Genomic DNA, 242,391 nt, shown 5'->3' on the forward strand with positions numbered 1-242,391 from the left:
GTGGAGATCAAGTTTATAAATTGCCTGGCTGGGCTGATGAGACAGTGGATTACGCAGTCAGATGGAACAGAGTACATAGGTATTTGACGCCATAGATTTAGCCGAAATGCGGTTTCAACCAATCAGCATTCAGGATTAGACCCACCCGATGTATAATAATCACTATCACTCCGTTACTTACTCCACCTGATATTTGTTTTTGCATCAGAAGCTGTTTATGTTGACTGAGTACAAGACAGCATCATTTCCCCTGTGTCATGCTCTTTCAGAGAGCTCATAGGAGGAGGAAAAGAGGCAAATAATAAAATAAAAATGAACTTTCTTTTCCATATTGGTAAAGTTCAGGAGTAGCTTGCCTAAACATAGTATCTTTATTCAGAATGCTTTAACGTTGCAAGAACATTTCTGTGTATCAGTTGTTAGGACTTCACCTGATGGAACCAAAGAAACGTCCCCTCACCCCAAAAAAAAAAATTCATTACACATCACGCCTTGTTACCTGTTGCCGAGCCAGTCAAGGCCCTGATTGGCGAACCACTGATCCAGTCATAGCTCTTTGTCTATTGGCAAGGTTAGAGACGCTTTAAACATATAGTGTATTCAACTATTTGACATACATTATTATATTATGCATGTACATTTATAAAGCAATTATTCTTTAACTGTCCTCACCTGGGATTTGAATTCACAACCTTCACGGTATTCCAATTTTCCTGCTACGCCAACATGTCCATGTCATGTATCGGTTAATCTGACTATTCTCATCATTGATTTGATTGACTTATTTCAGCAATTTAACGGCTTTCAGTATAGTTGTCTAATGTTGGTGAGGCATGTTAACCTGTTTTAACGGTACTCCTGAATCACTATGTATTTTAAACAGAGCTGAAATTTACTTTGTTCTGTGTATGTTTGGTGGGAAGTTGATGGAATATTATTCTAACCCTCAGAAAATTGGACACATGAATGTTCTTGCAATGTTCCCATGAAACATGTCTAGAACATTAATATCTTATGTTCTGAGAACATGGCAACCACGTTCTAGGTATGTTCTATTTGACATTAAGGTAATGGTCTCTTGCATAGCCACGGGAAGTAGGGGTGCTGAGGGTGCTGCAGCACACCCTGAAAAATCAGAATTTAAAAAATCGGAATAAAAATATATATATATTGTATTTTTTTTACAAAAGTAGTGCGCTGGGCCTTTACTAGTCATGTATTAGTGGACTACTATAGTTGTCTGTAAAGCGGGCCACACTTCTTTTGCCTAATGTCTTGTACACCCCACTATATCCCCAGCAGCAGCAGTAGGAAGAAATGCAGACCCAGTGTGATAACCTCGAATCAGAGCTCCATCTGAAAGAAATGGACATTTGCCAAGAGGAGTTAATTAGGGTAAATAATAAGATGCAATCAAGCAAGTACTTCAGTCGTATAGCTTTAGGAGGAAAGGATGAAGGAGGGTGTCATTTGCTACCTCTAAGTGCATGGTAACTGAAGTGCTCCAGACAGAGTATTTTTCATGGAAATAATTCCATTGCTTCCTTTTATTTATTTATTTGTTATTTCACCTTTATTTAACCAGGTAGGCCAGTTGAGAACAAGTTCTCATTTACAACTGCGACCTTGCCAAGATAAAGCAAAGCAGTGCGACAAAAACAACAACACAGAGTTACACATAAACAAACATACAGTCAAAAACACAAAAGAAAAGAAAAATAGAAAAATCTATGTACAGTGTGTGCAAATGTAGAAGAATAGGGAGGTAGGCAATAAATAGGCCCGAGAGGCGAAAATAATTACAATTTAGTATTAGTACTGGAGTGATAGATGTGCAGATGATGATGTGCAAGGAGAGATACTGGGGTGCAAAACTGCAAGAGGGTATGTAATAATATGGGGATGAGGTAGTTGGGTGTGCTATTTACAGATTGGCTGTGTACAGGTACAGTGATCATTAACCTGCTCAGACAGCTGATGCTTAAAGTTAGAGAGGGAAATATAAGACTACAGCTTCAGAGATTGTTGCAATTCGTTCCAGTCATTGGCAGCAGAGAACTGGAAGGAAAGTCGGCCAAAGGAAGTGTTAGCTTTGGGGATGACCAGTGCAATATACCTGCTGGAGTGTGTGCAACGGGTGAGTGTTGCTATGGTGACCAGTGAACTGAGATAAGGCGGGGCTTTACCTAGCAAAACCTATAGATGACCTGGAGCCAAATCAAATCAAATCAATTAAATGTTTATTTGTCACATACACATGGTTAGCAGATGTTAATGCGAGTGTAGCGAAATGCTTGTGCTTCTAGTTCCGACAGTGCAGTAATAACCAATGAGTAATCTAACCTAACAATTTCACAACAACTACCTTATACACACAAGTGTAAAGGGATGAAGAATATGTACATAAAAATATATGAATGAGTGATGGTACAGAACGGCATAGGCAAGACGCAGTAGATGGTATATAGTACAATATATACATATGAGATGAGTAATGTAGGGTATGTAGACATTATATTAAGTGGCATTGTTTAAAGTGGCTAGTGATACATTTTTCACATCAATTTTTCCATTATTAAAGTGGCTGGAGTTGAGTCAGTATGTTGGCAGCAGCCACTCAATGTTAGTGGTGGCTGTTTAACAGTCTGATGTCCTTGAGATAGAAGCTGTTTTTCAGTCTCTCGGTCCCTGCTTTGATGCACCTGTACTGACCTCGCCTTCTGGATGATAGCGGGGTGAACAGGCAGTGGCTCGGGTGGTTTTTGTCCTTGATGATCTTTATGGCCTTCCTGTGACATCGGGTGGTGTAGGTGTCCTGGAGGGCAGATAGTTTGCCCCCGGTGATGCGTTGCGTTTTGCAGACCTCACTACGGTCATGACGTTGGCCTGGGGGTAGGTTTATGACAGTCATAAATACCTCTCCCCCCCTTTTTCCTCTCTCTACCCTACTGATGTGACATTTGAAAATCCTTTGGTTAACATAGAGATTCTGGGAACATCAGAAGGTGGGGGGAAATTAACTATATTCTGGTAATCCGACCAATTGAACATATGCGGTGGTACTTAATGAATATGATGTCAGTTCGGTTGTCATCTGAGACATTCTCATCAATGATCGGATGACATAAACTCTACAGTGGAAAGTCTGCACATTGTAGTTATCGGAGTCACATGGAATTGTTGTTCAATTTAAATGTTTGAATATAAAATTATTGGTGAAGAGATGAAATGTAATTTTAGCTTCCAAATGAGAGATTTGGGTTTTCATAATGTTAGGGCTCTGCTCAATCAGTGGCCCGCCCCTGTGAAGAGACATGGGTTATAAAACTTTTCAAACACGCCCTCCTCTCCCTTCCTATATAAAGCCTTGACGACAATATAACCTCCTGTTCCAAGTCCGTGAGGTCTGCAGCCTCTGCATTAAAAGGACTAACATGTCAACTACCGAACTAAGCCAACCTCAGAGTGAGCTTTGGTTGCAAATGGTATGAACTTCGAACTCTTATTCACTACAGAAGTGATACCTCCTAGCCGTTGAGTTAGCAACAGCAGCTGCAAACGTGGGCTAGGAAAGAACAGACAGAGTATTCCGTCTACCACACAACGACGTTACTACAACGTATCCAAATTACCACCAGAGACATTCTTCAAAGGACAAAGGACTCGGTTGGGCAACAAGGCCTTCCATCTACCACCAACCTACCGAAGCGCAGCTCAGAGTATATATTTATTGCATTTTCCTTTTCCAAATGGGCGGTAATTTAGAATGCATAAGATACTGTATTTACGATAGCATGGCTTCTCCCTTTGTTCCTCAAGTCTTCCCGCTCTTTCAGTCAAACCCAGCCCCCTTTTCTTTTGTGTAAACAGCTGTCATATCTGTTCCGTCCACTAGGGATGTTTTCCTTTATGACGTAATTTGTATGATTCATTCTGTGTATATGTAATTCTGTGTGATTAGTTAGGTATTTAGTAAATAAATAATTAAACCCAATTTTGTATTGCTGATTCAACTTGTTAGCCAGGGTTCGTGAAGATAACAAAGAATTTACAACTTTCAGATGAGACTGAATTAAGGTGACGATTAATATTGACTGCTATTGATGTAAAATATTACTAGGTCTTTTAAGAGTTTATTCGGAAGATAACAGCTCTATAAATATTATTTTGTGGTGCCCCGACTTTCTAGTTAATTACATTTACATGATTAGCTCAATCAGGTAATATTAATTACGGAGAAAGGATTTTATAGAATAGCATGTCATATCACTTAATCCGGCATAGCCAAAGACACGACACTACCTAGCCAGTGGGTTTGGCGACGGATATGTAGTGAGGGCCAGCGAACGAGAGCATACAGGTCGCAGTGGTGGATAGTACAGTTGAAGTCGGAAGTTTACATACACATAGGTTGGAGTCATTAAAACTTGTTTTTCAACCACTCCACAAATTTCTTGTTAACAAACTACAGTTTTGGCAAGTCAGTTAGGACACCTACTTTGTGCATGACACAAGTCATTTTTCCAACAATTGTTTACAGACGGATTATTTCACTTATAATTCACTGTATCACAATTCTAGTGGGTCAGAAGTATACATACACTAAGTTGACTGTATTTCAAGGCCTACCTTCAAACTCAGTGCCTCTTTGCCTGACATCATGGGAAAATCAAAAGAAATCAGCCAAGACCTCAGAAAACAAAATGTAGAAATCTACAAGTTTGGTTCATCCTTGGAAGCAATTTCCAAACGCCTGAAGGTACCACGTTCATCTGTTCAAACAATAGTACGCAACAATAAACACCATGGGACCACGCAGCCGTCATACCACTCAGGAAGGAGACGCGCTCTGTCTCCTAGAGATGAACGTACTTTGGTGCAAAAAATGCAAATCAATCCCAGAATAACAGCAAAGGACCTTGTGAAGATGCTGGAGGAAAGAGGTACAAAGGTATCTATATCCACAGTAAAAGGAGTCCTATCTCGACATAACCTGAAAAGCCGCTCAGCAAGGAAGATGCCACTGCTCCAAAACCGCCATAAAAAACCGCCAGACTACGGTTTGCAACTGCACATGGGGACAAATATTGAACTTTTTGAAGAATTGTCCTCTGGTCTGATGAAACAAAAATAGAACTGTTTGACCATAATGAACATTGTTATGTTTGGAGGAAAAAGGGGGAGGCTTGCAAGCTGAAGAACACCATCCCAACCGTGAAGAACGGGGGTGGCAGCATCATGTTGTGGGGGTGCTTTGGTGCAGGAAGGACTGGTGCACTTCACAAAATAGATGGCATCATGAGGCAGGAAAAGTATGAGGATATATTGAAGCAACATCTCAAGACATCAGTCAGGAAGTTAAAGCTTGGTCGCAAATGGGTCTTCCAAATGGACAATGACCCCAAGTATACTTCCAAAGTTGTGGCAAAATGGCTTAAGGACAACAAAGTCAAGGTATTGGAGTGGCCATCACAAAGCCCTGACCTCAATCCTATAGAAAATCTGTGGACAGAACTGAAAAAGTGTGTGCGAGCAAGGAGGCCTACCTACCTGACTCAGTTACACAAGCTCTGTCAGGAGGAATGGGCCAAAATTCACCCAACGTATTGTGGGAAGCTTGTGGAAGGCTACCCGAAATATTTGAGCCAAGTAAACAATTGAAAGGCAATGCTACCAAATACTAATTGAGTGTATGTAAACTTCTGACCCACTGGGAATGCGATGAAAGAAATAAAAGCTGAAATAAGTCATTCTCTCTTATTATTTTGACATTTCACATTCTTCAAATAAAGTGGTGATCTTAACTGACCTAAGACAGGGAATTTTTACTAGGATTAAATGTCAGGAATTGTGAAAGACCGAGTTTAAATGTATTTGGCTAAGGGGTATGTAAACTTCTGACTTCAACTGTATATGGGGCTTTGGTGATAAAACGGATGGCACTGTGATAGACTACATCCAGTTTGCTGAGTAGAGTGTTGGGGGCTATTTTGTAAAGGACATCGCTGAAGTCAAGGATCGGTAGGATAGTCGGTTTTACGAGGGCAAGTTTGGCGGCATGAGTGAGGGAGGCTTTGTTGCGAATTTGGAAGCCGATTCTAGATTTAATTTTGGATTAGAGATGCTTAATGTGAGTCTGGAAGGAGAGTTTACAGTCTAACCAGACACCTAGGTACTTGTAGTTGTCCACATATTCTAGGTCAGAACCGTCCAGAGTAGTGATGCTAGTCGGGCGGGAGGGTGCGGGCAGCAATTGGTTGAAGAGCATGCACTTAGTTTTACTAGCACTTAAAAGCAGTTGGAGGCCACGGAAGGAGTGTTGTATGGCGTTGAAGCTCGTTTGGAGGTTTGTTAGCACAGTGTCCAAACTGTGACTCAGTTCAGACAACCAGTCAAAGTTAGAACGGTTATTGTAAGTCCTTTTGCTCCTGCATCTGTGCTGCGGCACTGCATCCAGGCTGGCCAATATGAACGTGGGACAACTTGGATGCAGGTTCTGCAGTGAAATATTTATTCCCGTCCATTCACTCTCCTCGGGACAGTGTGATTTTAATGAGAGCACTGTCTCAATGGGCTTAACCAACCTTTGTTTTCTTGCTCTTAGACCCAGACACACACACACACTGACACCTTGTATTATTGTCTTTTCTCAGCCCTGAAAATGACCAGTGTGCAATGATTAATGTTGCTGTCCTTTTGCTTTAGAGCTGATGCCCGGGCAGGAGAGAATCAATGCAAAATCATTTGAGAGAGATTATTTTTTCATTCATTGCAGAATAGCCACATTAAGCAATGACAAGAGGGAACTGGACTTGGTGGAACAAAATTTGAAATTCAAAGAAATCTATGATATGGTAAACCGGCGTCTGGGCAAATAACTTTGTTTATTTGGCAAAAGTGCTAGACTTGTGTACAATCAAAATCAGCATGTCTTTTGGTTTACCCAATTAATCATTGTCTCAGTAATATAAGATACTTATTTAAACATTTAACATTCATTCAAGTTAACATTTGTTGTAATCTAGATATGATTGAATTCTAGCTGTTGTCTTCAACTTCAATTAAATTAACTATTTGGATAGTTGCTTGTTTGTTTGGTATTCATCTGTGTTTGTCTGTTCTTTCTCTGACAAAGTTTCTGAAATCCTTCACTGACCAAAGTTCTGCTAACAAGACCCTGGAGCAGACTCAGCAGAGGACTCTGACTGGTCCACCATCTATATTGTCTGGGTTGCTGCTGTTGTTTATTGCTTAGGATCTCATGCACAGAATGTTTGACTCATTCTTGTGTAACAGCCTTTTGTTTTCAAAGGTCAGTTGGCAGCTTGTGTATAATAAGGTGGATTATTCATGTTCACCTTGTCTAGGGCTTCTAAATGTTCCCAATTACAATACCCACTGCACTGGGGGTTTTGGATTGCCTGCGGCGTCATATTCAGCTGGCAACACTATATGGATTCTGTTTTGCCATTCCTGTTGTGCCCTTGTCAAACTGCCCCCAATATACAAACACACTGGCGGGCAAACTATTGGAAATATTGATAATCACTTCTTTACCTGGATTTATTAAATTTGGAGGGATGGGGAGGGAGAAAGAGGGAAGGGCAAGGGAGGGAGAGAGAGGGACCATTGTATAGCCAATCCCCTCTAAAATGACGCTGAGATCGATTTAAAAAATGGAATGGAACATGCTGGGGATTGACAGTGCCTTCAGAATGTATTCACACCCCTTGACTTTTTCCACATTTTGTTATGTTACAGCCTGAATTTAAAATTGATTACATTTAGATGTTGTGTCACTGACCAACCTACACACAATACCCCATAATGTCAAAGTGGAATTATGTTTTTAGATTTATTTTTTACAAATGAATTAAAAATGAAAAGCTGAAATGTCTTGAGTCAATAAGTATTCAACCCCTTTGTTATGGCAAGTCTAAATAAGTTCAGGTGTAAAAATATGCTTAACAAGTCACATAATAAGTTGCATGGACTCACTCTGTGTGCAAGAATAGTGTTTAACATGATTGAATGACTACCTCATCTCTGTACCTCAGTTGAGTAGTGAATTTCAAACACAAATTCAACCACAAAGACATGGGAGGTTTTTCGCAAAGGGCACCTACGGTATTGGTAGATGTGTAAAAGTAAAAAAGCAAACATTGAATATCCCTTTGAGCATGGTGAAGTTATTAATTACACTTTGGATGGTGTATCAGTACACCCAGTCACTACAAAGATACAGGTGCCCTTCCTAACTCAGTTGCCGGAGAGGAAGGAAACCGCTCAGGGATATCACCATGAGACCAATGGTGGCTTTAAAATAGTTACAGAGTTTAATGGCTGTGATAGGAGAAAACTGCGGATGGATCAACAACAGTTACTGCACAATACTAGCCAAAATGACAAAGTGAAAAGAAGAAAGCCTGTACAGAATAAAAATATTCCAAAACATGCATCCTGTTTGCAATAAGGCACTAAAGTAAAACTGCAAAAAAATTGGCAAAGAAATTTACTTTATGTTCTCAATACAAATTGTTATGTTTGGGGAAAATCCAACACAACACATCACTGAGTAGCACTCTTCATATTTTTAAAATACATGGAATCGAGCTAAGCACAGGCCAAATCCTAGAGGAAAATCTCTGTCTGCTTTTTAACAGACACTGGGAGACAAATTCACATTTCAGCAGGACAATAACCTGAAATTCAAGGCCAAATATACACTGCAGTTGCTTACCAAGACGACATTGAATGTTCTTGATAGTCCTAGTTACAGTTTTGACTTAAATCGTCTTGAAATCTATGGCAAGAATTGAAAATGGCTGTCTAGCAATGATCAACAACCAACTTGACAGAGCTGCTACTCTCTGTCTATTATTTATGCATGGTTACTTTACCCCTACCTGCATGTACAAATTACCTCGACTAAGCTTTACCCTCGCACATTGACTCTGTACCGGTATCCCCTGTATATAGCCTCGTTATTGTTATTTTATTATGTAACTTTTAAAATATTTTTTTAAACTTTAGTTTATTTAGTAAATATTTTCTAAACTCTATTTCTTGAACTACATTGTTGGTTAAGAGCTTGTAAGTAAGCATTTCACGGTAAGGTCTACACCTGTTGTATTCGGCACATGTGACAAATAAAATTTGATTTTAAATAATTTGATTTCAAAATAAAAAAAATTAAGTGCAAATATTGTACAATTCATGTGTGCAAAGTTCTTACTTACCCAGAAAGACTCACAGCTGTAATTGCTGCCAAATGTGATTCTAACATGTATTGATTGATCCAGGGGTGTAAATACTAAGGTAAATTAGATATTTCTGTATTTGATTTTCAATAAATTTGCCAAAATATCTAAACATGTTTTCACTTTGTCATTATGGGTTATTGTGTGTACACGGGTGAAGAAGAAAAAAATATTAAATAAATGTAACACAATAAAATTTGAAATAAGTCTGAAAGTATGAATACTTTCTGAAAGCACTGTAATAGACTGTGCTTTCTCTGAGGTAAAAATAAAAACTCTTCAGAGCAAGAATCACTGTAGGAGAAAATCTATGTCTTGGCCTGAAACCAGCTGAAAGGGAAAAATACGTTTGAAGATGAAAAGGAATGCAAAAAGAAACCACACTTGATGGTCCATTTGAGTACTAAAACATTGATGTCTTTTGACCTTTGCATTTGTGCGTTTGAATCGACTGGGAAATATGTTCCCCTCAATGTTTTACTATAATTATACTCTACATTTTTGTTCTGTATCCCTATGTGTTGGTGTGACATGCCGAACAGTCAATGACATCTCATGAGTTGAAAAGCAATATAATTTCGGGCCATGAATAAATAACGGATTTCTAAAAGCCAGCCCAGGGAAACGATTTGGGATTCATGTTTTGGGAAAGTGTATTTTAAGACTCAGTCAGCGAGACGATTAAAGTCCTTAAAAAAAACACAACAAGGAGTGACAAGGGAAGGAAATTAGAAAGCTCAGGGCGGTGGACATTCCGACAGAGCTTATTTATAAGAGACACTCATTGCGGTAATGAACAGTTCATCCTTCTGCCTGCTACTGATGAGAGACAGCGATAGAGAGTGACAAAAAAGTAACAAACTGTACAATGTGAATCTGGACCCTCACACTAGCATGCAAACAGCTTAGTTTGTTGACAAATCTGTCAGTGTTGTCAAAACATATATTATTTCACTGACAATATCACTTTCAGTTTCTCATAGGTTGTCATCATGGCTCATGTGTTTCTAAGGACACGATCCCTTCCAAAGTCATTACCATCGCTTGCAGCATATTTATACTGTATGGTTGGCTCCCCAACAGCTGGGGAGTTGAAGTCAATGCAAAGGATCTATTAAGATGTACTTCAAATATAAAATAAAGACAAATGATGAAATACATTGAGCATATTTTCCAATGAAACGTGTTTCCTAGCGGAACCCTAAAAGGCGCTGCATGGTCAATCTGTAGTCTGCACTGGCCGTGCAGCATTTACGGTGCTACGGCATCTGCAGAAGTCAAGGCATTCATAGTTCTTGCGCATCAAAAGCAGCGCAGAGCTGTTGTCAAGGAAGTGAGTCTGTGTTTATACAGGATCTCCCGCCCCCGCCTACCGTCACCCATTCATGTCAATGCAGAGCTGTACAGAGCTATATGGAGCCCTCCGCATTGTTACAAAATTTGGGAGGCGCACGGCAATGCGGTACAAGCTCAATTTGGCCTCTGCATGCCCCAGGAGGCTCAGCAATTGCGTCACACCCGCCATACGTCACACCCTCCATACGGATCCTCCAACAACATTTCTGGATCAAGCAAAAACGGGCTTTCATCCTTGTGAAATTATATTGTCCCTACATGCTATATCTCCTGATGTCTTTAGATTGCTCCCAGATGTGTGAGCATTAAATGCACATCACACCTGGGCAAGAAACAGGCTTCCGCATAAGAGACAGACTGATAGGCTTTTGAATTCTCTCCTACAGAGTAATCTATATGTAAGAAATGGCCACACCCTTACTATAGACTGAATTGTATTGATGCTAGGTCTGGAAGTAGGTGAACCTCAATGGATAGTGAAACACAGTAATGAGCAAAGATGAGATGAACAAGATGAGAGCAAAGCAACATTGCTGAAAAATACACATTTTCACTCCCAGTGTCCTATTCCCTTACCTTAAGCCAATGATAATGAAATTAAATCTGTTCGATAAGACAGGAAGCAGCAATCCCAGTATTTGGGCAAGAGATAGAGAAGCTAGGAAAGTATGAAGGCTCTCCAAAACATACCATTAATTTTTTACCAAGCACTGATCAAACACCACCCCATTCAATGTCATAGCCCTGCCTGAGACGAGAGTTATGAAATGTGAAGACTTTGAGGTATGGAAAGAGAAATATGTCACTATTGTATTCTGTACGGTATTTGATCTGGGGGTAGAGGGGAACAGGGGAAGGAGAGACTGAGGGAAAGGAGAGAACAATTTAGTGAGTGACTCACAAAGGGACAATCCAGCCACAAGGATTGCGTTCAATCGATCACCATGACCACTCTAGCGAACAAAAGATAAGAGCCTGTCAGTCCAACAGCTCACCTTCACCTGCTTGAGCTCCGTGAAAGACCTCCAAAATCCTTGAAGCATTAGCATAGCACTTCTTAACTCTGTGTTTGTACCTGTTATGACGCATAATAAAATCTATTTTAAAGATGCACTATGCTGAAATCGCTCCGTCATTTCCTGATAGCAAAAATTTGAATACTTTTGCCTAATTTCAGTTTTTGTGACAAAATAAGCAAGTAGAATGCATTCGGAAAGTATTCAGAACCTTTGACTTTTTACACATTTTGTTACTTTACAGCATTACACACAACACCCCATAAAGACAAAGAAAAAACAGGTTTTTAGAAATGAAAATTATAAAAAATAAAAAACTGAAATATCACATCTGCATAAGTATTCAGACCCTCTACTCAGTACTTTGTTGAAGCAACTAAAGTCTTCTTGGGTATGACAATACAAGCATGGCACACTTGTATTTTAGGAATTTCTTCCATTCTTCTCTGCAGATCCTCTCAAGCTCTGTCAGGTCAGATGGGGAGCTTTGCTGCACAGCAATTTTTAGGTCTCTCCAGATATGTTTGATCGGGTTCAAGTCCGGGTTCTGGCTGGGCCACTCAAGGATATTCAGAGGCTTGTCCCGAAGCCACTCTTGCGTTGTCTTGGCTGTGTACTTATTGTTGTTGTCTTGTTGGAAGGTGAACCTTGGCCCCAGTCTGAGATCTGGAGCAGGTTTTCATAAAGGATATATCTGTACTTTGCTCCATTCATCTTTCCATCGATCCTGACTAGTCTCCTAGTCCCTGCCACTGAAAAACATCCCCACAGCATGATGCTGCCACCACCATGCTTCACCGTAGGGTCTATGGCGTTCTGCATTAGCATCGAATAGCCCCCGTGATATGCAACTTTTCAGGGAAGTTAGGAACAAATATACACAGGCAGTTAGGAAAGCTAAGGCTAGCTTTTTCAAACAGAAATTTGCATCCTGTAGTACTAACTCAAAAAAGTTCTGGGACACTGTAATGTCCATGGAGAATAAGAGCACCTTCTCCCAGCTGCCCACTGCTCTGAGGCTAGGAAACACTGTCACCACCGATAAATCCACTATAATTGAGAATTTCAATAAGCATTTCTCTACGGCTGGCCATGCTTTCCACCTGGCTACCCCTACCCCGGTCAACTGCCCGGCACCCTCCACAGCAACCCGCCAAAGCCCCCACCATTTCTCCTTCACCCAAATCCAGATAGCTGATGTTCTGAAAGAGCTGCAAAATCTGGACCCCTACAAATCAGCCAGGCTAGACAATCTGGACCCTCTCTTTTTAAAATTATCTGCTGAAATTGTTGCAACCCCTATTACTAGCCTGTTCAACCTCTCTTTCGTATCGTCTGAGATTCCCAAAGATTGGAAAGCCGCCGCGGTCATCCCCCTCTTCAAAGGGGGTGACACTCTAGACCCAAACTGCTACAGACCTATATCTATCCTACCCTGTCTTTCTAAGGTCTTCAAAAGGCAAGTTAACAAACAGATTACCAACCATTTCGAATCCCACCGTACCTTCTCCGCTATGCAATCTGTTTTCCGAGCTGGTCATGGGTGCACCTCAGCCACGCTCAAGGTCCTAAACGACATCATAACCGCCATCGATAAGAGACATTACTGGGCAGCCGTATTCATCGACCTGGCCAAGGCTTTTGACTCTGTCAACCACCACATTCTTATTGGCAGACTCGACAGCCTTGGTTTCTCAAATGATTGCCTCGCCTGGTTTACCAACTACTTCTCTGATAGAGTTCAGTGTGTCAAATCGGAGGGCCTGTTGTCCGGACCTCTGGCAGTCTCTATGGGGGTGCCACAGGGTTCTCGGGCCGACTCTCTTCTCTGTATACATCAATGATGTTGCTATTGCTGCTGGTGATTCTCTGATACACCTCTACGCAGGCGACACCATTCTGTATACTTCTGGCCCCTCTTTGGACACTGTGTTAACTAACCTCCAGACGAGTTTCAATGCCATACAACTCTCCTTCCGTGGCCTCCAACTGCTCTTAAAAACAAGTAAAACTAAATGCATGCTATTCAACCGATCACTGCCCGCACCTGCTCGCCCGTCCAGCATCACTACTCTGGACGGCTCTGACTTAGAATACGTGGACAACTACAAATACCTAGGTGTCTGGTTAGACTGTAAACTTTCCTTCCAGACTCACATTAAGCATCTCCAATCCAAAATGAAATCTAGAATCGGCTTCCTATTTCGCAACAAAGCATCCTTCACTCATGCTCCCAAACATACCCTCATAAAACTGACCATCCTACCGATCCTCGTCTTCGGTGATGTCATCTATAAAATAGCCTCCAACACTCTACTCAACAACCTGGATGCAGTCTATCACAGTGCCATCCGTTTTGTCACCAAAGCCCTATACACTACCCACCATCGCAACCTGTACGCTCTCGTTGGTTGGCCCTCGCTTCATACTCGTCACCAAACCCACTGGCTACAGGTTATCTACAAGTCTCTGCTAGGTAAAGCCCCGCCTTATCTCAGCTCACTGGTCACCATAGCAGCACCCACTCGTAGCACGCGCTCCAGCAGGTATATCCCACTGGTCACCCCCAAAGCCAATTCCTCCTTTGGTCGTCTTTCCTTCCAGTTCTCTGCTGCCAATGACTGGAACGAACTGCAAAAATCTCTGAAGCTGGAAACACTTATCTCCCTCACTAGCTTTAAGCACCAGCTGTCAGAGCAGCTCACAGATTACTGCACCTGTGCATAGCCTATCTATAATTTATCCCAAACAACTACCTCTTCCCCTACTGTATTTATTTATTTATTTAGCTCCTTTGCACCCCTTTATTTCTATTTCTACTTTGCACATTCTTCCACTGCAAATCTACCATTCCAGTGTTTTACTTGCTATATTGTATTTACCTCGCCACCATGGTCTTTTTTTTGCCTTTACCTCCCTTATCTCACCTCATTTGCTCACATTGTATATAGACTTATTTTTCTACTGTATTATTGACTGTATGTTTTGTTTATTCCATGTGTAACTCTGTGTTGTTGTGTGTCGAATTGCTATGCTTTATCTTTGCCAGGTTGCAGTTGCAAATGAGAACTTTTTCTCAACTAGCCTACCTGGTGAAATAAAAAAAATAATAAAGTGCCAGGTTTCCTCCAGACGTGACGCTTGGCATTCAGGCCAAAGAGTTCAATCTTGGTTTCATCAGACCAGAGAATCTTGTTTCTCATGGTCTGAGAGTCCTTTAGGTGCCGTTTGGCAAGCTCCAAGTGGGCTGTCATGTGCCTTTTACTGAGGAGTGGCTTCCGTCTGGCCAGTCTACCGTAAAGGCCTGATTGGTTGAGTGCTGCAGAGATGGTTGTCCTTCTGGAAGGTTCTCCCATCTCCACAAAGGAACTCTGGAGCTCTGTCAGAGTGACCATCGGGTTCTTATATAGACAGGTGTGTGCCTTTCCAAATCATGTCGAATCAATTTAATTTACCACAGGTGGACTCCAAGTTGTAGAAACATCTCAAGGACGATCAATGGAAACAGGATGCACTTGAGATCAATTTCAAGTCTCATAGCAAAGGGTCTGAATACTTATGTAAATAAGGTTTTTCTGTTTTTAATTTTAATAGATGGGCAAACATTTCTAAAAAACTATTTTTTTTCGCTTTGTGATTATGAGGTATTGTGTGTAGATGGATTAAATAAAAAACATTCTCATATTTTAGAATAAGGCTGTAACGTAATAAAATGTACTTTCCGAATGCACTGTATAGTGTAGAGAATCCTTGTACCATCTAAACCACTGTTAAATATATTTTCCATAAACAAAAATATTGTGTTTTCAGCTGTTTGAAGCGGTGTACAAAACTGAAGAACGGGAGGCATAGAAATAGCAGATCTACCACTTCCTAGACTTGCTTTCTATGAGAATGGTGGGGTCGCCCAAATAGTTATACGTTCCAGCTTTTAGTGAAGAAAGGTTAAGAAGTTGAGAAGGTTTAAACTCTTAGTTATGCATAAGAACACCAAGAGAATACATAACCAAAAGCTTCTCTACTTTTCACAACACGAGGTACTTGGGAGATAACTCCATTCCTCAAAATCTCACAAAAGCCTTTTAGAGTCTCTCCTGCACTGCTGGTGGGAGAATAATAACCAAGTAGTAGTGCCATAAAACGAAGCTCTCTCACACAGAAGCATACATAATACATCAGCCTGCATGGCCAAGTTCATCCAGCAATTTCATCAGCCATTTCCCTGTTGATCACGACTCCATTACAATACTTTCAGAGTATAAGGACAGCCTGAGGCCTTGTATGGATATTTAACTATCACAGTAGAGAGTTTAGAGATTGTAGGCTTGAGCTAGTGCTAGTCCATCTACCAAGAAGAAAGTGCAGCGAAGTAATGGGATGCAATTATGTCCCCTCTCCTCCTGGGATGCATCACTCAAGTGGAACATGGCACCGTATTGATTTAGACATAAAAACGAAACAATGAGCATCAATATTCATGACGAGGCCTGTACATACTGTCAACCCACTGCTGTTTAAAATGCTGTATGTTTAAATGTCAGGCTGGTTTTTAACGGCTACCTTACAGTTTGGTTCTCAAATAAAAAACTACAGAAAAGCAATTTCTCATTAAATGTCATAAACTATGTAAAAACCTACCTTGTTCACAACAATGAGATCCACTCTTTCTCAATTTGTTTTATGTTCAACCAAAAGACACTCCATTGTAAAGGTAACTGACAAAATAAAGGAAACACCAACATAAAGTGTCCCTTAGATTCGACCCCGCAGAAATTCAATTGGCATAATAGAAACATCCACATAAAAATACGTCTGTTTAAGCTTGAGAACTGTTTTTGCATGGGCTGCATCTCAATCCACCGATGTCGGCCAAGAGCAGTGTTGTCAGACCAGGATACATCCCAAAAATCGGTCTTCTCGCGAAAATGCCTGTAGCGTCCAAACGGTTTGGCCTACAAACTAATCCCCTCTACGGAAAGATGAGACTCACGAACACAATAGTGTTCTCCGTTTTGCTCTTCGACCCCTACGACTCCCACAAGCCTCACAGGACTTGTCTGAAGTTAGTACCGCCGATCTGCAAACTTCTGTCTGTAGCATCTGAACAGTTTGGGCTACACACTAATATGACCAACCATTGAAAGGTCAGACTCTCACGAACATTTGCTCTAGGACACCCACAAGCCTTGTCTGAAAGTAGCCTGATACCAGTTAAAGACATTAATGGAAGTATACAGTATATGGAAGTGTCAAAAAAAAAGTGATTAAATATGAGTTAAAAAATATATTATACTTTCCTGACATTTCTTATATCTCTCTATTTAGGACAGACACTTACTTCCTTTTGATTTATTTACTGTTTTGCATGTATGCATTTGTTATTCAATGCGCTTCTATGGGCTAATAGCCAAACTCAACGTTAAATTTAATAATTTTGTTATAAAAAAAATATATACTTACATGAGTCCTAAAATTCAAAATAAAATAGCTATATGAGCCTTGGTATAGCCATGTTAAAACAACTCCATATGTGAGCTTAGTAGAAACACAGCCCCGGGCCCTTAGACCTTTTAATAAGGTGCTGGGTCACCATGAGCCAGAACAGCTTCATTGTACCTTAGCATAGATTCTACAAGCTGGAACTCTATTGGAGGGATGTGACACCATTCTTCCACAATAAATTACATAATTTGGTGTTTTGTTGATGGTAGTCAAAACGCTGTCTCAGGCGTCACTCCACAATCTCCCAAAAGTCTTCAATTGGGTTGAGATCTGGTGACTGAAACGGCCATGGCATGTGGTTTACATCGTTTTCATGCTCATCAAACCATTCAGCCAAAATAATGGTAATCATGGTAACCAAAATAATGACCTGCCCAGCATTTTTATACATGACCCTAAGCATGATGGGATGTTAATTGCTTAATTCATTCAGGAACCACTACTGTGTGGAAGCTCCTGCTTTCAATATACACTGCTCAAAAAAATAAAGGGAACACTAAAATAACACATCCTAGATCTGAATGAATGAAATATTCTTATTAAATACTTTTTTCTTTACATAGTTGAATGTGCTGACAACAAAATCACACAAAAATGATCAATGGAAATCAAATTTATCAACCCATGGAGGTCTGGATTTGGAGTCACATTCAAAATTAAAGTGGAAAACCACACTACAGGCTGATCCAACTTGGATGTAATGTCCTTAAAACAAGTCAAAATGAGGCTCAGTAGTGTGTGTGGCCTCCACGTGCCTGTATGACCTCCCTACAACGCCTGGGCATGCTCCTGATGAGGTGGCGGATGGTCTCCTGAGGGATCTCCTCCCAGACCTGGACTAAAGCATCCGCCAACTCCTGGACAGTCTGTGGTGCAACGTGGCGTTGGTGGATGGAGCAAGACATGATGTCCCAGATGTGCTCAATTGGATTCAGGTCTGGGGAACGGGCGGGCCAGTCCATAGCATCAATGCCTTCCTCTTGCAGGAACTGCTGACACACTCCAGCCACATGAGGTCTAGCATTGTCTTGCATTAGGAGGAACCCAGGGCCAACCGCACCAGCATATGGTCTCACAAGGGGTCTGAGGATCTCATCTCGGTACCTAATGGCAGTCAGGCTACCTCTGGCGAGCACATGGAGGGCTGTGCGGCCCCCCAAAGAAATGCCACTCCACAACATGACTGACCCACCGCCAAACCGGTCATGCTGGAGGATGTTGCAGGCAGCAGAACGTTCTCCACGGCGTCTCCAGACTCTGTCACGTCTGTCACATGTGCTCAGTGTGAACCTGCTTTCACCTGTGAAGAGCACAGGGCGCCAGTGGCGAACTTGCCAATCTTGGTGTTCTCTGGCAAATGCCAAACGTCCTGCACGGTGTTGGGCTGTAAGCACAACCCCCACCTGTGGACGTCGGGCCCTCATACCACCCTCATGGAGTCTGTTTCTGACCGTTTGAGCAGACACATGCACATTTGTGGCCTGCTGGAGGTCATTTTGCAGGGCTCTGGCAGTGCTCCTCCTGCTCCTCCTTGCACAAAGGCGGAGGTAGCGGTCCTGCTGCTGGGTTGTTGCCCTCCTACGGCCTCCTCCACGTCTCCTGATGTACTGGCCTGTCTCCTGGTAGCGCCTCCATGCTCTGGACACTACGCTGACAGACACAGCAAACCTTCTTGCCACAGCTCGCATTGATGTGCCATCCTGGATGAGCTGCACTACCTGAGCCACGTGTGTGAGTTGTAGACTCCGTCTCATGCTACCACTAGAGTGAAAGCACCGCCAGCATTCAAAAGTGACCAAAACATCAGCCAGGAAGCATAGGAACTGAGAAGTGGTCTGTGGTCACCACCTGCAGAACCACTCCTTTATTGGGGGTGTGTTGCTAATTGCCTATCATTTCCACCTGTTGTCTATTCCATTTGCACAACAGCATGTGAAATTTATTGTCAATCAGTGTTGCTTCCTAAGTGGACAGTTTGATTTCACAGAAGTGTGATTGACTTGGAGTTACATTGTGTTGTTTAAGTGTTCCCTTTATTTTTTTGAGCAGTGTACTTTGTATCCCTCATTTGCGCAAGTGTTTCCATTATTTTGGCAGTTACCTGTATTTCTGAGTATCAAAAAAGGCAAAGAGCTGGGCCATGTTCAGGTGCCAAACGTTGTGTAATGTTGCAGATAGGAATGTAATGAATAGAGCCAATGTGAATACTTTTTCTACATAGTCTATTTCTATCTACATGTTCCAAAACATAACATCCTGCTGAACGAGCCCCTGGAGTAGCCTACAAAGCTGTGACCATGTGCAATGGAGAGCACCCGTCAATATAGACATTCCACATGCTATCCCCTCATTAGTGCCAGACACAGTTTGCAAGTGTTTGCTTATGTTTGTTCATGTTGCTATCGCTAAACAAACTCCACAGTTGTTTTACAAAAGACCAGATGCGAGTAGAAATGTTAATAGCCTATTGTTTTTAGAGTTTACATTAAAGTTACATTGTATCGCCAACCTGTACTCACCGCCGCGGATTGTTTGTGGACTGATTTAAGATTGTCTTTGTTGAGGGGTATTTTCCTATTATCATAATTCGATGAATGTGATATTATGTCCTGATATGTTGACATATTATTTTTGTCCCTTTAAATTATAACTATTGAAGAGCATTGATTATAGAGTGAGATATTCATGTTAATTTATAAAATACCTGTTAGGTGCATTTTGGAATATTCCAGTGTTAGAGGTTGTGCTTTTACTTCATCTGAGCGTAGTGATATGCTGCCCCAGGGATCTCTTTTAACTTTAGCTGTGTAAGGAATTGTTAACACTGTGTCCCACTACTCCTGATGCTTCGCACCCGTTGACAAGACTGCCTAGGGTCCACTATCTTACAAAAGTCAAATTCCAGTCTATCCTTAAACCATTTTTAGACCATCCAAGTCTGTCTTCATCTGAAACAGATCTGTCCAGATGTCTCCAGTAAATTCCAATCACCTGCTTAATGACATTTTGCTCTCATTTTACATGAGTGTGGATAGTGTCCATGCATGTCCATATGGTCCAGATGTTCCACTCTAGTATAGCCTCTTCCACGCATGAATATCTATTTGGTTATGGGGATAATGGGCAAGTGCCCAGTATGACATTTGGGAGGTTTCATAACACTGTCTGATATATTTGTTGTTACTTTAAGTAAGGAACCTCTCTCTGGCTCATGCCTTGAGGGGTATAAGATGATAGGAGAGTGAACAGAAGTGGGATACTGTAACTCATGTGTAGGGCCAGTCCAGGACAGGAGTTTTTCCTGGTCAGATCATGTGGTTAGGAAACATTTCTGTGTCTCTCTATCCTGTCTCTACCACATACCGTTGGAAATACACTTTGAAATAATCCTGAAATCAATTCAAAATCAGTCAACTGTGACCCTCTCCACATACATAGCACTTATACTTGACTGGCAGACATGTTTTGGGGGTGAGCCCAGGTTAAACAAAGATTATTCACTCTGCTCAACTGAGTGGACTCCTAAGCCATAGCATGTTTGATGTTTCCCCCACTTTTCTATTTCCGTCAGGGCATACATTCCACTCACATCCACTGACGTGCCAGTCAGAGTTGTGACAAATCAATCTGTGTAATGTCTTATTACATGGATGAACTCTTGAACCACAGAATACGAATGATTTACATGGATACAGCAGCATCCCCTCTCTTCAGCCCATGTCAAAAGCTCACAGTCGATTTCAGCAAGGCCCTGGGAATCAAGGTAATTTGCTGAACATCAAAGCAGGGGAAATGTTAGCATCATTATCCCCAAGTGGCAGTTACATCTGATTGAGTCATGTACACTAAAATCCATTACCAGTGTTAATTCTGTGACGGCCGGGAATTGAGCCCCCTCTAATAACCAATTAGTCAGAACCATTCCTGTCTCAATGGATAGTCCTGCAATTGACCAGGGGTCAAGTAAACAAACCAATGCTTTGTTTGAGATATATTCATTTGATTAGGACTCAAACACAGTCAAGGTAAATTGAACCAGCGTCAGCTAAACTAACATTGAACGGATACATGACAGTCTGGTCTGTGCAGCGTACAGGGTGTTCTTGAGGTGTCCTCTAATCACTGATCCTCATGCAATGGGTAAGATAAGGAAACATGAATAATCAAAGGTGAAGGACTTACATATGTCAGTCAGATCTTGAAGTGTATATTTGAATCCCCATCTTCTGGAGAGACCATATTCTGTGTGCTGCACTATAGGAGATACTGTACATAGGTTACACTAAGCATGTTCCATAGCTGGCTGATGTACACAACAATGATGTAATTACATGTTCCTCCTCCCTTCATGCTTGATATTTCATGGTTTCTGTGCATGTTGTATGTTTGAGTAAGTATGTATAAATAACCAAACAATATTGCAAATGTGTGTTTCTTCCTCAATGAAGTAAAGACATGTAATCAACACATGCAATTTAGTTGAATCAGCAATTGAAAATCCCCTTGAACCAACACTGGAATCTGATTACTACCCATATAGAACTGCCATCTTTATAATACACAGCAATGTGGTGCTGCTGAAATGATCCTAACCTATTGAACCTGTTCCATAAAAGACACAGCCCTGCATGATTGCAAAGAAATACATATACACAAATACACACAGAGCAGCAGATGTTCTCTTTTGTCTCCTATGCTTACAAAGTAGGCGTGATGCCTGATGCCTTGCTTTCAATCTGATCCTTAGCCCCTAACATTGACTTGAGCACAGCTGCCTAGTCCCTGACTGGATATTGGACACTGCACTGTTGTTGTATTATAGTGAAATGCCTGTTGTTTGGACCGTGGATTGGAAATAGACTACTTTATTTTGCAAACTGCATCTGTTATTGCTCAGTTTATGGCATGATGCCAAATGTGTGGATTTAAAAAATATATATTATTATCCTCTTAATCATTAATAATAGCCTCCAACATCACGTGCTGGGGATTTGAGAAATATGGCACATGTTAGTGATATTGCTGCCCCTTCATCTGAAAAACACAGAGTAGGCAAATAGATTTCTGATGTTTACAAAGAAAAAGATAATTCTATCTCACTAACCACATTTCCATCCACAGTTCTTATGCGAGTGAAGTAATACTGTATGAAAAAATCGGTACAATTTCATAAATGTCCACAGACAATTTGTTTGTTCGACATGGTGTACCGGTAAAATTAATTATGAGACAAATTGAGGTGGAAACGATTTCTTGGGCAATTGTTGATAGAATAACCATGATATTGTTGAGGTAAATTTGCAGTCACGTGATGCTATATTGTGTGGTCCTCCCACTAAAACATGAAAAAGCATGCACAGTGTATTAGGCTACAGAGCAAATAAGTAAGAATGAACTTTACAGGGTGGTGAAAGTGGAGGGTGACGAGCTTGATGCTCCTTTCCAATAAATATCAAGGGTCATCATTTGTATGCTAGTAGTGACATGATGATCGGTGCTTAGATGCCAATTAACTAATAAAAATGATCTTACTCTATCCTTCTCATCATATAACCTAACCTGTCCACTTTATCAGCAAACTGTTGTCAAGAGAGCATGCTCCAAGTTTGCCATTCATAGCAACAGTTTGTGTGACAAAACCATCAATTGAGTGGAAAATGCAATGGAAAAACATTGAACTTCTGTTTTTTATTCGGTACATAAGAACTTTAGCGCACAAGTGTTTTTTATGTGCACTGTCATCACACACAACCTTTAATCTCCAACATGTCAGTTTGATGGAAACAAACCTCTAGTGGGAAAATGTGCAGATTCTTTTCTGCAGATTTTATAATATCTGCATGACAATCTATCGCAAATTGGATGAAAACCTAGATATTGACTTAGGCTACAAATGTTGGCGCAAATGTTGTAAAAAAAATGGCAAAGTTGAATTTATATCCCTCTTTTGATTAGGCGACATTTTGTGGTCATTTTAAGGTCACAGTCTCCTTTTCACCACATTAAACACTTGATTTACTTAACAAAGGCATATCTTAATAGGTCCTACATACTCGACTGGCGGACCACGGACCAGATCCGGACCCAGAACGGGGTGAATACGTTTTTGTTATTATTAATCGTTTTATTCGGTTGGGCTTCGACCCCTGGTATCATATAAACACACATAAGACATTGAAGAATTTATAGAATTGCAGGAAATTAGCTTTAAAACAGAAAATGTGTCACGCCCTGATCTGTTTCACCTGTCTTTGTGATTGTCTCCACCTACCTCCAGGTGTCTCCTGTTTTCCCCATTAGTCCCCGGTGTATTTATCCCTGTGTTTCCTGTCTCTCTGTGCCAGTTCGTCTTGTTTTGCCAAGTCAACCAGCGTTTCTCCTAGCTCCTATTTTTCCCAGTCTCTGTTTGTTCCTAGCCCTCCTGGTTTTGACCCTTGCCTGTCCTGACGCCGTATCCGCCTGCCTGACCATTCTGCCTGTTTTGACCTCGAGCCTGCCTATCCCCTCGTACTGTTTGGACTCGGACCTGTTCACTGAACCCCTGCCTGTCTTGACCTCGAGCCTGCTTATCGCCTGGTACTGTTTGGACTCTAACCTGGTTTATGAACTCTCGCCTGTCCCCGACCTGCCTTTTGCCTACCCCTTTTGCATAATAAATATCGGAGCTCAACCATCTGCCTCCTGTGTCTGCATTTGGGTCTCGCCTTGTGCCCTTATAAAATGTTCTCTCCGCCAACAAGAGGGTTGTGAACAGTTTGCGGTCGCATGGGTTGTGAAGTTGGGGTTTGTTAAACGCCGATAAATTACATTATCCACTTTTTCAAATAGTTATTGAGTACCCAAGTAAAACGTGGTCCAGGTAGGTCATGGCATAGCCCAAGTGAGAGGGGAGGTGGGCCTTTTGTATTTTGTTCTCTATTGCTCCTCTATTGTTCCTCAAGCAAGGGGGTAGGCCAGTGACATCACGGATTCCCATCAGACCAACTTTTGAATGTCCTACTTCTTGAAGTTTGCAGTTGTGTCTAAAAAACATTTAGTTCAAAACGTACCCTTTAGTGTGTACTTTACTGTATTTATATTTGGGATATCGCTTTTCAACAGTAAAAGTTCAAAAAGCGTTGGTCTTTAAGGTCTTCTGCCATTCATGAGGCAGATCAGAGGGATGAGAGGCTAATGATAGGCTACTCATGACAACATTTACAGTTGTTTAACTTTTGTTTTGACACATTTGCCCAGGAAAAAACAACCACATGATTCTTTACGTAGTTTACAATTACCAAAATAAATGCTTGAATTACAATGTAACATTATCAGTAGCCTTCTAATGTTTATAAATTGCAATGAAGTGGCTACAGAAATGCAATGACAACCTGTTAAAGGCCCAGTGCAGTCTTGTGTTTTGTGTCATATTTGTACAATAGCTGATGAAACATGGTCAGTGTTATTTCTTGATAGTTGCTGGTTGAAAATACAATCTACACAGGACCTTCTAATTACCAGGTTTCGCATGGGTTGGGTTATGGCCTGCTTGGTGACATCACCATAAATGTAACTTCTCTAGGGAAGGGGGCAGCATTCGGAATTCCCAAATTAAACTGCCTGCTTCTCGGGCCCAGAAGATATGATATGCATATAACTGGTAGATTTGGATAGAAAACACTCTAACATTTCCAAAACGGTTAGTGTCTGTGAGTATAACAGAACTGATTTGGCAGGCGAAAACCTGAGAAAAATTCAGGAAGTAGGATTTTTTTTGGTTTTGTAGTTTTCTATTCAATGCCATTACAGTATCCATTGACTTAGGACTCAAATTGCAGTTCCTATGCCATCCACTAGATGTCAACAGTCTTTAGAAATTGTTTCAGGCTTGTATTCTGAAAAATGAGGGCGTAAGAGCAGTCTGAATGAGTGGACCCTGCCGTGTCACAGAGCTTTTTTATGCGCGCGACCGAGAGAGTGCCTTTCATGTTTACCTTTTATATTGACGACATTATTGTCCGGTTGAAATATTATCGATTATTTAGGCTAATAACAACCTGGGGGTTGAATATAAACATCGTTTGACATGTTTCTATGAACTTTACGGATACAATTTGGATTTTTTGTCTGCCTGTTGTGACTGCGTTTGAGCAAGTGGATTACTGAAGAAAACGCGCGAACAAAACAGAGGTTTTTGGATATAAAGTGACTTTATCGAACAAAAGGAACATTTATTGAGTAAATGAATGTCTTCTGAGTGCAACCATATGAAGATCATCAAAGGTAAGGGATTAATTTTATCTCTATTTCTGACTTGTGTAACTCTTCTTCTTGGCTGGTTACTGTTTGTAATGATTTGTCTGCTGGGCTATGTTCTCAAATAATCGTAAGGTATGCTTTCACCGTAAAGCATTTTTAAAATCTGACACCGTGGTTGGATTCACAAGAAGTTAATCTTTAAACCTATGTGAAATATGTTTTGTTTTCTGAATTTTTATAATGAGTATTTCTGTATTTGAATTTGGCGCCCAGCAGTTTCACTGGCTGTTGAAGAGGTGGGATGCTAACATCTCACGTACCCTAGACCAATAACAAAGAGAGTTCCAAACCTCTGACAATAACAGCTAGTTTTCATGTTACATATTCCTCCCACTCTGGGCCCGGTCTCCCAAAAGCATCTCAAGGCTAAATGTATATAGTTCTAACGATGAACTTAGCTCTTAGCCTTTTGGGAAACCGGGCCCTGGTAGATTGATCCAGACTGTGGTTAATGCACTGCTTTGGTGCCCTTCCCCTCCCCACTCAGACCGCTCCCAGACAGTCTTAGCAAAATTATTGGTTGAGAAATGTTTTTAGCCAAAAAGCAATTTTTGTTTATTTTTGGCCATTTTAATGGAGAACAGTAAGGCATTTTTTAATTGTTACCTAGAAATGATTTGGCTGCATCGGGCCTTTTAAAGGTATAGTTCGAGATTTTGTCAATGAAGCCCTTTATCTACTTCCCCAGAGTCAGATGAACTCATGGATACCATTTTATGTCTCTGCGTTCAGTTTCAAATAAAATAAAATAAAAATTATATTTCTCACATGCGTCAAATACAACTGGTGTAGACTTTACCATGAAATGCTTGTTTGCGAACCTTTCCCAACGATGCAGTTAAAAAATAATGATGAAGATAAAATAGTAACAGAAGAGGAATAAGATCAAATACACAAGAATGGAGCTATATACAAGGAGTACCAGATCAATGTGCAGCGGTATGAGGTATTTAAGGTAGATACACTACATTCGGGCAGGTAGCGTTCTCCTGGCAGCCGCTAAACCCAGATTCGTCCTTTGGACTGCCAGATGGTGAAGCATGACTAATTACTCCAGAGTCCAACGGCAGCGAGCTTTACACCACTCCAGTTGTCACTTGGCATTGTGCATGGTGATCTGAGGCATGTGTGTGGCTACTCGACCATGGAAACCCATTCCATGAAGCTCTCGACGAACAGTTCTTGTGCTGACGTTGCTTCCAGAAGCAGTTTGAAACTTGGTAGTGTGTTGCAACCAAAGACAAACAATTTTTACTCGCTACGCGCTTTAGCACTCGGCGGTCCGGTTCTGTGAGCTTGTGTGGCCTACCACTTCATGGCTGTGCCATTGTTGCTCCAAGACTTTTCCACTTCACAATAACAGCACTTACAGTTGACCGGGGAAGCTCTAGCAGGGCAGAAATTTGACCAACTGACTTGTTGGAAAGGTGGCATCCTATGACAGTGCCACGTTGAAAGTCACTGAGCTTTTCAGAAAAGGCCATTCTACTGCTAATGTTTGTCTATGGAGATTACATGGCTGTATGCTCGATTTTATACACCTGTCACCTGTGGCTAAAATAACAGAATCCACTAATTTGAAGGGCTGTCCACATACTTCTGTATATACAGTGCATTTGGAAAGTATTCAGACCCCTTCCCTTTTTCCACATTTTGTTATGTTACCTTATTCTAAAATGGATTAAACATTTTTTTCTCATCAATCTACACACAATACCCCATAATGACAAAGCAAAAATAGTTTTTTAGAAATGTATGCAAATGTATTAAAAATAGGGCCTCAAGAGAGGCGCAGTGGTCTAAGGCACTGCACCGCAGTGCTAGCTATGCCACTAGAGATCCTGGTTCAAGTCCAGGCCCTGTTGCAGCCGGCTGCGACTGGGAGACCCATGGGGCGGCGATCAATTAGCCCAGCGTTGTCCGGGTTAGGGGAGGGTTTGGATGGCAGGGATGTTCTTGTCCCATCGCGCTCTAGTGACTCCTGTGGCGGGCTGGGCGCAATCTAAGCTGACACGGTCGCCAGGTGTACGGTGTTTCCTCCGACACATTGGTGCGGCTGGCTTCCGGGTTAAGCGGGCATTGTGTCAAGAAGCAGTGCGGCTCGGCTGGGTTGTGTTTCGGAGGACGCACAGCTTCCGAGTCCGTACTGGAGTTGCAGCGATGGGACAAGACTGCAACTACCAATTGGATACCACGAAATTGGGGAGAAAAGGGGGTAAAAAAAAAGAAATGTCCCTTTTTCAGGACCCTGTCTTTCAAAGATAATTCGTAAAAATAACTTCACAGATCTTCATTATAAAGGGTTTGTACACGGTTTCCAATGCTTGTTCAATGAACCATAAACAATTAATGAACTTGCACCTGTGGAACTGTCATTAAGACACTAACAGCTTACAGACCGTAGGCAATTAAGGTCACAGTAATGAAAACTTAGGACACTAAAGAGGCCTTTCTACGGACTCTGAAAAACACCAAAAGAAAGATGCCCAGGGTCCCTGCTCATCTGCGTGAACGTGCCTTAGGCATGCTGCAAGGAGGAATGAGGACTGCAGATGTGGCCAGGGCAATAAATTGCAATGTCCGTACTGCGAGACGCCTAAGACAGAGCTACAGCGAGACAGGACGGACTGCTGATCGTCCTCGCAGTGGCAGACCACGTGTAACACCTGCATAGGATCGGTACATCCGAACATCACACCTGCGGGACAGGTACAGGATGGAAACATCAACTGCCCGAGTTAAACCAGGAACGCACAATCCCTCCATCAGTGCTCAGACTGTCCGCAATAAGCTGAGAGGGGCTGGACTGAGGGCTTGTAGGCCTGTTGTAAGGCAGGTCCTCACCATACATCACCGGCAACAACTTTGCCTATGGGCAAAACCCACTGTCACTGGACCAGACAGGACTGGCAAAAAGTGCTCTTCACTGACAAGTCGCGGTTTTGTCTCAAGAGGGGTGATGGTTGGATTCGCATTTATCGTCAAATGAATGAGCATTACACCGAGGCCTGTACTCTGGAGCGGGATTGATTCGGAGGTGGAGGGTGAGTCATGGTCTGGGGCAGTGTGTCACAGCATCTTCAGACTGAACTTGTTGTCATTGCAAGCAATCTCAACACTGTGCGTTACAGGGAAGACAACCTCCTCCCTCATGTGGTACCCTTCCTGCAGGCTCATCCTGACATGACCCTCCAGCATGACAATGCCACCAGCCATACTGCTCGTTCTGTGCGTGATATCCTGCAAGACAGGAACGGCAGTGTTCTGCCATGGCCAACGAAGAGCCCGGATCTCAATCCCATTGAGCACGTCTGGGACCTGTTGGATTGGAGGGTGAGGGCTAGGGCCATTCCCCTCAGAAATGTCTGGGAACTTGCAGGTGCCTTTGTGGAAGAGTGGGGTAACATCTCACAGCAAGAACTGGCAAATCTGGTGCAGTCCATGAGGAGGAGATGCACTGCAGTACTTAATGCAGCTGGTGGCCACACCAGATACTTTTGTTATGTTCATTCAAATATTTACACATGTTAAGTTTGCTGAAAATAAACGCAGTTGATAGTGAGACGACGTTTACTTTTTTGCTGAGTTTATATAATATAATTTATATCATGTTATTAAAAATAAAAAACATAAATATCTTATTTACATAAGTATTCAGACCCTTTGCTATGAGACTCGAAACTGACCTCAGGTGCATCCTGTTTCCATTGATCATCCCTGAGATGTTTCTACAACTTGATTTGAGTCCACCTGTGGTAAATTCAAATAATTGGACATGATTTGGAAAGATCCCACCGTTGACAGTGCATGTCAGACAAAAAAAACAAGCCATGAGGTTGAAGGAATTGTCCGTAAAGCTCCGAGACAGGATTAGGTCGAGGCACCGATCTGGGGAAGGGTACCAAAAAATGTCTGCAGCATTGAAGGTCCCCAAGAACACAGCGGCCTCCATCATTCTTAAATGGAAGAAGTTTGGAACCACCAAGGCTATTGGCCGCCTAGCCAGGGAGGTGGAAGGGCCATGGTCAGGGAGGTGACCAAGAATGTGATGATCACTCTGACAGAGCTCCAGAGTTCCTCTGTGGAGATGGGAGAACCTTCCAGAAGGACAACCATCTTGCAGCGCTCCGCCAATCAGGCCTTTATGGTAGAGTGGCCAGATGGAAGCCCCTCCTCAGTAAAAGGCACATGACAGCCCACTTGGAGTTTGCCAGAAGGCACATAAAGGACTCTCAGATCATGAGAAACAAGATTCTCTGGCCTGATGAAATCAAGATTGAACTATTTGGCCTGAATGCCAAGCGTCACGTCTGGTGGAAACCTGGCACCATCCCTATCGGGAAACATGTTGGTGGCAGCATCATGCTGTGGGGATGTTTTTCAGTGACAGGGACTGGAAGACAAATCAGGATCGAGGGAAAGATGAACAGAGCAAAGTACAGAGAGACCCTTGATGAAAACCTGCTCCAGAGCCCTCAGGGCCTCGGGCTGGGGCGAAGGTTCACCTTCCAATAGGACAATGTCCCTAAGCACACAGCCAAGACAGTCTCTGATTGTCCTTGAGTGGCCCAGCCTGATCCTGGACTTGATCCTGATCGAACATCTCTGGAGAAACCTTAAAATAGCTGTGCAGCGACGCTCCCCATCCAACCTGACAGAGCTTGAGAGGATCTGTAATCGCTGCCAAAGGTGCTTTAACAAAGTACTGAGTAAAGGGTCTGAATACTTATGTAAATGTGATATTTCCGGGTTTTCTTTTTACAAAAAAAACTATTCTTGCTTTGTCATTATGGGGTATTGTGTGTAGATTCATTTGGGGGGAAAAAACGATGTAATCCTTTTTAGAATAAGGCTGTAACAAAATGTGTAAAAAGTCAAGGGGTCTGCATACTTTCCGAATTCACTGTATAATGTATGTACATGAAGGGAGTGTAAAGTGACTAGGCATCAGGATAGATATTTAAGAGTAAAAGAAAAAATATTAAGAACAGAGTAGCAGCAGCAAATGATGAGTCTATTAATGTGTGTGTGCAGTTGTGGAAAAAGTACCCATTGTCCTACTTGAGTCATTTTAAGTTTTACTCAAGTAAAAGTGAAAGTCACCCAGTAGAATATTAAAAGTATTTTGTTTTAAATATACTTAACTATCAAAAGTAAATGTAATGCTAAAATATATTTAAGTATCAAAAGTAAAAGTATAAATCTTTTCATATTCCTTATATAAAGCAAACCAGACGGCACCATTGTCTTGTTTTTTTAAATTTACGGATAGCCAGGGTCATGCTCCAACACTCAGACATAATTTACAAACGAAGCAAGTCTTTAGTGAGTCCACAAGATCAGAGGCATTAGGGATGACCAGGGATGTTCTCTTGAATGGTTCTGTCCTGCTAACAATAAAAAATGTAACAAGTACTTTTGGGTGTCAGGGAAAATGTATGGAGTAAAAAGTACATTATTTTCTTTGGGACTGTAGTGAAGTAAAAGTAGACAAATATAAATATTATAGATACCCAAAAAATCTGCTTAAGTAGTACTTTCAAGTATTTTTTACTTCGGTACTTTACACCACTGTGTGTGTGTGTGTGAGTGTGCGTATGTGTGTTTGTGTTGTGCCGGTATGCATATGTGTGTTGTGTGTGTGTGTGTGCGTATGTAGTGAATGTGTGTGGGGTTTGTGTTGGAGTGACAATGTAGTGTGTGTGAGTGAGTGTGTATACTGTATGGTGTATATATATAAAATCTAGTGAGTGTGAGTAGGGTCAGTGCAAGATAGAGTTAGTGCAGATGGTTTGGATACCATAAATTGACTCTTTAGCGGTCTGGCTATTTAGCAGTCTTATGGCTGCTTAACCCTAGGGGGGTTAAGGATTGGTGTCCCGCTAGTTTCCGGTGAAACTGGAGGGCTCGTAATTCAAATAAATTCAAATTTGAAACATTTAGGTACATATAAGTGTCTTATATTGGCTGAAAGCTTACATTCTTGTTAATCTAACTGCACTGTCCGATTTACAGTGGCTTTTATAGCAAAAACATGCCATGCGATTGTTTGAGGACGGCGCCCCACATCAAAATATTTCTCCATCGGCACAAGTTTCATACATTCACAAATAACGATTAAATATTCACTTACTTTTTGAAAATCTTCCTCTGATTTGTCATCCAAAGAGACCCAGCTATAACATGTAGTGTCGTTTTGTTAGATAAAATCCTTCTTTATATCCCAAAAAGTCTGTTTAGTTGGCGCCATCAATTTGAGTAATACACTCGTTCAACATGCAGAGAAAGGAATCCTAAAATCTACCCCTAAACTTTGTTTCAACAAGTCAATATACGTTTCTATTTACTCCTCAGATACCCTAAAATGTAATCAAACTATAATATTTCTTATGGAAAGAAGTATGTTCAATAGGAAACCGATTTTAACAGGCGCGTAATGTCTTCATGGTGCGCGCAAACACGAACTTCCAAGACTGTGTCCTTCTGCTAAAACTGATATTTCTTATTAATTTTTTAAGTTACAAGCCTGAAAACTTGAACATGGCTTCCACAGGATGTCAGCAGTCTATGTGAATTGCATCCAGGGAGCTAATTTTCAATATGACATTTCTCTTGAACTTCTAAGAGGATGGTCTGTCAAAAAACAAAAATTTCCAGTTGGTTTTTCTTTGGATTTTCTCCTACCATATCTATTGTGTTATATTTTCCTACATTATTTAAACATTTCTTTAAACTTCAAAGTGTTTTCTTTCCAATGGTACCAATTATATGCATATCCTGGCTTCAGGGCCTGAGCTACAGACAGTTTACTTTGGGCATGTTATTCAGACAGGACGTGGAGAAAAAAAGAGAAAAAAAAGTTAATTTGTGCATTTTCTTTCCTTCTTAATGTGTTTGAGCCAATGAGTTGTGTTGTGACAAGGTAGGGGTGGTATACAGAAGATAGCCCTATTTGGTAAAATACCCAAGTCCATATTATGGCAAGAACAGCTCAAATAAGCAAACAGAAACGACAGTCCATCATTACTTTAAAACATTTTCTATAACTTTGAATGTTTCTTCAAGTGCAGTCGCAAAAACCGTCAAGCACGATGATGATACTGGCTCTCATGAGGACCGCCACAGGAAAGGAGGATAAGGATACGTTCATTAAAGTTACCAGCCTCAGAAATTCCAGCCCAAATAAATGCTTCACAGAGTTCAAGTTACAGACACATCTCAACATCAACTTTTCAGAGGAGACTGTGTGAATCAGGCCTTCATGGTCGAATCACTGCAAAGAAACCACTACTAAAGGACACCAATTAGAAGGAAAGACTTGCTTGGGCCAAGAAACACGAGCAATGGGTGCTTTGATGGTGACACGGTCTGTGATTTATATAGAATTCAAGGCACACTTAACCAGCATGGCTATCACAGCATTCTGCAGCGATACCCATGTGGTTTGTGCTTAGTGGGACTATAATTTGTTTTTCAACAGGACAATGACCCAAAACACAACTCCAGGCTGTGTAAGGGCTATTTGACCATGACGGAGAGTGGTGGAGTGCTGCATCAGATGACCTGGCCTCCACAACCCAATTGAGATGGTTTGGGATGAGTTGGACCACAGAGTGAAGGAAAAGCAGCCAACAAGTGCTCAGCATATATGGGAAGTCCTTCAAGACGGTTGGAAAAGCATTCCTCCTGAAGCTGGTTGAGAGAATGCCAAGAGTGTGCAAAGCTATCCTCAAGGCAAAGGGTGGCTACTTTGAAGAATCTAAAATATATTTTGATTTGTTTCACACTTTTTTGGTTACTACATGATTCTATATGTGTTATTTCATATTTTTGATATCTTCATATTATTCTACAATGTAGAAAATAGTAAAACAAAGAAAAACCCTTGAAAGAGTGGGTGTGTCCAAACTTTTAACTGGTACTCTATATCACATTGATTCTTGAAGAATATAACTTAAAAATGCCTCATGAGCTTAGTTTAACTGTCACACTCCATGAGAACCTAAAATATAAGCTTGTTATTCTCTAATGTTTGTAAACATTGTAAATGTAAACAAACCTGTATATCCTCATAGCATGGTTAAAACAATCATTTTGATATCATGGTTGGTCAGTCCTTGCATCTATAGCTCTGTCTATTAATCTGAGAGTGGTTACATTTCTCCAGGCCCATCCCTCAGCTCTTTACCAAAACAGAGGCTGGTGCGGCCGATTTGTTATTGTTTCATCTGTGGATTTTCCCTTTAAACAGCTGCATTTTATCAAGATATCAAAGTGTCACCAACAAAAAGGTAAAGAATAGGCCTGTAGAAAATGCAGCATATGGCATTCATTTTTCACATGTAAATAGCACTTTTCAGTAGTGCTCAAAGCATGCCATTCCATTAGCGCAGCATTTATTTTTCAAATCAATGAGCCCAATCAGTCCTCATGACTCATGACTTATTAGTTTCGGGGTTATGCTCAGGTAAAACAACTTGGCTAATCTATACTTCCATATTTCCAAGTCCTATTCTTAAAGATCAAGGGGTATAACATTTATTGGAATGACTGGAATTCTGATAAACTTTGTTTTTTAATGTAAATATATAATTTAATTGTATTATTATATGTAGTAGAAAGTAATGGGTTAGAAGAAGCCTACATAACCAACCCATAAAGTAAAATTTAACATCCATATATGGCCAGATATGTAAACTTTAACATTGATTTATCCTGCAATAGATGTTGTTCAATTGGTAATTAATATACATGTTTGTCTTCCTCTAATGCCTCTTAAGTAATCCAAAAGTAACGGAATGTAATCAGATTACGTTACTACATTTGGGTAATCCAAAAGTTACTGATTACAATTTTGGACAGTTTACTAGTAACTGTAACGGATTACATTTATAAAGTAACCTACCAAACCCTGCCCATGTGTCCCAAACACAGAAAATAATCACAAATTAACTTCGAGCTACATTCACAGATTTAACATTACCCAAATGATGTTCTATCCAACCTGAGTCTACACATGGGTCAGTCAAAAGGCAGGGATCCCCTTTCTCTCTCCAATGTCACTCCCACTGGGCCAGAATCATAATTTGCATGACCATCAGTGTGAGGCTTGGACTCTGAGGTCTTCACCACACCTGCTACCACAGGTAATTCATCCTCACACTCGTCAGGTTACATTTCTGAGCCATCAGAGACGGCACAGTACGGTTTGTATTACCACCATTTCTCCTCAACACACATCTTACCTCTGCACTTGGCTCTTCTTCTCTGTTCATAACCACGTACATACGTTCACCACGCTCATGCCGGGCCTTCATCCGCTGTATTGTTTGCAGAACACACACTGATGGCCTTTCTCCAATACCCAACTTCTGTTCCAATTTACTTGTCTGGCTTTCTCTGGCTTCTTCATGCTTGCAAAACATGGCTACTCTGTATCTTAGAGCAACGTCCGTCCTGCACAACCATTAGAATGAAAACAATCACTTGATCCGGAGAAAGCAAGCTGCTCTATCCGCACTGATTGGTAAAGTAATTTAATGTTGATTTCAGAGAATTAACAATATAAACTGTTACTTTTTGGGGGTTCAAACTGGTTCAGAATTTATTTTGCTGGTCGGAACAGTGGAACTGGAGAAAAAAATTATGGTCCTGTTCAGAATGAAACGATTGGAAAATAACTTTGGTTCCCTCCCGATTCCTGTAGTCTATTCCTGTAGAATTCCAGTCTTTACGCTAATGCTAGTTAGCATTGATCTCGAAACTACCTCTAACTTCCTTCATACTGGACACAGATACATAACAATTATTCCACAAGTTTATCTGACTCTGGGGAAGTAGACCAAGGGCTTCATTGCCAATATCCCTTTAGGGAGCTTTGTGAAGACTTCCATTTTAATGTCATAAAGGAGCCAGGGTAAGTGTCATTTTTTATTTCTGTAGGTGATTTAATATAATCATTGTGTTGTTGCACAGTTATGTTTCGGTTGGAATTCAAATATTGATTATTGGGACTCCCTAAAAACACACCACTTTGATACAGGTTTGACCAGCAGTGACTTTTCCTAGCAGATTAGGAGAGCATTTTCGCTAACCCTTTCCCTACTTACTAGCAGGGAGGAAGAGGCGAAGCAGAAGTTTTACTCAGCTGAAAAATGTCCACAAAAATAAGCCCACAAAGTTAGGAATTTTTGTAGAGGTGTCAAATGTGGTCAACAAATTTGCTATGTGAGGATTGATCAAACATACGTTTGGTAATGGTTAGGTTGTTACAAATGTACTGACATACGTGGATACACGTGGCAATTCGGCAACTTTATATTTGAGTTGTGCCTGTTGTCATAGAGATAGATAGAGGACTCATGGATATAACCTGTTTTAGCATGGACGTTGCCATTGAGTGCTTCCATCCTTGTAAAGTAGTCAAATGGGTGGGGATTCCTATGAGTTGGGCGCAATCAGCCAATGAAGAACGCTCATGCTGTCAAACAGACTATAGTAGCTCGGAGTCCTCTATATCTATCTCTATTGTATGTTATCATGCGTATCTACCCTTTCATTGGCTAGAATGGTCCCACCTGATCTCGCCTGCCTTCCATATTTGTATTTCCATTGTTAGAGCGGTCACTTGACTATCTTGTCAATATAATATACCATCTTTGTTACTAGTCGCCAACATTCCGGAGCATGTCTTTAACTTCATTATCGTAACCTGCTACGAAAAAGTAACTTCCACTCGTAGCTGTATTGAAGTGGTGTGTTTTTAGGGAATCTCATCATTTTAACTACAAAGAATGCAAAAGTCTCCTTCCGTTTTGTGATCCCCCAACCAGGATATTGATGAACTCCCCCTAGCGGAAGTGCCTGCAGCTCAATAAGCTACATCGTTCGTTTGATCAGAGTGAATTTGTGAAAGTTGTTTCCACCGGGAAGGAGCTGCCTGGGAATACACTGTCGACAGCTTTTCTCGCATTTATTCTGGAGAAATGAGGCGGAAAGAAAAACGTCTACTGCAGTTCGCAGGGTTGCTTATAGCGGCTCTTCTTTTCCTGCCGAACGTTGGTCTGTGGTCATTGTATCGAGACCGAGTCTTTGAGAACTCGCCAGAAATAGTGGAGGGACCGGGTGGCATCCTTCAAATACAGGTAAGGTTGTCTAGTACACGGTTTGGCTGGGTCGCGCTGTTAGTGAAAACACTTCTTGACTTGGTGTCACTGACTGTCTGATCACGTTGGAAATGTACGTAGCTAGTTAGCTGCACGCATGTAAAATATCTGCAATTGTGCGACAACATTAACTGTCTAACGTTAGCTAGCTTGTTAAACATGTTGACAATGTGAGGCTTTTTGGCAGCAGGTTCTTAAATTGTCAATTGGCTAGCAAGTTTCTACATGACTTGTTCATGTGTTCTTGCTAACGTTACGTGTGACACTGCTTGTCACCTCCTTTTCAATGACATTAGCTAGTTTGCTAGCCAACTAGTTACGCTACTTTACCAATACAGCTCTTCTTTAGGAAAAGGGGCATGTTGTCGCCAAAGTCGAGCTTTTCATTAGAATGTGGGAGGATAATGCCAGGTAGCTACGCTGGTGGATTGTGAAAAGGCCACGTAGCAGTCAGGAAATAGCTGTGTTACAAGTTACAAAGTCTAACGTTCGTTATACGAAAGGAAGTTGTGATATGCAGCAGACAGTAGTTCACATTGGTTGTTGAGACCCAGCACAAAGATGCTGTTTTGAAAGAATATATTTCTGTGTGGTTCTGTAAGCTATTTTTACGTGTATTCTACAGGCTGCACAAATGATGTCACGTTCGTATGGTAATGAGGAAACCTTCAAAATAAAAGCCCACACTTCATTGTGGATTAGTCATTCAAAAGATGATGATTAATTTTAATCAATGGGCACTTATTGTGCCCTCAAGAAAAGGCAATAAGTAACCCAAATCTAACTGGCTGTAGCTCAGGACCTGAAGCAAGGATATGCATATTATTGATACCATTTGAAAGGAAACACTGAAGTTTGTGGAAATGTGAAATTAATGTAGGAGAATATAGCACATTAGAGCTGGTAAAAGAAAAACATTTTTTTTTTGTACCGTCTTTGAAATGCAAGAGAAAATCCATAATGTATTATTACAGCTCAGGCACAAATTAGATTTTGGCCTCTAGAGGGCAGCAGTGAATGTGCAAAGTTTTAAACTGATCCAATGAACCATTGCATAGCTGTTCAAAATATTGTATCAAAACTGCCCAAATGTGCCTAATTGGTTTGTAATAACTTTTCAGGTGAATAATTGTACACTCTCCTTAAACAATAACATGGTTTTCTTTCACTGTAAAAACTACTGTAAATTGGACAGTGCAGTTAGATTAACAAGAATTTAAGCTTTCTGCCCATATCACATAAGTCTATTTCCTGGGCAATTTTTTGTTTGTTACTTACAACCTCATGCTAATCACATTAGCCTACGTTAGCTCAACCATCCCGTGGGGGGGGGGGACACACCGGTCCCGTAGAGGTTAAAGTTGGGTAGGAAATAGTCAGTAGGGTCTCTACTAGCACAGCATGCACTTTCAAGGAGCCTACCATTACTCCTAAAGGTCAATTGTGATACACAATCATAAAGCCCTTTACTTTCATATCACATCAAAATAATTTCATAACGGAAAAATATACACTTACTGTACACTGTTTTAAACAGCTTTATCACAGTTGCTGCCGACAGTATTTTTCAGTGACACATTCTGGTGGCCTTCTTCCTTTACACACTAGTGTTCGGAGCATACTGATAGCTAATTAGCACAGTTGGTGCCTCTGTTTAACGTAAACACTCGCTGTAACATGGAGGAATGGCTGTGTGGGAACACTAACACTATAAAGGTGTGTATCAATTTAAACTTATGGTTTTAGAAAATTATTTCTTGTCGATATGAAAGAGAAGGTCCTTATGCTTCCAAAACTGTACAGCAAGTGATGGGTGCTAATGTTCAGACTGAGAGTTGTGACTCTTAACAAAACACACCCGTACAGAAGAAGCCTTTGTCCAATGACTTTTATGTGTAATATAATGGACCTGAGAATCATGATCAAGGGCTAGGTCTCTACTAACCAAATTTGTTCTCCACCCCTTCGATAGCCCCCAATGCAAAACACAAATATACTGTACATGGAATAGAACTTTTCTACCTGTTTCCGCTACAGTGCGGTGTAAAATATTCAGTAGGGTTTCTGCTAACCAAATATGTATCGTTTTGGAGGGAGACTGTCTTATAGACATGCATTTAGTCCTGCATGTTATATTAATTCCAAAACAGTAAATTAATATACTGTTGTTTTGAACATGTTTTTTTTTTCGGGGGGGGGGGGGGGTTGCTTACCCTGTTTGCTTCCAGTGTGAAATAAAATGTAATTCAATTCTAGATTTCAAATACTCTTGTCTTGCCCTATTGGAGGTGCCAGATGTGATTTGTTTCAGGAAACTTGCGGGCCACTACTTGTTTAGCTAGCTACATGTCTAAGCAAAAGACTTCACTATGCAAGTAACCGTTTCAATAGAATGTTCATGATGTCACTGCAACAACTACATTTACATTTACATTTAAGTCATTTAGCAGACGCTCTTATCCAGAGCGACTTACAAATTGGTGCATTCACCTTATGACATCCAGTGGAACAACCACTTTACAATAGTGCATCTAAATCTTTTAAGGGGGGGGGGGGGGTCAGAAGGATTAATTTATCTTATCCTAGGTATTCCTTGAAGAGGTGGGGTTTCAGGTGTCTCCGGAAGGTGGTGATTGACTCCGCTGTCCTGGCGTCGTGAGGGAGTTTGTTCCACCATTGGGGTGCCAGAGCAGCGAACAGTTTTGACTGGGCTGAGCGGGAACTGTACTTCCTCAGTGGTAGGGAGGCGAGCAGGCCAGAGGTGGATGAACGCAGTGCCCTTGTTTGGGTGTAGGGCCTGATCAGAGCCTGAAGGTACTGAGGTGCCGTTCCCCTCACAGCTCCGTAGGCAAGCACCATGGTCTTGTAGCGGATGCGAGCTTCAAACTATCGATAGCCAGAGCGAATATACCAGCTACGTCTATCTATTCCTATTTCAGAGCACTCTTGTCTGTGTGCCAGAGCGCAGAATAACTGACGAATTTACAAATGCTCAATACCCGTTGAATATGGCTGGTGTCAGAAATACATAGCTAAAAAAGCTTCATTAAATTGTTGCCAGCAGCACAGTTAGTCACCAACGCTCTAGATAACATAAAAACAGCCTTACCGGCTCTGCTCAGGCGAGTAAAATGGTCAGTGATCTGTTCTCTCATTTGTGTCTGGAAGTCGCTAGCAAGCTAATCACCAGCAGTCTATATTAAACCTGTTGCCCAGCACAATAGACCAATTTAAGTTTAGCAGACTATTGAGTAATTTGAAAAACATGTTTTATTAAAATTGTATTTCTTTAAGTATAGCCTATGCAATAGCGTTCAACATATCAGTATTTGTTTAAACTTTCAAAATAAATGCTGGTATAAATAATACAATATCCCAAATAAAATACATCAAGTGATTCCCCCCCCCCCAAAAAAAATAAATAATAATAAAACAATTCAAAGGTGGTTGCAATGCAGGGAAAAAACAGTTGCACTGCATATATTCCCAAAGTTTAGCATGTCTTTGCAGGGGGACTCTTATTTTGAGTGAAAAAATATCAGTGATCGTGCTGCCAGAATAATATCCTGCTGCTTGGTGAACGGTAATGTTTTTCTTGCCCTGTTGCAGGGTTATTTGGGTTTTTGTGTGAAACAGCTGACATTATTCATGCAATTCTACATGTAAAATCGGTGCACAGTCGTTTCACAAATTACATTCAGATGTGCTAAGGACTCTCTGCCAGCAAACGCTAGTGGTGTGCCTGAGCCTTTAAATTTGTCCAGGAGGTTATTCAGCCACCAGGCCCTGTCTTGTTTCTGTGTGTATTAGAGCTCAATAGGAGTTAACACGGCCCATGGAGAGCATCACAAGACCGTCACCAAAGTGCTACCTATCCGAGGGTACAGTATATTGTTTGAGAGCCAGTTAGTGCAGAACGTCTGGTACCCGGGCTATAGGCCGTACGTCTGCTCTGCTGTACTTCAGATTCTGTGGTTGTAAATCACGCCTTCCTCACAATGAAAGTGATGCAAATCAGAACTTTTTGTGACCCCCTTCCTCATGTGTTAGGTTTAGTAAAGTGAGTCTAGTTGACCTGGAGGCCTTTTCTCTTTGTCCTGATGTGCCATTTTATTACATTAAGGGTGAGTAAGAGTTTAGCCTCTGGTTCAATGAAATATTCTCCATTTGACTCTCCTGAAATGTGAGTGAGAGGGAAAAAGTTTTATGCTATTATTTCAAGGCTGCAGTAACCTTGGGTTACATAATTATTTATTTCAGCTTTTATTTCTTTCATCACATTCCCAGAGGATCAGAAGTTTACATACTCAATTAATATTTGTTAGCATTGCCTTTAAATTGTTTAACTTGGGTCAAACCTTTTGTGTAGCTTCCCACAATAAATTGGGTGAATTTTGGCCCATTCCTCCTGACAGAGCTGGTGTAACTGAGTCAGGTTTGTAGGCCTCATTACTCGCACACGCTTTTTCAGTTCTGCCCACAAATGTTCTATGGGATTAAGGGCAGGGCTTTGTGATGGCCACTCCATTAACTTGACTTTGTTGTCCTTAAGCCATTTTGCCACGTGTGTCTGTCTCATCAAAAATGTTTGGAGTGGGATGGCTCTGACAGTGAGCAGACGGTGTGTCACCAGTTGAGCTATAAAAGAACAGCGTGAACAGATTTTCTCCCTGGGAGAATCTCAATTGCATACTCCTTTTGTCCTCGCCTCCTCAAAACCCAGGATGTAGGAGGGGAGGGACCTCTGGCTTTCTCATCCAATGGGTTTTGAGTAGAGGATGCGAGGAGTACGCAATTGAGATTCTCCCACTGTGTGCTCACTAACGTTACATTTTCTGGCTGCTGTGTCATCACTCTGTCAACGCAACAGACTGACTGGGAAATTTGGAATATAACTCGAGATAACCAACCTGTGTTTGAAATAATGCTGTGGTTATAGTTGACAAGAAGCAAATAATAGTATCATGTATGTTTCGTAGCACAAATTATTACACACAAAGTAATTAACGTTAGCTAGCTACGTTAGCGTCATATTGAAATTAATGACTAAACACAGAATGCATCCTACAAATAGAATATCCGAGTTCAGAGCATGATGTCAGATATGTCATATCAGAATGAGTGCTTCATCCAATACCATGTGTGACAGCTGTGAGCAGCCAACCACATCCCCTAACCAGCCATTAATCTACTAGTCTGCTTCTCTCCATCCCAACACTAGGATAAAGTGACTAAGATGACAGTTGAAATTGGTGTGGTGGCACATTTGTTGGGGTTTCTTGCATTGGAATTATATTGAATTTGGCTTATCACGCTATACCAAAAACATAAAGTTAAAATGCCGAGACTCTGAGACCATTGAGTGCTTTTGAAGTTACTGAATCAAGGCTGTTTTGGTAATGAATATAGGCTACAAGATTGATAGGGTAATTCACCTATTACAGCTGTCTTACCAAGATAATGCAAACTAAATGCTGAAAGTAGTAACCTAGTTATTCATGCATGCAACAAAAATACTGAATAGCAGTTTGGCTTAGAATATTGACACTTCTGCAAATTCAAACAAATGAATGCAAACAGACCAAAACTGCGGCAACAAGTAGGCCAAGTAAACAATATATCAGCTCGATAAAGGCATGACACAATCTATATTTAGGCTAGTTACATTAACAGGAAGCAAACACTGTAAACAAAAGGCGAATGGGGACCCAAAATACAGTGTAAAGTGAGATGCTGCTATGCATGGCTCTCTTGCCAAACAAATAGACCTATAGGCCCGCTTCGGACATGGAAAATCATGCCGCTCATGAGTACAGCGACACGTTGGGATACGGCACAATACACTTCTGGATTAAATTCGACCCACTCAATGAATTAAGCAATGCCAGCCTACAATAAACGTTGTTCAAATATGTATTATGTACTTGTTATTCTCTGAAAATATGAAAAGTATATGCACATTTCAACACCTTTTTGGACCCTCACCAGTTTGCATCCCTGTTGAATAGAGCAGTGCTTCTTCTGAGAGAATGCAACTTTGAACCAGGGAGATGATAGAAAAACTAACCTATATGAGTGGTGTGGAAAATAGACAGTTTAAACTGTGTTATGATTCATTATCCTATGCACAGTCACTGTCTCCAGTAAGGACGAACCCCCCCCCCCCCCAACCTTTAGAAGTTGATGTTAGCCGAGGTAAAATGTTAACACAGCAACCTCAGGCAGTACATTCAGAGAATCTGAGATGTTATTTTGTTTTGAATGTGTTAAGACCTTGGAAGATTAGAAGATTGGAGGGAGCAAGTTGGATGCAGTGAGAGCGGAGTCACTCGTTAAAGGCTCGTACATTACACATTATGGCGGGGAGGAAAATACCTTTTGGAGTAAAGGCAGAGATGTTTGTTCACTTTGTTGTAAAGCGTTTCCTCCCGTCATTTCCCAGACAAGGCGAGCGTTGACCGCTGCTGGCGGAGGCTGTGCGCCTGCTGCTGCCTACTCTGTATGCCTCGGCGAGCTCCTCAGCCCTGCTAAGAACAAGGGGCCAAATGAGAGGCAGGTGCAGGAAATGTGCAGCCATGGGTTATGATGATGAAAAATGTGGACTCCATCAACTTGCCTGGTAAAAGAATGAAATGAAGGCAGTGAATGTTGTGGTGATGTTTTTGTATTATTGTAGAGTTACTTTTTATGCAGGGTCTGGTGTTGCGCTATCACATTTGTCTCCTACACTGCATATACTGCATGTGTTGTTAGACAAGGAATCACCAGCATCCCTAGTCATCTTGATGTGTATCTGTAAGGATGCACTAAGGGCATTTCTCAGCTGATAAAATATATTTGATCAACCATTTGATATCAGTGATGTTTGGTTCTTGTTGGAGGCCAACTCTGATTCACTCTTCAGCAGTGAAACTTGAGTTTAAGGCTGGCACAATTACCGTATAATCGTGTAACTGACGGATATGGATGAAGACCGTCATTAAAATAAAATAACTGTCTTAACTGTAAAAAAAAAAAAATATATATATGTATTGTTTTGTTGTGTGGAACAAACAGCTGACTGAAGATGGGACGGCTGGGCATTCCTGTGGTTGAGTCCATTTCTGAGGTAACATGGACTCTTAACGTGATGAAACTGTTGCTCCTTGCTGAAACAACCAAGGTGTTGTAGCAAAGTCTGTGGTTTCCTAGGCAATGCCCCCCTCCCTGCTCCAGCAGCACACATAGAAATAGAATGAATAAAATGGACTTGGAACCTCTAACCCTGGTAGACTCACAATGGCTGCCTGGGATTGTCAGTATTTCCCCTATCAATTTAGCGGTGGCCCACTGCTGCTCAATAGTTGCAACCACTGCAAAGATGACAAAAAAAAAAAATAGTTGTAATGAGTTGAATCAACAAATCACAGCACATCTTCAGGTGGGCCTTCGCGCTTCAGCAAACAAAGGACAGGAGGGGTGCTCATGTTCAGTAGCCTAATTTTCTCTTTTGTTGGGCGTACAAGATCAATTGGATGTATGTGTGGTCTCTGTTAAATAGCCTGTAGAAATAGGCTATATGGGCTGAGAAGCACAGCGCAGTTATCTTTAACTTCCAAAATATGATAGGCAATAGTTTACTCTGACATTGACTGGAAATAAGTATTGATAACACATGTATTTTACTCTGTTTGCAAATTGCCTTGCACCTAAAAGTTATGCAAAATTTAGCTTAAGTCAAGTAAGTGTCCACTCTCCTATATTTCCCCCCAACTGTGTTCTTTTAAACTACGTCTACCCTATTGGTTGATGTAGCCTAATAAACTCAGCAAAAAAAGAAATGTCCTCTCACTGTCAACTGCGTTTTATTTTCAGCAAACTTAACATGTGTAAATATTTGTATGAACATAACAAGATTCAACAACGGAGACATAAACTGAACAAGATCCACAGACATGTGACTAACAGAAATGGAATAATGTGTCCCAGAACAAAGGGGGGTGTCAAAATCAAAGGTAAGTCAGTATCTGGTGTGGCCACCAGCTGCATTAAGTACTGCAGTGCATCTCCTCCTCATGGACTGCACCAGATTTGCCAGGTCTTGCAGTGAGATATTACCCCACTCTTCCACCAAGGCACCTGCAAGTTCCCGGACATTTCTGGGGGGAATGGCCCTAGCCCTCACCCTCCGATCCAACAGATCCCAGACGTGCTCAATGGGATTGAGATCCGGGCTCTTCGCTGGCCGTGGCAGAACACTGACATTCCTGTCTTGTAGGAAATCGCTCACAGAACGAGCAGTATGGCTGGTGGCATTGTCATGTCAGAATGAGCCTGCAGGAAGGGTACCACATGAGGGAGGAGGTTGTCTTCTCTGTAACGCACAGCGTTGAGATTGCAGGCAATGACAACAAGCTCAGTCCGATGATGCTGTAACACACTGCCCCAGACCATGACAGACCCTCTACCTCCAAATCGATCCTGCTCCAGAGTACAGGCCTCGGTGTAACGCTCATTCCTTTGACGATAAACCCAAATCTGACCATCACCCCTGGTGAGACAAAACCGCGACTCGTCATTGAAGAGCACTTTTTGCCAGTCCTGTCTGGTCTAGCGACGGTGGGTTTGTGCCCATAGACGACGTTGCTTGTGATGTCTGGTGAGGACCTGCTTTACAAAAGGCCTACAAGCCCTCAGTCCAGCCTCTCTCAGCCTATTGCGGACAGTCTGAGCACTGACGGAGGGATTGTGTGTTCCAGGTATAACTCGGGCAGTTGTTGTTGCCTTCCTGTACCTGTCCCGCAGGTGTGATGTTCGGATGTACCGATCCTGTGCAGGTGTTACACATGGTCTGCCACTGCGAGGAAGATCAGCAGTCCGTCCTGTCTCCCTGTAGCGCTGTCTTAGGCGTCTCGCAGTACGGACATTGCAATTTATTGCACTGGCCACATCTGCAGTCTTCATGCCTCCTTGCAGCATGCCTAAGGCACGTTCATGCGGATGAGCAGGGACCCTGGCCATCTTTCTTTTGGCGAGTCAGTAGAAAGGCCTCTTTAGTGTTCTAAGTTTTCTTAACTGTGACCTTAATTGCCTAAGCTGTTAGTGTCTTAATGACCATTCCACAGGTGCATGTTCATTATTTGTTTATGGTTCATTGAACAAGCATGGGAAACAGTGTTTAAACCCTTTATAATGAAGATCTGTGAAGTTATTTGGATTTTTACACATTTTCTTTGAAAGACGGGGTCCTGAAAAAGGACGTTTCTTTTTTTGCTGAGTTTTTATATTGGGCCAGTTGAGGATCTCTGGTATTTTAACCTAATTCTTAGGCAATTTGAGCAACTTTTGATCCTGACTAGGGTGGAGAATTTGCTGGCACCAGGGCTGCAAAGAGAGCTGTGTCACATACACATAAAATAAGATTGCAGGACTGCAGTCGGGTACGGGACCAGTCTTTGCGGGAGCAGGTGGGACAAGAAGTCAGCGGGAGCGAGCGTGATGAAGAAATTAGCCCCATGCAGGTAGGGCCCTAAAAATCCGTGTTGCAGACGGAATCCAGACATTAAAACGGAAAAATTCAACAAAGTATCAGTGATTTTGTATTTTTCTGTAACTTTATGAAACGGCATTCCCCTCAGCCTACGCACACACCGCACAGACAAAGCATATGTCGACACTGTGTTGCCGGTAGCAATTATGCTAATGATAACGTTATTTTGGTACAGATGGACAGGCTTTCCCTAAAACCTTCTCAATTAAATGTTAACCACAAAGTAGCCTACCTGGCAGAATATCATGATTATTTGCATCGATCCAGTGGACATTTTGTTTAGCCAACTCTGCAATCACATGCGCAAAACAGAAACCTCACTAACCAAACAACTCTCACACTAGAGGTTGACACAGGAGTGAAAATTAATTCCTGTCCTGTCAACAAAAAAAATCCTGTTCTGTGCTGATCCCACAACCCTGGAACTTTACTGTCCCTTCCCGATTTTAAAATCACTCCCGTCCTGTCCCGTATTCATTTTTGCACGCAGAAATATGTAGGCTATTGTGTTTGTTCAGTAAGCATTAAAAATAATTCCAGTTATGCAATATGTGTCTGTGGTTGTCTACTTGGTTAAATGCACTGGCTGTAGGCATAATTTTGAATGCAAAATGCAACTATTTCAAATATTTTACTGCATTACAGTTCATCTAAGGAAATCGGTAAATTTCAAATAATTTCATTAGGACATCATCTATGAATTTCACATGACTGGGCAGGGTTGCAGCCATGGGTGGGCCTGGGAGGGCATGGGCCCACCCACTGGTGAGCCAGGCCTACCACTGGGCTGGAATGGTTACACGTGGTCTGCGGTTGTGATGCCGGTTGGACGTAGTGCCAAATTCTCTAAAATGGCGTTGGAGGCGGCTGACTTGCCTACTAGTAATTTTTTTTTTTTTAAAGTAAAATGGTAGAGAAATTAACATTTCAATTTTCTGGCAACAGTTCTGGTGGACATTCCTGCAGTCAACATACCAATTGCACGCCCCCTCAACTTGAGACATCTGTGGTGTTGTGTGACAACTGCACATTTTTGTGTGTTTGTGTGTGTATATATATGATTTATAAAGCCAGGCACATTTAATAGTTAGGCTATTGATTTATAGGCCTAATTAAGTTGGTTTCTTCACTTTTCTTAGACAATTAAGGCAAGGGCTGTATTCTCTTAACTCTGCAGCTGCCTCCGCCGCGTTGTTCTCAACACCAATATGCTGTTTAACTTTGCTATTATGCACATAGCAACATGGTCTAGGAAAAGGTGCCAAATCAACAGCACACTGATGTTTCAGAACCATGGACAGTGATCACTGACCAACACGGGAGAAAGCGCATTTGTTATAAAATAATAAAAAAAAAATTGTTGGTCTTACATAATGTAACCATACAATTTCAGTAGCCTGTCTTAAACTGATGGACTGTGTCGCCTCCACAATCGATCAGTCCACTCAGACTGGCGCGAATCAGAAAGGTGTTTTATACACCATGATTTAAAAATATATATATTTTAGCTAGTTTTCGACTTAAATCTTGGTCGACCAACAGCATATCGACCGAACAATCGACCAGTTGACTAAATGGGGTCAGCCCCAATTTTCTGTGAAGGGAAACAAAGTTGCACGTCGCTGATTTCTCTATTGAAGCAAAAAAAAACGACTTTCAATATCAAACGCGACCCACCCATACACAGCTGGACTCACCAGCTCCCGCTTTCACCCGCTGTGCTATTTACAAACGAACACGTGACTGGCTCAACCTTCCTGTGAAACTATAAGCTTCATAATGTGAAGGGTGAATGAAGAATGTGCTTTATCTCCTAATGCATTGCACAAATTGACTGCAAGTATTTATTTAAAAAGTAGCTACAAATATAACATTTATTGGAAAAACTTCAAAGAAATAGTTTTGACGGTATTGAAAAACTATCCCGTGGCTATTTCCAAATACCCCAGTATACGGTATACCGGCCAAGCCTACCCTACACCCTCAGTTTTCACTCCCCCAGCTTTGGGACACTTGTACATATGGCAGAAGTGCACATGGAGTTCCAAGGGGAAGGGAGTGATTTGGGATTCACCCTTTGACTTTTCTCAAATACTTCTAAATCATAGAGGCAAATGTCTTCTTCTAGCACTTCAGAGGAAGAATTTAAGAGGCAATCCTATTCTTAAAGCACTTTCACAGACACTGAACCAGCAGTTCAGAACAGCTGTTTGAAGATTGAGATGCTGTCTTTGTCAGAATTCCTGCATTTCTTGCTCCATTAGACCACGGCTTCTCTGCAAACTACCGGCGGGCGGCAAAGCTGTGTTTTGATTCCTTATTTCACACATTTCTGTTTTCCCATTTTTATATTTCAGTCACTGGAGGACAATTATTTTTTAAATCTGCTAAATCATTTAACTTTTGACCTTTTTATTACCACGAAGGCACAGCGAGGAGAGGAGTATATCGCTGGTAGTCTCTCTCTCTGTCACTGGTAGTCTCTCTCTCTCTCTGTCGCTGGTAGTCTCTCTCTCTCTCTCTGTCGCTGGTAGTCTCTCTCTCTCTCTCTCTGTCGCTGGTAGTCTCTCTCTCTCTCTCTGTCGCTGGTAGTCTCTCTCTCTCTCTCTCTCTCTCTGTCGCTGGTAGTCTCTCTCTCTCTCTCTCTCTCTCTCTCTGTCGCTGGTAGTCTCTCTCTCTCTCTCTCTCTCTCTGTCGCTGGTAGTCTCTCTCTCTCTCTCTCTCTCTCTGTCGCTGGTAGTCTCTCTCTCTCTCTCTCTCTCTCTGTCGCTGGTAGTCTCTCTCTCTCTCTCTCTCTCTCTCTCTCGCTGGTAGTCTCTCTCTCTCTCTCTCTCTCTCTCTGTCGCTGGTAGTCTCTCTCTCTCTCTCTCTCTCTGTCGCTGGTAGTCTCTCTCTCTCTCTCTCTCTCTGTCGCTGGTAGTCTCTCTCTCTCTCTCTCTCTCTGTCGCTGGTAGTCTCTCTCTCTCTCTCTCTCTCTGTCGCTGGTAGTCTCTCTCTCTCTCTCTCTCTCTCTGTCGCTGGTAGTCTCTCTCTCTCTCTCTCTCTCTGTCGCTGGTAGTCTCTCTCTCTCTCTCTGTCGCTGGTAGTCTCTCTCTCTCTCTCTGTCGCTGGTAGTCTCTCTCTCTCTCTCTGTCGCTGGTAGTCTCTCTCTCTGTGTCGCTGGTAGTCTCTCTGTCTCTCTCTCTCTGTCTCTCTCTCTGTCTCTCTCTCTGTCTCTGTCGCTGGCTCTGTCTCTCTGTCTGTCTCTCTCTCTGTCGCTGGTAGTCTCTCTGTCTCTCTCTCTCTCTCTCTCTCTCTCTCTCTGTGTCGCTGGTAGTCTCTCTGTCTCTCTCTCTCTCTCTCTCTCTCTCTCTCTCTCTCTGTCGCTGGTAGTCTCTGTCTCTCTCTCTCTCTCTCTCTCTCTGTCGCTGGTAGTCTCTCTGTCTCTCTCTCTCTCTCTCTCTGTCGCTGGTAGTCTCTCTGTCTGTCTCTGTCTGTCTCTGTCTCTGTCTCTGTCTCTGTCTCTCTCTGTCTCTCTCTCTGTCGCTGGTAGTCTCTCTGTCTCTCTCTCTCTCTGTCTCTCTCTCTGTCGCTGGTAGTCTCTCTGTCTCTCTCTCTCTCTCTCTGTCGCTGGTAGTCTCTCTCTCTCTCTCTCTCTCTGTCGCTGGTAGTCTCTCTCTCTCTCTCTCTCTCTCTCTCTGTCGCTGGTAGTCTCTCTGTCTCTCTCTCTCTCTGTCTCTCTCTCTGTCGCTGGTAGTCTCTCTCTCTCTGTCTCTCTCTCTGTCGCTGGTAGTCTCTCTCTCTCTGTCTCTCTCTCTGTCGCTGGTAGTCTCTCTCTGTCGCTGGTAGTCTCTCTCTCACTCTCTCTCTCTCTGTCGCTGGTAGTCTCTCTCTCTCTCTCTCTCTCTCTCTCTCTCTGTCGCTGGTAGTCTCTCTATCTCTCTCTCTCTCTGTCGCTGGTAGTCTCTCTCTCTCTCTCTCTCTCTCTCTCTCTCTCTCTCTCTGTCGCTGGTAGTCTCTCTCTCTCTCTCTCTCTCTCTCTGTCGCTGGTAGTCTCTCTCTGTCGCTGGTAGTCTCTCTCTCTCTCTCTCTCTCACTCTCACTCTCTCTCTCTCTGTCGCTGGTAGTCTCTCTCTATCTCAATTCAATTCAAGGGGCTTTATTGGCATGGGAAACATGTGTTAACATTGCCAAAGCAAGTGAGGTAGATATTATACAAAAGTGAAATAAACAATACAAATTAACAGTAAACATTACACATACAGAAGTTTCAAAACAATAAAGACATTACAAATGTTATATTATATATATACAGTGTTGTAACAATGTACAAATGGTTAAAGTACAAAAGGGAAAATAAGCATAAATATGGGTTGTATTTACAATGGTGTTTGTTCTTCACTGGTTGCCCTTTTCTTGTGGCAACAGGTCACAAATGTTGCTGCTGTGATGGCACACTGTGGAATTTCTCCCAGTAGATATGGGAGACTGATCTCTCTCTGTCTTGTCGCTGGTAGTCTCTCTCGCTCTCGCTCTCTTTCTCTCGCTCTCGCTCTCTTTCTCTCGCTCTCTTTCTCTCGCTCTCTTTCTCTCGCTCTCTTTCTCTCGCTCTCTCTCTTTCTCTCGCTCTCTTTCTCTCGCTCTCGCTCTCTTTCTCTCGCTCTCTTTCTCTCGCTCTTTCTCTCGCTCTCGCTCTCTTTCTCTCGCTCTCGCTCTCTTTCTGTCGCTGGTAGTCTCTCAATTCAATTCAAGGGGCTTTATTGGCATGGGAAACGTGTTAACATTGCCAAAGCAAGTGAGGTAGATATTATACAAAAGTGAAATAAACAATACAAATTAACAGTAAACATTACACATACAGAAGTTTCAAAACAATAAAGACATTACAAATGTTATATTATATATATACAGTGTTGTAACAATGTACAAATGGTTAAAGCACACAAGTTAAAATAAATAAGCATAAATATGGGTTGTATTTACAATGGTGTTTGTTCTTCACTGGTTGCCCTTTTCTTGTGGCAACAGGTCACATCTTGCTGCTGTGATGGCACACTGTGGAATTTCTCCCAGTAGATATGGGAGTTTATCAAAATTGGATTTGTTTTCAAATTCTTTGTCGATCTGTGTAATCTGAGGGAAATATGTCTCTCTAATATGGTCATACATTGGGCAGGAGGTTAGGAAGTGCAGCTCAGTTTCCACCTCATTTTGTGGGCAGTGTGCACATAGCCTGTCTTCTCTTGAGAGCCATGTCTGCCTACGGCGGCCTTTCTCAATAGCAAGGCTATGCTCACTGAGTCTGTACATAGTCAAAGCTTTCCTTAAGTTTGGGTCAGTCACAGTGGTCAGGTATTCTGCCACTGTGTACTCTCTGTTTAGGGCCAAATAGCATTCTAGTTTGCTCTGTTTTTTTGTTAATTCTTTCCAATGTGTCAAGTAATTATCTTTTTGTTTTCTCATGATTTGGTTGGGTCTAATTGTGCTGTTGTCCTGGGGCTCTGTGGGGTGTGTTTGTGTTTGTGAACAGAGCCCTAGGACCAGCTTGCTTAGGGGACTCTTCTCCAGGTTCATCTCTCTGTAGGTGATGGCTTTGTTATGGAAGGTTTGGGAATCGCTTCCTTTTAGGTGGTTGTAGAATTTAACGGCTCTTTTCTGGGTTTTGATAATTAGTGGGTATCGGCCTAATTCTGCTCTGCATGCATTATTTGGTGTTCTACGTTGTACACGGAGGATATTTTTGCAGAATTCTGCATGCAGAGTCTCACTTTGGTGTTTGTCCCATTTTGTGAAATCTTGGTTGGTGAGCGGACCCCAGACCTCACAACCATAAAGGGCAATGGGCTCTATGACTGATTCAAGTATTTTTAGCCAGATCCTAATTGGTATGTTGAAATTTATGTTCCTTTTGATGGCATAGAAGGCCCTTCTTGCCTTGTCTCTCAGATCGTTCACATCTTTGTGGAAATTACCTGTGGTGCTGATGTTTAGGCCGAGGTATGTATAGTTTTTTGTGTGCTCTAGGGCAACGGTGTCTAGATGGAATTTGTGGTCCTGGTGACTGGACCTTTTTTGGAACACCATTATTTTGGTCTTACTGAGATTTACTGTCAGGGCCCAGGTCTGACAGAATCTGTGCAGAAGATCTAGGTGCTGCTGTAGGCCCTCCTTGGTTGGTGACAGAAGCACCAGATCATCAGCAAACAGTAGACATTTGACTTCTTTCTCTCTCTCTCTGTCGCTGGTAGTCTCTCGCTCTTTCTCTCTCTCTCTGTCGCTGGTAGTCTCTCGCTCTTTCTCTCTCTCTCTGTCGCTGGTAGTCTCTCGCTCTTTCTCTCTCTCTCTGTCGCTGGTAGTCTCTCGCTCTTTCTCTCTCTCTCTGTCGCTGGTAGTCTCTCTCTCTGTCGCTGGTAGTCTCTCTCTCTGTCGCTGGTAGTCTCTCTCTCTGTCGCTGGTAGTCTCTCTCTCTGTCGCTGGTAGTCTCTCTCTCTGTCGCTGGTAGTCTCTCTCTCTGTCGCTGGTAGTCTCTCTCTCTGTCGCTGGTAGTCTCGCTCTCTGTCGCTGGTAGTCTCGCTCTCTGTCGCTGGTAGTCTCTCTCTCTGTCGCTGGTAGTCTCTCTCTCTGTCGCTGGTAGTCTCTCTCTCTGTCGCTGGTAGTCTCGCTCTCTGTCGCTGGTAGTCTCTCTCTCTGTCGCTGGTAGTCTCTCTCTCTGTCGCTGGTAGTCTCTCTCTCTGTCGCTGGTAGTCTCGCTCTCTGTCGCTGGTAGTCTCGCTCTCTGTCGCTGGTAGTCTCGCTCTCTGTCGCTGGTAGTCTCTCTCTCTCTCTTTCTCTCTCTCTCTCTGTCGCTGGTAGTCTCTCTCGCTCTCTCAGTTACTCAGTGCTTGCTTGACTGAAATCCAAAACAATATCGCGCATGTTAATGAGGAAAATAGTCTGTATGAAATTGTGCAGTTGCTGGATGAGTTCGAAGTTGGCAACTTTTTTGAAAGCACTACTTTTGATATTAATCAAACAAATCAGTTCTTCAACATACAGAATTTTTAAATCATTCATGTATTATGATTTCTGTCCACTTTGCCGTTTCAGAGACACAGGTAAGTGCTTTCCTGCAGAGTCATAAAAACTCCCTTGCCTAGTGAGCCGACCGTTGGTTTCCTCTTAACCAAACTGCTCATTGATTGCGCCATTATGAGTGACCTGCTGTGGGCTGGCCTTCCCTGCACGGCGGTGGCAAACCTGTGATGGTCCATCACGAGGGGAACTTCAGGAGGATTAAGACCCAGTGAGACATTGATTACCTGGAGGAGAGTGGACTGAAATGGCTTTTTAGCCAGACCCTTGTGCTGATGTGCATGAAGGAAGCTGTGAAATGACAGGGCACAGAGGGTACTGGGTAGGGGGATACTGACTGCACTTATAGCTGGTATTACCTTGCATCAGCAGTTAATGTTCTACCATATTTCTCTACTTTTATTAACCTTCTGCCTCTCCTCCAGACATGATGATGATAAGACGCTTATTTGAACAGCACTTCTCTCCGATGGGATTGGGGTGGTGCCAGGGAGTACTCTGATCATGCCAGTGCCAGCAGAGCTCTAAGTTATGGCTGTGCCCAAGACACTGACTGCACCATGTCACTCACATTGTAATTCTTTCTTGACCTGGCAACATGGTGGTCTGAGCAGAGGATGAGTAGGCCTTCCAGTTGTCATTGGCCTAATGACCAGACCTAAATAAGTGTTCTCCAAGTCTATGGTCATGACTTCTGGTGAGCACAGGATCGAAGTTCAGAGGTTATAGCTGGTCAATATTTCTATTGAATGACAATGCTGGAAGTCCATTCTCCCCCCATACCCTACTCAGATTGTCCTATTCTGAAGTGGCCTCCTTCGTATGATGGAGATAGTGGAGAGGCTGGTTGCCAAATAACGTCATTTTAGGATATCCTTAGGAGGAGATGATATGAGGGGGACAGCTGTGTGGGTTTATGGTTCACTTATCTGTTTTTATTGTTCTGCATGCGTGTACAGAAACAAAACTGGCGGTCAAATGATCGTAACAGGCAGCCATTTGCACAGAGCCCAGGTCCTGCTGTGCTGTCTGAGTCAGCCGGGCTGGGCAGTGGATTGCAGCAGAGATGGGAGAAGAGAGTTGAGAGGAGCGAGACATTCTGATCTGGCCAGGATGATACTGACTGACTGCAGGCGTAGCTGTCAGTGTGAAGCTGAATAATTACTCTAATGATACAAAAACATGTAGTTAAACCTGTATGTGAGGTAATAGGAATTGGAACCTGCGTAAGTACAGTAGAAAGAACTTTGTTTTTCAATTGACTTCCAAACCCTTAGGGCAGTTCAGCTCAACAGTCCTGTTATTTAAAAAAAACATTTGGTGTGTACTTTTCTCCCTTTTTCTCCCCCAATTTTGTGATATTCAATTGGTAGTTATAGTCCCATCGCTGCAACTCCCGTATGGACTCGGGAGAGGCGAAGGTCGAGAGCCATGCGTCCTCTGAAACGCTACCCTGCCAAGCTGCACTGCTTCTTGACACACTGCTTGCTTAACCTGGAAGTCAGCTGCACTAATATGTCGGAGTGAACACTGTACAACTGGCGACTGATGTCAGCGTGCATGCGCCCGGCCCGCCGCAAGGAGTCGCTAGAGTGCAATGGGACAAGGACATCCCGGCTGGCCAAACCCTCCCCTAACCCGGAAGATGCTGGGCCAATTGTGCAGACCATATTTTTGGGGATTTTTCACAAAATGTAATCCATAAAGGGTCCTTTTTGAGGGAAGGCTTGTTAACATATATTTGACATTTGTATCTTAAAGCATAATTAAGAAATATATTGATTCCACCCTCTTTACCCATCTGGAACCATTCTTGATGTTATTCTTGGGAGTTTTTCATGAGCTTAGTGGACCACCTCCACAACACCTCCCTGCAAGTCTGTGTGTGTCTTAATGCATTTAAGTATGTGACTTGCCTTCAGGAGTATGGTGGCAACAACTCCTCCAACCCCTATTCTGACTTTCAACAGACTAGACCAGAGTGAGAAAGAGACCGAGAGGACCTGTGGAAGGTCTGGCTGTGGCAGCTGCCCCATTCTGGCTGTGTTACTCTGTAGACACAGCCCAGCAAGGGCGGGCATGCGTAGTGACTCCTACTTGGGAGCCTTGCTAGGATGTAAGGACCTATGTGCCTCACTGTAGGCCCCTGCCTATGGAATATAAGCTACTAGACTTGGAACAACCTCTCTCCCTCCGGTCACTGTCCTCTGGGCTGAGCTGGACTGACCTCACTTTGGGCCAAAAGTTCACTGTGCCACACACTGAGAGAGTACTGTAGCTGAAGATCTTGTTAACTTCAGGAAGCGAGTGCAGTGCACGTACTGTGTTGGCAGGGTTTTATATCGCGTTAACTACCAGGGAGGTGATCTGCAGAGTGCAGACTTCCCTGGTCGGTTTCTTTGTCCCTGAACCTGGGGAGGGGAAGCAGCTGATTTGTATCTCAGTAGGGCATGGCTAGACTGCGTATGATCCGGCTTCATGTTTGAAAGCAGGGCTCACCCAGCAGGTGTAATGGAAACGGAAAAACAAGTATTGACCAACTGTCCTCTGATTCTCTACCTCATTGTGAATGCATGGACAGTTCTTTTATCAGGCCTCTGGTAATAAGTTATCTTCCAAAAAAAGACAATCCAATAACACTTTTCCTCTCAGCCCCAGGGATCTGGCTGAGCAACTCCATTCATTTACTAATCCATGCATCCCAGTGAGGGTTTTAATTAGGGCTGGGCAATAGGGATGCACAATATATTGGAGAACATATCGGAATTGTACGATATTAGCTAAAAATGCCAACGTCAGTATCGGCCGATGTCTAGTTTAACTCCCCGATGTGCAAAACCGATGTCAAAGCTGACGTGCATACCTCCAGTTGAAGTTGGACGTTTACATACAGCTTAGTCAAATACATTTAAACTCAGTTTTTCAGAATTCCTGACATTTAATCCTAGCAAAAATTCCCTGATTTAGGTCAGTGAGGATCACCACTTTATTTTAAGAATGTGAAATGTCAGAATAATAGTAGAGAATGATTTATTTCAGTTATTATTTATTTCATCACATTCCCAGTGGGTCGGAAGTTTACATACACTCAATTAGTATTTGTAGCATTGCCTTTAAATTGTTTAATTTGTGTCATGTTTCGGGTAGCCTTCCACAAGCTTTCCACAATACATTGGGTGAATTTTGGCCCATTCCTCCTGACAGAGCTGGTTAACTGAGTCAGGTTTGTAGGCCTCCTTGCTCACATGCTTTTTCAGTTCTGCCCACACATTTTCTTTAGGATTGAGGTCAGGGCTTTGTGATGGCCACTCCAATACCTTGACTTTGTTGTCCTTAAGCCATTTTGCCACAACTTTGGAAGTATGCTTGGGGTCATTGTCCATTTGGAAGACCCATTTGCAACCAAGCTTTAACTTGCTGACTGATGTCTGGAGATATTGCTTCAAAATATCCTCATATTTTTCCTGCCTCATGATGCCATCTATTTTGTGAAGTGCACCAGTCCCTTCTGCAGCAAAGCACCCCCCACAACATGATTCTGCCACCCCCGTGCTTCACAGTTGGGATGTTGTTCTTTGGCTTGCAAGCTTCCCCCTTTTTCCTCCAAACATAATGATGGTCATTATGGCCAAAGAGTTCTATTTTTGTTTCATCTGAACAGAGGACAATTCTCCAAAAAGTACGATCTTTGTCCCCATGTGCAGTTGCAAACCGTAGTCTGGCTTTTTTATGGCGGTTTTGGAGCAGTGGCTTCTCCCTTGCTGAGCGGCCTTTCAGGTTATGTCAATATAAGACTCGTTTTACTGTGGATATAGATACTTTTGTACCTGTTTTTTCTCCAGCATCTTCACAAGGTCCTTTGCTGCTGTTCTGGGATTGATTTGCACTTTCGCACCAAAGTACGTTAATCTCTAGGAGACAGAACGCATCTCCTTCCTGAGTGGTATGAGCGGTACTATTGTTTGTATAGATGAATGTGGTACCTTCAGGCATTTGGAAATTGCTCCCAAGGATGTACCAGACTTGTGGAGGTCTGAGGTCTTGGCTGATTTTCTTTTGATTTTCCCATGATGTCATGCAAAGAGGCACTGATTTTGAAGGTAGGCCTTGAAATAGTTTGTTAACAAGAAATTTGTCGAGTGGTTGAAAAATGAGTTTTAACGACCTAAGTGTATGTAAACTTCTGGCTTCAAATGTATATAACGTAGATACATGATGTAATGACTCCACCTAAAATGTTGCGCTCTGTGCAACACAGCATTCCTCAGCTAGTCCACAATGTCAGCTGTGTGCATCGAGCAGTCAACAAGTCGAGCAGTCATTTGAAACAGTAAGAATATTTCAGCGAGACAACTCAAAGGCAAAATCCATTAACGCCAAGATAATGGAATTCATTGCCCTTGACAATCAACCGTTCTCTGTCGTGGGTGATGTTGGCTTTCGACTGGTCGAGCACCGGTACACACTACCAAGTGCGCTTTATTTTCAGATGTTGCCCTACCGGAGTTACACACTAATAGCGTCACTGCTATTAGCTTTACAACATACATACTATGGAATGCCGTTTGTGTCTTTGTGTCAAAAAGGTACAGTAGCACTGTCAAAGCTGTACAAAAAAGTCTGCAAACACCGGCCACGAACAATGTGTTTACAATACCGCGTTGGTAATAAAGCATCATTTTTTTCGACCCCAACTTCTGGGTAGCTAGCTTTAGCTTGGTACCTAGCTAGCACCAATACAACCAGCCTGAAAATAATGACCAGTAGAACCTGCAGTCATTTTCATTATTCTTAGCAATGATTTAGGAATCCTTGTGAGTAAGTATTAGCTAGGTTGCCACTTGTTGTTCGCCTATTGAACTTCAGGTCATAAAAATAAATAGCTTGCCAGCAACTTAACCCTGTTGCCCAAAGCAAACGTTATAAGCAGCCAGCTAGCTTCATCTGGCTAGTGAGGCTTCGCCGCACCGGGTTATGTGTTGTGAAGCTAGCCACAATAAGGATTAGCCACAATAGTGGACTTTGCGATTTGTCTTCAAAATAAAAGTATGTCATTGACGGTGATGCAAATGAATACAAATAGTAGAATTATGCCATACTTTTATTTTGAAGGCTAACCGCAAAGTCCACTATTGTGGCTAATCCTTATTGTGGCTAGCGTCACAGATGGGTCTGACCACCAATCAAATAATAACTGTCTTTTGAATTAGGGTTATTTTAGATGATGACAGTGAGCTATATAGTTAGCTAGCGAACTATAACTACTGAAACAGATTGTCGTTTTGCTATGTTTTTGGGGAAGAACATTGTTTGCATCCATGAGCTAGCTAGCTTTTTTTATGACCGGCACTGTAGGTGCGCGAGACAACTTTACCAGCATCATAGCATACGTATCGATGAATTGTTGTTACATATCAAATATCAGTGATAGTGTAAGCAATGTGTAATAATTACGTTAAAAAATGTATGAACCTGTTCAATTATTATGTGACGAGGAGTCATGTTCAGGTCCTGATTGGCCAACAAGCTTATTTGACACGTCAAATAGTGTTAAATAGTATATTTTTTTGACACGCAAAGACCCTACCGGCTTTCCATAGAAATCCTAGTTGAGAATGAAACGGCTGAACAAATGAACAACGAAACAGCACAGCAAGTAAGTGAAAAAAGTAGGGTTTGATTGTTTTTACTGGTAATGGGGACATATGTAAATGCCAACAAAATAACTGTTTGGTCAGTGTGTGTGTAACTTTTATTTAACTAGGCAAGTCAGAACAAATTCTTATTTACAATGACTGCCTACCCTAGGCATACCCGGACGGCGCTGGGCCAATTGTGCGCCGCCATATGGGACTCCCAATTACGGCCAGTTGTGATACAGCCTGGATTCAAACCAGGGTGTCTGTAGTGACACTTCTAGCACTGAGATGCAGTGCCTTAAACCGCTGCGCCACTCGGAAGCCTGTCTTAGACTGATTGACTGTTCCGTCCCCATGGCCTCCACAAGGGATCAGTCCACGCAGACAGGTGTGAATCAGACGGGTGTCTTGTCTTTTTTTGTTGCTACTGGCCGACTAAAGAGATCTTTGTCGACCAAACAGCCGACTAAATGGTGTAAGCCCTAATTTATATAATTGGTTGATGTCATTGGGAACACTTCTATCTTTTTTACCTCAAAACATAAAAACGGGCCATTTTCACATATGCTGATGTTGGGATGGTGCTGGAGATGATGAATTAGACATTTTTGTTAAATTTCCGTAAAATTTCCTATAATGAAAATTAGTTAGTCATTATTAGTGAATCTGGATTATGCATGGTTCTGGTTAAATTTGTAACAAAAATTGCATTTTCATCGACTTAAATGCCAAAAAAGCAGGTTAATAAACTATTTTGATAAAATAATTACAATTATTAGTGGGTCTTATGTTTTGGAAGGCTTCTATTTAGCCTAGGTATAATTTCACAACACTGAATTCATTAGATTATTGCTGTCAGTTTGAAATGCAGTGAATTTAATATTTTTAATTGTGCAACAAAGCTTATTTAAAGACATTAAAAAAAAATCAAGATATAATGTCAATCAACCATATGTAAAAAAAAAAAAATAACAAAAAAAAAAAAAATTGCCCATATCGCCCTAATTTTAGTTATTGGGATGCTAGCCTGATTCTTCCACTACATAATAGATTTGATTCCAACTCAAGGATAGGCAAGTGTTTTATACCAGATACTTACCCATCATCCTTGCATGCAGGGCCAGAACTCAACAAAAGTCATTATTGCATTGAAAACCTCTGCATAATGATTGAATTTCCATTCAAGGTTACCAAATAGCTTTTAGTTCCATTGTGCTAGCTTTTAGTTCCATTGTGCAAGCTAATGCTTAATGTCAGAACCTTGTTTTGATGTATAAAAAGTTCTAAAACCTGAGGCATATTTCCTGTACTTGTTTTTGAATTGTGATTGACACATTTGTGGTGTCCTTCAACATTATTTTCTTCAGAACTCAGGTTGAAGACCAATTCCAACACACTGTTCAGATTCTCAAAGAAAATGTTTGCAAAGTTTACACCACTGCAGGTCTTCTCTAGACTTGCGCTTCACCTGCTAGATGTAAATTGGTTTAGTACAAATTGACAGAAAATACAGAAATAGTGGCTTTGATATGTTGTGGATTTGTGGATGTGTGTACAATACCTTGAACTCTGGGTAAAGACCCATGACCCAAAGGCCCAGACCCACTTTGGGCTGAGGACAAAGCTCTATTCTGGGGGACTTGCTTTGCCAATCATGAAGGTGTCTCAAACAAACAGGAGTTGGTTGGGCAGTAGCTTTGTTTGACAGGCATTAGATGTAGAGAGTTATTCAGTTAAGTGACCACGTCTGTTGTCCAATTTTAGTGTCTTCTGCAGTTTTGCACATTTTATTAAACACTACGGAGGTCCAGCTCTCCGAGCTCCATCTGAACATAGTTCTGTACTCTGCTTAGATGTATACCCCTTTAGCTAAGCTCAAGGCTTAGTCCTCATCCTTCTGGCTTGTGTGTTTTGTTTGGACATCGATAGGAAAGCCAGTAACGCCAGTCCAATGCCATGCATCACATTATCTGATAGAGTACGGTAACCAGAAGAAGCAGGATACCCAGAGCAGACACAGAGCTAAAGTGTGTGCGTCTGCGTTGGCATGTGTGTATTAGGCTAGACTGTGTCGCACATCCAAAATCTGGAACTCTGAAATATTAGGTTGTATAATGAGAACTCAAGCAGAGGAGGATGCAACATCAATCCCAGCCCTCCTCAATGCCATACATAATCTGGTGTTTGTGAGATTAACGATGGACCAGAGCTGGATGGAAATGAGTTTAGAGAGTGATCGTGATTCAGAGAGGGCTCTCCATAATCTTCAAATCCCTCCATTTACAGACCTGGCTGAGGTCACTGGGACCAGCTTTCTGGCGCTCATCCAGAGAGCAGCCTCTGGCATCCAGCCATACCATGTCATGCCACGAAGCCTTTCTGTCCGTCTGTCTGACTGACCGGCCATTTGTTTTGCTAGTTATTTCAGCCCTCAAATGTTATTTGCTTGTTGCAAGTTATAGGCCATCGCTGCTGCTGCCTTACCATTTTCTAATTTAATGACAGGGTGCAGTCGACACACACACACTTTCATATACATACTTCCGCCCTTTCACACAGACGATTTACTAGGTACAGCCATCAGATCAGCAGACCTGATTTAGAGTACATTGAAGTTAATGATCACTCATTTGGTTAAAATGGGCTAATATTTTTTCACCTCTGCCAAATTTGTGCTTGATTGCAGATGCTTTGTGGGCCGTCACTTAAAGACTCGGTGCATCCGCGAGACAAAACAAGAGATGCGTCTAAGCGTTGCACTATTAGTGTGTTTGTGTCGTGCCCTGAATACCGATGGAGCGGAAAAGAGCCTCTGGTGAAATTAGTTTCAGCCAGTGTGGAGCCATCTGATGGTGTTGATGATGAAGGTAGTGGGCATCACTCTGATCAGCGGTGGAAAGGATGTTTGTACAGTTAGTCTGGGCCATAGCACGGATGGTCGTATGACTAATGTGTCTGTGGAAAAAAGAAGATCCGATTCATTTTGTTGGGTTAATGTAATTGTCGGTTTCATTTAGTGGTTACAACAGCTTTTCTGGATATGAATATGCCATTGCTGGTGTGTTTTGTTTTCTTCTTGTAGGTCCATAGTGGAGCTTTATTTTGTTCAGCTGACACTGAGTAAAGGCGTCATCATGCTTCGGTTCGGCTGGCGCCTAGCCGAACCAAACGAGTGTGCTTGATAGACAACGAGTGTGCTTGATAGAGCTGGGCCATATGGACAAAAATGTATGTTGTGATGATAAATTGCCCAAATTAATTTTTATATTTTTTTATCCTTTAAACTACTAATAGTTTGTTAATGGGACAATTGATGGCTACAACCATCAATCAACCATATTTGCAAACGTATTTCATGTCAAACTTCACATTTCTCTAGTATAGGCAACTTATCGTAATGAACAATATCAGCAAAATGCCTGCTATAAGTGATCGGTATGGTCGGTGTCAAGCATTTTCGGTTTATCGTCCCAGCTCTAGTGCTTGCATACTCCCTTAAAAGACCTTCGTTTGAAAAACAAGAAAAAAGCAGCAATAGCACTTTGTCCATTTTGAGATGACATAGATTAATTCTGACTATATTGAGACTGGCTAAGGTAACAAATCTGTCATTAATTTTGACATTTCTTGCCGAGGAGGTCTTAGTCACACAATTTTACATATAATTAAGATGTTTGGTGCAGTATTTCTTAAGTGATATATAAAAATGAAAACGATTAGTCTCTCGTTGAATGACAGTTATTTGAAGAATCCCTACTGTTGACCAATCATCGACAAAGGGGCTTGGGCTACTAACTAAACTTTGCCTTGAGGAAAAAATGTGTGCATGAACAGCCGAAACAAAAAAAAAATACAAAAAGGGAAGCATGTGTAACCGGTGTGAAATGGCTAGCTAGTTAGCAGGGTGTGCGCTAATAGTGTTTCAATTGGTGACGTCACTCGCTCTGAGACCTTGAAGTAGTTGTTCCCCTTGCCCTGCAAGGTCCGCGGCTTTTTTGGAGCGATAGGTAATGATGCTTTGGGGGTGATTGTTGTCTGTGTGCAGAGGGTCCCTGGTTCGAGTCCAGGTTGGTTCGAGTCCAGGTTGGGGCGAGGAGAGGGACGGAAGCTATACTGTTATACATGCGGATGCCTTAAGATGGAATAGGAGGTAGGGCTGGGAATTGACAGGGACCTCATGATACAATATCACTATACTTAGGTGCCGATACAATATGTATTGCGATTCTCATGATTCGATGTTCCCAACATATTGCTCGCTATGTCTGCTGCAGAGATGTTTTGATCAGTCATGGAAATAAAATTGCTGATAACATGTTAGCTCGCTATTTAAAAAGACTGAACAAGCTATAGGATGAAAAAATACTGGAGTTTTGGCGCAGCTACATCCAATTTGTATTTTATTTTTTATAAGTTGATACTTAGAGTCAAAGTATCGACTATAATAATGTCATCAAAAAATATTGCGATATGCAACTATCGATTCCTCCCCCACATCACTAATAAAAGATCCAACCATTCTCTCTTTCTGTCTATCGGCTACGATCGTATAGCTTCTTTCAGCTTTCTGTTATTCCCTATCCCCTCTCTTTCTTGCCCTATTCTTCTGTCTACCCCCCACATACACACTCTTTCTCTCTCTCTCCTTCAATCTTATCGCTCCTTTCAGCTCTCTGTTATTCCCTATCCCCTCTCTCTTTCTCGCCCTATTCATCTGTCTACCCCCCCGCTTGCTCTCTCTTCTCATTTCTCTTCTGTCACTAGAAACACCGACACACGCAGAGAAAAGTTTTCCGAAGCTCCTTGTCTTGTTTCCCAAGGTCTTGTTAGAGCAGCAAAGCCCCAGCGGAATATCATAGCTCCGTGTGTTGAAATTTTAATCAAAAGGAAATGGGGCGGCACAATCTTGCTTCCTCTTAGCAGGATCTGCACAGATGGACTCGTCGGTCCTCGTCAGTGCAGAGGGGAAAGGCTCTCACCGTGACATTTTGAGAGCAGCTCTCTTGAACTGAGGCTTGATCTCGGCGCCTGGCTCGGTACAGGAAGTGTGGCAGCGAGTCTAAGCTGGTGAATAATAAGGTTACCTGTCTGTCAGAGATGATTTTCTCAGCTTGCTTTGTGTCTGTAAGGATAAAGTAAATCTCAACATACAGCAGCAGAAGGATCATCAGATGCACAGTGAGAAATTCAGAGCTTTTGAAATGAGGATTTGTAGTGAAATACTTTGACTGAGCGTTTTAATTGGTTTTTGTGCCAATTAACAAGTGTCTGTTCTGCATGTATTGTAGGCCTGCTGTTTTCAACCTGCTTATTTAGCAAAGCAAACTGATACAATGTCTCTGACAGGGTTAAAAGCAATATATAGTAATGTAGACCATACACTGTAACATTAGGCTAAGTATACAAAACGTTAGGAACGCCTAGGGATTTTGCGGTGACCGTATTACCGCCATACCGACGGTCACGAGTCATGAAGGCAGTCAAATTCCACGTGACTGCTTAGTCACGGTAATTAGGCTTTTCCAAGCTCTGATGCTGCTGATTGATGGTCATAAGTCACCTACTAAACGTGTGAACTGCCTGGTGCTCTGCACTCTATTATCCTTCTAATCACTCTGACACCAATGGAAATGTAAAGTGAAAATCAATCAAATACTTGAGAGCTCATGTTGCGCAACATTTCTATAGGCTATGCAATTGTGTGAAAAAACAGTGATGGCATCTATTAAAAAGAGGATTCCATCAGCTTTCTGTAGGCTAGGCCTACTATTTATTTCTCAACTTTCCTAATATTTAGCACAATGCTTCTCTTTACAACAGGAGGAGTATAGCCTACCTGGCTGGCATGAAAATGAACCACGGGAAATGCGTCCACCATTCGCTATTTAAGTGCATAGATGGCTTTTTTTTTTTTTGTGCCCTGCCCCGGTTTCGACACAGGTGCATGATAATGGTCCATTCTAAATAAAAAATAAAAATCACATGTCTTATTTAGTATATGTAAAAACGAGATTAAATCAAGAATAGTCTGATGGGTAACTATTAGCCTATCACTTGTGAATGATATATTATCACTTGGGAATGATGCCAAGCATAGGCCTATATGTTTAGATAAGGTTTGTATAACAGCTAAAGTGACCAAATAACTTCTTGAAATTAAGTACATTAATCTGCTTTACAAGGGGTGTGGAGACTAACTGGCATACATAAGCAGCACATGAGTTTCAAGTTTGGGGAAGACGATTTTCATCATAATACACCTTTAATAAAAGCATTACATGGTTAATCGGGTTTGCGGTCACTTTTGATAATGTTGTTTTGGTGGTCGACTTTTGTACTATGGGGGATAGTAGATTGACATAGGCTAGTGCTTTTGCTGTTCGTTAGGCCTCATCTTGTTGGTTGACGACGTTAAGTGGACTGTTCCAATATCTTCAACATGCAGTTGCGTCCCCCGATGTGTCTATGCGAAAGACCCGATCACGTGATAGAGAGCCATGTGAGAGGTGCTTCGGAGCACAGCACTCAGGGAGAAGGGAATTATAATTATTATATTTAGCCCAAGGGCACAACGGCCACTGGCCGCAAAAGGCATGGATGTTTTTAGGGTGCATTATGGCCACACTAAGGGGATGCCACCGGGAAATTCGAGGCATTATCAAGTGTGTTATTGTTACAAGACTGAAGTGTGTACAGTCCGTGCAAAAAAACGATGCGGACCTCATGCCTTTCAAGCAACTTTTAGTCGCATCATGCAGCCTTACAATGTATTAAAAATCTAAACATATAGCCCCAACGTTTGTAGAACAACTAAAAGTTAATAAATCTAAATTAAGCATTGGAGTACCTATTTCTTTGTTAACTTCTTATAGGCAGGTAGGACGGTAGCGTCCCACTTGGCCAACATCCGGTGAAATTGCAGAGCGCGAAATTCAAATTACGAAATTATAAATATTTTACTTTCATAAAATCACAAGTGTAATACATCAATATAAAGCTTAACTTCTTGTTAATCCAGCCGCTGTGTCAGATTTCAAAAAGGCTTTACGGCGATAGCACACCATGCGACTATCGGAGGACAGTGCCCCGCATACAAAAGCATGAAAAACATATTTCAACAAGGCAGGTGTGCCATGAAAGTCAGAAATAGCGATATAATAAATGCCTTACCTTTTTGATCTTCTTCTGTTGGCACTCCAAAAGGTCCCAGATACATCACAAATGGTCCTTTTGTTCGATAATGTCCTTTATATCCATAAAAACTCAGTTTAGCTGGCGCGCTTCAGTCAATAATCCACCCAGTTCCCCTCCATCAAAATGCATACAAAATGAATCCCAAACGTTACTAATAACCTTTTCCAAACAAGTCAAACAACGTTTATAATCAAACCTTAGGTACCCTAATACGTAAATAAATGATACAATTTAAGACGGAGAATCGCTATTGTCTTTACCGGAGAAAAATACAAAAGAACGCTCTCTCTTCCGCGCTCTTGGAAACACTACAGCCAAAATGCGAGCCACCTAGAAAAACTACTATTTCTGTGTCATTTTTCCAAAAACCAGCATGAAACTCTTTCTAAGACTGTTGACATCTAGTGGAAGCCCTAGGAACTGTGATCTGGGAGGATTTTGCCTTATAATAAAAGTGACAGCCATTAAAAACAGTGGTAGGCTGAACATTTTTCGGGGGGGGGTGGTTTGTCCTCGAGGTTTTACCTGCCATATCAATTATGTTATACTCAGAGATCATTTTAACAGTTTTAGAAACTTTAGAGTGTTTTCTATCCAAATCTACCAATTATATGCATATCCTAGCTTCTGGGCCTGAGTAACAGGCAGTTTACTTTGGGCACACTTTTCATCCGGATGTGAAAATACTGCCCCCTACCCAAGAGAGGTTAACCGCTCAACACAGAATAGCCTCGTGTGCACTCCCTCAAATCATTTGGAGACAATATCTTTTCTATTTTATTCAGCTTTGTTCAATTGTATTCTTCATACTATAAAATCATGCCATGGAATTCTAAGCAAATCTTGTCTACTAAATGAACTAGTGTAGCCCACAGCCATATGGTGTAGCCAGATCAGGACCTAACGTAAGGACAACTTATGCTATTCTGTTCTTCTGAAATAGACTACACTTTCTTCATATCATGTTTCTTTAAATCTGTCTAAAATAAATGGATTTATTGTGCAGGTGTAGGGTATATTACATGGATTTATTAGACTTTTTATAATGTAGATGTTCCAAAGGTCTGCATCAGTGTGGAAGCCAGAAGATGCTAAATGTGTATGTTAATTAACGGTCAATTACCATGAGATAGTCAAGGAAATAACTGCGATCACCAGCTGACCAAATTTCGCCACCGCCACAGCCCTTGGAACACCTCCCTAATATTGAGTTGCTCCCCTCTTTTTGCAGTCAGAACCGCCTGAATTTGTTGTGGCATGGACTCTACAAGGTGTCAAGCGTTCCACAAGGATGCTGGCCCATGTTGACTACAATGCTTCCCACAGTTGCCATTTTGGATGGATGTCCTTTGGGTGGTGGACCATTCTTGATACACACGGGAAACTGTTGAGGGTGAAAAACCCAGCAGCATTGCAGTTCTTGACACACTCAAACCGGTGCGTCTGGCCCCTATTACCATACCCTGTTCAAAGGCACTTGAGTCTTTTGTTGTTCCCATTCACCCTCTGAATGGCACACACACAATCCATGTCTCAATTGTCTCAATGCTTAAAAATCTGTCTTTAACTAAGCTGTTTGGTGCAGTATTTCTCAAGTACATTTTTCTCAAGTACATTTTTTAAAAGTAAATGATTAGTCTCTTGTTGAGTGACACACTTAATTGAAGAATCCCTACTGTTAACCAATCACCGACAAAGGGGCGTAGACTTCGGCTGCTAACTTAACCTTGCCTTGAGAAAAAATGTGTGCATGATAGAGATGAAACATTTCATATCACGATTATAGTGACCAAAATTATCACAGTTATCAATATTATCGCGGTATTGTAAAAATGTGATGGAAATGTTCAAAAAGTACTGATACACACACACACTGAAATCATTTCACCGAGTTTTATATTGAAAACCAACAAACAACAAATGAATTTGGTCCTCTTAGAAGGCTGAAAAATCTCCCGAGTGCTGTCACTGCCTTCCGCCATGTTTTCACACTAAACAACCCACGTTGCATGCTGACCCTGCTTCAGACTGTTGCTAACTTTGGTTGATGCTGGACAGTATTTCCCGTGAGTTTTTCAACCCGTAAAAATCAAACACGGTTTTAATGATAATTCAAATTTGAAAAGGTAATACTATGGTTTATCGTGAAACCGGTAACCGTTTCATCCCTAGTGCACAAATAGCCGAAACAAAATGTTGTCATAATATATGCACGAATTGTTTCGCATGCGGACGCCTTAAGTTGGTATAGGCGGTAGTGCTGGGAATTGCCTGGGACCTCATGATACGATAATATCATGATTCCGAGGTTGCCGATACAGTATTGCGATTCTCACGATTATGTATGTATTGTGATTTGATGTCCCCAACATATTGCTCACTATGTCTGCTGCAGAGATGAAATGAAAATGAGTTTTGATTAGTCATGAAAATAAAAGTGCTGATAACATGTTAGCTCACAATTTAAAAAGACAAAGGAAAAAAATGTTTTTATAAATAATTTTATATATTTTACAAGTTAATACTTGGAGTCAAAGTATTGATTATAATGTTTCTTTAACCTGTCTCGTCCCCTTCATCTACACTGATTGAAGTGGATTTAAGGGATCATAGCTTTCACCTGTTCGGTGTATCATTTAAAGAGCAGGTCTTCCTAATGTTTTGTACACTCGGTGTAATTGGCTGTGCAGTGAAATCATGTCATGATGGATTGCATAAATGCAATATACATTTATACAGTGCTTTTCAATAGGTCTCAAAGTGCTTTACATTGTAGTCTGGGTGTAACTCCACCATCTACCACCAAGCACCCACCTTTTTATAATCTTGTTTTGTATTCATGAATTAAGGCTTACTTTTCTCAGTGTCTCTACCTATTAGCAGCTCTGGTTGAGTGTTTACAGGCCACTCAATGGTTTTGAGTGTAGGCATTGTAACCAGAACCTCCCTCTCATGCCTCTGTCTCTGTCCAGGTTACTGAAGAAATGGAATCTGAACAGTTAAGTGTCCTTGCATGTAGGCTAGAGCCTGGGGGGACATGGAGTAGCTGGAGAGATAATGGCCTCCAGACCACATACAGTACCTGTTGGAAAGTGGACCGTGTGGTGTTTTGGTGACCTCTGGCCAGTGTGCATTGTTATCAGTACTGTGTACTTAGGCCCCTCAGCTGTTTGACAAATAGATTAGTATGTAATTAACAGGGACCTGACCAGAACTACTATTCACTATACTATAGCCTAACTACTACACTCACTCACTCACTCACTCACTCAACCCAACTGTTTAAACTTTTACATAGGCCTTTGATGTATCATCTGTTTGAGAGAAAGGGCTAGCCTAATTGCCTACATACATTGCAAGTACTGATTATACTGTTGGAGGTTGAGGGACCTGGAGGGCTCTCTGGATCAGTTGCCCCCACCTCACCTACCAGGAAGTTGTATTTGTGAGTTTGGTTGTTTGTTTCTCGTCTCAGTGATATCGTTTAGCAGCCTGATTTTAATAATTAATTGTATTCCATGCAATTAGACTTGCCATTTGAATTAAAAGTGTTGTACTCATTGCGTCCTCCCATTGAGGTAATTATTTCCCTATTGTGTTGTGAACCAAATTTGTGACATCTGAACTCTGAAAGGATAGATTTTAGAGCATGAAAGATGAAGTGCTAATGGCTAAATCACTGCATTTGCATTTTTCAAAGGATTAGAAAAGTGTGTGTGCGCAAGCCTTTGGTTTGATATTCTCAGAGGTGTCAAGTGTGAAATGAAACATTGAATTTCCATTGTTTAAACTTTGTAGCACTCAAACCTCTCACTTGTCTCTCACCTCATAGCCGATGGACCTCCTACCTGACACCCAATGTGCCGCCCCCCCCCCCCCTCCCTCAGAGACTGATGTGAGGTATTGTGCAGCCTCATGTGAAGAACCTCTTATTGCATTGAAAGACCAGTGTGTGTGTGTGCAGCTGTTGAGTGTGAGCCGTTTGTGCGCGTGCGTGATCAAGACCTCTCTTACACCGTCCCAGCCTGTCAACAGAACAGACACCATACACAGCTAGGATAAAGTGTTAAAGATAAATTTATTTCTTAATACTTGTCTTCCTTCCTTTTCCACTTCTGCTGTCATAAGAACAGCCTCTGAGAAACGGTGACCAGCGTGGCAGAAAATTAGGAGCACTTGAAGGAGTTTACGTTGCTTTTAATTATAACTGATGGCATTTTTGCTCAAATCGAGTGTAAGGAGAATGGGGTTTATTTAAATCAATTAATCAAATCAAATTTTATTTGTCACATACACATGGTTAGCAGATGTTAATGCGAGTGTAGCGAAATGCCTGTGCTTCTAGTTCCGACAATGCAGCAATAACCAACGAGCAATCCAACCCAACAATTCCACAACTACCACCTTATACACACAAGTGTAAAGGGATAAAGAATATGTACATAAAGATATATGAACGAGTGATGGTACAGAACGGCATAGGCAAGATGCAGCAGATGGTACAGAGCACAGTATATACATATGAGACGAGCAATGTAGGGCATATAAACATAAAGTGGCATAGTTTAAAGTGGCTAGTGATACATGTACTACACAAAGATGGCAAGATGCAGTAGATGATACAGAACACAGTATATACATATACATATGAGATGAGTAATGTAGGGTATGTAAACATTATATTAAGTGGCATTGTTTAAAGTGGCTAGTGATACATTTTTACACCAATTTCCATTATTAAAGTGGCTGGAGTTGAGTCAGTATGTTGGCAGCAGCCACTCAATGTTAGTGGTGGCTGTTTAACAGTCTGATGTCCTTGAGATAGAAGCTGTTTTTCAGTCTCTCGGTCCCTGCTTTGATGCACCTGTACTGACCTCGCCTTCTGGATGATAGCGGGGTGAACAGGCAGTGGCTCGGGTGGTTGTTGTCCTTGATGATCTTTATAGGTGTCCTGGAGGGCAGGTAGTTTGCCCCCGGTGATGCGTTGTGCAGACCTCACTACCCTCTGGAGAGCCTTACGGTTGTGGGCGGAGCAGTTGCCGTACCAGGTGGTGATACAGCCCGACAGGATGCTCTCGATTGTGCATCTGTAGAAGTTTGTGAGTGCTTTTGGTGACAAGCCGAATTTCTTCAGCCTCCTGAGGTTGAAGAGGCGCTGCTGCGCCTTCTTCACAACGCTGTCTGTGTGAGTGGACCAATTCAGTTTGTCCGTGATGTGTACGCCGAGGAACTTAACTTACTACCCTTTCCACTACTGTCCCATCGATGTGGATAAGGGGGTGCTCCCTCTGCTGTTTCCTGAAGTCCACAATCATCTCCTTTGTTTTGTTGACGTTGAGTGTGAGGTTATTTTCCTGACACCACACTCCGAGGGCCCTCACGTCCTCCCTGTAGGCCGTCTCGTCGTTGTTGGTAATCAAGCCTACGACTGTAGTGTCGTCCGCAAACTTGATGATTGAGTTGGAGGCGTGCATGGCCACGCAGTCGTGGGTGAACAGGGAGTACAGGAGAGGGCTCAGAACGCACCCTTGTCGGGCCCCAGTGTTGAAGATCGGTGGGGTGGAGATGTTGTTACCTACCCTCACCACCTGGGGGCGGCCCGTCAGGAAGTCCAGGACCCAGTTGCACAGGGCGGGGTCGAGACCCAGGGTCTCGAGCTTGATGACGAGTTTGGAGGGTACTATGGTGTTAAATGCTGAGCTGTAGTCGATGAACAGCATTCTCACATAGGTATTCCTCTTGTCCAGATGAGTTAGGGCAGTGTGCAGTGTGGTTGCGATTGCGTCGTCTGTGGACCTATTGGGGCGGTAAGCAAATTGGAGTGGGTCTAGGGTGTCAGGTAGGGTGGAGGTGATATGGTCCTTGACTAGTCTCTCAAAGCACTTCATGATGACGGAAGTGAGTGCTACGGGGCGGTAGTCGTTTAGCTCAGTTACCTTAGCTTTCTTGGGAACAGGCACAATGGTGGCCCTCTTGAAGCATGTGGGAACAGCAGACTGGGATAAGGATTGATTGAATATGTCCGTAAACACACCAGCCAGCTGGTCTGCGCATGCACTGAGGACGCGGCTGGGAATGCCGTCTGGGTCTGCAGCCTTGTGAGGGTTAACACGTTTAAATGTTTTACTCACCTCGGCTGCAGTGAAGGAGAGAGCCCGCAGGTTTTTGTAGCGGGCCGTGTCAGTGGCACTGTATTGTCCTCAAAGCGAGCAAAAAAGTTGTTTAGTCTGTCTGGGAGCAAGACATCCTGGTCCGCGTGGACCAATCAGGCATGGGCATCTGTGTTTGAGTCTTAAAAAAATAAATGATGACTAGTGATCGGGGGGTGGATATAGTAGAGTATTGCAATATTATTTTTTACAATATTATATAGATTCTGAGACTCCCAAGTATCGAGTTGCTAGGTACATAATGTTTGCGAAAATTGCTCTGAAACACTTTTGTCCTATATCTTGTTCTCCATCTTGTATTTAAATGGTGAGCCAACATGTTTTCAGCACTTATTTCCATGACTGATCAACACTCGTTTTTTCATGGCTCTCTCTGACATATACAGTGCATTGGGAAAGTATTCAGACCCCTTCACTTTTTCTACATTTTGTTATGTTTACAGCTAGGGATGCACGATATATATCGGTGAATGTATCAGAATCGGCTGATATTAGCTAAAAATGGCAACATCGGTATCGGCCCGATGTCTGTCTAGTTTAACACATATGTTAAAAACCGATGTCAAAGCTACCGTGCATACCTATACAACTTAGGTACATGACGTAATGAAGCCACGTAAAATGTTATATGTGCAACACAGCATTCCTGACCTAGCCCACACAATGTCTGCTGTGTGGATCAAGCAGTCAACAAGTCGAGCAGTCATTTGAAAGAGTAAGAACATTTCAGCGAGACAACGCAAAGGCAAAATCCATTAACATCTATTTTACATAGGTTTAAAGATTAACTTCTTGTGAATCCAACCACGGTGTCAGATTTAAAAAATGCTTGACGGCGAAGCATACCTTACGATTATTTGAGAACATAGCCCAGTGGACAAATTATTACAAACAGTAACCAGCCAACTAGAAGAGTTACACAAGTCAGAAATAGAGCTAAAATTAATCCCTTTGATGATCTTCATATGGTTGCACTCAGCAGACATTCATTTACTCAATAAATGTTCCTTTTGTTCGATAGTCTCTTTATATCCAATATATCGTGTTTTCTTCAGTAATCCACAGGCTCAAACGCAGACAAAAAATCCAAATTGTATCCGTAAAGTTCATAGAAACATGTCAAACGATGTTTATATTCAATCCTCAGGTTGTTTTTAGCATAAATAATCGATAATATTTCAACCCGACAATAACGTAGTCAATATAAAAGGTAAACAAAGGCACTCTCTCGGTCTCGTGCATGAAAAAGCTCTGACACTTTAGGGTCCACTCATTCAAACTGCTGTTACTTCCTCATTTTTCAGAATACAAGCCTGAAACAATTTCTAAAGACTGTTGACATCTAGTGGAAAGCATAGGAACTGCAATTTGAGTCCTAAGTCAATGGATACTGTAATGGCATTGAATAGAATACTACAAAACCAACAAAAAAAACTTCTTCCCGAATGGATTTTTCTCAGGTTTTTGCCTGCCATTTTTTTCTGTTATACTCACACTATTTTAACAGTTTTGGAAATGTTAGAGTGTTTTCTATCCAAATCTACCAGTTATATGCATATCATATCATCTGGACCTCGAGAAGCAGGCTGTTTAATTTGGGCATGCTTTTCATCCAAAATTCCGAATGCTGCCCCCTACCCTAGAGAAGTTAACGCCAACATAATGGAGTTCATTGCCCTTGAAAATCAACCGTTCTCTGTCGTGGGTGATGTTGGATTTTGCTGGCTGGTCGAGCACTGGTTCACACTACCAAGTGTGCTTTTTTTTTCAGATGTTGCCCTACCGGAGTTACACAGTAATAACGTCACTGCTATTAGCTTCACGACATACATACTATGGAACGCCGTTTGGGTCTTTGCGTGTCAAAAAAGATACAGTAGCACTGTCAAAGCTGTACAAAAAAAGTCTGCAAACACCAGCCACGAACGATGTGTTTACAATACCGCGTTGGTAATAAAGCATAATTTGTTCGACCGCAAAGTCCACTTTTGTGCCTAATCTTTGTGGCTAGCTTCACATAGATGGGTCCGACCACCATTAATCAAATAAGAACTGTCTTATAAATTAGGGTTATTTTAGATGACACCTATAATAATACATATAAGCTAGCTAACTATAGCTTCTAAAACAAATGGTCGTTTTGCTATGTTTTTGGGGAAGAACATTGTTTGCATCCATGAGCTAGGTAGCTTTAAAAAATAAAAAATGTATGACCAGCACTGTAAGCACGCGAGATAACTTTACCAGCATCATAGCAAACGTATCGATGAATCATTGTGACATGAGTGAGTGTAATAACTACTTTAAAAAATTATGAACGCGTTAAATTAATGTGACGTGCAGTCATTCGTGTCCTGATTGGTCAACAAGCTTATTTGACATGTCAAATAGTGTTATTTGACATGTCAAATAGTGTTATTTGACACGCAAAGACCCAAACGGCGTTCCATAGAAATCCTGGTTGAGAATGAAACGACTGAACAAAGAAACAGCACAGCAAGTAAGTGAAAGAAATAGGTTTTGAATATGTTTTACTGGTAATGGGGACATGCGTAAATGCCAACAAAATAACTTGTGTGTGTGTGTAACCTTTATTTAACTAGGCAAGTCGTTTAAGAACAAATTCTTATTTACAATGACGGCCCGGATGACGCTGGGCCAATTGTGCGCCGCCTTATGGGAGTCCCAATCACGGCCGGATTTGAAACAGGGACTGTTTTTACGCCTCTTGCACTGAGATGCAGTGCCTTAGACCACAGTGTCCATGTGTGTTAACTATTTAAGAAAGCATGAGGTTGATATGTGATTTTCCACAACAGCCAAGACAACGCAGGAGTGGCTTCGGGACAAGTCTCTGAATGTCCTTGAGTGGCCCAGCCAGAGCCCAGACTTGAACTCGAGCGAACATCTCTGGAGAGAAATTAATAGTTGTGCAGCAACGCTCTCCATCCAACCTTACAGAGCTTGAGAGGATCTGCAGAGAATGGGAGAAACTCCACAAATACAGGTGTGCAAAGCTTGTAGCATCATACCTAAGAAGAGTCAAAGGTGCTTCAACAAACTATAGTAAAGTGTCTGATTATGTAAATGTGATATTTCAGTTTATTTGTAATACATTTTCCCAAAATTAAAAATAAATAATGTTTTTGCGTTGTCATTATGGGGTATTGTGTGTAGATGGATGAGGGGGAAAAACAAATTAACTTCTACTTGCTACGCATCCCGGATCCGGGAGCACCCCCATCAGTAAAAAAAGCTGACTAGCATAGCCTAGCATAGCGCCACAAGTAAATACTAGCATCTAAATATCATTAAATCACAAGTCCAAGACACCAGATGAAAGATACACATCTTGTGAATCCAGACAGCATTTCAGATTTTTTAAATGTTTTACAGGGAAGACACAATATGTAAATCTATTAGCTAACCACGATAGCAAAAGACAACTTTTTTCCCCCACCATTTTTTTCCTGCATGGGTAGCTATCACAATTTCGACCAAATAAAGATATATATAGCAACTAACCAAGAAACAACTTCATAAGATCACAGTCTGATACAATAAATATGTTATAGCATATGTTTTTTTAGAAAAATGTGCATATTTCAGGTATAAATCACAGTTCTACATTGCAGCTGCAATCTGAAATAGTGCCGAAGCTGCCAGAATAATTACAGAGACCAACGTCAAATACCTAATTACTCATCTTAAAACATTTCTGAAAAATACACAGCGTACAGCAAATGAAAGCCCAACATCTTGTGAATCCAGCCGATATTTCAGATTTTTTAAGTGTTTTACAGCGAAAACACAATATAGCATTATATTAGCTTACCACAATAGCCAGAAACACAAGCAATTTACCAGCAGCAAAGGTTAGCGATCGTAACAATCCAGCAAAAGATATATCATTTTTGACTAACCTTGATATACTTCATCAGATGACAGTCCTGTAACATCATATTACACAATGCATATAGGTTTTGTTCGAAAATGTGCATATTTAGCAGCACAAATCGTGGTTATACAATGTGATCAGTAGCAACAGTTCATGCATTCTGGCCGGCGCCATCTTGGAGAGGCACCTAATCTAATCAATAAATAATCGTAAACTTGACTAAAAAATACAGGTTGGACAGCAAATGAAAGATGCATTAGTTATTAATGCAACCGCTGAGTTAGATTTTTAAAATTAACGTTACTAGACATACAGTGTGCGTTACAGCCAGACTAGTGCCGCAATTAATGGCGTACAAATCCATTTACATTTTTCCACATAAATACGGAATAACATCATAAATAGCTCTTACTTTTGGACGAGCTTCCATCAGAATCTTGGGCAAGTTGTCCTTTGTCCAAAAGAATCGTTGCTCGGTTGTAAAACGTCGTCTTCAACTTTGGAACTAGCAGCTAACAATAGCTATGTGGCGCAGACATGCCCAAATCCTCAAAACGCAATACTAAGGAAATTCCGAAAATAGCAATATACTCGCATAAACTGATATAACTTCGTTATGATGTTTCTAACACCTATATCGAATTAAATCACAGAAGGATATAACTTAGGCCTATAACGAGAGCTTTTGAGCATGCCATCCTGAGGTCCTCCATTGCGTCTTGACGAACGTCGAAAGGAGCGCTCCCCCCATGCCATGTCCTTTTATAAGGTCTGAGATCTACGTAGAAACTCCATTCCAATTCTCATTGGTTACTGACATCCAGGGGAAGGCGGGTGCAGTTCATGTCGACCCATAGGATACATACAGAGCTTTAAACTGATCTGAGAACAGAGCCTCGTTTTCAGACCTTCGCAGTTCCTGTCATGAATTTCGCTGCAGAAAGAGTTCTGTTTCACCCACAGACATAATTCAAACGGTTTTAGAAACTAGAGATTGTTTTCTATCCAATACTAATAATAATATGCATATTGTACGAGCAAGAATTGAGTACGAGGCAGTTTAATTTGGGAACGATAAATGGTAACGTTGAAACAGCACCCCCTATATTGAGAAAAGGTTAATACATTTTAGAATAAGGTGGCAACTAGTGATGGACCGATATGACATTTTTGGCTGATACCGATATTTTCCTTGCAAAAAAAAAAGATACCAATATCAGATATTAAACATTTTAGCGACCTTTAAAGCATTATAGTACAGTTAAATCTGCACAGCCAACTAATTGCCGTCTACACACTATCTGCTGACTGCCACGTATACAAAAAGGATGTGCTTCTCTATAAAAGCTGAGAATCGACACTGTTCGTTGAGCTTTCAACTATGCGCTGTTAAGTGGATGGTTGATAATACATTTTTGCAAATCTTTATAATATACTTTAAGTATCTGCAGTTTCTCTCATCTTATAGAATTGCTACCATAGTGCTTAGGGTTGTTGTCCTGTTGGAAGGTGAACCTTCACCCCAGTCTGAGTTTCTGAGCGCTCTGGAGCAGGTTTTAATTGAGGATCTCTCTGTATTTTGCTCTGTTCATCTTTCCGTTGATCCTTACTAGTCTCCCAGTCCCTGCCGCTGAAAAACATCCACACAGCATGAGGCTGCCACCCATGCTTCACCATAGTGATGGTATTGGACAGGTGATGAGGTGCATGGTTTCCTCCAGACATGACACTTGGCATTCAGGCCAAAGAGTTCATTCTTGGTTTCATCAGACCAGAGAATCTTGTTTCTCATTGTCTGAGAGTCTTAGGTGCATTTTGGCAAGCTCCAAGCGGTCTGTTGTGTGCCTTTTATTGAGGAGTGGCTTCCGTCTGGCCACTCTATCATAAATACCTGATTGGTGGAGTTCTGCAAAGATGGTTGTCCTTCTGGAAGGTTCTCCCATCTCCACAGAGGAACTCTGGGGCTCTGTCAGAGTGACCATCGCATTCTTGGTCACCTCCCTGACCAAGGCTCTTCTCCCCCAATTGCTTAGTTCGGCCTAGGCGGCCAGCTCTAGAAAGAGTCTTGGTGGTTCCATACTAATGTAAATAAGGTATTTCTGTTTATTTTTTAATTTCTAATACATTTGCAAAAATGTCAACCTTTTTTTGGTTTGTTATTATGGGGTATTGTGTGTAGATTGAGTGTCAATGTATTTAATCCATTTTCGACATAATAAAAAGTGAAGGGGTCTGAATACTTTCCAAATGCACTGTAGTGACAATCAGTAGACTACATGTATATATATATTTTTTTTGCCAGGTTCTCTGCAGTTGGATAATGGACAACTGTTTTTCATTATCTGGTTGTTTCTGGTATGCTTTCAGAATGTGATAATGTTAGCTACTTGAGCATCAAGCCTGACAGGCTCTGGCAGAAGGGTTGCTGGTTTGTTAGATGTCTTGATGTGCGACCCTTTGTTCCCGTGTGTCGGTGTGTATGTGTGTCGGTATGTGTATGTGTGCATTTTACCCTCTGTGTGATACCCTCTGTGTGTATGTCCTGATGTGTGACTCCCTGTTGCTGTGTGTTTTGGCAGGGATTGAACGTCAGGCCTCGGAATAATGCCCAGCTGGGGCGGGACGGCGTGCGGCGGAAAGACTGGCACGACTACGATGCAATTAGGAGAGACGCTACTCGCTCTGGTAGGACAGAACTTCAGGAAGTCCCTCCCCCATATTCCCTTTTAGTTTGAGGTTTGAAGCCCACAACTAATATACTACGATAACAAATGATTCCTCACAAGACACGTGTGTAGGAACATGAGCTTTTCGGAAGAAAAGTGTGATTATAGCACAAAGCCATTAAAATTGATGTGTTCGACAGACTGCAAGACATTTCCAAGTTCCTTATGGTTCATTCAGCAGGTACTGTACTTCAGACCGAAGATATTTTACCTGACATTAAGTCCAGGTACTTTCACGGTCTGTCAGAGAAAAGCAGATGGTTGGCGCAAGGCATTTTGTCCCTAGTCTTCCTCAAACACCATCGTTGCAGTCTTGTCTGTTCTCTCGGTGTGTGTGTGTGTGTGTGTGTAGGTAACGGCGAGCAGGGGAAGCCTTTTCCGCTGACCGACGCTGACCGGGTGGACCAGGCCTACAGGGAGAATGGGTTCAACATCTACGTCAGCGATAGGATCTCCCTCAATCGCTCTGTCGCAGACATCCGGCACCCTAAGTGAGTGTGTCTTTTTCGCTTTTAAATTACCCCACTTGTCAACTCACACATTCCTCCCAAAAGATAAGTATAGTTTAGTCAGTTGTTTCACATTCTCCTGATGATCCATAAGCAAAATAACTATGAGCATTAGGTGTAAGGTGTTTTTCTCCTAATGGCTTGGTGTAATTTGTATTTCATTCCTATTTGAGGATGTAGCTACTTTCCTTATAAGCCAATGAGTGAAAGGGGACTATGCTTTAGCTTTAATCATGCATTTAGCTTTCTTTCAAATCGCTGTTGGGTCGGTGCCGTGAATCCTCCTCTTAGACCAGTTATCCCTGTTTTTTGTATGTCTCTGACATATGAACACAGTTTTTTACCAGAGGACATACTTGTCTGACTCTTCACCTCTTCCCTACTTACTCACTCTTCTCTCCAAACTGTCATTTTTCTCTTCATGTCCTTTACAAAGAAAGGAGCTGTCAATTGGGACCTTGAGTTGCCTTTACCTTAACAATGCAGCAGGAGTCCAATCTTCGATTCCTCTTTCCCTGCTCTTTCCTTTCCTTGTTCTATGTCTATGAGGACAATTACAAAACCCTAACCAATACTCTGACCTTATATTCCCCAGCTATGTTTTCAATGGGGAATCAATTGTGACCGACTGGCTCGATTCGGTTTTATATGGCAAAATTAGATTTTTTTTTATTTTTTTACTTGGGATAGAAGTAGAGACTTGTAGCTAGAAAATGGTATATCATACACTACATTTGAGGAACAATGGGGAAAGTAATTCTGCTTTGAGAGTTGATAAACTTGTAACCCCATGTTTGAGAAAATGGCAATTTAATATTTTGGTACACGTACTAGAGAACTCTTCTTTGTCCATTCAGCATGTTCACACCTGCTTAAGCCTTAGCTGCACCCATCTTTGTAAGGATTCACACACATGACGTCAGAAGCCTGGTGGTCCAAAATAGCATAAATAAACCCATCTGTTGGAAAATGTATTTAGTGTATGTCAATCTAGCAACCCAGGCAACTAAAAGCAACTTTCTAATTTCTAGCTAATGTTAAGCTAGCTGGCTAGCCAGCTCAAATAATGACCACAACATATAGCTAACAACGTCTTAACTTGAGCTAATTTGTATTCATTATTACAGGAAAATAAACATGCATCAAGATTACAAGTCAATGGCAAGCTAATTATAGTAAATAGCTTATGGTTGTGAGTGTGACAAAATAAGATCAGGGCATTCTACCGGAGATTTTTTAGAACTTGGACACTGTCTTGTTGGCCTAACGTTATATCATAATTTGACTTTGGTGCAGGTCATGGTTTTCTTCACATTACTGTCTCTGTTAAACACACACTACATCAAATAAAATCAAAGTTTATTTGTCACATGCACAGGATAAAGATGGTGTACATAGTACAGTGAAATGGTATCTGCAGAGTGGAGTCTTTTGTTTAGACATCTAGCTAGCTAAACAATGACCCATAATCCCAACTCATGATGTTACTACCTAGCATGAATCTGCAGGTAGCTAACCAACTAGATTCAATGTGTTAGCTAGCTAACATTAGGCTATAACAAGCCATGCAAATGGCTCTGAGATACGAATAATTTTACTACACAGATTGTACACAACTTTAGCTAGCGAGCTAGCTAACAGCACACTTACTTGCAATGAAATTAATTTGCTGACAAAATTGGAAACATATAATATCTGAAAATGTTGCTAGCTAGACTAACCTGTATACATGGATGAATGCTTCTCCCTCTGTCACGGATGCCATGGTTACTCTTAGTTTGAAGATGTAATCCGTTATACAACGGCCTTCTGTGTGTTCTCTTTACGACTCCCTCCATATTTGCAATCAAATGCCTGATTTTTTTTCTCCATATCCTTAGCTATAAAAACATCCCCGTAGCATAGTGCTGCCACCACCATGCTTCACTGTAGGGATGGTACCATGTTTCCTCCAGACGTGACGCTTGGCATTCAGGCCAGAGTTCAATCTCGGTTTCATCAGACCAGGAATCTTGTTTCTCATGGTCTGAGAGTCCTTTAAGTGCCTTTTGGCAAACTCGAAGTGGGGGGTGGGGGAATCATGTGCTTTTTACTGAGTGGCTTCTGTCTGGCCACTCTACCATAAAGGCCTGATTAGTTGTGCTGTAGAGATGGTTGTACTTCTGGAAGGTTCTCCCATCTCCACAGAGGAGCTCTGTCAGTGACCATCGGGTTCTTGGACATATTCCTGATCAAGGCCCTTCTCCTCCGATTGCTCAGTTTGGCTGTGCGGCCAGCTCTAGGAAGAGTCTTGGTGGTTTCAAACTTCTTCCATTTCAGAATGAGGCCACTGTTTTCTTGGGGACCTTCAATGCCTCGACACAATCCTGTCTCGGAGCTCTACGGACAATTCCTTCGACTTGATGGCTTGGTTTTTGCTCTGACATGCACTGTCAACTGTGGGACCTTATATAGACAGGTGTGTGCCTTTCCAAATCATATCCAATCAATTGAATTTAACACAGGTGGACTGCTAGTTGTAGAAGCAAAGTGTCTCAATACTTCTGTAAATAAGGTATTTGTTTTTTTGTTTTTCATAAATTTTCTAAAAAGCTGTTTTTCAGTTTGTAATTATGGGGTATTGTGTGTTGATGGATGAGGATAAAAATATTGAATCCATTTTAGAATGAGGCTGTAATGTACCAAAATGTGGAAAAAGGCCAGGGGTCGGAATACTTTCCGAACGCACTGTATAATGAATTGTCACTGCCAGTAGAGAATAGCATGTTCCCTAAGCTGTTCCAGGGTGTGTGTTGTCTGGGTCTTAGTATCCAGGGCCTTGTGGTTTCCTCTGGGTACATTTCCCCGAGCCTTTTTTCAGTGAATAGAGCCTCTGAGGAACAGGCTGTTGCTATTCAGTGCTCTAGCAGTCTCCCTTGGAGCAGCCTGTTGATGTTCTTACAGCTATGGGAATCACAGGTTGGCCACATGGGTCCCTTAACTCCCTCCGATCTGCCTAATTTGTTTAATAAAGTGTAATGAAGCGGCAGCTTATTGCCGGCCCGCCTTCGCTGTCACTCTTCCGGGCTCTTTGTGGCTGGCATCTCACTTTTACTATTTAAAAAATATATATTTATGAAAACAATCCTCTCTTCTACTCCCTCTCTCAATCCTTTGTAGCCCTGCTAAGGAGCCTGCGTAGTCTGGTTAGGGAGTAATTGGTTTATTTCGCTCTCTCGCTCTCTCTCTCGCTCTCTCGCTCTCTCAGCTCTGTCTGTCTACGTGAAAAAGTGAGGGATGATGAGTAATGATGAAGAGGCTGTGGCAGAAGCTTGGCCTTCCAACGGCTGAAGTGACACCCAACTGTCACAGTCCCTGTCGTTCTGTGTCAGTTAGACCAATCAGCCGGCCACATCTGCTCTCCAATACCCAATCGGTGGCCCTGTCTGCCCTGGAGGCCCGCACTCGCCTGGTGATTGGCATGTTGTCACCGCCAGAGGCGTGGAGCGGATATCTGATCTTGACACATTCGATTTGTTGATGTTTGCGCTGCGACAGAATTCCAATGAAGGAAGCCACATAATTCCACAGGGTGTAGTACAATGCCAGGAAATGTGGGTGGGTTGGAAATTGGTTTGAGCAACACAGTCTGTCTCAGTTGTCTCTGTTTTACGACAAATTAGATTTGGGCTAGTGCTCTGCTCTAGCACTCATTTCACTCATGAACCAGAGACTGGCGGTGCTCATTCTGCCCCATCAAAGCGCTTTCATTATCTGCAATGATTACTTCAATATACAGTAATCATATTATATAATATCGCAATATACTTACTGTTTATCATTGTGTCCAGTGACAATTATGGGTCATGAATAATAGGCCTACATGATAATACTAAAGTCTGTCATAAAGCATCTGAGTAGGAGTGCTGATCTAGGATCAGTTCCCATTTGTCCATATAATGTTAGTCATTGTGATCTTAAATCAAATCAAACTTTATTTCAAAGTGCTTAGCAAATAAAATAATACAATTTGAGAAAGCACACTTTGCTATAAATGGACAAGAATAAAATTAAGAAACCACTTAAAATTGTAAAACAATAGTACATGAGAGGCTATTGTATAAAAATACCAAAATAAATATATACTGAACAAGTTAAGTGTTGGTCCCATGTTTCGTGAGCTGAAATAAAAGATCCCAGAAATGTTCCATACTCACAAAAGCTTATTTCTCTCAAATTCTGTGCACAATTTTGTTTATATCCCTGTTAGTAAGCATTTCTCCTTTGCCAAGATAATCCATCCACCTGACAGGTGTGGCATATCAAGAAGCTGATTTAAACAGCATGATCATTACACAGGTGCACCTTGTGCCGGGAACAATAAAAGGCCACTCTAAAATGTGCAGATTTGTCACACAACACAATGCCACACGTTTTGAAGTAGTGTGCAATTGGCATGCTGCAGGAATGTCCACCAGAGCTGTTGCCAGAGAATTGAATGTTAATTTCTCTACCATAAGCTGCTTCCAATGTCATTTTAGAGAATTTGGCAGTATGTCCAATTGGCCTCACAACCGCAGACCATACTTAACCACGCCAGCCCAGGACCTCCACATCCGGCTTCTTTACCTGAGGGATCATCTGAGACCAGCCACCCGGACAGCTGATGAAATTGTGGGTTTGCACACCTGAAGAATTTCTGCACAAACTGCCTCAGTGAAGCTCGTCGTCCTCACCAGGGTCTTGACTGCATTTTGGCATCGTAACCGACTTCATTTGGCAAATGCTGACCTTCGATGGCGACTGGCACGCTGGAGAAGTGGGATCTTCACAGATGAATCCCGGTTTCAACTGTACCGGGCAGATGGTAGATGGTGTGTATGGCGTAATGTTGGTGAGTGGTTTGCTGATGTAATCGTTGTGAACAGTGCCCCATGGTGGCGGTGGGGTTATGGTATGGACAGGCATAAGCTATGGACAACGAATACAATTGCATTTTATCGATGGCAATTTGAATGCACAGAGATACCGTAACGAGATCCTGAGGCCCATTGTTGTGCAATTCATCCGCTGCCATCACCTCATGTTTCAGCATAATGCACAGCCCCATGTCGCAAGGATCTGTACACAATTCATGGAAGTTGAAAATGTCCCAGTTCTTCCATGGCCTGCATTCTGTTAGGTTCTTATTTTTCAGAGTAAATAACTCACGGACACTAGAGATGCTTTAACCAAGTTTAATTATTCTCAAAGGTTCTGTTCAGCTGTAATTCAGACAACCCAACAGTTCTCCAATCCAGATACAGTGGGGCAAAGAAGTATTTAGTCAGCCACCAATTGTGCAAGTTCTCCCACTTAAAAAGATGAGAGAGGCCTGTAATTTTCATCATAGGTACACTTCAACTATGACAGACAAAATGAGGAGAAAAAATCCAGAAAATCACATTGTAGGATTTTTTATGATTTAATTATGGTGGAAAATAAGTATTTGGTCATTCCAAACAAGCAAGATTTCTGGCTCTCACAGACCTGTAACTTATTATTTAAGAGGCTCCTCTGTCCTCCACTCGTTACCTGTATTAATGGCACCTGTTTGAACTTGTTATCAGTATAAAAGACACCTGTCCACAACCTCAAACAGTCACACTCCAAACTCCACTATGGCCAAGACCAAAGAGCTGTCAAAGGACACCAGAAACAAAATTGTAGACCTGCACCAGGCTGGGAAGACTGAATCTGCAATAGGTAAGCAGCTTGGTTTGAAGAAATCAACTGTGGGAGCAATTATTAGGAAATGGAAGACAAACAAGACCACTGATAATCTCCCTCGATCTGGGGCTCCACGCAAGATCTCACCCCGTGGGGTCAAAATGATCACAAAAATCCCAGAACCACACGGGGGGACCTAGTGAATGACCTGCAGAGAGCTGGGACCAAAGTAACAAAGCCTACCATCAGTAACACGCCGCCAGGGACTCAAATCCTGCAGTGCCAGACGTGTCCCCCTGCTTAAGCCAGTACATGTCCAGGCCCGTCTGAAGTTTGCCAGAGAGCATTTGGATAATCCAGAAGAAGATTGGGAGAATGTCATATGGTCAGATGAAACCAAAATATAACTTTTTGGTAAAAACTCAACTCGTTGTGTTTGGAGGACAAAGAATGCTGAGTTGCATCCAAAGAACACCATACCTACTGTGAAGCATGGGGGTGGAAACATCATGCTTTGGGGCTCTGTTTCTGTAAAGGGACCAGGACGACTGATCCGTGTAAAGGAAAGAATGAATGGGGCCATGTATCGTGAGATTTTGAGTGAAAACCTCCTTCCATCAGCAAGGGCATTGAAGATGAAACGTGGCTGGGTCTTTCAGCATGACAATGATCCCAAACACACCGCCCGGGCAACGAAGGAGTGGCTTCGTAAGAAGCATTTCAAGGTCCTGGAGTGGCCTAGCCAGTCTCCAGATCTCAACCCCATAGAAAATCTTTGGAGGGAGTTGAAAGTCCGTGTTCCCAGCAACAGCCCCAAAACATCACTGCTCTAGAGGAGATCTGCATGGAGGAATGGGCCAAAATACCAGCAACAGTGTGTGAAAACCTTGTGAAGACTTACAGAAAACGTTTGACCTCTGTCATTGCCAACAAAGGGTATATAACAAAGTATTGAGAACTATTTGGTCAATAACAAAAGTGTATTTTCCACCATAATTTGCAAATAAATTCATTAAAAATCCTACAATGTGATTTTCTGGATTTTTTTTTTCTCATTTTGTCTGTCATAGTTGAAGTGTACCTATGATGAAAATTACAGGCCTCATCTTTTTAAGTGGGAGAACTTGCACAATTGGTGGCTGACTAAATACTTTTTTGCCCCACTGTACATACCCCAACCAGAAGCCATTAGCATTGAGCTAAAGGGTAGTGCTGCCGCTTTCAAGGTGCGGGACTCTAACCCGGAAGCTTACAAGAAATCCTGTTATGCCCTGCAATGAACCATCAAACAGGCAAAGCGTCAATACAGAGCTAAGATTGAATCATACTACACAGGCTCCGATGCTCGTCTTTTGTGGCAGGGCTTGCAAACTATTACAGACTACAAAGGGAAGCACAGCCGCGAGCTGCCCAGTGACACGAGCCTACCAGACGAGCTAAATCACTTCTATGCTTGCTTTGAGACAAGCAACACTGAGACATGCATGAGAGCATCAGCTGTTCCGGACGACTGTGTGGTCACGCTCTCCGTAGCCGCCATGAGTAAGACCTTTAACCTGTCTAGCCCCGGGGTTCCGCTAGCGGAACTCCTCCCACATTCCACTGAAAAGGCAGAGCGCGAAATTCAAAATTCAAAGAAATATTTAACTTTCACACATTAACAAGTCCAATACAGCAAATGAAAGATAAACATCTTGTGAATCCAGTCAACATGTCCGATTTTTAAAATGTTTTACAGCGAAAACACCACGTATATTTGTTAGCTCACCACCAAATAGAAAAAAGCACAGACATTTTTCACAGCACAGGTAGCATGCACAAAACCAACCAAACTAACCAAGAACCAACCAAACTAACCAAGAAACAACTTCATCAGATGACAGTCTTATAACATGTTACACAATAAATCTATGTTTTGTTCGTAAAATGTGCATATTTGAGCTATAAATCAGTTTTACATTGCAGCTACATCACAAATAGCACCGAAGCAGCCAGAGTAATTACAGACACCAACGTGAAATACCTAAATACTCATCATAAAACATTTCTGAAAAATACATGGTGTACAGCAAATGAAAGACAAGCATCTTGTGAATCCAGCCAATATTTCCGATTTCTTAAGTGTTTTACAGCGAAAACACAATATAGCATTATATTGGCTTACCACAATAGCCAGAAACACAAGCCATTTACCAGCAGCAAAAGTTAGCGATCGTAACAAACCAGCAAAAGATATATAATTTTTGACTAACCTTGATAAGCTTCATCAGATGACAGTCCTATAACATCAGGTTATACATACACTTATGTTTTGTTCGAAAATGTACATATTTAGAGCTGAAATCAGTGGTTATACATTGTGCTAATGTAGCATCTTTTTCCCACAACGTCCGGATATTTTTCTGACACTCACATATTCTGACCAAATAACTATTCATAAACATTACTAAAAAATACATGTTGTATAGGAAATGATAGATACACTTGTTCTTAATGCAATCGCCGTGTTTGAATTCTAAAAATAACTTCATTACGACATGCAGTTTACGTTATGGCGAGAGAGTGCCCAAAATCTGGGCGCAAACTATTAGTAAACATGTTCCGACAGATATATGAAATAGCATTATAAATGGGTCCTACTTTTGTTGAGCTTCCATCAGAATGTTGTACAAGGGGTCCTTTGTCGGGAACAATCGTTGTTTGGTTTTAGAATGGCATTTTTCCCCCTCGAATGAGCAAGCAAAACTAGCTAAGTGGCGCTAAGCTCTCCTTCGTCACCAAACGCAAAGAACGCAATACGTCTAAACTCCCGAAAACATTTCAATAATCTAATAAAACTATATTGAAAAAACATACTTTACGATGATATCTTCACATTTATCAAATAAAATCAAAGCCGGAGATATAAGACGTTTATAACGATTGCTTTTCAGAAGCCAATACTGGTGACCTTTATCCGCTTCCTGAACAAACGAATTCTGGGGTCATGTCATTCCAAGCTGTCTCTTTTGCCCATAGAAAGAGATTGAGACCCCATTTCACCTCGCACAGCCTATTGACATCTAGTGGAAGGCGTATGAAGTGCATGTATAGTCATAAATCTCAAGCAAAATGATAGGGAAGGCCTGGAACAGAGCCTCGATTTGAGATTTTTCACTTTCTGACAGGAAGTTTGCTGCAAAATGAGTTCTGTTTTACTCACAGATATAATTCAAACGGTTTTAGAAACTTGAGTGTTTTCTATCCAATAGTAATAATAATATGCATATTGTACGAGCAAGAATAGAGTACGAGGCCGTTTAAATTGGGCACGATTTTCCCCCAAAGTGTAAATAGCGCCCTCTATCCTCAACAGGTTAAACAGGTCAACATACACAAGGCTGCGGGGCCAGACGTGTGCTCCGGGCATGTGCTGACCAACTGGCAGGTGTCTTCACTGACATTTTCAACACGTCCCTGATTGAGTCTGTATTACCAACATGTTTCAAGCAGACCACCATAGTCCCTGTGCCCAAGAGCACAAAGGCAACCTGCCTAAATGACTACAGACCCGTAGCACTCACGTCCGTAGCCATTAAGTGCTTTGAAAGGTTGGTAATGGCTCACATCAACACCATTATCCCAGAAACCCTAGACCCACTCCAATTTGCATACCGCCCAAACAGATCCACAGATGATCCAATCTCTATTGCACTCCACACTGCCCTTTCCCACCTGGACAAAAGGAACACCTTTGTGAATGCTATTCATTGACTACAGCTCAGCGTTCAACACCATAGTACCCTCAAAGCTCATCACTAAGCTAAGGATCCTGGGACTAAACACCTCCCTCTGCAACTGGATCCTGGACTTCCTGACGGGCTGCCCCCAGGTGGTGAGGGTAGGTAGCAACACATCTGCCATGCTGATCCTCAACGCTAGCGCTCCACAGGGGTGCGTGCTCAGTCCCGTCCTGTACTCCCTGTTCACCCACAACTGCATGGCCGGGCACGACTCCAACACCATCATTAAGTTTGTAGACGACACAACAGTGGTAGGCTTGATCACCGAAAACGATGAGACAGCGTATAGAGAGGAGGTCAGAGACCTGGCCGGGTGGTGCCAGAATAACAACCTATCCCTCAACGTAACCAAGACAAAAGGAGATAATTGTGGACTACAGTAAAAGGGGGACAGAGCACGCCCCCATTCTCATTGACGGGGCTGTAGTGGAGCAGGTTGAGAGCTTCAAGTTCCTTGGTGTCCACATTAACAACAAACTAGAATGGTACAAACACACCAAGACAGTCGTAAAGAGGGCACGACAAAGCCTATTCCCCCTCAGGAAGCTAAAAAGATTTGGCATGGGTCCTGAGATCCTCAAAAGGTTCTACAGCTGCAACATCGAGAGCATCCTGACTGGTTGCATCACTGCCTGGTACGGAAATTGTTCGGCCTCTGACCGCAAGGCACTACAGAGGGTAGTGCGTACCGTCCAGTACTTCACTGGGGCTAAGCTGCCTGCCATCCAGGACCTCTACACCAGGCGGTGTCAGAGGAAGGCCCTAAAAATTGTCAAAGACCCCAGCTACCCCAGTCATAGACTGTTCTCTCTACTACCGCATGGCAAGTGGTACCGGAGCGCCAAGTCTAGGACAAAAAGGCTTCTCAACAGTTTTTACCCCCAAGCCATAAGACTCCTGAACAGGTAATCAAATGGCTACCTGGACTATTTGCATTGTGTCCCCGCCCCAACCCCTCTTTTTCGCTGCTGCTACTCTCTGTTCATCATATATGCATAGTCACTTTAACCATATCTACTTGTACAAACTACCTCAATTGGGCCGACCAACCAGTGCTCCCGCATGTTGGCTAACCGGGCTATCTGCATTGTGTCCCGCTACCTACCACCCGCCACCCACCAACCCCTCTTTTACGCTACTGCTACTCTGTTCATCATATATGCGTAGTCACTTTAACCATATCTACTTGTACAAACTACCTCAATCAGCCTGACTAACCGGTGTCTGTATGTAGCCTTGCTACTGTATATAGCCTATCTTTTTACTGTTGTTTTATTTCTTTACTTACCTATTGTTCACCTAATACCTTTTTTGCACTATTGGTTAAGTAAGCATTTCACTGTAAGGTCTACACATGTTGTATTCGGTGCACGTGACAAATAAACTTTGATTTGATATACTGTATTCTAGTCATACTCATCCTATATAACTACTGCTGTACAGACCTTTTCTATTCATATGTCTATACACCAGTATTTATTTATTTAATAACATTGCTCGTTCTGATATAGGATGTAAATAAATAAATTGTAATGTTTAGCTGGTTGTTACTGCACTTTTGGAGCTGGAAACACAAGCATTTCGCTGCATCTGTGATAACATCTGTGTACGCAACAAATAAACTTTGATTTGATCCTAGATCAGCAATAATAATCTTGAAAAACTATGAACACCAGCTCTGCACTGTAGTCTCGCTCTTCACTTTTTTGGTAAATTGTGTTTGTCTTATTTGTTTAGTTGCTTGTTTGTGTGTTTAGCTGTAAACAGAAGCTGTATGCGGAGAAGTTGCCCAACACCAGCATCATCATACCATTCCACAACGAGGGTTGGTCATCCCTGCTCAGGACTGTACACAGCGTGCTCAACCGGTCCCCCCCTGAGCTCATTGCTGAGGTCATACTGGTGGACGACTTCAGCGACAAAGGTACACTGAGACATGCATGGATCCACACACACACACAAAGTGTTCCCTCAGTGTATAAGTGAGTCATTTGTTTACCAGCTTGTTTGCTGAGGGTTCTCCCGCAGTCATTTATTAACAAGGCCTAGACCAAGACTGCAGCTCTAGAGCCTCCGTCAGCAGCTGAGCTCTTCTCTTCCCAGCCCCTCTCTGCCCAGCCTTCACCATGCAGTGTTTAAGTAATCTTTAATTAGCTCCACTGCCACCCCAACCCCATTGATGGATGTGTTTTCCATCTCCATCACCTCTTAAGGAATTAATTGTTCAGTGGCTTTAAGTTAGGTGCAAAGACATGGCATGCATTTGTACAAGTCACTGGTCCTTTGAGTTTGTATAAGTCATGTTCTTCAAAACCTATACACTGCATTCATTTTAATTACAGTGTGTGTGTGTGTCACCGTTCAAAAGTTTGGGGTCACTTAGAAATGTCCTTGTTTTTGAAAGAAAAACACATTTTTTTGTCCATTTAAAAAAACATCAAATTGGTCAGAAATAGTGTAGACATTGTTAATGTTGTAAATTACTATTGTAGCTGGAAACGGCTGATTTTTTTTATGGAATATCTACGTAGGCGTACAGAGGCCCATTATCAGCAACCATCACTCCTGTAATCCAATGGCACGTGTTAGCTAATCCAAGTTGATAATTTTGAAAAGCTAATTGATCATTAGAAAATCCTTTTACAATTGTGTTAGCAGAGCTGAAATCTGTTGTCCTGATTAAATAAGCAATAAAACTGACCTTTAGACTAGTTGAGTATCTGGAGCATCAGCACAAGTCCTCAGCTTGTGCTGAGGAAAAGAAAGAAAAGATTACGATGGGTAAAGGAACACAGATATTGGACAGAGGAACTCTGCCTAGAGGCCAGCATCCCGGCGTTGCTTCTTCACTGTTGACGTTGAGACTGGTGTTTTGCGGGTACTATTTAATGAAGCTGCCAGTTGAGGACTTGTGAGCCGTCTGTTTCTCAAACTAAACACTCTAATGTACTTGTCCTCTTGCTCAGTTATGCACCGGGGCCTCCCACTCTTTCTATTCTGGTTAGAGCCAGTTTGCTCTGTTCTGTGAAGGGAGTAGTACACATCGTTGTACCAGATCTTCAGTTTCTTAGCAATTTCTCGCATGGAATGGCCTTCATTTCTCAGAACAAGAATAGAGTGACGAGTTTCAGAAAAGTTATTTGTTTCTGGCCATTTTGAGCCTGTAATCGAACACACAAATGCTGATGGTCCAGATACTCAACTAGTCTAAAGAAGGTCAGTTTATTGCTTCTTTAATCAGGACAACAGTTTTCAGCTGTGCTAACATAATTGCAAAAGGGTTTTCTAATGATCAATTAGCCTTTTATAATGATAAACTTGGATTAGCTAACACAACGTGCCATTGGAACACAGGAGTGATGTTTGCTGATGATGGGCCTCTGAACGCCTATGTAGATATTCCATTATAAATCAGCCGTTTCCAGCTACAATAGTCATTTACAACATTAACAATGTCTACACTGTGTTTCTGGTCAATTTGATGTTATTTTAATGGACAAAAAAAACTTGCTTTTCTTTCAAAAACAAGAATTTCTAAGTGACCCCAAACTTTTGAATGTGTGTGGGTGGGTGGGTGGGTGGGTATAGGGACAGTTGAGAAAAGATTGGAAAGGTAGGAGGAGGATTCAAACCCATGCCGACTCTGGCATATTAAACGTGTGCCGGGGTCAGTTAGCGGCTCTAACCGCTGGACCACACAAGCCACAAATTACTGGAAATCTTATACAGATCTTGACTTTAATGTCAGTGAGGAGGAAAATCACCTGTTGTCAGGACTGAATCAGCCGCTGGTTAGATGTGAAAGGATTAAAACCAGCAGTGCTGCTGACTGGACATTGAAGACTAGTGTTTGATTAGGCCTGTTTAAGAAGAATCCTACAGTCTGTGGGTTTGTGTTCCCAAACACGGTTTAATCAGTTTGAACTATGGAGTCAATGCATGACTCTGAACTCTTACATAATGAATCGGAGGTGTATAAATTCTTGCCCACACTTTCTCCCAGAATATTTAATAATGCAAAGAGAGAATATTAATCATGTCTTAGGTATAGCGGTGCAGAATATGTCAGGCCATCATGTGATCTACACACTGCTGTTCAATGTACAAAGACTGTAAATGCTATAGGTCACATACTATAGACTTTAGCGTGGGGTTGCATAGAGCCTAGCGTGCTGCTGAATCACGCACACCGTACTGTATAGCTCCTTCTGACACAGAGCTTTGGACGAGTCATATTTGCTCAGGGAAAATGAACAAATGATTATGCTAATGCTGTCCAGGGTCTGATTGCTATTCGGTCCTCTTTAAGAAAAAAAAACTTTGGGCTATAATCAATCCCCAGGTCCTGTGCCAGCCCTGGGTGACTCATTTGCAGCAGTGAGGCTAGGGCATTCTTTATACGCCTCCTCCCACCACCAAGTGAAACCACCTAATTTGTTATTTGGTGGTGATTAGCCTTTCCTACTTTCATATCTTCTGTGTTAGCTAGGTAGCCTGTGGTAATGCTGATTTATATTATTCGGATGAATGCACATTGGGGCTCCCGAGTGGCGCAGCAGTCTTAGGCACTGCATCTCAGTGCTATTGGCGTCACTACAGACCCTGGTTCGATTACAGGCTGTATTAGAACCAGCTGTAATTGGGAGTCCCATAGGGCGGTGCACAATTGGCCCAGCATCGTCCGGGTAAGGAGTTGGCTGTCATTATAAATAAGAATTTGTTCTTAACTGACTTGACAAGTTAAATTAATAAATATGAATGTTTTCCGTATCTCCTATGACCAGCAAAAGCCAATTGTAACCAAACCAATGTAGTACTATTGTTGAAACACATGGTAGGTAGGTGTTTGTAATCACTAACTAACCTCCCGGTAGCTATGGTAATTATGCCCTAGTGTACATATCAGTACACAACAAACTGCTGCGTCATCTGCAAAATGTTTTCAGGCTTTTGTATCATAAGCAATGTTTGATCATTTGTCTTCTTACCTGTGAGCTTCATTTTTGTATTATTCAACCAAACTTTTCTCTTCCACTTCATTAAGTCACTGCAGTCAGTCTTTTGTTGTTGGGCTTTTCAGTATAACTTCCATTCAGTGTATGTTTTCAGTATCGAACCGTTTCCCTTGCCCCATCACAGTATCTTCATTTTGAGCATAGTGCAGAAAGCATTAACTCATGAATAAGGGATGCAATGTATATGTTCTGCTGTTCATGTTCCAGACCGAATAAACCATCTGTCTTTCAGTGAATTTAAGGAAATGTTGTATCACAGGATTCATCATGACGATTCATTGCATTTTCACATGACATTTGCAATACCAAATTATTCGTCAGTGCACGTTAGGTGCATATGGAATTGATGTGCAGTATTTGTCTGAGTGGTTCAAATGAAGAGGTTTTTGAACAACATCAAATGTTATTGGTCACATACACATGGTTAGCAGATGTTAATGCAAGTGTAGTGAAATGCTTGTGCTTCTAGTTCCAACATTGCAGAATTATCTAACAAATAATCTAACAATTCCCATCAACTACCTAATACTGTACACACATTTTATTTTATTTTATTTTTTATTTTTTTAACCGTTATTTTACCAGGTAAGTTGACTGAGAACACGTTCTCATTTGCAGCAACGACCTGGGGAATAGTTACAGGGGAGAGGAGGGGGATGAATGAGCCAATTGTAAACTGGGGATTATTTGGTGACCGTGATGGTTGAGGGCCAGATTGGGAATTTAGAACATCTAACAAGTAATCTAACAATTCCCCAACTACCTAATACACACATCTAAAGGGGTGGATGAGAATATGTACATATAAATATATGGATGAGCGATGGTCGAGCAGCATAGGCAAGGTTCAGTAGATGGTATAAAATACAGTATATACATGTGATATGAGTAATGTAAGATATGTACACATTATTAAAGTGGCATTATTTAGAGTAGCATTGTTTAGTGACTAGTGATTGGGTCTCAATGTGGGCAGCAGCCTCTTGAGTTAGTGATTGCTGTTTAGCAGTCTGATGGCCTTGAGATGGCTGTTTCTCAATCTCTCGGTCCCAGCTTTGATGCACCTGTACTGACCTCGCCTTCTGGATGATAGTGGTGTGAACAGGCAGTGGCTCGGTTGTTGTCCTTGATGATCTTTTTGGCCTTCCTGTGACATCGGGTGGTGTAGGTGTCATGGAGGGCAGGTAGTTTGCCCCCGGTGATGTGTTGTGCAGACCGCACCACCCTCTAGAGAGCCTTGCGGTTGAGGGCGGTGCAGTTGCCTTACCAGGCTCTCGATTGTGCATCTGTAAAAGTTTGTCAGGATTTTGGGTGACGAGCCAAATTTCTTCAGCCTCCTGAGGTTGAAGAGGCGCTGTTGCGCCTTCTTCACCACACTGTCTGTGTGCGTGGACCATTTCAGTTTGTCTGTGATGTGTACGCCCAGGAACTTAACACTTCACACCTTCTCCACTACTGACCCTTCGATGTGGATAGGGGGGTGCTCCCTCTGCTGTTTCCTGAAGTACACGATCATCTCCTTTGTTTTGTTGACTGAGTGAGAGGTTGTTTTCCTGACACCACACATCCTCCCTATAGGCTCTCTCATCGTTGTTGGTGATCAAGCCCACCACTGTTGTGTCATCTGCAAACTTGATGATTGAGTTGGAGGTGTGCATGGCCATGCAGTCATGGGTGAACAGGGAGTACAGGAGAGGGCTAAGCACACACCCTTGTGGGACCCCAGTGTTGAGGGTCATTGAAGTGAAGATGTTGTTTCCTACCTTCACCACCTGGTGGCAGCCCGCCAAAGTCCAGGACCCAGTTGCACAGGGAGGGGTTGAGACCCAGGGCCTCCAGCTTGATGATGAGCTTGGAGGTTACTATGGTGTTGAATGCTGAGCTGTAGTCAATGAACAGAATTCTTAAATAGCTTTATTTTTGTCCAGATGGGATAGGGCAGTGTGCAGTGCCATGGAAATTGTGTCATCTGTGGACCTGTTGGGGTGGTATGCAAACTGAAGTGGGTCTCGGGTGGCCGGTAAGGAGGTGGTGATATGATCCTTGACTAGTCTCTCAAAGCACTTCATGATGACAGAAGTAAGTGCTATGGGGCGGTAGTCATTTAGTTCAGTTCTTTGCCTTCTTGGGTACAGGAACAATGGTAGCCATCTTGAAGCATATGGGGACAACAGACTGGGATAGGGAGCAATTAAATATGCACGTAAACACACTAGCCAGCTGGTTTGCGCATGCTCTGAGGACGCGGCTATGTATGCCGTCTTGGCCAGCAGCCTTGTGAGGGTTTCACTCACGTCAGCCACTGAGAAGGAGAGGGGGGGATGTGTCTTCGTTAGCGAGCCGCGACAGTTGCACTGTATTATCCTCAAAGTGGGCAAAGAATGTGTTTGTTTGTCTGGAAGCGTGATGTTGGTATCCGTGATGTGGCTGTTTTTGTAGTCCGTGATTTCCTGTGGACCCTGCCACATCCGTCTCGTGTCTGAGCTGTTGAGTTGCGACTCCACCTTGTCCCTGTACTGGCATTTTGCTTGTTTGATTGCCTTGCGGAGTGAATAACTACACTGTTTATATTCAGCCATATCACCAGACCTCTTTCCATGCTTAAATGCGGTGGATCGCACTTTCAGTTTTTCGCGAATGCCGCCATTTCTGGTTAGGGTAGGTTTTAATAGTCACAGTGGGTACGACATCTCCAATGCACTTATTTATAAATGCACTCACCAAGTCAGCATATAGATCAATGTCATTCTCTGAGGCTGACTGGAACATATTCCAGTCTGCGTGATCAAAACAATCTTGGAGCGTGGCTTCCGATTGGTCAGACCAGCATTGAATGGTTTCTCGTCACTGGTACATTCTCGTCACTTGTACCATGGGCCTCCAAGGTACATATCAACAAGTTGCTATAATCAACAAACCTATTCATTATTTATGGTTAATCTGTTTTTTCCTTTTGTGTAAGAGGCCTGTACATCTACTCATTGTGCCTGCTGTAGGAACACAGATAGTTCCCCTTCGTTTATCATCATCATCTCAGAAGACGCGTGCAGAGTACTTTACAGCCAGACTCATTTTCCTATTCCGTTCAGCATGTTCTTAATCTCTCCAATCTCCCTCCCATTACGCTTGCTTTCAGGTGGGGTGTTGTCTCTTTTAAGACGGTGTTTCAGAGAACATGAGAATCACCCTGGGCTCATCAGCTCGTTTTAGTCTGTCTCTTTTAGAAAAGTCTGCACTCAGACAGACTGTGCAATCAGGGACAGATGACAGGCCGTCAGATGGGGCCTCAAACCAGCATTAAAATATGCGGTGCACTCAAGCAATTATCGTCAGAAGCCAAATGACGCACATTGTCAGACAAAGCCAGGTCAACTTTGGATGCTTTTAAGCTGCCTGTTTTTACTCGTATGCCAATTGTTGCCTTTGTGGTACATTTACAGTGCGTTCAGAAAATATTCAGACACTTGACTTTTTCCACATTTTGTTACGTTATAGCCTTATTCTAAAATGGATTAAATTGTTATTTTTCTTCATCAATCTACACACAATACCCCATAATGACAAAGCAAAAACAGGTTTTTAGAAATTTGTGCAAATGTATTAAAGTAAAATATGGAAATATCACATTCTCACGTAAGTATTCAGATCTTTTACTCAGTACTTTTGTTGATGCACGTTTGGCAGCGATCACAGCCTCGAGTCTTCTTGGGTATGACGCTACAAGCTTGGCACAACTGTATTTGGGGAGTTTCTTCCATTCTTCTCTGCAGATCCTCTCAAGCTCTCAGGTTGGATGGGGAGCGTCGCTGCACAGCTATTTTCAGGTCTCCAGAGATGTTCGATCGGGTTCAAGTCAGGGGTCTGGCTGGGCCACTCAAGGACATTCAATTACTTTTTGAATTCATTTTTTAACCTTTATTTAACTAGGCAAGTCAGTGAAGAACAAATTCTTGTCATAACTGTCCCGAAGCCACTCCTGTGTTGTCTTGGGGTGTGTGCTTAGGGTCGTTGTCATGTTGGAAGGTGAACCATCACCCCAGTCTGAGGTTCTGAGCACTCTGGAGCAGATGTTCATCAAGGGTCTCTCTCTACTTTGCTCTGTTCATCTTTCCCTCGATCCTGACTAGTCTCCCAGTCCCTGCCACTGAAAAACATCCCCACTGCATGATGCTGCCACCACTATGCTTCACCGTAGGGATGGGGCCTGGTTTCCTCCAGACGTAACAATTGGCTTTCAGGCCAAAGAGTACAATCTTGGTTTCATCAGACCAGAACATTTTGTTTCTCATGGTCTGAGTCCTTTAGGTGCCTTTTTGGCAAACTCCAAGCCGGGGGTCATGTACCTTTTTACTGAGGATTGGCATCCGTCTGGCCACTCTACCATAAAGCACTGATTTGGTGGAGTGCTGCAGAGATGGAAGAACCTTCCAGAAGGACATCCATCTCCACAAAGGAACTCTAGAGCTCTGTCAGAGTGACCAATCGGATTCTTGGTCACCTCCCTGACCAAGCTCTAGGATGAGTCTTGGTGGTTCCAAACTAATTCCATTTTAAGAATGATGGAGGCCACTGTGTTCTTGGGGACCTTCAATGCTGCAGACATTTTTTTGGTACCATTCTCGGAGCTCTACGGACAATTCCTTCGACCTCATGCTTGGCTTTTGCTCTGACATGCACTGTCAACTTTGGGACCTTAAAAAGACCAGGTGTGTGCCTTTCCAAATCATGTCCAATCAATTGAATTTACCACAGGTGGACTTCAATCAAGTTTTAGAAACAGCTCAAAGATGATCAATGGAAACAGGATGCACCTAGGGTTGCAAAGGGTTGGAAACTTACCCAGGGGAAATTAAGCCCTGGAATTTGGGGAATTTTGCTTAAATTCATCAAAAAAGTTAGCTTATAACAGTGAACCTTTTTTGTGGGATACACAAGGCAATTCTAGGTCGCGGCATATTTTGGATAAACTATCCCCAATTCAATGGAATTGCAACCCTCTGCATGCACAGTGCATTCTTCCATCACATGTGGTGTGCACTCCATCACATGTACAGCTGATTCTCAAGGACTACATACTTTCTGGTAAGTTTTGATTACACTACTGGGTGGGGTGAATATATTTTATGAATTTTTTTGTTAACTAGTAAATAGTAGCCTACAGCAAAGTGTGTTTAAATCATTTTTAACTTGTTAACAATTTCTGCTAGTTAGTTTTTGCTACCATGTGGTGTTTAGCTTGCTTGAGCCTGCTAACTGTTTCCATGTTTAATTTTCAAACATATATCTTACAAAGGAGTTTAATTTAACTGCTTAACTATTTATCTGTACATGGAACTGTATTTTTTTATTTATTCTTTTCCTCTTTTGTCCCCCTAATCTTTACAGGAAAAGGCCGTGGCCACTATCTGATGTGTGGAAACATTTCACTGCAGCTAATGTACAAGGACAAGCTGTGTACATTTGCAAATACTGTGCCAAATCATATGTGAAGAATGCAACAAAGATGCAGAATCATCTGGCCAAGTTCCCTCAGCGCTCACAACAAGCAACCTCTGACAAAAGTCCCTCTACTTCTATTCGAGGTGAAAATGATGAATCGGACACCTTATCGATAGCAACAGCTCATGGTCCTCCTGGAATCAGAAGTTTTTTTTGACTCAATGGAGGAACGTAGTCAGAGAAATGCTGATGAATGTCTGTGTATGCAACTGGTTCACCTCTGATGCGCACAGGCAATGTGTATTGAAAGAGACTTCTGATTTCTTCGCCCATCATACACACCTCCAACCAGACATGCTTTATCTACTCATTTGCTGGATACAGAGTTCAAGTAAAGGTCAAGCAAATCATAGAGAAAGCAGACTGTATTGCAATCATCTCTCATGGGTGGTCGAATGTTTGTGGGCAAGGAATAATTAACTACATAATCTCCACCCCTCTACACGAGCACAGACACAAGGGACAACAGACACAAATATTAATTTTCACAAAGTCTGCTGCCTCAGTTTGTATGATGGCAATTTGCATATACTCCTATATAATGTTATGAAGAGTGATCAGATGAATTGCAATTAATTGCAAAGTCTCTCTTTGCCATGCAAATGAACTGAATCCCCAAAAAACATTTCTACTGCATTTCAGCCCTGCCACAAAAGGACCAGCTGACATGTCAGTGATAATCTCGTTAACACAGGTGTGAGTGTTGACGAGGACAAGGCTGGAGATCACTCTGTCATGCTGATTGAGTTCGAATAACAGACTGGAAGCTTCAAAAGGAGGGTGGTGCTTGGAATCATTGTTCTTCCTCTGTCAACCATGGTTACCTGCAAGGAAATACGTGCCATCATTGCTTTGCACAAAAAGGGCTTCACATGCAAGGATATCGCTGCCAGTAAGATTGCACCTAAATCAACCATTTACCGGATCATCAAGAACTTCAAGGAGAGCGGTTCAATTGTTGTGAAGAAGGCTTCAGGGCGCCCAAGAAAGTCCAGCAAGCGCCAGGACTGTCTCCTGAAGTTGATTCAACTGCAGGATCGGGGCACCACCAGTACAAAGCTTAATCAGGAATGGCAGCAGGCAGGTGTGAGTGCATCTGCACGCACAATGAGGCGAAGACTTTTGGAGGATAGCCTGGTATCAAGAAAAGCAGCAAAGAAGCCACTCTCTCCAGGAAAAACATGAGGGACAGACTGATATTCTGCAAAAGGTACAGGAATATGGACTGCTGAGGTCTGGGGTCAAGTCATTTTCTCTGAATCCCCTTTCCGGTTTGGGGCATCCGGAAAAAAGCTTGTCCGGAGAAGACGAGGTGAGCGCTACCATCAGTCCTGTGTCATGCCAACAGTAAAGCATCCTGAGACCATGTGTGGGGTTGCTTCTCAGCCAAGGGTGTGGGCTCACTCACAATTTTGCCATGAATAGAACACAGCCATGAACAAAGAATGGTACCAACACATCCTCCGAGAGCAACTTCTCCCAACCTTCCAGGAACAGTTTGGTGACGAACAATGCCTTTTCCAGCATGATGGAGCACCTTGCCATAAGGCAAAAGTGATAACTAAGTGGCTCGGGGAACAAAACATTGATATTTGGGTCCATGGCCAGGAAACTCCCCAGACCTTAATCCCATTGAGAACTTGTGGTCAAACCTCAAGAGGCGGGTGGATAAACAAAAACACACACATTCTGACAAACTCCAAGCATTGATTATGCAAGAATGGGCTGCCATCAGTCAGGATGTGGCCCAGAAGTTAATTGACAGCATGCCAGGGTGAATTGCAGAGGTCTTGAAAAAGAAGGGTCAACGTTGCAAATATTGACTCTTTGCATCAACTTCATGTAACTGTCAATAAAAGCCTTTGACACAAATGCTTGTAATTATACTTCAGTATTCTATAGTAACATCTGACACTAATATCTAAAGACACTGAGGCAGCACACTTTGTGAAAATTAATATTTGTGTCATTCTCAAAACTTTTGGCCACGACTGTACATTGCAGAGGAGCTGAAGGCAGTCATTAATGACCTTGGACCACAGAAGGTATTTGCACTGGTGACAGACAATGCTGCGAACATGAAGGCTGCTTGGTCTAAAGTGGAGGAGTCCTACCCTCACATCACACCCATTGGCTGTGCTGCTCATGCATTGAATCTGCTCCTCAAGGACATCATGGCACTGAAAACAATGGATACACTCTACAAGAGAGCCAAGGAAATGGTTAGGTATGTGAAGGGTCATCAAGTTATAGCAACAATCTACCTCACCAAGCAAGGTGAGAAGAATAAGAGCACCACATTGAAGCTGCCCAGCAACACCCGTTGGGGGTGGTGTTGTCATCATGTTTGACAGTCTCCTGGAGGGAAAGGAGTCTCTCCAAGAAATGGCCATATCACAGTCTGCCAATATGGACAGCCCCATCAAGAGGATCCTCCTGGATTATGTGTTTTTGGTGAGAGTGGTAAGCTGCCTGAAACTCCTGAAACCTATAGCAGTAGCCATTGGACGGCTTGAGGGAGACAGTGCCATCCTGTCTGATGTTCAGATTCTGCTTGCAGATGTAAGAGAAGAAATCCGTACTGCCCCGCCCACTTCAATGTTGCTCCAAGCAGAGGAAACTGCTGTTCTGAAATGCATAAAAAAGCATGAAGACTTCTGCCTGAAGCCCATACACGCTGCAGCATACATGTTGGACCTCAAGTATGCTTGCAAGAGCATCCTGTCTGGTGCAGAGATCAACAAGGCCTATGGTGTCATCACTACCGTGTCTCGCCACCTTGGCCTGGATGAGGGCAAGGTTCTTGGCAGTCTAGCGAAGTACATTTCCAAGCAATGGCTTTGGCATGGAGATGCAATATGGCAGTCGTGCCAACATATCTCATCAGCCACCTGGTGGAAGGGACTTTGTGGATCTGAGGCGCTTTCCCCTGTTGCCTCCAACATCCTCCAAATCCCACCGACTTCAACCGCCTCGGTTTGCAACTGGTCCTTGTTTGGGAACACACACACCAAAGCATGCAACAGGCTGACCAATACAAGGGTTGAAAAATTGGTGGCCATCCGGGCAAATTTGTTGTTTTTTTGAGCCTGACAACGAGCCGCCATCAACAAGGTTGGAAAGTGACAGTGAAGATGAGATGAGGCCTCAGAGTCTGATGTTCAAGAGGTGGACATTGAGGAGGTCCAGGGAGAAGACATGGAAGCCTGAGAGGAAGACAACCAAAGCTTTAGTTTCTAGACAATAATTTTACAGATGTATGTTAAACGTTTTTGGGAGATGCGATGGATCATTCAATATTCCCTTTCTTTTGTTGTTCAGTGAAATCATCCCATGTGAAGAGTCAACTCATTTAATTAAATTTCGATTCGTAACAATCTTTTTTTTCAAATTTATTTAGGAAGGATTTAATGATTTGAAATTATGTTTACTTAGGATAAGGTAAAATGTTTGTCTCCATATGATATGGTTATGTCCAATCCAAAAAACATTTACATTTAAATTGTATTAATATCAATTATCAATTGATATCAATTTGCATGTATTTCCATTAATTCCCACGGATAGTTTCCACCTCCTGAATATTCCCCAAAATGTGCAACCCTAGATGCACCTGAGCTCAATTTCGAGTCTCATAGCAAAGGGTCTGAATACTTACAGTACCAGTCAAAGGTTTGGACACACCTACTAATTCCAGGGTTTTCCTTTATTTTTACTTCATTGTAGAATAATGGTGAAGACATCAAAACTATGAAATAACAGAATCATGTAGCAACCAAAAAGGTGTTAAACAAATCAAAATATATTTTATATTTGAGATTCTTTAAAGTAGCCACCCTTTGCCTTGATGACAGCTTTGCACACTCTTGGCATTCTCTCAACCTGCTTCATGAGGTAGTCACCAGGAATGCATTTCAATTAACAAGAGAAACGACAGTCCATCACTTTAAGACATGAAGGTCAGTCAATCAGGAAAATTTCAAGAACTTTAAAAGTTTCCTCGAGCTGTCGCAAAAACCATCAAGCGCTATGATGAAACTGGTTTTCATGAGGACCGCCACAGTGAAGGAAAACCCAGAGTTACCTCTGCTGCAGAGGATAAATTCATTAGAGTTAACTGCACCTCAGATTGCAGCCCAAATAAATTATTCACAGAGTTCAAGTAACAGACACATCTCAACATCAACTGTTCAGAGGAGACTGCGGGAATCAGGCCTTCATGGTCGAATTGCTGCAAAGAAACCACTACTAAAGGACACCAATAAGAAGAAGAGACTTGTTTGGGCCAAGAAACACAAGTGATGGACATTAGACTGGTGGAAATCTGTTCTTTGGTCTGGTGAGTCCAAATTTGAGCTTTTTAGTGCCAACCGCCGTATTCTTTTGAGACGCGAAGTAGGTGAACGGATGACCGCCGCATGTGTGGTTCCCACCGTGAAGCATGGAGGAGTAGGTGTGGGGGTGCTTTGCTGGTGACACTGCGATTTTTATTTAGAATTCAAGGCACACTTAACCAGCATGGCTAGCACAGCATTCTGCACCTATACGCCATCCCATCTGGTTTGCGCTCAATGGAACTATCATTTGTTTGTCAACAGAACAATGACCCAACACACCTCCAGGCTATGTAAGGGCTATTTGACCAAGGAGAGTAATGGAGTGCATCAGGCCTCCACAATCACCTGACCTCAACCCAATTGAGATGGTTTAGGATGAGTTAGACCGCAGAGTGAAGAAAAAGCAGCCAACAAGTGCTCAGCATATGTGGGAACTAGACTGTTGAAAAAGCATTCCAGGTGAAGCTGGTTGAGAGAATGCCAAGAGTGTGCAAAGCTATCCTCAATGCAAAGGGTGGCTTCTACACCTGCATTGCTTGCTGTTTGGGGTTTTAGGCTGGTTTTCTGTACAGCACTTTGAGATCAGCTGATGTAAGAAGGGATTTATAAATACATTTGATTTGTTTGGCTACTTTGTAGATTATAAAATACATTTTGAATTGGTTAACACTTTTTTTTGGTATTACATGATTCCATATGTGTTATTTTATAGTTTTGATATCTTCACTATTATTCTACAATATAGAAAAACTGTTTGTTTTGTCATTATGGGGTATCGTATTTAATCCATTTTGGAATAAGGCTGTAAGGTATCAAAATGTGGAAAAAGTCAAGGGGTCTGAATACTTTCTGAATACACTGTATTGACTTATTTTCTCACTAGTATGACACAGCCTAGCCTGCTCTTCATTCCGATTGCACAGTCCCCTCTCATTTCACTTCTCCCTTCCTGTATCAGGCTCATCTCCCCTCTCTCTCCTATCTGTCTGTCTCTTCCGCCCACGCATACATTGTGTTGCCAGCTCTGTCTTGTGGGCAGCTCTGATTTTCACTGAGCTGCTGAGGCGGAAGGTTGGAGTCAAAGCAGCACAATCAGCATGACACTTTCTCTCTTTTCCTATCTTTTCCTCTCCACTCTCCCTCCTGGACACCCAGGTGGGTGGACACCTGAGGTGGAAGGGGGCTGTTACTGCGGTGGAATGGCTGTGCCAATGTCAGACTGTCACCTCAGGAATGGGGAGGTTAAATGCCAGGGACTTTTGCAGCCTGGCATTAAAGGCCTGTGCTTGAGCTCCGTGCCCACCGTTGTCAAGCAGCGTTGGTCACGGAGTTCAGGTGATTTCACAGTGCAGACAGGACAGCGCTCAGCACAGGAGGTTGTTCTGCCTGTCAGATCCTATGCAGTAAGTTGTCTAGTGGGTTGTTGGGGCTGTACAGAGAGGATGACAGACAGTGCCAAGGGCGATGACCAAAATCTTTGTGTGAGGTCGATCAGCTGATCTTTTCCCCTGTCCCATATTGCATCATCATGTTCTGCTTTTTTAGGGATCAGATTTGCAAAGCCCCTTAATCTACGCGTCATGAATCAGAGCGCTCAAGGTTTTACTTTCTCTCACAATTTCACACATTTTAAACTGTTGCTCTACTTCTCGTCATCCCCCGCAGCTCCTGTCAGAAAGGTGGGCTTGGCTTTTTCTCCAGGTTGAAATAGCCACCAGGCAGGGCCAGACTACTGAATTTGGGGCCCCGGGGAACCTAGCTCCAGGGGGCCCCCCCCAACACATTTAAAAAAATATATATATTATAATTAAGAAACTATTTTTTTTGGGGGGGGGGTGCATTTCAACATATTTTGCCGTAGAGCAGAGGGAAACGTAGTTTTATAATGCTATTCTACAGATTGTGTGTTGAGGCAGAGACAATTTAGCAGTTTTAAAGCTAATTTCTTGCAATTCTACAGTTTGCCATGACGCAGAGAACAATGTGCTGTTTCTATTGCTGATCTCATGCTGTTCTTCACATTTTGCCATAAGGATGAGAGAAAATGTTGCCATTTTAAGCTAATCTACTACAGTTCTTCGTTTTCCCATTGCTAATGACGTGTTCGTATGTAATCTGGGGGCCCCATGACCTCCAAGTGTTTGTATTTTTTGTTTTTGTGGTAGGGGACCACCTGGAGGTCAAGGGGCATGTGCCCAATTGGTAACCTGGTCCTGCCACCAGGCTGCCACACTATATTCTCCCATGATGGATACTGTCACGCAGGTGTTTGACTGATGCCACCGTCTGGCCCTCTACCACTAGCCATTTTCATGGAGATTTCAACCTAATTGATTTAATCCGTCCATTGTTCCATCCCCCCTATAAACGTCACACCAGATCCATAACCAGTCTGTGACATGGGGCTTTAGTGCCACAACATGAGCTCATACCGGGACTCGCAATGCCACTAAAATGGCCCTCTGTCTAAATGGGGCTTTATTTTATTGGGGAGTGTTTGACAACGCGGCACCTGGTGTTTCCATCATTGATGGGGGTTTGTGACAGCCCCATCCGTCTAGGCGGGACTGCTGCGTGCATCGAGCGGCGCTCTGTGATGGAGGCCTGTCATTGGCAGATTGATCGTCCAATTACTCACTCACTCTCGAGCCCCTGATGGGATCAATTGAGTGAACGGCTGCAATGCATCAGACCCCCCCGTCCCCCTACCCGATTACACTCGTCCCTGTCCTGTCACATGCACCTCTCTCTCTTCCTTTCATCCTCTCTTTTGAGCCTATTTCGCTCCCTTTCTTCCCTCCACTGGCACTCAATCACTTGTCATTGCTTTCTGTCAGCGGAGCCAGAGCACCTGATACCCTAGTTGTAGCTTTCTGTCTTGGTACTGCAGTGTTCCCTGAACCATTACATTTAGATAACATTATGGGTTGAATTTGTAGATATTTCCAAAATATTTACTGACCTTCCGCAATCACTTTTTTTTTTTAAGTATTCATTTGGCAGAAGGAAGTATGGAGGCTAGTTCGAAACAATCTTCAGTACGAAAAGTAATTCAGAAGATTTATCTAGCGGTCATAGCAGGGTTGTTGTGGCTAAGACGGTATAGGACATTCCCTTCTGCGTTGTCTAATAGTACATTGCATCTAAACTCCCTGTCTAATCCACAGCAGTGTACACAGTCTAGTAGCATCTCTGCCTTCCATCTCCCTGCTTAACAAACAGTGTGTTTAGGTAGTCGGTAGAAACACTGTCCGACCTGCACTAACACATACATGTCTGGGAAGATGGCCTCCATATTGCTTTGTGGCCTCCCTGTTCTGTCAACACCCTGTTGTCTTATCTGTGTTGCCATCAGTCATAACCAACCCCACATAAGGCTCAGGGGCGTCGTTTTGAACTTGTTTCTCTCCCCCGACGTAACACTGCTGCGTTGTTCTCAACATGTTTCTCTCCTCCGATGCAACACCACTGCTGCTGTGTCGTCTGATGACTTAAACCCCGGCGGGTCCTATTTTTAATCATCATTAAGCAACAGTGAATTAAGGGGAGGTTCTATAATCTTTGTGTGCCCTCTTTACCAGAGACAGCTGGCAGTAGGGGTGGAGGCACTTTGAACTGTTTTATCACTCCCTGTGAAATCTGTCAAATAGAGGGGGGAGGAAGAGACTTAGAGATGGAGTGAGAAACTTTGCAAACCCGATGGAGAGAATTTAAAGGGAGAGATGGATTGCATTTGAGAGTTGAAAAAAAGACTAACTGCAAGGGGAGGTGATGGACCTTAAAGAGAGGACAACAGGCAGTCTATAGATGACGATAATAGATATAGACTGAGTGTACAAAATCCACCAACCTGCTCTTTCCATGACAGACTGACCAGGTGAAAGCTATGTTCCTTTCTTGATGTCACTTGTTAAATCCTCTTCAATCAGTGTAGATGAAGGGGGAGATAGGTTGAAGAAGGATTTTTAAGCCTCGAGACAATTGATACATGGATTGTGTATGTGTGCCATTCAGAGGGTGAATGGGCAAGACAAAATATTCAAGTGCCTTTGAATAGGGTATGGTAGTAGGTGCCAGGCACAACAGTTGTGTGTATCAAGAATGGTCCACCACCCAAAGGACATCCAGCCAACTTGAGACAGCTGTGGGAAGCATTGGAGTCAACATGGGCCAGCATCCCTCTGGAAAGCTTTTGACACCTTGTTGAGTCCATGCCCCAACGAATTGAGGCTGTTCTGATGGTGGCGGCGGGGGGGGCACACAACTCAATATTAGGAAGGTGTCCTTAATGTTTTGTACACTCAGTGTATAGAGCGAGAGAGAGACCAGAGAGGTGATGGAGAGAACAGAGGGCTGCCATGCTTTGTGATGAGTGATAAACAGGCCAGGCTGCATTAATCCACACTGTGGTGATGTTGTGAGCAGATGCACTGAAGATGGGCAGCCCAGCTCCTCCCGCCCAGCATTATTAAAACCCCTTCACCTGTCTGTCTGATGCTTGCCTCATGCCTCCTTGCGTTGGCTAATTATCGGGCTTAGTCGCTCGCTTGGGGGGGGGATTGTCTCGCTCTTCATTAGGCTGTAATTGAATTTTCCCCAGCACATACTGTTGATGTGATTGACATCCCACACTCAATGCACAGTAGCTGTACCTTACCTATAGCTACAACTTCTATCCTTCTCTTAACCTTCTCTATTCCCCCTCTATCCTTCCGTATACCCTCTATCCTTGCCTTTCCCTCTATCCTTCCATATACCCTCTATCCTTGCCTTTCCCTCTTCTTCCAAATACCCTCTATTATTCCTTCTTTCTACCCTAAACAAGGTCACTGTTTGTCTGGCCCAGGCATGGCAAGGGAGGTGGTGGAGCCTGTTCATAGACACCTGTTTGCTAGATGGAGTGAAACCGTATTCATTCCTGCCTTTTTACGGACAGTTGTCTTTAAAGCAGTTAACCGCATATTATCTCATTAATCTCAAGTTGTGTGAAGGAATGAATGCTTTTTACTAGAGATCGACTGATTTTAATCGGCATGGCCGATTTCAAGTTTTCATAGCAATCCTGCCTTTTTGGATGCCGATTACATTGCAGTCCACGAGGGGACTGCGTGGCAGGCTGACCACCTGTTTGCGAGTGCAGCATCAAAAGGACCTTGTGGCTGCAAGGAGCCAAGTTAAGTTGAGCTAGCATTAAACTTGTCTTATAAAAAACAATCAATCTTACATAATCAGTAGTTAACTAGACATGGTTGATGATATTACTAGGTTAACTAGCTTGTTCTGCGTTGCATATAATCAATGCGGTGCCTGTTAATTTATCATCGAATTACAGCCTACTTTGCCAAATGGGTGATGATTTAACAAAAGCGCGTTTGCAAAAAAAGCACAGTCGTTGCACAAATGTGCCTAACCATAAGCATCAATGACTTTCTTAAAATCAATACACAAGTATATTGTTTTTAACCTACATATGTAGTTAATAGAAATTCATGTTAGCAGGCAATATTAACTAGGGGAATTGTGTCACTTCTCTTGCGTTCAGTGCAAGCAGAGTCAGGGTATATGCAGCAGTTTGGGCTGCCTGCCTCGTTGCGAACTGTGTGAAGACCATTTATTCCTAACAAAGACCGTAATTAATTTGCCAGAATTTTACATAATTATGACATAACATTGAAGGTTGTGCAATATAACAGTAATATTTAGACTTTGGGTTGCCACCGTTCGATAAAATACGGAACGGTTCCGTATTTCACTGAAAAAATATATATGTTTTTCTAAATGATCGTTTCCAGATTTGACCATATTAATGACCAAAGGCTGGTGTTTTTGTGTGTTTATTATAAATAAGTATATGATTTGATAGAGCAGTCTGACTGAGTGGTGGTATGCAGCAGCAGGCTTGTAAGCATTCATTCAAACAGGACTTTACTGCGTTTGCCAGCAGCTCTTAGCAATGCTTGAGGCACAGCGCTGTTTATGACTTCAAGCCTATCAACTCCCGAGATTATGCTGGCAATACTATAGTGCCTATAAGAACATCCAATAGCCAAAGGTATATGAAATAAAAATGGTATAGAGAGAAATAGTCCTATAATTCCTATAATAACTACAACCTAAAACTTCTTAACTGGGAATATTGAAGACTCATGTTAAAAGGAACCACCAGCTTTCATATGTTCTCAGCAAGGAACTTAAACGTTAGCATTTTTACATGGCAGATATTACACTTACTTTCTTCTCCAACACTGTTTTTGCATTATTTAAACCAAATTGAATATGTTTCATTATTTATTTGAGACTAAATAGATTTTATTCATGTATTATATCAAGCTAAAATAAGTGTTCATTCAGTATTGTTGTAATTGTCTATTACAAATATATATGTAAAAAACGGCCGATTTAATCAGTATCGGCTTTTTTTGGTCCTCCAATAATCGGTATCGGCGTTGAAAAATCATAATCAGTCTACCTCTACTTTTTACCATCGGGTTATTCATTAGCCCCTTTTGTATTTTTGAAGAGCTCTTTCAGGGGGCTGGGAGCCTCGGCTGCTGTGTTTATGCAAGCCATCTGTAGTCGATGGCGTGAGCATGTTTTCACTGAGCAGTTATTTTTTTCTTTCATTTTAGTTTATTCTGGGGCAAGGCTCATTCGCCGCGGCTCATTAAGATCTGTAATGGTAGAAATAAGTGTTGGCGTTAGATTGGCTTAATGGGGGCATTGTTATCATCATCCTAACTAACCATTATGCACCTTGCATAAAGAGCGAACGAGTGAGAGGGGGAGCGAGAGAGAGCAAGTTTTTATTTTTTAAATTCTATTTTAATAGCCCTACCCTGGGGAGCAGAAGGCCCATTTCCTGCTGTTCTGCTAATGGGAGCAGCTCTGGGTAGAGGGAGGCTTCAATCAGAGGACCAGCCGAGTGGTTAGAGCAGCCCACTGGTGACCTGAAGGATATTGGCTTCACTGTTCACTCTTTGGTGGGGAACAGCTGTCCTACCCTTACAGCAAAGTGCTTTGCCTCAAATGCCCCAATTTAAAAACTCTCACTTCGTAATGAGTTTGGATGGAAACAGGGTGTTTGTTTTTTTAAGTGCTAAGGAGGCTGATAAGTCGCCCTGGAAGAAGGGAGGCAGATCCCTGCTAAACAAATAAATGATAGCTGCGTTCTAGTGCATTATATCTTACCCACTACTCTGCTCAGTATGGGCTCATGAATATTTCATAGACACATTTTTCTCTTAGCAGGAAATTATATTTAGAAAATGAACAAACAGGGATTTGATTATCTCAACTAGTTTGAACTCTGAGCGCTAGCGGAGCTCCAAAACTTTACTTTGCAGCTTCAGAGGCTCAGAATTGTGGAGCTCACCATCCGTACTCAGACGTTTTAGCCATGCGTGAGACTGAAAATGTAGGAATGTATGTGTGAATGATATTATCGATGTTTCAAAAGTGTCCGACTGTTAAGGTCAGGAAGTGTTTTGGTTCCTACGCAACCATTTGCCATTTAACTCCATTCCAGTTAGAAATGCAGCTCATCACTGATCAGCCTGTTTTCAAAAATGTATTGTATGTCTGTGTGCAGTCAGTGCTCATTAGTAAAATATCTTATCATGCCCCACTACCTGTTTACTCCTGGTGTATTTCCCTCAGTACAGGGGTCATCCAAATCCATTGGACAAAAAATAGGAAGCTTTCAGTCTCCCAAGCCAATCATCTTTGTATAACTTTTAATGTTAGCCACACAAAAAAATCCTTCAAATACTTGCAGCATGCCCAGGGAGAGGAGAGTGTGATTAAGTTCTAGGGATGGGCATTGGACAATTTTGGGCTGTTTGAGTACGTCGTGATTTCTTTGAGTGCTCCAATTCATTTTTTACCCAAGGCACACACTGGAAATAAATATGTACGCATTAATCTATAGGCCTATGCCAACAGTGCCTAACAATGCTTAATTTATCAAATCCTAATTTCTAAATTGCCCCATATACAGTGCATTCGGAAAGAATTCAGACCACTTGACCTTTTCCACATTTTGTTACGTTACAGCCGTATTCTAAAATGTATTTAAATAGTTTTCCCTCATCAATCTACACACAATACCTCATAATGAAATTTAAAAAATGTATTTCAAATTTTAAAAAACTGACATTTCACATAAGTATTCAGACCCTTTACTCAGTACTTTGTTGAAACACCTTTGGCAGCGATTCTCGCCTCAAGTCTTCTTGGGTATGACGCTACAAGCTTGGCTACAACCTGTATTTGGGGAGTTTCTCCCTTTCTTCTCTGCAGATACACTCAAGCTTTGGCAGGTTGGATGGGGAGCATTGCTGCACAGCTATTTTCAGGTCTCTCCAGAGATGTTCGATCGGGTTCAAGTCCGGGCTCTGGCTGGGACACTCAAGGACATTCAGAGACTTGTCCCGATTCCACTCCTGCTTTGTCTTGGCTGTGTGCTTAGGGTTGTTGTCCTTTTGGAAGGTGAACCTTCACACCAGTCTGCGGTCCTGAGCACTCTGGAGCGGGTGTTCATCAAGAATCTCTCTGTACTTTGCTACATTCATCTTTCCCTCGATCCTGACTAGTCTCCCAGTCCCTGCCACTGAAAAACACCCCCACAGCATGATGCTGCCACCACCATGCTTCACCGTAGGGATGGTATTAGTCAGGTTATGAGTGGTCCTTGGTTTCCTCCTGACGTGATGCTTAGCATTCAGGCCAAGGAGTTCAATCTTGGTTTCTCAGACCAGAGAATCTTGGCAAATTCCAAGTGGGCTGTCGTGCATTTTTTACTGAGGAGTGGCCTCCATCTGGCCACTCTACCATGAAGGCCTATTTGGTGGAGTGCTGCAGAGATGGTTGTCCTTCTGGAACGTTCTCCCGTCTCTACAGAGGTGCTCTGTCAGTGACCATCAGGTTCTTGTTCACCTCCCTGACCAAGGCCCTTCTCCCCCGATTGCTCAGTTTGGCCGGGCGGACAGCTCTAGGAAGAGTCTTGGTGGTTCCAAACTTCTTCCATTTAAGAATGATGGAGGCCACTGTGTTCTTGGGGACCTTCAATGCCGCAGAATTGTTTTGGTACCCTTCCCCAGATCTGTGCCTCGACACAATCCTCTCTCGGAGCTCTACGGACAATTCGCTCAACCTCATGGCTTGGTTTTTGCTCTGACATGCACTCTCAACTGTGGGAACTTATATAGACGGGTGTGTGTGCCTTTCCAAATCATGTTCAATCAATTTAATTTATAAGCTATAAAAGTAGTTGCACACTCAAATTAAATTTTATTGGTCACATACACGTTATTAACAGATGTTATTGCGGGTGTAGCGAAGTGCTTCTAGCTCTGACAGTGCATTAATATCTAACAAATTAAACAACATATACCCAATACACACGCATCTAAGTGGGAATGAATTAAGACTATATCCACATGGACGAGCGATGTCGGAGTGGAACGGGTATAGAATACAGTATATACATATGAGATGAGTAATGCCAGATATGTAAACATTATTAAGTGAATGAGATACCGTAGAATAGTATTGAAAACGGTATACACATATGAGATGAGTACAGTGGTTGCTCCACTAAAAGTTTTGCGATTATGCTGCGGGACTTAGAGGTTATTTGTGGTTTAGTATGGTACCCTGCGTCACCACTTCATTGCTCCAGACCAGCGCAAGGGGGAGTTAGAGCACTGATTGTGCTTTTTGGTCCTACTGTGTCTCTAACTGACAATGAATGGGTGACATAAACCTAAATGGAAACTGATAATTGTGCACGACTTCAGTATTACTTACTAAAACACTAAGGTTTTTATTATTTTATTTTGGTAGGATTATTTTGCCCACTGTGTTGCTACAGATGCTGGTTCAATACCCGTGGCGACCTCGACTGGGAGATTCATACTGCTCGTTCTGTGCGTGATTTCCTGCAAGACATGAATGTCGTTGTTCTGTTATGGCCAGCGAAGAGCCCAGATCTCAATCCCATTGAGCACACCTGGGACCTGTTGGATCGGAGGGTGAGGGCTAGGGCCATTCCCCCCAGAAATGTCCGGGAACTTGCAGGTGCTTTCGTGGAAGAGTGGGGTAATATCTCACTGCAAGACCTGGCAAATCTGGTGTAGTCCATGAGGAGGAGATGCAGTACTCTCAGCAGTACTTAATGCAGTTGGTGGCCACACCAGATACTGACTGTTGCTTTTGATTTTGACCCCCCTCCTTTGTTTCAGGGACACATTATTCCATTTCTGTTAGTCACATGTCTGTGGAACTTGTTCAGTTTGTCTCAGTTGTTGAATCTTGTTATGTTCATACAAATATTTACAAATGTTACGTTTGCAGAAAATAAATGCAGTTGACAGTGAGAAGGTGTTTCTTTTTTTGCTGTTTATGATCCTTGACTAGTCTCAAAGCACTTCATGATGACAGAGGTGTGTGTTACGGGGCAATAGTCATTAAGTTCAGCCACCTTTGCCTTCTTGGGTACAGGCTCAATTGTGGCCAGCTTGAAGCATGTGGGGACAGCAGACTGGGATAGGGAGAGATTGAATATGCCTGTTAACACCAGCCAGCCCGCTGGTCTGCGCATGCTCTGTGGACTCGGCTAGGGATGCTGTCTGGGCCGGCAGCCTTGCGAGGGTTAACATATTAAATGTTTTACTCATGTCGGCCACGGCGGAGGAGAGCCCACAGTCCTTGATAGCGGGCCGTGTTGGTGGCACTGTGTCATCTTCAAAGCTTACGAAGAATGTGTTTAGCCTGTCCGTAAGCAAGATGTCGGTCTCGCGACGTGGCTGGTTTTACTTTTGTAGTCTGTAGTCCCTGCCACATGTCTCGTGTCTGAGCCGTTGAATTGCAACTCCACTTTCTTTATACTGATGTTTAGCTTGTTTGATTGCCTTGCGGAGTGAATAACTACACTGTTTATATTCTGCCATATTACCAGTCACCTTGCCATAGTTAAATGCGGTGGTTTGCGTTTTCAGTTTCAAGCGAATGGTACCGTCCACGGTTTCTGGTTAGGTTTTGATAGTCACAGTGGGTACTACGTCTCCTCTACACTTCCTTATAAATTCAGTCACCGTATCCGGGTAAGCGTCTAGATTATTTTCGCAAGCTACCTGGAACATATCCCAGTCCACGTGATCAAAACAATCCTGAAGCGTAGATTCCGATTGGTCAGACCAGCATTGAAGAGAAGAGTTCGAAGCACGGGTACCCGTTTAGGCAGAAACTCATAGGACAGGAGGGAGCAAGATTGAGTCGTGGTCAGATTTGACGAAACTCCCAGTAATATATTGGGTAAATCACCAACGTTTAGTTATTTTTTTTCTCCATTAAATACAATTTACGAAAGGTGCACTCCAAGTTGTAGAAACATCTCAGGCATGATCAATGGAAACAGGATGCACCTGAGCTCAATTTTGAGTCTCATAGCAAAGGTTCTGAATACTTATGTAAATATGGTATTTCTGTTTATTTTGTTTTAATTTGAAAAATGTTCGAAAAAACCTGTTTTCACTTTGTCATTATGGGGTATTGTGTGTAGAATGAGGATATTATTTTTTTATTTAATCCGTTTTAGAATAAGGCTGTAATGTAACAAAAAGTGAAGGGATCTGAATACTTTCCGAATGCTCTGTCAATCATAAAGCCAAGTGCCATTTAAAATTAATTTATTGAAATCGTAGTATCAACTGGTTATATTATGGAACACAATCTTCAAAAAGGCAGTAACCTTGGCAGTGGTACTTGCTTGTAAAACCCAATGGCATAGCCTTGCTATGTTAATTTAGCAGACAAGACACTTATTTCCCTAGCCCTTATCACAGTCAAGATACCTATTTTGTAGTAAAATAACACTCATATAACATAATAAAATATAGCTTAATATTTTTCCAAATTAAAAAATTTGCCACTGCGAAGTGATTCTCATCTCTTGTCTGGAAGAGTTATTCTCAGTGTGATAATTTGAAACTGGGCTCAATTTGGCAATTATTTCCGGTATACAAAACCTTGATATACTGTCATTCAATTTAGTTTATTCTGCCTGTTCTTAGAATTGTACACTGCATGGTAATGAATTACTGCCACAACATATGTTTAGTGAGTAGGCCTAGGCTTAATGATTCTGATGAAGATGCGCTCTGTCTGTTATCAAACTAGTGTTTTTGCTTATTTTCAGTGTGGAACCTTTGTTTAGAGGGGGTATAGCCTAGGCCAGGGGTGGGGGACGTCCGGCTTCTGGGCCGTGTACTCGCCTACGAGACTGTTTTGATCAGGTCCCCGAGCCCATTCATAAATACATTTGTTTTTGTTTTAGAAAAGCTCTAGATGTTGTTTTTCCACAAAAATTCAATTTAATAAAATACTGCCCAATTTGCCATTTTTGTGCATTGGATTACCGCTGAGTTTGACACAATGGAGGAATGTTGGTCTTTGGAAGCCATGTATGACACAACCAAAGGTGATAACTTGTTTGAGAGACATGTCTCGGCTATGAGCAAATTTGAGCTACGGTTTGAAAAATTAAGTAGCCTACAGATGGAGCACCAGCCATGGTTGGCTCGAAAAAGGGTTTAACCGCATTAGTGAAAGAAGAAATGAGTTGTCTGTCTTGATCCAAGTGATTTAATTGTATGCAACTGCATCATACATCAAGAAAGTCAGTGTGCACAGTCCTTGAAGCCAAACAACGCAATGGCAACTGTAGTGTCGACCATCAATTTTATCAAAAGCAAAGGGCTGAACAACCGCCAATTTATGGAGCTATTGAGTGATCTTGAATCGGAGTATGGTGATCTGGTTTACCTCTGTGAGGTGCGATGGTTGAGCCGTGGAAACATGCTCGCGGAGTTTTACGGACTGAAGGATTAAGAAGAACAGTTCATGGAGATGAAGGGGAAACCTTCAAGATAAAGCAAAGCAGTGCGACACACAACACAGAGTTCCACCTGGAATACACAAACATACAAAAAATAACACAATAGAAAAGTCTATACAGTGTGTGCAAATGAGGTAAGATAAGGGAGGCAAGGCAATAAATAGTACATAGTGGCGAAATTACAATTTAGCAATTAAACACTGGAGTGATAGATGTGCAGAAGATGCATGTGCAAGTAGGGATACTGGGGTGCAAAGGAGCAACAAAACAAATAACAGTATGGGGATGAGGTAGTTGGATGGGCTATGTACAGGTGCAGTGATCTGGGAGCTGCTCTGACGGTTGGTGCTTAAAGTTAGAGAGGGAGATATGAGTCTCCAGCTTCAGTGATTTTTGCAGTTCGTTCCTGTCATTGGCAGCAGAGAACTGGAAGGAAAGGCGGCCAAAGGAGGAATTGGCTTTGGGGGTGACCAGTGAAATATACCTGCTGGAGCGTGTGCTACGGGTGGGTGCTGCTATGGTGACCAGTGAGCTAAAGCGGGGCTTTACCTAGCAAAGACTTATAGATCACCTGGGGCCAGTGGGTTTGTTGATGAATATGAAGCGAGGGCCAGCCGACGAGAGCCTACAGGTCGCAGTGGTGGGTAGTATATGGGGCTTTGGTGACAAACAGATGGCACAGTGATAGACTCCATCCAATTGTCTGAGTAGAGTGTTGGAGGCTATTTTATAAATGACATCGCCGATGTCTAGGATCGGTAGGATCGTCAGTTTTACGTGGGTATGTTTGGAAGCGTGAGTGAAGGATGCTTTGTTGTGAAATAGGAAGCCGATTCTAGATTTAATTTTGGTTTGGAGATGCTTAATGTGAGTCGAAGGAGAGTTTACAGTCTAACCAGACACCTAGGTATTTGTAGTTGTCCACATTCTAAGTCAGAACCATACAGAGTAGTGATGTTGGACGGGCGGGCAGCGATTGGTTGAAGAGTATGCATTTAGTTTTACTTGCATTTAAGAGCAGTTGGAGGCCATGGATGGAGAGTTGTATGGCATTGAAGCCGTTTGTTAACAGTGTCCAAAGAAGGGCCAGAAGTATACAAATCAAATCAAATCAAATTTTATTAGTCACATACACATGGTTAGCAGATGTTAATGCGAGTGTAGCGAAATGCTTGTGCTTCTAGTTCCGACAATGCAGTAATAACCAACAGTAATCTAACCTAACAATTCCACACTACTACCTTACACACACACACAAGTGTAAAGGGATAAAGAATATGTACATAAAGATATATGAATGAGTGGTGGTACAGAACGGCATGGCAGATGCAGTAGATGGTATAGAGTACGGTATATACATATGAGATGAGTACTGTAGGGTATGTAAACATAAGTGGCATAGTTTAAAGTGGCTAGTGGTACATGTATTGCATAAAGATGGCAAGATGCAGTAGATGATATAGAGTACAGTATATATACATATGAGATGGGTAATGTAGGGTATGTAAACATTGTATTAAGTGGCATTGCTTAAAGTGGCTAGTGGTACATTTTTACATAATTTACATAATTTCCATCAATTCCCATTTTTAAAGTGGCTGGAGTTGGGTCAGTATGTTGGCAGCGGCCGCTAAATGTTAGTGGTGGCTGTTTAACAGTCTGATGGCCTTGAGATAGAAGCTGTTTTTCAGTCTCTCGGTCCCTGCTTTGATGCACCTGTACTGACCTCGCCTTCTGGATGATAGCGGGGTGAACAGGCAGTGGCTTGGGTGGTTGTTGTCCTTGATGATCTTTATGGCCTTCCTGTGACATCGGGTGGTGTAGGTGTCCTGGAGGGCAGGTAGTTTGCCCCTGGTGATGCGTTCTGCAGACCTCACTACCCTCTGGAGAGCCTTACGGTTGTGGGCGGAGCAGTTGCCGTACCAGGCGGTGATACAGCCCGACAGGATGCTCTCGATTGTGCATCTGTAGAAGTTTGTGAGTGCTTTTGGTGACAAGCCGAATTTCTTCAGCCTCCTGAGGTTGAAGAGGCGCTGCTGCGCCTTCTTCACAACGCTGTCTGTGTGGGTGGACCAGTTCAGTTTGTCCGTGATGTGTACACCGAGGAACTTAAAACTTTCCACCTTCTCCACTACTGACCCGTCGATGTGGATAGGGGGGTGCTCCCTCTGCTGTTTCCTGAAGTCCACAATCATCTCCTTTGTTTTGTTGACGTTGAGTATGAGGTTATTTTCCTGACACCACACTCCGAGGGCCCTCACCTCCTCCCTGTAGGCCGTCTCGTCGTTGTTGGTGATCAAGCCTACCACTGTAGTGTCATCCGCAAACTTGATGATTGAGTTGGAGGCGTGCATGGCCACGCAGTCGTGGGTGAACAGGGAGTACAGGAGAGGGCTCAGAACGCACCCTTGTGGGGCCCCAGTGTTGAGGATCAGCGGGGTGGAGATGTTGTTACCTACCCTCACCACCTGGGGGCGGCCCGTCAGGAAGTCCAGGACCCAGTTGCACAGGGCGGGGTCGAGACCCAGGGTCTCGAGCTTGATGACGAGTTTGGAGGGTACTATGGTGTTAAATGCTGAGCTGTAATCGATGAACAGCATTCTCACATGGGTATTCCTCTTGTCCAGATGGGTTAGGGCAGTGTGCAGTGTGGTTGCGATTGCGTCGTCTGTGGACCTATTGGGTCGGTAAGCAAATTGGAGTGGGTCTAGGGTGTCCGGTAGGGTGGAGGTGATATGGTCCTTGACTAGTCTCTCAAAGCACTTCATGATGACGGAAGTGAGTGCTACGGGGCGGTAGTCGTTTAGCTCAGTTACCTTAGCTTTCTTGGGAACAGGAACAATGGTGGCCCTCTTGAAGCATGTGGGAACAGCAGACTGGGATAAGGATTGATTGAATATGTCCGTAAACACACCAGCCAGCTGGTCTGCGCATGCTCTGAGGACGCGGCTGGGAATGCCGTCTGGGCCTGCAGCCTTGCGAGGGTTAACACGTTTAAATGTTTTACTCACCTCGGCTGCAGTGAAGGAGAGCCCGCAGGTTTTGGTAGGGGGCCGTGTCAGTGGCACTGTATTGTCCTCAAAGCGGGCAAAAAAGTTGTTTAGCCTGTCTGGGAGCAAGACATCCTGGTCCTCGACGGGGCTGGTTTTCTTTTTGTAATCCGTGATTGACTGTAGACCCTGCCACATACCTCTTGTGTCTGAGCTGTTGAATTTCGACTCGATTTTGTCTCTGTACTGAGACTTAGCCTGTTTGATTGCCTTGCGGAGAGAATAGCTACACTGTTTGTATTCGGTCATGCTTCCGGTCACCTTGCCCTGGTTAAAAGCAGTGGTTCGCGCTTTCAGTTTCACGCGAATGCTGCCGTCAATCCACGGTTTCTGGTTTGGGAATGTTTTTATCGTTGCTGTGGGTACGACATCGTCAATGCACTTCCTAATGAACTCGCTCACCGAATCAGCATATTCGTCAATATTGTTGTTGGACGCGATGCGGAACATATTCCAATCCGCGTGATCGAAGCAGTCTTGAAGCGTGGATTCAGATTGGTCGGACCAGCGTTGAACAGACCTGAGCGCGGGAGCTTGTGTCGTCTGCGTAGAGGTGGGTGTCGTCTGCGTAGAGGTGGATCAGAGAATCACCAGCCGCAAGAGCGATGTCATTGATGTACACAGAGAAAAGAGTCTGCACGAGAAGTGAACCCTGTGACACTCCCATAGATTGCCAGAGGTCCGGACAACAGGCCCTCAGATTTGACACACTGAACTCTGTCTGAGAAGTAGTTGGTGAACCAGGCGAGGCAGTCATTTGAGAAGCCAAGGTTATTGAGTCTGCCGATAAGAATGTGGTGATTGACAGTTGAGATCCTTGGCCAGGTTGATGAATACAGCTGCACAGTCTCTTATCGATGGCCGTTATGATATCGTTTAGGACCTTGAGCGTGGCTGAGGTGCACCCATGACCAGCTCGGAAACCAGATTGCATAGTGGAGAAAGTACGGTGGGATTCGAAATGGTCGGTGATCGAACAGTTTGGGTCTAGTGTCTCCCCCTTTGAAGAGCGGGATGACCGCGGCAGCTTTCCAATCTTTGGGGATCTCAGACGATACGAAAGAGAGGTTGAACAGACTATTAATAGGGATTGCAACAATTGCGGCAGATCATTTTAGAAAGTGATAAGAGTATGTGTGATTTGGCCTTCATGGTGGACATAAACAAGTATCTGTTTGGCTTGAATGTCAAGCTCCAAGGGCCGAACCAGCTTCTCAGCGATCTGCTGTCAAACGTGAAGTCGTTCGAAGTGAAATTAAAGGTGTGGCAAATCCAACTAGAAAGGGGTGACACGGTGCATTTTCCTACTCTGCAAGAACAAGAGCCTGAGATTACGTCGGAATATGCTGGTGAGTGTGGAAAGCTCGCGAAGGCATTTTGTGAGCGGTCAAGGATGTGAAAACTGGAGTTGAACATATTTGCAACCCCGTTTAACGTCGAACCAACGGATGTGCCGGATGACCTACAACACAAGGTCATTGAGCTGCAAAGCAATGACGAGCTCAAAGCCAGGTACAACAACATCCCTCTCCTTGAGTTCACCAAAATGTACTGACTGGAACCTGGAAAACAGCTGTGAGTAGCGTAATCTTCACTGCCACCTGACATCAAACGCCTCGTCAAAGATAAGCAGTTTCAGCCATCGCATTAGAGGTGAGTTTGATCAAGTAATCGTAATAACATTATTTACAAACTAATATTTATTTAAATAGGACTAGCACTTTTCTAAATACTCAAGGACACAAGAAACATAAAAGTCATATAAGCTATAAAACCAATATCGGTGATTTAAAGTCACATTAAAACATGAATAAAGCAGAAAATAGCACATTTAATAGCGCATCCATACATTTATATGTACATATTTTTATTCCATCCTTTTACATTTGTGTGTATAAGGTAGTCCATTGTACATTTGTTAGATATTACTGCACTGTCGGAACTAGAAGCACAAGCATTTCTCTACACTCACAATAACATCTGCTAACCATGTTTGTGACCAATAAGATTTGATTTGAGTGAATGAGACGTGGAGGGAATTTGGGGAGAAGATTGTGATGTTTGTGTGATTGGCTTGGTTTATTTCTTTGTTGTGCCCCGCAAATGCACATGTACAAATGGAACACTAGAGTCAAAGCAAATGAACGTGGTCTTCAAGACAATTTTTTTTTGTCTCTGGTAAAGATCGAGCTTTGACGTCCGTTCGAGTACTTGATTACACATGCCCATCCCTATGAATTTCACAAGAGCACTTGAATATTTTGCTGGAGGAATAAATTCTCGGGCCCCGCTACAGTCTTTGGTGTGCTGCCAAGCATCTGGGAATGAATCCACCACCTCAAACAGATCCTCCCTGGGCCTTATTGCCTTCACTATAATTGGAGGCTAATTGAATAAAGAAGTGCATTAGGACGACATGGCTGTGGGACCAGAGGTTGTCTCTGCTACTCATCATGTGTCCCCAAATGTACTGTACCATCCCTCGGTCTCGCCTATTCCGAGACGCATTGTCTCCAGCCCACAGCAGTTTAAATCCAAACACTCAGTTGCTTTACACTGCAAACTCACTGGAGTTACTGTACTCTGAGTTAATGGAACTACTATATTTGTTTTTGTTAGTAAATGCTCATGGTCATGAACTTGTTCATTTCTTTTAAAGGAAAGACTTACCCATTTTTAAATGTTATATTGTTTTTGTGCATCTCTCGGGGCTCCCGAGTGGCGCAGTGGTCTAAGACACTGCTTCTCAGTGCAAGAGGCGTCACTGCAGTACCTGGTTTGAATCCAGGCTGCATCACATCTGGCCGTGATTGGGAGGCCCATAGACCATAGGGCAGCGGAAATTTGGCCCAGCGTCATCTGGGTTTGGCCGGGGTTTGCCGTCATTGTAAATAAGAATTTGTCTTAACTGACTTGCCTTGTTAAATAAAGGGTGAATAAACATTTACAAAAATTTAAAAATCTCTGAGCGATGTACCATCGATTCCCGGTGTCGTTTGATGTTTTCATGGGTATCTGAGCTATTGCTGTTCAAGAAGGCAGAAATTGCCCAGTATGACATAGCATTACGATTAAGCCGCTCTCACTACACTAGAAGTTAAAAGGAATACGTATTTTTAGATTGTGAAAATGTCTTTTGTCAGATGTCTACATGTCAGATTTCAATGCTGCCCATTGTCATAACGCGGGAAGTTGTCTTCTCTCGAATTAGCCATTGATTATATCTTTGCAATATTCCAACCTGGAGAAATGTGGGTCCACCTCATTTCTCCTAGTTGTCTGCCTCTTCAGACCAGGGTGCAATGCATGGTGCTGTTGCGAATGTCAGACTCCACTCTGCAAGGCACATCGATCTGCCGGTTGAACGTGGTGAGATTGTAGACTCCTAAATTGATAGTGCTGTTTGTTTAGGCAATTTTTACAGCTAACTAGCTACTTCACATGCTGATATTGACTTTGTTATTGTGTGTAGTACATTTGCTAGCTTGCTACCTAGCAAGCTAGCCAGCCAGCCCATGTAGAGATCATTGAATTATGGGTTTAGTTGTCGACTTGAGCTGCAACAGATTTCCACAACGATTTTCACGTTGCTACCAACCTTATAACGACAAAATGTAAGATTTGTTCACCCAAAAAATTCTCAGTGTTATTTAACACTGTAAATTTATAGGACTTTGTCGTTCTGGGTGGATTTTTCCTTTAAGTTACTGGGTAAGAGTTTACGGATTTTGTCACTTGACTGTTTTCCTTATATAACAAATAGCAATAAAAAGGTAATCAGCACACAATGCACATTGCTACTGTGTATTGAAAAGTTATTTTAAAAAGGGTAGGTCGGTTTAAGTGCGCACCTTAAGTGCAACAGGCATATCAAGGTTGTTTGTGACTGTTGTAGCTGAAGCTGCACTTGAATCAAGGGGTTCTTTTACAGACTTGAAATTACATTACCGACCTTTGATACAGTATGCTGAAAGAAACCAATAGAAAGAAACTTAATTAGCAATATATTAATCAATGTGACTGTTTTGCCGTTTGGAACTTTACATAGTTGCTGCTGCTTGCGTGATTCAATTAGGTCTAAAGTTTTGGAAAATGTGATATGTTCCCCCAAGCAGAAATGTATTTGAGGCGCCTGGTTGTAAACGCCTCTTCTGTACCGTAAAATGATTACCGTTGATGATGTCACAGCCCCAATCATCTCCCTTGTCCCACATTTAATAAAGACTAATGTGTTTGCGGAGCGTGGTGCTGCTCATTCCACTGATTAATTGCCTTCCCTGTTTGAGTAAACCGGATGAGTCGTCGGGATAAATTATGCAGGTGAAATTAACCAGTCATAATTTGACGCCATAACCTTTTCCCTTGCATTCACTTCACAATGCAAATGTTCCGCTGTTTAATCACAGGACATCCAGGGGACCATGATGTAATGTTCCTGTCAGCGCGCTTCAGTCGGAATTAGCCAAAATTTCATAATGGTCAATTCATTACCTGTGATTTATTGCCGGTGCGTATGGGGGACCTGCCTTTGCCTTCCTGAGTGACGCAAGCCCCATAGCCCTTGTTCCAATGTCAAAGCAGAGCTCAATCTGGAATATTCTAACAGCCTAGAAGATAGTTAAACCAAATGTAAATGTCGTGGAGAATTGAGTGTTGACCTCTAACTGTAAGATGTTGCTGTGCCCACCATATGGTGTTATTCTTTCTCCCTGACCTTTTATCTGTTGTGGTGTTTTTCTACCACAGCCAGGGCATTTCATCGTGGGGGTTGTGTAACAGATGGGAACTTGAGGTTATTTGTGTTTCAGATTTTTTAATACTGTGATCCAGGGAGATGTTTTTTAATTTGGTCAGTGCATGTTCCCTAAAGAGCCGGCAGCGGACAGTCTCCTCACTAGCCGCGACACATCCTGCCAAAGAGAGTGCGAGGGAGGTAAAGCGAGTGAGTGAGCGAGAATGAGTGACAGTGAAAGATTGAGAGATGGCAAGAGAGGGGTAGAGGGAGGGAAAGAGAACGAAAGGGAGAGACAGACTGAGAAACTGGCCTCAGGTTGGTAGCCATTGGACCATTCAGGAAATGTTTTTAGTGACCCAGCTGTCACTTTGGGGCAGCCAAAAAGACAAGCCCCGACCATTGCGAAATCAGACCGAGAGGGTTAAGCACATTTTGTGAGCCACTTTTAGTAGCCCAGCAACAGCTTTAGAAAAAGTTTTGAATGGGTCATTGCTTTTCCCCCGCTCATCAGAATCCAATTTGTGGCTGCCAAGGAAGGGAGGCCAGTGACAGACTCCTATTTGTAACGCATGGCCCCTGTTGCCTAGTGTCTGGGAGGAGCAGCAGCCCAGGTTATATTTTAATGCTCAGTCATTTTTTGAGGAGACACTCGTTTTGTTCCACAGGCTCCCAATATGAGATTGTTCTGTTTGGCTGGTCCATTTATCAGGCAGCGGCGAGGCATTGGAAACAGTCCCCCGGGCATTGCATTTCCCTCTGCAATTCTTTACATTGTATTACTATTCTATTAGAAATTATTCGGTGGCCCTTCTTCCAATTCGAGCCTGACGGCCGACACAAATGCCTAATGTCGTGCATGATCATTTTCCCCCTAATGCTGTTACCGCTGCGTTTTGAATGCATCTTGCTTAATTTTTTTATTTCACCTTTTATTTAACCAGGTAGGCCAGTTGAGAACAAGTTCTCATTTACAACTGCGACCTGGCCAAGATAAAGCAAAGCAGTGCGACAATAAGCAACAACACCGAGTTACAAATGGGATAAACAAAAGTACAGTCAATAACACAATAGAAAAATCTATATACAATGTGTGCAAATGAGGTAAGGCAATAAATAGGCCATAGTGGCGAAGTAATTACAATTTAGCAATTAACACGAATGATAGAATGTGCAGATGAGGATGTGTATGTAAAAATACTGGTGTGAAAAGAGCAGAAAAACAAACATATGGGGATGAGGTAGGTAGTTGGATGGGCTATTTACAGATGTGCTGTGTACAGCTGCAGCGATCGGTAAGCTTCTCTGACAGCTGACGCTTAAAGTTAGTGAGGGAGATAGGAGTCTCCAACTTCAGTGATTTTTGCAATTAGTTCCAGTCATTGGCAGCAGGGAACTGGAAGGAAAGGCGGCCAAAGGAGGTGTTGGCTTTGGGGATGACCAGTGAAATATACCTGCTGGAGCGCGTGCTACAGGTGGGTGTTGCTATGGTGACCAGTAAGCTGAGATAAGGCGGAGCTTTACCTAGCAAAGACTTATCGATTACCTGTAGCCAGTGGGTTTGGCGATGAATATGTAGCGAGGACCAGCCAACGAAAGCATACAGGTCGCAGTGGTGGGTAGTATATGGGGCTTTGGTGACAAACGGATGGCTGCAGCCAATTTGCTGAGTAGAGTGTTGGAGGCTCATTTGTAAATGACAACGCCGAAGTCAAGGATCGGCAGGATAGTCAGTTTTACGAGGTTATGTTTGACAGCATGAGTGGAGGCTTTGTTGCGAAATAGGAAGCCGATTCTAGATTTTATTTTGGATTGGAGATGCTTAACGTGAAGAAAGAATCACCCGCAGCAAGAGCGACATCATTGATATATACAGAGAAAAGAGTCGGCCCGAGAATTGAACCCTGTGCACCCCCATAGAGACTGCCAGAGATCCGAACAACAGGCCCTCCGATTTGACACACTGAACTCTGTCTGAGAAGTAGCTGGTGAACCAGGCAAGGCAGTCATTACAGTAACCAAGGCTGTTGAGTCTGCCGATAAGAATGTGGTGATTGACAGTCGAAAGCCTTGTCCAGGTCAATGGGCCTGTTGCTGTGGGTGGTGCAGAGCTGTTGGCCGAGTTTGGGGATGCCAGGTGAAAAGCATGGCCAGCCGTTGAGAAATGCTTATTGAAATTCTCATTTATCATGGATTTATCGGTGGTGACAGTGTTTCCTAGCCTCAGTGCAGTGGGCAGCTGGGAGAAGGTGCTCTTATTCTCCATGGACTTCAGTGTCCCAAACATTTTTGGATTTAGTGCTGCAGGAAACAAATTTCTGTTTGAAAAAGCTAGCCTTTGCTTTCCTAACTGACTGTATATATTGGTTCCTAACTTCCCTAAAAAGTTGCATATTGCGGGGACTATTAGATGCTAGTGCAGTATGCCACGGGATGTTTTTGTGCTGGTCAAGGGCAGTCAAGTCTGGAGTGAACCAAAGGCTATATCTGTTCTTAGTTCAATTTTTTTTTAAAGTGGCATGCTTATTTAAGATGGCAGTTAAAATGTCATTCACCTGATTGTGGGGAGTTTGGTGGTGAGCAGCCATTGTGTCCTGCTGTAAAAGGTTGTCTGTTAAAGGGGCCTTTTGCTTTGTGCTTATATTGTACATGACCAAAGGTAAGGCCATTTAATGAAAGTTGTGTGTGTTCCGTACACAGAGTGATTACTAGGGCTCACCTCCCCCTCAATTTCAATCAAAATTGAAAAACAAGTATTTTACAATATGTAGACACGCCCTATGTTTTGAATAAAATCAACTATATGCACTGAGCTTGTTTGATGCTTAAAATGCACTGTTTGATTAAGTAATTAAGACACAAGTGACTCAAGGGAGCCCAATGGCCAAGCTGTGTTATTTACAGCAAGTGCCTGTGTAACTGGCTCACGTTGTCTCTCTCTCTCCTCCCTGCTGCAGCAGAAAGGCACCACAGCACTGCAAGTGTTTTTTCGAGTTGTCCATGCTGAAGCTGCAACATAATTTCATCCATTTTGTTTTTTACTTGTTTCTCTGACTGAAAAGTTCTATTACCAAAATCCCTAATTTGTTTAGGAAAAACATTCCCAACTCTTGCTCTCTTTATGTGAAACATGTCAGCATTGCATGCATGTGACCAATAAGGTCATACCTACAGAATATCATAATCACATCAATATATTAGATATAACAAACTCCGAACACCGTAACACATTACAGCAAAATGGAGGTGGACGATGTGAAATAGAAACTCGAAACGGGCAAATGTTTACTGATTGCTCAGGGGGGAAGGGGAAGCCAGGTCTGTAGAAGACATTTGACTTACGGTGCTGTGATAAAGTATTTGTCCCCTTTCTGATTTCTCTATTTTTGCATATTTTTTTATACTGAATTATCAGATCTTCAACCAAAATCTAATATTAGATAAAGGAAACCTCTGTTTACAAATAACAACAAAAAAGTATACCTATTTATTTAACTAACAACGTTACGCAACACCTAATTCCCCTGTGTGAAAAAGTAACACTCAATAAGTGGTTGTGTCACCTTTAGCTGCTATGACTGCAAACAAATGCTTCCTGTAGCCGTTGATCAGTCCGTTACGTCACTGTGGAGGAATTTTGGCCCGGTCTTGCATGCAGAACTGCTTTAACTCAGTGACATTTGGGTTTTCAAGCATGAATTGCTCGTTTCAAGACCTGCCACAACATCTCAATTGGGATTAGGTCTGGACTTTGACTAGACCATTCCAAAATGTCAAATTTGTTGCTTTTTAATAATTTTAATGTAGACTTGATTGTGTGTTTAGGATCATTGTCTTGCTACATAACCCAGCTGCGCTTCAGTTAACAGACGGATGGCCTGTCATTCTCCTGTAGAATTCATGGTTCCTTGTATTAAGGCAAGTCATCCAGGTCCTTAGGTAGCGAAGTGTGATGTTTGGGGATGCTAACACCAACATGCTTGACCGTTGGTTAGTATGAGGTTCTTACTGTGGAATGCAGTGTTTGGTTTTTGCCAGACATAATGGGACCCATCTTGTCCAAAAAGTTGACTCAAAAAAGCATCTGAAAGCACATCAAGACTCTTGGAAGAATGTTCTATGGACAGATGAGTCAAACGTATAACTTTTTGGATGACATGGGTGCTGTATTTTTTTATCTGCCCGTTTAGAACAGTGTAAACAACACTAAATAAATTATAAGTAATACCAGAGAGTCTGTTCTAACAAAAAACAATTGTTATGCCTTTATTACAGCATAGCAAAGATTAAAAACAGCAGAATTTGTGAAAATGCTTTATCCAACATTTTGCTGTTGCGTGAGGCTTGGTGCTCACAGAATCAGTAGGATATTAAACAAACACTTAAACAGGCAACAGAAGCAGGATCTGTCTTATTTCTGTAGATATACAGTACCAGTCAAAAGTTTGGACACCTACTCATTCCAAGGTTTTTTGTTGTTTTTACTATTTTCTTCATTGTACAATAATAGTGAAGACATCAACACTATGAAATAACACACATGGAATCATTTTGTAACCAAGAGTGTTAAACAAATCAAAATTTTTATATTTGAGATTCTTCAAAGTAGCCAACCTTTGCCTTGATGACAGCTTTGCATACTCCTGGCATTCTCTCAACCAGCTTCAGGAGGTAGTCACCTGGAATGAATTTCAATTAACAGGTGTGACTTTGTTAATTTGTGGAATTTCCTTCATCCGTTTGAGCCAATCAGTTGTTGTGACAAGGAAGGGGTGGTAATGCAGAAGATGGCCCTATTTGGTAAAAGAGCAAGTCCATATTATGGCAAGAGCAGCTTAAATAAGCCAAGAAAAATGACAGTCCATCATTACTTTAAGACATGAAAGACATTTCAACAACTTTGAACGTTTCTTCAAGTGCAGTCGCAAAACCATCAAGCACTATGATGAAACTGGCTCTCATGAGGACCGCCACAGGAAAGAAAGACCCAGAGTTACCTCTGCTGAAGAGGATAACTTCATTAGAGTTAACTGAACCTCAGATTGCAGCCCAAATAAATTATTCACAGAGTTCAAGTAACAGACACATCTCAACATCAACTGTTCAGAGGAGGCTGTGTGAATCAGGCCTTCATGGTCGAATTGCTGCAAAGAAACCACTACTAAAGGACACCAATAAGAACAAGAGACTTGGTTGGGCCAATACACACAAGCAATGGATGTTAGACCAGTGGAAATCTGTCCTTTGGTCTGATGAGCCTAAATTTGAGATTTTTGGTTCCAACTGCTGTGTCTTTGTGAGAAGCAGAGTATGTGAATGAATGATCTCTGCATGTGTGGTTCCCAACGTGAAGCGCGGAGGAGGTGTGGAGGTGCTTTGCTGGTGACACTGTCAGTGACTTATTTAGAATTCAAGGCACACTTAACCAGCATAGCTACCACAGCATTCTGCAGCAATATGCCATCCCGTCTGGTTTGCGCTCATTTGTTTTTCAACAGGACAATGTCCCAACACACCTCCAGGCTGTGGAAGGTTTATTTGACCAAGAATGAGAGTAATTGAGTGCTGTATCAGATGACCTGGCCTCCACAATCACTCAACCCTATTAAGATGGTTTGGGATGAGTTGGACCGCAGAGTGAAGCAAAAGCAGCCAACTAGTGCTCAGCATATGTGGGAACTCCTTCAAGACTGTTGGAAAAGCATTCCTCATGAAATTGGTTGAGAGAATGCCAAGAGTGTGCAAAGCTGTCATCAAGGCAAAGGGTGGTTACTTTGAAGAATCTAAAATATATTTTGATTTGTTTAACACTTTTTTTGGTTACTACATGATTCCATATGTGTTATTTCATAGTTTTGATGTCTTCACTATTATTCTACAATGTAGAAAATAGTAAAAATTAAGAAAAACCCTCGAATGAGTAGGTGTGTCCAATCTTTTGACTGGTAGTGTATATGGATGACGTATAAAGCCTGGCACATTTCAATAGTTAGGCTATTGATTATAGACCTAATTAAGTTGGTTTTCATTTTCTGCTGCCTCCGCCACATTGTTTTCAACACCAATATGCTGGTTAACTTTTCTATTATGCACACAGCAACATAAAGGCGCCGATTCTTAGGGGCACTAAAGATTACCGTATGTTTCAGAACCGCATCCTCCTTAGTGTTGCACCATTATTTATACATTAATATAACCATATACAATTTCAGTATCACATGTCTTAGCGATGGACTGTGCCATTGCTCTGGCCTCCGCAATGGAGTAGTCCATTGAGACGGGTGCGAATCAGACAGGTGATTACAGTTAACTTCTATTCACAATCAACAGGACCAAGGCGAACCCTTTAGATGAGCAGCCTCAGTGAACTTAAGTCTATATATAGACACTTTACCAAACTAAATGACTCAAGAGCCCTCTCAGGTAAGAATGTCTGTTGTAAAAATAACTTATAAAGGCCATGAACCTGCCATATACCCAGTAGTCCAAGAAATAAAGGGTAGATATAGAGACGGAAGTTTTGAAGTTGTTTTTGTCGTATTTACGGGATACGCATGGTATACATCGTCCAATGAAATGCTTGCTTGTAGATTCCTTCAAGACAATTCAACAATAAGAAATAATAAAATATAAGAATATGAACATAAAATAAATTGCAGGAGAAAAGAATAATACATTTGAGCAGAAGTATAATCTAGGAAGACACAATTTATTGTCCAATATGTACATGTGTATTGGGGAAGGGTTGGGGGGCAAGTGTATAATAAGAGTCTGGTAGCAGCAATTGTGATGTTTGTGTGAAGCATGAATGTACAGTATATGTGGGCATGCATGAGTGAGTAAGATTCAGAGCAGGTGGTCAGTCCAGTTCAAGTGTTCAGCAGTCTGATGGCTTGTAGATACCAACAGGCTCAGAGACAGTTTCTATCAGACCTCATGCTCCGATACAGTCTGCCCGGTGGTAAGGGAGAGAACAGCTCGTGGCAGGGTTGTGTGGGGTCTTTGTTGCGTGCTTTCCTCGGGCACCGTTTGAAGTAGTTGTCCTGGATGGGTGGGAGTACAGTCTCAGTGATGAATTGGGCTGTCTTCACCACTTGCTGGAGGGCCTTGCGTTCATGGACGAAGCAATTCCAGTACCAGACCGTGATGCAAGCGGTCAAGATGCTCTCGATTGTGCAACGGTTTTTGGAGAGGCCCCGGGGTGGCATGCCGAATTCCTTCAGCCGCCTTAGGAAGTAGATATGCTGTTGCGCCTTATTGTCGAGTGGTGGTGTTGGTCCATGACAGGTCCTGGTGGACGCTGAGGAACTTAAAACTTGTGACTCTTTCTATTGCAGTCTTGTTGATGTGGATCGGGGCATGTTCCCTCTACTTCCTGAAGTCCATAATCAACTCTTTCTTGTTTGTTGACGGAGAGGTTGTTGTCATGACAGCACAATGCCAGTTCACTTATCTCCTCCCTATAGACTCATTCGATGTTGTTGGTAATCAGGCCTACAACCGTGGTGTCTTCATCAAACTTGATGTTGGTGACGTGCAATGCCACACGGTTGTGGGTGAACAGGAAGTAGAGCAGAGGACTGAGGACACACCCCTGGTGGGCCCCTCTGTTAAGAGTCAGTGTGGAGGAGGTGGTGTTGCCAATCCTCACAGCCTGTGGTCTGCCCGTCAGGAAGTCCAGGATCCAGTTGCTGAGGGTGGTGTCCAGACTCAGGGGTCTGAGCTTGGTGTCGAGCTTGGAGGGAACAATAGTGTTGGATGCTGAACTGTAGTCGGTGAACAGCATTCTCACATAGTTGTTCCTCTTGACCAGATGATTTACGGTCGTGTGAATAGCAGTGGACATGGTATCTTCCATGGATCTGTTGGAGCAGTAGGCAAATTGAAGTGGGTCCAGTGTGCCTGGCATGCTGGCCTTTATGTGGGCCATGACCAGCCTCTCGAAGACCTTCGCGATGACAGAGGTGAACGCTACGGGTTGCTTGTTTTTCTTGGGCACTGGGATGGTGGTGGTGTCCTTAAAGCAGGTGGGGACTACAGCCTGGGACAGTAACAGGTTGAAGATGTCCGAGAAGACGCCCGTCATCAGTGTGGTCAGCACACACACTGATGATGCGGCCTGGGATGCCATCTGGCCTGGCGGCTTTGTGAGTATTCACTCTTGAGAGCTTTTCTCACGTCCGCCTCAGCAAGCGAGAGCAGTGAGTGTCTTCCTGTATGGCTCAGTATTGTCTTGCTCATCTGCGAGGTAGGCTTCGGTGGGCACCGCACAGCTGAATTTGCCTTTATAGTCTGTGAGAGCCTGTAGTCCTTACCACATGCGACAAGACTGAGTTGTCAAACATAAATTCAAGTTTGAGTCTGTGTTGTCTTTTTGTGCCCCTAATGGATTTGCAAAGCTCGTACCTGCTTGCCTTGTACTCGTCATCGGGGTTCGTTCTACTGACATTGAATGCTGCAATACAGGCTCTCAGCATTGTACGGGTATGTCCGGATTGTTATTGTGGGTACAACATCAAAACATTTCCTAATGAAAACTGACTATGTATATTACTCAATGTTGATGGATTGAGTCCTGGGTGGATTAATCTTTGAACATATTCCAATCGGTATTTTCAAAACAAATATGCAACATTGAGTCTGCCTCTGTCCAGCGCCACACTATTCTCTGTTGGTGGCTCCCTCTTGAGTTGCTGCTTGTAGTCGGAGTAGGAACAGAGACGTGATCTGATTGGCCGAAGTGGGGACGGGATGGCTATGTATGTGTCACAGATGTTTGTGTATACATTGTCAAGCACGCTGGATCCTCTTGTGGGGCTGGATAAATGTTGGGGATATTTTGGGAAAATGTGTTTTAGACGGACTTGGTTGAAGTCACGTGTGACGGTAAGGACTGTTTCCGGCTGTCTAATGATCTTGTGCAGTTCGCTGAGTGACGCATTGGTGTTTGCTTGTGGCGGTTTGTACACATCTGTGATAATAACACACTTGAATTCCCTCTTCATATAGTGGGGTCGGCATTTTAGCATCAGAAACTCCAGGTCAAGTGAACAGGAGCCTTAGATCATCTCGGCCAGGAGCAACAGGCAAGCCTGCTGTGCGGGGAACAATAGAGTGAAAGTAGTATTCCGATTCTGGGAGGCTGAGAGTTAGCCATAGAAAAAAGTTCAGCAGGGACCGAAAAGACGCGCGCCCTCTTAAGCGCCACTGTCAGAAATTAGGGACTGTGGGTATCAGAAGTATTCACCCCCCCCCCCCCCCCTTGGATTTCTTCACATTTTGTGACAAAGTCGGATAAAAATGTATTTAATTGGGGTTTTTGTCGATGATCTACACAAAATACTCTGTCCATGTGAAGGTTCTTTTTTATTTAAAGATTAGTTGGGAACACCTTTTGGCAGCAAGAGTCTTCTTGGGTAAGTCTCTAAGAGCCATTATTATTTTCAATATTCTTTTTCAAGCTCTGTCAAGGTGTTGGTCATTTCTAGACAGCTATTTTCAAGTCTTGCCATAGATTGTCAAGCAGATTTAAATCAAAACTGTAACTTGGCCGCTCAGGAACATTCACTTTTCTTGGTAAGCAACTCCAATGTAGATTTCGCTTTGTGTTGTAGGTTATTATCCTGCTGAAAGGTGAATTTCTAGTGTAAAGTAGACTGAAGCAGGTTTTCCTCTAGGAGTTTGCCTGTGCTTAGCTCCATCTCGTTTATTTTATCCTGAAAAAAAAACTCCCCAGTCTTTGAGGATTTCAAGCATAGCCATGCCATGATGCAGTCGCCACCATGCTTGAAAATAAGCAGGCAGTTAGCCAATGTTGTGTTGGATTTGCCTGAAACATAAGGCTTTCCATTTAGGACAAAGTGTATTCCTTTGTCGTGTTTTTGTTGTTGCAGTATTACTTTAGTGACTTGTTGCATACAGGATGCATGTTTTGGATTTTTTTTAAATCTGTATGTTTGTATTATTCTTTTCACTCTGTCATTTAGGTCATTATTGTAGAGTGTTATTGATCCATCCTCAGTTTTCTCCCATCATAACCATTCAATTCCGTAGGTATTTTAAAATCACCAATGGCCTCATGGTAACATCCCTGACAGTTTCCTTCCTGTCCTGCAGCTCAGTCCAGAAGGACGACTGTGTCTTTGTCTAGGTGCTTTAATACCTCATCCACAGCTAAATTATTAACTTGACTATGCCTAAAGAGATATTCAATGTCTGTTATTGTTACCCATCTACCAATCACTGCCCTTTGTGGCTTTCGAAAAGCTCCCAGGTCTTCATAGTTGAGTCTGTGCTTGAAATGTAATTCTTGACTGAGGGACCTTACAGATATTGTATGTATGGGGGACAGAGGAAGGGGTAGTGAATTAAATCACGTCAACCCATATTATTTCAGTCCATTTAACTTATGTAATTTGTTAACCCATATTTTACTCCTGAACTTATTTAAGGGGTGAATAGTTATGCAACAACTAAATTTTAGTTGTAAATTTTTTTTATAAAGTAGAATTTGCTCTTCACTTTGACATTGGAGTATTTTGTGTAGCCCAATGACAACAAAAAACAATTACATCTATTTCAGTCCCACAAAATGTGTAAAGATCCAAGGTGAGTGAATACTTATAATACCCACTGTATGTACTCATGTTTTCACCCTAAGTTTTTTACTGTGGTGTCGGATGGAATAACTCAGTAATGTGCCTGCATCTGGGCACTTCTGCGAGAGAGGGAATGAGGAAGAGGGAACACAGGAGAGTGGGAGAATCGGATGGATTTCATTACTGGCTTGCTCACGTATATTGAAGAGACAGGATATGGGTCTCATCTGTGGCTGGAAGAGGGAGGTGATGGTTAGTGTGAGGGGGGCAGGAGAGGTTTGATGGAAATTTGCCTTCAATCGCCTTAATCCATTATGAGGGCCTTAATGTGAATTTGATGTAATCAGTGTCGAGTTCATTCGGTTGCACATAGATGGTGTTTGTCTTTCTGTTACACACTGACCTTGAAGCATGAGGCGAACGGAGAACAACCAAGTCCATATACGACATGTTATATTATCCAGTCAGAATGGCCAGGTGGTTATTGTAAAAGAGAATGTTCTCTGTGAACTGAATGTAGGCTTACGCTTAACTCGCTTGGATTGATTAAGCGGTGTTGCTACAGCTCTGAAAATATATTTGAGATTGGGAGAAACGTGTTGAAAAAACACCGCTACCAATAACTCATTTTCTTCCATCTAAATCAGTCTTCTTACAAAATCGTCTGTAGCGTTTCTTCTATGGAAAGATGAGACAATCAAGAGCATAATGGTGTTCTCCATTTTGCTCTACGACGCCCACAAGTGTCTTGGGAATCGTCTGAAGTTTGTATAGTCGATCTGCCAACTTCTGTCTGTAGGGTCCGAAAAGTTTGGGCTACACACTAATAGACTCTCACAAACACGTTGGTTGTTTTGCTCTAGGATGCTGTTTTCATGACTCGTCTGAAGGTCCCCCGGGAACCAGTTGAAAAAATATATGAAAGCATATAGAAAGTATTCATACCCTTTCGCTTTTTCCACATTTTGTTACGTTACAGCCTTATTCTAAAAGGGGTCTGAATATTTTCTGAATGCACTGCAGCTTAGTAGGACCCCCCCCCCTCAGCTTTGACTGTTTAGGGCCAAAAATAAGGGGTTAGATACATGTAAAAAATATATATATTATATACAGTAGCAAGAAAAACTATGTGAACCCTTTGGAAATGCCTGGATTTCTGCATAAATTGGTCATAAAATTTGATCTGATCATCATCTAGGTCACAACAATAGACAAACACAGTTTTCTTAAACTAATAACACACAAACAAATATACGTTTTCATGTCTTTATTGAACACACTGTGTAAACATTCACAGTGCAAGGTGGTAAAGTATGTGACCTGTTGGATTTAATAACTGGTTGACCCTCCTTTGGCAGCAATAACCTCAACCAAACGTTTTCTGTAGTTGCAGATCAGACCTGCACAACGGTCAGGTGGAATTTTGGACCATTCCTCTTTACAAAACTTTTTCAGTTAAGCAATATACTTGGGGTGTCTGGTGTGAACTGCTCTCTTGAGGTCATGTCGCAGCATCTCAATCGGGTTGAGGGTCAGGACTCTGACTGGGCCACTCCAGAAGGTGTATTTTCTTCTGTTGAAGCCATTCTGTTGTTGATTTACTTCTGTGTTTTGGGTCGTGGTCGTGTTGAGCTTCAATTGGCGGACAGATAGCCTAACATTATTTTGCTAAATGTATTGATAAACTTGAATTCATTTTTCTGTCGATGATAGCCAGCTGTCCAGGCCCTGAGGCAGCAAAGCAGCCCCAAACCATGATGCTCCCTCCACCATACTTTACAGTTGGGATGAGGTTTTGATGTTGGTGTGCTGTGCCTTTGTTTTCTACACACAGTGTGTTCCTTCCAAACAACTCAACTGTAGTTTCATCTGTCCACAGAATATTTTGCCAGTAGCGCTGTGGAACATCCAGGTGCACTTTTGCAAACTTCAGAAGTGCAGCAATGTTTTTTTTTGGACAGCAGTGGCTTCTTCCGTGGTGTCCTCCCATGAACACCATTCTTGTTTAGTGTTTTACGTATCGTAGACTCGTCAACAGAGATGTTAACATGTTCCAGAGATTTCTGTAAGTCTTTAGCTGACACTCAAGGTTTCTTCTTAACTTCATTGAGCATTCTGCGCTGTGCTCTTGCAGTCGGCCACTCCTAGGGAGAGTAGCAACAGTGCTGAACTTTCTCCATTTATAGACAATTTGTCTTACCGTGGACTGATGAACATCAAGGCTTTTAGAGATCCTTTTGTAACCCTTTCCAGCTTTATGCAAATAAACAATTCATAATCTTAGGTCTTCTGATATCTCTTTTGTTTGAGGCATGGTTAACATCAAGCAATGGTTCTTGTGAATAGCAAACTCAAATTTTGTGAGTGCAGCTCTAACCAACATCTCCAATCTCGTCTCATTGATGATTGGACTCCAGGTTAGCTGACTCCTGACTCCAATTAGCTTTTGGAGAAGTCATTAGACTAGGGGTTCACATACTTTTTCCAACCTACACTGGGAATCTTTAAATGATGTATTCAATATATCAGATAAAATTTGATGACCAATTTATGCAGAAATCCAGGTAATTCCAAAGGGTTCACATACACTTTTTCTTGCCACGTGGATATGGATAAAGATGTAGATATATCTATATAGATATATATAGATCTATAGATATCTATATCCTGATATTTTTTATCACTCAGATATAGGACACACACTTAAGAACAAACATCCTTTAGATTTTTTTAGGGGACTATCTGTTGGTCCATGTTGTGAATCTGTTATTTAATGTGTTTCTATGGCCTAATAGCAGTAAAGCCTAAATACATGTTTCATCAAAAAAATTATTTATTTTATTTTGATACTTCAAGGGGTATTAAAATTCAAAATCAAATAGCAAAATGAGCCTTGGTAGAACCCTTTCCCCCGGCTTAGACTGTAATGGATTAATACCTAGAATATTTTTCATTGTACTCCTACATTTCTGTATGTGCTCCTACATTTTTCGACTTAGGAGCACATGTGCTCTTTGTAAAAAATGTCAGCGTCAGAGCCCTTTGACATGTTTGTTGAAGCAGCTGCCCATGTCTGTTATGCCTGTAGACTTTTTCTTCATATTCATGTGGGGAAGCATGCTTTTGTAAGCACTCACTGCAGCAGTCGAAGGTCTTCTTTGGCCATGTCTTTATGCGCACCGTTCCTCATTAACCACTCTCCATGCGCATGTTAATCTCTCCTTGTCCACAAAGCACCTGAAAAAAATCTGTTTTCATATGTGTGTTTGTCCTTTTTTGTGGATGGGTCTGTCCTCCAGAGCTCCTGGAGTCCTTACTAAAGCGATGCAGTGTGCATATGTGTGTCTGAATGCATGTTCTGTGTGTGTTGTAACTCGTCTCTCTCCCTGTAGAGCACCTTAAGGCGTCTCTGGAAGAGTACATGGTGCGGATGCCCAAGGTGAGGATCTTGCGCACCAAGAAGAGGGAGGGGCTCATCAGGACACGTCTGCTGGGGGCGGCAGCCGCCAAGGGAGAGGTCATCACTTTCCTCGACTCGCACTGTGAAGCCAACGTCAACTGGCTGCCCCCGCTGCTGGGTAAGTCATTCTGTTAGAACACACTGAGCTTTGCTATGGAGTTGCTTTCTGGTCATTCTGTGGTAGATGAATATACTAGAATATAATTACTGATCTGTACAATGTGCCCATTACCTTTTCCAAAGGGGGGACATTTCACGGTAACACTGTTTGTTTGACTTTGGCCGTGTACCTCTTTCTCTCTCGCTCTCTCAGACCGTATCGCCACAAACAGGAAGTCCATTGTCTGTCCGATGATCGACGTGATTGACCATGACAACTTTGGTTACGAGACACAGGCCGGTGACGCCATGCGAGGAGCGTTTGACTGGGAGATGTACTACAAACGCATCCCCATCCCCTCTGAGCTGTCAAAAGAGGACTCTAGCGAACCCTTCGAGTGAGTATTACTGGACCAGACAACACATCAGGGCCCAGCAAATCAGCACATGGGGGGGGAAAGTCAAGTCCATGCTAGTGTGAAGGACTCCATGGCTACTGGCCTGTTAGACAATATGCTCCCCTCTTTCATTGCAAGATGAGGCAAGGCTTCCCTGGGCTCCACGCTTCTGTGAGAAATTGGGAATATCAACTAAATTGTGACTCTGAATATTCATGGTCGATTAAATGGGATTCTAATTCTTACAGTGATACAGGATAGCGTGATGAAAATCTGAGGGGTGGAATAGGAACGACATGGCACCAGTGAGGGAGTAACGTCGGACGAGCAGACCTATTTTGATAAGTGCTTTGCAAAAAACATCACTGTCTCCACGGTTACCTTCCTTCCTTATCTGTGCGGTGCAGCCTGCGGGTTCACGGCTGTTGACTGCCAAAGACTTCTGCCTTTTTGAATGCTCAAAACCATTTGCCCTTGGAAGATTTAAAAAAAAAACTGAACTTGACTGTTACCGTTCTAGCTACTTCAGGATTTTTCCTAATTCTTGGGAAGCCCCGGAATGCTCTGAGCTTCCAGCCTCCCACTATCTGCCCTGTTTCCTTAATTGATCATCCTAACGGAGAGGCTTAGGACCCAGATGTGTGCCTGCCTGTCTTCCTCCCTGTCCGGCTCTCTCATGAGTCAGAGTGAAATGTCAAACTTTTCTCCCACTCTCCAATATCAATCCAGTGAGGGTTCATCTCTGCCTCCAATTTAGAGATGGAGGGGACCACTGGTATCCATGACAGCCCATGGCGTTCATGCGGGAAGTGTCTGTGTTGCCAGGGCCTGTTCTTTTGGGAGGGCCTGTAATCTGAGACGGAGACCGTAGTGTGTCTCATTTGGACACCTTGTTTTCTGTTTAATTGTCTCCCTCTGACAGCCCTTCCAGTCAGGGACACCTCTCCAGTGTGTCCCTTCAAATCCTGTCTGCCTTTACGGGCCGTCGATAAACACTACATTCATCATTACCTGTCTGCCACTCTGATTTATTAGAACCCGTCAGATGAGTTAGAATGTCCAGAGAGTGACGGCTCATCAAATCACTGAGGTGCAAATGACTATCCTTTTCGCCCCAAATGGATACACACATAATTAATACTTAGCCAAATGTGTGTCTCTGACACACACACACACACACACACACACGTTTTGACATGCCTATGTACACTGAGTGTACAAAACATTAAGCACACCTTCCTAATACTGACCAGCACCCCCTTTTGCACTCAGAACAGCCTCAATCCGTCGGCGCATGGACAGTAGCCCGTCTGTTGCTCTACACAATTGTCAGCCTCCTTTGTCCTCTCATCAATCACCCGTTTTCGACCACTGGCCTGACGTTAACTGGATGTCCTTTGGGTGGCGGACGATTCTCGACACACATGGGGAAACTGTTGAGCGTGAAAAACTCAGCAATGTTGCAGTTCTTGACACACTCAAACCGTTGCACCTGGCACCTACTACCATACCCTGTTCAAAGGCACCTTTTGTCTTTCCCATTCACCCTCTGAATGGCACACATACATAATCCATGTCTCAATTGTAACCAACTGCCTTGATTCAGTCTTATGTATCAAAATTTGAAATTGTGTTTTTTTACATTGGATAAAAGCAGACAGAGCTGGTATATCATGCACTGCATTTGAGGAACAATGGGAAAGTAATTCTGCTTTGAAAGTTAATAAACTTGTTAGCTCACTTTTAAGAAACGGGCCTTTTTAATGTTTTGGTACCAACTGGAGAGCTCTTTGTCTGAATGCTGTCATTCAGCATCGTTCACACCCTCTTAAGTTTTAACCCAAACCATGTCTTTAAGGGTTGATCCGAACGTTCTGACCTCACAACAGCAATCAAGCACCCAAGCTAACATTGACTAGCTTGCTAGCGACTTCCAGACACAAATGAGCGAACTCCCCACTCTGACCATTTTACTCGCCCTAGCAGAGCTGGTTAGGCAGTTTTCCTGTTATCCGGAGCGTTGGTGGCTTTAACTGTACCGCTGGCAACAATTTAATTATACTTTTTTGCCAACTTTTACTGACACCGGCCATATTCAACGGGTATTGAGCGTTCGTAAATTGTTCAGTTATTCTGCGCTCTGGCACACTCAGACGAGAGTGCTTTGAAATCGGAGTAGATGGCCAGACTGTATTTATAAATGCACACGAAATGGTTACTTGCATAGTGGAGTCTTTTGTTAAGACATGTAGCTAGCTAGCTAGGTAAACAATGAACCATAATCCCAACTCATGACGTTGCTACCCTGCATGAATCGGCAGTTAACCAACCGGGTTCAATTTTAGCTAGCTAACATTAGGCTATAACTAGCCAAGCAAATGGCTCTGAGATACAAATAATAAGATCATACACGTAACGTTAGGTAGCGAGCCAACTGTTAGCTAGCTAACAGTACACTGTAACTTGAAATGAAAATGACTTTGTCAAAATGAGAAATGTGTAATATCTGAAAATGTAGCTAGCTAGACTATCTTACCTGTGGTCTGAAATCGGAGTAGATAGCCAGAGCGAATTTACCAGCTAAGTCTATCAACAGTTGTCACAGTGACATTCTATTGAAATGGATACTTGCATAGTGGTAGGCTGGACACATTACATTTTTAACAACGCTTTTTGCTGATAACTACTTCATTACATCCGCCGTGGAGCCCAGTTTCATAATATGACCATATTTCTCAGCTGCTTGCCGTTGTTTTGAAGTAATCACGATAAAACAGGCCTTATTTTAGGGCATTTTTAACCCTGCCAGTTCCTATTAACGTAAACTCACCCCATTCTGTACAAATGTGCGCAACCGCAACATTCATACGAGGCTACAAAGAAAACTAATGGGACTGTAGCGACTGTGTTGACTTCAAAATCAGGCGTGTGAACTACGTTTCTATTCAAGTGTTGATCGACATGGTAATGTATTGGAGAAAAGTTGAAAAAACGGACCCTCCGTTACATTGTGACGTGTCATGTCGTAACGTACAGCACGCATAAAGCAACTATTTCTGTCTTACAATCTCTCTCCACCAGGTGTAGCACTTCTCTCATCGTTTAAAAACAAGAAATGGACAGTGACGGGGGTAAGGGGGGATACCTAGTCATTTTTTGCATCATCATTGCATGCGATCACGATTCTCAAAGCCGCTGTTTACTTCTAAGATCACTTTAGCACATGATTCAAATTCGACACAAACATTCAAATAGGTATGTAATGACACATTATATAAACTCTTTATAGTGTTTTATTTACATTTTAGAGGCGATAAGGTGATAAGTTGGACAGATCGAGTGGAAAAAAGCTATTTTCCCACACAACATCTCTCCTTCTCACTATCACACATTTGTTTCGCTTCCCCACCCGCCATTTTTTTAAAGACCCGACTGAGCTCATTGCCTTGTTGAATTATGCAGAAACGGGCAGTGTGGGGGTCATGTAATTGATTATGTTGGAAAGGGGGGAAATTGTGCTTTACAATGGTATTGACAATTACAGTTGATCTGGAAGTATTAAGTTTTTGCGGCGCAAAAATAAGGTCAATTGTACGGACCAAGGCGATGTACAAAAGTGAATGAGTTTACGTTAGTTCTATTGAACACCGTGGCACCAACTCACCTTAAGAAAATTCTATTCCCAGCTTATTGTTCTACGTCACAATGCCTGCTTTGCTATTGTTGACAATGAGACCTGCTCACGTTGTTTAAAACAACATTAGGCTATTTGAAATGCATTAGGCTATTTGAAATGCTATTATCGCCACCCCGCTAACTAGCTATCCATTTCACACCGGTTACATAGGCATGTCTGTCTATTTCGCCAAAAATCTCGCAATGTGTAAATTTAGATTTTTTTAAAGTCTGACGTTGTTTTAGTTATGAGAATCTCCTCTATCTAATTATGTAAGTCTGGGCAGCGAGCTCGGTTGTCATCAAATGCTAGCTCCAAAATATTTTTTGCCCTTGGAACGCTGTGCTCTCCCAATTGTCTTCCTATGGAGAGGCATGCCGGTCTATTTCGCCAAATATCTCACAATGTGTATATTTAGATCTTTTTCAGGACGGGCACCATTTTAATCAGGAGAATCTCCTCTTTGTAATTATGTAAGTCTGGGCAGCGAGCACGTTTGTCATCGATCACTAAACCAGAAATAGTCTGAAGTCTATCTTACCCGTATACATCATGGTTGGACGCTTCTCCCTGTCACGGATGCCATGGTTGCCCAGTTTGAAGAATGTAATCCGGAGACCGGTGTTTTCTCCATCTCCTTACCTATCATACTCTAATTCCACTGATTTCAAAACTCAGTCCTCCAGAAGGTGGAGAGCAACACTTATGCAGTTCTACTAAACAACATATTTTTGAAAAAGCCCCGTTAGACAGGTTTACCTACACATACTAACCAGCTCAAATAAATAGAAGCATGCTAATATGGCAGACCAATCCGAACTCATCTCTCGGCAGCCCACTCATTATCTCAGCCAATCATTGGTAGCAGGAAGGTTGCTGTTTTTTTCTGTGGCTAAACCAACTAGGCTCGTAATTTTGATATTTTTATTCGTAATTACAGATGGCATAAGTTTGTTATTAAGGCACATGAATTACATAGATTACGTTCAAGTGGCGATCGTGTGAAGTAGTGACATACGCCTAGTTTCCTGAAACGGGTCACAATTGTCTCGAGGCTTAAAAATCCTTCTTTAACCTGTCTCCTTCCCTTCATCTACACTGATTGAAGTGGATTGTGACATCAATAAGGGATCATAGCTTTCACCAGGATTCACCTGGTCAGTCTTTTGTACACGGTGTACATCCTTGGGGTTCACAGCAAGACTTAGACCCTGATTTTCATTCAAAGCCACTTGAGGGAAGCGATCCTACAGTGGAGCTGGAGTGTCATTATGTGTTTCCCATTATGCATTGAGTATGACACCTATTATGCCAGTCAGGTTCAGCCGTGGTTGATGGTTTAATTGTTTCTGTGTTGTTCAGAGAACCCCCGGGAAAAGCTGAGCCGGGTGCACATAACTCTCAAATTGAGTCTAGTTGCGTTCTAAAGCCTTCGTCTGGCACAGTCTATAAAGACGACTGTAATCCGCGGGCCTGCCATTGCCGCCACCTTGATTTACACACTTTTGATTTGTATGAATATCTTCCTGTCCTTTTGGCTGGTCTGAAACCAGTGATTTGATTTAAAGGACAGTGTCATCATGTTGGGGTATGAGTGTGACCGGTATTGGCATTGTATACCCCCCTTCTTGTCCTTGAGGTCTCCTGTGATGGCTGGTGGACTCTTCGCCGTGGACAGAAAGTGGTTCTGGGAGTTGGGAGGATATGACACAGGACTGGAGATCTGGGGAGGAGAGCAGTACGAGATCTCTTTCAAGGTAAAACGCCACAATGACACTGGACATTAAGACAGCTTTGTTGTTTTTGGGAAGATTACCTTATTGACTTACAGCTGTGTTCTTACGCTTGCAAGTCTCAAGTCTCACCAGGGACAAGTACAAAAATGTATGCACTCACTACTGTAAGTTGCTCTGGATAAGAGTGTCTGCTAAATGGCAAATGGATAAGATGCCTAGTTGAGTCAGGTAGGTCAGTGCTGGGCTGGAACAAATGCTTACACATCCTGTAGTTCCCCAGGACCAGGGTTGAAGAACACCAAATCTCACCACCAACAAGCTGAAGCCCCCGCTGCCTAGTTTTATCAGAAGCCCATTAACTAACGAGCTCTAAGGCAATGGTGGAAGTTGGCATTTAGATTTCACCTCATGGTCCAAATCTGCTCTGCTTCTCCGAGAGCTCCTACATCCATTATACTCAGAAACCATATTAGATTATGCTTTAGAGTTCTGCCTCACTATTAATTACTCCATAGGATAGCCATTTATTATGTGGACTCGTACACATGTCAGTGGCACACTAGTCTCTCCATTGTCTCCAATCCCCAGCCCTCCTCTTCCCCTTTGGAGCTAAAGTGTTTTGGAAAGCTCATCAAAATAATTTAATTGTGGTTTTAAAGCAAGGCTCTTGCAGACTCACTTATATTCAGCTCAGTGGTACTGCCAGTGTACGTAAAGTCTGCAGAAAGTCAGTGGCACTCCTCTGCTTGGCCAAAAGACTGCATTAGAACATGAAACCCTGGGTAAAGTGTGGAGAGGGTGCAGCGCAACCCATCCTCTCATCCTTCCTCTCATCAAATGAAAGAGGTTGATTCGCCGTCTAGTCTCTTGACAGATCTCAGGCCTGGTCGGGGAATAGGACGGAGACCAAAATGTTAAAAGCGGACCAGAATTCACTCAGATCATTCTGTAGCCTTTTACCGATGTAATGCTGTGACTCCACTGTTGGAATGCAGAGAGAAACTGATATAAAAGGATAATAATACCATGGCAGAGACAAGAGAATATTCTCTTTGTTGCTGTCAGATGATACTTTGGTAATATAGCCAATGAAAAGACATGCACTTGTCCTGGCCGACTTGCACTGATTTTGCTGATAAACACTTTGAGGGAAAATGTACTTGCTACAATTATGATATGTTGTCTCACCTAGCTATCTTAAGGCGAATGCATAAGAGTATCTGCTAAAGTATTATTTTAATGTAAATGTAACCACAAACATTAAATAACTCTAAATAGCACTTTACATTTGCCAAAACCCACCCCTCAGTTGACAAATGCATATTTTAGGCCCCATTGTGGGCAGAGAGAAAGAGGTTCTGGAGTGCTGCTTTGGTAACTGTCATTGGCTGTAGTGTGTTATAGGTTCTCTATTGTAGACTGCCCACCCTGCTCCGTACCACAGTGGTTTTAGAGGTCGTCAAGCGGTGGTGGGATTAGCAGCGCTGCACACTAATCCACAGAATGCACTCTGCTAGAACTTTTGATCCCACTTTCTCATTAAATATTTATGTTTTTAGAGAAGACATAACATGCCAAGTGGAGTGTGGTGGTCAGGGAGGGCACAGGGTTCAAAGGTCAGGCAAAGTGACCCTGCCTTGGATGCTAAAGTGATAGGAGTTGGATGAAGTTACCCCTAACTTCTGTTGTAGGGTCAGATATGTTGTATTCCCCGAATGCAGGGATCATCAACTAGATTCAGTCGATGGTCAGAGGGCCGAAACATAATTACAAATCATTTGTAGACTGCAAATTGACCTCAAGAAGCCCAAACAGATTTAACATTTGACTAAAACATAATCACTTCAAACCTTGCTTACATTTCTATACGAACACATATACCCTAAAACTTAAATTAAACGCTGAGTCTCAAATAGCCGCCTGTCCCTTTTTAATTAGCTGGGCAGTGGGACACATTTCAGCAAATAAGTGCCCGATTCAAATAGATGCCGTGTCTAAAATGAATTGTTTGCGAGGTTACCATGCATTACCATGAATTGATAACAAGGGTTAATGTTTGATTTGTTACATGAAATTATTCAGTAATGACTCAAAAAAATTATGGCAATCTGTTTTTATCGGCAGTAAGAAACTGCTAACCATTGGCTGCTAACATCTTAGAACTGCTAGCTTAACTGGCAAGCACAAAAACAGTTAGCTTTGTGAGTACAGACCAGACTATGTGAGAGGAGCGAGGAGCGGAGTGTGCCCAATTTGACTGGGGTGCGGATTGAGTTTCCAGTAGGCCTTCTCGCCCGCTCCAATTTCGCCCCAGTACCGGTAGCGCTCACTTCATGGTTTATTTCTATTTATTTGGTTGTTTTTTTAGGGGGTAGATCAGCTTTAATATTGCAGATTGTGGCTTTTATCAATGTAATTGTCTGCATAATTTCCAACCCCCCATATAGTTTTTGTTTATTTTTTATTTTAAAACACACCTACTCATTCAAGGGTTTTTCTACATTGCAGAATAATAGTGAAGACATCAACACTATGAAATAACACATAGGGAATCATGTAGTAACCAAAAAAAGTGTTAAACAAATCGAAATATATTTTATATATATATAAGTAGCCATACGTTGCCTTGATGACAGCTTTGCACATTGTATGTGTGTGCGTGCCTCCTTCCATGCCTCTACAGCCTGGCAACACAAGTTGTTGAAGTATATTTCATGCTCGGTTGGCCTCCGAGAACGCCAAGGCTTGCCAGCCCCAGCCGCTATTAAACATTCATAAGGCCCATCTAACAATGGATCTTATGCTGCGTTCATAACCAAGTGGGAAGGTGGTAATTTCCAGTTGTAAATACCAGTTGGATGTGTTCACATGCTTTGAACTTGTTGATTGGGCTAATTGCCAACAAGCTGCGTCAACCATCAACTAAAAGTACAGCTATCATGCTTATAAACAAATGAGTGTTTTAAAAAAAAATCATTTTAATAGATTGCTTTCTATAAATAATGTTTTGTTACATTTAACTGCTGAAAATGCTATTATCAAGGCCATGTCCTTAGTAGGTGACGTTAGACATCAACATGTATGACAAATCTGAGTTCGGGCATGATAGACGAGTTTTACACTAGTAATTACCAGTTGGAGTCGATTTTTCCCAGTCGTACACTACTGGTCAAAAGTTTTAGAACACCTACTCATTCAAGGGTTTTTCTTTATTTTTACCATTTTCTACATTGTAGAATAATAGTGAAGACATCAAAACTATGAAATAACACCATATGGATCATGTAGTAACCAAAAAGTGTGGAACAAATCAAAATATATTTGAGATTCTTCAAATAGCTACCCTTTGCCTTGATGACAGCTTTGCATGCTCTCGGCATACTCTCAACCAGCTTCACCTGGAATGCTTTTCCAACGACATTGAATGAGTTCCTACATGCTGAGCAATTGTAGGCTACTTTTCCTTCACTCTGCAGACCGACCGAATAGGGCCATCTTCTGTATACCCCCCCCCCCCCCCCCCCCGCCCTTCCATGTCACAACACAACTGATTTTCTCAAATGCATTAAGAAGTAAAGAAATTACACAATTTAACTTTTAAGAAGGCACACCTGTTAATTAAAATGCATTCCAGGTGACTACCTCATGAAGCTGGTTGAGAGAATTCCAAGTGTTTGCAAAGCTGTCGTCAAGGCAAAGGGTGGCTATTTGAAGAATCTCAACTATAACATATATTTTGATTTAACACTTTTTTGGGGTTACTACATTATTCAATGTGTTATTTCATAGTTTTGATGTCTTCACTATTATTCTACAATGTAGAAAATAGTAAAAATAAAGAAAAACCCTTGAATGAGTAGGCGTTCTAAAACTAGACTGGTAGTGTATGTGGTAAATACCCCCTTCCCACTTGGTTATGAATGCAGGGTTAGCCAGCCAAAACTAGACAAAGTATCGCCTATCTTTATTGCTCCTCCCATCATTTAATCGATCTCTCTGTTATTCCCTCCTATCTCTTAATTTGTCATTCTTTTTCTCTGCACTTTTGTCCAGTTTCTTTCTCAGTTTAGTGAGCATGCTTATGAAGCACACACACATGCTGGAGGATTACAAATCAGTATCAGGAGCTACCACGCGATGGTGCTTCCGACAGCCTCTCGTCCCTTTCAGGCCTGCAGCACACAAAGTTTACAGTAGACTTGTTTTGGCCTGTGGCTCAAAGCTTTCACCTGACTCAGAAGAGTCAACCTGAAGTATGTCACATTCAACTGTGACATTTCAGTCCTGCGTTCGGCAACATGCAGTCTTATAGTTCTACTGTACATATTTCTACACATTTTCTGACTTGTCAGGTTTTCCTTCAGTCTTAGCCAGGACTGCTCTAAATATGTCATAATTGATGTGTTGGTCCAAAGAGCCCCAGGAGGCATTTGTAATAGTCTCACTCTCTTGTCAGTATGGTGATGATATCACTGTATAGCTAATCGTACCTCCTGCCTGCCTCCCTCCCTGCTACCTCTATCTTCCCTCCAATCCCTTCCTCTGGAACCACTCTCTCTTTTCTCCCTCCCTGCTCGCCTAGTACCTGTCAGCCTCTCATGTCCTCACACTGTTCACAGCTACACACCAAGGGCACACGCAGACACAGGAGACACACAAACTAACACACCAGTGATGCCATGATTCCCACACAGCTGTCTGTGTTAAGCCTCTCTCTCTTTCTACCCTCTCCTCACTCGCTTGCTCTCTCTTTCTCGTCCCCCTCAGGTGTGGATGTGTGGTGGGCGTATGGAGGACATCCCATGCTCCAGGGTGGGTCACATCTACAGGAAGTATGTTCCCTACAAGGTCCCCGGCGGGGTCAGCCTGGCCAGAGTGAGTGTTGGATTGGTTCCTAGACCCACCTTTTCCTCTCGCTTCTCCTCTTTATAAGGGATCTACAAAGATAAAAATGCCACAGAATGTGGAACATATGTTGCAGAATTTGTTGTCTAAAGTGTCTAGTGAAGAGCGCATTCATCTCTGCTGAGTTTCTCTGCAATAGTTGGACTCCTTTATATTGCCGCCACAAACCCACCCACTCTCGTCACACCCATCAGAAATGCTGTGGAGTGTTTGAAGTGAATGTTGATTGTGTTCCACAGTCAGGCCCGCAAGTGGGAATGAACGAGTGAGAAACTCGTTTTTTTCTGGTGGTGAATTGATTTAACCTGCACCTGCCTCGCCTGGCGCTGTGTTTTAACAACGTAAGCGTTCAGAAAAAAGAGACATAACAAATGCCTTTGTTTTTTTCCCCCCCTGCTTTTCTTCCTCCAAGGTTTCTTTGTCCTTGTGATACGGCCCCCTATTGGTTTTGTCCCCAAAATACACAAAGCTAGATAACTGACCTTGATGAGGAATACGCTGTAAAGACACTTTAACCTTTTTGGCGCAGGCGTTCCGCTAGCGACCCACCTCGACGACAACCGGTGAAATTGCAGAGCGTGAAATTCAAATTACAGAAATAGAAATATTTAACATTCATGAAAATACAAGTGTCATACATCAGAATAAAGCTTAACTTCTTGTTAATCCAGCCGCTGTGTCAGATTTCAAAAAGGCTTTATGGCGAAAGCACACCATGCGATTACCTGAGTCACAGCGCCCCGCATACAAAAGCATGAAAAACATTCTGTTCCATCGCACATCTGAAGTCAATGGAATTCTCCGGTTGGAACGTTATTGAAGATTTATGTTAAAAACATCCTAAAGATTGATTCAATACATCGTTTGACATGTTTCTACTGACTGTTACGGAACTTTTTGACATTTCGTCTGCTTTTAGTGAACGGGCTTCCTGACTTTGGATTTGTTTACCAAACACGCTAACAAAAATAGCTATTTGGACATAAATGATGGACATTACCGAACAAAACAAACATTTCTTGTGGAAGTGGGAGTCCTGGGAGTGCATTCCGACGAAGATCAGCAAAGGTAAGTGAAGATTTATAATGCTATTTATGAGTTTTGTTGACTGCACAATTTGGCGGGTAACTGTATGGCTTCCTTTTGTGGCTGAACGCTGTTCTCAGATTATTGAATATTGTGCTTTTGCCGTAAAGCTTCTTGAAATCTGACACAGCGGTTGCATTAACCTCTCTTGGGTACGTGAGACGGTAGCGTCCCACCTCTTCAACAGCCAGTGAAACTGCAGGGCGCCAAATTCAAAACAACAGAAATCCCATAATTAAAATTCCTCAAACATACATGTATTTTACACCATTTTAAAGATACACTTGTTGTGAATCCAGCCACAGTGTCCGATTTCAAAAGGGCTTTATGACAAAAGCAAACCAAACGATTGTGCCTATTCACAGAATAACACAGCCATTTTTCCATTCACAAAAAGCAGAAATATAGATAAAATTAATCACTAACATTTGATCTTCATCAGATGACACTCATAGGACTTCATGTTACACAATACATGTATGTTTTGTTCGGTAAAGTTCATATTTATATCCAAATATCTGATTTTACATTGGCGCCTTACGTTCAGAAGTTCCAAAACATCCTTTGATTTTGCAGAGAGCCACATCAATTTACAGGAATACTCATAATAAACATTGCTAAAAGATAACTGTTATGCATGGAATTTTCGATGCACTTCTCCTTAATGCAACCGCTGTGTCAGATTTCAAAAAAGCTTTACGAAAAAAGCAAACCATGCAATAATCTGAGTCGGTGCTCAGAGCCCAATCAAGACACAAATATAGCCGCCATATTATGTAGTCAACAGAAGTCAGAAGTAACATTATAAACATTCACTTACCTTTGATGATCTTTATCAGAATGTACTCCCAGGAATCCCAGTTCCACAATAAATGTTTGTTTTGTTCGATAATGTCCATAATTTATGTCCAAATTCCTCCTTGTTGTTCTAGCGTTCAGTACACTTTCCAAACTCACGACGCGCGGGCAGGTCCAGCGGAAAGTACGGACGAAAAGTAAAATAAGTTATATTACAGTCCGTAAAAACATGACAAACGAAGTATTGAATCAATCTTTAGGATGTTTTTAACATATTTCTTCAATAATGTTCCAACCGGAGTATTCCATTGTCTTCAGAATTGCAATGGAACAGAGCTCGCTCTCACGTGAACGCGCATGGTCAGAGCATGGTCACCTCATGGCAGACCTGACCATTCCTCTCTCCTTCGGCCCCACTAAACAGTAGAGGCATCAGACAAGGTTCTAACGACTGTTGACATCTAGTGGAAGCCTTAGGAAGTGCAACATTACCAATATCCCACTGTATCTTCAATAGGAGCTGAGTTGAAAATCGACCAACCTCAGATTTCCCACTTCCTGGTTGGATTTTTTCTCAGGTTTTTGCCTGCCTGATGAGTTCTGTTATACTCACATACATCATTCAAACAGTTTTAGAAACTTCAGAGTGTTTTCTATCCAAATCTACTAATAATATGCATATTCTAGCTTTTATGGCTTTCTAGCAGGCATTTTACTCTGGGCATGCTTTTCATCCGGACGTAAAAATACTGCCCCCTACCCCAAAGAAGTTAAGAACAAGTGTATCTTTAATTCTATGTAAAACATGTATCTTTCATCAAAGTTTATGATGAATATTTCTGTTCTTTGACGTGGCTCTCTGCAATTTCTCCGGATATTTTGGAGGCATTTCTGAACATGGCGCCAATGTAAACTGAGGTTTTTGGATATAAATATGTACTTTATCGAACAAAACTTTAATGTATTGTGTAACATCAAGTCCTATGAGTGTCATCTGATGAAGATCATCAAAGGTTAGTGATTCATTTTATCTCTTTCTGCTTTTTGTGACTCCTGTCTTTAGCTGGAAAAATGGTTGTGTTTTTCTGTGAATTTGCGGTGACCTAACATAATCGTTTGTGGTGCTTTTGCTGTAAAGCCTTTTTGAAATCTGACACTGTGGTGGGATTAACAAGAAATGTATCTTTAAAATGGTGTGAAATACTTGTATGCTTGAGGAATTTTAATTGAGATTTCTGTTTGAATTTGGCGCCCTGCACTTTCTGCGCCCTGCTGTTGTCATATCGATCCCGTTAACGGGATTGCAGCCATAAGAACAGGTTTGCAGGTATGGAATCTTTAGATTAGAAAAATAAGTTCTATGCTTTGTTTTTCTTGTGGTCATGTAGTGTATGTGGACACCTGCTCATCGAACGTCTCATTCCAAAATCATAGGCATTAATATGGAGTTGGTCCCCCTTTGCTCCTATTACAGCCTCCACTCTTCTGGGAAGGTTTTTCACTAGATGTTGGAACATTGCTGCTGAGACTTGCTTCCATTCAGCCACAATAGCATTAGTGAAGTCGGACACGGATGTTGGGCGATTAGATCTGACTCGCAGTCGGCGTTCCATTGGGTTTGAGGTCAGGGCTCTGTGCAGGCCAGTCAAGTTTTTCCACACCAATCTCGAAATACCATTTCTGTATGGACCTCACTTTGTGCACGAGGGAATTGTCATGCTGAAACAGGAAAGGGCCTCCCCCAAACTGTTGCCACAAAGTTGGAAGCACAGAATCATCCAGAATGTCATTGTATGCTGTAGCGATACGATTTCCCTTCACTGGAACTAAGGGGCCTAGCCCGAACCATGAAAAGCAGCCCCAGACCATTATTCCTCATCCACCAAACTTTACAGTTGGCACTATGCTTTCGGGCAGGTAGCTTTCTCCTGGCATCCGCCAAACCCAGATTATTTTGTTGGATTGCCAGATGGTGAAGCGTGACTCATCACTCCAGAGAATGCATTTCTACTGCTCCAGAGTCCAATGGCAGCGAGCTATACACCACTCCAGCCGACGCTTGGCATTGCACATGGTGATCTTAGGCTTCTGGTGCAGCTGCTCAGCCATGGAAACCCATTTCATGAAGCTCCGAACGAACAGTTCTTGTGCTGACGTTGCTTCCAGAGGCAGTTTGGATCTCGGTAGTGAGTGTTGCAACCGAAGACTGATTTTTACGCACTATGCACTTCAGCACTCGGCGGTCCCATTCTGTGAGATTGTGTGGCCCACCACTTTGCGTCTGAGCCATTGTTGCTCCTTGACGTTTCCACTTCACAATAACAGCACTTACAGTTGACCGGGGAAGCTCTAGCAGGGAAGAAATTTGACCAACTGACTTGTTGGAAAGGTGGCATCCTATGACAGTGCCAGAATGAAAGTCACTGAGCTCTTCGGTAATGCGATTCTACTTCCAATGTTTGTCTATGGCGATTGCATGGCTGTGTGCTCGATTTTATACACCTGTCAGCAACGAGTGTGGCGAAATGGCCAAATACACTAATTGGAAGGGGTGTCCACATACTTTTGTGTATATATAGTGCATTTCCACATTCTTTTGAAACCTTTGGAATGCAGCTGAAACAATCCATTATGTATACTGATCCTTGCCCAAACCATTGGCTTGGTCGGATGTGTAAGTGAAAACTATTGGCCTGTTTTATTTTCCCACCATGGGGAATAGTCTCTCAGATGAGGAAGGCCTGTTCTGTCTGAGTGAGGAATGTTAATGACTGAGGAGTGGGGTCAATTGTTCATGTATTTCTTCAGAAAGGAGACGCACCAACAAAGACTTAAGCACCTTAGAAAAGGCCTCCAGTTAGAAATGGCCGCCTATGCAATAGTTCAAATACATGCATAATATGTACATTCATATTGATTGATTTTCCATAACATGATGCCGAATGAATGAAATCTGTGAATGATCGTGGGGTGAATATTGTACCTAAAATAGAAAGTGCCTATTAAGCACAGCTTTGTGATTAGCATCATCCTGGTTTCCTTTTGTTCCTTTTTGAAGTGAGCTCAGAGAAAAGGGTGTAATTCAGAGTCACAGAGACATTAATTGCTGGCCTGCGGGGCATCTTTTTTTTGCTCCCCCAAAACGTGACTGCAGCTGCCTGTCCTAGACACCGCCATCAGCACCACCCCACAGTAGTTGGGACAATAAACCAAAAATTATCGACACTTATCGCACGCATTTTTCTGATAATGTTCAGTGGCCTATACTAGAGAAATGTGTTGAAGTTTGAAATGAAATAAGTTAGCTAATATTGGTGATTTGTTAATGGGACAATTGATGGCTACAAACATCAAACTAGTAGTAGTAGTTTAAATAATCATTTTAAACTGTGGTGCTAATGCTAGAAACGTATCATTCTATTTATCTCATCAATTCAGGCAATTTATTGCAATATGTATTTTCTTCCATATCGCCCAACTCTACCCCACAGGCACATCCCCCACATCCCCCATCCCCTCCTCAACCTGTCTTTGAATGAAATAAATGACGTATTATACTGAACAATAATATAAAACGGAACATGTAAAGTGTTGGTCCCATGTTATAAAATAAAAGATCCCAGAAATTGTCCCTAGGTCCAAAAAGCTTTATTCCCTAAAATTTTGTTTTAGTGAGCATTTCTCCTTTGCCATGGTAATCCATCCACCTGACAGGTGTGGCATACCAAGAAGCTGAATAAACAGCATGGGGACAATAGAAAGCCTCTCTAAAATGGTCAGTTTTGTCACACAACACAATGCAACAGATGTCTCACGTTTTGTAGGAGCGTGCAATTGGAATGCTGACTGCAGGAATGTCCACCAGAGCTGTTGCCAGAGAATTTAATATGAATTTCTCTACCATAAGTCGCCAACGTTGTTTTAGAGAATTTGGCAGTACTTCCAAACGGCCTTACAACGGCAAACCATGTGTAACCACGCCAGCCCAGGACCTCCACACCCGGCTTCTTCACCTGCTGGATCGTCTGAGACCAGCCACCCTAACAGCTGATGAAACTGAGGAGTATTTCTGTCTGTAATAAAGCCCTTTTGTGGGGAACAACTCATTCTGATTGGCTGGGCTTGGCTCCCAAGTGGGTTGGCCTGTGCCCTCCCAGGCCCACCCATGGCTGCACCCCTGTCCAGTCATGTGAAATCCATAGAATTGAATGATTTCCTCATATGAACTGTAACTTGTTGAAATTGTTGCGTGTTGCGCTTATATTTTTGTTCAGTATATTATTGTTCAGCCATCCAGTAGTCAACGAGACCCCAGAAGACTGGCACCATGCATCCATCCCTCTCCTACAGTCATTGTGGAGCAACAATGTTTTAACCCTTTCTCTTCTCCCTTGGTCCCTGTACAGAACCTAAAGCGAGTGGCAGAGGTGTGGATGGATGAGTATGCCGAGTATATCTACCAGCGAAGGCCAGAGTACAGGCACCTGTCAGCAGGAGACATGACTGTGCAGAAGGACTTGAGGAGTAGCCTCAACTGTAAGAGCTTCAAGTGGTTCATGACAGAGGTGGCCTGGGACCTGCCCAAGCACTACCCACCTGTGGAGCCCCCTGCTGCTGCCTGGGGAGAGGTACACATTCATTTACTAGTTTCTTTAGAGAGAGACCGAAAGCTAGAAAGAGAAAAAGTTAGAAGATTGAGATAAGTGCAAGCGAGACAGTAGATGGAGAGGAAGTAAGTAGGAGAGAGAGAGAAAGTTAGAAGAGAAAGAGAGAGGGTGTCTGGCCTGTGACAGCCCGGTGTCACTTCGTCACATCAGCCGTCAGAGGGCCAAGCTCCTGCCACAGCCTCGTCTTCATTACTCATCACACTTTTTCACTAAAGAGGAGAACTGACAGATAGTGCTCCAGAGATCCAGACAGAGCTCTAGTCAGTGGTTAATACACTGACTAGTATTGAATGATGACATTTGTCTTTCTCTGTTAACTGGTTTGTCTGATTCTGTGTGTTCTAGCTGCGCAACGTAGGCAGTGGCATGTGCATGGAGAACAAACATTTTTCGTCTGGGTCGCCCATCCGCCTGGAGACATGTCTTAAGGGGCGGGGCGAGGCCGGGTGGAGCCATGGACAGGTGAGGAGCTTAGTACACACAACTAAATACAGACATCTGTCTGCTGTAATGTGCCAGTTTTCCTCTAGTTTTGCATACACTTAACCTTCATTTTGTACTGTGTACAGACAGCTTTCTGCATTCATAAGTACTACCGACACACACACGTTATGTTTTTCTGTTCTCGTGGGGACCTAAAATGTATTTCAGTAACCCTAAACTTAACCCTAATTCTAACTCTAAACCTAACCCCTATTCTTAAAGTAGCCATCGTCCTCACAGGGACATGGGAAATGTTCCCACGGAGGTGAATGTTCCTTATTTTACTATCCTTGTGGGGACTTTTGTGCATTTTAGGTCCCCACAAGGTTAGAAGAACCAACCCCCACACACACTCACTGGTGCACACACTCTCTCTCTCACTCAGACACACACACACATTATCTCTTCTGTTCTAATGTAGTCCCATTTTTCTTTTCTTTTTTTGTCGTCCCAAATAATTTTTAGAAGAGCTCATAACCGAATGTTGATGGATGGCCATGTTTTCTCTTTATTTTCTAAGTTGCCTGCTCTGGCTCTGTGCTTTGACAGTTTAATTACAGTAATTTAAAAGGCTGTTGTAGTTTAATCTCTGTCATGGTTTCAATTTGTATTCAATGCTGGGACGACAAACAGCATCAGTGCAAATCAAAGAGCTCTTTCTGGCTACAGTCCAAGTCGGGGCCTTTTGAATGTTACAGCAGAGGAGCCTCTTCCAAACAACTATTTTGTTCCCTATGAGTGAACGTCCCGGGGCGGTGACCGATGTTGGAACTCCCAGGGCGGTTCTCTTCAACCCTAGTTCTGAAGACTCACAAGGTGTGCAGGCTTTTGTTCCAGCTTAATACTAACTCATCTCAAAAGCTTGATGAGTTAAATCAGATGTTAGTACTGGGCTAGAACAAATGCCTGCCCTGTGGACTCCAGGATCAGGAGTGACACTGGCTCCAAGAGGCGAGCTGGAAGTGGGGGCCCCACTCCTGAGGTGTTCTGATCCAGGTTGTCTCTGCCCCCTCCAGGTGTTCACGTTTGGCTGGAGGGAGGACATCCGCGTGGGGGACCCCATGCACACTAAGAAGGTGTGCTTTGATGCCATCTCCCACAACAGCCCCGTCACCCTGTACGACTGCCACGGCATGAAGGGCAACCAGCTGTGGCGCTACAGGAAGGTAAGGTCTCTTTCTCACACACATACCCACACACACAATCTTTTTCCAAGTATGAAAAAGGCACGTTTGTGAGTTGTTTATGGTGCACTTTTTTTGCTCGAGCTGAGCAAGCTTCAAGATGTATTTTTGATCCTTTGTATTTCCTTCTCCTTTTGATGAAATGACACAGCTGCTACTCATTGATAAGGCAGTTTTCTCCTAGATAGACTCCTAGACATTCACCTTTTAAGTTTGGTGTACCCTGTTAGAAAAAAATGACTCCTAGTTTTCCATGCAGGCTAATAAATATGTATTTTTAAAAGTACCTATTTTGGAAAATATTTTCAGTTAAATGCACTGTAATTAAATAATCATTGCCATCCCGCTCGCCTCTTTTCTCTCCGTCTGTAGGATAAAAGTTTATACCACCACATCAGTAACAGCTGTATCGACAGCAACCCCACAGAGAGAAAGGTGTTTATGAACATGTGTGACCCCAGCGTCCCCAGCCAGCAGTGGGTGTTTGAGAAGACCAACACCACAGTGCTGGAGACATTCAACCGCAGTAACAACTGAGACCAGTAGGGGTCAGCACTGAACCTGAATACCACTCACCCAGGGACTGTGTTGTTTTACTAAGACAGAAGTGGGCTGTTGTTTCTCTAAAAGGGTCTGGGGGGGAAAAGGGGGGTTAGCATTGGCAAGCCAGTCTAGACACATCAGTTATTGGGAGATGGAGAAAGTATGGCGCCTGAGAGGCTCGCTCTCTGTGGTGGCGGGGACTTCCTACGTCAAGGGGATTAGGTCTGGCACGGCCATTCTGATGTTGCCCGTCTCACTTCCTTATTCACGCTCCGCTCTGCTTCTCCGTGCATCTCCCAGGTGTCTCTGCCCATATGTCCATCTCCATCACCCTGCGTGAGTGTGCCTCTTACTCAGTCACTTTTTCCATTCTCCTCATTTGGAGCCACTGCTCTGACAGCCCCCCTGAGACTCTCATTGAACCAAACCCAGACTGACACTTGGGTAAAGCCAGCCAGAAACAACCACTCTGAAAAGCACCGTGTTGTTTCTTGTTTTTGTTTTCTTGGTGTGCTCACTTGGCTAGCAGTTTCTCATTCTTGGTTTCCTCTTTATTGCGTTGATCAAAAGTGGAGTTGGGCAAACTATCCAAATGTAGAGGGGAAAGAAAAGCCCCCCCATCTTTTAGGAAGTTAATTTTTAGATCTGAATGAATAATACTATAGTAGCAGAACTTTGTCTATTCGAAGAGCTGTGATTAGATGCCAATGATGGATCTCTTCCAGGTGATTTGTCCAGAGAGGGAACTGTAAGGGCTCTAACTACTGTTGTTAGTTTCTTTCTGTCCTATCCCCTGAACAGAGGCTCCATCTGCCCTCTGGGATAAACCCAGGCAGTCTCTGGAACGACCTCATTACGAAAACACTAAACCGTGTGGCAGAAAAACATACTGAGGTCAGCAGCACCGAGACAATAGAGAGACCATGGTGGCTTCCCAAACTCATCAGGAGTGTCTCTAGACTGGTTTGCCCAGGGGGAGGGGTTGGTGATGGGTATTATAGGTGTTTTAAATGCATTAAGCACTTGCAATGATAAACTTGAATGAAAATCTTAGTGCCTTGCTGGATGAGAAAAAAAGTATACAGCCTGGTCTGACTTGGCCTGGCGCGGTGCCCTATTCCAGTCCTCCAACTCTGTCTCAGACTGACTGAGATGGTGGAGAGAGGCCATCTGAGGTGACACTGGCTCTTAACCATGGATGGGTTTCTACAACACTAATGTATATGTAATGATAGTGAATAGCTGAAGAGACTAGCAAACAACTATGTGTTCTCCTGCCTTTAAAAGTGAACAGCTTCCCTGCAAAGACCCTCTTTATGTTTGTGAAATGTCACCATCATGCCATGTTGTTATCATCAAAACCAAGTTGGACATGCAAGCATTCATTAATATTGATTTCCTTTGTTTAGGTTTTGTCGCGTTATTACTTTCTTAGCGTTTCATATTTTCTTTAAGTGTTTTGTCTTAGTTTAATGCAAAGTTTTGACTTGGATGTTGTTCAAAAAGACTGCTTACATTGCCTGCTGTGTAGTTAAGTTTTTGTTCCCCTCTTCTCCTCAGGAATAATTCCAAAGCAGAGTGCATGTAATATGCATGATGCAAAGATCACACCCTTCCTTAATCTAACCATCTTCCTTACCTTTTCGGAAATCGATATAAATCCAGTACACTAGTATGTGTTGTAGATTTTAACTCTTGGTCAGCAGTTTAAACTTAAAGTGTACCTTCCATGCTTTGTGGAGAAAATTTGGAGAAGTTCTATAAGAGAAAATCTACGTGGAACATTGGTAAGAGATGCTGAACGATATGGCTTTGTGCAACTTTACATATGAAGGATCTTTATTGCAAAATCGTGTAATAATGTTGTATGTGTCCCTTCTTATTAAACTGAAATCTAGGACTGGCTGGGGAATGCCAAATTGCTCACTTTCTTTGGTTTCACTTTCTATAAATGTTCATAGTTTTACCCAGGCAAGTAAGCAGCATGTATGGAATACCAAAGCTGTTCAAAATTGACAAATCTAAGTTAACACTTTTTTTTAAGGACATTGAACAAGTTTTCTTGTTTGTTATTTGTTTTTTATCCCTGTCTTTGAGTTTTGCGTGTTCTTTTTGCAATCCAAAATATAGAATGTCTGGCTATTCCAGCTAAATAGATTTCACAATTATGCTAACATAAGTATTATATCTGTACTAGAACTATAAATTAAGTTGATGAATTGTCCCTTCTCTTTTACACTAATATTATTAGTGAAGTAGCAAAATAACTTCACATGGTTTAAATTACTATAATAGAACTAAGGCTGGAATTCAATCAAACCGTCACTGCGGGGTGAAAAAATTAGACCATGTCCATTGAGGAAAACTTTAAAAACCCCATTTTGATTTATGCTTTTTCTCTTGTGATACATTGATCTATGTTCTCTTAAAATGCTCCACCAGTCAGTCCAGGACTGCAATGCCAGAATGATCGGTCGAAACATGTTAACTTTAAAGCATTGGCGTTTATGTAGTAATGCTATGTTTGTGGGAGTAAACAGGGTTGTTATACCTGTTGACGAATAATCATCTTGCAAAGGTGGTAAGACTCCCCCAAATCCATGGCAGTTTATTGAATACTTAATAGACTGTTTAGTTTATGGAACAAGGATATTTGCAGTACATTGACCCTGTCCATTGCACATGTAAAGAGCATTTTATTTTGATTATGTTATGATTTATAACTTGGGTTGGAAGTTGTTTAAAAAAAAAAAATTGTGGTTTTAAGCGACATTTTATACAGTGCAATTTTTTCATGATCTTGTGTTGGAATTAAATATTGAGCTAAAATGTGAAGACAATACTACTTTTTTTAAATAAAAGTTTGTAATGTTTAAGACCATTGTTGGTCATTCACACAATGCTATGTACATGTGTATGCAATTTTTATTTGTAGGGAAGTGTACATTTTGTATCATGAATATCCAATATTTTTTTCTACTGACATAATGACTGTAAAAGTGTATTTAGGTGTTTTAACACACTGTGTACAACTAAACTGGAATTGTGTAATATTTTTTGCTGAAATTGTAAAATAAATGTTTCTATATTTGAATTATTTGTTGTATAGTAAACTGAGAGAATGTTGTTCTTGAATAACTGTAATTTTTATGTAGCAATAGTCAAATCCCATCTCAAGTTTGAAGAAACAAGGACATGCAGATCATGGAAATAATATATTTTTATTTCCAATTTCATTAAGTAATTTAATAATACTTAAACAAATTCACCATATGTGGGTCATGGTTGGTTGTATTTGGAACAACACAAAACATAATTGTAACAACAAACAAAACAAATAGTTTTTAGTTTGGTCGACTATAGTTGAGACGAGTCACTGTCCTCACTGGACCCTCTGTCTATTCAGACTTCATTCGGACTCTTGAGTTTCCCGGGCCACTAACTGACTCCCATCCCAGGTCCTCTTCCGAGAGATCGAAAGTGCACTTGGGACTAGCACATTGGAAATGCCACTGTCCTCATACTTCCTATTTTTCTTCAGAGGGTTGCCCTCTAGCTGGCAGCAGCCTCGGCTTCTTGAAGGGCTGGACTCCCTGCTCCTCTTACAGGTGACCATAGAGGTGAGGAAACTGGCAGACTCATCTGATGCTCTCTTCTTCTTTGAGGGTGTGACCACTGACTGAAAGCTTCCTGGGCAATTAGAAGTGGCCAATTCTGTGGCTGTCCTATGGCAGCCCCTTGGCACTACTGTTCACAATTTAAAAAAAATATAAACACAATATGTAAAGTGTTGGTTTCATGAGCTGAAATTAAAGATCCCAGAAATGTTCCATACACACAAAAAGCTAATTTCATGCACAAATGTGTTTACATCCCTGTTAGTGAGCATTTCTCCTTTGCAGAGATCCTCCATCCACCTGACAGGTGTGGCATATCAAGAAGCTGATTGAACAGCATGATCATTACACAGGTGCACCTTGTGCTGAGGACAAAAAAGGCCACTAAAATGTGCAGTTTGTCACATAACACAATGCCACAGATGTCATGCTGTCCACTAGAGCGGTTGCCAGAGAATTGAATAAGCTGCCTTCAACGTCACTTTAGAGAATTTGGCAGTACGTCCAACCGGCCTCACTACCGCAGACCGACCACATGTATGGCATCGTGGGCGAGCAGTTTGCTGATGTCAGCATTGTGAACAGAGAGCCCTATGGTGGGGTTATGGTATGGGCAGGTAAAAGCTACAGACAATGAACACAATTACATTTTATCAATGGCAATTTGAATGCACAGAGATACCGTGATGAGATCCTGAGGCCCATTATCGTGCCATTCATCCGTCGCCATTACCTCATGTTTCAACATGATAATGCTCGGCCCCATGTTGCAAGGATCTGTACACTATTCCTGGAAGCTGAAAATGTTCTTCCATGGCCTGCATACTCACCAGACATGTCACCCATTGAGCATGTTTGGGATGCTCTGCATCTACGTGCATGACAGCCTGTTTCAGTTCCCGCCAATATCCAGATACTTCGCACAGCCATTGAAGAGGAGTGAGACAACATTCCACAGGCAACAATCAACAGCCTGATCAACTCTATGCGAAGGAAATGCCGCACTGCCTGAGGCAAATGGTGGTCACACCAGATACTGACTGGTTTTCTGATCTACGCCGCTACCTTTTTTTTTTTTTAAAGGTATATGTGACCAACAGATGCATATCTGTATTTCCAGTCATGTGAAATCCATAGATTAGAGCATAATGAATGTATTTCAGTTGACTGATGTCCTTATGAACTGGAACTCAGTAAAATATTTGAAATTGTTGCGTTTATGGTTATGTTCAGTATAAAGTAGATTAGTACTTTAATGTCCAACTTGCGAAGGACATTTGAATGAAAGTTAAATACATTATATATACAAAAGTATGTGGTGACCCCTTCAAATTTGTGGATTTGGCAATTTCAGCCATACCCGTTGCTGACCGGTGTATAATATTGAGCACACAGCCATACAATCTCCATAAACAAACATTGGCAGTAGAATGGCCTTACTGAAGATCTTAGTGACTTTCAATCTGGCACGGTCATAGGACGCCACCTTTCCAACAAGTCAATTGGTCAAATTTCTTCCCTGCTAGAGCTGCCCCAGTCAACTGTAAGTGCTATCTTTGTGAAGTGGAAACCAATTAAATAAATACAATATTCTTCACAGGATGGTGAAAGTGCAAGATGATGAGCTTGATGCTCTTTTCCAATAAATATCAGTGGACTTATTCTGGTGACATGTACGATACTTGGCTGCCGTTTGACAAATTTAAATATTTGCTCATGTGTACCAGAGAGCTGTTGCTAGAGCACACCTGCCAATACCAGAGTATGCAATTTTTTTGTGACAAAACCATCAGAGTTGAAAATGCAATGGAAACCCATTTAACTTGTCTTTTTATATGGTACATTGGAATTTAAACCCAAAAGTTATTTTTTATGTGCGCTATGTCATCACGCACAGACTTTTATCCGCAACAAGTTAATTTGACTGAAACACATCTCTGTGGGAGAATGTGCATATTTTATTATTGTGGATTTTAGAATATTTACATGAATATCTGTCACCAACTGGAAGACTACCGTAGGTAGTGACATCTTCACAAAGTAACTATTGCAAAACAGGAAACCCTCGTCACACCACCAGGATGTGGCATTATTTTGCCACCGAGGGGAGCCAAAGTTTCGTAAGTGAATCAGTACGGTTACACGCACACAGTAATGCGATTATTGTGGATAGTCAGATTAATATAATAGTTCGATTAAAACGTTTACATGCTTTGCAAGAGTAAATATTTCCTAGTTATTTTGTTTACGTGGACACATCTGAAAACAATCAGCAATTAAAATAAACATAACGACCTCAAAAATAACATGAACTATATTTGATTCTGAGTTCGGACATATCAAGTGAAAACTATTTCTAAAACGCATATGTTAAATTGTTCACAACTCGCGCTAAAGAACGAGGCATGCGCTACTGGTGTTGGCACATGCGCAGATCAAATACACCGCTGGAACTCCAAATAAGGTGTTTACCTGTCCTAAATATTCGAAAGATTGCTCAGAAAACCAGGTATTTTAATCGGCCTATGCTTACTTTGATTTTGACTTTACACTGATTTAAGATTAACAGAGTAAGGTGTTTACATGACTATTGCATAATCTGCCTACTGCCATAATCAATTTAATATACGATTATTCCTGTGCATGTAAACATGGCTAATATTTCACTCAGGAAAGGAGGAATATGGAGAGAAATGATCTAGTAAATCATTCAGTTCCCCTAAAACAGACAGAGACAGACAAACAAACAAGCTAAAGTGTTTTATCATGCTCACACAGAAATACATGTATATTGCATTGATAAATGATAACAAAACATTCAAGATAAAATACATGTGAAAAACATGACAATTTTTGCATTAACGTTTGGAGATACTCAGAGTTGTGTTGATCATAGGCGGAAATCCCAGGGGGGACGGGGGGGACACGACCCCCCCATCTTGGGAAAAATATGATTTGTCCCCCCCAATATATCACTGTAAACATAACTATGTAATTTCAATAATATTAATAATACGCAATGAAAGCACTTGTGCTGATTATAGACACTTAATAGCGCGTTTAAGTTTCAAAAGATTGCGACCCCCCCCGCCCTTTGCCTCACAATGGTTTGATCCACTGCCAGTTCTTTAGCTGGCAAGGTAATAGAGGGTTCGTAACTACTGTCCGAAAGGGACAAGTACGTAACTGACGTGAGGTTAATCCAGTCAATCCATAGCAGGTCCATAGCAATGTTATTTATTTTTATGTTGGCAGGGTTCACACACTAGCTGAATTTGCAGAGCTAGCGCGCAAACTAAAGCAAACATTAACTATCAAGCTAGCTAGTACCTATTCCATTTATGTGGCGTCGTCAAAGATGGAATCTTTGCTATCATCAGTTTATTCCAAGATCAGCATGCAGCTGTAGTGCTTCGACGTCCCTGTGATAAGGTTAGCGATAAACTGAAGTCCAAACTGAACAGAACAGAACTACACTCTCTTCTACCATTGTCTTAAATATATATAATGGTCTCGTTGCAAAAGATAAATTGTCGCTAGTGAACTTTTTTTATTTTATTTTATTTAACCTTTATTTAACCAGGTAGCAAAGATTATAGCAAACACACAGAAACGGAATTGGTGCTCGCTAGCTTTACAAATTCAGCTATTGTTGGAAGCCAGCCAATATGAAACAAACTATTTAAATTACAAAAGGTTGCAGCATGTGTTGTGTAAATGTGTGTGTGTGCAGCTAGGCCAGCCAGGTAGAAAAATGGCGAACATTTAGAAGAAGACGGACATCAAGAGTATTTGTCAGTACACCAAAACGCATAGTAAGAACTCTAGTATCCTAATATCTCAAAGACTAGTTGATAAAATGTTCATAAGAAAGAAGTGAAATGCTAATGGAAATGTTTCACAATGATGTCATTAGGCAGAGCAGGCAACAGATGGCACACAGACAGCAGAGCTGGGGACAGATATGCAGGGGCAGACAGGGAGTCTCAGGTAAGTTTGTTGAGTCTTTGTTTGGCAACATTATGAAAGGTTCTAAAAAATTTTGACTTGTAAAATAGGGACATAATTGGAAAATGCCATGGATACCCCCACTCTCAACTTAAACTGGTGACTAAACTAAGATTTGTTTACGGCAATGGTATTGCTGTTGTGATTAATTGTGTAGTTTTGGGTACCGGTAGTTAGGAGTACGGCAAACACCTTATTTATTTTCTAGGAGACAGACTGAGTCAGTTAGGGTAGTGAAAGGGAAAGAGCCAGGGAGAGAGACTTCAGAGGACAGTGTCACAGCCACGGCAGGACCAAGTGTCACCCTTGTTGCCAGCAGCACCAGTATAGGGGACAGTGGCACAGCATTGTCCAGTTACCACAGTGATGGCACAAAACCATATCAGCCACACCCACAATTTATAGAACCGCAAACTCTTGCCAACAGAGTGTTGACGTTTCAAGAGAGATGGTTTCGCGATTTCCCCTGGCTACATTATAATCCATCAATAAAAGGAGTGTTGTGTTTTCACTGTAGCCAAGGGTTTTCAAGCCAGCCATCTTTTGGCCAAAGAGCTGATGCTGCCTTCATTAGTGCAGGATTTAGGAACTGGAGAAAAGCCATTGAAAAATTCACAGCACATCAAAATTGCCAAACCCACCGCCACTTTGTAATTGTAACAGCACACCAGCTAAATCCAATCAGTGTCCAGTTATGTCCAGCGCGTGGGGTAAACAGCAGGATGACGCAAGGCATTGCTTGATGAAAATTGTTAGTTCGGTGCGGCATGTAGTAAGACAGGGACAAGCCTTTAGAGGCCACACGGATGACAGTGGGAATTTATACCAGATTTTGAAACTTAGGGCAGAAGAGGATGATCCCATTTTACTGAAGTGGTTAACAGAGCGTACCACAATGTACACAGGCCCCAAAGCACAGAATGAAATTCTGAACATCATGGCCAATAGTCATTCGAGGCATTGCAGCTGAGATTAGGTCTCTTCCGATTGTACAATTTTCATTAATTGTTGATGGTACTCAAGATGTCTCTGGTGCTGAACAGGAGAATGTCTGTCTGCGTTATGTTGACCATGACCATGTCCCTCACAAGGAGTTTATTGGGCTATACAGGGTGTCGGAGACAACAGGCGAGGGCATTGCGAAAGTGCCAACTGATGTGTTGTTGAGGAAACCCGCAAACATATGCTCGGTTCTTTTGTTCAGTAGTGTGTATAGCAGTGGTTCTCAACCTTTTTGGGGTACTGGAACCCCTGCATATTTTGAGGCAAGGCAGGCAAGGTTTTGAGCGGTCCTCAGGGACCTCCACCCCCTCTATATTATATGTAAACTTACTGGAAACCTTGTGGTACTGACTACATTCATTACACTTTTTTATTTCACGGACCCCTTGCAATTAGTCCATGGACCCCTGTTTGAGAACCCATGGTGTAATTGATAGTTGTTCTTTTGTTTAGTAGTTTTCAGTACACTTACAAATGATTTATTTCATGTTATTTTATTTAAAATTGCATACTTTGTGCGACATACTTGTCCATAGCTGCTGTTTGAAGAGTTGAGACACTGACTGAAGGATATTTTGTTAGATTTATTTGGGTTTTTCATTGAAGTAGTTATTTTGCTTTTAGAACTGTACTTATTTTAAGCTTTTTGTTCTTGCAAAGATATTGTAAACTCAGGCCAGGTGCACATATTTAATGACTATATAAATGTATCAGAAAAAGTCAAATTAAAAGGTCAATTCAATACGGAGACCAACTTTGTGATGGTTCTCAATGGAGATTCTTTTAGATGTGATCACACCATGTTCATTGTATTTATGAAAACTACACCCATACAGTGTACAGTACCATTGTCACCTACTGACCTTTCTTGATATTGCTGGTTGTAAGTACGAATACCTGCATACATACTGGACTGGTAAGGAGCACTGCTATAACTATTATTAGTAGTAGAATTATAATGATTTAAACATTTGAACAAGTTGGGAAAACCCTTCAGTTAACTACTGTACCTATCAATTATCCAGTTGTAGGAATTATGGTTCCTCAATATACATTTAACAACGTATGCTATGTGTTACAGCACTACTTTTGGTGTCCCCCTCAGGAATTGCTCTTGAGAAAATTTAATGTAATTGTCCCCTCCAAGGTTGATCTCAGATTTTCGCCCCTGGTGTTGATGAGTTGGCAAAAGTAAGGTATGGATGAATGTTTATCTTACAGACAGACAGACAGACAGATGCACACATACATATGAACACACATACACACAGACATAAAACTAGAGAGTGACAGCGTACAGCAACATTTATATTTAAATATTCAAATTCAGGTAGCTTTTTTAATCAGGTAAGTGCCATTTCTGAACTGTTAACCCTCACAAGTCTGCCGGCCCTGGAGGCTCTCTAGCCGTACCCTCAGAGCATGTGCAGACCAGCTAGCTGTTGTGTTTTCTGACATTTTCTTTGTTCTGTTCTTTGTTCTGTTCTCCATCATGACTAGTCTCCCAATCCCTGCCACTGAAAAACATCCCGACAGCATGATGCTGCCACCACCATGCTTCACCGTAAGGGTGGTGCCAGGTTTCCTCCAGATGTGACGCTTGGCATTCATCTTGGTTTCATCAGACCAGATAATCTTGTTTCTCATGGTCTGAGAGTCCTTTAGGTGCCTTTTTGGCCAACTCCAAGCGGTCATGTGCCTTTTACTGAGGGAGTGGCTTCCGTCTGGTCACTATACCATAAAGGCCTGATTGGTGGAGTGCTGCAGAGATGGTTGTCCTTCTGGAAGGTTCTCCCATCTCCACAGAGGAACTCTGGAGCTCTGTCAGAGTGACCATCGGGTTCTTGGTCACCTCCCTGACCAAGGTCCTTCTCCCCTGATTACTCAGTTTGGCCGGGCGGCCAGCTCTAGGAAGAATCTTGGTGGTTCCAAACTTCTTCCATTTAAGAATGATGGAGGCCACTGTGTTCTTGGGGCCCTTCAATGCTGCAGACATTTTTTAGTACCCTTCCCCAGATCTATGGACAATTCCTTCGACCTCATAGCTTTGTTTTTGCTCTGACATGCACTGCCAACGGTGGGACCTTATATAGACAGGTTTGTGCCTTTCCAAATCATGTCCAATAAATAGAATTTACCACAGGTGGACTCCAATCAAGATGTAGAAACATCTCAGGGATGATCAATGGAAACAGGATGTGCCTGAGCTCAATTTCTAGTCTCATATTAAAGGGGCAGAATACTTATGTAAATAAGGCATTTGTGTTTTTTATACATTTGCAAAAAATTCTAAAAACCTGTTTTCCCTTCGTCATTATGGGGTATTGTGTGTAGATTGATGAGGATTTTGTTTTATTTAATCCATTTTAGATTAAGGCTGTAACATAACAAAATGTGGAAAAAGTCAAGGGGTCTAAATACTTTCTGAATGCACTGTACACGTAAGTATGAAACGTAAAAGTAGAAATGTCAAATTCCTTATTAAGAAAATCAGACAGCAGGATGTTCATGTTTTTATTTATTTATGGCTACCCAGAGCCACACTCAGGCGTAATACACAAACAAAGCATTTGTGTTTAGTGACTTCGCCAGATCAGAGGGATGATCAGGGATGTTCTCTTGATAAGTGTGAATTGGACCATTTTCCTGTCCTGCTGAACACTAAAAATTTGTGTGGCAGGGAAAATGTATGGAGTAAAAAGTACATTATTTTCTTTAGGAATGTAGTGGAGTAAAATGAAAAAGTTGTCCAAAATATAAATAGTAAAATAGAGATACCCCCGAAAAAACTACTTATAGTATTTTAAAGTAGTTTTAGTTAAGTACTTTACACCACTGATGAGGGCAAGGGAGAGTTTGAAGACTGCAAATGTAAGTGTCGTAAAATAAACAAGCGGGAGGGGACGTCAACCAAACAAATACACATAGCGCAATGTTTGTCATTTAATATTTAATCCCGAGCGCAGGGATTTCTGTTTCCGCACGGTGCATTTTCCTGGATGCTGCGAAAACAGGATTAGGGAGGGTTAAACGGTGTAACAGCACGCCCTATATAACACAAGTAACTGTTATGTATATTGTCACTATTGAACCGACATAGCTAGGTAAACGAAATTTATCGTCCTATTACACCAGTTGTAAAACTAGTCTTTGTAATAGCTAAATAATTAATTGAAATGGAGCGCTGGAAAGGCAGAGTAGCTCTAGTGACTGGAGCCTCGGTCGGGATTGGAGCGGCTGTTGCACGGGCACTTGTTCAACACGGCATGAAGGTTGTCGGATGTGCCAGGAATGTTGACAAGATAGAGGTGAGCAAATATAAAACAATGTAAAAGTGAGAACTGTCGCAATCACTTATAGTAAGTAGTACGCTACAACAGTTTCTCGAATGTTTGATGTGCGCCAAATGACCAGTTTGCAGCTAGTTGACAGTGGCTAGCTAGCTATCTTTTCCCACTGGATTATCTATGATACAGTAGCTAGAGTTGGCTAGCCTTGAGTAATAAATACACATTTGTGATTGACTTTGTTGGACTAGCAAATTGAAATAAATGTCACCGATTAAACATATTTTACGCAATCCTCACATGCGAGTTGCATTGATGTAATGCAATTTGCTGTCATATTTCTTGGTGTTTTTTTTGTTTAATCACAGCGATTGCTCACTGCACTTAATGTAGCCTAAAGACTGCTATTAACATTATTCACAGAATAATTCCAGTCCTGGCATTTCCTATGAAATCTCCATGCACCTTTTTTAAAGAACATTTTCAATACATTTCCCAGTTTAACTACATGCTAGTAGTCACTAGTATTTATATCTTGTTCAGTTATACACGGTCTCTCTTTCCTCAGATTTAAACAGATGTGGCATATTTTGTCAACATTGTATCACTCTTCTAAAACAAATGAATATTTTGTAAAACTACTGAAGTGTTGTTTGCAGTGTTACAAACACACACAGTACTATCCAGATTGTGCAACAGGCTTCTTTAGCCCTCCACCCATTTTGCTGATCACATGGCCTTCTGGTCATGTCAATCGTAACTGATCCAGGTTAGGGCAGAATGGTCCCCAATCCATGACATTTGTAAAACTGCACAGACACTTAGCCTAGTTCCTCGGATTAATCAGAAACTGAGCCATTACAGGGAGTTGCAACCTATAGCCTAGACCAGCCCTACCTTCCTCCATTCATAAGGAAGACTCCCTCCACTATGAAAAGTTTGGAGTTGTTCCATTGCTTAGCTACAACAAATTATAATTCTATTGCATCTTATTAGTCTACAAGTCACTACCTTTTGATGGTTTTGTTGATTGACAAGTTCTGACACCTTGCTTGACCACAAAACAAATTGTTAAAAATACATTACTCAATAGGCTATTTGTTCTGTATTAGAATAGGCTTGGTTTTACACAAGATTCCAATGGCACTTTTACAACCACAGGCCAGCTCTAGTTGGCCAAGTGATGGAAAGATGTCAGATTGTGTGGAGGCTGGAGGGTGAAGACGGAGCGACAAGCGTTCAACTCCCCCTCTCTGGGACAGACTGCGTCACTTTTATGAGGCCTCTGAGCGTTGTCTGTGTTTGAGCTGAAGGGAAGGTGGGACAAAGCTGGCATTGTACCCCCTCTACGATGCCCACACTGGGGACTGGCTGTAACAGTGCCAAGAAAGGTATGCTCTGACTTAGTCGGGCTTGTAAACTAGGGCTCTTTCACATATCTCTGTATGGTCTGGATCCTAGAGTGTTTGGTACCCAGATCTGCGCTATAAAGGATGTGTGAAATGCAAACGAACCCTGGCTGAAACGAATCCTGGATCTGCGTGAGTAGCGAGCCCAAGATCCAGAACCAGAGTACCAGGTATTGTGAAGCAGCAGTGTGAGTTGCGTTGGAACTTTTTGCCAGTTGTAAACAAGCTAGCTTGCTAATGTCATGTAGAATGTGCATCTCGTAAATCACATCCTTAAACGGTTATTTTCAGGTCTTCTGAAAGCAAAACTTATTTTGTAGAGTTCTCACAAACGTTCTTGAAAACTGAACTCGGGGACCGAATTTCATGTGTCCATCGCCATTCAATTTTTCTCTACTTCCTCCTTTGGTGCTCTTTTTCTGCTAGGGTAAAATGGTGTGATGAGTACAATGTAGGCTCCATATCCCAAGAGTGCTGCATTCTTTGAAGTCTGAATGAGTGGAGTTGACACAGGCAGAGAGAGCAGTAAAGGACATTTTTTCTGAGAGGGTAGAAAAGGGGTTGAAAACAGAAAAGGAGAGTATAATGAGATGGAGGGAGATGTGTGGTCGCCAAGGGCTGCCTGCAGGAATGGAGAGATGGTATAGGAGCAACTTGGCTTCCAAGAAGCAGCAGCCAGGCCAATACTGAAATCATTGACATTTAACAACCCGTACTCGCATTGAACCCCCCCGTGACATGATATCAGTGACGTGATGTGCAAATGAGCGATAGAAAACCGATCGCGCAAATGTCACCATTCCGATTTTTTGGGTGCGGGTGCCAAGTTGGCTGCCCATGTCGCCTATCCCTAAATCCGCCACTGGGTAAGTTAGGCTATATGGAGCACAGACTGATACTAGCTGCAAGTAGAACTCATAAGACTCAGGCACAGATCTTCAAGTAGCCTAATCATGTTTTTTTTAGCCCTCTATCTGTTCCTGGCCCACATACATTCAGGAGCTCTTTGACTGTCTCACAAAAGCAATGTGCCGTGGGCTGCATTGAGGCCCATGCATTTAGATAAGTTGTGTCACAGGCAGGGTGATGGGTTCGTTTTGTTGTTGCCCAGTCCTCTTTGGGTGTTACACAGAACGACAATTGTGATTTATTTCTTAGACCAGGGGTAAGCAACTATACTGAACAAAAATATAAACGCAACTTGGAAAGGAGTGGGACAACATTCCACAGGCCACAATCAACAGCCTGGTCAACTCTATGTGAAGGAGATGTGTCGCACTGCCTGAGGCAAATGATGGTCACACCACATACTGACTGTTTTTCTGATCCACGCCCCTACTTAAAAAAAAATATATATATTTAAGGTATCTGTGACCAACAGATGCATATCTGTGTTCCCAGTCAAGTGAAGTCGATAGGTTAGGGCCTAATTTATTTATTTCAATTGACTGATTTCCTTATATGAGCTGTAACTCAGTAAAATCTTTGAAATTGTTGCATATTGAGTTTTATATTTTTGTTCAGTGTAGATTCAGCCGCGGGCCGATTTACTAAGCCCAAGAAGAGATTTTCAAATACAATCATTTCATATCTTGATTGCATTGACACACGATCACATATCTCTTTTTTTATTTGTGGGAATACTTGTGTAAAGATTTCCTAAATTAAACTCTTTTTTATTTTTATAAATTTTGGGGCGTTGAATGTTAAGAATACATTTTTTTTTGACTCTCAGTCAGTTTGATTGGTAAATAATGAGAATAGATTCAGCCTAAGCAACAAAGATTGATGCATTTGTCCTGCTTTGCCCTGCCATGTTTCAGCAGTAGGTTTTAGTTTGCAGTTGCACCCACAGATGTCATACAGTGCACTCTAATGTAATACTGTATATGCCATTTAGCATACTAACTTATCCAAAGCAACTAAAGCTGAATTTATAAAAATCTGTGTTGGAACAAAAGCCTCAGCTCTTGACACCTTGTCATTTTCCCCACACGGGCTGACGAGCAATTTATACCGGTAAGATTACTTTTGGTCCTCCGTGGCATGCGCAAACTTAGCATGATAGCAGGTTGGGCCAAAGAGGATTCAAGATTCAGCAGAGAAATTGGGTAAAAAGGCATCCAACTCGCAGTCATGACAATATAAATGGACCTTTACTGTACAGTGAGGGCATACATTTTTAGCGCCACACTCTTACCAACAGTACCACGAACCACACAGGGCTTAACCTATGCACTGAGACTGGTTTCAGTGTGGCTCAGGGCAGGGGGAGGTTGGGAGGTCAGTGAGGGTGTCTGTCATTTAATCTATGAGTGGCTGCACTTTGGGCTCAGCCGATTCCTAGAAAATGTGTGAGTGGCGGTCTGGGCATGATGCAGGTCCAGCAGGAGGATCATGGTGTCATCCTTGGATCTAGTGTGAAATATTTCAGATAGAATATTCCACTGACCTTGGCTTGAAGGGGGTGGGGGGGAGGGAATAACAGAGAGGGAGGGGCCCCAGCCCCTTGTCTCAGTTGATGAGATGCAAATTATATGCAAATCTAATTGATATAAGGCCAATATCAGATTTTCCTAAACAGTCCCCCCAGCCCAGTCTGTCATATTTGCCAAAGATGGGCCAGTGTACAGTATGTAAAGGTATAATTACCCTTGTGAAGGGTAGGATCTGATAGGAAGCTGAGGTTCGGTCTGGCCCTGGCCTGCTGTGATAGGAGTAGTATTCTATGCTGCTGTGCCTGGCCTGCATCTTAAATCTGAAGTTCTCTGTGAGGTGTTAAAGGGTAGAAATCTAGGCTATTTACTGGGGTTGCCCAACTTGCCACGAGGGAACATAGGTCTACAAATCACACAGGCAAAATGCATTTGATATGACAGCCAACTTTTTTTTTGCCTTTTACAGCACCGTAAGGCTCCAGGAGTATGTGGTTGAATCCTTTGATTAGCTCTGTGTTAATGTCAGCCTGTCAGCAGAGCTTTTGTGGTACATGGCCCTGGTCAGTCCAGACCACTGGTTTCACTGTACCAGGGTTAAAATGCCATGTCCAACAACATTGTTAACTTGAGTTATAGATTGTTCCTTTGGGAAGGGATTGGCTCATTTTCTCCGTCTTTCTCTCTGATTGACTCTTCTACAAGAAAGCAATCAAAGAGGAGCTATTTACCTCAAAAATATATTTGATTACTCAGAATGGCCTCAGAAGACTCCAGAAGAGAAACCAATGACAGGTTATTTTGGTCTCAGAGCTATCAGAAAATTGATGTATCCTTTCCACAAAGAGATTCCACCTGAATCACCTGTGGATTATCTTGACAAACAAATCAGTGTATTTTCTGCTGTCTGTAATGTCAGTGCTCAGAAATAGACTCAGCAGCAATGTGGATGGATTGTGAATGGCCCTCCAATGGGTCACGTAGACAGGGATAGTGGGATGTTTTTCAGGCTTAGGTTTAGTGCCACTTCAGTCCGGGGGTGTAAAAAGGTGCTCAATCATGTTTCAAAGGACTGTAGCTGACACTGTAGGAAGTTGGTGAGTCTTTTCCCTGCTCTGGCTCCTCATTCCTGTGGTGTTAGATGGGGCTCAGTAGCCTGCTCCCAGATCTGTTTGTGCTGGCTTACCAAATCCTATGGTCATTGTCATGCCAAATGAGCAATCGACCATAGTAGTTGGCAAGACAACACAAACAAATCTCTGACAATGCTTGGGGCTCAGTTAGTGGATTGTGAATAGTGTCATCTCTTTGCCCGGCCCCAGTCCACTACCCATTGTTGTATGTGACACTTTCGCTGCAGTGCCACCCCCCCCCCCCCCCCCCCCGCCCAAAACGCCCCTCTTTTGTACTGTGTTTTCTGGGCAGTTAGCCAGTCTGAAGTTCACTTTGCTCAGTGAGTAGTTTTCACCCAGCAAAGCAATGCTTTGAAGTGGGTCAGGCCAGTGAGGGGTGACTTCACTCTTTTACTCACTCTGTCTTTCTTTCTCTCTCTGTTTCTATTGCTCTCCCTCTCCGTTAATTTAACACTCTAGCTCCTTATCAAGTTTGCTTTCATTCATTTTTAAAAGCCTTTTTGGTTTTGATATCAATAAAAACCTAGGGTTTTAGTTGAGTAGCAAAGGTCCAACAAATACAATATCTTGTAGGAGTTCTGACCCTTTTGTCCTACATTTTACTGTATGCCAAAACTACACAAGACATTATCATATTCTTGACATAACAAATCTTTCAATGTGACCAATGTATCTCTTCATTTTATCATCCCACATGTAATATTTCATGGACAGATTCTTGTGGACAGATGAAATGGTGAGAATCTGTCAAGGCTCACGTAGAATTATGTTATTTCGAGCAGCAGTAGTTTCTGGTTTTGGCTTTTCGTCAGATTATTTGGACGAATCAGGATTGGGCGAAGCTGGTGCCTAAACTGGTGCAGTGATTTTTAGGCCTGCGTGTGGATGATAAAGCCATAGATTCCACAGCCACAAAGTCAAATTGGCTATATTGTAAAAATGTATGTTTATAAAAAAAAAAATACAAATGTGGCATCATAAAAAAGAAGTAAAACAGGATATGATAAACTTTTGAGAGAGAATTACTTCTGGGTAACTGATACAATTTTACCTGTTGGGGAAAAGGTTTATTATTATGACCTGAACAAACAGCTTCCACGTGTCAGCAAGTTGAGGTACCTGCAGTGCAGGTAGGGTATTTGAGTCAGTTCACCTCACTGCTCATCACTAATTCAATGACAGCAGTTTGTCTCACCCACAGCACTTTTCTACTGACTTACGATTTTCCATTGGGCTCTGAGCGGTTAGACTAGATGCAGTGGTTTATCTGATAATGGGGCGATTTCCCCGTGGTGAGATCTGCAATGGAAACACGTTCACAGTACACAACATCCTCATACACAAAGTGGAATTGACAGCATTTTAGCAACATTAAATCTTATTAGAATCTGTTCATATACACCCCTAGGAAGAATAATTTCTAAAAAGTGAGCAGCTTTTGCAGTGGTCCGGACTGACCATATGGTCATTTTCATAAATTCATAGAATCTTTGGGAATGACCTACAGTGCATTATTCAGACCCCTTGACTTTTTCCACATTTTGTTACGTTACAGCCTTATTCTAAAATTGATTAATTAAATAAAAATCCTCATCAATCTACACACAATACCCCATAATGACAAAGCGAAAACAGGTTTTTAGACATTTTTGCTAATTTATTAAAAACAGATACCTAATTTACATAAGTATTCAGACCCTTTTCTATGAGACTAGAAGCTGAGCTCAGGTGCATCCTGTTTCCATTGATCATCCTTGATGTTTCTACAAGTTGATTGGAGTCCACCTGTGGTAAATTCAATTGATTGGACATGATTACAATAGTCATTTACCACATTAACAATGTCTACACTGTATTTCTGATCAATTTGATGTTATTTTAATGGACAACGTTTTTTTGCTTTTCTTTCAAAACAAGGACATTTCTAAGTGACCCCAAACTTTTGAACGGTAGTGTACGTATGGTATGCTACAGTAGAAATGACAACACGATATACAGAAAATACGCTACTTACTTTGATTGGAACGCAAGGAAAACAACAATGAAGGCAATGTGAGCACCAGACAGAAAATGTGCTGTGGGGAAAAAGTTTGCAAGTCTGTGCAAATGTCTGCATACTTGATATGCGCAAACACTGAGAAGGTGCTTGGGCTCTCGTTGAAGAGAGACGTTTGTCCGGCTCAGTAAAGCCTCAAACATAAATTTCCCACCATAATGAAATGGGCTACTTCTATGTGAGGAGGAACACACCTCAATTCCAACTGTTGTTAGAAAATAAAACTTTGACATATTATTTTGAAATTGACACGTTGAAACAGCCTATAGATTATTAGCAGGCAGCGTGTCTTGGTTTGAGGGCAGCACGGATTAACGGTCCTGTTGCGTAAACGACCACGTTTTGGAACAGTAAGTGCATTCTGACATCACACGCATAAAAAAACTCACGCTGGTTGCGACCGTTAGAGATATTTGGAACTCACGGGTGAAAAGGTTCAAGTTTGTTTTGATGCATAAACTGGCAATTTTATATTGATGTTGTGACTGTTTGTTTCATATCTGCAAAGTAGTTAAAATGCTGTCAGTTCCACTTTAACAGCAAATACATTAAAACCAATAGATAGTCATAGCGCAGACTTCATCCACATGTTCCTATGTAAAACTCTCGATAGCGCATGAAGCCAGAAGTATTTGAATTTGAAGCTCGCCATGCTAAATGGGGCTGAATGGCACAAAAAAAATCCCTAAGTAACATGGTGAAAGTGAATGTAACTAGCAAAGGATCATGGTCGATGTAGTCATTTTCATCCTGCCTGAGAGAGTCAACCTTAATGTCTATGGAGCCTCCTCGTAGCCTGTCAGCCCGTGATTGGTCTTTGTCAGCACGTGGTCCTGTGCGACAACAAATGTAGTCAGAATGGATCACTATTTAATTAAATATCTCGATTGTATATAGCCCCTCTACTGTAAAAGCCTGTATATAGCCTCGATACTGTTATATTATTGTTGCTCTTTAATTATGTTATTTTTCTATGTGTGTGTGTATATATTTTTTTTTACTTTAGTTTATATTAGTAAATACTAGTAAATACTTAACTGCTTTGTTGGTTAAGGGCTTGTAAGTAACCATTTTACTGTTGTATTCGGTGCATGTGACAAATACAATTTTATTTGTAGCTGACTTTAAAATAATTCAATGTGGGGATCAAACTTGATCATAATAAACTAATTTTAGCACACAAAACGGCAGTCTAAAAATATTTTAGGCTTTCTAGGGCAGACCAGGGCTTTTGGTACGGTTAGGTTGCTACACAGTAGATGACCAGCAGAGCTGGTGACTTCACTTTCCAGACTGGTCACTGGGGGCCTGAACATCTTCATACACCTTATCATGACATTTGAAACTCTTCCCCAAAACCACATGCTAAGCATATCCTTCATACACATCACATGTGTTGTCGGGTGTCTTCCTGATCTAGGCTACCTTTTTCATTGAACAATACAGTATCATTATTTTATCTGCTTGGTAAAACATCATACAAAGGTATTATTTTGCTTGCAACCTTTTCCTCATGATCTGCAGAATTATAGTCGAAAGCAGAAAAACTTTCAGTTCTGTTACACACACAAACACACTCACCACTGGGACCAACCAAAACATCACAGTTGGATATTTAGCTGACCAGCCATAATTACAGTGATGACAGGATATGCTGTGGATGCGGTTGACCAGAAGGCCCACCCACTGTCATACTGGAGGTCACTGGGATCTGAGACAGCAACACCCTGATTGTCTCAGACAGCTCACTGACCCGTTCTGTGTGACCTCTGATTGGTCCAGACAGCTTAGTTCCCTCACTGTGCCGCGTCCTTCCTGTGGTAGTGGCACTAGTCATCTTTTGGGGAGTAGATTTTACCAACATTGACATGTCCTGCTGGAGATCTGGGTCTTGTTCATTGGGCACCAAATGGAAGATGTTTTTCAACAGAAAATGAAACCAGATGGAGCCGTATATATCTCTCTTTCTCGCTCGTCCACATGCAAGGCCTACATCATTCTCTTTTTTGATATATATATTTATTTAGGGTAATCTTGTGATTTGCTCATTTTGTAGTATGCTTTTCTATCCTTATTCCATTCTTAACTCCCCCTCTCTCTTTTCAGTACCTGGCCTGGCTCTGTGTCTGTTGGCCCTCAGGCCGGCACATCCTTTCACACTGCTGTGGCTTCAGCAGACGGGATCACTGTCTGCATGGGCTCTCTCTCCTTCTGAAGTCACTCAGGCCTGGTTTCAAATAGTGTTTGTTTTCTTTCAAATGCTTTAGATGTGCTTGATTGAGCTTGCCTGTCGCAATGGAACCAATTTAAATAGTCCCAAAACCACTCCAAGCAAATGCTCAAAATACTATTTGAACCCAGGTCTGCTCTGAAATGCTCTTTGTGGGGAAGGTTGAGGGGAAAAAGTGGTGAGAAAAACGGTGAAGACGAAGCACCTAAGTGCCACTGAGGCTGGTATGGAGAGAGAGGTCGAGAGTGAGAAAGGGAGAGAGCGTGTTATGCGGTGCACAGACTGAACTAGGATGCATCACAAATGCAGTGATACAACAGCTAGGTTAATTTAGTTAATATTTTCGATTGAAAGAGGGGGAGAAGACAGCTGATGAAAATGAATATAGCTACAGTACAAATTGGATTGCTGCTTTGCTTTCTATAACAGGACCTAGGCCTAGCGTATGCTTTTTACTCCAGCAAGCCATCACAGCTAAGTGTATTGAGTAGACATAAATCCAGTTAGTTAGGCCTTTTCTGTGATAAATTAGCCTGTGATCATCACTCAAGTTAAAGACTAAAAGAGAGCAGATTCCATACCGCCATCAGACATTAATCATAGTACATTATTCAGAGCTGAATCACACTCCTTGTGTAAGGAAGGAAAGGAGTGTACACAGCTTCACGCCAGGGCATATCCTTTTACTATCCTGTTCACTAGCGTGTTTTTAGTGGAGACATTGTGTGCTTGGCTCCAGGCAGGAGCGCTGCAGAGGGAATACAACCGTGATGGGACAGTCATGAGGTTTGGGGGCACGCTGGTCTACTGGAGTAGGTGGGTCTTCAACTCTCTTCAGCCACAGTGATGTAGGCTACATATAGTTCCCGGTCTTTAAAAGACAGCCCTTACCAGTAGTCATACTGCAGAACCATAAAAACATGACATAATACTTGCCATGATTTCCCTATGCCAGATCTGTATTACATAGGCCTAGACTGAGCTATTTTATCGGTGGTTGTCATGAATGCAATTCTGTGCAAGACAAATGGATATGTTTGGACATCATATTAATCTCATGGTAAGATGTGATTAATGTAGCCTAAGCAAATTGACTGCAGTAAACATACAACATGCCAGCCAGCCTGGCTCTGTTGCGTTGCCTCCCAGGCCCGCCATTATTTATAGTAAACCTCTGCTCATATCTGTAGCGTCCTGTGCTGTGTCAGTCAGCAGGTAGGATGAAATCCCACCATACTGGTTCGCCTGCTCCAGTGAGTGAGTTACACAACACCTGGCGGTAGGCCGTACTGTCTCTGTCGTTAGCCTACTCCACCCCCACCGTGTCATCAGTGTGACACAGCCATTCACAATATCAATGGGCTGTTACTTTCCAGTCAGAGACTACTTTTTATACTTATTATTTACCATACTTTGTTTAATTTACCTTAATTCTTGCACAGAATCCAGCCTAGCTGACGAGATGCAATTTTCCAGTTTTTTTTTACCATGATTTTTTCTCTGGCCATTGATTAAGTTATCCTAATTCTGGCTATCCTACAAGGGTAAAAAAATACGCAAAACTTTTGAGCAGATTATGATAGAGACATGAGGTTTGGACTGTTGGTTTTCTTAGAGGTTTTAAGTTGTATTTGTTTGTTCCAAAGCGTCTATAGCAATGCCTTGACAGTGTAATAGGTGTGTTTAGTGGGCTTAATCTGACTGCCCATATAGTGACTAACGAAAAGCTAGTGATGTTGTTTTATAGCTTAATATTGATTATCCCTAGGATGAAAGGCAATAAAAGCCTACTCCCTCCCCAACCTTTAGACCCTTCTGTGGGTGGCTGCTCTTGGATTGTGCTCTATGGCGGTAACAGGGGTTAAAGTTCTCCGTCTCATATGATTTCTGTCAAATGGATTCTGGAGAGGTCGTTTTTGAGATCGGTGTAGATCTGCAATAAAAAATCTCTGGAGGGATGGGAGATGACATGGCCTAATACAGAAGCATGTCTGGTCTACGAAATATATTCCCCAAAAAATGTATGCACTGACATGCATGATTGTTGCTGACACGCCGATGTTCAGATGAAGGGAATTAAGTAGTCTATAATGCGCACCACAGCAGCGCTCAACTCAAACAGCGGTGTGTAGCCTACTGTAGCTGCTGGCAAAGTTTCCGGAAGATACAGACCCTACCATTAAGCTTCTTTACACTGATCTGCTTGGAGGGCAGAACGCATCATGGTTACATTAAGACACCGTGGAGCCGGCGTAAGATATGGTTCAGAAAACTTACCTCAATGCAAGGACGGGATATGCCACTGTACTCCAAGTGTTATCTTTATCCACACTGCTCCATAGAGAAAATTGAAATACTGCTTGTTTCTTTTCTTCGGAAAACTGCCCTTTTCGTGGCTACTGGTAGCTAATGTAGCATGAGAACGAAAGTTGTTTCTGCAGGTTGCAAAAATAGCATGACACGAGCTGAATTAAATGTATATATAAGCTTTGAAAATAAAAACTTTGGTATACACTCAGTGCTCCATTGACATTTCAGAGATACGCTTGTTTTTGTGAGAAATCTTTGAAAAAGAACAGGAATGTAGAATTAATATGAAAGCATATACTAAAATATGAAAATTCTACATGTCATGTCTCAAAATCGATATCCACACTGAGTGTACAAAACCTTAAGGGCACCTGGTCTTTCCATGACATAGACTGACCAGGTAAATCCAGGTGAAACCTATGATCCCTTATTGATGTCACTTTTTTTAAATCCACTTCAATCAGTGTAGATGAAGGGGAGGAGACAGGTTAAAGAATGATTTTTAAACCTCGACATGGGTTGTGTATGTGTGCCATTGAGGGTGAATGGGCAAGACAAAAGATTTAAGTCCCTTTGAACGGGGTATGGTAGTAGGTGCCAGGCGCGCCGGTTTGAGTGTGTCAAGAACTGCAACGCTGCTCCGTTTTTCACGCTCAACGGTTTCCCGTTTGTGTCAAGATTGGTCCACCACCCAAAGGACATCAAGCCAACTTGACACAACTGTGGGAAGCATTGGAGTCGAAATGGGTCAGCATTCCTGTGGAATGCTTTTGACACATTGTAGTCGATGCACCGACGAATTGAGGCTGTTTTGAGGGCAAAGGGGGGTGCAACTCAATATTAGGAAGGTGTTTTATGTTTTTTTACCACTTATTTTTCTCTGGCCTCCATTGATTATAGACGCAAAAATACCTTTTTAGGAAGTGTATATACCATATATATATGGTATATACCTTCACCCTGAAACTCGTTTGCAGAGCGTCTCCTCAACCCCAGGTACTGGTTTACCAGCCAGCCAGACCATCTAACGTTATCTCTGTGCTCCCCATAATGTACTGTCTTTAGTCATCCTATTTAGCTAGGTTAGCCTGCGTAAGTATGCTGCAGAGCTGTCTGAAATAATAATAATAAATAATTGTACTAGTTCTTCAAAGTAGTTAAACTGTCTATCTCTCTCGTTGTTGTGCACACTCCTCTCTCATGTGGTCTTTGCGGTCTGTGTGTATCTAACATAATTTAGCAGGCGTAAAGTGTTTCTGTCTGAGCCGGAAACAACAGGGGCAATGGATTATGGTCATTGTAGTTAATCATCGCGCTGAACAAGGTTGCCATGCAGAGTTAGGTAACCTGAGACAAATCTAATTTCAGAGCTCTTCCTGCATTTCCTGGCTGTTAATGCAAAAAGGGTCAATGCAGGCAGTCCGGGTAGCCATTTGATTAGCTATTTAACAGTCTCATGACTTGGGGGTAGAAGCTTTTCACAGTCCTTTTGGTTTAAGACTTGGTGCACTGGTACCGCTTGCCATACTGTAGCAGAGAGAACAGTCTATGGCTTGGGTGGCTGGAGTCTTTTGGCCCTTCCTCTGACACCGCCTGATATAGTGGTCCTGGATGGCAGAGCTCGGCTCCAGTGATGTACTGGGCCATACTCACCACCCTCTGTAGAGCAGCTCAGCATTTAACACCATAGTACCCTCCAAACTCGTCATCAAGCTCGAGACCCTGGGTCTCGACCCCGCCCTGTGCAACTGGGTCCTGGACTTCCTGACGGGCCGCCCCCAGGTGGTGAGGGTAGGTAACAACATCTCCACCCCGCTGATCCTCAACACTGGGGCCCCACAAGGGTGCGTTCTGAGCCCTCTCCTGTACTCCCTGTTCACCCACGACTGCGTGGCCATGCACGCCTCCAACTCAATCATCAAGTTTGCGGATGACACTACAGTGGTAGGCTTGATTACCAACAATGACAAGACGGCCTACAGGGAGGAGGTGAGGGCCCTCGGAGTGTGGTGTCAGGAAAATAACCTCACACTCAACAAAACAAAGGAGATGATTGTGGACTTCAGGAAACAGCAGAGGGAGCACCCCCCTATCCACATCGACAGGTCAGTAGTGGAGAAGGTGGAAAGTTTTAAGTTCCTCGGTGTACATTTCACGGACAAACTGAATTGGTCCACCCACACAGACAGCGTTGTGAAGAAGGCGCAGCAGCGCCTCTTCAACCTCAGGAGGCTGAAGAAATTCGGCTTGTCACCAAAAGCACTCACAAACTTCTACAGATGCACAATCGAGAGCATCCTGTCGGGCTGTATCACCGCCTGGTACGGCAACTGCTCCGCCCACAACCGTAAGGCTCTCCAGAGGGTAGTGAGGTCTGCACAACGCATCACCGGGGGCAAACTACCTGCCCTCCAGGACACCTACACCACCCGATGTCACAGGAAGACCATAAAGATCATCAAGGACAACAACCACCCGAGCCACTGCCTGTTCACCCCGCTATCATCCAGAAGGCGAGGTCAGTACAGGTGCATCAAAGCAGGGACCGAGAGACTGAAAAACAGCTTTTATCTCAAGGCCATCAGACTGTTAAACAGCCACCACTAACATTTAGCGGCCGCTGCCAACATACTGACTCAGCTCCAGCCACTTTAATAATGGGAATTGATGGAAATTATGTAAAAATGTACCACTAGCCACTTTAAACAATGCCACTTAATATAATGTTTACATACCCTACATTACTCATCTCATATGTATATGTATATACTGTACTCTATATCATCTACTGCATCTTGCCATCTTTATGTAATACATGTATCACTAGCCACTTTAAACTATGCCACTTTATGTTTACATACCCTACAGTACTCATCTCATATGTATATACTGTACTCTATACCATCTACTGCATCTTGCCTATGCCGTTCTGTACCATCACTCATTCATATATCTTTATGTACATATTCTTTATCCCTTTACACTTGTGTGTATAAGGTAGTAGTTGTGGAATTGTTAGGTTAGATTACTTGTTGGTTATTACTGCATTGTCGGAACTAGAAGCACAAGCATTTCGCTACACTCGCATTAACATCTGCTAACCATGTGTATGTGACAAATAAAATTTGATTTGATTTGAGCCTTGCGGTGGGGGTCGTTGCAGTTGCCATACCAAGCGGTGATGCAGCCAGTCAAGATGCTTTCAGTAGTGTAGCTGTAGAACATTTTTAGGATCTGAGGGCCCATGCCAAATCTTTTCAGACTCCTGAGGGGGAAGAGGCGCTGTCGTACCCTCTTCACAACTGTGTGGGTTTATGTGGACCATGTTAATTCCTTAGTGATATGGACACCGAGGAACTTGAAGCTCTCGACCCGCTCCACTACAGTCCCATCGATGTGGACGTGCTTGTACCTCCATTTCCTGTAGTCCACGATAAGCTCCTTTTGTATTGCTGATGTTGAGGGAGAGGTTGTTGTCCTGGCACCACACCTGTTTTTTTAATGTTTAATTTTTTTACTTTGTTTTTATTGAGGAACACAAAGATAACAAATAAAGTAAAAGAACAAAAAAAAATCTGGCAGTTACAGCGCACATCATACGTTCATCAGATTAGTTACATTGATATCATCTTTGAATTAGATCATTTTCAAGTACGAAACCCATTTTTTCTACTATTCCTGACATCTCCTCTTGAGTTCTTAAAGCAAAGGTCATATGTTGTATTTCTTTAATAATATCTATCCATTGTGTCATGGTGGGAGGGTCTTTTTGTAGCCATTTCCTAGTGATAGCCTTTTTACTGGCTGCCAGTAGGACCTTCAACAGGTACTTTTCTCTAGTGTATAAGTTATCAGGTATTTCACCCAAGTACAAAGAAATGAATGTTTGTTCTATGTCAAATCCCATTATTTTTCCAATGTTGGTTCTTATTTCTCCCCAGTAAGTTTTGATTGCGGGGCAGGACCAAAAGATATGAGAGTGATCCACCCTTGATAGCCCACATTCTCTCCAACAAGGGTGTAGTGAGCCAGTCTCTTTTGATTTCAGTTTAGGTGTTATGAAGAAACATATAACATTCTTCCAACAGAATTCTCTCCATGATCTTGAGTTGGTGGAGCTTTGTTGAGTCTCTAATATGTTCAACCATGTTTCATCAGTTATTTCAATGTTTAGTTTATCCTCCCATTTCTGTTTAATATAGTTTGTAGATTGTTTCTTTGAGAATTGAATACCAAAGTAAAGATTTTAAATAGTTTTGTTACTCCCATGTTGTATGCGTTAGTGAATACTTGGATACATTTTTGAGGTGCTCGCGGGTCAATCAAATCAAATCAAGTTTATTTTATATAGCCCTTCGTACATCAGCTAATATCTCGAAGTGCTGTACAGAAACCCAGCCTAAAACCCCAAACAGCAAGCAATGCAGGTGTAGAAGCACCAATCACTTTTATCTCCCTTAAGAAATAGTTTAGAACTTGTAGGTATCTGTAAAAATCTTGTTTATCCAAGCCATGGTCCCCATTCCTTATAATTGTACTGAATGATCTGATGCCTTTCTGCGTCCACTGTTTAAATCTGCTGTCCTGAGTTCCAGGGATGAAGCTGAGGTTGTATGCGGGCCAACTCAGCAGTTTGACCTCTGTCTAAATGAATTTGCTTAACTACCCTAAACCATGTATTAACAGAGAAATTAATCAACTGATTTTGTCTATTGTATATTTCTATTACCATGTCATTATTTACCAAAACTGACTGTATGGGTATCTCTGTCAAAGTAGTCTTGATGTCTTTCCATTTGGAATCGTATTCTGAATTGCACCAACACACCAGAGGTCTCAATTGAGCTGACACACAACAATATTTTAGGTTTGGTAAGGCCATACCCCCACTTTTTCTATTAATTGTAATGTTGTATATCTAATTATTGGTCTCTTACTGTTCCAGATAAACCTTGATATCCGTTTATCCCATTCCCTAAACTGTTTAGGCGGGATTTCTATGGGTAGTGATTGGAACAAATACAGTAACCTCGGCAGGATGTTCATTTTGATTGTTTCAATTCTACTACTAAGATCCAAGGGAAGTAAATTCCACCTGTCCAGGTCATCATATATTTTCTTGTTGATGTGATCGTAATTCATGTCATAAATTTTGGGTGTATCTTTTGGTAAATTTACTCCACGATATTTAATGGATGAAGAGGTCCACTGGAAGTTAAATTTACTCTTCAGCTCTTCCTGTGGGGTATAATTATATACTATGGCTTAGGTCTTGTGTACGTTAAGCACATACCCTGAATATGTTCCAAATGTTTGTAAAACATCCATCAATCTTGGTACACTTGAGCCTGGGTCTTTAAAGAATAACAGAACGTCATCAGCATACATGCATATCTTATGTTCACTGCCTCTTGTTATTCCCTCTAAGGTTGGGTCCTGTCTTATTGCCTGTGCTAATGGCTCAATGTACAAGGAGAAGAGCGTGGGTGAAAGATTACAGGATTGTCTTGCCCCTCCCACTAATTTTATAGTTCGTGACAAATGTCCATTTATCTTTATTCTCAGTCGGACATGAATACAGTGTTTTGATGCACTGTATCACTTCTTTGTTGAAACCATATCTTTCCATAACTTACATATATAGTCCCATCCTACTGAATGAAATGATTTTTCAGCATATAGACTGATTTAATATAGCACTTGTCTTATTCTGAGTAATGTGGTCCATGAAATGTAGTGTTCTCCTTATGTTGTCCTGTGTCTGCCTATTTCGTATGAAACCAGTTTGATCCCCGTCAATCAATTCTAGGATTATGTCTTCCATTCTTTTGGCTATTATTGACGCATATAGTTTATAATCCGTGTTAAGAATTGCAATAGGTCTATAGGAACTGCATTCCTTCTTATCTTTACCCTCTTTTGAGATTACAGATATGATATATCTCCACAATGGTGGATGTCCCCCCTTCCAGAGTCCAGTTAAAACAGGCCTTAAGTAGAGTTGTTAGTTGTTCTCTGAAGGCTTTGAACCAGTCTGAAGGGAAGCCATCAGTGCCTGGAGACTTGTTTACTTTTAGATTAGATATTGCATTATTGATTTCTTCAGTAGTCATTTCTGAAGTAAGTCTATAATTTTGCTCTGTCCCAATTGAGGGGAGATCAAGTGAGTTCAAAAAATTCTCTATTGTCTGTGCATCTGCCTCCTCTGGTTGCTTGTACAGATGTGTAATATTATTCAAATGTATTCTGTATTTCATCCAATTTGCATGTAATCTTCTTTGTTTTGGAGTCTTTTATTTAGAAAATTGTATTCTGTGCTTGTTGTTTACTGAGTCTCCATGCAAATAATTGTGTTGCCTTTGAGTCTGCTTCCTAATATCGTTGTTTCAGGAACCTGAGCTTTTTCTCTACTTCTTCAACATAAATCAATTTCCTGTTTTACCTTTTGAATCGCTCGTGGGTCTTTGAGAGTCTTTGTAATGACTATGAGATCGTTCTAAGTTTCTTAATGTTTCCTGTAATTTCAGCAGTTTCTGTGCTTTTCTTGAGAGATGATGTGGCTATGGTCTTTCCTCTAATAACCGCCTTAGCTGCATCCCACAATGTAGCAGGAGATACTTCCCCGTTATCATTATTCTCCAGATAGACGTTCAGTTCTGTCTTAATTGATTCCTTGAATGCAGGATCATTCCGCATGCTTGTATTAATCCTCCATAGAGTATTTATTGGTTTGCTCAGCCCGCCACACTGAATACTCAAGGTTAGACTACTTTTTCACAGGCTTAAGGATTGTAGGATCGGGCAGAGCGATTTATCAGATCCTAATGGAGTTTACCTTACTCTACACCTTGATAGCAAAAAGTATATTCCCTATCTGTCGTGTGGATGTCACGCCATACATCAAGCAGTCCTAAATCCTGCAGTATCCTATATTGATCTTTTTAACAACTAGGCAAATTTTCCTATTTTGATTTGTGCTGTCCAATTTTGAGTTTAAAATCATGTTAAAATCCCCTCCATAGATAAGAGGGCCAGAGGTTTCTGTGGCAATTAAATCAAACACCCTTGTAGAAGACCATTTCACTCCCCGGGGGCATGTATACATTAAATTATGTAACTTCCTTGTCATCCAGTTTACCCTTCTGTCACCCCGTTGTCAATGTGACATTAATCATTAGCTAATAGATATGTTATTAACGTGTCCATAAATAACACATACTTTTGGCTACTCACCCTTGCTCAGCACTGGGGGAAAGTAGGGGAGACATTTTACCTATTTCAATGTCAACCGTAACAATCCAATATGTCTAAACAGCTCGTGGTAACTAAGTCTGTTAAATCCGATTCAGTGTCTTCCATCTTCTCGTTGAAAATGCCTGAGTCTCTCTCGGGTGTGAACGTCCTTTCGCCGAGGTGATTTCCCTCTTTCCGTGACTCTGCTCGCCGACAACAATCCACGGGAGGGCCTGCTGGAGTCTTTCTGCCGGTGAAGACGCCTTTCTCCTGGCGGTATACTCCATTGGAATGCCCCTCGACTTCAGGTCCTCAGCCGCTTCGTCTGCATGCTCGTATGTAACCGGGCCATTATCCAGAAATACCCACATTTTTGCCGAGAATGTGTTTGGAAGCGAATACCTTTCTCTTTAAGTGATTTCTTGATGGGGGTGTATTCCTTTCTTTTCAGTATCTCTCCCGCGTAGTCATGATCAAAGAACACTCGTTGGCCTTGAAAGTTAACAGGCTTTTTCCAGGCTGCACGTAAGATTTTCTCTTTGACTGAGAATTTTAGGAACCGTACTGCTATGGATCTTGGTGGGGCGTTTAGGGGGTTTTGAGGTCAGAGCTCAGTGTGCTTTCTCGATTCTCAGGTCAGTGTCTTCAAGTATTTCTTTGAATAGACCCTCCATGAATTTGGGCATAGTCTTTTTCTGCGCCCTCTGCCATGTAATAAAGTCTTTGAGTTCTGTCACTTTTGCCTGTAGTGTGTGATGGCTTTTCAAAGACTGTTGAAGTATTTCCTTGACTGCAGTGTTCCATGTGTCCGTTTCCCCAATGCGCTGTTCTGCATCCTCCATTCTTGGAGATATGCTGTGAATTTCTTCTTTGTTTTCTTCAAGTTTCTGGTTAATGTCCTTCTTGTACGAAAATAGTTCATCTTCTCAAAGTTCCTCTCGTAAGCCTGTGAGCGCCTCGCGCAATTCCTCGTTTATCACCTCACGAAATGAGGGTTATTTTGCTGCTGCTAGCTTATTTGCGCTAGCATTAGCCATCTCTGTTTCGTCTACAATTTATATTTTCTGCTGTCTTGTTACGGGCTATTGTTGAAGCCCCACGACCTTTTCCTATTTTCCCCTTTTCCATTTTGTGTAAGAAATTATAATGCTCAGAGTAAATACTTGAATTTAGGGGGGAAATTCCCAACCGATGTGCTGTATGAAAAACTAGGCAGCTATTTCCTAAATTGCGACACCGGAAGTCCGGCACCACATTTGTTTGATGGCTCGTCTGAGGTCATATCGGGATTTCTTATAAGTGTCCCCCTCTTTGAAAGCGGCAGCTCTAGCCTTTGGCTCAGTGCGGATGTTGACTGTAATCAATGGCTTCTAGTTGGGGTATGTACGTACGGTCACTGTGGGGAAGACGTCATCGATGCACTTATTAATGATGCCGGTGACTGATGTGGTAAACTCGTCAATGTTATCGGATGAATCCATGAACATATTCCAGTCTGTTTCAGCTAAACATTCCTGTAGCTTAGCATCCGCTTCATCAGACCACTTCTGTATTGAGTGCGTCACTGGTACTTCCTGTGAGTTTTTGTTTGTAAGCAGGAGGATCGAGTTATAGTCTGATTTGCTAAGGGTGAGGGAGGGCCTTGTATGTGTTTCTGTGTGTGGAATAAAAGTTATCTAGCATTTTGTCACCTCTAGTTGCGCAGATGACATGATGGCAAAACGGATTTCCGTTTCCCTGCATTAAAATCAAGGCCATGAGAAACGCCGCCTCTGGATGTGCAATTTCTTGTTTGCTTATGGCCCTATTTTGTGTGTGTGTGTTGCATGGTATCAGTACTTTTTCAATACTAGAACATGAAAAACGGTTTGGTACTTAGTGCTGATTAACCAACATTTCTTTTACATTTTTGGGGTTATTTAACAATTCAATTACTTGAATTCCATTTAATTTGTATTTTTTGTGAGCACCGCGTCGTTTCGCTAGAGAGAAATCATTCACTAGAGAAATTAAGTCAACTATATGGGACGCTGGTCTGAAGGGAGTTGTAGTTTTTCATTTTTAAGCGAATATTTCACCTAGTTCAGTGCAGAAACGTGGTAATTAACTACTATGACCATAATCAATTGCACCTGTTTTTTTCCCAGTTTGGACAGAGATGGATACACTTTTACACCTGCTATGTTAGGTTAGATGCACACAGACCACATAGAGAAATGTACATAACACAATGATGAGAGGGATAGAGACAGTTCTTTAAAGTATGCTATATCTTCTTTGAAGAACTAGTCAAATTATTTTGTCAGACAGCTCTGCAGCATGCTTAGCAGTCTAGCCTATCAACATAGAATGACTAAAGACCGTAGCACAGAGATAATGTTGTTTGGCTGCTACTGGCTGAGCAGAGATGATGACTTTAAGGAATTAAAAATAATATTCATCAAATAAAAACAAAGTAATATACACAACTGAAATATTGTATTATTTCATAGTCATTTCAAATTTTTCTATTGATGTCTAACCAATGTTGACCTAACAGAGACAATGGAATATTTTGGCAATTTAATGTTCACTGTTTTTGGCTTTGGAATTTCCATTTATTAAAGCTCTAAAATCATTTTACTGTCGTTATTCATAATGCATTTAATATATTTTTTTAAATAATCAAAATCGAAAACCGTGATATTTGAATAAAAGCAGTAATCTTTCAATGTTACTGGAATGTTTGTTACTTTCGGTACTTCTGTCAAATGTGTTATGTCATCTGCTGTTTGAGAGGATCAAGTCTGTCTATCAGCACAGCCGATGTCCCCTTATAGCGCGAGAGCACCGTGCCTTCTCCACTTACTCATCGCTAGCTTTAGCCTGTCCCGAGGAACCACTGCACTCACAGGGAGTCTGAGCTGCATCACCATTTACGCTGCACAGAAGTTAACACACTTGAATCATGCAACACAGAATGTAGAAATGTTGAAACTATTCGCAAAACAATGTCCATTTACAGGCTAGAACACTTTACAATTCAATGAGATACTGGTAGCTCACAGCTTTGTAGGCTAACTTTCAGTTCACTATTCTCGTACCTTGTTTGATAATATGCAAACCATATCGTAAAATATTGCTGATTTCAAAATTGATTGTTATGAAAAAAGTTATACATTGTCAAGATCATCTTTGCTCAAGCATCAAACTGTGTGTGTGAGAATGATGTCATGGGTATTAGCGACAGTGCACACTTTTATAAAAGACGAGATTGCTTCTACTATGTAATTGTTGTTGATCAGTACAACAAAATAAGTCCCAAATTGAAGGGAAACCCATGAAATCAGGCAAAACAAGCAACTTAATGCATCCACACTCCTTTTGAATATGCATTCACCTTTACTGTGAATAGGCCTAGGCTACATCTTCATTGACCCAGTTTATCAATAGATTAGAGATATACCATTCAAATGAATGATTGCCGTTATGTAATTTGATTGTATTATTGATTCATTAATGCATACATATAAAACATTTTAAAAATGATATTCAACTCAAAAGATCAAGTGCCATTCTGTGACTTTGGCTAATACGCCTTATTTTTTTGCTGTGGTATCGTTTTAGTATTGAGTATCGTGATGGTATTGAGTATTGTGATACTTAACCTGGTATCGATATTGTAGTCAAAATTCTGTTATCTTGACAACCCTAGTGTGTGTGTGTGTGCGTGCTTTATGAAACTGACCTGTAGTCCTACTCTATTTGCTCCATTTAGTGTTTTTAGCAATGCAGCCTGTATCTACAACACTGAAGCATAACTAGGATGATGTTCTTCCCTCCTACTGTTTTAATATCATGTCCGTGAGTGCATGGAGGTGAAGTCATAATCACACACACAGACGTTATGTTCTTCTATCCTCGTGTGGACCTAAAATACATTTCAATTTTTTCCTTAACCCATAACTCTAGCCCTAAACCTAACTCCTAAACCCTTACCGTACCCTAATTTTAACTCTAACCCTAACCCCAAAGCTTAAAATAGCCTTTGTCCTCATGGGGTGTGGGAAATGTCCCCACGAGGGAGAATTATTCTTGTTTGCCTGTTTTTTTAATTTTTTAATTTAGATCCCCTCAAGGATAGAATAACCAACCCACACACTGCCCTGAAAATGTATGATCAGCCTGCTATATCCAAGTTGTTAGGAGAATAGATGTGGCCCCCTAGAGGGAGATGGTGTTGATTATGTAATTTTGTGTATCTGTGTCATGAAGGGATTGAGTTGTTCTGCTCACCTGCCCAGAGGGAAGGCAGACACAAATCACTGTGAATAATTTTGCCAACAGTGTACTGCCGGCTCACTCCACTGAGAGGGTTTGTGTTGAGTGACACAGTCACAGACAGACATTTGTGCATCATTTGTTTACAGATGTCCTATCATGACCTCAGGTAAATCAGGAATTTAATTTATATTTTTATCTGCATAGTATCATTCAAATGGACTTGTGTCCATTACTCCTGATTTTCTATGTTGTGTGGGTGTTATCATGGATGAATGTGTGTGTGAAGGGACAATGGTGTGCATACTTATGTGTCGCATTGCATCCTTAGCACAGAATGCCCCAGTGCTGCAGCAGTGCACAATGTGTGGGTATTACACACAGGCCTGTAAAAAAGTGCCTGCATGCACGTACACACACTACACACTGTGTGAGACTTCCTGTCCCTAGCCCCTGATCCCATCGTCTACCGCTGCTCTGCTCATTCACATCACCCCCTCTTTTCTCCTGGCCAAGGCTGTGCTTCAGTTCACTGCTCCTTTTGGCAATCATCCCTCTTCCTCATCCACACTACCCTCGCCCACTGTGCTTCTCCCTCCGTAAGAGTTGGTGTCCATTACAGGCAGCCCAGGTACACACACAAAAAAAACTTCTTATGGGTGGGGGATCAGGGCAGGGTAAAGAGGGGAGCCCCTGGTTAGGATGCTGAGGCTGTGATTCCCGATTTTTATTTAATTGCTTGTATTTGTGCCATTGAATTGGAATTCAGTTCACCCCAGTGTTTCCCACATATTAATTTAGCAGCAACGTTTCAATCGTTGCTGGCACTCCAAAAAAATATGATTTCATTATTTATTTTATATGTAATTAGTATGGCAAATTGTTTTCAGTAGAGGTGTAACGGTTCACCAAACTCACAGTTTGGTACGTATTGCGGTTTTGGGGTAATTTTACTTACTTAGGCTTTAGTTTGCTTATATAGAGCGGGTGCTACCTGTTTGCTGAAATGGGTGCGAGCAGGCAATTCGTAATGTGGCTCAAGCACTTTCACCAGGTGCTGAAACCCCTATTCTTCTCAACCATTGAGAATGGGCGCATATCCACGGCTATAAAAACATACCTATCGTTCTTGTAATTTCTTTGGCCGTGTCAGGATCAGCTGCGAAGGGCTGTTTGAATACGGAGTAGTATGGTAGTTGGAATACTGGGGTGACGTCAGCGTAAATGTGTCAACATGTTTGATGTGTTGGCAGCTGCATAGGCTATTCTTGTTGAGCAGTGTCAAGTGTCCACATACTTTCTCTGTCCATTGCCGTTGTAATCTACTGGAAACTATACATGTTCCCTCACCACTGTAGAGAAATCGTTAACGGCTGCGCCTCACAAAAGGAGAGCTTGAAATACGCCAATTAAGATTTACATTTTGATTACAACGTGCGTTTAGTCTAATGGATTAGCCTGAAAAAAAGTTTGCTCATATTTCCTCAAGGCACAGGCATAGCCTATAGGCCTAGTGTTTTTATTTTTGTTCAATATTTGTTTTCTGTATTCATTCGGGATCACAGTGCGGACTGAACCGAGGTCCCCGCGAATACCTGTAGGGTTACACCCCTAGTTTTCAGTGTAAACTTAAACGACTAAAACCAGATATAAAATATGTATTTTTCAATGGTGGAAAAAGTACCCAATTGTCATACTTAAGTAAAGATACCTTCATAGAAAATGACTCAAGTGAAAGTCACCCAGTAAAATAATACTTGAGTAAAAGTCTAAAAGTATTTGGTTTAAAATATACTTAAGTATCAAAAATAAATGCAATTGCTAAAATATACTTAAGTATCAAACGTAATAGTATAAATCCTTTCAAATTCCTTATATTAAGCCAACCAGATAGCACAATTTTCTTTTTTTTAAATTTACGGATAGCCAGGAGCATGCTCCAACACTCAGACATCATTTACAAATGAAGCATTCGTGTTTCGTGAGTCTGCTAGATAAGAGGCAGTAGCAATGACCAGGGATTTTCTCTTGATTAGTGCTTGAATTGGACCAGGTTTCTGTCCTGCTAAGCATAAAAAATGTAGTACTTTTGGGTGTCAGGGAAAATGTATGGAGTAAAAAGTAAATTTTCTTTAGGCATGTAGTAAAGTAAAAGTAGTCAAAAATATAAATAAACCACAGATACCCCAAAAAACTACTTATGTAGTACTTTAAAGTATTTTTACACCACTGGTATTTTTCAATAAGATCATCTTTGAGAACTAACAATCACCAAAATAAAAACTGGACAGTCAGGGAGAATCTAAAATTCCCCAAATATGTGACCAACCACCATTGATTTTGTTATATTGTTTGAGTCACTGAGATCGCATAAGAACATGATAAAAGCCATGGCAAAATGAGTAGAATTGCAGGAAATGAGCTTTAAAACATACTTTTTTTTCTCTTCTCCCCATGACACGTTTTGTGAAAGTAGTGTGTACAGGGATGCTAGCTAATTAGCTCGCTATCACTACCTGAGTGACGATAGCTAGCTAGCCAAGTGAGCGTGTGAAATAACAATTGCTGACTTGGTGTCTAAACCAAGTAACTTGAGGTAGAAACGCATTGCTAGTTTGAACTTTTACAGGGGAATGTAAAATGGATGTTGCTTCAATGATGGGTGTCTTGTTTTGCACGCTTTGTACAAAATAATAAAATGCAGTACTACAGGATATTTCTTAACGTAGCTCTTTATTAGCTAGCTATAACTGGCATGTTCACGTATTGTCAACCAGGATCAAACTGACCATGACCTAACCATTTGGGTGGTCTTAACCAATCATAGCACAGTAAGATTTGGCGGTAAAATGCATCCAATTACAATTCAGTATGTTTACACATATGAATATTACAATGGGGTGAAGAAACAGCACCGCTTGTGTTATTCCAGACAAACCGAATAGGGGTTTAGCTCAGAGGTTGCTAGGTGGCGTTAGCCCACTAGCTAGCTAAGACACTCGACAGTTCAGCTAGCCAACTCCGAACAGTGGGAACCGACAGAGAGCTAGAGATCACGAGTAGAAGTAACTAACAGCACTAATTGTGTGTAGGCCAGACAACAGCTATACTCTAGCTATCCGACAACAAAAAGTGCTGCTAACTGAGGTAACTTCACTCGGTAAAGTGAAGCCGAATCCCTGAAAATAGAAAGGAAGCCACTCAACGCTCCGTGGTGGAGTGGTAACCCACATTGAAAAGGAGCAGTTCAGTTAAGAGGTAGTTTTCTGAACTGCTTAATGTGTTAGTAACCAAATAGACTCGTGAAGAGACGAAGAATGAGGAAACCAGAGCATTGTGGGTTGCTATATAGGCAAGCAGTGCTTACCCCCAGGGCTTACCACCCTGGAGTGACGAGTTGCCTCAAATGCTACAAATATATATTTTAAGTCTTTTGGGGTTTATCAGTGAGTTAAATCCAGATGGACAAATCCATGCTTCAGCCTATTTATTTAAAGCCGCTATTCAGCGTCAGTTGAGATACGGGTTATAATGCTATTTAAGGGGAAATTATATTTCAGATGGTGTCAACATAATACAAATGTAATTATTTTTGGAATAGAATGTCCTTTTTCAAAAGTCACCAGAAGTGAACTTCTCACAGTCGTTAAAAAAAAAACTGAAACATGGGGTGCACCCCCGTTAACTTTGTCACCGCTACTGTAAAAATCCTAGGGGATGCACTGCACCCTCATATGATGCTATTTGTTAACTCTGTTGTGACATGTCTTTGTAAAACTAGAGAAATTATTCAATGTTCTATTCAAAGCTTACAAAAACCTTTTAAATCCTGGGTTATGTGTTGAGATAATGCCTTATCTGTATATAATCCCAGTTAAATCACTGCATCCCTGTCTTTGGCTCTCTAGGCCAGGGTTCCCCAACTAGCGGCCCATGGGCCGAATTTGGCCTGCGGGTCATTTTTATTTCCCCCACCCAAGTTTTCGGAGCAAAAAAATGTAGTACTTTAATAATTTATTGTTGGACATAAAAGATTGTAAAAACACCAGCAAATCAGCTCCAGGTGATTTTTAATTTTGGAAATCTGTTCCAAGGTATTCCCATGCATAATAGAGATACTGTATATGTGATCGTATACAAATGTAAGCAAGGTTTGAAATTATTGTTTTAGTCAAATATATCTGTCTGTGCTTCTTGCAGTCAATTTGCATTCTACAAATTATTTGTAATTATATTCCGGTCCCCTGACCATCCACTCAAGAAAAAAAATCAGCCCGCGGCTGAATCTAGTTGATGATCTCTGCTCTAGGCTATATAGAATATTAGTGTGTGTGTGTGTGTACATGCGTGTCCCCACGTCGCTCCATCCCTGCCCTGTCCTCATGAGACTGAGTGCTCTCGTCCCAAATGTCACAGCACTTAGGCTCGAAAAGAGAGAGAGGAAGAGGCTGAGAATGCCATGCAGTGCTTGGCAACATTCCTGCCTGCCACTAACCCCCCCCCCCCTCCCTCCCTCCCTCCCTAGACACACACACACTCTTCCCTCATCCCTCCCCTATCGTTCTGTACTGAGAGCAGTCCAGACAGGGACAACATGTGATGGGTGGTTCTGTGCCCTGTAGGGAGATCTATGTCCAGTCGCATCAGACAGACAGACCCTCCATCCTAGAAGCCTGCATTGAGGGAGGCTGACCTGGGAGACAGGGACTGTGGCTCTCCATAGCTCCATGTTTAGTGGAGGAATAAGGGTCATGGGTCACTTTAGTTTTATAAGGGTCATCATGGTTAATAAGGGTCATTAACATATTGCTTATTTCCTTTAGCCAGACACTGTCTAAACAGACATGTGTTCCTAAATGAAACTGGTAGAATACAAATAATTTCTTAACAACAAGATTGCAGATGTTATGGTCTTTCTATAATTGAAAAATTAAAGTGTTCTTTGGTGATAAACTTCAGACAAGAATTTGTAATAGGAGGGCTGCTGCTGACTAGCCTGGGTTTTCCCTGGCTATCTTCCTTTTATGGAATATACCAGGATTTGATTGTATGGTTGTGGTTCCTTTCGGCCCAGAGTATGGGTGAATGGGTAGGGCTCTAATTTGTTTGTGGTGTTTTCTCGTGTCTTCCTTATTACAGCTCAAATCAGTGTAACAGACCAAATGTATTAGGCCTATTACTAATCATTTTAATTTCTGAAATTGTCAATCAAGAAAGTACAACACATGTTATAGTCTGGAGTTTCTTAAATTCTCACATCACATGTTTACCTGATTTGTGATCGAAGTCTTATCCCTATTTGTGTGACGTTTGTAGAAGCTGGCAGCCGAGTGCCAGAGCGCGGGCTACAGCGGCACGCTGATCCCCTATAAGTGTGACCTGTCCTGTGAGGAGGACATCCTGTCCATGTTCTCTGCCATCAAGACACTGCACCAGGGGGTGGATGTGTGTATCAACAACGCAGGCCTAGCCCACAACGAACCTCTGCTCAGTGGCAAGACCGACGGCTGGAGGAACATGATCGATGTGAGTGGACAACACACACACAATGTACATGGCTTCTCACACACACACACACACACACACACACACACACACACACACACACACACAGCCTATGCACGCATGTCTTTCCAATCAACAACAACTGTAACAACGTAGTAACCACTGTAACTGGGTGCTGGGCTGTCATACAGTTGTTACTCAACAACTGAACTGCTGTACTTGAGTGTAGCAACCATAGCTAAATAGAGAATAACTGTGAAAAACATTTGGTTGTAGAATCAGAATAATCTTTATTTACAAGTACCGTGCGTTTGGAAAGTATTCAGACCCCTTAACTTTTTCCACATTTTGATAGGTTACAGCCTTGTTCTAAAATTGATTAAATAAAAGAGTCCTCTTCAATCTACACACAATACCCCATAATGACAATGCAAAAACAGGTTTTTAGACATTTTAGCAAATTTATTCAAAATAAAAAAACATCCTTGAGATGCGTCTACAACATGATTTGGAGTCCACCTGTGGTAAATTCAATTGATTGGACATGATTTGGAAAGGCACACCTGTCTATCTAAGGTACCACAGCAAAAACCAAGCCATGAGGTTGATGGAATTGTCCTTTGAGATCCTAGACAGGATTGTGTCGAGGCACAGATCTGGGGAAGGGTACTAAAACATTTATGCAGCAGTGAAGGTCCCCAAGAACACAGTGGCCTCCATCATTCTTAAATGGAAGAAGTTTGGAACCACCAAGATTCTTCCTAGAGCTGGCCGCCCGGCCAAACTGAGTAATCAGGGGAGAAGGGCCTTGGTCAGGGAGGTGACCAAGAACCCGATGGTCACTCTGACAGAGCTCCAGAGTTCCTCTGTGGAGATGGGAGAACCTTCCAGAAGGACAACCATCTCTGCAGCACTCCACCAATCAGGCCTTTATGGTAGAGTGGCCAGACGGAAGCCACTCCTCAGTAAAAGGCACATGAAAGCCCGCTTGGAGTTTGCCAAAAGGCACCTAAAGGACTCTCAGACCATGAGAAACAAGATTCTCTAGTCTGATGAAACCAAGATTGAACTCTGGCCTGAATGCCAAGCGTCACTTCTGGGGGAAACCTGGCACCATCCATACGGCATATCGTGGTGGCAGCATCATGCTCTGGGTGTTTTTCAGCGGCAGGGACTGGGAGACTAGTCAGGATCAAGGGAAAGATGAATGGAGCAAAGTATGAAAACCTGTTCCATAGCACTCAGGACCTCAGACTAGGGCGAAGGTTCACCTTCCAACAGGACAACAACCCTAAGCACACAGCCAAGAGAATGCAGGAGTGGCTTCAGGACAAGTGTCTGAATATCCTTGAGTGGCCCAGCCAGAGCCCGGACTTGAACCCGATCGAACATCTCTGGAGAGACCTGAAAATATCTGTGCAGCGACGCTCCCCATCCAACCTGACAGAGCTTGAGAGGATCTGCAGAGAAGAATTGGAGAAACTCCCCAAATACCGGTGTGCCAAGCTTGTAGCGTCATACACAAAAAGACTCGGATGTAATCGCTGCCAAAGGTGCTTCAACAAAGTACTGAGTAAAGGGACCAAATATTTATGTAAATGTGATATTTAATATTATATATTTTTTGTATACATTAGCAAACATTTCTAAACTTGTTTTTGCTTTTTCAGTATGGGGGGTTGTGTGTAGATTTGATGGGGGAAAAATTGAATTTTAGAATAAGGCTATAACGTGGAAAAAGGGAAGGGGTCTGAATACTTTCGGAATTTGCCCAAGTGAGAAGGTTCTGCCAGTGATAGACACTTTACAAACTGAATACAGACAAGTTCACATAGACTTCGTACAGAATATACAAAATTGGAATGGTAACATAAAACTATAGTCTGATTACAGTGGGAATATGCAATTTACAGAGGGGATATATATATATATATAAGCAGAGGGAAGGATGCTGCCGTGGCGAATAAATACAGTGTTATGCGTCGGTGGTGTGATGCGTCGTACAAAGGGTTTAACGAACCCACAACCACACAAACTTCCAGTGTGTGGGTACTTAAACATGATAGGCCTGTTAGATGCAGTGCCAACACACACACTCCCCCTCACAAGGAGTCGTCCCATTGCCTGGCATGGTGCTACTACACAGAGGCCCACTTGTAGAAGAAGCCAGGCATTATTTCCCTCCATCTATTATGCTGGGCCTTTTCTTTACACGAATTCATCGAACTCAAGACCATTCCATTCAAGCCACTCAGGCTGAGCCCTCCGGCTCAAAAAGTAGTCCCATCCCTACAGAGGAGCTGAGCATTTCTAACGCCTGTCCCATCTGTTGGCATGGCGGCCAAGATGAATGTGTACGCTGTGTATGTTTTTAGACAGTGTAATCTGTGTGCTGTCCTTGTTTTGCCATGCCACTTCCCACTATTTCCTTAGTTACGCCGTTGGCGTCACTCTCAAAGTCACATGATGGAGGAGACCGGTCAGGTTCAGATGACACAATTTGACACAGTGACACACAATGACACGATCTCTACCTGTGTGACCAGCCAGAAACCAAACAGTATGTTATCTGAGGTCATTTTTGGTCTGTTGTCTTTTCTTTTTTTTAATGTATTTCACCTTTATTTAACCAGGTAGGCCAGTTGAGAACATGTTCTCATTTACAACTGCGACCTGGCCAAGATAAAGCAAAGCAGTGCAGGACAAACAACAACACAGAGTTACACATGGAATAAACAAACGTACAGTCAATAGCACAATAGAAAAGTCTATATACAGTGTGTGCAAATTAATATAGTGGCCATAGTGGCAAAATAATTACAATTTAGCAAATAAACACTGGAGTGATGGATGTGCAGAATATGAATGTGCAAATAGAGATACTGGGGTGCAATGGAGCAAAAACATTTTTTTTAAATAACTATGGGGATGAGGTAGTTGGATGGGCTATTTACAGATGGGCTATGTACAGGTGCAATGATCTGTAAGCTGCTCTGATAGCTGATGCTTAAAGTTAGTGAAGGAGATATGAGTCTCCAGCTTCAGTGATTTTTGCAATTCGATTCAGTTATTGGCAGCAGAGGAAAGGCGGCCAAATGAGGAATTGGCTTTGAGGGTGACCAGTGAAATATACCTGCTGGAGCACGTGCTACCGGTGGGTGCTGCTATGGTGACCAGTGAGCTGAGATAAGGCGGGAATTTACCTAGCAAAGACTTATAGATGACCAGGATCCAGTGGGTTTGGCGACGAATATGAAGCGAGGGCCAGCCAACGAGAGCATACAGGTCGCAGTGGTGGGTTGTATATGTGGCTTTGGTGACGAAACGGATGGCACTATGATAGACTGCATCCAATTTGCTGAGTAGAGTGTTGGAGGCTATTTTGTAAATGACATCTCCGAAGTCAAGGATAGTCAGTTTTACGAGCGTATGTTTGGCCGCATGAGTGAAGGATGCTTTGTTGTGAAATAGGAAGCCGATTCTAGATTTAATTTTGGATTGGAGATGCTTAATATGAGTCTGGAAGGAGAGTTTACAGTCTAACCAGACACCTAGAATATGTGGACAACTACAAATACCTAAGTCAGAACCGTCCAGAGTAGTGATGCTAGGCGGGCGGGCAGGTGCGGGCAGCGATCGGTTGAAGAGCATACATTTAGTTTTACTTGCATTTAAGAGCAGTTGGAGGCCATGGAAGGAGAGTTGTATGGCATTGAAGCTCGTCTGGGGGTTAGTTAACACAGTGTTCAAAGAAGGGCCAGAAGTATACAGAATGGTGTCGTCTGCTAGAGGTGGATCAGAGAATCACCAGCCACACGAGCGACATCATTGATGTATACAGAAAAAAGAGTCGGCCTGAGAATTGAACCCTGTGGCACCCCAATAGAGACTGCCAGAGGTCCGGACAACAGGCCCTCTGATTTGACATTCTGAACTCTGTCTGAGAAGAAGTTGGTGAACCAGGCGAGGCAGTCATTTGAGAAACCAAGGCTGTCGAGTCTGCTGATAAGAATGTGGTGATTGACAGAGTCGAAAGCCTTGGCCAGGTCGATGAATACGGCTGCACAGTATTGTCTTTTGTCGATGGCAGTTATGATATCGTTTAGGACCTTGCACGTGGCTGAGGTGCACCCATGACCAGCTCGGGAACCAGATTGCATAGCGGAGAAGGTACGGTGGGATTCGAAATGGTCAGTGATCTGTTTGTTAACTTGGCTTAGGAAGACCTTAGAAAGGCAGGGTAGGATAGATATAGGTCTGTAACAGTTTGGATCTAGAGTGTCTGCCCCTTTGAAGAGGGGGATGAGAGCGGCAGCTTTCCAGTCTTTGGGGATCTCAGACGAAATGAGAGGTTGAAGAGGCTAGTAATAGGGGTTGGAACAATTGCGGCGGATAATTTTAGAAAGAGAGGGTCCAGATTGTCTAGCCCAGCTGATTTGTAGGGGTCCAGAATTTGCAGCTCTTTCAGAACACCTGCTATCTGTATTTGGGTGAAGGAGAAATGGGGGAGACTTGGGCAAGTTGCTGTTGTGGGTGCAGAGCTGTTGACCGGGGTAGCGGTAGCCAGGTGGAAAGCATGGCCAGCCATAGAAAAATGCTTATTGAAATTCTCGATTATCGTAGATATATCTGTGGTGACAGTGTTTCCTAGCGTCAGTGCAGTGGGCAGCTGGGAGGAGGTGCTCTTATTCTCCATGGACTTTACAGTGTCCCAGAACTTTTTGGAGTTTGTGCTACAGGATGCAAATTTCTGTTTGAAAAATATAGCCTTTGCTTTCCTAACTGCCTGAGGTCAATATCTTTCCAGGATACCCGGGCCAGGTCGATTAGAAAGGCCTGCTCGCTGAAGTGTTTTAGGGAGTGTTTGACTGTGATGAGGGGTGATTGTTTAACCGCGGACCCATTACGGATGCAGGCAATGAGGCAGTGATCGCTAAGATCCTGGTTGAAGACAGCAGAGGTGTATTTAGCGGGCAGGTTTTTCAGGATGATATCTATGGGGGTGCCCGAGTTTACAGATTTGGGGTTGTACCTGGTAGGTTCCATGATAATTTGAGTGAGATTGAGGACATCTAGCTTAGATTGTAGGACGGCCGGGGTGTTAAGCATATCCGAGTTTAGGTCACCTAACAGTACAATCTCTGAAGATTAAAGGGGGGCAATTAATTCACATATGGTGTCCAGGGCGCAGTTGGGGGCTGAGGGCGGTCTGTAACAAGCGGCAACAGTGAGATACTTATTTCTGGAAAGATGGATTTTTAAAAGTATTTTATTTATTTTATTTCACCTTTTTTAATTAACCAGGTAGGCTAGTTGAGAACAAGTTCTCATTTACAACTGGGACCTGGCCAACATAAAGCAAAGCTGTGCGACACAAACAACAACACAGAGTTACACATGGAATAAACAAGCGTACAGTCAATAACACAATAGAAAAAGGGAAATCTATATACAGTGTGTGCAAATGTTGTGAGGAGGTAAGGCAATAAATAGGCCATAGTAGCGGAGTAATTACAATTTAGCAAATTAACACTGGATTTTTAAAAGTAGAAGCTCAAACTGTTTGGGCACAGACCTAGATAGCATGACAGAACTCTGCAGGCTGTCTCTGCAGTAGATTGCAACTCCACCCCCTTTGGCAGTTCTATCTTGGCGTAAAATGTTATAGTTGGATAGAAATTTCAGTATTTTTGGTGGACTTCCTAAGCCAGGATTCAGACACGGCTAGGACATCAGGGTTGGCGGAGTGTGCTAAAGCAGTGGGGGGAAAACTTAGGGAGGAGGCTTCTAATGTTAACATGCATGAAACCAAAGCTTTTACGGTTACAGAAGTCAACAAATGATAGCACCTTGGGAATAGGAGTGGAACTGGGGGCTAAAGGGCCTGGGTTAACCTCTACATCACCAGAAGAACAGAGGAGGAGTAGGATAAGGGTACGGCTTAAGGCTATAAGAACTGGTCGTCTAGTGCGTTGGGACAGAGAATAAAAGGAGCAGATTTCTGGGTGTGGTAGAATAGATTCAAGGCATAATGTACAGACAAGGGTATGGTAGGATGTGAGTTCAGTGGAGGTAAACCTATGCGTTGCGTGATGATGAGAGAGGTTTTGTCTCTGGAGGCATCAATTAACGTAGGTGATGTCTCCGCATGTGTGTGAGATGGGACTAAGGAGCTATCTAAGGTATTTTTGAGCGGGACTGTGTGCTCTACAGTGAAATAAAGCAATAAAAACAAGCCAAGACAGCAGTAGCCAAAGCATATTGACATTAGAGAGAGGCATAAAGCAATCACAGGTGTTGATCAGGAGAGCTAAGACAACAACGGGTAAATGACAAAGAAAGGGCAGAGCGGGTCAGTTAGATACATACAGAACCTGAGTTCGAGGCTGGGGCCGACATGTAAACAAAATGAGGTACCGTGTTATTGAAACAGTCCAGGGGGCATCAGTAGTGTAGCCGAGTGATCATAGGGTCAAAAGAGTAGCAATAGGTGAGTCAGGGTGCTGTACGGTATTCACTACTACGCTGGGCGAGTAGGGGACACAGCATTCAGAAAAAGCTAACGGGCTGGGGCTAGTAGATGGTTCTGCTGCGATATCGTAACAGAATAGCCTGTTGAGACCACATCGGGCGATCACGTCGGCAGTCCAGTCGTGATGGATTGGCGGGGCTCCGTGTCGACAATAAAGGGTCCAGGCCAATTGGCAAAAGGAGGTCATTGTAGCCCTAGAATTAGTTGGTATATGGGGCTAGCTGGTGCTTGCTTCGGTACAGAGGCGTTAGCTAACAGTAGCCACATTTGCAGGTAGTTAGCTAGCTAGCAGCTAGCTAGGAGTAATAATCCAGTGTAATGATCCAGAGCGGCAGGAATCCGGTGATATGGTAGAGAGAAGCAGTCCGATATGCTCTGGGTTGATATCGCGCTGTGCAGACTGGCAGGTGATTGTCCAAGCTAAGGCTGGCTGATTCCGGGGGAAAAAGGCAAGGACAGCTAGCCGTGGCTAACAAACACTAGTAGCTACTGGCTAGCTCCTGATGGAAGTTCCAATTATAAGGAATAAAAATAGCAGATCCGTACCACATTTGGTGAGGCGGGTTGTAGGAAAGTATATTTAGTTCATAGATAGAAGTGAGATTAAGATATATACGAAAAAAGACTGGCTATTTACAAGGGATAAGACCAAGACAGATATACACGTCCTACTGCGCCGCCATCTTGGATATGAGGTGTAATTTCACAAGGGGCATTGGCATTGACACTGTGGAGGACAATAACTACAGTCTTACACACCTAGACAGAATATATTTTTGTTTGTGAAGGCAGATACAAGTGCAAGTTTTTGACAGAACCTCTCCTATAGGTGAATGTCCTGGCCCTGTCCATTTGTACCCGCGAGGCCTACCAGTCAATGAAAGAGCGGAATGTGGACGATGGCCACATCATCAATATTAACAGGTAGATTACAGCTTCTTTTCAGCCTGTTAAATGCCTGTTATAACTGACATTTTATATGATTTAAGACTCTCTCAGAAGATACAGTAAAGAGGGCCTACAATTCTACTCTTGGTTTTAGACAGAAGAGTTGTCCGAGGGATACAGGATGGAGGATGTATCACATACATGCCATTCTCACTTTCTCTCCTTTTCTCCCTCCCTCGCTTACTGCTATAGTATGGGGGGACATAGAATGGTACCTAGTGCAGATGAACACTTCTACTGTGCCACTAAATATGCTGTTACTGCTCTAACCGAGGGGCTACGGCAAGAGCTGCGGGAAGCAAAGACTCACATCAGAGCCACGGTGAGAAGAGCAGTATTATTATTCTCTTTTTCATGTGAATCTGACAACTGTCTTGTACAATTATTAGATAGAAAGTTGATTGTTTTGTGGGTGTGTACGTACGTATGCACGCTTGTGGTGTGTCTGTCTGTGTATGTGTACATAAACATCAATAACGAGCATGTTTTGTGCCTTCCTCTTCCATAGTGTATATCCCCTGGAATAGTGGAGACTGAGTTTGCCTTCCGGCACCACAACAGTGATCCAGAGAAAGCAGCTGCTGTGTATGAGAGTATAAAAGTAAGGCAGCTAGACTAGGAGTGTGTGGGTGGGTAGATGGGCCTACCTCTTCTCTCAATACAAATACATTAAGAAATGATTGACTAATTAGCATTTTTTTCAACTGCAGTGTTTGAAAGCACAAGACATAGCCAGTGCAGTCACATACGTTCTGGGCACCCCGCCTCACGTCCAGGTAATGTAGTGCTCTGTCTGTCGCTTCTGTCAATACTTGGCTTACTTATATCCTGCCTCTTTCTCAAGTCAAGACTAACTCCTCTTAGATAGACCAATGGTACTATACACAGAGTGTACAAAACATTTGGCTCTTTCCATGACAGACTGACCAGGTGAATCCAGTTGAAAGCTATGATCCCTTATTGATGTCACTTGTTAAATCCACTTCAATCAGTGTAGATGAAGGGGAGGAGACAGGTTAAAGAGTGATTTTTAAGCCTTGGGACAATTGAGACATGGATTGTGTGTGTGTGCCAATCAGAGGGTGAATGAGCAAGACAAAGATTTAAGTCCCTTTGAGCGGGGTATGGTAGTAGGTGCCAGGAGCACAGGTTTGAGTGTGTCAAGATTTGCAACTATGCTGGGTTTCACGCTAAACAGTTTCCTGTATCAAGAATGGTCCACCACCGAAAGGACATCCAGCCAACTTGACACAACTGTGGGAAGCATTGACGTCAACATGGGCCAGTATCTCTGTGGAACGCTTTCGACACCTTGTAGAGTTCATGCCCTGACGAATTCAGGCTGTTCTGAGGGCAAAAGGGGTGCAACTCAATATTAGGAAGGTGTTCCTAATGTTTTGTGCACTCAGTGTACATTGTCAATGGTTCTGACCTGCATAGTCTGAAACACCTCTTTTATAGAGGATATTCATGCAGTTTGTTGAGTTTGTTTGTGTATGTAACCCTGCTTGTCGGCCTCTAGATCGGAGATGTGCAGATGAGGCCGGTGGAACAGGTGTCATAGCAACCGAGCAGGAAGGAATCGGCTGAAGGAGCAGATGGAGCCATGGTGACGACTCCTTAGCGACCCCTGCCGGGCAACGACGAAAACAAACTAGTATTCAACTGGATTTGGAGTGAAGGGATCTGTTTGAGGAGGCGTGGAGGTGGCTGTGTGTGTGTGTGTGTGGGGTGGGGGGGGGGGGGGGGGGGATCTCTGGTGAGGAGAGGAGGAGAGGGTGGGCAGGTACTCTTAACCACTACTGAATTACTATGAGTGCTGCAACATGGTCTTTGGTGTATTGCTCTGAAGCCACTGCAAACTTAGGAGAGGAGGGTTGTTGCTCCTGTGGTCATATATTCTACCTGACCATCCTGACAGAGGGAAGAGTATGCCATCAATTGCACATGAATGTTTTTTTTGTTTTTGTGAGTCATAATACATATCTGTTTAAAATGATGGAAGACAACACTGCTGTTCATAAAAGAATAATAATTATATATCTTTTTTTTTGTATAGGTATTTTAACTTTGATTATTGGTAGATGTGGCTGATATACTGTACTCCCTAACCATAGATGCTCAATCCATTTCTACGGTCTTATGTTTTTAATAACAAGCAGATTTGGTTATCCTGGTATTAAGTCTGCTCGTATGTTTTTCAAAACCCATGTCAACCATCACTAATCAGAAAATGTCTATAAGGGACATTCAAGCACGATTACGCAACCCCATCACTTTGGAGCAAGTGTATTTCCCCACTCCCATATGATTTAAATTGTTTTGCACTTTGGATCCATTTGGAGGAGTATAAAGAAAACACTGTCATCTTGTGTAGAGGAAGTAACTGACTTGTATACTCTCCCCAAGTGTGTACTTGTATGATATAGTAGATGTTTATCAATAAAAATGATTTAGGAATTGTCAAAGGTGGCTCCTTTTTGTGCACCATTATTTACTTGGATCATGTGTTAAATCTTTTCATCTTTTGATAGCAATTTACTGTCAATCTAAATAACCCTACAGTGTTAGAGTTATTCTGTTAATTGAACAAATATAAACTAGATGGAATAATCTCAGACAGGTTTGTAAACAAAACCCCTCAGAATATAGTCACCACCAACTGATGATCATAAAAACTTGGCACACCCTTTGGCTCTTGAGTCAGTTGGCTTTTTATTTTGCCTTGCATAACATGGCAGAGTTGTACAGTATGATTATATCTTGCCTACAATGACAATATTTACTGATTTTATTCTTATAATACTTATTTTAATAAGTATTATACCTATTTTAATCAGGCATAATTTCCTTTCAAACATACATGTTTTGTTTAAAATGTTATGTAAAATTCTCATGACTTTTCCAATAAATTGAGTCACGGAAAGTGACCATTTGTCAAATTGCAATGGATATAATACATAATATATAGCCTATAGGTCGTTTTCAATAAAACGTCACAATAACATTGTGCGACAGGTAGTTAGAGCGTTGGGCCAGCTAGTTCAAATCCCCGAGCTGACAAGGTAATCTGTCGTTCTGTCCCTGAACAAGGCAGTTATCCCACTGTTTCTAGGCCATCATTGTAAATAAGAATTTGTTCTTAACTGACTTGCCCAGTTAAATAAAAAAACATCCAATTTTCAACAGCGTTTTTAAGAGTGTTTAACCTCTATGGGATTGGTGTCCCTATTACTAACGTGCGCTAATGTGACTAGAATTACGTAAGTTACAGCAAACTTTCCAGGACATAGACATGTCTTATATGGGCAGAAAGCTTAAATTCTTGTTAATCAAACTGCACTGACCAATTTACAGTAGCTATTACAATGAAAAAATACCATGCTATTGTTTGGGAAGAGTGCACAACAACAAAAACTCACGTCAACTGGTTTGATACATTCACCTCTGAAGGTAAATTGTGCCTAAACGCCTACATGATATGGCTTTTCTCTTGCATTTCAAAGATGATTTTTTTTTAAATAGAAAATGCATGTTTTTTTGTTTGTATTAACTTTTACCAGATCTAATGTATTATTCTAGACATTAATTTCACATTTCCACAAACTTCAAAGTCTTTCCTTTCAAATGGTATCAATAATAGGCATATCCTTGCTTCGGGTCCTGAGCTACATGCAGTTGGATTTGGGTTTGTCATTTTAGGGGAAAATTGAAAAAAGGGTCTGATCCTTTTATTTATGATTACTGCTGACAGACATGATATAGGCTACATTGATTGATGGACCACGTAAATTTGGCTAGCTAGCTAATAACAGATCATGTCAATATGGCTAGATAACAAGCAAACTTTCAAGGGATAAACTAGATGACTATATCCAAATGTTGTTTGATTTACTTGCCATCTATAGTGGTGATGACAGTAGTCCGACTGACAATTTACCAGGACATGGACATGGACTGTCAAGGTCTTTCCAAAAGCCTAATCTCTGATGATGCAAGCTAATGATGATGTTTGCTAACCTAGCTACATGTCAAATCGATAGGCACCTTCATGTATCTGAAATTACATGATCATTGATGTTTACGGATCATGAAAAGCATGCAGTTACTTGCTTTATAACTCTGATGATAGAGGTAAATGTGCACAATTGTTTTGCATGGAATAATGGGGTATTTGTAGTTCTGACTATTAAAACCAAATAGTCGTAACATTTATGTAACAATCCCTTAAACAGCATGTAGTTGTCAATGGTTTTAGCGGAGCTGTGGGTCTCCTTGCCCCCTGACCCGCAGCAGCCAAATCAAACATTGTGGCATTTTATTGTAAACAACATATTACATCAGGAATATTTCAAGAAGATGTTCCAAATGCTGCATTTGGTAGATTATTTTATTAACTGCTGTGCTGATCCATAGCTACTGCATCATACTGTACATGATTTATTAATATATAGCCCCACGGTGGTGGTGTCATAATACCCATAAAACCTAGCGGTAAACCGGAAATGGTTCCAATAATTTTACCACCATTCATTTTTCCACAGGGAATTTTAGAAACACTTAAAATAAGGGCTGTGTTTTGTGCAGGATTACTCTGACGTGAAGTTTTGATAACCATGTAAACCTCTCTCGGACAAGGTTACTTTTATCAATATATTCGCAAGTATTACCTCCCCAAAATGAAATGCCTTTTCCGCTATTGGAAAAATGAACGGTGGAAAAACAATTTGAACCATTTCCTTGTTTGACTACTAGGTTTTATGGGTATTATGACTCATACTGTGGTACTCTAGAAATACATGTAATACCTCCTCAGTTGTGTTAACCACAAGGTGCTGCTCAAGTGAAAGCTAACATGCTTGAAGGGCAGAACAACAACATCTATAACTAACAGTTCTCAGACCGTTGTACTTTGGTTATCCATGGCTACATATAAAAAACATCATACCAAAGTTCAGACAGTGCAACATATGGACAGGTTAAGGTCTATTCATCATGTACCAGTACCCACTCATGACCAATTCTGATCTTTCAAAGCAGAGATAGGTAATCTTCTTGGGTCCAGGTCCATTTCTTCTATTTGTTATTACATAATTGACTATAACAGTGTTTTAAAAATATCTGTCATTCACTCCATGAAGGAGAACAACCCACTTCCCCATGAGCAGAAGTCCCAAACAACACCAATAGGAATGTTGTTGGACGGTTTTTGTCACGTCATCCACAGACAGTGTGGTTCCCAGTGCCAATGTGAATCAGGTTTGACATCCTTAGTGAACCTTCACCTGGCTCTCCAAGCCTAGCTTAGTCCCAGAATCGCAGGCTGGTACAGAGGCCATCAGGAGGGAGAGTCAGTATCAGAGGTTTGTCTGAATGTGAGGCTTCTCTGTTTCTCTACCTAAGGAGCTGATGACTGCTATGTTTGGGTATGTGTCTCCTCCCCTCTCGTTCTCCAGTGCATAGGGGGTGATTGACTTTACTAATCTCTGGGGGGAGGAAGACAAGACATTATTAGAAGTCTTTAACAACATATGGATTTGGACTAATTCTGTCCAACAACATTACACCAGAACTAGGCTTGGGCGGTAGACCATATATACCATATACTGGGGCATTTGGAAATAGCCCCAGGATGGTTTTTCAATACCATCAATACCATTGAAACTATTTATTTGAAGTGTTTCGATAAATGTTCATATCTGTAGCTAATTTTTAAGTGAATACCTGCAGTCAACTTGTGCAATACATTAGGAGATAAAGCAGATCGCTTTCTTCGTTTCACCTGTCACATTGTGAAGCTTACCGTAGTTCCCCAGAGCAGTTGAGTCCAGCTGTGTATTGACAGGAGTCCCGTTTTATATTGAAAGTCAGTGTTTTTTAGCTTCAATAGAGTGATCAGGGGCATGCAACTTCAGTTTCCTTCACCGAAAATTAATTAGTGCAACACATTCGGCAGAAAATAGCTTCATTTTCATCAGATGACAACAGAAATGCAACGCTATTTGGCAGGCAGCCACACAAGTAAATGAGCTTACAATGAAAAAGCTGGTATTTTTTGCAAAAAACGATGGATGGCCATCATATTTCTAATGTTTATCATAGAAAGAATGTAGCCAGCTACATTTCCTGTTGTTAATCTTGCGTTTTACCAGAGAAAAGCAGGCTACACCGAAAGTGCTGGAGAAAAGTAGCTACTATGAGAGCAAAATTGCAAGATTATGTTATAATACTGTAATTGCATCAAATGGTTGTTTTATGCAACAGAATAGAGGGTTATTATAACTCTATTGTGTCTGTGTGAACTGAAAGTGGGCCTCTGGGAGATTGAACAATGACATTTACGATGTCTACACAATGAGAACAGTTTTTACAGCAGATACTGTCTGCTGTGAATTATAAGTAACTTTCATACAAATCTTAACCTTGTGACCCATTCCATACATCTGTTGTTTGTCGTGTAGACTAAAGGGGGTGTTTGTCATGTAGACTGAAGGGGGTGTATCTTGGCTATAAATGGCCTTTATACCTTTGTCTCAGGGCTCTCAACGAATCATCTGAGGGTGATTCATTGACCAGCCATTATTATCGTAGAGCACTCAATCGATTCACTTTATATGTGTGTGTTGTATTGACCTGCTCCTGTATTAATAAGTGAATAAAGATTTAGTTTAAGTATAACTCTGACTTGTGTGATAAGTTTGCCTCTCCTCATTTGATAGTAAAGAAATTAACCACCACACTACACATGAGTCAGAGCGCTGTCTGCTGATAGAATGCATTGGTGAATTCTCATCCAAGTGGAGAAGAGCAACTAAAGCACAAAATTAGTCTGATGCCAAGCAGAAATTACAATAACGCATTTTAGATCATGCGTTTACAAAACGCAGCAAGATATTTCTTATGCGTTCTATCTTTTTTTCTGCGTAAATAACACAGAATTCTGCATTAACGCGTCCCCTAAGTTTAACTTGCTAGTTATTCAAGTAAGTGGCTGAATTAATAAGGAGACGGGTCATCATATAGTGTTAGCTTTCTGCCATGTTTGAGAAATCTGTACAGCTTCCACTGCTATCTTGATTTCCTTGAATTTTTTTCTCCTCTCCGTTGTCGACCCATCTGGTCCACCCCTCCTCTTCTCCGAGCAGAGCAGGCAGGCCCATTGCCCTAGCGACTCCAGACTCCACACACTCAGCGTGTACACATGCTTCTCCAGAACCACTACTTGTCTTCCTTCAGACAAGCATTCCTCAAAACTTTGTTCATTTACAAGCGAATGTGAATGAGAGACATTGTGCAAATGTCCAAACTCACCAAAAATTACATTCGGTAGCGCATACCTATATATGTATAATTTTATGAGCTGGATTGCCTGTCTTTGCAATTAGTTTATTTTCGTTTGTGTTTGTTAGCATATTTAGCTAGCAGCTTCCATGGAAATTCTCCATTATTGTGCTAATTCTGCATTCTGGTAATTGACGCCCAATGGGCTTTTTTGCATTTTTTGAGCTGGTAATACCGTAAGTCCCGGGATGAGAGAAGGATGGTATGACAATATGAAAATCTGGATACCGCCCCACCCTATCCAGAACCTCTTGACATGGTTGCTAGGTGTTGTACTAAGGTCAAAATAATGCTATAGGTAGAGAGAGAGAGATTGATGTATAGTAATACAGTACCTCAGTGAAGGAGCCTGGCAGAACCCACAGTGTGTGAAGAGCTCCGAGTGGGATCCAGATGATGGACGCCATAGCGATGACCCAGCCAATCCCCTGAGCCCACGGGGGATACACGTAGTCCTCATAGCGAGCTGGTTTAAACTGGATGATTGTGAACACCAGGATAATCTGTTGCACCAGAGGAGAGAGACAATGTCAACTGTATGGCGATTTATTTGTAGACACTATAGTTCTGTTAGGGTGAATGAGGATGACTCACAGTGATCAGAAGAGGAGCCACAAACATCCAGCACACTCTGAAGAAGATATTAGGCCTATTTCCTGTCATCTCCTTTAAGTTTGCCGAAAGCCTCCTCACACCTGTCAGAATGAATTTATTAATTTCATTCCTGTAATGACTAACACGCATATGTTAGACACACACTGGTCTCACCATAAAGCCCGCAGATGGCCAGCACCTCAAAGAAGGCCAGGAACATGAGAGACACTATGGCCGTGTAGTGGTCCATCAGCTGGAATACATAGATCCCCACCTGGTCAAAGAGAGAGAGTATTTAATACCAGCTGTAAGAAAGAACTAATCTCTCGTGGACAGAACGTTACATCAGTGATGTAACATATGCTAAAATAATCTGGGATGCAACGACTAATGAGTAAAAGTAGTTCCAGTGCTTTGGCATTCCGTCACTGATTATTTAGAAGTATCAGGATTGGGTGAATGTGGTGCTTAAAGTGTGGGTAAGGTTTTCAAGTGGAAAGTTTTTGGATGGAGGAGGGGCTTTGGCTGAGATTTAGCATTTAAAAAGGTGGAGACTAAGCTAGTCTTGTTAGTACCTTTTCTCATACATCTCCACCTAGAAACTAATCAAGCATCTGATGCAATTATATATTAGTTCTGAGTTTCTGAGATTAATAAAGAATTAACCACACTACATTATTAAAATATAACCCTTTTTTGGTTCATCTAACAGTGTACATTTGGGTAGAGTATAATTATATTACCCTAAGTGCACTTTATTACTAGTCTAGTCCACTACTTGTCCTGGATTATTGCTGTGCTGGAGTTGTCTGATGAGTGTACACCTATATGGTCTAGGCGTACACTCCAGGGTACCTGCATGACATGGGGTATCCCCAGCAGAAAGGCAGTGCTGCAGACTGCCAGAACCAGCATCTCCTTGTGTCTCAGGAACTTCATCAGGGGCCCTCCAAACCCATCCATTAGGCTGGTCACCATCACCTCCACCATAGCAAACTGAGAAATATATATACTTTTTAAAGTCATAACATGGTAACATTCCGGCATGGAGATACCAATATAATAACGTATTTTTGCATGTTTATTTTTTGTTCATATACAGTACACACCAGATACAAACATACACATACAAACAACAAATTACAGACGGACACAGACAACGACATCTCATCTGCTCAGATCCACATACTCACAACCCCATCCCTAGTGCCTGCAATATTGTTTGCCACATGGCCTTAAATTGTGCCTATTTGTTTTTCTCAGTCGCACATGCTATTTCAATAAAAAATATTTTGATTTTTCCATTGTGTTAATGATGGCGAATTGATTGATGTCTACATTTTCAGGATACGTTTTTTCAAGTTGAGTGATCAAAAGAGAATTGTCCAGCCCATTGGGTATCTCACTGCACTCCCATATTCCATGTCTGGAAATATGCAGACAGACGGATTACATGTAAATTTACATTGTAATACTTCTGACAGCCAACTTTCTAGCTCCGCCCATAACTTTATTGCATTCCCAGAAAGCATGGATTATTGAGTCCTTGTTAGTTTTACACTTATAATAAAGGCTTTCTTACTGCAACTATCTGGTAACAATGACTTGGCATTTTTTCATCTGTGTCAAAAATACATAATGCACTTCAGTTAGAATCTTGACATTCTCTTCTCATCGTTTAATGGCTGTTTTATGAGGCCATTCGGCAGATGGCGATGAGTCTTGTGACTGTCCTTTCAACCTGGTAGGTAGGACAAACCTAAACAAACTGAAAACCAAGCATCACTATCTGCATGTGAAGGATAGGCTGTCAAGTTATTATAAAGGCACAGACATAATTTCTTTGGGGGTATTATTATTATTTATTTTTTTGCTGCTGGTCCTCACTGTTATTATCTATGCATAGTCACTTTACCCCTACCTACATGTACATATTACTAGGGATGCACGGTATATCGGTGAGCATATCGGAATCGGACGATATTAGCTAAAAATGGCCCGATGTTGGCAAAACCAATGTCAAAGCTGACGTGCATGCCTATATAACGTAGGTTGATGGCGTAATGACACCACAAAAAATACAGCGCCACACAGAACAAATGCAGGAAAATACTAAGCGTACACATCCAACAACTAAACAAGTTCAAGTCGAGCAGTCATTTGAAAGAGTAAGAACATTTCAGTGAGTCAACTCAAAGGCGAAATCCATTAACGCCAAAATAATGGAATTCATTGCCCTTGACAATCAACCGTTCTCTGTCGTGTATGATGTTGGTTTCGCCGACTGGTCGAGCACCTTGAGCCCCGGTACACACTACCAAGTAGGCGCTATTTTTCAGATGTTTCCCTACCGGAGTTAAACAGTATTGTTGAAACGTACATCTATGAGCTACTTGCTATGGGCGTCACTGCTATTAGCTTCATGACTGACATTTTGACCAGCGATGTCAGCTCCATGAGCATGCCGAGTCTGACAGCACAGTGGGTTGACAAGGATTTCGTACTGAGGAAAGCTTAATTGCATGCTCAAGAATGTGCTGGTTCTCATACCGCTACTGCCATTTCAATGGCATTTGAAAACATGTTTGAAACTTGGAAACATGAACACACTCTTAGAGCCATTCGAACAACTGACTCGAGAAATAAGCTCATCAACTGCATATGCAGCAGACATGATACCCTCTGTCATGGAATTCAAACGCCTGCTCAACAAAACTGCAGACACAGACCGTGGGGTTAAAACTTACAAAGTACTTGAGGCTGTGAACAAGCGATTCGGTGGCATTCTCTCTGAGCTTCTTTACTGTGTCGCCACCATGATCGATGCTAGGTACAAGGACCACTACTTTGATGCAGACAAGAAACAGGGTTTACGTGAAATGTTACATACACAGCTGGACAAGATGGAAACGGACACAGTGACAGTGCGCACCAAGGAAGAGAGGCCACGGACAGACAGAGCTGAAACTTCACTGCTTGACATGTATGATGAAATCCTGAAATGACTGAACAACGAAACAGCACAAGTAAGTGAAAGAAATAGGTTTTGGTTATGTTTTACTGGTAATGGCGACATACGTAAATGCCAACAAAATACCTTTTGGTCAGTGTGGTGTGGTGTGTAACCTTTATTTAACTAGGCAAGTCAGTTAAGAACAAATTATTACTTTCAATGACGGCCTAGCAACAGTGGGTTAACTGTCTTGTTCAGGGGCAGAACCTTGTCAGCTCGGGGATTCAATCTTGCAACCTTTTGGTTACTAGTCCAACGCTCTAACCACTAGGCTACCTGCTGCCCCGGTCACGTTCTCTTTGTTTGGCCACATGGTTAAATGATGGTAATTACTATAAATCTATGAATACAATATCCAATAAAATGTATAATCTTCTTTCACAAATGATTCCAGGAACCAAAAATCAATCTTTTTCTACAGCAGTTCCAGTTCCAATAGAAAGTAATGCAATATCAAATCAAATCAAATTATATTTGTCACGTGACGAACACAACCTTACCGTGAAATGCTTACTTACAAGCCATTAACCAACAATGCTGTTAAGAAAAATAAGATTTAAGAAAATATTTACTAAATCAAAATGTAAATAAAAAAAGGAGTAAAATAACAATAGGAGGCTATATACAGGGGTACCGGTACCGAGTCAATGTGTGGGGGTACAGGTTAGCCGAGGTAATTGAGGTAATATGTAGGGATACACCGATATGACATTTTTGGCCGATATCGATATCGATAGCCGATATTTAACATTTTAGCAGCCTTCTAAGCATTCTAGTACAGTTAAATAGTTAACACACACACACATGGACGCAGCGGTCTAAGGCACTGCATCTCAATGCAAGAGTCGTCACTACAGTCCCTCGTTCGAATCCAGGCTGTATCACATCTGGCAGTGATTGGGAGTCCCATAGGTCGGCGCACAATTGTCCCAGCGTCGTCTGGGTTTGGCCGGGGTAGGCCGACATTGTAAATAAGAATTTGTTCTTAACTGACTTGCCTAGTTAAATAAAGGTACAAATTTTATTTAAAAAAAAAAGACAACGTGAGGACAAATGCATCTGTTTCAAGTAGAGAAAAGTGTATTTAGTATCATGTGACAGTGGGTTTAGGTTAGGTAATGTACAGTTAGCTACCTGGCTGTCCAGCCCAAGGCACAGGAGCATGAAGAAGAACAGAATTGCCCACAGCGGAGCCACTGGCATTGTTGCAAAGGCTTGTGGGTAAACAACAAAAACTAGTCCTGGACCTAGATGCAAAATAATTCAGAACACACATGCATTGTTATTATGACTTTGGTGTCTAAACTCTTTTATGGAACGATCTTGGTGAAATTAGTATGCTTTGCCTCAAATACATGCACTTTAACTAGAAATGGTACATTTCCTAAATGAAAATGTGTGGTCTTGCGTCAGCTGTCAGCAAAATGATTTCCCCTCCCTAAATTATCTTTAGTTTGCTTACACAAACTCACCATCTACAGCCAGCTCACTGACAGGTATGTCCTGGAGATGTGACATGTAGCCGAATGCCGAGAAGATGACAAAACCTGCCAGAATACTGGTCAGGGAGTTGGTGATGGAGATAACCAGTGTGTCTCTGTGGGGAAAAAAAGTGTTGTGATGGATGAATCAATCCAGTACGCTGTACGGTGTCCATATTAGGACAGCACCTGCTGAGATGAACCTAATATGGACACCGTAACAATGTGAAAATATATTTGAACTGACTACAAACTCTCCTCACTTTAATATGTTGTTGTTGAAGTTGTTATAGCTGGACATGGCCATGAGGGAGCCAAAGCCTATCCCAATGGAGTTAAAGATCTGAGCTGCAGCGTTGACCCAAACCTGGAACAAAACACAAGGAATTCCGTCTAATATTGTACTGTACCTCCAATAGCACCATAAAACTCATCCACACTGATAGAATGACAATGTTACCCTAACAATCACCCTAGCTGGCAGTTAACCATAACACATCCAAGCTCTTTACCAGCAGCACCCGACCTCGACATGTCTTCACAAAAACTCCTCCCGAACCCCTCTTCTCCTGAAATGATTTAGATCCTTATCTATGGCTTATTTAAAATCAAATCAAAGTTTACTGGAAATGCTTGCGAAATGCTAGTGTTTCTAACTCCAACAGTGCAGTAATACCTAGCAATAAAAAAGCAACACAAATAGTCCCCAAAAATAAAATGTAAATAAAGAAATGTATAAATATCAGAAAAAGCTATGTCTGGAATATATATACTGAACAACAATATAAACGCAACATGCAACAATTTCAAAGATTTTGCTGAGTTACAGTTCAAATAAGGAAATCAGTCAATTGAAATAAATTCATCAGGCCCTAATCTATGGATTTCACATGACTGGGCAGGGGCGCAGCCCAGGCATAGGCCCACCCACTTGGGAGCCAGGCCCACCCACTGGGGACCCAGGCCCAGAAAATCAGAATGAGTGGCCAGGTGTACGGCGTTTCCTCCGACACTTTGGTGCGGCTAGCTTCCGGCTGAAGCGGACATTGTGTCAAGAAACAGTGCAGCTTGGCTGGGTTGTGTTTCGGAGGACGCACAGCTCTCAACCTTCGCCTCTCCCCTAGTCCGTACTGGAGTTGTAGTGATGGGACAAGACTGTAACTACCAATTGGATATGATGAAAAAGGGGGTAAAAAAAATATATACAGTGGGGAGAACAAGTATTTGATACACTGCCGATTTTGCAGGTTTTCCTACTTACAAAGCATGTAGAGGTCTGTCATTTTTATCATAGGTACACTTCAACTGTGAGAGACGGAATCTAAAACAAAAATCCAGAAAATCACATTGTATGATTTTTAAGTAATTAATTTGCATTTTATTGCATGACATAAGTATTTGATCACCTACCAACCAGTAAGAATTCCGGCTCTCACAGACCTGTTAGTTTTTCTTTAAGAAGCCCTCCTGTTCTCCACTCATTACCTGTATTAACTGCACCTGTTTGAACTCGTTACCTGTATAAAAGACACCTGTCCACACACTCAATCAAACAGACTCCAACCTCTCCACAATGGCCAAGACCAGAGAGCTGTGTAAGGACATCAGGGATAAATTGTAGACCTGTACAAGGCTGGGATGGGCTACAGGACAATAGCCAAGCAGCTTGGTGAGAAGGCAACAACTGTTGGCACAATTATTAGAAAATGGAAGAAGTTCAAGATGACGGTCAATCACCCTCGGTCTGGGGCTCCATGCAAGATCTCACCTCGTGGGGCATCAATGATCATGAGGAATGTGAGGGATCAGCCCAGAACTACACGGTAGGACCTGGTCAATGACCTGAAGAGAGCTGGGACCACAGTCTCAAAGAAAACCATTAGTAACACACTACGCCGTCATGGATTAAAATCCTGCAGCGCACGCAAGGTCCCCCTGCTCAAGCCAGCGCATGTCCAGGCCCGTCTGAAGTTTGCCAATGACCATCTGGATGATCCAGAGGAGGAATGGGAGAAGGTCATGTGGTCTGATGAGACAAAAATAGAGCTTTTTGCTCTAAACTCCACTCGCCGTGTTTGGAGGAATAGAAGGATGAGTACAACCCCAAGAACACCATCCCAACCGTGAAGCATGGAGGTGGAAACATCATTCTTTGGGGATGCTTTTCTGCAAAGGGGACAGGACGACTGCACCGTATTGAAGGGAGGATGGATGGGGCCATGTATCGCGAGATCTTGACCAACAACCTCCTTCCCTCAGTAAGAGCATTGAAGATGGGTCGTGGCTGGGTCTTCCAGCATGACAACGACCCGAAACACACAGCCAGGGCAACTAAGGAGTGGCTCCGTAAGAAGCATCTCAAGGTCCTGGAGTGGCCTAGCCAGTCTCCAGACCTGAACCCAATAGAAAATCTTTGGAGGGAGCCGAAAGTCCGTATTGCCCAGCGACAGCCCCGAAACCTGAAGGATCTGGAGAAGGTCTGTATGGAGGAGTGGGCCAAAATCCCTGCTGCAGTGTGTGCAAACCTGGTCAAGAACTACAGGAAACGTATGATCTCTGTAATTGCAAACTAAGGTTTCTGTACCAAATATTCAGTTCTGCTTTTCTGATGTATCAAATACTTATGTCATGCAATAAAATGCAAATTAATTAATTAAAAATCATACAATGTGATTTTCTGGATTTTTGTTTTAGATTCCTTCTCTCACAGTTGAAGTGTACCTATGATAAAAATTACAGACCTCTACATGCTTTGTAAGTAGGAAAACCTGCAAAATTGTCAGTGTATCAAATACTTGTTCTCCCCACTGTATAATAAAAAAGGGAAAAGGTATTTTTTTAAGTTTCTCAAAAACAAATGAAATCGAGAGAAAAAATATTCTGGACCCTTCTATAACATATCATTTACATCAAAAAGAGAGATTTGGTTGTAAAAAAGCAAACTTTGCCTTTAAGGTTAGGGATCGGGTCTGTACCTCCGTCCTCTTACCTCCAACTCCAGGAGTTTCTCCCAGTTTGGTATGATGAAAAAGCGGATGCCTTCCATAGCTCCTGGGAGCTGGACATTGTTAATCAACAGAGCTAACAGGATGACATATGGGAAGAGAGCCGTGAAGTATACCACCTGGAGGAGACACACACAAACAGTAGTATAAATATGATATTATAAAATGTTCACAATGGCCAAAAATCAACAAAAACGTGGACTAACTCTGAATCAATGTAAAAGAGCCAAATGTTATGTCGACGTAAGAGTAAAAAATTACTGAACAGAGATAAGAACATTTTCTCACTCCTCTTTTTTTACTTGGAAAGCATATCATAGAACTAGTCCTGATCTCTCTCTCTGTCAGCATGTCTATCTGTCTCTCTCTCTTTTACCTTCCCTGTTGACTTGACCCCCTTGAAGATGCAGAAGTAGAGGAGGATCCAGGCCAAAAGGAGCAGGAGAAAGAGTTCCCATCGCAGCACCCCGCTCTCCTCCACTCCCCCTGTCCGCTCCAGCATCCTATAACTACAACACAATTGCTTTATTTTTTGCTGTCATAGTACCCAAGGCTGCCAGCTCACTCCCTGCAGATCTCCCCGCAAGCATCCCGGGGCTTCAAACCGGCAACCCTCCAGCTCCCAGTCTGTTTCTTTAACCTCAAGCCTTCCGCCACACCCATAACACACACAGAGACACAAACAACGGCTCTGATGCCAATAATCTAAGTTATATTGATCACAAAACTGCTGCTCAGCCATAAACATTTCCCCTGATTCAGGTTGGATTGTTTATTTGAGTAATAATGACCTTTAACTTGATTATTAAGTGATCCCCCCCCCCCCCCCCCAAATTAATAAAAAATGAAAAGCTGAAATGTCTAGAGTCAATAAGTATTCAACCCTTTGTTATGGCAAGCCTAAATAAGTTCAGGAGTACACATTTGCTGTCTATGTGCATTAATAATGTCTGTGTACCATAATAGTGTTGAACATGATTTTTGAATGACTTCCTAATCTCTGTACCCAACACATACAATTAGCTGTAAGGTCCCTCAGTAGAGCAGTACATTTAAAACACAGATTCAACCACAAAGACCAGGGCGGTTTTACAATGCCTCGTAAAGAAGGGCATCTATTGTTAGATGTGTAAAAATAAAAAAGCAGACACTGAATATCCCTTTGAACAAGTTATTAATCACACATTGGATGGTGTATCAATACACCCTGTCACTACAAAGATACAGGTGTCCTTCCTAGCTCAGTTGCCGGAGAAGGAAGGAAACCGCTCAGGGATTTCACCATGAGGCCAATGAGAATTTTAAAACAGTTACAGAGTTTAATGGCTGTGATAGGAGAAAACTGAGGATGGATCAACAACATTGTAGATACTCCACAAAACTAACCTAAATGACAGAGTGAAAAGAAGGAAGCATGTGCAGAAGAAAAATATTCCCATGCATCCTGCTTGCAACAAGGCAAGTAAAACTGAAAAAAATGTGGCACAGAAATGAACTTTATGTCCTGAATACAAAGTGTTATGTTTGTGGCAAATCCAACACAACACATCACTGAGTACCATTCTTCATATTTTCAAGCATGGTGGTGCCTGCATCATGTCATGGGTATGCTTGTCATCGTCAAGTACTAGGGAGTTTTTTAAATAAAAAGAAACGGAATAGAGCTAAGCACAGGCAAAATCCTAGAGGAAAACCTGGTTCAGTCTGCTTTACAATTGACACTGGGAGAGAAATTTACCATTCAGGAGGACAATAACCTAAAACACATGGCCAAATATACACTGGAGTTGCAAACCAAGATTACATTGAATGTTCCTTAGTGGCCTAGTTACAGTTCTTACTTAAATGGGCATGAAAAACTATGTCAAGATTTGAAAATGGCTGTCTAGCAATGATCAATAACCAACTTGCGTGAAAAGCAGAGTGTGCAAAGTTGTCATCAAGGCAAATGGTGGCTACTTTGAAGAATATCAAATATAAAATATATTTTGATTTATTTAATACTTTTTTTGGTTACTACATGATTCCATGTGTGTTATTTCATAGTTGTGATGTCTTCACTATTATTCTACAATGTAGAAAATAGTAAAAATAAAGAAAAACCCTTGAATGAGTAGGTGTGTCCAAACTTTTGACTGGTACTGTATATGTTGTGGTCAATGAAGGGTAGATGGGAACTAGGAATATAGAAAGTTACTGAGAGTAGAAGCTTCATATTCTGTTCCATGTTTCTGAGGAGAGAGGTGAAACGCCATTGTTATTCTCTGATAAGGCAGGTCGGCTGCAGAACTAGGGAGTAAAGAATGAGACCAGAGAGGCCCACCACAATTTTTATGTTTTTATTTTTTATTTCACCTTTATTTAACCAGGTAAGCTAGTTGAGAACAAGTTCTCATTTACAACTGCGACCTGGCCAAGATAAAGCAAATTACTCTCCTACTGCAGTACTATCTGACACATACACTTCCAAACCCACAAAGGTTTTAGTAACAGGCAGCGCAATGACGACACCAGTGAGAGGAACCAATTAAATTCCTGCCTAGCAACAGAGATGTATTGGTTGTCTAGATGTGTAAGGAGTTGACAACGCCTATTAGAACGCCTATTACAATCTGGAATTAAAATAGATTTTTGGGGGTTTGTATCATTCGATTTACACAACATGCCTACCACTTTGAAGATGCAAAATATTTTTTTGTGTGGACAAACAAGAAATAAGAAAAAAACAGAAAACTTAAGTGTGCATAACTATTCACCCCCCCCCCCAAAATCAATACTTTGTAGAGCCACCTTTTGCAGCAATTACAGCTGTAAATCTCTTGGGGTATGTCTCTATAAGCTTGGCACATCTAGCCACTAGGATTTTTGCCCATTCTTCAAGGCAAAACTGCTTCAGTTCCTTCAAGTTGGATGGGTTCCGCTGGTGTACAGCAATCTTTAAGTCATACCACAGATTCTCAATTGGATTGAGGTCTGGGCTTTGACTAGGCCATTCCAAGACATTTAAATGTTTCCCCTTAAACCACTCAAGTGTTGCTTTAGCAGTATGCTTAGGGTCATTGTCCTGCTGGAAGGTGAACCTCCGTACCAGTCTCAAATCCCTGGAAGACTGAAACAGGTTTCCTCAATAATTTCCCTGTATATAGCGCCATCCATCATTCCTTCAATTCTGACCAGTTTCCCAGTCCCTGCTGATGAAAAACATGCCCACAGCATGATGCTGCCACCATCATGCTTCACGGTGGGGATGGTTTTCTTGGGGTGATGAGAGGTGTTGGGTTTACGCCAGACATAGCATTTTCCTTGATGGCCAAAAAGCTACATTTTAGTCTGACCAGAGTATCTTTTTCCATATGTTTGGGTAGTCTCCCATATGCCTTTTGGCGAACACCAAACGTGTTTGCTTATTTTTTTCTTTAAGCAATGACTTTTTTCTGGCCACTCTTCCGTAAAGCCCAGCCCTGTGGAGTGTACAACTTAAAGTGCTCTTATGGACAGATACTCCAATCTCCACTGTGGAGCTTTGCAGCTCCTTCAGGGTTATCTTTGGTCTCTTTGTTGCCTCTCTGATTAATGCCCTCCACGCCTGGTCCGTGGGTTTTGGTGGGCGGCCCTCTCTTGGCAGGTTTGTTGTGGTGCCATATTCTTTCCATTTTTTAATAATGGATTTAACTGTGCTCCGTGGGATGTTCAAAGTTTCATTTGTTTGTTTTTAACCCAACCCTGATCTGTACTTCTCCACAACTTTGTCCCTGACCTATTTGGAGAGCTCCTTGGTCTTCATGGTGCCGCTTGCTTGGTGGTGCCCCTTGCTTAGTGGTGTTGCAGACTCTGGGGCCTTTCAGAACAGGTGTATCTATACTGAAATCATGTGACAGATCATGTGACACTTAGATTGCACACAGGTAGACTTTATTTAACTAATTATGTGACTTCTGAAGGTAATTGGTTGCACCAGATCTTATTTAGGGGCTTCATAGCAAAGGGGGTGAATACGTATGCATGCACCACTTTTCATTTATTTATTTTCCCCTTTTTTTTTTCTTTTTTTTTCACCTCACCTATTTGGATTATTTTTTGTATGTACATTACATGAAATCCAAATAAAAATCTATTTAAATTACAGTTTGTGATGCAACAAAATAGGGAAAATGCAAAAGGGGATGAATACTTTTGCAAAGTACTGTATGTGCTTGTGTAATCATGCATGGCCTTTGCAGCTGTATGACCCTGTGGGTGAATAAACTTGGTTTGAGCTTTTTCTAGTTGTCCGTTTGAGTTTTTACTCAGTTTGTTCAGAACCTAACAGTTGGCGTAGTCAGCACGATTCACCACGATTTATAGTTGAACTGAGGCCAAATCAGTGGAACAGGAGGTAGGCAAAGTTCCTACACCTGTTACTACTCGTTCTAACATCTTGGGGAGACGAGAGTCGTAGGCTGAAAGCAAATTAAAGGATACGGACCTGAAAGCCTGAGTTTATTCAGTAGGCCCACTGTAAAGGGTTTAGCCCCCTAATAGGTTAGACTAGGCATTGCGGGAACTGCGTGCCTAGGAAGGTTTAGCCCCTAATACTGTAGGTTAGACTGGAGATATGCGGGCACTATGTGTTTAGGAGGAATTAGGTTAGATTAGAGGTTGGAGTCTGTTTAAGTGTCTGTAGTCTATGTGGTATTCGGAGAAATTAGCACATCCATATGTTTGGTTGTAGAAAAGTAGTCCATGCCGAAAGTCTCTGTCGTTTGGTAATACCTGATAAATGAATACCCGGAGTGGGGTAGAGGCGATTTCTGGCATTAGTGTCTGTCAAGGATGAGACTGTCAGTATGATGACTGTACAAGAACCGTGGCATTAAGAAGTTATTAGAACCGATTGTGTTAATAGTGGGCGTGTAATAGAGCCGTGAGTGAAGAAATCTAAAACACCCTATACACCGCCAAGAGAGGTGCAGAAATAACCACCATTGAAATGGCATCCATGGTGTCTCACACTCCCGTAAAAGGGGGAATAGAAGAGGAAAACTTTAGCAAAGCCATGGATCCCCTAAAAGAAGCTCACAAACAACCAACCAATTCGGCTCGAGTATGGGAAAATTTTGCAAATTGGATAAAATTGGTCATAATTTCCATGTTGATGGAAAATTCCTATCAGATAAAGAAATCAGAGATGCTGTTGTGGAATGGCACAATGGCATCAATGACAAATCGCAAGCTCAATAAACAAGCGTTTTGATGTTGGCGTTTTATCAACAGAAAAGTAGAACTGATAAAGCTCAAAATAAAGATATGCAGGGTCATATGCAGGGACATAGTTGTCCTGGACTGGATCATAGATCCAAGGGACCCTGGAAACCATAGAGAGGTGCGCCCGGTTCGTACTCATGCATTTGTGATGACTTATGACCCGGGCTGATACTCCCAGAGGGAGGGAACCCCATACTGCCAGATAGCCAACCTATAACATGACTCCAAATTAAACACCAACACCAGCCGCTCAGTATTGTTGAAATGCTTAGCATAATGAAAGAAGCACCTGTCCCGGTTAAAGAGGGTCAGGAATTTATCAGTTTCCTAAGGAATCAGGGCCGAATTTTTGGATTCCACGCTGGTGATTATGATCATGTTGTCCGTTCCCTATTGCCAAGAGCAATGTTGGCACAATTAGTCGGAAACTACCCTGCTCCCGCCTGGTCGTCCGCTTGTGTAGCATGTGACCAAGCAACCTTGCAAGAACAAATGTAATTATTTGTGACAGATATTGGAAATATTTTGTTTCCGCCCTGACCTTAGCAAAATTAGTAGATGCACTCAGAGTCAAAATGAGGGGGTACGTTAGTACGTTGATAGGATGGAAGACGCGTTGCGAACTAATCTGGCACTAGCAGATCATTTTAATGAAGATGCGGGAATTTGTACCTCCGCTTTGATGGCAGGGTTGAAACCCACAGCCAAAACTGGTATTGCAGGGGTGGTGGGCCAACACTCCACATGGTGGAGATAGTTCAAGCCGCATTGAGAGTGGAATCTAATTCCGCTCACTTAGCAGTGCGTGTAGTCGCTGCTAAACATACTCTTGAACTCATTACCGGTGCCTAGGGTAAGAAAAATTAAATCAAGCGGAGAGGTAAATCTGACAACAAATACATTCTGCAGCGAAAAGCCACCGATGCGGTGCATTTGGCCATTGGGTGAGAGACTGTACAGTGGTGTCTGAGCACTCTGTGCCGGCTCATTGCGGCTGTGCAGACATTTTATTCACTGACTAGTGAGCAACACAACAAGCTTTTTAACAAAAAAACGCCATTTGGGTTGCGCGTTATGTTCAGAAAACTACAGCCCCGTTCCTTCGCCGAAAATTCCAAAAAGTATCTGTAATGTTCGTAGAAACATGTCAAATGTTTTTTATAATCAATCCTCAGGTTGTTTTTAACATACATAATCGATAATATTTCAACCGGACCGTAACCTATTCAATTAAAGAGAGAAAGAAAATGGACAGCTACCCCTCTCGCGCGCAGGAACTAATCAAAGGACACCTGACTAGTTTTGAAAAATCTCGCTAATTTTTCAAAATAAAAGCCTGAAACTATGTCTAAAGCCTGGTCACAGCCTGAGGAAGCCATTGGAAAAGGAACCTGGTTGTTACCCCTTTAAATGGAAGAAAGACGGGAAATGAAACACATATAAAAATAAATCACTTCCGGGTTAGATTTCCTCAGATTTTCGCCTGCAAAATAGGTTTTATTATACTCACAGACAATATTTTGACAGTTTTGGAAACTTTGGAGTGTTTTCTATCCTAATCTGTAAATTATATGCATATTCTACGATCTGGACCTGAGAAATAGTCCGTTTACCTTGGGAACGTTATTTAAAAAATAAATAAAAATCTGACCCCTAGCGTCAAGAAGTTAAACTGCCAGCTACTCAGGCCCAGAAGCTAGGATATGCATATAATTAGTAGATTTGGATAGAAAACGCTCTAAAGTTTCCAAAACTGTTAAGATAATGTCTGTGAGTATAACAGAACTGATATGGCAGGCAAAAACCTGAGGAAATCCATCCAGGAAGTACTATTATTTTGAAAGGCTGTTTTTCCATTGAAAGCCTATCCACCATACAAAGACTTAGGACCCAGTTCGCGATCTCTTTGGCTTCCTCTACACGTGGCCAGTCTTTAGGCATTGTTTCAGGCTTTTACTCTGAAAAATGAGGGAGATACAGCACTTTCAATGAGAGGACAGTGGAAATTTCCAGACATGAGTCGAGCGTGTGATCGGGAGCACGCCTTTCTTGTTTCTCCTTTTCTATTGACGAAGCTTTTGTCCAGTTGAAATATTATTGATTATTTATGATTGATTTTAAACATAGTTTGACATGTTTCTACGAACTTTTATTGTACTATTTTGACTTTTCGTCTGGATGTTGAGAGCGCGCATTGTGCTTTTGGATTACTGAACTAAACGCACCAACAAAACTGAGGTTTTTGGACATAAAGAGCGACATTATCGAACAAAACAAACATTTATTGTCTAACATGGAGACATGGGAGTGCCACCAGATGAAGATCATCAAAGGTAAGTGATTCATTTTAACGCTATTTCTGACTTTTGTGACACCGCTCCTTGGTTGGAAAATGGCTGTATGGTTTTCTGTGGCTAGGCGCTGACCTAACATAATCGTGTGGTGTGCTTTCGCCGTAAAGCCTTTTGGAAATCTGACACAGCGGTTGCATTAAGGAGAAGTTTATCTTTAATCCTATGTATAAAACTTGTATTTTTCGTCAATGTTTATGATGAGTATTTCTGTAATTTGATGTGGCTCTCTGAAATTTCACCAGATGTTTGTTTGAGACAATGATTACTGTACATAACGCGCCAATTTCAACTGAGGTTTTTGGACATAAAGATGAACTTTATCGAACAAAAAACACATTTATTGTGTAACATGAAGTCCTGTGAGTGCCATCTGATGAAGATCAAAGGTTAGTGATTCATTTAATCGCTATTTCTGACTTTTGTGAGCCCTCTCCTTGGCTGGAAAATGGCTGTATGGTTTTCTTTGACTAGGCGCTGACCTAACATAATCGCGTGGTGTGCTTTCACCGTAAAGCCTTTTTGAAATCGGACACTGTGGTTGGATTTACAAGAAGTTTATCTTTAAAATGGTGTGTAATACTTGTATGTTTGAGGAATTTTCATTATGAGTTGTTTTGAATTGTGGCGCCCTGCAATTTCACTGGCTGTTGTCGAGGTAGGACACTACCGTCCCACTGATACCAGAGAGGTTAAACAGACAGCTCGGTACCTTCAGCTTGTCAACCACTTACAAAAACAAGGAATGAGGAAGTCAATCTCTCTTCCACTTTGAGCCTTGAGAGATTTACATACATGCCATTAATGTTAGCTCTCCATTTACTTTTAAGGGCCAGCTGTGCTGCCATGTTGCCATGTTCTGAGCCAACTGCAATTTTCCCAAGTCCCTCTTTATGGCACCTGACCACACGACTGAACAGTAGTCCAGGTGCGACAAAACTAGGGCCTGTAGGACCTGCCCTGTTGGTCCTATGAAGGCAGAGCAATGCTTTATTATGGACAGACTTCTCCCCATTTTAGCTACTGTTGTATCAATATGTTTTGATCCTGACAGTTTACAATCCAGAGTTACTCCAAGCAGTTTAGTCACCTCAACTTGCTACAGTTCCACAGTATTGTCACAACTTCCGCCGAAGTTGATCCCTCTCCTTGTTCGGGCGGCGTTCGGCGGTCGAAGTCACCGACCTTCTAGCCATCGCTGATCCTCTTTTAATTTTCCTTTGGTTTTGTCTTGTCTTCCATCACACATGGTTCCAATCCCATCAATTACATGTTGTGTATTTAACCCTCTGTTCTCCCTCATGTCCTTGTCGGTGATTGTTTATTGTAAGTGCTTGTGCACGGCTGTCCTGGTGTGCGTTGGGTTATGTACCCATTTATTTTTATTATTCTGTTTTCCGGTGGGTTTTTGTTAATAAACTGCGCCGTTGGAAACAGTTATTTCTCTCCTGCGTCTGACTTCTCTGCCGCCATTTCGCACCCCTTACAAGTATTCATTACTAGATGTAGTTGAGGTTTAGGGTTTAGTGAATGATTTGTCCCAAATACATATATGGCTACCCTGGGGAATTCCTGCTTCTACCTGTATTATGTTTGAGAGGCTTCCATTATAGACCACCCTGTGTGTTCTGTTAGACAAGTAACTCTTTATCCATATTATAGCAGGGGGTGTAAAGCCATAACACATATGTTTTTCCAGCAGCAGACTTTGATCGAGAATGTCAAAAGCTGCACTGAAGTCAAGACAGCCCCCACAATCATTGTATCATCAATTTCTCTCAGCCAATCATTAATCATTTGTGTAAGTGCCGTGCTTGTTGAGTGTCCTTCCCTATATGCATGCTGAAAGTCTGTCAATTTGTTTACTGTGAAATAGCATTGTATCTGGTCAAACACAATTTTTCCAGAAGTTTACTAAGGGTTGGTAACAGGCTGATTGGTTGGCTATTTGAGCCAATAAAGGGGGCTTTACCATTCTTGGGTAGCGGAATGACTTTAGCTTCTCTCCAGGCCTGAGGGTATACACTTACTAGTAGGATTAAATTGAAGATGTGGCAGATAGGAGTGGGAATATCGTCCGCTATTATCCTCAGTAATTTTCCATTCAGGTTGTCAGACCCCGGTGGCTTGTCATTGTTGATAGACAACAATACTTTTTTCACCTCTTCCACACTGACTTTACGGAATTCAAAAGTAACATTTTTGTCTTTCATAATTTGGTCAGATATACTTGGATGTGTAGTGTCAGCGTTTGTTGCTGGCATGTCATCCCTAAGTTAGTTTATCTTTCCAATTAAAAAGTCATTAAAGTAGTTGGCAATATCAGTGGGTTTTGTTATAAATGAGCCTTCTGATTCAATGAATGACGGAGCCGAGTTGGCTTTTTTCCCCAAAATGTCCTTTAAGGTGCTCCAAAGCTTGTTACTATCGTTCTTTATATCATTTATCTTTGTTTCATAGTAATAGTTTATTTTTATTTCGCTTAGTCAGATGATTTTTTCATTTGCAGTACGTTTGCCAATCAGTTGGGCTGCCAGACTTATTTGCCATACCTTTTGCCTCATCCCTCTCTACCATACAATTTTTCAATTCCTCATCAATCCAAGGGGATTTAACAGTTTTTACAGTTATTTTCTTAATGGGTGTATGCTTATTAGTAACTGGAATAAACATCAATGTGCAAGCGCAGCGTCTGGTTGCTCCTCATTACACACCACAGACCAGCAAATATTCTTTACATCATCAACATATGAATCACTACAAAACTTCTTCTACGACCTCTTATATTAGGCCCAGCCTTTTAGAACTTTGGTTTTCCTAGAAATGGCTATTATATTGTGATCACTACATCCTATGGATTTGGATACTGCTTTAAAGCAAATTGTATTTCTGCAGCGTTAGTAAAGATGTGATCAATACATGTTGATGATTTCATTCCTGTGCTGTTTGTAAATACCCTGGTAGGTTGACTGACAACCTGAACCATGTTGCAGGCACTGGTTACAGTTAGCATTTTTTTCTTGAGTGGGCAGCTTGATGAGAGCCAGTCAATATTTAAATCACCCAGAAAATATACTTCTCTGTATTTCTGTTTTTTTTTTTGTAATAAATGTGAAAACATTTTTTTAAACTTGTTTTCGCTTTGTCATTATGGGGTAATGTGTGTAGATTGACAAGGAACATTTGTTATTTAATCAATTTTAGAATTAGGCTGTAACGTAACAAAATGTGGAAAAAGTCAAAGGATCTGAATACTTTCCGAATGCACTGTATATAACCACAGTTTTGTTGATACGTAATGGAGCTACTCACTCCCCATGCATCCTATTGGTAAGCGCATGCGCCTCATGCATCTTTCCCACTCACCATTATTTACGATTCATTCATGATTATCTGTAGTCCACATTCATGTAGAAGTGTTCAACAACATATTCTTATATACAATAAAAGTGGGGCACAACATAATTCCGAAACACAACCAAAACAAACTGCAAATGCATCCAACAAGTTTGTAGTCACAAGTTTGATGTAGTCATTGCATGCTAGGAATATAGGACCAAGTGCTAAACTTTTGACTAAACTTTTATACGCTATAAATGAATTTGTCCAAATACTCACAACACCTTCAAATGAGGGGACTAGATACATCAAGCCGGGCGGCAGGTAGCCTACTGGTTAGAGCATTGGACTAGTAACCGAAAGGATCGAATCCCTGAGATAAGGTAAAAATCTGTTGTTCTGCCTCTGAACAAGGCAGTTAACTCACTGTTCCTAGGCCGTCATTGAAAATAAGAATTTGTTCTTAACTGACTTGCCTAGTTAAATCAAAGGTTTAAAAAAAGTGCATTCACTTGTAAACGGTAAAACAGGCGTATGAACATACCTTCAAATAAAAGGTGACATTCTGTACTGTCGCATCATTCAGTATACAACATTTGATCTAAAATGCTAGAGTATAGAGCCAAATGAACAGTTTTAGCTTCACTGTCCAAATAAATACAGTACATAGGGGAGTATGGCTCTGGGCTAGCCCACATTGAGAGTGAGACCTACTTGAAGAACTGCTGGCTGGCGGTGGAGGAGTGTGAGCTGGTGTTCGGGTTTATGTGATCGGTGCAGTTGGGGGTGTTCCATGTGTTGTTGCAGCTCTGCCAGGGCAGCGGGCTCTGGAAGGAGCTGAACAGGTAGTACAGACCCCATGTGATGATGATGTTGTAGTAAGTACACATGATGAAGGAGATGGCCACGGTCGCCAGGCCCACTCCTAAGGGACGGGCAAATAACATTGTCACTTTTGTCATTTACAACTTACATGAATCTTAAAATACTTAGTTAGTTACAACCTTATGCATAGACTAGAGTTATAACTGAACTGCAGGGACGAGGAAAGCCTGGTTTAGCCTTTGCTCCAGTTGTGAGTCAGCAAAATGTTTATGACCCTGTTGGACACCAGCGCCATTTCATAGGTTTAAGTTTGACTGACGGTTTTAGTTTGACTATGCCATTTTTAGTTTGACTATGTAAAAACTCGACACTAAAATGATGCTCCAGTAGAGGGGGGGACAGATAACGTATGCTTCAGTACCTTTGAGCAGCGGGCAGGCTTTAGCCAGGGCATGAACAGGCCCTCTTCTCATGTACTGTCCCAGAATCAGCTCCATGTAGAGCAGAGGAATTCCCATCACCAGCAGCATCAGCAGGTAGGGAACCAGGAATGCACCTGACCAGGACATAAAGCAGCAATATATCAGCAACACAATAACTTTAGTGGGACTGAAGTATGTTTCTTGAAATTGCCTAGAGAGAGAGGATTGACAGTAACTCAGTCCAAGTGGGACTGAAGTATGTTTCTTGAAATTGCCTACAGGGAGAGGATTGAGGTTGCTTATTTAAATAAATAAAAATTACCCCCTTTTTCATGATATCCAATTGCTCCCCAACGGGCTCGGGAGAGGCGATGGTTGAGTCATCTGTCCTCCAAAACATGACCTGCCAAGCTGTGCTTCTTAACACCCACTCGCTTAACCCAGAAGCCAGCTGCACCAATGTGTCGGAGGAAACAACATTCAACTGAACACCGAAGTCAGCTTACAGGCACCCGGCCCACCACATGGAGTTGCTAGAGCGTGATGAGCCAAGTAAAGCCCCCCAGCCAAACCCTACCCTAACCCGGATGACGCTGAGCCAATTGTGCACCACCCTATGGGACTCACAGTCACGGCCGGTTGTAACACAGCCTGGGATCAAACCCCAGGCTGAAGTGATGCCGCAACACTGCAATGCAGTGCTTTAGACCGCTGCGCCACTTGGGAGGCCATATTATTTTATTTTAAACTAAAATTTGAACACATACCCTTCTCATCATTGAAAACAGGGAGACATGGAAATGTTTTGACTAGCGTGTCAACGTGCTCCCAAGTTATATTTTCACAGCAAGTTTAACAATGCCATGCGTTGGTGAGTCAGTGGTGCATATCTGACCTGGTCTAATCTTTAATAAAGTCATTCACCCCCCCAGCCAAACTCATTGCCTCTCACGTGCAGAATGAACTGTGCTTTATTAACTTCCAGACGAGGAGTTAGGTTGTGTTTTGTAGCTGTGTAAAGAAAGGATTGCTTGTTAGGTTCTCAGGGTTCAAGGTCATTTTAATTGAAACATTACATGTTGTTGTTATGACATTCTGAATTAATTCTGATCATTGGACAAAATATAATACCTGGTAAAATTCTTAATTCTCTCTCCATGATAACTACAACTCAATAAAATCGTATTCATAACCAATGACAGTGACAAGTGGCATGTCATTGTGGAATTATTCAAGTATCTCTCTATAAAATGTGGTGGATCATCATCTTATGTCATAGCACAAAACTCTACTCTAAGATGATGCTTTCCTCGACAGTACTAACCATTAATATCACCCTGACATTTTCTATCAACATGACAACAGAAAACATGCTATCATATACCCAGACAAATGTAAAACTTTCATTCACAAACATATGTATTCTCAACAATATAAATTAATAAGGTGACGTAAGTCTGGTTATGCTATATAGTCATTGGATTTTAGTCTTCTATCAGGGCTGACTCATCAGAAATTTCCTCTCACCTCCTCCACTCCTGTAGCACAGATAAGGGAACCGCCATATGTTCCCCAGCCCCACAGCACAGCCGATCCCAGCCAGGGTGAATTCTATCTGCCTGTTCCATGTGGGCCTGCCTGGCTCCTGATCCATCTTGCCTTGGTTCAGCTCCATCTCCAAGGTTGGGTCTTTCTGTCTGTGTCTTCTCTGTGACTTGACTGACTGGGCCCAAACGTCATGGGAGGCTTGGTTTGAAATAAATGAAAGACAGTCACATAATCGTCTTTTATGACTCATTAATGATTACCTGAGTGCAAAGGAACTACTGTAAGGTAAAACGCATATTTCCCAAAGTTTCCCAGCAGTGCCATTCAAATAGTTCAACATACCAAGTGAATTTCCACTGAGAACATTGTGAGTGTACATATTGTATAAAGAAACTCCCGTTTTAGGAAGCTAATTTGAATAATTGTGGGTCAGTGTGTACTAGTGTTTTAGAAGGTACCATGAAATGCAGTCCAAACATGTTGTGACATTCTGCTAAACATTGTAGTACACATGGAACCAAGAGGCTTTGTCATTTTATATTTATAGTTCAGATATGATATAACTCTACTAGAGTGGTAATAGTAAGCCTATGATATTAAGCTATACAAGAATGCAAGCTTGTCCTTCAAAAAGTCCATTACTGGGGTCGTTGCTGGGATCGTTGGTCGGGCAATTTGTTTCTGATAACCATATTGTTTACTGCAGTTTTCTTTGATAACAAATGTCAACAGGGCAGGCAAAGGTTAACCAGGACTCTGCTTTTCATGTGTCATTATTATGCAAGCTGTCAACATATCTCTATAGCCTACACATAACAGCCTACAGTGCAATCGGAAAATATTCAGACCCTTTGACTTCTTCCACATTTTGTTACGTTACAGCCTTATTCTAAAATTGATTAAATTATATATTTTCCTCCTCATCAATCTACACACAATACCCCATAATGACAAAGCAAAAACAGGTTTAGACATTTTTGCAAATTCATTAAAAATAATAAATTGAAGTAACTTATTTACATAAGCATTCAGACCCTTTGCTATGAGACTCGAAATTGAGCTCAGGTGCATCTTGTTTCCATTGATCATCCTTGAGATGTTTCTACAAGTTGATTGGAGTCCACCTGTGGTAAATTCAATTGACTGTACATGATTTGGAAAGGTACACACCTGTCTATATAAGGTCCAATAGTTGACGGTGCATGTCAGAGCATCAACAAAGCCATGAGGGCGAAGGAATTGTCCGTGGAGCTCTGAGACAGGATTGTATCAAGGCACAGATCTGGGGAAGTGGTAGCAAAACACTTCTGCAGCATTGACGGTCCCCAAGAAACCAGTGGCCTCCATCATTCTTAAATGGAAGAAGTTTGGGACCACCAAGACTTCCTAGAGCTGGGCAATCAGGGGAGAAGGACCTTGGTCAGGGAGGTGACCGAGAAGCCGATGGTCACTCTGACAGAGCTCCAGAGTTCCTCTGTGGAGATGGGAGTTCTGCAGCACTCCATGAATTAGGCCTTTATGGTAGAGTGGCCAGACAGAAGCCACTCCTCAGTAAAAGGCACATGACAGCCCGCTAGGAATTTGCCAAAAGGCATCTAAAGGACTCTCAGACCATGAGAAACAAGATTCTCTGGTCTGATGAAACCAAGATTGAACTTTTTAGCCTGAATGACATGCGTCACGTCTGGAGGAAACCTCGCACCATCCTTGTGGTGAAGCATGGTGGTGGCAGCATCATGCTGTGGGGATGTTTTTCAACGGCAGGGACTGGGAGACTAGTCAGGATTGAGGGAAAGATGAACAGAGCAAAGTACAAAGAGATCCTTGATGATAACCTGCTCCAGAGCGCATAGGAGCTCAGACTGGGACGAAGGTTCACCTTCCAACAGGACAACGACCCTAAGCACACAGCCAAGACAATGCAGGAGTGTTTTTTACATTTTTTAATTTCACCTTTATTTAACCAGGTAGGCTAGTTGAGAACAAGTTCTCATTTACAACTGCGACCGGGCCAAGATAAAACAAAGCAGTGCGACACAAACAACAACACAGAGTTAAAAATTGAATAAACAAACATACAGTCAATTACACAATTGAAAAAAAGTATATATACAGTGTGTGCAAATGAGGTAAGATAAGGGAGGTAAGGCAATAAATAGCGAAATAATTACAATTTAGCAAATAAACACTGGAGTGATAGATGTGCAGAAAATGAATGTTGGGCTTTGGTGACAAAACGGATGACACTGTGATAGACTGCATCTAATTTGCTGAGTAGAGTGTTGGAGGCTATTTTGTAAATGACATCGCCGAAGTAGAGATACTGGGGTGCAAAGGAGCAAAAATAAATAACAGTATGGGGATGAGGTGGTTGGATGGGCTATTTAAAGATGGGCTATGTACAGGTGCAGTGATCTGTGAGCTGCTCTGACAGCTGGTGCTTAACGTTAGTGAGGGAGATATGAGTCTCCTGCTTCAGTGATTTTTGCAATTTGTTCCAGTCATTGGCAGCAGAGAACTGGAAGGAAAGGCGGCCAAAGGAGGAATTGGCTTTGAAATATACCTGCTGGAGCGCATGCTACGGGTGGGTGCTGCTATGGTGACCAGTGAGCTGAAATAAGGCAGGGCTTTACCTAGCAAAGACTTATAGATGACCTGGGGCCAGTGGGTTTGGTGATGAATATGAAGCGATGGCCAACCAACGAGAGCGTACAGGTTGCAGTGGTGGGTAGTATATGGGGCTTTGGTGACAAAACGGATGGCACTGTGATAGACTGCATCCAATTTGCTGAGTAGAGTGTTGGAGGCTATTTTGTAAATTACATCGCCGAAGTCAAGGATCGGCAGGATCGGCAGTTTTATGAGGGTATGTTTGGCAGCATGAGTGAAGGATGCTTTGTTGCAAAATAGGAAGCCGATTCTAGATTTAATTTTGGATTGGAGATGCTTAATGTGAGTCTGGAAGGAGAGTTTACAGTCTAACCAGACACCTAGGTATTTGTAGTTGTCCACATATTCTAACTCAGAAACGTCCAGAGTAGTGATGCTGGACAGGCGGGCAGGTGCGAGCAGCGATCAGTTGAAGAGCATGCATTTAGTTTAATTTGCATTTAAGAGCAGTTGGAGGCCATGGAAGAAGAGTTGTATGGCATTGACGCTTTTCTGGAGGTTAGTTAACACAGTGTCCAAAGAAGGGCCAGCAGTATACAGAATGGTGTCGTCTGCGTAGAGGTGGATCAGAGAATCACCAGCAGCAAGAGCGACATCATTGATTTATACAGAGAAAAGAGTCGGCCCGGGAATGGAACCCTGTGGCACCCCCATAGAGACTGCCAGAGGTCCGGACATCAGGCCCTCCGATTTGACACACTGAACTCTGTCTGAGAAGTAGTTGGTGAACCAGGCGAGGCAGTCATTTGAGAAACCAAGGCTGTTGAGTCTGCCGATAAGATTGTGGTGATTGACAGATTCGAAAGCCGTGGCCAGGTCGATGAATACAGCTGCACAGTATTGTCTCTTATCGATGGCGGTTATTATATCATTTAGAACCTTGAGCGTGGCTGAGGTGCACCCATGACCAGCTCGGAAAACAGATTGCATAGCGGAGAAGGTACGGTGGGATTCGAAATGGTCGGTGATCTGTTTGTATACTTGGCTTTCGAAGACCTTAGTAAGGCAGGGTAGGATAGATATAGGTCTGTAGCAGTTTGTGTATAGAGTGTCTCCCCCTTTGAAGAGGGGGATGACCGCGGCAGCTTTCCAATCTTTGGGGATCTCAGACGATACGAAAGAGAGGTTGAACAGGCTAGTAATAGGGGTTGCAACAATTTCAGCTGATAATTTTAGAAAGAGAGGTTCCAGATTGTCTAGCCCTGCTGATTTATAGGGGTCCAGATTTTACAGCTCTTTCAGAACATCAGCTATCTGTATTTGGGTGAAGGAGAAATGGGGAAGGCTTGGGCAAGTTGCTGTGGGGGTTGCAGGGCTGTTGACCAGGGTAGGGGTGGCCAGGAGGAAAGCATGGCCAGCCGTAGAAAAATGTTTATTGAAATTCTCAATTTTTGTGGATGTTACCTAGCCTCAGTGCAGTGGGTAGGTGGGAGGAGGTGCTCTTATTTTCCATGGACATTACAGTGTCCCAGAACTTTGTGGAGTTTGTGCTGCAGGATGCAAATTTCTGTTTGAATCGGCAATAAAAGGGGTCAAGGCAAATTGGCAAAATAGGTATTGTAGCCCAAGGAGTGGCTGATGGACCTCTTCAGGTATCCGGGAGATGGGCCTAGCATAGGCTAGCTCCAGGCTAATTGGTGCTTGCTTCAGGACAGGGACATTAGCCAGGAGAAGCCAATGAGGATAGCAGCTAGCTAGCTGCGATTATCCAGGTGAAGAGGTTCAGAGCTTGCGGTAGGAATCCGGAGAGAAGGAGTCCGGAGAAAAGGAGTCCGATAAGCTCTGGGTTGAATCACGCTGTGCAGACTGGCAGGAGATGTCTGGGCTAAAGGTTAGCTGATGACCACTAGCAGTGGCTAGCTGACTACTAGCTAGTAGCTAGTTAGCTGGCTAGCTTCTGTTGGGGGATCCGGTTCTAAAGTAAAGAAAATAGCAGATCCATACCACATTGGGTGAGGCGGGTTGCAGGAGAGTATGTTGAAGTTGGGGTTAAGAAAAATATAAAAAATATATGCGAAGAAAAAAGATATAAAAAGATATATATAAAGATAAATACACGGGATGCGACAAGACGAAGACAAAAGACATCTGACTGCTACGCCATCTTGGATTGGCTTTGGGACAAGCCTCTGAATATCCTTCAGTGGCCCAGCCAGCCTGGACTTGAACCCAATCGAACATCAGGAGAGACCTGAAAATAGCTGTGCAGCGTCGCTCCCCATCCAACCTGACAGAGCTTGAGAGGATCTGCAGAGAAGAATGGGAGAAACTCCCCAAAATATCATCAAATCAAATCAAATTTATTTATATAGCCCTTCTTACATCAGCTGATATCTCAAAGTGTTGTACAGAAACCCAGCCTAAAACCCCAAACAGCAAGCAATGCAGGTGTAGAAGCACGGTGGCTAGGAAAAACTCCCTAGAAAGGCTAAAACCTAGGAAGAAACCTAGAGAGGAACCAGACTATGAGGGGTGGCCAGTCCTCTTCTGGCTGTGCCGGGTGGAGATTATAACAGAACATGGCCAAGATGTTCAAATGTTCATAAACGACCAGCATGGTCAAATAATAATAATCACAGTAGTTGTCGAGGGTGTAGCAAGTCAGCACCTCAGGAGTAAATGTCAGTTGGCTTTTCATAGCCGATCATTAAGAGTATCTCTACCGCTCCTGCGGTCTCAATAGAGTTGAAAACAGCAGGTCTGGGACAGGTAGCACGTCCGGTGAACAGGTCAGGGTTCCATAGCCGCAGGCAGAACAGTTGAAACTGGAGCAGCAGCACGGCCAGGTGGACTGGGGACAGCAAGGAGTCATCATGCCAGGTTGTCCTGAGCCATGGTCCTAGGGCTCAGGTCCTCCGAAAGAGAGAAAGAGAGAATTAGAGAGAGCATACTTAAATTCACACAGGACACCGGATAAGACAGGAGAAGTACTCCAGATATAACAAACTGACCCTAGCCCCCCGACACAAACTACTGCAGGTTAAATACTGGAGGCTGAGACAGGAGGGGTCAGGAGACACGGTGGCCCCATCCGATGATACCCCCAGACAGGGCCAAACAGGAAGGATATAACCCCACCCACTTTGCCAAAGCACAGCCCCCACACCACTAGAGGGATATCTTCAACCACCAACTTACCATCCTGAGACAAGGCCGAGTATAGCCCACAAAGATCTCCGCCACGGCACAACCCAAGGGGGGGCGCCAACCCAGACAAGAAGATCACGTCAGTGACTCAACCCACTCAAGTGACGCACCCCTCCTAGGGACGGCATGAAAGAGCACCAGTAAGCCAGTGACTCAGCCCCTGTAATAGGGTTAGAGGCCAGTGGAGAGAGGGGAACCGGCCGGTTGCTCCAGAGCCTTTCCGTTCACTTTCACACTCCTGGGCCAGACTACACTCAATCATATGACCAACTGAAGAGATGAGTCTTCAGTAAAGACTTATAAGTTGAGACCGAGTCTGTGTCTCTCACATGGGTAGGCAGACCATTCCATAAAAATGGAGATCTATAGGAGAAAGCCCTGCCTCCAGCTGTTTGCTAGGGACAATTAGGAGGCCGGCGTCTTGTGACCGTAGCGTACGTGTAGGTATGTACGGCAGGACCAAATCGGAAAGATAGGTAGGAGCAAGCCCATGTAATGCTTTGTAGGTTAGCAGTAGAACCTTGAAATCAGCCCTTGCCTTAACAGGAAGGGAGGGAGGCTAGCACTGGAGTAATATGATCAAATGTTCTGGTTCTAGTCAGAATAATTACAGAGAGCAACGTGAAATACAGAAATACTCATCATAAAACTTTGATGAAAGATACATGTTGTACATATAATTAAAGATAAACATCTTGTGAATCCAGCCAACATGTCCGATTTTTTAAATGTTTTACAGTGAAAACACAACATATATTTATGTTAGCTCACCACCATATCCCAAAAAACACAGCCATTTTTTCACAGCAAAGATAGCTTTCACAAAATCCACAAATAGAGATAAAATGAATCACTAACCTTTGAACAACTTCATCAGATGACAGTCATATGACATCATGTTATACAATACATTTATGTTTTGTTCGATAATGTGCATATTTATAGCCAGAAATCGTGGTTTTACATTGGCGCCATGTTCAGAAATGGCTCCAAAATAGCGAGAGTATTTACAGATAGCCACGTAAAATACAGAAATACTCATCATAAAACTTTTATAAAGATACATGTTTAACATATAATTAAAGATACACTGGTTCTTAATGCAACCGCTGTGTTAGATTTAAAAAATAACTTTAGTAAAAAGCACAGCATGCAATAATCTGAGACGGCGCTCAGCCATTCTCCGCCATGTTGGAGTCAACAGAAATACGAAATTACATCATAAATATTCCCTTACCTTTGATGATCTTTCATCAGAATGCAGTGCCAGGAATCCTAGTTCCACAATAAATCGTTGTTTTGTTTTATAATGTCCATTACTTCTGTCGAATTAGCAACTTTGGCTAGCATGTGTAGTTCACGTGTCCATCCAAATTTACGCTAATGAACGAAAACTTCAAAAAGTTTGACTGCTCGTCGAACGTCTCAATAGGATAGCTAGGATATAATTCAAACAGTTTTAGAAACTTCGGAATGTTTTCTATCCAATAGTAATAATAATAT

General features: G+C 42.1%; 3 protein-coding genes across 5 annotated transcripts; 2 read left to right on the forward strand and 1 right to left on the reverse strand.

Moving 5' to 3' along the window:
• Positions 1-36,121: 36,121 nt before the first annotated feature.
• LOC139532115 (polypeptide N-acetylgalactosaminyltransferase 10-like) lies at positions 36,122-161,037 on the forward strand. Of its 2 annotated transcripts, none has more exons than XM_071329285.1 (12): positions 36,122-36,576; positions 78,657-78,762; positions 79,156-79,294; positions 90,540-90,706; positions 138,301-138,486; positions 138,682-138,865; positions 144,181-144,298; positions 149,045-149,152; positions 155,473-155,694; positions 156,079-156,195; positions 157,233-157,382; positions 157,773-161,037. In XM_071329285.1, the coding sequence occupies exons 1-12, from the start codon at positions 36,418-36,420 to the stop codon at positions 157,935-157,937; spliced, it is 1,821 nt and encodes a 606-aa protein (XP_071185386.1). In that variant the 5' UTR covers positions 36,122-36,417; the 3' UTR covers positions 157,938-161,037. The 2 variants fall into 2 exon arrangements, with proteins under 2 accessions (XP_071185386.1, XP_071185397.1); XM_071329296.1 differs by lacking the exon at positions 36,122-36,576 and adding an exon at positions 74,957-75,186.
• A 4,411-nt stretch (positions 161,038-165,448) lies between these two features.
• Positions 165,449-208,376, forward strand: LOC139532125 (dehydrogenase/reductase SDR family member 11). 2 transcript variants are annotated; one of them, XM_071329329.1, is made up of 7 exons: positions 165,449-165,550; positions 198,240-198,449; positions 205,790-205,884; positions 206,101-206,230; positions 206,417-206,509; positions 206,619-206,684; positions 207,431-208,376. In XM_071329329.1, exons 1-7 carry the CDS (start codon positions 165,464-165,466, stop codon positions 207,470-207,472), a joined length of 723 nt encoding a protein of 240 aa, XP_071185430.1. In that variant the 5' UTR covers positions 165,449-165,463; the 3' UTR covers positions 207,473-208,376. The 2 variants fall into 2 exon arrangements, with proteins under 2 accessions (XP_071185430.1, XP_071185421.1); XM_071329320.1 differs by lacking the exon at positions 165,449-165,550 and adding an exon at positions 169,533-169,878.
• Positions 208,377-210,165: 1,789 nt separating this feature from the next.
• Positions 210,166-236,425, reverse strand: LOC139532121 (sodium- and chloride-dependent GABA transporter ine). Its single transcript, XM_071329306.1, has 13 exons — positions 235,051-236,425; positions 233,523-233,657; positions 232,991-233,201; positions 221,719-221,851; positions 221,327-221,461; positions 218,601-218,704; positions 218,329-218,453; positions 217,991-218,103; positions 214,699-214,839; positions 214,018-214,117; positions 213,844-213,944; positions 213,585-213,752; positions 210,166-211,394 (listed from the first exon to the last, which is right to left on the reverse strand). The coding sequence occupies exons 1-13, from the start codon at positions 235,319-235,321 to the stop codon at positions 211,266-211,268; spliced, it is 1,866 nt and encodes a 621-aa protein (XP_071185407.1). The 5' UTR covers positions 235,322-236,425; the 3' UTR covers positions 210,166-211,265.
• Between the last annotated feature and the right edge of the window lie 5,966 nt (positions 236,426-242,391).

Source organism: Salvelinus alpinus, chromosome 1, assembly GCF_045679555.1.
Source record: "Salvelinus alpinus chromosome 1, SLU_Salpinus.1, whole genome shotgun sequence".
NCBI lineage: Eukaryota > Metazoa > Chordata > Actinopteri > Salmoniformes > Salmonidae > Salvelinus > Salvelinus alpinus.

Bases quoted from the DNA above. Each gene is read 5' to 3' on its own strand.
- LOC139532115 (XM_071329285.1), top strand. From the start codon at position 36,418: ATGAGGCGGAAAGAAAAACGTCTACTGCAGTTCGCAGGGTTGCTTATA. The intron at 138,487-138,681 runs GTAAGTCATTCT...TCGCTCTCTCAG, and splicing joins CTGGCTGCCCCCGCTGCTGG to ACCGTATCGCCACAAACAGG. The intron at 138,866-144,180 runs GTGAGTATTACT...CTTGTCCTTGAG, and splicing joins GACTCTAGCGAACCCTTCGA to GTCTCCTGTGATGGCTGGTG.
- LOC139532125 (XM_071329320.1), top strand. From the start codon at position 169,747: ATGGAGCGCTGGAAAGGCAGAGTAGCTCTAGTGACTGGAGCCTCGGTC. The intron at 169,879-198,239 runs GTGAGCAAATAT...TGACGTTTGTAG, and splicing joins GGAATGTTGACAAGATAGAG to AAGCTGGCAGCCGAGTGCCA. The intron at 198,450-205,789 runs GTGAGTGGACAA...CCTCTCCTATAG, and splicing joins GCTGGAGGAACATGATCGAT to GTGAATGTCCTGGCCCTGTC.
- LOC139532121 (XM_071329306.1), bottom strand. From the start codon at position 235,321: ATGAGTCATAAAAGACGATTATGTGACTGTCTTTCATTTATTTCAAAC. The intron at 214,840-217,990 runs GTAGCTAACTGT...TATATTTCTCAG, and splicing joins GCCTTGGGCTGGACAGCCAG to TTTGCTATGGTGGAGGTGAT. The intron at 213,753-213,843 runs GTGAGTCATCCT...CTGGTGCAACAG, and splicing joins TGGCTCCTCTTCTGATCACT to ATTATCCTGGTGTTCACAAT.